This window comes from Triturus cristatus, chromosome 9, assembly GCF_964204655.1.
Source record: "Triturus cristatus chromosome 9, aTriCri1.1, whole genome shotgun sequence".
Lineage (NCBI taxonomy): Eukaryota > Metazoa > Chordata > Amphibia > Caudata > Salamandridae > Triturus > Triturus cristatus.
In genome coordinates, this window is record NC_140592.1 from 882,976,114 (window position 1) to 883,219,906 (window position 243,793).

At 44.1% G+C, this 243,793-nt stretch overlaps 1 protein-coding gene across 2 annotated transcripts; it reads right to left on the bottom strand.

The window, feature by feature from the left end:
• Positions 1–26,716: 26,716 nt before the first annotated feature.
• Positions 26,717–228,927, bottom strand: LOC146799015 (cholesterol 24-hydroxylase-like). Of its 2 annotated transcripts, none has more exons than XM_085626412.1 (15): positions 228,831–228,927; positions 188,000–188,077; positions 175,522–175,603; positions 140,835–140,908; positions 131,362–131,448; positions 121,195–121,333; positions 96,029–96,139; positions 95,748–95,904; positions 75,423–75,485; positions 68,794–68,866; positions 61,197–61,281; positions 60,007–60,117; positions 34,604–34,692; positions 31,515–31,581; positions 26,717–26,960 (listed from the first exon to the last, which is right to left on the bottom strand). In XM_085626412.1, the coding sequence occupies exons 2-15, from the start codon at positions 188,038–188,040 to the stop codon at positions 26,802–26,804; spliced, it is 1,338 nt and encodes a 445-aa protein (XP_085482538.1). In that variant the 5' UTR covers positions 188,041–188,077; positions 228,831–228,927; the 3' UTR covers positions 26,717–26,801. The 2 variants fall into 2 exon arrangements, with proteins under 2 accessions (XP_085482538.1, XP_085482537.1); XM_085626411.1 differs by having other exon boundaries at positions 228,622–228,927.
• Between the last annotated feature and the right edge of the window lie 14,866 nt (positions 228,928–243,793).

Below are 243,793 nucleotides of genomic sequence, written 5' to 3' on the forward strand. Positions count from 1 at the left end.
AAAGTCGGAAAAGAAAGGAGAAATAAAAACATTTCTCCTGTTAGCGCCTCCTTTGAAGTGGTGTTAACTTTTGGTGCTAAACCCTGTGTACAATTGTTTGTAGATAGTGTGAGAAGTTGGCCTGGTATATGCTGTCCACTAGTTATAGTGGGCACCTTGCACCAGTCCAAACGACCCTTATTGATTAGGTTACAGACAACCTTTATTGAAAGCTATCCTAGTGGTAGCTATGGAGAGCAGTCTTCAGGCTAAGTCTCGAAGGAATGTAAAGCAGCTTGGTTTACCAGATTATAACCTCCTGAATGACCAAATGAAAGGAGAACCACACAAGATATATATAAAATATATGTATATATTCCTAAACACTCTCTACTAACCTCTTTATGAGATTAGAGCACAAGATACACAGTATTAATACACTAGAACGACAGTAAATAGCACAATACACAGTGGGCCCCGGGGGAGACCAAACCATATATTAAGAAAGTGGTATAACAACAACGACTTGACTAGACACAGTGCCTAGAGTACGTAGAATCGCTGAGACCCCAAGGAACCACCGCAGGTAGTGACACAGGGGACCCACGGGGGACGCGTGCAGTGTGAGAACACAGTCGCGAGCTCCGTACAATCCTATGGGAAAGTCGCGGTTGGAATTTTAAAGATTAAGGGCACTTAGGAGAGGGCTTTGAGCAAACCCTTTTAAACATAGAAGGTTCTAAGGCCAACACAACATGTGAGCACCGGAGTACTCGTGTTACCTAACCCAGGGAAGCCGGGTGCATAGGTGTCAAATGGTGTTGGGAATGTTCGTCGTTTTCAATGGCGTGATGCTGCAAAGTGCTGCTGCCGGGAATATGAAAAGTGTCCGGTGTGATCCAAGCCTGGATCAGAGCTGAGAAGAACCTGAAAGCAGAGGGGACAGAGTTTGGGTCACTTCAGGGTGACCAGGGGCTCGGCAGACAAATGCCCACCAATGTCAGGTGTTTCAGGTGAGATGAGGCGAAGCTTGACTCTGCAGCCACGGGGACCAGAAGACGTCGTCAATGACCAAAGTCTGCAGGTGAGCTTTCCCATGAAGGATGTCAAGTGCTGGGGGGTCAGTGTCCGGATTGGAGACCAACAAGCCTTGGCAACTGCAACCCATGCAGTCAGACAAAAGATGCTTCGGTGAGGACCAGCAAGGTCCTGGGGACTTCCCAAGCAATGGAGAGTCAGGGCACATCTGGAGCAATCAGGGAAGCCCACTGAAAGTTAAAGTTCCCTTCTCAGGGACCCACAGGTCAACGGGCCAGGGATCGCAAAGGGACCTCGAGAGGAATCACAAAATACCAGCCCACGGAACACTCGTGGAGTGTAGGCTGGTAATCTTCGGTGGAATCACTGCTCGGGGTCTGGACTACAAGTATCACAAAGCACAGCCTCAGGAACTGCAAAAAAGAATATGCTGCAGCAAATGTTCACGGTGTCCAGGGGTACAGGTTGCACAGTCCCCACGAGGGCTGCGGGTCTCAAGTTTGCTGAGAGCACTAGTCGGCCTTGGAGAAGCTTGGGAACCCACCTCCTGTGTTGAAAATCTTTGGAGTCCTACAGGGGCTGCGTAGATGCAAACCGGTCAGATGAGTTTCAGGTGACTGGGTTGCAGGGGAGTACCTCCTTCACTCCAAGGGAGATTCCTAGGTCATCCAACGTAGTGTAGATAGTTGAAGTACTTGGTTTCTGTAGCAGAGTTTCATCCAGGTAAATCTAAAGTCCTGTAGCCAGGGGTTCCTACTTTATACCCAAGGAAGGGGTGGGACAACTCTGGGGACCCACCTATGGGAGGGTCAGGACAGAGGGGTGGCTACACCAATGTCCTTTGTCCAGTTTCACGCCAGAGCAGGGGCTGATAGCCCCTGCAACCGGTTTGAGCTGGACTATGCACAGGGACACCAAATGTGCCCCCAGTGCAGACATCATAGCACTCTGAGTGCACCCCCCCAGCCCCAATACACTAAAGCCTGTCTGGGAGGTGGTCACACCTCCCTGTGACAGGAAGCCTAATGTCCAGCCGTCCCCTGCCGGAGTTTCGTCCAGCAGCAGGAGGGCAGACTCGTGTCTGTGGCTGGCAGCATTCATTTTGTGATGCCAGGGTCTGTGAAGTTGGTACCGGGTGTACCGGTGCTGTCGTATCTATCCCTCTAGTAGGGTGGAATCATAACTCCCACACCAGTTACTGGTGTGGAGGTATGATTCCAAGGTGTTTGACACCAAACACAACATGTTTCCATGCAGCCGTTTTATAGTTGGCATTTACCGCGAGGTTATAATGCACTTAAGAGTATATGGTCGGCTGCATCACAAATAACCCCTGAATAAAGGTTCCAAAAGCTGCAGAGGGGCTCTACTCATGCATGGGCACCCTCTCACATAAAACCCAGCACCCTTCCTTCAGGACTGATAAGGCCTGCCATAGGGGTGACTGATAGGTTTATATGTGCAGTGATATGGATAGATATAGTGAACCTATATCTAAGTAAGGGGTGCATGCACCACCTCACACAGGCTGCTGTAGCAGACCTGTTGTGTCATTGTGAATGGTCTCTCAGGGGTGGCATAATACATGCTGCAGCCCCTGAGAGGCCTCTGGGGTACCTATGCCCTGGGTATATAGTATACCATATACTAGGGACTTATAAGGGTACCCCAGAATACAATCTGGAGTGTACCTAAAGTACATGAACAACCAATTTAGGGAGAAAGCAGATAGACTGGGCTACTGATTAGCAGGATCCCAGTCAAACTAAGTTGAAAACCAGCAAAACACCAGGCAAAACGTGGGGGTAACCATGCAGTCAGATTCCACCTTCCTACAGATAGGGTTTTGGGTCAAAAGGCATGGCTGGTTCCATGGGAATGCCCACGTACCCCCCCCCCCCACCCTTGTTGCTAAGTAACACAAAGCAGTGCTTCACGCTGCTTTGCACTACTTTTAGGGTACTTTCCAAAGTTAATTCCAGAAAAACATTTTGTGCTGGTTAGCATCACTTTTGTGAAGCTAACCCAGCGCAAATTGTTTGAAAATCTACCACTAAGACTAACTCGGAATTAGGGACTAAGTAAAAAGCGATAAGAGAACCCAATATATGCATTGATCTTGGACACTCCAGTAAAGGGTAGTAACAGTTGTATATCAGAATCCTTATTTCCAAATTGCTGATACATTTTTTTTTTAATTTTGGGGAACTGCATGCTAGTTGATTTCGGTGCATGTCAATTTTTTGAAGGGATTTGTTGCTTTTTATAATTTATCTATTGATATTTTGGTACTTTAGGTTTTTTCCAATCTCTTTCTTCACATGCGACCACAGCAGGATTCTCAGACTGCTCAATACATTTTACATGTTTACATTTAGTGAAAAATATTGGACATTATGCATAGTGTTCGAGATTTGTTGCAGCATTCTTGACTTCTACAGTAAACCTAAAGTGTGTACCCTGTTGCAGATCATTGTACGGTTCGGCAAAGGCACATCTTTAATATCAGTCTCCCTGTATCATGTCAAATACTTATCGGTAAACCTAACCACATAGACTTTCATTCTTCCTTGTCAAAGTGTGTAGTATATTACAGTGAGTCCTTAATTCGATCACAGTGGTCCTTCTGATTATTTTAAAAGTGCAACGTTTTAATCTTTCTTCTTATTCTAAGTTCTCTAATAACTGTCCTAGGCATATCGAGGATCCTGTTTCATCTACCCAAGTTTTACTAGGAAAAACCACACAGGAAAAGACAAGCACAAAGACTTTGAGGAGTTGATGAACCAGTTTACAAGCATTACCGGTAAGTGACATATTACCATGTCATCCCTTTTAGTCATTACAGTGAAAATGACATGAGATATTCCCAAAGCCAGGCCAAAACATTACCCAGTGATGACTTTGTGCCGCTCACAAAAGCCAGGAGAACCATAGCTGACCAGCCAAAAACTCAAAACACAGACTCCAATTTGAGTAATATAAATAACTAACCACGATGAACGCTAGGTTCTGCTCAAAACAGATGTGTATAATCACGATCAACCACGGCCCATTTTTACTGCTTAAGGCAGCATCTCATGATGGTGAAAGACCCACAAATCACCAACAAATTAGGTTGGAATGAAAGGGAGCCAATAACACTTTTGCTGATGAGAAAAAAAAAGTCATCATTACCTTTCGGATTGAATTAGAAAAAAGATAAACTGAAGAAGTAATATGGAAGTCTATGGAGGAAGGAGGAAATTACAACCAGGATAAAATCCTAAACCATGCAGCAGAGCAGCAATGTTTTGGATAAAAAAAATATTATGACTTGCCTGACTGTCCTAAGGCTTTGAATGCAGCAGAGGTAACAGGAGGTAAGTACTGCCATAAAAATATAGTCTACTATTCCCTGTCTTGGACCAGGGAACATTTCTGAACAGGAAGAGTTTACGGTGGGTAGTTCTGTTAAATTTTACTATCCAGTCCCGCAAAGAGTTACCCATGGTGGTGAACTAGAACTAGATGAGGATCATACATCTTAGCCCTCTAAACAGCAGTTTTAACATCTTCCATTTAACAAATAGAAATGACATGATGACCCTTGAATGTGATGCAAAAAGGCTCGGGTTAGGAGGACTAGTACCTAACCTGGCATCCTTCCCAGGGAACAAAAACCATACCTGCCTCTGGTTACAAAGGAATTATTAATCCAAATCAACCACCTGGAAGGTAATAGCTTCACAACTTTAAGACAACTATCAGAAAAAACAGGAAGAGAATATGTACCTCTTCTTAATAAATCTCAAAGGCTCACCCACAACTGAGAAGCCATAGCAAAGCTGTTGTCGGAAGCAGATGCCTCAGCCCATGGACTGAATACAAATGATTCTCCAAGATGGCTGACTGCTAAGGAGCTGACCGGAGCTACCCGGGCTAGGGATCGCAGATCAGCGTAAATTCCTAGAAAAAAGCCTAACCCCCATTAAGCCACCGCCTTTCAGGAACCAAAGGAGGCGATCTTGGGATCCTGCACAGCTGATAACAGCTGAAAACTAAGCCCAGAACAGCATCCGGGGCAAGGATAGAGGTGAGGACTTTGCAGCGGCTGGAGAAGCCTGTGAGTTTTTGCCTGCAGACAGCCACCAGCCCTGCTGTCCCTGTGCCCGGTGCAGCCATTTCCTGTTGGAGGATCGGCAACGAGAGTCTTGATGAGCTGCAGGGGTGCCGCCTCTCATACCCACAACTCACTGGAGTGGGGGATAGAGGAAATTAGGTGGCCATATTGTTATGTGGTGAGCCCACCACCTTCCCTCCATTGGCCAGCGGTGCTGGACCTGCCACCTGTGCACCGATTGTACAGTGGAGTGGAGGGGCACCACCCCCACTTAGGGTGCGTGGTGCCTTTAGTGGCATTGCTGGAGCAGAGTTTTCTGTTGAAAATGTATTGAGTTTTAAGCTCCGGTTTTGTTTATATGTCATGATTAAAATTACTGATTTATAATCATTAATTATTAGTTTGTTTAAAGTCTTGATTAACCAACATTACTAATGAGAGAATTATACGCGGGAATGCATTTATGTTGCTTTACTAACATGTGAACTAAATTGGTGAGCGAATTAATTAGATATGTGTGGTTAATGTGCTATTTTGTTATTTGTTTAAAGCGCAAACGCTTTTAAAATAATGTGCTATAATGCTTCCTTGTGTCGCAGATGGCTAGGTAATTACATACACATTGGGGTATTAGTGGGGATTAACACTGTATAATCATTATGATGTGGTAACGTTGTTTTGTGTTTCTTTTAATTAAGATGGTCTGTTTTGGCCTAAACCAAAATGGCTGCTATTTACAGATTGCGCTCGAGTGATTGAGATGTGACGAGAGGCCTTGCTGAACATGGTTGGAAGTCACCTGACCACAGCCTCTGTCTGAATTAAAAGTTTCCGTGAGGACAGCAGCTCCGGGCTTGCTTCCAATTGCCCTTGGAAAAGAATAAAGCCACAATGAACTGAGATAAACCTGCGGTGGCTTCGCTATGGTACCAAGGAAGAGCATTCATGAATGTATCGCTTCCTAACTCGAGTTTCCTTCTTCCGTGATTTTATTTTTGTGATTTTTCTGAGCGGAGGTTTTCTAAATGCTGCCAGACAACATCCTTTCCTGCTCGCTCCGCTCAGCGGCTCAACGGACGTTTAGAATTTGTTTGTTACTTTTATTTCGCTAGTTTTGTTATAAATAATGTTAGACTAGAGAGGGTCTAAGGCCACTTCTTCCTGAACCTATGCTCGTGAGGATCGATGCTGATCGAGAGGACGGCGACTCGGGAGACTTTACTGAGAGACCTGTCCTGACCCATTTAGCTAGAATAGGTAATTATGAGAATAATGATCTTGCTATTGAGTGACTTTCATTGAACTAATTTAGATAAAAAATGGTCTTTGTTTGAATATCAGTGTCGGGTGGTTATTTCCTTTGTCATTTATTGAGTTCCGAATGTAATTCTTGTGTATAAAATCATGACTCAGGACATATCTCTATGGTCACATTGACCTCGCACTGGATGCAGATTGGTATAGGTTTCGCTCATATAAACAGTGTGGATAGAGTAACGGATATGAATGTTAGAGTGATGGGCCCTAGCGTATGATGAGTGTATGTGCGTGCGACTGTAGGTTTACTCTATCCGTGGAAGTAGAGAGAATTTATATGCGCCGATCTGCAGCAGTTTCCTGGTAGCAGTATGATGGTTAGAGATTATTGTCTTGATCTGATAGATTGCTTGTACATAGGCTTTTGATTCATTGATTTATGGTTTGATGTTGGTATATGTACTAATACTATATGTTGAAGTCGTCGTGTTGAGTTTTATGTAGTGTGTACGGCTTCTGGAACGTGGGGAGCTGGTGACGATTCCGTAGTAGGGCAGAGGGAAGTGAGTGCTGCTCTCGGGAAAAACGGGATTGTTGGCCCTGTACGTATACGGGGAAAAACGTGTGACAATTGAAGTTGCGCGTCACATTGTCTGGGTTCGGAATCAGTGACATCGTCGTGTGTTACTACTAGAGACATATTTTCGGTATAAAAGGAGTGAATATGGTAGCGAAGGTTATCTGTGAAACTCTGGTCTTAAGTCCCAGGGATCCGTAAGGTTCGCCGTTAAAGCTTATCGCTGGAGAAGTAATAGGTATTCTCTGAGCTTGTCTGAAGGACTGGGCAGAGGTAAGCGCTGCTTGGTTAACGTATGTTATAATTCTGTAGTGGGACAGATGTTCGCTGTTCTCGGGAAAGGCAGGATTCTGTGTGGTTGTGCTACATTTTTCTGGTATGAAAGTGCGTGAATGTATGAGCATTTAGTTGGTTGTGAGACTCTTTGGAGCAGTCCTAGAGGAAACAGTTAATGGATGCATGTTAGAAGGGCAGAGTAGAGGGATGTGCTACTGTCTCAACGAAAGTAATAATTCCGTAGTGGAGCAGAGGTAAGCGCTGTTCTAGAGAGAAGCGGAATTCTTGTGAGAAAGAATTTCTTTACTATTCTGTGGTTAGCGAAGCAGACAATGGAGATGTTTATATGTTGTAACTAATACATTTTGTAGAATCTGAGACGAAGTCTACTGAAAAGGCTTTGTAAAGGAGGGGTAGACGAGTGACAGGAGACAGAGTAGAAACGACTGCAGCGACTACTGACGTCATACAGACCGCGCTGTGATTGGGTAGTGGATCAGACAAGTGCTCGCGCTGGGATTGGTGCGTTGGTGTGAGCCGCGCAGGGATTGGAAGGAGTACAGGGTGACGTAGACGCTTCAGGATTGGTGCGTTGGTGTGAGTCGCGCTGTTATTGGACAGAAGATCGTACAGTTGCGGAAGGGACTAGAGAATATTGGTAAACGTTAAAATGTATTACCAACCGGAGGAAAAGAAGAAGAAATCCTTGTTCGGTAAAATTAAAAGGTGGTTCGACAAGGATAAAAACATAATAACTAGAGAAGGTGAATTGCTACCTCCGACGAGAACTCCTGCATCCTTCATGGTTGCGAAATATGGGTATCATACCTGTATATGGTTAGACAACTGGGCTAAGTACACTAAGAATGATGGTGTTTTAGCGTTCCCGGAACATGGTTCATTTAATCTGGCCGTGTTGAGAAATTTACGGGAAAAAATGATGTGTCTAGAGCCTAGACCAAGGCCGACACAGTTCGAGGCTTTGGTGGAATGGGAAGATGAGGTGCATGAGCGAGAGAAGCAGAGGAGTGGAGGCAATTATAGGTATATGTTCGGGAGGAAATATGATCGTGAAACTCATCATGATCGAATGAGGAGATGGCGAGATGCTAGTATGTCAGAGGGATTATATCCTATGAGAACTGTTGAGGAAGCGGAAGGGAGGAAGGGTACAGAAAAGGTGCCTGATGCAGAAGTGAGAAGGTATGGGGCTAATGATTACGAGGATGAGGTCTTGGATGACATGATTTACAAGAGACCACCTCCATATAGACCAGAACCAGAAGAGAGCACGCCAGTTGCTACTCCAATAAGAGATACTTTACGAATTGTTAAAACTGAGGCTGTGACACCTGATCTGAAAAGTGGTAGCTCTTTCACGGAAAGGGAGAGAGAGAGAGAGCGGGAGAGAGAGAATCGAGTCAGTGACGAGAAAACAAGAGAATTAGCCAGAACCACATCTGAGCTGACTGAGAAAATTAGAGAGCTGACGAAAAATCTGGAAGCTGTTACAGTGCCTGTAACCATAGGTCCGGTTGTGCCTATTTTTGATAAGCAAAGAATGGGTGAAAATAGTTTGACAGTTCCTTATGTTGGAAATGGTTCGGTTGGTACTTGTTCTTTGGAGGAATCAGGAATGAGAACAGGAGGAAATAATTTGAGACAGTCGAGACATGACATATGTAGTGGGGGATCAGATGTGCAGCCTAATTCAGGATTAAATACTGGTTGTTTGGGAGGAACGATTTTGGAACCACAGAGGATGGCAGAACAAGTGGGTGCAGTGAAAAAGTCTACGGAAATAACAGCTGAGGATTTGAATGATTGGTTGAAAGTTCTTCAAAAGAAGGATAAAGAGTCACAGGCAATTGATGTAGCCAGGTTGCGCATAGAATTGGAGGAGCTTATTGCAGGAACAATTCCTACAGATATACTGAAAAACCATCATGATGGAAAGTTGTTATTCATGTGCAAGAGTATCACCTGGAGGGCTAAAAGTACACATGACAGGTTAAGAGCAATAGCAAGTGAACAAGGAGTTGACATGGATAAGGTGAAAGCTTTGCAGAAGCCTTACAGGGTGGATTTTACCGATAAGGACATTGAGAATCTAAATGGTGCTGGTAGAACAGGACAGATTAAGGAAATGATTGCCTTATTGCGAAAATGGGGTGATGTGGAAAAATGGAAGGATAGATGGTATAAGAAAAGGGAAGATTCAGTGGACAGGACTTACTCAGCTTTTCCCATGAGAGAAAAAGAGAAAACAGTGGATGCTTATCCTATGAGAGAGATTCCTGGAGGAGGATATGTACATGTCCCATGGACTAGACAGGATATTTTGTCATTTACGAATGATTTCCCTCGACTGAGAGAAAATCCCGTCGAGTGGTATAGGCAGGTAGACAGGTTTGTGAAATTGTCAAAAGTGCTGTGGATTGACCTGAATAGTCTGTTTGATATAATTGTTCCAGCAGACTTGTGGGCAGAGTGTAAAATAGTTGTAGATTGGCCTGCTAAGGAGTATCCAAGAGATCCGAAAACAGGAGCACCAGACCCAGAGGTGATGAAAAAATATGATCAGGTTATTGTGTTCCTGAAAAATAAAGTACCACCGAAAGAGACAGACTGGGTTAAGATAGATCGAACACATCAGGAAGCGAAAGAATCAGTTCATGCTTTTTATGAAAGGCTGATATTGGCTTTTAAACAGTTCAGTGGAGATGAACACCTGGGTGATAAGGATTTGAGTCATTTTGTATACAGGTTTGTATATGGCTTGAGACCTGAAATTAGTGAAAGAATTCGTGAGCATACAGTTGACTGGCAGAGTAAAAAGATTGATGAAATCTTGAGACATGCAAAGTACTTCAGTGATGAGATTGAAGCAAACCAGAGAAAGCTGAAAGAAAAAGCAATGTGGGCACAGGTGAAGGTTGCTGAAAGACAAGAAGCACAGTTGGTGGAACAGGCAAATAATCCAGGAAATAGACCCAGATATGCAGGAAAAGGAAAGGGGAATCTAGAGGAAGCAAAGAAAAAGTTCCCTTGTCACAACTGTGGACAATTGGGGCATTGGAGATCCGAGTGTACCAATCCACCATTAGTGAGTAATGAGAATAAACCCTTGAATCAACAGGTGCAGAACGAGGGGTGTAATCATCAGCAACAACAGCAGAAGGTTGTCAGACAGCAGAGCCAAGAGCCAAAACCGCCCTTGCCGCAGAATAGAGGGTCCCAAAAGTATAACCAGGACTCGGGATTCTACAATGATGAGCAGGTAAACAAACCGAGACGTTCTAACCTGGTACAGCAGTACTGGTTAAAGAATGAGGGGAGTGAGTCTGAAGGGGACTATTGACGGTGCCGAGGAGAGGAGGAAGAGTGCATACTTGGTGCAACTCTAGAAATAGACCAGGCAGGACCATTTGTAGATGGGAAAATAAATGGGGAGAGTGTTACTTTTTTGGTAGACACAGGAGCGACGAGATCAACTGTCAGGTCAGCAGATATTAGAAATCTTCCTCTCTCGGACGAAGCAATCCAAGTGGTTGGTGTAGCCAATACACAGATTAAGACTCGTCTTACTGAACCAGTAAGGGTAAGAATAGGGAAATTCTCAGACATGCATAGGTTTGTAGTCTGTGACACTAGTCCAGTGAACTTGTTAGGTAGGGACTTATTGTGTAAGATGAACTGCACAATTTTTTGTACTCCGGATGGAATAGCTTTTGAAACACCAGATGAGGATGTTTTGTACAGGATGACTCTAGATAATAGAGAGAGTGAGATTGTTGGTACATATGCAGTGTTTAACCCAGATGATTTGCCTCAGGAGTTGAGACACACAGTGAAAACAGCAGTTTGGGATTTTACTGGAGAAGATGTGGGATTGATGAATAATGTAGATCCAGTGAAGATTTCAGTGAAAGAGGGGATTGTTTATCCTAATATTCCTCAGTACAGATTGACACCAGAAATAATTGAGGGAATAACTCCTATAATTGACAAGATGATTCAACAGGGTGTTTTGAGAGAGTTACTGAGTAGCCCGTGTAATTCACCGATAATGGGGCTAAAGAAACCTAATGGAAAGTTCAGGATTGTGCAGGATTTGAGAAAAGTTAACAAAATTGTGGTGGCATGTTGTCCCATTGTGCCAAATCCGTCAGTGATTTTGTATCAGATTCCTCATGATGCTGAGTGGTACACGGTGATTGATTTGTGTCATGCTTTCTTTTCAATTCCATTGCATCATGACAGCCAGCCGATTTTTGCATTTCGGTTTGGACAGCGTATTTTAGCATGGTGTCGTATCCCACAGGGGTATACAGAGAGTCCTTCAATATTCAATCAGTTATTGAAAAAATCATTGGAGAGTTTGATCATGCCTGAAAGCTCAGTACTAGTGCAGTACATCGATGACTTACTTGTGGCATCGAAGACACGTGAAGCTTGTGAAGTAGATACCATAGCTTTACTGAATCATCTGGCAGATGGAGGGTTAAAGGTATCTCCAGCCAAATTGCAATTTTGCAAGAAAGAGGTGCATTATCTTGGACACCATATTGAAAAGGGTCTGAGAAAAGTGACCGATGACAGGATTAAAATTATCAGAGGAATGAGAGCCCCGATGACCCAGAGAGAAGTAAGGATGTTTCTGGGGATGGTGGGTTATTGTCGTCAGTGGATAAGTAATTTCTCCCTGATAGCGAAGCCATTGATTAAGTTGACCAAAAGTGAGGTGAGAGACCCATTGGAATTGGATGCAGAACAAATGGCAGCATTTGAAGAGTTGAAGAGCAGAATGTGTGAAGCCCCTGCTTTGGGAATGCCAGACTATGAGAAAGAGTTTGAGTTGTACTGCAGTGAGAGAAATGGATGTGCACTTTCAGTGTTAATTCAGAAGCATGGACAACTGAGAAGGCCAATTGCGTACTTCTCATCGACACTTGACCCCGTAGCTGTGGGTTTGCCAGGTTGTCTGAAAGCAGTAGCTGCTACATGCAGAAGTTTGGAACAGAGTGAGGGTATAATAATGGGATATCCTGTAAGGGTATTCGTACCTCATGATGTGGCGATTCTTTTGACAAGAAGCAGGACCCAGTACATGTCACATAGTCGGCTGACTAAATATGAGAAAATCATTCTGGGAGCATCAAATGTGACTCTTGAGAGATGTGTGAATGTGAATCCAGCAACTCTGTTGCCAGATGCTGAAAATGTGAATGTGGGAGATGATGTTGATCATGATTGTTTGGATGTGCTTGACTACTGCACAAAACCTAGACCAGACATAAGAGATTTGCCACTGCCTGAGAGTGATCATGTGCTGTTTGTGGATGGATCATGTCTAAGGACTGATGATGGTGTGCTGAGTGCAGCATATGCAGTGTGCAAGGTTTCAGAAGTTATGGAAGCTTCGTCTTTGAAAGGAGTAAGATCTGCTCAAGTGGCTGAATTGGTGGCATTGACGAAAGCTTGCAAGATTGGGAAGAATCTGAGAGTGACTGTGATGACTGATAGTCAGTATGGATTTGGAGTCGTTCATGATTTTGGCCAACTTTGGCTACAGAGAGGTTTCTTGACGTCGAGTGGGACTCCAATAAAGAATGCTGAAGTGATTGGAAAGTTGCTTGAGGCGATACAGCTGCCTAAAGAGCTAGCAGTTGTAAAGTGTGCAGCTCATGGACAAGGAGATGATTTTGTTACTCTTGGTAATCATTTTGCCAATGACATAGCACAGTATTGTGCAAAGAACAATCATTCGATTAATAGGGCACGAGAAAGGGAGATGTCTTTTTGTTCTGTGATGTTTACTAATGTCCTAGAAACGTGGGATGAAGTGAAACAGTTGCAGGATGAGGCAGGAGATGAGGAAATGAGAGATTGGATTAAGGCAGGTTGTGCCCCAAGAGAGACAGATCATGTTTGGATCTATAGAGATGGTAGACCAGTCATGCCTAATTCCATGCTGTCGACAATGGCTAGAATGTATCATGGCCAGGGACATCTGGGGAGGGATGCGATGATTAGGTCCTTCAAACAAACCTGGTACAATGCAAAGTTCAGGCTGATTGCAGAGAGCATCTGTCAGAGATGTTTGATTTGTCAGCAGTTCAATACTGGAAAAAAGACAGTGGTGAGTCTAGGAACAATAGGCAGAGAAGGAGGTCCTTTTACCAGGATGCAAATAGATTTCATTGAAATGCCCCAAGTGAACAGATTGAGGTATGTTTTAGTGGTAGTCTGTTTGTTCTCAAGATGGGTGGAGGCCTATCCGACTAGGAGAAATGATGGAATAACAGTGGCAAAGTTACTGTTAAGAGAGGTGATTCCTAGGTACGGTTTCCAGTGACAATTGAGTCAGACAGAGGTGGACACTTCTACAATGAGCTCATGGGTTTAATTTGTGAAGCATTGAGCATACAGCAGAAGCTACATTGTGCATACAGACCAGAGGCTTCTGGTGTTGTTGAGCAGATGAACGGCACAATCAAAAACCGAATTGGTAAGATGTGTTTAGCCACTGGAATTACATGGCCTGATGTCTTGCCTCTAGTGCTAATGACTATTAGGTCTACTCCAGATAGAACCACAGGGTTGAGTCCACATGAAATATTAATGGGACGTGCAATGCGTCATGCATTTGTGCCTGTCAATAAGTTGATGACAATAACTGATGACATGATTTTGGATTACTGTAAAGGCCTGGCTGACGCAGTTCATTCTGTGTTTCACCAGGTTGGAGAAGACGCTACTACACTTGAAAAGAAGCAAGCTCATGATCTGAGTCCAGGAGACTGGGTGAGGATTAAAGTACACAGAAGAAGAAATTGCTTGGTTCCAAGGTGGGGAAGGCCAAGACAAGTTATTTTGACTACAACGACTGCAGTAAAGTGTGCTGGTGTGAAAAACTGGGTGCATGCAAGTCATACTCTGAGAGTTCCAAATCCAAAGGATGGGACTGGTAAAGAGTATTTTGAAGAGTCAGATTCCAGTGATGATGCAGAAACTGAACCAGTGAGAAGAAAAAAGAATCCTGAAAGGGGTGAAGGAGAAAGAGAGTCAGGTGATTCTTTTTTCTTTCCAAGAGAGGCTTCAAGGGAAACATTGGGAGTCTCAGAGGAGAGATCGGATTCTGTAAGAGTGCCTGAAGTTCCAACAAGCAGTAGAGAAGAAAGAAGAGAAAAGAGCAATTCCACAGGGACTACACCTGAATCAGATGAGGAGGTTGAAAATCCACTTGAGATTACACCTGAAGAAGCAGGGTCAGAAGAAGATAGAGAGGGACAGATTGCGGAAGACCCCCGAGGAGGTGTAGGGAACATTCCTGATAAGCTAGGTGAAGGGACAAGTAGACAGCAAGAAGATTGCGTGTCGGAGACCCGAGGAGGGACAGAAATAGGGAAATCTCAATCAGTGGTGGAAAAGACTGTGGAGCGAAAGAAAATTGTTGAAGAACAAGAGGCAAATGAAACAGAATCAGATGAGAGTGAGAATGAGAAATCAGATGGTCGAGTTCTGAGAAAGAGAACTTGGATTGGAGAAAGAAATAATAAAGAAGTGAGACCAAAGAGGGTTGTAAGAGGAGATCTTTGGCCTAACAGAATAAAGAGACTGAGGTACAGACTGACACGAGCAAATTCATCGAAAGCTGAACAGGTGAACGAGGTGTCTAGTCAGAATCAAGCAAAGAGTGATAAACAGAAGATTACAAAAGAACCGGAGGAGTTCAAGAGAATCAGAAAACCTAACCAGAAGTATAGGTCACCGGAATGGACGTACGTGGCACTGTCTGAAGGTGAAGAGGCAGAAAGTCAAGGAAATCCAGAGGGGACCATACGAGAAGTGGTTGAGGAGAAAACTGTTGGAATCCTGAGAGTTATCTTGACTGACATTGGAGAAGAGTCGGATGCTCAGGATGTTGTTGAAGATTTGATACAATTCGATGTTGCTGAAGAAGAAGTGAAAAGAGATGAAAATCCAAATTGAGTGAACTAAAGGAGTCACTTGGAGGAAAGTGAAAAGAAGAAAGTCTGAAATTTACTATTTGAGATAATATAGAGATCTAAAATTCAGTAGTGGAGTAGAAGAGGCTAAATCAAAAGACACTGCCAAAGTAGTAAAATGGCTAACACAGAGAATAATCAAAGTAGATGTGCCTTCTTGAAAAGATGGTGTAGAATGTGCTGCTGCTGTACTGGATTATTAATGCTATTATGGGGTGTACTAGCTTTACTAGTTACTTTTAGAATTACAATAGACACTTTTGGAATACATACAGAAAATGTGACTAATATAGAGAAGAGTTCACAGAAAGTAGTTCCAACTAGAATTAGTAATATTTACATACATAAAGATAAGTCAATTAATGATTTTTCTAGCAATGTTTTTTCAAAGTTGTTGTATGAATACGTAAAGACAATGGAAGTTAGGGATTGCTACGTCTGTATGCAATTACCTGCATCCGTTTCAGAAGGTGTTACTTATCACCATTTATCAGCTACATATGGGATTCCATGTAGTGTGTTAAGTAGTGTTTTTTATTTGTTAGGGAAAATAGATTATGAGATGTCTAACAAAGATAACATTTTTGGGCAATTGCCTATGAATAAAAAGCTGAATCCAGCTAAAGAAGCTAACATTTTTGGTGAGATTTTTATTGAGAAAGAAGAATTAACATTAGATTACATTTTTAGAAACAATTTAACTTGCAGTTTGAAAGAAGAAGAGAAGGCTTTCCTAGACATGGTAGAGGAAAGGAGAATGAGTATGCATGAAAAGGCAGGGAAATATAAAGTGAGTGAGACAATATGGGATATTGAGATGGGAAAGGAGTTGAGGAATGGGGCCAGTCCAACTTTGGCTTTAGATGCACCACAGAAGGGTAAACTATGCATTACCAGAAAGAAATCCCAATATGATAGGTATTTTGTTGGGACTAGTGAGTGCCATGATACATACTTTATTGCAACAGGATGGGGATTCAAGGGAGGAGAAGATCCAGTTTTCCCAGGAGTGTATTATGTTTGTGGGAATAAGGCTTATTACAAGTTACCTGACCATTGGTATGGCACGTGTTATGTGGGCCTGGTCTTTCCAAAGATTTTTCATATAGATAGGATAGAAGATGTAGAACACATTAATTTACTAACACGTTTTAAAAGAGAAACTTGGTCCGAAATTGTGGGTGATATTTTTGGAGCCTTAATTCCAGCAGTGGGAATTTCTTTAAACGCATATGGAATTCGGAAACTGTCAACAGTGGTGGATCGCTTATCGACAAGTACCGCTGGAGGGTTTCTTTTGGTAAATACGGAGATGATTGCCGTACGTGCCATGTCTATGCAAAATCGACTTGCCCTTGATATTCTATTGGCCAAGGAGGGTGGAGTTTGTGGAATGCTGAAAGTTCAACATTGTTGCACTTACATTCCTGATGAAAGCAAAGATCTAAAGGTCTATATCAAAAATATTACTGATTTGCATGAAGAATTAGTACCACTGGAAGCTGAAAGTATCTGGACTAAAATAGCTAATAAGATAGTTGCTGTTAAGAGTTTTATTGCTAAAATAGGTAGTACCATTATTGGTAAAATATTATTTCCATTGACATGTGTAATTGTTGCTTTATTGATACTAAGATTGGGGTGTTTGTGTTGTAAAAACAGGGGAGGGAAAAAGAGAATAATTAGAGGAAATACTGAAAAGAAACAAAAGAGGTCAAGGAGAGACCCACAAGAAATAGAATTAGAAGAATTGAGGGAAAGTGTTTATTTGGAGTCAAAGAGGGATGATGAGAGAGAGTCTGGTGTTTAATGTTGTGTCATAAAAGACATTTTCAATTTCTCCTAAAATTGGGACTACATTTTTTTTTTGGGTTGGTTTTTGTGGTGATAATATATCACCAAAGGGGGGATTGCTGGAGCAGAGTTTTCTGTTGAAAATTTATTGAGTTTTAAGCTCCGGTTTTGTTTATATGTCATGATTAAAATTACTGATTTATAATCATTAATTATTAGTTTGTTTAAAGTCTTGATTAACCAACATTACTAATGAGAGAATTATACGCGGGAATGCATTTCTGTTGCTTTACTAACATGTGAACTAAATTGGTGAGCGAATTAATTAGATATGTGTGGTTAATGTGCTATTTTGTTATTTGTTTAAAGCGCAAACGCTTTTAAAATAATGTGCTATAATGCTTCCTTGTGTCGCAGATGGCTAGGTAATTACATACACATGGGGGTATTAGTGGGGATTAACACTGTATAATCATTATGATGTGGTAACGTTGTTTTGTGTTTCTTTTAATTAAGATGGTCCGTTTTGGCCTAAACCAAAATGGCTGCTATTTACAGCCTGCGCTCGAGTGATTGAGATGTGACGAGAGGCCTTGCTGAACATGGTTGGAAGTCACCTGACCACAGCCTCTGTCTGAATTAAAAGTTTCCGTGAGGACAGCAGCTCCGGGCTTGCTTCCAATTGCCCTTGGAAAAGAATAAAGCCACAATGAACTGAGATAAACCTGCGGTGGCTTCGCTATGGTACCAAGGAAGAGCATTCATGAATGTATTGCTTCCTAACTCGAGTTTCCTTCTTCCGTGTTTTTATTTTTGTGATTTTTCTGAGCGGAGGTTTTCTAAATGTTGCCAGACAACATCCTTTCCTGCTCGCTCCGCTCAGCGGCTCAACGGACGTTTAGAATTTGTTTGTTACTTTTATTTCGCTAGTTTTGTTATAAATAATGTTAGACTAGAGAGGGTCTAAGGCCACTTCTTCCTGAACCTATGCTCGTGAGGATCGATGCTGATCGAGAGGACGGCGACTCGGGAGACTTTACTGAGAGACCTGTCCTGACCCATTTAGCTAGAATAGGTAATTATGAGAATAATGATCTTGCTATTGAGTGACTTTCATTGAACTAATTTAGATAAAAAATGGTCTTTGTTTGAATATCAGTGTCGGGTGGTTATTTCCTTTGTCATTTATTGAGTTCCGAATGTAATTCTTGTGTATAAAATCATGACTCAGGACATATCTCTATGGCCACATTGACCTCGCACTGGATGCAGATTGGTATAGGTTTCGCTCATATAAACAGTGTGGATAGAGTAACGGATATGAATGTTAGAGTGATGGGCCCTAGCGTATGATGAGTGTATGTGCGTGCGACTGTAGGTTTACTCTATCCGTGGAAGTAGAGAGAATTTATATGCGCCGATCTGCAGCAGCATCACTTGCAGGAGCCAGGTTAGGGTCTCTTCCGGTCCGGCGAGCAGGAAGGGGCATAGCCGGGATGTCCTCTAGCGCATCACCAAGGGGCGCGGGCAACCCTAGACTGGTGGGGGGTTTAAGAGTCAGGGACAGGAAGGGGAAGCCCTCCTTGTCCTCACACCATGGGTGGAAATAGGCGGATCGGAGCGTCGCGAAGTTCATCGTGAAGTTTGCCTCAAAGCGATCGAGGTGCAGCGGACGGAGCTGCGGGAGGTCGCGGCGTGTCCTTCGGTCGGGGAGCACGGTTTTCATTCAGGTGAGAGGGCCTCACAACAGAGTAGTCAGGGGGGAGCTGTGGGCTTAATTTGATTATGGTGGTGCTCGGAACCCTCGTTCACGGGTCCGATGCTTTGATAATAAGGGTCTTAGTAAGGCCGGGAAAATGGAACGTTCACGCTCAGGTGACCAGGAATTTAGTGGCGCGAGCGGGTGGTTAAGGCACGCGGCGCCGATGCAAGGCGGCGCTTGGAGCGGGCGAGCGCATGCGTTGTAGGTCTGAGCTAGTACCAGAGTATGTAGCCAAGGTTCCGGTATGGGAGTTGGGCCGGGAGGTAATGCGGGACAACAGGGGCACCCAGAACCCATTCCCGGATGCCTGTACTTCAGCACTGGGGGGGCGTACGATGTTATTAGATGTGGGCGAGAGTAAGTCGACCACGCGGCGGGTGGAGGAGGGCTGAAGCGCCAAGGGGGCACACCCTGCGCGGAAAAACACGGAGCAGGAAGGGAGCGGAAGTGATGCACCGGCATGTCAGCGAAGCAGGGCATGCAGCAAGCAACTGGGGGCTCAGCTAGTGAGAAGGCTGAGCGCTCGGGGGAATTTAACTTTAAGGCATGGCTCTGCATGTACCGGTAAGGCATGGACCGGTGGGGAGGAGCATGGGGTTGATAAAGATGATTGCATGATGCCCGGGCACTCGGATGGTGAGTGCTACGGGGGGGTTTGTTAAGGTACATGTGAACCCGCATGAGGTGAAAAGGGTAATGTGGGGGCATCTCCAGTGCTCCGGCTAACCTCAAGTTAAGGACTATGTTTCTGGGGGACGAGCAGCCCGAAGCGGCGTATCTTGATGTGTGGGGTAGCAAGGGGACATTGGCGAACGGGCCAGCCTCTCGCGACCGCAGATATTTTGCAGACTTCTGGCGCAGCCGCGCAGACGAGTCATGTGGTCATGGAGCCACCGCCAGGCTGGGCTATACCTCAGGCCATGGCGCCATCCATATTAACAAGCGTGCCGCATGTTATTGTGCCTCCATCTACAGGGGGGCAAGAGGGGTAGCGGTGACAATACCTCAGGCCACGGCGCCACCCACATTAACAAGTGTGCCTCATATCACTATGCCTCCATCTACAACGGGGCAAGGGGGGATAGCGGTGACAATACCACCCATAACACAGGCCCCCGCGCCAGTGGTGGCGCATCAAGGTAACGGTATAGCGCAGGTATGGGTACAGTCAGGAGGGGTGGCACAATAGCCTGTGGTGGTTGCGGCAACATCGCAGGGACCGGCCAATAGTATTGCAATGCCAGGGCCGGGGGTTCCCCTAGCAGCGCCACCGGTGCCTCTGGGGGTGGTGGTAGGGGTTCCGCCCCTGTTGACACATAGTCCAGTATTGTATGGGTCCACATCGCCAGTGGTGGCCCCATCGGCAGGGATCACATGGCATGTGCCAGCGGAAACCAGAGAGAAGATATTCAGGGGTAAGTTTGTAGATGTCTTTGATCTCATCAACGCAGGGGTTGTTCCGGGGAAGAACAGAGCAGGAAAGGAGGGCGAGTTCAAACAGAAAAATGTTTGGGTAGACTGGTCCATTAAGAATTGGGTCACAGGGTTCGCTATATACGCAGTAATTATGGTAGAGAGGTATCCTGCATTGGCAGCCCAGCTGATCAGCTACATTTCCATGATCCACGGGGCGGCATCAAAATTCCCGGGCATGGCTTGGCTGCAGTATGATAACAAGTTCAGGCAAATGAAGGCAGTGTGGTCAGAGGTGGCATGGGACCAGAGGGAGATCAATATATAGCACGCAGAATTTTATTCAACAGTGCCAGTTAGCAAGACCAATCAGTCCTTTCGTGGGGACAGAGGGACAGGGGATAAGAAACAAGCCTGTTGGCAATTCAATAAGAACGAATGCAATAGGGTTCCTTCTGTGGAATACACGGTCACCCAAAGAATAAGTGCTACAAGAAGGTGGGAAGACCCAAAGAGCAGCCTGCACATACCCAACCCAATAACAGGGGCCGCAGCGCCCAAGCTCCCAAGGAACTTACCTACACCCATTCGGCTTCACGTCCTGACTCACCTACTCAGTAAATACAATAAGACACAAGAGGCACAGTTCCTGCATCAGGGCTTTACATTTGGTTTTCGCATTCCATCCAGTGCCCACCCCCCCGTCCACGAGTCCGCCACACAATCAGTGCTCAGGCCTGCCAAATCCGGAAGTGACTAGGGAAAAGATCATGAAAGAAGTAAACCTTGGGAGAGTAGCGGGACCTTTTCAACAGTCGCCAAGGCGGGACTTAGTATGCTCACCATTGGGGTTGGTACCTAAAAAAGAAAAGGGGAAATATCGCCTGATTCATAACCTGTCAAGTCTACCAGGGTTGTCAGTCAATGATTAATTAGATCCAGAACTATGCGCGGTGCGTTATACCACATTTGACGCTGCAATACAAAAATTACAGAAGTTAGGCGAGGGAGCGCTGATGGCCAAATCCGACATAGAAGCTGCTTTTCGTCTCCTGCCGGTGCACCCAGACGACACCAGGTTGCTGGGCTTTACTTTTGAAGATCTGTGTATGCCAATGAGGTGTTCTGTTGCATGTGCTGTGTTTGAAACATTCAGACGTTTTTCAGAATGGGCGGTTCAGGCACTATTGACATCTACAGACGTGTTACACTACACTGGTACACTACTTGGATGACTTTCTGTTTCTAGGACTGCCGGGCTCGCCGGTGTGCAGGATGGCCCTACTGGTCTTCCAGCGCTTGGCAAAGGCACTAGGGGTACCCCTGGCAGAAGAGAAAACAGAGGGGCCAGCGACACAGTTAACTTTCTTAGGCATCCAAATAGACACCATAGCTGGGGTATGCAGAGTCCCTCAAGAGAAAGTGAGGGCGTTTGAGGCCGCCATCGATGACTGTTTAGCAGCACGCAAGGTAACTCTGCACCAACTGCAGGTCCTGGTGGGTCAGCTGAATTTTGCGCTCAGGGTTGTACCCATGGGCAGAGCATTCTCTAAGAGCATAGCAGGGGCGATGTCTGGCTTGCCGGCAAAGCACCACCACACCAGGCTTTCCAAAGAGATTAGAAATGACCTGGCCATATGGAAGGAATTCTTGAAGGGGTTCAATGGAGCGGTACTATGGCAACAACCAATTCAGGCCAATGCGGAGCTAGAACTCTACACGGATGCAGCAGGGAGCATAGGGTTTGGGGCCGTGCTGGGTACCAAGTGGTGCATGCAACACTGGCCGGTGGAGAGGGTTATGTCAGGTTTGACCCACAACATCACTTTCTTGGAGCTATTCCCAATCATTGTGGCATTGCATCTTTGGGGCCCCCTTTTGGAAAATAAGCGCATTATGTTCTGGTCTGACAGCATGTCAGTAGTGATGGCGGTTAACAACCAGAGAGCAAAATGCCCATGGGTTCTTCACTTGCTTAAAGAACTAGTGCTAGGATGCCTGAAGCGCAATGTATTCTTTACTGCAAAGCATGTGCCAGGGGTAGAAAATGCAGTAGCTGATGCCCTGTCCCGTTTTAAGTTAACAGAGTTCAGAGCCTGATGGCCGCAAGCCGACAAGCAGATGACAAACTTCCCGGAGGGGTTATGGAAGCTTGGTGCCCCACTGCCCCTGAGATGATAACCGCGTCTATGGCCCCCAAGACAAAGTGTATGTACAAGAAGGCGTGGCAGTCATACTTAGCTGTCATACAAAGGGCAGGGGGAGTAAAGAGGCTATCACCACTAAGTGTCCTGTTATTCATAGTACAGCAGAAAGAGAATGGCAAATCGCTACCCATGGTGAGAAGACAGCTGTTGGCAATTGCCTTCTTTGCGGGTTGGGTGGGTGGCCGACACTAGAGTCAAAAGGGCGGTTAAAGGGTGGGAGAGATTGGTCCCAGGGGTGAAGGACAACAGGAGACCCATTGATGCTAGTAGACTATCTAAGATCTTGGAGGTACTACCACGTGTATGTTTTTCCCTTTATGAATCGCAGCTGCTGAGACTAGCTTATTCCTTAGCATTCTTTGGCGCGTTTAGAATATCTGAGCTCATACCGTCCTCAAAAACAGATAAAGAAGGGGGAATCAACTTGGAGGATGTGATAATGGCAGTGGATGCGCTACAGGTTAGAGTAAGACGGTCCAAGACGGATCCTTTGGGAAAGGGGACATGGGTCCAGTTAAGAGCAGTGCAGGGGGTCGTGTATTGTCCGGTAGCTCTGGCGCGGACCTTTTTGCAAATTATACTAGGGAGTGGAGACAGCAGGCTATTAATACATGCAGATGGAACACCCCTCACGAGATTCCAGTTCACCCAAATATGCAAACGATCTCTGAAGTGTCTGGGGGTGGAGACGGCCCATTTCACATCTCACGCCTTACGTATTGGGGTGTCCACGACGGCGGCCCCACTAGGCCTCCCATCTGAAACTATCATGAAAGTAGGGAGATGGAAGTCGTCATGTTTTGAGCATTATGTAAGAACCCAACTGGCCTAGTCCTGAGTTAGCTGGGGGGGTGGGTAACCGCATGACCTTTGTACACGTTCCCACTCGATCCTCCTCCCACATTCTTCTCTTTTTCTATTTTAAAATCAATACAGGTGTCCCGAGACAGCGGACGCAGGTCTGCTGGTGTGGCCATTCCTTTATACGCAGAGCAGGGCAGTTCTTCATCAATTCACGGGACGACAGAGCACAGAGATTCAAAGAAATTGATCACCACTGGGTAGGGATCGGTCGGCAGCGGTTAACAGATTTAACAGCCCATCTGCAGAGCGCGCTGGTTAAGGGCATGTCCGTCCCAGATCTGCTGATGATCCACTCTGGGGGTAATGACATGATCCCAGCGGGCCGTGGGGGGGTGAAAGAGGCACTGTTCCCGAAACTTTCAGGGGTGCGGAAGATGATACCAGACACCACTATATTTTGGTCAGAGGTGATGCCACGTCAATTTTGGGCAAATGGGGTGCCGGCTACAGTGATGAATAAGTCAGTGAAAAAGTTGAATCAGGCAGTGGCAAAACTCTTGAAAAGATCTCACATCCGACCCATCAGGCATAAACTCATACAGGCGACTAGGGAGGAGTTGTATTTAGCAGGTGGGGTTCATCTATCCAGCGCAGGGTTGGAATTGTTTATCCATACCATTTTAGGAGCCTTGGCGGTGGAGCTACAAGGTCCAGCGGGGGGGAGCTCGTGAGCGCCAGTGAGCTCCTCGCCCTGTGGCGGGGTCCTGGGCAAGAGAAATGGCAGGGACTCCGTTTTGGTGGCAGCTGCCGGGCTGGCGGGAGAGGGGGCTGACCTGCTGGTGGTCCTGGACTCTCTGGCCCTACCTGAGAAGCCGGTGCTTGTAATAAGCAGTTTGTGAATCTACCTGCTGCTCTGGTGGCCGGCTGGCAGTCATCACAGAAGAAAGCAGGGTATTTGGTTGTGGCCTGCTGGCACAACACGTGGAAAAGGTGCCTATGGAGATCCAAGAATGTAAATACAAATATGCAACACATGGCACAATAATGTATATTTCATAAGCCTACTGTTTTACAATGCATGTGTTTGGAGTACAATAAATAATAAAGTTGGTCAAGAGTTGACAGTGAATCAACAAATAAGTTGCGGTATCAAAATTTGTAATAAAGACTATGCAGTGAAGACCAACTACAGACTAAGTGTGTTACTGGGGACCAGCCTCCATGGCGAGGGGAGGGGGGTGATTTGCATGTCGTATGCCAACTATGAGGTAACCGGAAGGGCTATACAGCCCAGCTGCATGCAGACAGCGCCAGGCAACTGCCTCATCCCTGTCTGCAGGAGGACAGCGGACCCTAGGCAATTGCCTGGATTGGCAGAGGAGCGAGAAGCATCGTAAGTGAAAAAAATAAGAGGTGCAGCAGTAAAACAGAGTGGAGAAGGACGAGGCGAACCAGAAGCTATTCCCTAGTTTGCGTGACCGGCCTCAGTCGGCCAAGGGGACTGACGAGTGTTTTTGGGACTGCCATGTGTCTCAGGAACACCCCCACCTCCCTCAAGCACAGAGCACGCCTGAAAGCTATGACAGTGAGGAGGCTCTCCTTTCGTTCACTGGGGACTGCTGTGCGTTTTTGGGACTACCACGCGCCCCAAGACTACCCCTCCACCCCCACCGCACCCTCTCCTCTGGCACGTCATGCCACCACCAGCTTTGACTTGCAGCTGAAGCTCACTGTGCTCTGCCTGCAACAACTCCTCACCTTCTCCGGAGCCCCTTGTATAGCCTGCATTCATCTGCAAAGGAATCTGTTCCCCTGACACCCCCACCACCCACGGCAACTCACTCTATCTATAGTCCCCAAATCGGAGCCTACTGCCCCCGTCGACCTCCATCCAGGTGGAAGCAAAACACCTCTATGCAGAATTTGCTAGTGTCTACCCATAATGTCATCCTGCGAGTAGCTTGTTCCGTTATGCCTACATGATAGTCTACACTGTTATATTAGGCCTATATGCTCTTTTGCTCATTCAACGTCAACACTGGTGTACATTTTTACTATAGGCCTATATGTTTTTCTATGCTTTTTATGTTTTCTTGCTCTTAGCACACCAACACTGTTAGCTTATACATACACTTTTACCTAAATCAACACGCCCTACCATAACTACCTCATACCTATATCGTCTACATATCCTACTATGTATCGTACACCTCTCATATACACTGTTGCCTTATCTCTGTGCTTACCCCATATAATTATACCTACTCCATTTGTAACTCATACAACTGTGACTGCTTATAGTATACCTCTTGTGTACTCTGCTTCCATGTATTCCATGAGATTGTATTTACCCATATGTAACTGGAATTGTAATCACCTGTATGTAACTCGTGGAATTGTTACTCTGTCAACTATGTAAAGCTTTCTGATACCTTTGGGTCGAGTTTGCAAAAACTCTATAAATAAATAAACTGGAACAGCTTGTGTAGCCCCAATAGGAAGTTCAGATGGTACCAAAATTTTACAGGTATGTGAAAGGTCAGTGGTCAAGGACTGTACCATTCATGCTTATTTGTACAGGCTCATCTGTATCAGATGCACTAATATCACTGTAGGTGTGGTCTGACTACCTTCATGCGGAATACAGGCATATTGGCCTACCAGAATTTAAACGTGTGGCTGGCCGACACACACATCAGTAGCATACAAACAGTGCATTCAACTATATTACTACACAGACCAAACTGGAAATATGGGACATGGTCAAATGGTATCTCTAGCAACTGACTGGTATATAAAACTACTTTGTATATAGAACAACCTTCCACACTTGAGCTTGTACCCATGTTTTACTTACACACGAAGATTCAAGGAATAAGCTTAAAGAATAATAGGTACCCAGCTGTAATCAGTGATTGACTCTCTGAAGGACGGACCAGGATGATTTTCCATGTATGCCGTCAGGTAGAAGTATACTGAGGTTAAGGGGAGGGCTAAAAATTATAATAATTAAAAGGCTGGTGGATCTGCGGGTTTTCTCTATATAAAGTAACCTTTCTATATTAAGGACTGTCACGAAGAAGAGGTAGATGGTGATCATGTTCCCTGTGAAAGATCTAATTTTGATTTAGACTAAACATGTATCAATTTCAATGTACCCTTCCTCTAGCAAGCTAATTGCAATAGACATTGGATATTTTCTGACAACCAATCCACATCCTCTGTGCCTGGAGACCCCTGAGGTGATAAGCCCCGCTATACAAATACTGACTGATTGCCATAAAACTGGAATATTTCATCGGGACATCTGACTTTTTTGGTAGGCCAACTTAAAAGTTGGAGTGTAAGGATTAATATTACCATTGTTTTCCAATCCTCAGCGACAAGTGATATTTTAATGGGTTCTTTGCTCTTTTACTTGTCTGCTACCTGAATAGTATTCAACCTAGCAAGATAAAACAGATTAATTTCAGTGAAGCAATGACATTTCTACTCGCCAACAAAAACAATTTATTTGTTAATCAAGACGTAATGTACACGTAATTTACTGGTTTAATAGAAAAAGCAAACAAAGGATTCATTATTTTGCAGCCTTTGAATTTCTTCTGGGTGTTATTCTGCAGATCACACCATCACGTGGTTTAAGTGAGCCAGTGTCCAATATCTTGAAGCTCTGTCCAGGGACCAGTTCAAACTCATATCTCTGCAAAAGCTTTGCCATCACCACTTTAGCCTCCATCTGTGGGGAGTAAAGACATGAAGCAGAGATTAAGGAATACACTTTACTTTAAGTGAGCTCAAAGTATTTAAAAGAAAATCCAGTGGTATATTGTTTGTCAAGTACATCATCACAGGACAGGACAAGACAGGAAAAATGCCCAAATCTCCCAGTATGGCAGAGGCATTCCTTCCCACCCTCCAAAAACATCTCCTCTTTGGTGTTCTGCGTTGTGAAAAAAAGTGCAGGAAGGTCTGCCATACCATCATGGCATAGTGATGTTGACATCATTCTTTCATTTCACCAAAGTGGCTCCCACCACAGGAGTGGGAGCTGCTTCCGTCCAAAAAGAAACAGCCAATCAGGTGAGTACCTATAAATCTAGTGGGGTATTTTGGCTGGACTTTCAGAGGCAGTGCTGTTGGCATCCATTCATTTAGCAGCAAGTACTCTATTTGTTAAATCAGAGACGGGATCTAAATAATGGATAATGTTCTCAGAAAGAAAGTAAAAAATGTTCTTACACTGACACTTCCGTTAGCTTCTTAGGAAAGTGCCTTTTAGACATGGTCATCCCCACATTTTGTGTACAAGACTGTAGGAGGAACACCTTCCCACTGGCGGGAGCACTACGTTAAAAGCAACGGTAAATTGCTTTCCTTCAATTCAATCAAATGTTATACACTGAATAAATCCAATTCAATGAAGGTAAGTCTTCATGCGTATCATAAAGTTTTTATTCTTATTATTCTTTCCTTGTTCATAAGGAGTAATGAAATGTGAGTTTCATAAACATTAATTCATGTTATATTCCACAACCGAATGCATTTTGGGTCATACCACGACCCTTCGTTCAGGGCTCCTGATTCAGTTTCAAGTTCACGTCGATCCTTCTCCCGAATCGTGAAAGAAGTGATCTCCACTTTTTGCCCACTGGTACTGATACTTTTGCTTGGAAGTGCAATGGGCCTCTGTTCACCAGGCCCCAGTGCCAGTGCTCTGTATCCAAAAATATACAGATCCTGTACCCCATTTGGCAAGGACTTTACCCCTTTGTAAGACCCGGTAAATTACACCCCCGGTATCCATGGCATGGGTACTAAAGAGGGTCCCTAACGGCTGCATTATGTATTATGCCACCCAAAGGGACCCACACACAAACTGCATGTAAGATTGTCCTTGCAGGACGTATGAAATGGCGCAAGCCATTCTGAAAACGTGACACTGCACACACCCTGTGTGCAATGCCCATGCACACTGCATGCATTATATGCAAGTCACCCCTACAGCAGGCCTTAGAGCCCTAAGGCAGGATGCATTATATTACATGTGAGGGCACCTCTGCATGAGCAGATGTACCCCTGTGATATCTGGTTTACTTACTAGTCAGTGCAAGTGTTCAGGGAGAAATTGTGAGAACATGTACTTGGCACTGGTCATTACGAGCTACCCAGCTGCATGATGGCTTGACTTATATGAAACACCTGGTATCAAACATCTTACCTTAATAAATCCATACTGATGGCAGTATCGGATTTAGGAAGACAAGCCCCCAGAGGGCACCTTAGAGGTTCCCCTTATAACCCTATTAGTCACTTAGTGTGTTGGCTGACTCGAATCTCCCAGCCAGCCACCACAGATGTTTTTTCTGGGCCCGTGCCTTGGAGAACCTGCACTCACAGAGGTCATGAACAATGACTGCTCCGCAGAAGGTGTTCCCACCTCCTTCAGCAGGATGGCTAGTGTTTTAGCATATCAAGGCCAGAAGCTTCAAAGCCTATGCCTCCCTTGATATGCAATTCCAGCTTCCCCCCAGACCTGGGGAACGTCACCACCTGCCCTGGGGCCCATTTGGCTCCTGAGCAGGTGGGAAAGTAGATATTCAGGAGCTGTGCTTCACTCACAGGCTAGTATCACTCCAAAGGTGGGCTACCTGAAGTGAACAGCCGGAGAAGGGTTTCAACATCTTGTTTTGGGTGGAAATAGAGCTTTTGGGTCAGGGTTATGCCCACTCCCCACAGGAAGTGGTCATATGGGGTTGTAGTCACCCTAGTGGTAGGTAGCCTATTGACTATTACCATATAATCACATAAAACCCCCTAAATTGAATATTTAGAGGTCCCCCGACACCACAGAGACAGATTTGAGTACCTGGAAACGGAATAAGGATAAAGAAGGGACGACACCACAAGAACCAAGGACCTGAACAGAAATTGGCGCAAAACCCTGCCTTGGAACTTGCTCCATAACAATTGCAAAGACCCGACTTGTCCTGCAACTGTGCTTCCTCTTCAACACTTGGAGGACTGTCTGCACTTCGACAATCATCTAGCATCTCCCTTGGGGTAAAGGATCCAATCCCCTGCATCCGCAGGTACCGACTGCATCTACCCGGTTCACCGTGTTGTTGGCCATTTGGCCCACCGAGGTAGCATCAATTTAGCAGGGGTTTTGTGGGGCTAGGAGGTGTGCCCCATCTCTCTGCCGAGTTTTGAAACGCTAGACTCTTCGGGAGTCCCCCTGCACCAATAACCTGCATACCAGGGCACTTACACCAGCCAAGACTTGCTGTTCGTCTAGCCAGGGCATCACCGTCTTGGAACCTTTACTGCACATCGAGGGACTGCAGGACCAAAGAGACCTACAAACAGAATGGCCCTGCTGTCATGTTTTTCCATCCTCTGAAGGTGTACCTACAACTGTGGGAGCCTCAAACACAAGTGGTCAGCCAGCCAGCCTAGCACCTCTGCACCCTAGCCCCCGGCCCATGTTCACGACTACTTACGCCATCCCCTTGGCCTAGGAGTCCCCATGACCTGAGCGCCCCTTGGGTTCAGCTGGACTCGTCCACAATTCCTTTACTGCAGCCTCTTTGGTTCAGGTCTTTTTGACTTTACCGGTGTAGCGTTCAAGGCTACCATCCCGTCCAGCACCGCTGCAACCGGACACACCAGGACAGGTAAAAGGGAACTGCCGGTGGTACTTTGAAACATGTACCCCTAGTACCTTATGTCCCAAAGTGTACCTCTGAACTTCGACTGCAGGTACAGTTTTGCTACATGTGTTTGTCCTCCCATAGGTTAACATTGTAGAGTTCGAGACGCGTGCCTCAAAACCGTTATTTAAACTATTTTACTGTTTTCTTCCAAAACTGATATCTCGGAACGTACTCACGTTATTCTAAAGATCTTGGTGTTTAAATACCTATAAAAATCGACTTTATTTTTCTAAGTTGGTCTTGGATTTCTTTTTGAGTGTGTGCACCATTTATTGACTGTGTGTGTGTGTACAACAAAAGTTTAACACCCCCCTCTGATAAGCCCAAGCTGCTCAACCACACTCCCACAAAAAGAGCACTTGCTATTGTTAAAGTAAGCCCTGTAAATCAAATAAGGGTCGTCTGGACTTTTTTGCATGGTATTCCCTTACACTGGCATACAACATAAATAGCCAGCTTCCTACACTTACTGTGCTTTGCTTTAACTCTGTGTTTACAGCCGAACATGTTTTCACAAATTTGCTATTTTCTCTGGACATTGCGTTTTTTTTCCAGAGTCACTTTCTATATTCATACATCCCTTGTTTGAAGTTACAGTGAATTTCTCTCCTGTCTCAGTATTCTCAACAGACTGTCGTGTCTTTACCGTGCTCTCAGCTTGGCGGAGGTTTGGTCCACGAGTTGCTCCACATAGGTACCTCATTCAGTTAAAAAGGTGCCCCCATATTTGTATTTTCATTTCAATCATTCTGAGTCTCTATAGCAATTTACAGATTTGCGTCTTTGGGCTCATACAACGTTACTATTTTTAAAGTAAGCTTACATTAAATATCAAACTCCACAACTTACATCATTGTAGGGTATTCAAAATCTGTTTTTATATGACCGTTTAATCTAAAATGTAGATGGCACACATCAAATGTGTGCAAATAAAGGCACTGCCAGAAAGAAAATCTCCCTTTAGGGTTTTGCGGTTCAACACAGTAAGTGCTTCAATGTTTACCTTTGTACGAGTATGCAAACAGATTAGAAGGTACTGGGGGAAACTGCAGCATGTCTCTATTTAGAGATGCTTCCACTTGACTCCATTCAAAAAATGTACATGACGTAGGCCCGGCAAAGTACATTGGATTCTCAAACTAAATCAGACCATTTTTGGAGAGCCCTGGCATTCCAGGCCTACGGTGGCTTCATCCAGCATTGTTACGCCAGTCTCGTCTCTTAAAACGATTAAAATGCTAAGGTCTTTCCTGATAGCTGATGAATGCAGAAAGGACTAATGAGACCTGATGTTAATAGTGGACCTCCACTCTTCCCCATGTATTCCTGTACTTCATTAGAGGCAGATACCCCAGTCCATAACACATAAAGTGGTGCGAATGAGAAATGCTGACTCCAGGATAAGTGTAATTCCAGGTGGTGAACCAGAAATGCTAACCATTACTCATTGAAAGTATCAGTACAATTAATACTCGGGTTGCCGAAGAGTGGACAGATATTTCTATTACGAAAATGTTGCACAGCTGTGAAAAATGCATAGACAGCATAACAAAAATATGATTCTTTGACTATCTTACCTGGGCAAATATCTGTCCAATGCAGGAACGTGGCCCCAGAGAAAATGGAAAGTATGTATAGTAAGGCCTATTAAAACAGATAACCAGGATTAATAAGAGTATTGTGGATACTGTTAAGCAATGGCACATCAGCTTAAAAATACAGTAAAGTAAAAAAATTAAAACTGGGAACTACAGCACAGAAACATTTGCACATTGACTGTTAGTGATTTATTTAACTGATTTTAAATATGCACTTAGCACAAGACCAATCTCATAGGATGAACTCAAGTATGGACCATTAATGTACAGCACAATAAATAGGTTTCTTACCTGTAAGAGTAGTTTTGGAGCTTGATTATTTTATAGATTCACTTGCTTGGCATACTACTGTCATTTAAAGTAGGTGCTTTTCACGACATTTTGCCCTGAACCACATGAAGGAGAAAGATGAATCAGAGGGTACTACACCACCCAGGGAAAGAGATTGATTCCCTATGAAGACATTGAGCCAGAAGTTGCATTTCACAGCAGTTAAATTCTGCAGTATGGGAACGCACAACGCTGATTAAGTCCTATGGGACGAAACACGTTGGCTGGGCTGATTGGAAATAGTTGTACTTAGAAAAATGAATAAAAGTTGGATTCTGAAACACAATCACAAGACTTCTGAAAATAGAATATTGTTATATTGTTGAATTTTTCATATTGGATTCGTTTCTGGACTTTTTACTGTCTGAATTTCGGCTGGAAATAGATGAACGAAGGAGACGCTCCTTTTCAATTGTTTTGTTGGGTCATCTAAAATAGGTATGCTTCAAATGATTCACTCTATACAGACCTACGAGGACACCACGATGCCATTGAAGCTAAAGCACGGGATATGTTCTACGACAAAAGTTTTATAGTTCGTAAATTCAAGGAGTGTATGTACACTGTGGTATCTGATAATGTATACAGTTTCAAAGAACAGTAATTTATTGTGTGTTTTTTTTTAATGTTTTTCACGTATTTGCCTTTCCTCTGTAACCATACATAGTCTACATCTTAAAGAGTAACACAAGATCTGCACTGAAAAGGACTCCGCATTTGAGATTTTAGTAAGTAAAACTATAATGGTCTCTGACACTAGAAAAGGTTTTAAATGTCAGATTAGGTTTTAAAAATATGTTGCTGCTAAATGCCACAAATTAGATATTGATGTGTTTGGTGGCACTCAAGATTGTCAAGATAAATAGAAAATGTACAGATTTTGAAATGTGATTCCTAGGTGCAATCACTTGCTATTTGGATGTCAAACCTCTGTAAAGGAAACCTCTGTAATGGAAACCTATGCTGCTGATCACATGCACTTCAGCTACAATCACGTTAGTTTGTGAACCTTTAGATGCTAGGACATCAAGCTTGAAAACCGCAGTTGCAAAAACAAGCCTCTAAAGATGTGTTTTGTCTGCTACTGCTTCATGAATCTAAAAGACTGCTCACAGGTCATGTTATCTGTCTTTCCGTCTGGGTTTCATTTGGAACTCATTATGGGTGTTCCAAGAAATACTTGGGCATGGTGGTCCTTTTGTCATTCATGTTTATCTACTGATAAAATGTAAGGGGCAGGGAGGTAGCATAGTTTCTCCCACGTGGTAAGTCATCAAATCCTGGCCTCTGGATGCAGCTATCAATTGTATTCAAAAAAACATCACATTCATTGTAATCAACAATCATTTGTGGTTGGTTTTTTCTGAGTTTTTCTTTTTACAGTATTCTCTGTTTTAATACAGCCCTAGTCTTTCTTTTCATAGTCCTCCTTGCTATACGCATTAGCACTTAAATGTATTTAAGGGTTGATGTAGATACATCATGTCTGCATGAAGAGGCAACCCTCACCATGTAAAGACAAAGAAGAGGAAGGTAGGAGCTGGGTAATGAAGGAAATTAATCTGGTCATCCACAGCCCTCTCCTGGTCTCATAAAAGCCAACAGAGAGCCTGATACTTAGAAACTGACATACATTTTAAGGGTGTTAACATTGCCCTTCCACATTGTTCTTGCTAATACTCTCTATGCAGGTGGAGCTCTTACAGCTCGTGCCAGAGCGCAGTGTTTCTCTGGGGTCAGGGACCGCGGCATGAACTTCTGCCCAAAATCCATAGCAGTCATCAAAAAAATATAACTGCATGTTCAAAATTTAAATGCCCCAAAAACATAATTTGGCCTCCCTTCCCTTCCTTTTAGTTTATTTTTATCTTATACTGAGATCACCCTGGCACTCCCTCTTCCCTTTGTTTTTTCTTTTCTTATTATTTCTAAAAACCTAATAAATACATGTTTTTAAAAAAAACATTATTAGGATGAATCCAAGATGGCGACTTTAAGTGCATGACATCCTTTCAATGTTTCCTGGATGGCTTGGTAATTATGAGAGCAGGCTGTTGTCTTAAGATGAAGATCTGTGAGAGCTCAGCAATTTCACGTTGGATCTGCACCAGAATAGACCCCTGCAGATTTCCGCGCCTCTGCTGCCTAGAGGACTGAGTTCACTAGGGCTGAACAATCTCCCCCTAAAGACAAATAGCGCCAAATCCTGCCCACCCAAGTGCTTAGGGTGGTGGTGAAGTCTCGCACTTCTGAAGACACACAATCTAGTGTACACCTGGTAACTGAAGGCACGGAGTGATGTGGTGCCTTCCTGAGTTGCAGTGACAGCAATGGAGAAGCAAACAAGGAGTGGTCCCACGGGGGTCTAATCTTTACTGGAGGGATATTCAAGTCCCTAACATTGTACAAGTGTCTAGGGGACGGCTAAATCTGTCACGCCAGACCTGCAAAGGTGTACCCTAGGTAAACAAACCTAGGTTTCCCAGTTCTAGAAAGAAATGCAGAGCATCTGAATGGTACACAAGAACGATATTTGTGATCGACATTCTTTACCAGAGAACTTACAGTAAACACAAGTTTGACATTTGAGCAAAGTAACAGGAACATTTGTTTTAGTGCCAGAGAACAAGTTAAATGTGTCCATCTGTTACTAAACATCTCTTTTGGAATTTGAGGCAACCAGATACTGACAATTTTAGACAGGCAAGCAATCTTGACGATATAAGATGAATGCTTACTTTGGCGCTTCAGGGCTAAATCGATCTGGATTGAACTCGAGTGGATCCTGGAAAAACTCGCCCATCCTTCCCATGACATACATATTGAACTGCAGGCAAAGTACATAAAATTTGGTGTAATGCACGCATTGTAAATGTTACACAAATATGGTAAACGCAAACACTGTGACTATTTTCAAAGCCATTTTTTAAGTGCATTTTATTGGAGAAATAGGTGAGCAATTTGTTAACTTTCTTTTCCAATGACATTTTTACTGAATTGTAGATGATCTTTCTTTCAAAATATAGGTTTACATATAAATGCAAGCAAAAAAATATCTGTACCATTTCTTTGTCGTTAGTGAAATCTGCTACGTATGTCAATAGAAAAAATCTCCAATCATATTCACATGTATAAGTTGATACAGGGCTCACATCCATCCAAAAATCCCACAGTGTAATAAAAGGATTACCTATCCTTGGCAGCCTTGCATCCAAACCCTCTAAAAGTCAGGCTTGTTCGATCATTTCTGCATTTCCAAAAGAAGCTGAAAACTCAGCTCTAAGCCAAACATCAGGTGTATGATCTATTAGGAATCAAATAGCCCGCACCACGCTTTGTAGTAGGCACTATTCATTCCACCGACTTAAGAAGATGATCTCAAATTGTTCTGACCGAGCTGATGTTTATGATCATCAATCGTACTCTACCTCAACCTCACTATGTAAGCAGAGTACCATGGTTCCCAAATTGTTGCTCCCACCCAAACTTTCTCTCCCCGTGGGCTCATCATTCTCCTGCCTGCACCCGATTCTCATGTTTTCCTCCCTCCACTCAATCATTCCTATGTGTCTTGGTCTTTCTCCCTTCAACTCTCCTTCTTGTTCTTGCCTCACTATTTTCTGTGCCAGCTCCATATTCCTGGTGCTTGATTCGCAGAATGACCTTCACAACACGGTTGTTACACCGTGGTATGTTTACATCGCGGGCATTACAACACAAGTTGTTACAACGGCTGCCGACGGATGGCGCTCTCAGCTAAGGAAAAGTATGATTTACTATTCCAACACGTTCCCTACTGTAACGTAGGCTGGAGTTGGAATAGTAAATCATACTATTCCTAAGTCCAGCACCATCCAGCGCAAGTCGTTGTAATGAATTGCGTTGTAACGAACGCAATGTAAAATACGGCATTGTGAATGTATGCGTTGTAACGACATACATTCGCTTAATTCAGCATTTTTGCTTTTTCTCATTAGTGCAACAGGGGTCACATACTTTGTTTTCTTTAAAAACAAAAGACTTTCTATATTTAAGGCTCTTTTAACTTAAATGCACTCTACTTTTGTCTCTTGTGTCAATTGAAGGTGGGGTGGTAAGAGACCCTTATTATAGCTCTTCCTTTCTTTCTTTAACACAGAAACTAAAGTAATACTGTAGTGATTGCTCCTTTGCTATCCACCCTGTATTTGACATAGAAATGAAAACTGGACTGAACTGTATTGAAGGCAGATAAGCCTATAAATATAGATTGGCTACTGTTCCTTACATTTGTATAGATTAAAGTACTTACAGTGTATGTGTTAGCACATTAAACCTAGAACTATTGGCTATGGTATTGCTTTTTCCCTTAGTGCTTGGCTGACAGAGGAGTTTCTCATCAGTGGAGCATAAGATCATTAGAGACTATAACAACTGGTTAAAGGCAGTAATGAACACTACAAAAAATATGCTTGTTACTTAAAATAAGATTCCCCTAAGGCCACCAATGCACACTGAAAAGAATGGGCTTGACATGAGTTTTCTTATGGAGGTTAGTTACTGCTCTAGGAGAAGAATCAGTTCAGTTTTTAAGTGTTTTTGCTTTGGCTTTGGCAGTGTCTGTGGCAAGAAGGACATTACCATAATCCAGTTTAGCCCCTATGTGTTTGTCATCATCATCATCACACAGTCTTTATTCGGTTATAATATACAATAACCATCAAAGCACAATTACATAAAATGATTAAGACAATAAATTCCTAGGACAACATAAAACATATTTGCAAGTCACATTATCAGTGAATTCCGACATCTAAAAACATATTTAAGAAATGCAGTGACAGATGAAATCACAAATTCGTTTTCTAAAAATTGCAATGCTAAAAAAGCCGTCCGACAGAGTCTCAGACCAAGACTCTTTAAAACTGGTACAATCCATCTCTTTCTTGGTACATCATAATATTTACAAAAAAACATAATATGAATCGTGGATTGTAGTGAGTCATCATCACAGGGACATTTACACAAATCTCTGGACCAGTCGTTCATCAGTGGAAAGCTAAGGGATCTAAATAAGATATTGAGTCTAAAGCGGGTCAACAAGAGACGGTCAAAATCATGATCAGTTAGGGATAGATATAGCTGGATAGTAGGTGACGGCAAAGTTAAATAATGGGCCTGGACCGTGGATCTTTTCATCTCGGTAACTGCTCTAATTTCACCCAGGTAATCCATACAACAGGCCTTAAGATCTTTCCTGGAAATGTTACGTATCATGCAGGGGTTTGTGTAGTATTCCAAATTACCTATGTCTGACAGAAACCTTTTCACATACTCCAGCCACCTAATAAGTTTAACACCATCAGACTTCAAAACGTCAGTCAGCAAATAGCGGTTAAAACCAGTTTCGTCTGACAGCCAAATTCTGTGCCAAAGAAGGACAGGTTGAGTCTTAATAGTGTCTTCGAGGTATGGAATGCCCAGTTCCATATGGCATATATAATTTGCGCTACTTTGGGGCACAGCCAAAAGAAACTTGAGGAACGTGTTTTCCGCGGTCTGTAGGACCTTTAGGTCTGCGTAGCCCCATATGCCCGCTCCATACGTAGCAATAGGCACACATTTGGCCTTATAAATGTATAGTAGTTCGGCCGTTGGGCGCTTACCTAGTTTGCGGCTGAAGTTTGATAGGGCCGCTAATGCCCTAGTAAACAACAGACGCCTAGTTTTAATTGTCTCTATCCAGCTCCCTGTCCTATCAAATAAGATCCCTAAATAAGAGAATGTTTTAGTTCGCTTTATTGGCTTATCGTTGATGTATATTGTTTTAACCTTCTTATTTGTCCCTACCCCACAATTCATTGTATACGTTTTAGTACAGTTTATTGAAAGTCCCAAATTTGACATAAAACTAGTGAAAGAGTCAACGACCCTTTGGAGTCCCAGAGGTGTGCGGGCCATTAAAACTGCATCATCTGCGTACAGAAGTGCAGGAATGAAGCGCTTACCCGCCTTAGGGAGGTCCTTGCACTCTTTGATTAAAAAAAGACTCCAAACCATTAATATACAATGTAAAAAGAAATGGGGCAAGGACACAGCCCTGCCGCACACCTCTCCCGATTCCAAAGTGACTCGTGCATTCTCCACCTCTCCCATATCTCACCTTGGCCCTTGCTCCAGAATAAAGTTCTCTTAAGAATGTAATAATTAATAAATCTACGCCTAAACCTTCTAAAATCAGCCATAATTTATCATGGATGACGCAGTCGAAGGCTGCCGTTAAATCCACAAAGGTAATAAAAATCTGCCCTTTTTTGCTCTGATGTATTTATCCATTAAAATATGCAGGTTTAGACCCTGTTCTACAGTGCCCAGACCCTCACGGAACCCATATTGTAGATCGCTGATAATATCTTGTTCATCAGCCCAGGTCTGCAATCTATTCAGTAAGACCCGTCCGATGATCTTAGCTGTGGAATCCAACAGCGAGATCGGACGATAGCAAGCTGGATTTGACCTGTCTCCCTTTTTAAAAATTGGTACGATCGTGGATTCGTACCATGTTGGTAAAAAGCCACTCTTATTACATGCATTTGAGACCTGGGTTAAGAGTGGACCCCATAATGCTACATTTGATTGGAAAAGGTCCACAGGGATACCTGGGGCTTTACCAGCAGGGCTAGAGTTAATAGCTACAGTGATCTCGTTGAGAGTAAAATTCATATTAAAATCATGTGCTATACCCACTGTGTTAAGTATACGGGCTTCAGCCTCTGGAGTCGGATTTTTATATAGGTTTGAATAGTGTTTTACCCATTCAGCTTCGAAAATGGCAATCTCCATTACTGCTTGTTCCTTGTTTGCCATGAAAGGGGAGTTCACCGCTTTCCAAAAAGCGGAAAAATCACGGCTATCTGCTGCATCCCGTAAGGCCCGCCACGTATTTTGTTTTAGGGCGGACTTACTGTCTTTAAGTACATTTTTATAATTACATCTTGCCTCCCTAATGTGTTCGATATTTTTAACGGGGGCATGAATGCAGTTTTTAAGGTTAGTATATGCTTTTATACATTCGGCATTAAACCAGCCATGATTTCTTATCGAGCTCCTAGTACTTTTAACAAACAGTGAGTCTTTTATATATTTTGAGATGACCAAAAAAAATTCCCTAATCTCTTTGCTAGGGGTATTTTCATCCAGGCATGAAAAGAACATGCTTTTACAATTTAGAACAATTTTTAATATAAATTCATTAGTATCTACGGCAGCCCACTTTAATGCAAAACCATTTTGCCTGATCCCAGCAATATTATTAGCGTTGTCGGGGGCTATTATTCTAGCATTTGTGCTCTGTTTGAGCATAGTCACGGCTACGCTAAGGGGGAAATGATCACTTAGGGCAATATCATGCGTCAAAAAATTGTTAATACAAGAAGAGTATCTGCATGAAGACAAAATAAAATCGATAGTAGATGATGAGCCTCGAGCATTGAAGGTGGGGGTAAAAGGAATCATGGGGGAACATAGGGTATTGGCAAACCCAAGGTCAAAAGTAAACATTATGTCGTTCAAAGAATCCCCGTATAGTGTATGCGGGAAATGAACAAAGCTTTCCCCATTTCCGTACGTTAAACCACAGACATCTTCACCAGTATGCTTACAGACGTGGGAATTAAAATCCCCGTCCCAGAGCACAAAGACCTCCTTCTTTAAACGGATAATTAAAGTATTTAGAGAGCAACTCAGTGATCTCAATGTATCTATAATCAAAGCGGGTGTCAAATTGTTATAGAAATTCACTATTGCCAGACAAGAAGTTCTATCCACATGAAAGATCGCTATATGGTAATGGGGTTCAGTGGTTATAAATTCAATATTTTCTACAGTAAGGTAATTTGAAACATATGTACACAGGCCCCCCTTAGCTCTGCCAGATGTTGTAGCAGTGGCTGGCGTGTGAAATGTTTTATAGCCATTGATATGAAGTGGATCTTTCACCCATGTTTCTTGTACACAGATAATGTTAAAGTTGTTAATAAACTCGATCCACAGGGTATTGAATTCCTTGGATTTTAACCCTGCTATGTTCCAGAATAGTATTTGGCACTTATCCTCTAGGTCTCTTCCAGTGTCCTTTGTCCCAGCATTTTCAGGTTGAGTATGCTGAGTGTATTGTGTTGGGCAAGGGATTCCCGCCATCATAGAAATACCCTTCATATCGCACTTCGGGCCAGAACTTTGTTTCATTGAGGGAGGGTAAGTCAACTGGTGTATTAATAGATGTCACATCGAATTGTCCCATGCTGGGTTCCCAGACCATAGGGTTTGATGTAACTATACTGCACAGTTCCCCCATTTGTTGTCAGTCAACTAGATCAAGGTTAGAAAATGTTTCAAACCGATTATGAACAGGAACGTTGAACTGACTCGTGGAACCCAGGATTGGTGCTTCCCTGAAGTGGGTAATTTTTTTGTTATTATCTGGATGGTAGAAGAAGCCTAGTGGTACCAAATTAATACCCTGGGTGGTGATTGTGCGAGACCCAGCTCTATTTAGTATTTCCCAAACTAATTTGGGGGATTTGAATGTCAGTATCACGCAGTCCCCACTCCTGATCTTCCGGCCTTTACCAACCCACGGAGCCCTTCTGGCCTTCTTAAATTCATCGTACAGCCTCTCAGTGGATCCTATCCTGGAGCCTAGCCAATGTAGTGATCTATTTCTTAAGGTCTCCCCTGATTCCAAACTCCCCTTCTGTAAACACGGTACATTAGTTAACACAATTACTTACGGCGTTGCTGCAGGCGGTAAATCCGGGTTGTTATTAAACCAGTCTCCTTCATTTCCCTGCCCGGATCTGGTAGTGTTAAAATTGGGTCCTGAAGGCTTTATAAATAAATGCGAGGGTGTGGAAGGGATGTTAGAGTGCACCTCATGGTTGGAGGTGGGATTTTTCTCGGAACTATGTTGTAGATCTCTACTCTGTTTGTTATTTCTGATGGGTGCTATATCTGTAGATAGACAGTTCTCACTGTTCTCACATGATACTCTTTTGCGTTTATGCACATCTATTGATTCCTGGAGAAATTGCTGTGTTTTACTTGAACTGGTAAGGACTAGATCTTCCAGCTTCCCAATTCTACCTAATAAATTGTCTAGTGTTGTTCTAATGTAGGTATCCAGGGTATCCAGTTTATCCTTAATCTTAGTCATTTCCTTTTCAATATGAATGTTTGGGGTACCTATTTGTTTTCCCCTATCTTCTGGTTTCTGTGGGGGTAACAATGGCCCCTTTTTATGAACCCTTTTTCGTGTTTTCATTTGGGGTATCGCCAGTGATGAACCTAGGTTTCTCGTTGTATTGGGAAGAGTAACGGGATTTCTAGCACGCTTGGGGGGTGGTTGACTTTCTTGATCTTGGTCACTTCCTGTGATGTGACCCGATGTGTCCACGATGCACCCATTTCAATTTAGTTGAGGACTTTCAGTTAGTAAGTCAAGGCACCCCTGAGTGTTGTTATCAGCTGCTAGGTTTGCTCCAGGGTCAGAATTAGCTGAGCTCAGTGACTCCTCCACAGATAGAATCTGCTGCTCGATTGCTCCCACAGCCCCTGTTAGATAAGTGAGTAGTGTTTGCCGTGAACGTGTTACTGTATTGGACTGCTTATTATTATTTTGTAGAGCAGTTTGTGCCTTTCTTTTGCCCATTATTTAACACAGTTTGGTCAAAATAAAGTAAGGCTAATTCCGTAGATACCTAGGACGACTAAAAGCCCTACTACAATCAAGATATAACAATTACAGCACTCGAAGTCAAAAATCGATAGCAACAATAGCCCCCAGTCACAGTAACTTACAAACTCAAATGCCGTGGCCCAGTCCAGTCTATATCGGGCTATGACGGGCTAAGACGGGCCCGTCATCGCCCGGTCTTCGCCCGGACACGCCCGCGGGCGTCCCGCGGAGTGGGACCGCCGCCGTGGGTTTATCGTCCCTCCAGGGACCGGGCTTAAAGTGCAAGGTGCTTCCGCGTCTGGGCAGGGGCTCGGGTAAAAGTGCAATGTGCAGAAGGTTTCTTTGCGGTTTCCCGAGAGTACACTTACACAAAAGTCTCAATGTACCTTTGTGAATCGGGCCCTATGTGTCTGACAGTAGAAATTTCGCTAATGCACTACATTTAAGAATTTCCTTATTTTGTTTTATATAGGATGATATTTGGTGTTCATGGTACACTTCAAAACACTTGAAAATGAGTTAAAAAATCTGAACCCTTTAGTAAGAATAGAAGTGTTTGGATATTAAAAATTCAAGAAATTAATTGCACAGTATTAAGTTCATACGTTACTAGACTAGTCTTTGGATTCTCAATTCTACCTCTACATGGTATATGAGTACATAGTGTGAAACACATTGTGACCTTGAACACACACAGATCCCGAAGGTTCTCTATAGTAAGAACTGATGGAAATCATGGGAGGATTCTTTTCTTCCCCTAAAAAATTACTAAAAGAGCCCATGCAAGCATAAGATATTCCAAAGAATCTGAAAAACAGTACATGAAAACGCTGTTATGTTCTCTCAGACTCCTCCTTGATATTTCTCAACCAGTAAAACTTAGAGATTGCCTAGCAGTCCAGTCTGCATGCCTACAGAAGACTGAACATTTATTATAAAGTTGAAAATAAATCTGATATTTCAGATGAATAACCTGCATGTTATCCTAAATCTGAGATAAAGAGTTCAGACATTTTTAAAAGTATTGGGAGACCACTACATATCAGTGAATACAATTAATCTAGAATGCATAGATAACAGAAGAGTGCATCAACTGTCAGAACTGAGAAAGGGTGTGCATCTGTGAACAGTTTACAAGCAAAAATTTAATCTACCCCAGTTAACAAAAAAAAAAAACTGAGGAGCAATTGAAAGAACACAGGTTATTTTTCTATGTAAGAGCTGAATACGATCTTAAAGGATAGTCCCCAAATCATACAACATTAATTTTCATTGGATTTTCATAGCAAGTACCACTGTAAACACCTATGTGCTGAGCCTAGTGCATAGGCTGATAACATCAGATATAGGCCAATTATAACTAGCTCACTAAAGATTAAGAATTGTGACTAATGAGAAGTATTTTTAAAGAGAATGCATTCTGAAATGAAACTGAACATGAGACGACTAAATTATTACGCACTGCATTTAACATTTAAAAGTAATTTAACTCTCCACTTGTTACAAATATGCTCATTGGAATGGTGAAAATACCCTCATTTCATCCAAGCAATAAAGTATAAAAAGTGTTTGACAATTTTGCCTTAGTATCAGTGTCTAGCTTAACATAACAGATAATATTAGAAACATTTTGTAGTTCCCTTGTATAACAGTCATTATATTTTAGATAACCTGATCGTACATACTGCATGTATAAAAACAGATGGTTTACCAGATACATTTCACTGGGACACATCTCGTAAAGTCCCCAGCAGGAGGTGTTACAAGAATAGCCTGTTAATGTCAGATTTGAATCATAATAATGAATTATTAACTCAGGGTCAGTAATCAGAGGTATACATGAAAACCATGATTTTATTGTCTTTCAGGAACCTAATTTGGTGCTTCTTTGGGTGATGAATAACTGAGAATACTTGTTCATATCTTGTGCTTACTGTTCTACCCTTTCCGTATAACCATCAGCCTCATGGACTGTTTGTTTCCTGTTGTCCTCTTGATTTCTACCATTGAAGGTTCATGAATATTTTGAAGCCATATTGGATGTACATATATCTGTATGCTTTGTTGATCATCCCAGACAAAGGGTGCTCCCCACGTGTCCTGGTTATTGAAACTTTACCCACTTTCAGATGCCAACGTGTGGTTAACCATGCCTGTATTAATACTTATGATGCTAAACGCAATAAGATGTGTATGTACAAAAACAAAATCAAATCACTGTTGTTGAAATCTCCCAATGTGACTTCTCCATCAAACCCGAGTAAGAAATACATGGTCAGGCAGGCCCTGCTTCCTCGACCTGAGGCTACTGATTGACATATCACTGGTTGGGTGGTACGTAACCTACAGGACAAACGCGCAAACAGGAAAAACCCAGATTAGTCCCTCAGGATAAGCAGTGTCATCACAATGGTCCTGGGAGATTGGCCTAAATAAATTAAACGCACATGGCCGAAGGGGTGCATGTTAAAAAAAACACCACAAAGTAAGCTGCCACATGAAGTTAGGAACCCTCAGCCAATCAGGACACAGCACACACAACACATGCAGTGATCACACGCTCCCCATGCGGGACATCTGGACACGTTACCCACTGGCTCTCATTGTGTCCATGCAAGGTCGAGATCCAACTGCATTTGTCATCAGGAGGGAGAAATTCATGGCTTCATGACTAGGCTCACATTCTACTCCCAAAATAGGATACATGAATTGTTTTAAGATGTTTCAAGAAATGTATAGCAAGATGTTCAAAACTATTGCACTTTGAGACAGTCCTCAGACCCCGACTCTGTGACTGTGCTCCCGGCTGTAGTGTTTGATTAAACCAACTGCTCCTGATTTGCCAAACACAGGTTGTCTTTGTTTTTTCAAGGTAAATTAATATCTAAGCAATATTTTTGCGAGTCAGATAGTAGAGATTGGTGCTTCAAACCCGACTTCAGTGACAGGAAAGGACCCTGCTATGACGAATTCACATCAGCGCAGCAGACAATGTTTTTGATTGAAAGCTCTGCTGAATCAGCAGGGCGGAGGTCTGCCCTGAAGCCTCCATCAATTGGGTAAGAGAATACATCTGATCCTTAGCCCAAGCATTTGGCATATGGCAAACTAGGAAGAAGCACAAAAGTTTAACATGAGTGACCTGCCACTGACAGAAATCTGACATATTGCCAAATTCATGTCTCCGAACTGAGCAGTTGCAAGGCAGCCTCGGAGGTGATCCTGCGGAGGCAATCCTGAAGAGGTCACCTTTTTTCAATAGCCAACACACTAGGAAAGGTGAAAGTTGTTTGTCGCTTGGACCACTGGGCGTAACACAGTCGGTTCCCTTGTCCCCTCGGTGCAATACAAGGGCGAGGTCTCACCGCTTGGACCGCTGAGGGTGATACAGATGGTATGCATAGGCCCTGAGTGTGATATAGGGTCAGCAACTTGATCTTATTTTTAAGTCAAAAGTGTTTTCTCAATGATATTGGTTTCTTGACATTGTTGGTATCTGAAAGAATATTTTTATTCGCTTGGACCACTTGGCATGATACATATGGTATAGGTGTGATAAAGGGTGTCATTTTGACATTAGGGAAAAATTTGGATCTTGGAGATTAGGTGTAGCTTGTACACCGGCCAAGCAAGGGGCTTGTGGTTGTCAAGTTACTCCTTGTTTCCACATAAATTGTTGTATTCTTTGTCTCGGAGCTGATATTGACAGACTATCAGGCTCACTTAGTTTTGTGTACCGTACAAAGCCTCTCCTATTCATCAAGTAGCATGCAATAAAGAGAGGGCTAAGGTATTTTTTTACAGTGTTGTGTTGTGTTCTGTTAATGACTTAATGTGCTTATGAAGGTGCTGCTAATTCTTACAATCATTTTTCCATATCTGCTGTTTTTCAGCTAATTCTTACAATTGTTTTTCCACACCTGCTGTTTTTTCTGCTGAATTTACACGTTTTCAACTAACCATTGCACTTTCTTTCAGGTTGTGATCCTTCATACGCATTTTTTTATTTGTATTTAATGTCTATCCTGATGCATTTATGTAAATAATATTGAGCTAGTAGAAGTATTTAAAACCAGTTATCCCCATGTATTTATTTCCCAAATGGTCAGAGTAGATTCTAATATTAATTGATCTAGAGAAGCTAGGAGCGTATGAGTTCCTCAAAAAGTTCCCAGCTATCATGTTGCTGGCACTAAAGCACATGCAAACTAGGTTGCCCACACAGATCAAAAAACCTAGCAAGTATTGCCACAAGTGGCAAACAAACACCAAGGTACACGCGGTCCCCTGGACAGAGGGGTGAACCTTCGACACCAACATAATCGAACACACGTAAATACACATATGGGCAAAATATGTAGGACAAAAGAAAACAAGGAAAGAGGCACCGCTAGAACTATGGGCCATTGTAGAGGAGGCCCAGAATGACAATTCTATCCTAGAACCCCGTAAGCAAAGCATGTGCGCCTCTCCCTTACTGTTTGTAGGAATGGAGGTGCTCTCTCCTATGCCTGCCATTCCCGCATTAGGTTATACCAATCCACAAGTCAATGGAGCCGGGGGGCCCCCCACCGAGCAACAAACTACTAGATCTAGATGAGGGAGGCCAACAATCCCAGCACCATCCCAGTCCAGTGCTACAGCTCCCTGAAGCTCAACCCAGCGTCCGTCGTGCTTGACCCATCGAACCCCAGACATGCAGAACGTGCACTCCCGCTCGTCCGGGTAAACGCACTCAGGTGACCAAAGATTCATAGCAGTACTGGACATCAATACAACCAGTGGGGGTGAAGCGAGGGGCCCCAGTCCTTTGGGATCAGATGATGAGGGGGGAGCTGTAGGGTAGGCTCAGGTAGCCGAAGGCACACAGAAAGCGAATTTGAGGGCAAATTCCTACCCAGAAAAATGGCACCTAGCTCAAAACAAAGGAGACAACCCAGCTCGGAGTTAGAGGAGAGGTGTGAATTAAGAATAGAGAGAGGGGGCGTGGCTAAGCCGAGCGACAAAATGGCCTCTTGATCTGCCGACCCAGTACCAAATCTGCTTCAAAATCCGTATTATACTGCCTGAAAGGGGGTTCTAACAACGCTGACTGCACACCGGAAGAGCCGCCGCACATTTTGAAACCGCCCGCGGCTGAATTGGTGGTGTGGAACCTGATTGGCGAGATCTTCGTCATCGCGCCGGATCGAGGCAGAGGCGCGGCCGTACGATCTGTTCACCGAGGGGATTGCCGGCGGTGCGTGTTCATCGGGACGGCCGTCTCCGATCGCGGAGTGGTTGGAGTGCTTGGGGGCGGCTCCTCAACAGGTTTGGGGAGCAGACCCAGGCCGCGACTGTCATCCTCCACTCACCGCCGCAGCTCCGTAGACTACAGGGGCGGAGTATGTGCTGAAGACCCGGGTGGCCAGCAGGTACGGAATATTGACATTGGTGATAGCACTGGACCTCTTGGGCGCGTATTCCACACCTGAAGTGTCTGGGGGTGAAGGATACCCTGCACGTACCGGGAGAGCAGTTCGGTACTGGGCTGAACGTTAGTGGATGAGGAGACCGCCTGGTGCCTTTACACATCAAGAGGGGCACTGGGCCTGAATCAAAGCGCCACAGGGCCTATATCAAAGTGCCACAGCGTTGCTGGCTGTGCTACACGGCTACATGGTTGAGGAGACCAATGGTTGGGAGAGGCTTTGACCTGCTGTGTACCGGATAAAAGACTTACCGGCCTCGCCGCCGCTGTAGCCATTTGTGGGAAATTCCGCCCCACCCCGCCATCAGCAAGTAAGTGCGCCACAAAAGAGCACTGCCGCCCGCCACAACACACCTGCGGTATAGACCTCTCTCCCCTCCCACCTTTACCCTTGTGCAGAGCCGTGGCATGCTTTTGATGTAGACGTGGTGTGCGCCTGCCCGCACTCCAGTGCTAGAGGGGACCCCAGAAACAGGATGTCGGGGGGCTGCATTCTTCCTGCAATCGGTCTGCACAGCGCAGACAGGCAGACTCTGGTGATTTCTCCGTTGACTGTCACATGTAATACCTGACACCTGTCGCAAGCCAGCCAGCCGGTAGGATCCGCATACGTCATGGCGGGGGGCCACAGCTCGAAGGCAGCCCTCCAGGCCAAATTGACAAAGTATGCCTGGGAGGGAGGCTCTGGCATGAGTCCCAAAGGGGGGTCAAGCGTGACCGACAAATCCGGGCCCGGTGGGAAGCAGAAAGAACAAACGCTACAGGACATCCTTGAAGCCATCACCACAGTCCGCACGTCGTTGGAGTCGCGTATCGACACGGTGTCCACTGAGGTGTCCCTTATCAGAGAAGACATGGGCTCAATGAACTCACGCTTGAAGGACATTGAAATTAAGGCGGCCTCTCTGGTGGCAGACACGTCGGAGTTGCAGAGAAAGATGGAGGAGCTACAGACTCACGCTACGAGACTGGAAGCCCAGCTGGACGACTATGAGGGACGCTCCAGACGCAACAATGTCTGTATCATTGGGGTACCTGAACGTGCGGAGGGGCCCTCAGCAGACCTGTTTGTAGAGGAGCTGATCACTACTTATCTCAAGCCAAAAGGGCTTTCCAATTTCTTTTCGGTGGAGCGAGCATATCTGGTGCCAGGGGTCCGACCGAGACCTGGAGCCCCCCGAGACAACTTCTTGCTCGGATCATCAATTTCCGCGACAGGGGTGTCATCCTGCAATGTGCCAGGTCTGCCCCGCCAGTGGAATACCAAAACAGTCGCATCACCTTCTTCCCGGACTTCACCCTCAAGGTGCAGAGACAGCGACGGAGCTTCCTGGAAGTGAAGAAAGTGCTCCGGGATAAGAACTTGAAATATGCTATGATGTTTCCGGCCAAGTTGAGGGTGGAATCGGAGGGAAAATCCTGGTTCTTCACCAGCCCAGAGGAGACCTGGGACTGGTTGGAGGGCTGGCGTACGGCGGGTCAGCATAACAACCAGGCTCGGGGTGTGAAGATGGATGGAGATGCCCGGGCCTCAGGTGGTGGCTCACCTCTTCAGGACAGGAGTGAGGCAGTGGGGGGTGCCGAATAATTGGTCTTGACTAACTTCATTTAGTTGGTTGACAGTTTCCATCACTATGGAGGGCTACGGGGCTGGAGCTGACTCAGTTAATAGTGCAAGACTTTTGTCGTACTGGGCCGGACTGTTATAGAGGGCTCTGTTGATTTGGACTCCTCGACTTTTGTCATTGTTACATATGTGGGCGTTAGTGGGTATATACTGGGCTCTTGCCAATGCTTTTAGTATAAGCCTTATATTGTTGTTGTATGGGCATGTCATATTTTCTTGGATACAGATACAAATTGCAGCAGACACGGTGTTGGCTACGCCCTCGGGGATCACGGTGCTAGGAAATGTAATATCCTCATTCCTAGTCTTTCCCCCCTCCCTATCGTGCTCCTCCCTGGGGCATGTTGTATTTTTTCAACCTGAGTGATGAGTACTATGAGTAAACGGAAACTTACTTTGCTCTCATGGAATGTGAATGGGCTGGGGGACAGAATAAAGAGAGGGGTGGTTCTCCAATTCCTGAAATGCCACTCACCCTATGTCGTGTTTTTGCAGGAGACCCATATGCTGGGCAACGGGTGTAGGGCCCTGTCACAATGGGGTTTTCGGCTGGCTGCTCACTCTGCTTTCGGCTCCGGGTTCCCTGGGGGTGGGTATCCTCGTTCGTAACTCTTTCCCCTTAACGATAAATGCAGTTCGTACGGACCTGCTGGGTAGATTCGTAGCTCTGTCCAGGCCTTTGGAAGGAGCTTCCCTTAACCTGGTCTCTATATACATCCCACCGGGCCTCCATACACAGGCCTTTATTGATCTTGGCGAGCTGCTTCTGAGTTTGCCGGACGGGCGGTTGTTGATCGGAGGGGACTTTAATTCTATTGTCTCAGATTCCCTGGACCGTTGGCCCAAGAAAGACCTGCCATTATCCAGCAAACGGATCCACAGTTTCTTAGGTGTAATGGGGCTAGTGGATGTCTGGCGGTGCCTGCACTCAGCGGAACATCAATATACATATCTCTCGGGTCCCCACGGCACCATGTCATGCATTGACTATGTGCTCACACCCACGCATTATCTCCACACCGTCAAAGAAATACGACACTTGGCTAGGGGCATATCGGATCATTCCCCAATTCTGTGTAAATTGGAGGTGGGAGAGCCTTCGGTTGGGCGTGAGGCGCCGATCAATTTGTGGTATCTCACAACCCTCCCATTAGAGACAAGGTTCTGTCTGAAACTGAATCGTACTTTTCCTAAGACGTAATATTGGGCTACCCTTAGCAGGATCTATGATGTAGGCGATAAGGCGGGAACATTGTTAGCCTGGCTGGATCACAGAGAGGGGGCACGGCGCGTCGTGGCTGAACTTACCACTAATTCTCACTCCCGACTCACAGCTCCACAAGACATCGTAGACGTGTTTGGTAGTTACTATTATTCTCTGTACTCCTCCAGCATGACCTACTCGGAGGAGGCGGCGTCTTCCCTCTTATGTGACATACGGTTGCCAGTCGTCACCGAGGAGGAGTGTCTCGATCTCGACCGGGACATTACAGTAACCGAAGTGGAGAGGGCTATCTATGATCTACAGGGGGGGGAGCGTCGGGCCCAAACTGGATCCCTATAGAATTATTTAAGTTAACAGCGGGCAAGACCGCTCCTTTTCTCACTGCCATGTATAGAGAAAGTAAAGAGGTAGGAATTCTTCCAGAGGATTATAGACTGGCCAACATCATTGTAATCCACAAAGCGGGTAAACCCGCCGACCTGTGTTCCTCATACAGGCCCATCTCGCTCCTCAACTGCAAGGCCAAGATCCTGGCAAAAGTATTTGCCATTCGTCTGTTACAAGTCCTTCCCAACTTGGTGAACCCGGATCAGTCCGGCCAGAAATACGTCTCTTAACTTCCGTCGTTTGCATGCAGTGCTCTATAGGGCTGGTACGATCAGTGAGGATTCCGTAGTGGTATCACTGGACGCTGCTTCGGCCTTTGACACCATTGAATGGCCCTACATGTTCGCGGTGCTTGGCAGGCTGGGGTTCGGTCCGGAATTTATCAACTGGGTGCATCTTCTCTATAATCAACCGTTGGCGCAAGTGGTCGTAAATAATCGGAAGTCTCCTGTCTTTTCTTTGGGGAGGGGCACCAGGCAAGGCTGCCCCCTGTCACCGCTCCTCTTCGCCTTGGCCCTGGAACCTCTCGCAGTGTGGATCCGGCAGGACCCCGCTATTCGGGGCCTTGAATGGACAGATGGGTGGGAGGACCGTATATCATTGTACGCAGATGATATCCTGCTTTATCTCGCATCCCCGGCAAAGTCTCTTAATGTGGTGATGGACATATTCCACATTTTTGGTAGATTCGCAGGCTATCAGATTAATTGGTCCAAGTCGGTGCTTTACGTTCTAAGTGGGTAACGACCTCGACTTCCCCAAGATTGCCAGTTGGCGGAAGCCACTGAAGGCTTCAAATATCTGGGAATTTGGGTATCTAAAGACCTGACGCGATTTTATGACGCCAACCACCGTCCACCACTGGCGCGCCTTAAATCCGATGTTCAGCACTGGAAATCACTCCCCTTGATCCTCCTAGGATGTGCTGCCCTATTCAAAATGATGTCCCTTCTCCGTCTTTTATACGTGTTGCAGAACACTACTCTTCCAGTCGCGACGTCGTATTTTAAAGAACTGGAGGGTACCGTACGGGATTTGCTATGGCAGGGTAAACCACCTCGCATCGCCACACATAAGCTCACACTGGGATGGTTTGACAGGAGCATCGGACTCCCCGACAGGAAAAGATACCACTGGGCCTCGCTGCTCGCGGTTATTAATCAATTCACCTATAGACGGCACGATGACCCGGCCCTTCGGATCAATCTATGGCTTCTCCCCAGGGGTGGGTTTGAGGGCGCACTATACACAAAGTCTCGGAACAATGTCTTGTCCGGTTCAACCAAGCACGCAGTGCAAATATGGAGAGACATTACTAAAAGCCTGGGGTGGGAGGGCAAACTTACTCAAGCTACGCCGCTCTGGCACTGCGACCAGCTGGGTCGACTGTTGCGTTCCTTGGGGTTCGATAAATGGAACACCATTGGTATTTCCGGAATCGGGGACCTTTGAAAATCCGGAAATGTCATGTCGTTCTCCCAACTATGCCAAGAGATTGAAATGGCTAGCTCTGACCAGTTGCGATATCTCCAAATTAGACATGCACTACTCTCGGCTCTCCCTGAAGGTATGGATCTCCCGGAATCCTCCCCTTTAGAGGACAGGATTCTAGATGGGGATTTGCCGGAAAAGGCAATATCCCTCATATACAGGAAACTCATCAATAATATGACTGATCCCTTAACTCGGCTAAGGGGTAAATGGGACCATGACATGGCAGGTTTGGACGATGAGGAATGGCGAGCCGCTGTGGCTTCTCCCCGCAAAGTTGCCATCTCCTCCACACTCCGACTGGTTCAGTTAAAAATTCTCCACAGGACGTACTTGTCTGGTCCCTCACTGGATCACATGGGATACACCCAGGATAGTGGCTGTACACAGCTCTGTGGGCAGGAGGGCACCTTCATCCATGCACTTTGGAAATGTGAGATGGTTCAGAAATTCTGGGAGGGGGTGGTTTTGATGATGGAAGAAGTACTGGGGCAACAGTTACATTGCAACATCAAATTGATTTTGTTAAACATATGGGACCCACACTGATCTTATGGCCAAGGAGAGGATATGGGTCACGTTGGGCTTCATGGTGGCCACGCAGAATATCGCACTTTTGTGGAGGGCTCTGACACCACCAAGCATTGTGGACTGGGCCAGAGACATGGATTAGTGTATGGTGACTGAGATATCTATCTATGTTTCCAGGGGATGCCCGAAGAAGTGGTCTCAGATTTGGGGGCCGTGGAATACTTTGTAGCCTTTTCATATGTGAGCCGCCGGGGGGTGCGGGAGATGGGATTAACGATATCGGATGAGGTGATATTCCCGAATACATTCATGGTGCACTGTGGTGAAGGGGTCTCTGCCAATAATTACATGTGCAATGCTGTGTCTTTACTGTTTAACATGCCAATTTTTCAATAAAAAAAGTAAAAAAAAAAAAGAATAGAGAGAGCTTTCACCCTGGAAACTCAACAAGAGCAGTGCGCCCTCCACCTGAGGAGGGTGAGGGTAGGTGTAGCACATCACTCAGACAGTCTGAGGCAGAACCTGAAGGAAGGCTTATGCCTGGGGCCAGAGCCTCACCAGATAATCAGCGTAGGAGAGGGACCGACCAGGTGATCAGGGATCAAGGTAGCCTGGAACTGCTTCAATTAAGACATAGGAGAAGTAACATGGCACCTTTACGTGCGCACGAGGAGAGCAGCGATAAAGAAGTCCGTTGCTCCCCCCGAACATGCGGTGTAGACAAACCGACCCCAAGAGAGATAGTGACCAGAGAGAAAGGCGAGACCTTCATGCAACCATTGTGCCACTTGTTAGGCCACTGGACCGAAAGGAAGGACCAGTATGATAGACCCTGGCCGAGGTAAGGATCATTCAAACCAGAGGACTTGGCCATTGCTGGGGACTGTATCCGGCATGGAGGGGGAGATCCCAAGTGGAACTTTCCCTACATGCAAGATTGCTTAGCGAAAGGGGAGTGCTACGTTAGAGAGAAACCCACAGTGCTGCCCCAAGCCAAAATGTACCCGCTACTGCAGAAGTGTACGTCAGGGACCATCTATGTTCCTTGGGCCCAGATGGATAAAGAAGGGCTCAGAACCAAACTGCCACCATTGTTGGATGGAGTGGGGAAATGGGTCTCATGTTTCAAGAAGAACACCATGGGGATAACCCTAGCAATAGGCAATGTCAAACATCTCCTAAGCTGTCTCATCGGCGAGCAGACCAACCCAGTGTTAGCCCGAGCCCGCATCCCAGTAGTCACATTGACAAACACTGAGCATGACAGGGCTGCATTCAATTTCTACAGACACCAAATATGAACGGCCCTGACTAAAATATTCCCTGATTGCCTAGATGTAAGAGGGTTGATAGCAGAAACTATGAAGCCTGGAGAGACCATCATATACTTTCTAGACAGAATTAGGGAACGATGGGGGACCGATACAGGCCCCCAGGTTTAATTTTTATTCAAAATCCTCAAAAAGGGGCTGCCCACCGAAATACACTGGATTGGTCAGCATAGTAGAGTTAGACACCAAACTGTGGTGGGAAATACAGGCCCACATATTACATTATTACAGAAAGAAATAGGAAAAGGACAGGAAAAAGAACTAGCAATCCCAGCGATACACCACCAAATTGGTATAGTGTACAAATGGCACTTCTCTCAAAGGGGGCTCCCCCACAAAACCCCAGAGGGTTTCAACCCAGTTACAACGGCAGAGGACAGGGAGGTTTGCAGCAGCCAGACCTCAGAGAATCTTATTATTGCCACCAAATGGGCCACATGGCTGAACGATGTCGCTTAGAAGCTTATCACTAGCGGAGATCGATAAATCTTGGTCAGTCCTCACAGAATCTTCATCCTCCAAACCAAGCCTAAATTAACCCGAATGCACCATACATCCAGCTGCAGGGATATCAGACAGCCACTGCACCACCGCAGTAGGGAACAGGTTGTTGGTCAAACTTGAGACAGCAGAAGCAAGAGACAGAGACCTCAGCCCAACAAGGACCTCAGCAGAGAGGGGTAACTGTCTGGAGAGGCAATGCTTTTACACAATGGAAGAGCCCACCTACGCAGTAGATTCAAAACCTCAATGCAGATCATACACGTCATGCACACCTCAGTACTACTTTCAAAATAAAGACAAGTAAGATAACATTAGGAATTCCAAGTCTTTTACTTGCGTGTGGGAAACTCAGGGCTGCTACGTTGTGTTGATCGGGTACCCGCACTAGAGTCCACCATTCTGTTGCCCACAGGAGTCGAGGCCGCACTCTGCTGCTTATCCCCCAAGGCTGGGTTGGCTGGCTACACCCCGGGGAGAGGGCAGTCTGACGAGGGGGCAGGGAGGCCAACACTGGATACCCATTCAGTGCATAAAAGCAGTCACCCCGGTACTTTCACCCAAGTCCAACTGGGACGGGTTCCAATATCCAGATCAAACGGACCCCACTCTCGGGCCTCTAGCCGGGACCAACATTATTTCATGCCTGTGGCATCAACCACAGCCAACTGCCTCCAGGCCAATGGAGGCCCCTTTTCAGTTACAAAATGCAGCAATGTTCCAGTGTCACGAGACAGGTCTCCCGCACACTTGGGATGATGAACACCCCATAATGTCCATAGCACGCATCAGACTCTGACCATTCACAAACCACTGCACTGCGCAAAGTCAGGATGGAGATCACCAGAACAATTGACCATCCCAGTTCATTACCTGCATTGGGTGAAATTCGATGAAGTTCAGGCTTTGCATCGGACTCTCCATGGAGCAACATTCTGCCTTCTCCTTTCCCTCAAGGTTCTCTAAACACCCAAACCTGCTCGTAGGGTCATGTCCCTCTAAAACACTAAGGTAGCGTGTCATCGGTTGGAAGTCTCTGGCCACAGCCGGGGAAAGCAGGCCCAAAATCTCGGGTAGGATGTAGTCGAAGGTAAATGGGGTGCTGGAAAGATAGCAAAGTACTCAGAAATAGACGCCCACCATATCCCTCCTAGCGGAGGAAGTAAGCCCAATTTCAGACACCGCCACATCAGAAACAGTTGGGGGCCATGGGACAGTTCTATGACCCCCTTTGGTAAACGACAACAGAAATAACCAAATCACATGATTTAGAACCTAGGGAAACGCCCAAGATTCTAGCTAAAAGAAGTCCAAAACTAGCCCAAAAAGAACCTTGTGGAAAAAAAGTCATAGCCAAGACACCTGGCGCTGTTAGAGAGGGTCCTACTGCATGCCATGTGCTGGGACTGGAGTGGTATACACGTAATCCCAGAGCACGATGCGATCGCCCACAACACCTAATAATGGCATGCCCCTCAGGAGGGAAGACAGGATATCAGACATCCAGCATCACCCCTAAATCGTTAGTTAAAGAACCCAGATCATTCACAGGCTCACGAAAACCACCTCTTATCAAAATATATCTATTCCTATCATGGTGAAGGGGGGAGCAGATGACCAGTAAGCATTAATTCAGGCGATCCATGAATAAACACCCATTGTCTCCAAAAAAGTAGACACCCTGATCAAGGGCAACCTTCCGTTGCCCTACCAAAAATAAGACGTATGAACGTAAAAACACACCCCTAAAAAAGAAAGGCACAGGAATCGTCAAGAATAATTGATGATGATACATAAGGATGCAAATGTTCTCCAAAACGTAAACAACAAGCAACAGCTTTTATCCAACAGGTCTAGAAATCAAGCCACGAAGTGCACCACCTTTATAGCGGCCCACCATTTCTCCAGCAACCACTTCCATTATCCTAACAATGACCCAAGTGTGCAAGTCTAAGATTTCAAACTTTTACATTGATCTCTTTTAAACTTCTCCAAAGTAAAGAAATCTTCCAATCACCAGAGGACAACAGACATCTTTCCTGGACTCATCCCCAAGATCTGCAATGTTCCACAAGTTATGTATTTTTGTAAAATTGTATACCCTCTGCTTACTGTGGGTGTGGCTGCATCCATATGTTGCCAAAGATGCCTAGTCAAATGAAGTCCACCCTGACATTGGCACAGCGCTTGCGTTTGGACCTCTCCCATGTTACTTATTATTACACTGAACACAACACTAGTATTCCACATGCACTACACAGCGCACACTTACACAACACATGGTATCAGCACATGACCACCATGGGCGCTCTGACGTCAGCCAGGTTGTGAAATGTCTGTTCACTGATACCACACACAGTAGGCATAGACAGGCTTTACTTGTCCCAAGAGATAGCCCCCGTAAAAACGAAATGCCTTCACCACCTGTATGTATGTAGGATTAGGCCAAGATACAACCCAACTGAGTAGAACCCCATAGAGCAGTAGTGAACATAACCTGTTACAAGCCCAATCCCACAGCACTATACCTCTTCACCAATCCTAGTGAGATTCAAACAGAGCTAGATAGGATGCACAAGCGGGGAGGATACTGCTTGGCCCCTAGACTTTCCAGAAAAAAGATTCTTGAAGGAAGCAAAGCTGCTTCACCAGTGCACAAACAGTTCCGCTCCTACTTCCACCTGTGGTCCCAGGGTGACCCTTAGTGTGCCTGGTGCAGTCTTCTCTAATAGCAAATGGACGTTGATGCAAAGGAAAATACGTCTCATACAGGGGCGGACTGGGATCGCAAACCAGCCCTGGAAATGATGTGCGGCCAGCTCTGACAGGGGTGGGGGGACGAATTTGGGGGGGAGGCAGGAGGCAGTCAGCTGGAACACTGCTGCTGCGCTTTTGTTACAAGGGGCCAATTAAAATTAGCCCCAAGTAACAAAAACTGCCCCCCCTGTCCAAAACTGGCCCCCACCCTTCCGGCCCACTGGGGAAATGCCCGGTGCCTGCTACAGCCAGTCCGGCCCTGGTTTCGTAGCAGAGGGTTAAATACCAGCATAGATAACCCCGGTCAGGAAATAAAGGACACTGAGACAGATAAGTACACGTAGTTGGAAGGGAAGGGGCAACCCCTAATTGTATGAAAACTTACACTGTGTTCCTTGTGTTTCTGAGGTGAAGAACAATTCCACTTGGCACTAATGAGAACTGTGGTGCAATACTGCACGTACCAGACATGCAATTGGCACCTCCACGCTGATCGATACCTGCTGGCAATGCAGTGAACTGCTGATTATTTTGTCTGGGGTCAGTTCAAGGACATTCTGGAAGAATTCAGACTGTTTCTGACACAAGTCATTGTGGGAGGGTCCATACCCTTCTTCACTGTACAGACTAAAGAAAACGCTCGCTGGTTGCAAATAACCAGATGTGAGATGCTGTAAATGGTGAACAGTACTGAGCTCGGCCTTAATGCAGTAAAGGAAGAACTTAGAGCCAACTGCCTCATGGTGATGCTACATCATCATGTGTTGGACTTGACCACAAAAGAGGGAGGGGTGTGTGCCAAGATTGGTTTGTCCTGTTGCACGTACCTCCCAGGCAACAACATGAATAATGGGACTTAGACTCTTGCCATCCAAGCACTCAATTGTTTACAAACCAATATGCGTAAGGAGGGAGGTATCCCTGAGCAAGACTGATACATCAGCAGACTTTCCTAGCTCCCCCGGTGGGTGGCAGGACTATGCACGTCACTACTGCCAAGTTTCACTTTTGTACTGTTTTGTGTAGTTTCCTACAAGTGGAGTTTTCCTGCTGTAAAAACTCAATCCTCAAATTGGGTAGAATGCAATTGACTAGGGAAGTAGTAATAGTTCAAACTGAAACATAAAACCACCCTAACAATGTAACTGCCATGAAGTATGGGGTAAATTATGTCATTGAAAATTCAACTAGAGGGGGGAATGTTAATATTGATGTACACAATGATAAATGTATTTTTAAAAACAAAATCAAATCACTGTTGTCAAATTCTCCCAATACGACCTCTTCATCAACCCCTTATAAGAAATACATGGTCAGGCAGGCCCAGCTCCATAAGCTTGAGGTCACTGATTGATAGATCACAGGTGGGGTGGCATGTAACTAGCAGGACCAATGCTCAAACAGGAAAAACCCAGATTAGTCCCACAGATAGGCAGCGACACCACAATGGTCCTGGGAGATTAACCCCAATAAAATGCACATGGCCGGATGAGCGCATGTTCCCAAAACACCATAAAGTTAGATGCCACATGAAGTTAGGCACCCTCAGTCAATCAGAACACAGCACACACAACACACACACAGATCATGTACTCCCCATGCCAGACATCTAGACACGATATCCGCGGGCCCTCATTGTGTCCATGCAAGGTTGAGATCCACCTGCATTTGTCATCAGCTGGGATGAATTTATGGCTTCATGACTAGGCCCACATTTGGCTCCCAAACTAAGAGCCATGAATTGTTTTATGATGCTTTGAGAAATGTATGAAAAGACACTCAAAACAATTGTATCAGACCCTGACTCTGTAACTGTGCTCCTGGCCATAGTATTTGATTAAACCAACTTTTCCAGTCTTGCCATATGCCTCTCGTCTTTGTTTTTTCAAGGTATATTCATATTCTAGCAACACCTGTTTCAGAACAGATACAATCTTGGAACACTACCAAGTTCTTGAGCCCTTACAAAGTAAACTCAAAATAAGGAGCTGGGTCTAAGCGTGTCAAAGGTTGCTCAGTGTTAGCAGGAAAAATACTGGACCTGGGTGTCGATATTCTAAAATAAACAGTAGGTCATTGCAGATTTTTTTAAAGGGTCTAGGGATAGAATGAACCAAGCCAACGGGCAGCAGAGCTCTGTACAGGGTCAAATGGAAAGATACAGTCAACAAGTGATTAGAGGAGTATTTGGTTTTGAAGAGCAGAAGTTACTCAGACACAGTGTAGTGTTCTTTAAGAAGTGAGTTGTCATCCCTTTCCTACGTTGGAGCAGTTTGGGGGCAGACCTGATGAGTACAGACCCTGGTGCACAGATTGAGAAGGCATGTTGCCTTGTTTCTTTTCCTTCTTCATCTCCAGTCTAATGAGTGTCCTGGATATAGGTATGACAAGACCTTCCAGGGGTGATAAGCCAGATAGGCAGGGGTGGCACCATCAAGTGGGCACTTGGTATGGACACTTGCATATTCATGGGAATGCTGACATAACAACCAGGAGTTGCCGCCCAAAGCACCAGAAAATAGAGGGACTGTGGGTGCAATATTAGAGGCTGCATTGAGAAGGGGGTTTAAACTCAACACTCCTGGATGTGAATTACAGTTGAGCTCCATATTTATAATATATCTTTTGGTATCACAAAGTATTGTGATACTGTTGATACATAGAAAGTGTTGTTCTTAATGTGCACTCCAATTGTTTCGTTTTAAGGTATAAAAAAATGACAATAAAGTGCATATAACAAAAAGGTATGGAGGAGTGATAGTCGTGATGGCACTCTATGATGCACCATATTTTGAAGAAGTTGGGGGCCAGCGAGGGGAACCATTAGCATTCCATCCTATTGGGGTGATGCGCTCATAGTTCTTCAAGCCCTTGATGAGCAATGCTATGGCAAGTTGAGTGTGCTTAAAGGGGGGCAGTGTAAAGTCTCTACATGACTTATCTCCCTCAGTAATACAAGCCTTACCTTGGTAGACCATGCACCCTTCTCTTTTGACATCAATCATTTATTGTTCTATGCTTTGTACATCTACTTGCTGCCCAGTCATATACCATTTATCATCCCCTTAATCGTGATCATTCAGGCCAAATTAGCTATTGGACTTACAATTAATACAGTCTCAGCTGGAATTTTGATTCCTTCAATGACTGTGTCGCTTTCCACCAAGCGTGAAGTACCAGGAGCTGTTGGGTATATTCGTAGTGTTTCTTTAAGAACCTGCACACATGCAGAATAAAACAATGTAAGTATTATAAAAAGGTAATACAAAGTTATAAAATTACAAAAAAATAATTTCCCTGGCCAACAGTAATGTATGTTTGAATCTATAGATTGGAAATGTTCTGCCAGGTTTAGTGTATCATCTACTAATAGAAATACAAATAAATATGTGCTAAGTACCTCAATCATTTTCATCAGTTATTCGAAAATTATATAAACAATCTTAATTTTCTTCACAAGTTTTACTTCTCTTATTGTCAAATATATATCAATGCATGTCAACTCAAGAAGTTTCTGGATAATGCTTCCATTGTCACCCCCTTCTTGACAGCAAAATAAGAACAATGCACACAATAATTGCATATAAACAATCTCCGACAACAATGACCTTCTAAATTCAATTAAATCATTGAAAATCATGTAATATTTATTTAACTAAATTAATGACCAAAATCACAATATTACGTTTCCAGTGCAAGAAGTGTTTTACGCACAATTGTGCTACTCATTTATTTGACCTCAAGTTTTAACTATTAAACTTAAAGCAATCTATCTCTACCTTAAAACCAAGCCTATAACGTATGTGTCTGTGTTGAAAAAGATCACAGTATTGTGTAAGAATGAAGCTGAAACTCACTTAAAAATGATTCAGAAAGTTTTTTGAGGCCCCATGAAGTGGTGGCTGTACATGATTGTGAATTTGGATAACTTTACCTTATCAATTTTGTTTATCTCCCTATCCTTTTATATTGCTACATGTAAAAATATACTATTTAGGTTTTTTTGCCCTGGCATTTGTTGTAAAGTTTTCTCTAATTTTCAGCAGGAGAGTATATGGTATATTCAATCGGGATTAGTATTAAGTTGGCCATGATCCTATACATACATTTATAATGCCTTCATGAAGCAGCTATTTTGCAGTATGAGGTCCCAGTTAGTATGCAAGCCCCACCCAAATCCACCCGGGCAAAAGAGAAAGTTAAACTATTGCAATGAAAAAATATACTTTCTTAGGATTAACTTAAACTGCATCTAAATGTCTGCCAATGGTTTGGGGCATTCTGGATATCAGTTACCTGTGTCACATACTGCAACTTTCCAAGGTCATCATAATCTATGTCTCTTTTAGATCCAATTATGTCATCAACTTCTGCTTGGGCTCTGTGTTGAAAGAAAAGTGCACCTATTACTGTATCTACAAATAGTAAGGTTTCATAGTTTTAGCATCTAAATTAAAGCAAATGTAAAATAAATGTAAAGCAGCCTGCCACATAATGAGGATATTTGTTAATGTATTTGTTATGATTAACATAGAGACCAGTACCAGAGTTGCTTCATAAAGTGAAGGGTAGGTAGCTGTTTGTTGATAAATCAGAAGTGTCTGCTTTGACCACACTGCAGACAAAGATGGAGTATATTGATGCAAAATATCGGAATATGCCTATCATTTGTGGTACAGATGCAACACATCAATCAATTTGAGCATTTTTATATTGCATACCATAAACATCCCACAGAGAGTAAATATCATATTTTAAATTGAATGAAGTACTTTGATTCAGAAGGAAACATTGGAGGATTAGTCAGCAGAAGGGCATCCAAGCTGAAAAGCAACTCCCCCTTGCTTCACATTCATTAAGTCTATTAACAATATCATTACAAACCATTTCTCTAGCCCACCTTATGAGCTGCTCCTAATCTGTGGTATCCAGCAGGACAACGTAATCAACATTCTCTCCCTTTCTAAAATGTATGTGGATAAGGCTCATTCACTTCCCATTTTGATATAAATCGATATATAATTATCACTGTACATTGCCATAACAAGTGTCAATATCTCTGAATGTCACTGATGACTTCACTATCCTTTCCCCAAAAAGCACATAGGCCAAAATTGAAGTGCTGATCACACACTGGTAGATTCTGGCACACCTACCGTCTACCGAAATGGCAAGTTCCACATTGACTTTCTACAAAATCTCTACCCTATTCACTGAACCAAGATAAAAAAATTACTGGTAAAGATTTAGATTGATTACTCAACCAACACAGGCCAAGGCCATCAACAGCTTCATTGAAATGTATGCATGCAAAACACAATTCTTTCCACAGAATACTGAAGCCTGCTTTGCTCCTAAAGCAACCCGTTCATCCTCTCTTTGGGACCACAGCTTTAAGCAAGGCAACAAATATATCAAAGATATTGTACTGAGCCTAATGTGGCAGATAGGTCCATTATAGGAGGTACAGTAATGTCATTACTGTCCAAAGTGGTCATCACAGAAAATTGGAGCAAATGCTGTGCATCTCCAAGAGTGGATGCCAATTTGTTGATCTGAGAATATACTGTCCTTTACTGGGAAGTAACAGAGTTGAGTAAATGTCGCTGCCCCGGCTTATTTCTTTTAAGTGGCTATTCGAAGTTAGTCTATGGCTGGCCAGATCAGTTTGTTCTAGATTATTCTTCTTGATTAGCACTAATATGTACAATATTTTGAGTTCTAAGATGAAGGTGCTTAAAGGCAGAGCTTTGCTAACAATGGTTATACCCTGGGTTGTAGCAGCTGTTGATAGCAGTAAGTCCCTTAGCTTTGTCCAGATCCTAGAATTTGGAAGCTGAGAGTAGCTTGAAGGACGCAAGGGTCTTCTTAATCTTAGTTTTGATGGGATAGGTAGTGTACATCTTGTTCTCAAGATATGGTTCCAGCATCTTTGTTTTGACTACAAGATGGTTTTTGATACAGTCAAAGAAGGTTTTTGGAATTGTTGTGGTGGTACATCCAGATTGTAAAATTCAGTAACTATCCCAGTGAGTCCCTTTGTAGAGCATTTGGCATTGGAGTTTCAATAAGCATCCATCTTTTTGCGTTATTGGTGCAAGAGTGGTTCTAGATGAGCTTTCTCGTGAAGATTACTGGAATTCTTCAACTTGCCTTCTGTTACCAGGTAAGTCCAGGTGAATGGAAGATATGGGAAGGGGTGGTGTGTGTGTGTGTGTGTGTGTTTATTTTCACAGTGATGACAGGAGTAGCATTAATAGCTTCTCTGTTTGTTGTGACGAAGATTGTTGTTGGAATCAGACTCTATTCTGGTCTCGATTTTTATAAAAGATGAGCTAAAGAATGAGTTAGCAAGAATACCTTGACCAGCCGCGCTTTCTATTAACTTATCAAATTGATAGCCGCCTTCTTGAGAGAATAATGAATAGAATTAAGGGTAGAATCAGAAGCGTGGGCCCAGTTCATCATACAGATCATGTATCTTCCAAGGAGTTTGAAAAACATCATTTGTGTTTGTATTTGTTATGCAGCCAGTAAGTAAAATATGTTCTTTCTGGTGAGCCTATCTTTAAACTCTTTACCTCAAATTAATTAACACTTTTCCAGTACTGGCATTATAATTCTGAAAGCTACTAATGAAGAACAGGTTTCATTTGTTCTTTTAGCCAGCCCTCGCTGAGCAATAATTTTGGGAATAAACTGGCTAGCCAAGCACAACCTGTAAATCAATTGGACTGCTATGACTATTCCTTGGGTAGGAAATCAGTGTCTAGTCCTGTTTAGCACCCTTGGAAAGTCTCGAAGAAATTCATAGTTTTTCAAATGCCCAGAGTAACTCTCACTTGGTAACACAGTTATCTGTTCTTAACAAGTATAACAAACACTTCACGATTTTCTGTAAAATGAAGTTAAAAGCCAATTGGTAGGATATATTGCTATCACTTTCAGAGAAAGAAGAACTTCAAAAGTATCCAAATAGAAATCTCCTGAAAAGTCTTATTGTACTATAGATGTACCTACAGTGGCATGTCTGTTTGTGTGCCAAAGACGCATAAATCTGAGCTTCAACTTTGTATTGATGACAGAGGTTTAATCAGATAACCATTCCCTTTGCCCCTTATTTAGGATACCCAGCATACTGTTAGACAAGCTAAGACTTTCACAAAATTAGATCCCCAGGATGCATTTCACCTACTAAGAATAAAAGAATGTGCTGAATGTAAGACAAATTTTAAGACATCATTGGGGCACTTTGAATACAGGGTCATACCATTCATGCTGTACAGTGCTCCATTTGAATGTATGATGATACAACGCAAACATTTACAACGCATGCCTTTAGGACGCAGTTTTTACATTGCAACATCCATTACAACGCATGTTTTCACATCGCATGCCATCACAACACATTTTTAGAAACTACTTTACAGCGCATTCCATTGCATCACATTACACCATTACAACGCATAACATTACATTGCCTTTAAGGTAAGTGTTGGATAGTGTAGGGGTAAAAATTACTATTCCCACTCCAGTGAGTGCAACAGTAGGGTAAGTGTTGGATAGTGTAGGGGTAAAAACTATGTGTTGTAATGGTATGCATTGTAATGGTATGCATTGTAGTGACGCGTTGTAATGACATGCTTTGTAGTGACATGCGATGTAATGGCTGCATTGTAATAGCATGCGATGTAAAGGATGCTGCGATGTAATGACTGCGTTGTAAAGGTAGTGCGATGTAATGACTGCGTTGTAAAGGTTGTTTCCTGCTCCATTCAGTTTAATAGATTCATGCATTCAGTCTTTTCTGACCTTTTCTTGCTGAGCATAATGATGTATCTAGATGATATTTTGATATTTTCTGGACATACCAAAACCTGAGGAATATGTGAAAGATGTTCAAGGCAACTCAAAAATAATCATCTTCAACCTAAGCATTAGAAATGTGAATTAGATAATGAGGCTTTAAACTACAGTGGGTTTACCTTGTCTGCTAATGGTCTGGCTATGGAAAACAGGAATGTTCAAGCTATACTAAAATGGAAGCAATCCCACTTCACCCAAGATAACTCAAAGTTTAACTGGAATGGTAAATTATTAAAGAACTTTTCAAAGATACTTCTCCCTATACCTGAGCTATTAAGGAAAGGGAAAACTTTTATTTGGAGCACTAGCAATCCCCAAGAGAGATGCAACCTGCCAGTTACTGGAGGTCGGAGCTGGAGTCGTAGGGCCCTTGAAGTCACAAGGGTTGCAGATCGAACTCCGTGCATTTGAAGTTAGGAGCGCTAGCGTAGGAAGTCGTCCGGACTGCAGTGTGAAGTGGAGCGATGCAGTGTGCGGTGCCCTCAGGTCGTGATGCAGGCAGCGGCTCGGTGACGGTCGTCCGGCGGCGTCGGTGAGACCAGGGTTGAAGTGCGTAGTGGGCTAGTGCTCGTCGCTGTGCTGGCAGGTCATGGTGCAGGCAGTGGTATCGGCGTCATTGAAGCGCTCTCATCGGCTGACAGACTGGAGTTGATGGGCCAAGGCTGCCGTGTGCCACGGGGTGGTGCATCATGTAACTTACGAGCAGTGCAGGCAGCGGCGTCGATGTTGGATTGCAGCGGCATCGTCGATGAGACCAGGGTGGCGGTGTGAAGCGAGGCAGTGTGGAGTGCAGTACCCACAGGTCGCAGTGCAAGTACCAGCTCGGTGGCAGCGTCGGACTTCTTCGTCGGTGAGACTAGGGTTGCGGTGTGAAGTGCGGCGGTGCCTTTAGGTCACGGAGGCAGTAGCTAGAGTTGTTGATGGCGTCAGGTTGCTTTTTCCCTCTGTGGTAGCAGAAACACTGTTCCAGATGCAGGTAAACAGGGGAAGGTGACGTCTTTGCTGTTCCTGATACTTTTTGAACAGGGGGCAAGCTCTACCTCAAACCCTTGGAGACACTCAGAAAAAGAAGTTTTAGAATGTCCAGTCCAGTCCTTTAACTGTCCAAGACAGAAGCAGCCACTGCAGGTCAACACAGCAAAGCACACAGCAAAGTGGAAGTCTCTCCTCACAGCTTCTCCAGCTTTTATTCGTGGCAGGTTATTTGATCTCAAAGAGTTCTAAAGTCCTGGGGTAAGGCCCCCAATATTTATACCACATTTCCCCTTAAAGTTGGTACCAACAAAGTTCCCATGGCATACATAAACCAGTTCTGCTTGGCTCAGGCCAGGTTCACTCCGGGAGGGGGAGACAGCTTTGTGAGAGGGAGCCACAATCCATTTAGGTGCAAGTGACAACCACCTCCCACTACTCTAAATGCAGCCAGGTCTATTCAGCCTGGCCATATATTACCAAGGAAAGGCAGGACACAACTCCCTCTCCCCCTTGTGTCTGTCTAGTGTGAATACACAAATGGCAAAGGCACAGAGGATGGTTAAGCAAGAATAGGCCCACTTTTTAAAAGGGGCATTTTCAAATGCTCAATAAAAAAATCATCTTCACTAAAAGATGTATTTTTAAATTGTTAGTTCAAGCAGCTTTAACTCCAGCTCTCCATTTTGCCCAAATGGAAAGTCATGCTTGTAAGGTGTTACAAGGCAACTCCCATGTTATCCTATGAGACAGATATGTAACACACACCAGAGCATGTCCTACCTTTCACCCACACTGCACCCTGCCCATACGGGTATCTTGGGTCTACCTTAGGGTTGTCTTATATGTAAGGAAAGGGAAGGTTAGGGCCTGTAAAGTAGGTGCACTGACCAGGTCAACATGGTAGTAAAAACTGTGCATAGTCATTGCAGTGGGCAGGTCTGAGACACCTTTGAAAGGCTACTTGGGTGGGTGGCACAACCAGTGCAGCAAGCCCACTAGTCGCATTTGTTTTACAGGCCCTGGGTACACACAGTGCACGGTACTAAGGACTTATTAGTAAATAAAACAACCCAATCATAGAAAACAAATCATAACACAATTTACAGTAGGGGGACCTGGACTTTAGCACTGAATAGCAGTGAAAAAGTGCATAGAGACACTAAACCAACAAAAATGAAGTCCAGCACACCATCAAAAACAGGAGGTCAGAAAGCAAAAAGACTGGGGAATCACATCAAAAGATGACAGTTCTAACAGCCATTAATACACATTCCAATTTATGTAAAATATCCTCCATCTGAACTCTCATCTGCTCAGATATCACACCCTGTGAGAGTGTTTAGTAATACCTTTGGGCAGGAATCATCCATTGTGTAAGAATGTCAATAACCATTCTTAGTTTTACGGGAAAGAGTTACCAAAGCGGTGCCTACATGAGAGCACCTAGGATTATTCAACACAAAGGCTCACACGTGAACATGTACTGCATCAGATTCAAGTTAATCAGCCATGTAGAGGTAAAAAAGTGAAAACAGTACAGTGTTGGTGGGTACTGACAAATCGTAAGAACGTAGAAAAGAAAATCCAACATTAACGGAGGTAACATCAATTGTTAGTGAAATGTACAAGTGAGGATTGGTTAAACAAACTGATACTGAGGCCCATTTGACATTTTCACCCCAGTGTCATGAATAGGAAAGGGTTATTAATGGGTTGGGACATGTTGGAAGTGATAAGAAGCCACCATACATTCCAATACTGGAATACTGGCAATGGCAAAATAAGGAAACGATAAAGAAGGTTTAGGAATGAAGGAAGTCTCCAGACAAATTTGCTAATTTACAGCTCATGGGCCCCATTGTGGGATCACTGATTTAGTGAATAAAATATCAACAAGCGATCTAATAATACCGTAGGACCAGGGGAACTTTATCAGTTGTATGAAAGGTATTAAATATCATGAGCTATATGGTGTTCTCAATTCAATGTGGGACAGAATTCTTACGCTCAGAATATTATGCTGGTTTTGTTCAGGGGTTGTAGGCCTATAATCAGATTGTTGCTGCTGGGGGTCTTCTGTATTTAGGTTTGATTTTTAGGAGGGGAGTGTAGGGGCAATGACTTTCTTGTGGGAGGCAGAGACAGAACCCTTTCATAATCAGGCATTGATAATGGAGCCAACCCTTGCTGCAAAAAATACTCAAGGATCATGAACATGAGGAGGGATCAAATAAACAACTAATGGTTTATTCTTAAAGGACTTAAGGTAGTGACTGGAGAGGACAACACATTTGAGAAGATGCCAGGCATGTCTGGCTCCTACATATCTATGCATATTAATCGCACTTTGGAAGTCTGCTAAATTTTGTGTGAAGTTTGAGAGTGAGTTAACAACAGATTGTGTGTGCGAAATGTGAGAAGGTTAGCCACTGTGAGAAAATTAGTAACTAGGCACACTTTTTGTTGCCATAATTTGCTGCCCTGGTAGAGTGCTATAGCATTACAAATTGCTTTGTGGTATATAGCTAATGTTCTATACAGGAAAGACACTTGGCTTAAATTTTCCAATGAGTATTGGTGAACAAGGACCACCTTTAGCTTTTAGCAAGATATTTCATTAGTGTGAGGCAAGTTGCAAAATCCTACCATTAAAGGTGGTACATAGCAAAAATGTTGTTACGTATTTAGAAAGTAGGCACAGGATTGAGAGAAGGTCACCTTCCCTTGTATCCAAGAGGCAAGGTGCCATAGCTGTCTATGAGAATCCCCACTAGCTTAAGTCTTCTTAAACCATGCGTCCAAGTTCCTGAGGGAAATACCTATGGGAAACTAGGATGTTATAGTTGTGCAATGTCTAACCACTTAGCATATCAGAACTCTAAAACAGTGTAATAGTTATTGAAACACTATTGGGAAGATCACACAGAGTCGTGGTATACCAAGTGAGCGATTTCAAATGACACATGCAGACTTCCACTTTATGAATGGTTTCTAGTAAACACAGAAACATGCAGTAAGGATTTATCTGCAGATAGAAATTCATGTTACTTACTTTTCTAGTGCATTTGGTGCATGTGAGAGTAGCATCACTGCAAAACTCAGCTGATTTGCTGTAGTGTCCTGGCCTGAGAAAATTGGAATAAATATTAACATCAAGAACTAACAGAAATATTGTTGCATCACAAAGATCACATATTTGCTAACTTTGCTTGTTGATGGAATAGACTTTGGGTTGTGTTTCCTCTGCTGGCATAGGGTTCAACTGTGAGTGCTCACATTAGAAAGAAAACATGCATGACCTAGTGCCATTTAAATCCCCTTAAGTTGATGAATCTCAACACTTCAGTAGCTCCCACAGAGTGAACGCTAATTAGTGCTGGCTTGAGTCTCGGGCAAGTGACCAATACAGTGGAGGACACAGACCTCCCATTTGCTTGTTAGGTCCGCTTTGCTGCCTTGTACCACATAGGAAGGTGAGCAGAGCAAGTCAATATGAACTGCCATAATTTACTTGAAACACAACCTTGCTGTAGTGTGGGTGCAGCCATAACACACAAACTAGAGGTGTTGATTTAGCCCTATAGAGTGATTTGACTAAATGGCAGTACACAATCACAACATATCGAAATAAAGGTATAAGCGGATGGTTTTAGAAGGGTGATGGCCAATGGAGTGACTTCATAGACAACATGAACCTTGTCAGAGTTGACTCAGATGTTTCACTGGACCCCTAAGTCTGCATTGTTTACAACTACCTGTCTATAATTCCTTTTGTTCTTGAGATAATAAATAGACTGGGTAGCATCACTATTTGCAACCATCCAATAGCAATAATCATGAACACATTGAGAAATGGGAACAGGCTAACTTCACATCCTACAGAGAATGACAAAATGGTAATATTGTTTACAAATGCCTGTAATTAAACCACTATGTTAATGGGGTTAACCACTGGCTAGCTCCAAAGGTTGGCAACACATGGGGACTCCCTATATGCATACTACTACTAGTTTATCTGTACAATCAACACTTGTGAAAAAGGAGCACCTACCAAATCCCTACAGGACTTATGATTTCACTGAACAAGAAACATGTCTTTTATCCATAGAACGTGTGCAAGGAGCACAAGGTCCAATTTTTCTAGAATCTATTCTCTGATTTACCTCACCTTCCCTCAAGTAAGGTATGGTCTGTGCTAGACAAACTATTTCTTTGCCACTTTTAATCACAGTCACTTTCCTTTCTAGCTGTATGGATTGGTTTTATCCTACTTGCTCATCCAGTGATGCCTAGAGAAGAACCACTGATATGCTGAAGGGGTGTGAACTATCTTCTTCCAGCAGCATATAGTCTTCAATGTCCTAAGGACCTGCTTCACTGAACCAGTAATAAGCTACAAGGCTTCTCTGAAGCTACAAATTTCAACTTTGAAGAAGTTTTGTTAGATTGATGGGAAGGGGCTAATCAATTCCTTTATGACATGAGCGCCATGTGTCACTGTAGATCATAGACATAAATGTGTCATTTGAAATAGGTTTGGGTTGGGACAGAGACAGGAAGGTCCCCTGCATGATTAGAGAGCATGCACCCCTGCCTTGAGTTATCCCTAGACAAATCTCTGATGTATTTTTGACCTTTTTGTCCTGATTGTACATGACAATCATGCATGTATGCTGAGCATTCTTTTTAGTTAGTGCCATTGAAATCCACTGTGGACATATGAGTGCGACTACAATCAGCTCACCATATTACTTGAGACTGGAAGCTTACATGTGCCTACTAGTGGCTAAACTACTAGTCTTGCCATGGTAAAGTTTTGCGAGCCTCATTTAACTGTGTCCTTCACTACATTCAGCATGCATGCACCGTGTTTATGTTATTCTCATGGAAGCATGAGGAAAGAGTGTAGGGATGTTGCTTGACTGTGGTCCTAGTGGAATCTTTCTTGGATTTACATTACAGACATGGTTTGCAAAATGGAGGAAGAGGTACTGTGCCAGAAAAGCGGACTGTGATGCTTGCAATTATGTAGCCTTTGTGTGGGAGGGATGGAGACAAGCGGTTCTTTAAAAAGCTGTGTTCAGGCTTTGTCCTGCCTTTTGTCCTCCCTTAACAGTACCCCCAATTAGGTATGATTTAAGGGTGTGGAAAGCCAGAGATGGCAGTCTCTTTGAAATACAAGGTCAGCTATGTGTCAAGGCTTCTGCTTTAGTTCCTCTTGAGATGTCATTCCTGATAAGATGAGAGGTGCAAGGTGAAAAGTCTGTCTTCTTTTGTGCCTATGTTTTGTATGTCCCCTTCTTGTCTGCCAACACTTGAAGACAAAGAGTGTCTAGCTTGACCAAGAATGAATGCATGAAATGGTTGATCATGCCTGATGGGTTTCAAAATGGCGATGAGGAATACACAGTTCCTGCCTGGAATACTAGTATAATAGAGGGACTAAAGCAAGCAGTCATTTCTTCAGGACTTCCAGCTGAACACTGGAGGCAATAACCCACATGGTAGTTGGGTAATCAATGAGGCCCATGGATGGTATCCCAGATAGGCAACAAAATAAGTTCATGCCTTGGATCAGGAACTGTCTTGCTGGCAAAGAGAGGAGTAATGGGGGGGGGGGGGTGTTGTCATTGTTGTTCGTTTTGGTGGAGGAGCTGCCAGAAATAAATGGACTGAACATGCCTGGCAGCAACAACTGTGCTGCTATGTATTGGGGAGGCCGAGTGGGCTAAAGAACGGTGATGGATTAAACCCAGATCAGTTGACTGGGGGTGAGTGCTTGCAATGTTCAACACTCCGTCCATCATTTCCTTTGGTTTTTGCTATGTATTGGGGAGGAGCAGCTCTGCTGGAGCCCCCAATCAGTCCTGCACCCCTGACCACAAGTGCACATCCCTGGTCACCACCACTGGAACTTGAGGTACTGCTAAGCCCCTTTCCTGGCCTAGGAGTGTTTTGCAGGGTTGCTGGCTTGAACTTCGAGGAACCTCAATTGTGAAACCTGACCTTCACCTGTTACAGGTCCTGACAGAGCCCCGTGGCATGCTGCACCAAATCAAGACTGAACCAGATCTCTCAGTTGTCGCCTGAAACTAAATTGTGCATGGCAATTGGAAATGAGCCTGTGAACTTTAAGACATACTGTTATATGTGCCAGGCATTGTAAAGTACGGACCCTAATGTCAACTTTAAACCATCAATGGGCTCCTGCTATCCCATTCAAAAACCTGTTTACAGGCCGGACTTATTATTTGAGTGGGACCTTTGGTAGCCTGTGAAGCTGAGACATATGGTTGCTCCCCAGACCAACTGCAACCATATCTCTTGTGAACAACAGGGCCCAAAATCTTGGGTTTGAGGTTGAAGCAGTTGCACAAGTTGAAGGTAAGAAAGTCACAGAGTTAGCGGGGACTGTATTCTAAACACTGCTAGAGACTACTTTTTAAACGGCAAGTGCCTGATGGGAGATAGACTGACCTCAGCATCACTGAAACACAAAGAAGCTACTCATCGGACCACAACTGAGGCTGCACCTATCTTGATTTCTCGGAGTGTTGTTTCTAACATAGAATTGACCAGAATTGTGTGATGTTACCATGATTGTGCTTGCATTCAGTATTATATTTTTGTGTAGTATTAAGTAGCAGTGTATTAAAATAAGTTTACTTTATAAGTCAAAGAATACTAAAAGTTCTTAACACCACACCACCTCCCTGAGTAAGCTTTGGGCTTCTTGCCTCGCTACCTTAAGAGTCAAGAGCTAAAAGGGTGTACTAGATGTCCAGTTTTCAGGACACCAGAAGGCCAACCCCAGAATGCCAGAAGTGAAAGGAGTCAATCCCCTTGACTGAGACCTGGTACCCACTGAGCTTCCTGCCGTTACCGAACTAATTCTGACTGATTGCATTCTGATTCGTGCAGATCAGCTATAGTAATCCTAAACATTATTTGTATGTATTCATTGAAGAATGTTTTTACCCATAAATGACTCCTGAAAGCTCAGCAAGCTGTAGATCTAGCTAATGAATATAAGATATGATTTTAATAGAGCGTATACAATGCTAAAATGCCTGGTAACATCCAGATGCTTGTCAGTGTATTATAACCTTGAAGCAGAATGCTGCAAAAGGACATATTTATTAAAGTATGGCAACTGAAACATGTTGTTTGTAACTTTTAAAGCAACTGATGACCATGAGTCTCTCTAAAGGGGATGGACATTTTGTTTAATAGTGAAGCAGTCGAAACAGAAAGGAAGCATCCACATATTGTAGGTTTCCTAATTATGCAAATAGTCATCAAGAGGGTAGTGTGCAATCTCAAGTTCATAGTTGTGTTGTCTCCCTAAAAAACAGTGGAATGTGTTAGTCGTTTACACTTTGGGAAAGTTTGTCCCTCACTGAGAAGTATCTCTCAGGCACCAGACTGGATCTAGAAACTCTCAAACTTACTTTCTTGGGTAATACGTGGAAACAGCAGCATACAGCAATGAACCTGGAAGGAACCGCTGTACTCCTCAGGAGAGGAGTTGAGTGACTTTTCTAGATCTTCAGTAAAATTGCTTTCTTGCCATAGTACTCTGAAGGCACAGCATCAGATGGATACGGCTCAAGAGCATGGTGCATTAGCTAATATATTGGAGGGTAAAGAACATGAATTTGCAGGCTATTCATAGTTATGATGCAAATCTCGAGTTAGAGTGAGTACTTAGTGTGGATGGTGACCCTCCTGGTCAAACGCCAAGGAAAATAAATGTATATTCAGGACCTTGCAAAATAAGAAAAAGTCTCCAGGCCGCAGGTGTGCAGGTTGGGCATTGCCCCTTTCTCGCTTTCAATAATTTACAATAATTCCCTTGCACCTTCTCATCACCTCTGCTTTTCAGGGCATTCAGTATCCATCTTTCTCTGAGGAGGGCAATATGACCCAATATCCACTCAGTCAGTCTGTGACTGCATTTTCTGATCTGAAACATCACAGACTCCTGCCAGCAGGAACACACTTTCGAAACACAGCAGCCAGCAAGAAGACTCTCATCCAACACTCTCCTTTGGCCTTTGATCAGCTGAAAGGGTGGTTAACCTATCACCCTACATGTTCAATTGTTATGTAGTGTTTTGATCCTAACAAAATGATTGTTATAGGATTGACATTTCTAGAACTGTAATACTTGTACTGTTTTCTCTGCATCCTTTTCTCTCAAAGGACAACCCAATGCCCAACAGATCATAGTAGGGAGTGCATGTAATATATATATCAGACATATCCCTAACCAAATACATTGACATCAGGCCACCTTGACTCTGCTGAATAGGAACACATAGATCCAACAAGTGAAAACAATATATATATATATTTTTCTATTCTACACAAACAGTACACATTCATTAAAAACCCCAGGGCACCATTGTTTGTACACTATGGTACCAAAGTCATATAGAATGCCATGACTTACCACTTTAAGAACACATCCTTACCAAGTGATGTGCTATCTTGCTCTAAACTAACAGAACACATTAGACATACGTGCTGCTACTACCACTTGCACAACACTGCATAAAAACCATAGAGTTGGGTAAACTTAGCTGTTGCACCACCACATCTGTATACCCTTAAAAACGTACAGATCAACCAATCAGAATATGTTAAGTTCAATATATTGTGTCCACATACACGCAACATTGCTTCCTATCCTAAATGAGAAATGGACAAGTAGGCATCCAGCACATTGAAATAAACAGTAAAGTCTTCAGTCACAGAAATCTATACAAAATACACAACATTGATTCATTACATAATCTAGCAGGCCACTATCTAATATAGGGCATTACTAAAGAAACATATGCTGCTCTGTGCTATCTTAGCCAGTCCCCATCAAATATGATTCATTATGAACAACAACGGATAGCCAAACACAATATCTGCTGGCCACGTTGAATGGCAAAGGAGAAAACTAGAACCATAACAGTTGCCCAGACAAGAAAGTGATATTGGGGCATGCAAATAGAAGACATGCCCTATACAAAAGCTTATAACGCAGTGGTATTCAAACTTTTTAATGCCGCACTCCCCCAGTGGTGAAAATAAAAATCACCAGGGCCCGCTCAATTTTTCACAATTATTCTATTAAAGTGGCAAAGTTTAAATATTATAGACATATTTAAACATTGCAGTTAAGTTTTGTTACCGTTTTCAAATGCAATAAATACATGATTGACAAACATACCATTCTAGTCAGGCAAGCCTTTCTAACGTGTAAAAGTATCTACAGTGTGATTATTAGAAATGGGGATGAGGGTTTTAAAGAACATTTGGAGTCCCTTTCCTTTTGACATATTCTCCCAGCCAGAATATAAATGACAAAACCTGTTAGTGGTGGCCCATTACAGAGCGGCTTACTGCCGCTCATTTTTTTCTGCTGAAAACAAAGGACTTTTATCAGCATAATGCTTCTTTTGGCCAGAGCCTGTTGCCCCCACCCCCGAGCATCACTTGAGCCCCCCAAGTTGAAGACCCCTGTATGACATAACATAACAAAAGTTGCTTTCCATTTACATAGCAAAGGGAGAAATATCAATGAACAATAATCTAATATTCTTAAACTCACTGACTGTTGTGATAACAAACCAGCAGATATCTGATAACACAGTGCATTATATTAGATTAAATTAAGTCACTAACCAGCAAGGAAGAACGTAACAAAGTTGTCCAGCATAGTTTCCTCGTCACAATATTCTTCCAAAGCTGTAGGAACAGGAAATATTTGGGTAACGATCAAACACAGCTGTAGTTTAAATAAACAGTACAGATCAGATTTAGTAAAACCAACCAGTTATTAAAATTAACCAACATGATTAAGGTAGATTACACTTTTGTTTGTTCTAGATTCAAAGGAATTCGCTGGTCTGATTTTTTTGTGTGAAGATTTTTTTTCTGGTCGGCAGACTGACCAAAAGTCAAGAGCCTGATTCACAAAGGTAAACTTGCACTTTTGTGTAGGTTTATTATTTTTTTTTGTATTAAAAAACTACAAGTTTGTCCTAACAGAGTCATAAATTTACTATTAGTAAAATTAAACTTTGTGCACATCTTGAACGGTTGCCTTGTCTTTCATGGGTCTATTTGAATTTTATCCATGAAAGAGGTTTTTCCTTTTACAATGAGCTACTATATCCCTATAATGCCTCTATTCTCATCATGAAAAGGCAATTACGGCTGCCTTTGAATGAAGCAAATGCACATATGTTTCTAGGGTAGGGATCTAGCTAGAAGTGTAGATGATTACACAAACATTATTAAAAGGTGGGTGCTTAGATACTTTCGAAGGCTGGCTGTGGAAAATGCCCCTTTTTGCGAGGTCAGCTCCATCTTTTGTTCAATTTTATTGCTGGTTTGCAGACTCTTTACATTGGGGCACTATTGTCCACTGTCAAGTGTATGTGCCCTGACCCCAAAAATATGTAGAAATTGAATAATCCTTGATTGGCACATTTAACTCTCCAATGAGGCCATAATGTATGGGGCAGAAACTAGATATGTCATGAAAAGTTAAATGTCACCTGTGGACTGAAGCACTTGTTGACTTTAGGCCTAACATTTTAGCCTTAATGCCGCAGTTTAAACCTGCAGCAAAACCTGTCAAAATAACAGAATTAATAGTGGAAAAGGCTTCCTTTTAAAAATTAAGTCACCCCATGTTTGCCTTGTAGTCCATAAGTATGGTGTTCGGTAGTTAAAAATGGGACATGTAGAAATGGAATGTTACCATATCTCTGCAGTGACAAGCCCCCCCCCCCCTGCCCCCCCCCAAAAAAAATGGTTAACTGTGAAAGGCTCTGGCTGTCCTAGGAGAAGACTAGACTGCAGACTAAAACATTTATTATGCTATTTTGGGATTGAAACCATCTAGGATAATAGTTCAACCACTATTTTTTAATATTCAATAAGAGCCCAATTGAATGGTGAAGTAGTAGTGGTAATAAATATTTAGAAAAAGTAGCTTTTAGAAGGGTACCTTTTACCTGCCTGGACCTCTTGAAAGCTTATTTGTGGCGTGGCTTCGGCGCCACCTAAGATGGCCGCCTGACAGGGAGACTTCGGCGTATCACGGACTTGTTTCGGTTCCTTTGGCTTCCCAGAGATTTTGGGCTGCGATGAGGGAGGAACATGAGGAGCTGCTGCCGTGCTGTTTTGGGTGATGGAGCGCCGTGACTGGTCTCGTCATGGACTCCTCACAAGTAGCGGCCACCATTTTCTTTTCTTCTCTCGATGATGAGAGGGAATTGAGCACACTGAAGGGAACCTTGGGGAGTGCGTAACGTATTAATTACTTTGGAATTCGTGAGGAACTGCATTTAGGAAAAGCTGCAGTTTCAACTGAGACTGTTGAGGATTTTATTTTCCAGGTGGCATCTACACTGCTGTGTGGAGTGTTGTTGCAGTGTTCTATGACTGGGGCTCTGTGGGAGTACTCTACTATGGCAAATTCTGTCGCTTGACAGGTCCTTCTTTTTTTTATCTGGGGGTTACTGGAGTGGCTTTCTATTGGAATTGCTGCATAATAATAAATGAGTGCGCTATTGGTGGAACATATGCCTTAGCCTTCACTTTGAGTTTCTTGGCATGTTTTTCTTTTTTCTATGGAAGGTTAAGGAAGCTGCATTTTGTTTTTGCTCCCAAAACATATTCTTCTTCTATGCTGAGTGTTGGCTCAGCTGTTTCCGCTGTGAAGGAAGTGTTGGCTGATTCTTTGAAAACTCTTGGTGAAATGGCTACTTCTTCTGTGCTGTTTCTCTACAATCCTCCACACGTAAAGATCAATCCTCTTCTTCCATCTCCAAGAGGTTGAAACAGGATCCTTCTTCACCTGAAAAATCTGTGTCTCCTATTTCTTTAGAATTGCTGCTGGAAGAGATTTGTGCTCTACGTCCTTTCGTGGAGGAGACTAAGAACAGGATTCAACGTTTAGATGACAAATGATCGGTGGTGGAGGGGCGTGTGTCTATGGTGGAACAGCAGATTTTCTGGCTTAAACAGCACACAGAAGTCCGGTAAATAGAAACAGGCAAAATAATCTATTTATTTATGGCCTTCCGGAGGCATTGGAAGGAAATTATTCTGTTTCCTTTTTTACCTCTTTTCTTCCGAAACTGTTAGATATGCCTTAACCTACTACCCTGAGCATTTAGAGGGCGCACAGGCTGGGTCCTCGTTCTGCATTTTCTACGTCTCCTGCCAAACCAAGGGGAGTCATTATTCTTTTTTTAAAGTTTACTGACTTGTTGCCTGTTCTCTCAGCAGCTAAAGCTAAATGTCAAGTCACTCTTTTCCTCTCTCAGGATATTTCTAATGCCACTACTGCTAAAAGGAAGGCATTTCTTAACCTGCGTGCTCCTTTTCGTTCTCTTGGAGCCAGATATGGTCTTTTTCATCCCTGTATTTTTAAGGTGACATTCCAGAATAAAACTATATCGTTTGAAGATCCAGCTGAGCTTAAAACATTTATACAATCGCATAAATGTAAATGTAAATGTATGTGTCTTGTAAAGCGCACTGCTGCCCTGAGGCGTCGTGGCGCTGTAGACCGCTGGGGAACCCGTCCTGGCTATCCCTGTGAGATGGTCCCTCCTGGGTATCTCCAAGGTGAAACCAGGCATCCCCGGCGAATGTGGGGGGCCGTTGTGGAGATGAGGCAAGCTAATGCCCAGAGTTGCCGAGTGTGTTCCTGGTTAGAGTAGGTACCGAGGTGAGAATCATCGAGTCCGTTTTGACCCTGGTGCACGACCCTGCCGCGTCGGGAATTGAACCCTGGTCCCTGCCCGATTCTCTGCTTGCGGATCTGCCGCCTCTAACCAGTGAGCCACACCTCTCCTGCATACCTCGGTCACTATGAATACAGCTGGTCCATTTAATGGTTGATACTCCTTGAAGTATTAAATATGTTTAATGCGTACCTTTTGGAGCTGCCTTAATGTGTTGTATTATTTGTTCTAAATTGTTCTCCTTGTCTTTCGTTGCAGATTCATCGTAAATGCTGTCATTGTGCGGTGCTCCCTCCTGAATATACATGGTCTTGGTGTGTCGTGGTTTCCTCTCCCTCTGATGTGTCATTGTTTCCTGTGTTGTCATCACCCCATTCTTTTCCTATTTTTATTTATTCAGGTATGTTCTTATAGTCGTCCTTTTTGGATATGGACTGTCCCTTCTTCCTGTTTCTCATTCTTTTTCGTTGCTTTCCCCTTCTGCCTTTCCTGGTTCTCCTTTTTTTCTCTTCCTTTTTTACTTTTGTGTCCTCCTTTGGTTTCCCTCATTGTTCCATTTATATATGTCAATATTTATTGTGTTAGTCTTTAGCTGGTTTAAAGTTCTCAAAGTGCCTACCCGTTATTCACTTTATATGATTCCGAGTGACAACATGGAATATTAATTGGTCGATCAATCCGTGTCTTGTTCTTCTTCAAGAAACCCATCTTACCCAAGATGAAGCATTGAAATTTAAACGAAACTGGGTTGGACAGGTATGTGTTTCTCCTTCATTGAATAAGAAGAATTGGGTTGTGATACTGTGTAATAAATCTCTTAATCTTACCGTGTTTTCACAATAACCAGATGATGCCGGTAGATGGATTATTGGTAATATTCTTGTAGAAAGTATACCTCTGACTATAATGAATGTATATGATCCCACACAACCCAATCATAGTTTTTGGCCTTCCATTTCCAATGTGCACAATATTATGATGCGTACTTTGTTCTAGGTGGGGATTGTAATCAAATCTTAGATCCTTTTGTGGACAGACAGTCATCAGTTCAATTTTTCTCGCATAAAATGTCAAAACAATTTCACTCTGCCATTTCAAAAAGTGCATTGATAGATTCATGGAGGTTGTCTAACCCTACTGCTAGAGATTATACCTTTTATTGTGCCACTCATGGTACACTTTCACAACTACACCATATTTTTCTCTCCAAGTCTCTTTCAAAGGGGCTTATACATTCCCATATTACTCCAATCGTACTTTATGATCGTACCATGGTTGTCACTGATTTGGACTTGGTTTCCTCTAAATCTCCATCTCATAGATGGAAATTCAATAATTTATTTACTTCAGGATGCTCAACTTTCTAGTTATTTTATTTCTTTTGCTTTGGATTTTTATTTCCTTTAATGACAAATCTGAGATTTCTCCTTATTTATTGTGGGACACGTTTAAAGCGTCTGGACGGGATTTTATTTTAAACCATGTCTATAAGAAAAAAAAGGATAGAACACTAGAACATAATGAATTGCTTTCCTCAATCAAAAGCTAGCTTGGACAACGATATTTTTCTTCTAAATCATCCTATGATTTGACAGAGCTGTTACAGGCTAAATTGAAGTTCAATATTTTTTCTACTGAAGAAGCTAATCATATTCTTCTGAGGGAAAATGCTCTGTATTATGGTGGGAAAAATAAGGCTGGTAAACTGCTAGCAAAATATTTAAAGGTAAGGAGAGAGAGATGCGTCATTGACTCTATATTTTCTTCACAAGGTCAATCTATTACTAAACATCAAGCTATTTTGGAAGAGTTGCTAAATTCTATAAATCCTTATATACCCCAGAGGTAGTACCCAAATCTTTCAGGATTGCAGAGTATCCAAGTCAGACTTCCCATATTACTCCCCCTGACCTGGATTTTGATTCTTTAGAGTGTAATATTACTTCTGATGAACAGTCTGGAGCATTAAGTTCTTTAAAGTTAGGGGAAACGGCAGGCCCGATGGTTTCATTGTAGAACTTTACCTTCATTTCTCTCATTTTCTTCTACCTTATTTATATTGGTTATTTAACTCTTTTATTAATTCCTCCATCACTTAAGGCACCTTCCAGGAAGCAATCATTTGTCTTCCTCGTGCATCAGTACTGGTTAACGGTAGAGTTTTTTCCTATTTCTCACTTCATTGAGGAGTCCGACAAGGCTGTCCACTTTCTCCTCTGCTATTTGTCTTAGTGCTGGAACACTTTCTTTCTTGAATTTGTAATAATTATTCTATCTCCGGATTTCCTTACGGAGATCGGCATTTAAAATTTGCTTTTAAAATTTGCTGCTCTGTTCTTTATTTCTTCTCATGATATTCCTTTGCCCCCGCTTTTACAGGAAACGTCTTCATTTTCGCAGGTATCTGGATATGGAATAAACAAAGAAAAAACAGAAATTCTTCCACTTAATAAATATACTTTTAGTCACTCTTATCGCCTTACAGGGTATAAATAGTCTACTTCTGTCAAGATTAAGTATTTAGAGCTTTGGTTCACTAGTTCTATTCCCAAGACCATCAAAATTAATGTTAAAGAATTAAATACTAAAAGAGAGAATATTATATCTTCCTGTAATCATTTATTTTTATCTTGGTGGGTGCAATTAGACTTTTAAAATGATGATCCCTTTTCTTTTGTTATGTCTTCTTTCTATGTTACCAGTTCATATTCCGAAGTATTTCTTTAAGAAAATGAATGCTCTTCTTTTTCTCTGTTGTGGCTTTAGCTTGAAAAAGCCTTTTTATGTCCTTTTACATTTAATGAGATATTATCTTTTTCTTCTACAAAGTCACTTCTCTAGTCTTCTATTTTGGAAAAAATGGTTTCATTGATCAAATGCATGTATCTTCCAATCACTTTGACTTCCTCTATATTTCTGCCATTTCCATTATGGTATAATTCTCTGATTAAGCTGAACAACAGACCTCTATTTTGTGGTACTTGGAAAGACAGAGGTATTATGTGGATATCACAACTTTTCCATAATAATTCTCATAGCTCTTTCCCTCAATTTTGTCTTGCTTATCACTGTCCCAAATCTTTTCATCCTCGCTTTTCATCACTAATGAATGTGGTTCTTGACATCTATTTTTTAATTCAGCAGTCCACTTATTCAGTTTCCTTTTCTTCCGGATTTACTCATTTTTTTAAAAATGGTCCTAAAGCTTCACTTATTTATAAAACTCTCTCTCTTCCGAACCCCTCTAGAACCAAGTCCAGGTTAGAACTTCTATGGGAACAGGACATGGATGTTATTTGGGAGGTTACTTTTTGGAATAAGATATGGGCATGAATTTATACAATTTCTGGGCCAGCGAGTATTACTCAGTCCCTATTCTTTATTTATCACAGACTGTATTTTACCCCTCCAGATTTTCTTCAGACAACTCTGATAGCTGTTGCACTTGTGGTTTTCCTAAAGCAGATCTTATGCATATGTTGTTCAATTGTCCCAATGCACTTTCTTTTTGGTGTAGGATCCGGTCCCAGATTGGAAAGATTTTTGTTTTTAAATATTCCTTTAATATTCAGTATATCTTTCTAGGCTCTTTAACTAGTTATCTTGTATAATCTTTTCCTAAGCATAAGTTATTAGACATTTTATTAGCAATTGTTTTTCAGCAAATTACTTTTCATTGGAAATCATCATGTAAGTTATCTTATAGGATGTGCTGGGATTCGGTTTTCTCACATCATAAATTAGATATTGTGTATTCTGCTCAATGTTTATCTTCTCACAATGTTGACTTGCTATGGTTACCCCTCACTACATTTCTTAATCAAGTTGAAAATGATATGTGCACTACCAAGTCTACATTATCTGAGAATTTTTATCCGCCATGAATATTTCTCCCTGCTTTTATATTTGTTTCACTTATTTATTCTAAGATACAGAGGAGAACGTTGTTTTTTAGAATGTTACATTTAGGATACTGATTATTTCCTTTTTATCCATTTGTTTTGTTTTTCTCCTCTCCTTTAATTTCCCTTCCTTCCAAATTATAAAGACCTTATTATTTCTCTTGTGTACTTAATGCCATATGTAAGTTGCTAACTATTTATTAGAGTTATTTATGTTGTAATATGGTATTTATTGATATTAAATAAAGGCTTTTAAACAAAAAAGCTAATTTGCATTAGCTTTCCAGCAGCTGCCCAGCCAGTGCTTGACCTAGCTGAGGTGTGAAAATTGCTCCAAGTGCATAGGCAATGTTCTGGGTGTGGGGAAGTATTTTCTGACCCTCGCAAGAAAACCAGTTAGGGTGGACCTAGGAGCTTCTTTAACTTGCAAATGGGCCAGTCTTTTCACCAGTAAATGTTACATGAAACTCAGAGAAGGCAAACCTTTGTTCTCCAAGCCAGACTGTCTCCAAACTCAGTGAGAAGCATTACCCCCAGGACTAGTTTTGAGTAACCTCAGAGAAGGGGCCTGCTTATTTCTCTGGCCACAACTCTGGGTGGGGACACAGCCTCTGCACAAGTGAGAAAGAATTCCCCATTTTGGATTTTAGCTGTACGGTGCACCGTGGGATTGTTTGCATTAAGTCAAGTGGTAACTGTTGAAAAAGTGGATAGGGTTGCTGTGAGCCGTTAATGCGGCACCCTCTTAAGAGCACTTTCTACACATGGGGAAGAACAAAAGAAGGACTGTGACTGCTATTTGAGACCCGGGAGGAGACTTGAAGGGCTGGACCTGCTCCCATTCGTCCTCAGGGCAAAGGCATGGACTCTAAGGGTCTGTTGGCTGACCTCGTTTTTGGCTACAGGGACATAACAAGCTGCAAGATGCTTTTTCTCTACAGTGCCTACCTAATCAGTTACAATGGGGCCTTCACTGGACTGGACAGCTGGTGGCCTCTTCCTGAGTCTTGACCTCTAAGTGCTGTACCTGAGGTCCTGGGACCCTTGGCTGTGTTTAACAGAACTTCTATTATAATCTCTGAAAAGTTGGAACTCAGAAAAATGTTTTTGGACTTTCAGCCATCGGAAGACCTGAACCAGCCACACAAGCCCTGGCACAACTTTGCTGGGCTGAAGAAATCGGTTCCTCCTAATTGGGGCTTTGCCACAGCAGCAAATCCATTTCAGCAGGCTCTTGGCGAGAAGGTATCCGGCCTTGTGGAAGCCTTCATTGGAAAATGCCTGCAGCCTTGCCCTGTTGGAGGATTCTGAGCTCTGAAAGAGAGAATTTGTCTTAATAGAGAAATATTGACCGTGTGAAGCTGTGGAAAGTATCTGGCTGGTGAGCAGTCCATCCCTGGGCATGAAATGCAAACTTTTCCAGATCTAATCTGTTCTAGCCAAAACCAAGGCTTCAGCAGGACCCAGGCCAACAGCTAGCAAGCTTTGAGGGGACGTCCTCAGATACCTTTTGCACCCTTGCCCCGCTGAAGGATTTTAACTTACTTTTCAGAGATTAAGGGCCTGATTTAGACTTTAAAGTATGGATTGTACTCGGTCAGGGTGATGGAGTAAAATACTCCGTTGCCCTGATGGAGCACCAGTCCTCTGAATTTAAAGTTGCCCACCGACCTAGCAGACACCTCTATTCATTGAAAGCAGCGACCGTCATGGTGGTTCCTGTGAGTTAAAAGTTTGATGGATTACTCTGTCAAACATGGTGGCCACCAGTCACATTTTTAACAAGTCTCTGTTTCTTCAAAAACAAAATCCCCAAATCATATTTTGTTTTTTGAAGAAAAAAAAACTATGACCCCCCACACCATTGGAATTTTCCCCATTGTGAGGGGGTCATTAGTACATTTTCACTGTACCTTACCATTTATGTTTGTCACAGCCATAAGGAAGAGTAAAAACTGGCCATTAGACCACCCAAACCTCGAAGTTCGAATGTCCAAACCTGTAGAAGCCCTCAATCTGTTGGGCCATTGAAGGACTATGTCAGTGACTAAGCCAGAGTAGGCTCCATTGGTGACATACTTAGGAATGACCAACTACAAAGCCAAACTCTAAAACACTTCCTAAGTCCTAAGATAAAATCTTTGACCAAAATGAACTTGCTTGGCATATCTGACCTGTGCTCCATCGTGGTTGGCCTGAAATCTCTATTTTGTGGCACTGCGGTCGAGCAATAAGGCCTTATCAGAGGGCAGTGCTCAGCATTTATTGTAAGACTCAGACAAGAGATGATTTCACACACTCAAGGACTGAACTCTGACCAATTGGTTTGTATGAAAAACTTTATTTAGTTATATTTATTTTCTAGAACCAAGCCAGGCCTGGTACAAGTCAGTATAGAAATACGTTGCAAGCATATTCAGTTTAAATATAGATTGAATGCAATAAATTGATTACAGTATAAATACTTTGTATTCCTAGACAGTCAGAGTTGCTTTGCAATTACTTTTCTTACGCAGCCAGGTATCTCTAGATACTAGGCTGGTGCATTTCCTGAGGCAAAGGAAAAGCGGTCAATGCATTTTGCAAACTTAATACAGGTTTACAGTATTACTCACAAACCACATTTAGTCCTGAGAAGGCATACTGAGTTTATGGGTCCGAGAGTAAGATTCAGTCAAATGGGCACTCGGGTCACACCACCAGCGGCGCAAAGGAGGCAGGGTGCAGAGTGCAGGGACCACACGTTAGCCAATGACCTAAGCACGGTTAGGGACTTGGGGACTGCGTCCTGTAGGCCACCAAATTGTGGGGCAAACAGCTCCTGGGGTCAAGGTCAGCACTAAAGGCCAAATGGCCAACACAAGAACTACATCACCAGTGGCACAGGGGCGGCCGGGTGTAGGATGCAGTCTTGGCTGATGCTGCAGATTCGGTCGCGGTTCCCTCAGAGTTGGTCAGCTGCCGTTGAGGCAAATGGGGGGATTTGGGAGTCGTAATCCTGTGACTGCAGAGTTCGGTGACAGAGTCGATCGGATGGTCCCAGTTGCTCTTTCTGAACCGCTTCGGTTACGGAGTCGGTTCGGGGATTGCCTTCGGTCGGTTGAGGGGATCTTCCAGTTGTTGGCTGCAGGTTTGATTTAGGAACTTATGGAGGTTCAGGTGTCACCGGGATCCAGGCTAGGATCACTGGGGGGACTTCCTTAGGGTATTGGGTCACTCAAGCTCGGGTTCGGGGCGTCCGAGGGGAGTGGTGTATAGACTCAAAGAGTCGGCCAGAGTCAGAGTTGGTTGCTTTTGAGCACGTCCGGTACTCATGGGAGACCAAGTTCATTTTAGTTGCACAGGCAGGACAGGCTCTCTGGGCTTTCGAAGGCTGCTGACTGCTGGACACGCTGAGGTTCTGTTGGAGAAGTTTGAGGTTGGGACAGGCCAGTAGGACTGGGGCCAAGTCAGTTGATGTCCTCCTCGTCTTCTCTCTGCACGGCTGTTCGGTCCTTCTTCTTCTTGCTTCTACTTTTCGGTTCTGGTTGACCCTAAATACTGAATTTAGGGGCGTTACAGGTAGGTACAGGTCGGTACCAATTGGTCCCTTCCTTGGGGTGGGTACACCCCTATTATGCCACACTCCAGTGGGAGGGGGGCATGAGCCTCACTCTGGATGGTTGGGTGCCCTCTTCTGCAAGATGGCTGGAACTAAGAGTTGTGCTTCACCTCGCCTCCCCCATGTCAGGGGTGGAGTTGGCAAAGGTGGGCACACCTCTCTTCCTATCTTTATTTTCCCTCCGATTTTCCCTCTCAAAGTGGGGGTCAGAACCGGTAGGGGCCAGTTGCTGGGAGCAGCAAATGGCTGGGGTAGCTCACAAAGGCGGCAGGCCTTTGAAGCTTCCCCATCGTAGACCCTGCCCATCCTGGGGGAGGAGGCTTGGCACCTCGTCCCAGGATGTGCTTTGTTTGAGGACCCCGAGAGCGGCAGGCTCTTGACCCAGGGGTCCAGAAACATGTCTGGTGGTGGCAGCTGGCGAGCAGCCACTCAGCCAGGACACTAGAGTTAGGTCGTTTTTCATGGGTCATTTCTAAGATTCCCTCTGAGGGCATTTTTCATTATATCCCACACTGGCATCTGTGTGGGTTTAATGTGCTGAGAAGTTTGATACCAAACTTCCCAGCTTCCAGTAAAGCCATTATGGTGCTGTGGAGTTCGTAATGACAAACTCCCAGACCATATACTCTTTATTACATTACTGCACCCAGCTAGAGGGGTGGCTTACATATGCCAGGGCAGTGGATTGTAGGTATGGCACACAGAGTCTGCCAAGTCAAGTCGTCACTTTGTCTCGCACCAAAACAAGCAGCCTGCAATGGCAGTCTATGTGGGTTAAGGTACAGGACCTCTAAGGGTGGCACAATATGTGCTGCCGCCCTTAGAGGCCTTCCCTGGTCACAGTGCCCTTGCTACCCATTGTACCTTTTACAAGGAACTTACATTTGGCCAGAGAGGTGCCAATTGTAGGTACAAAGGTACGTTTTGGAAAAGAACACAGGCCCTGGGAACCTGATTGGCAGGGGCCCAGGGCACATCAAGTCAAAGTGGGTGGGTTACTGCAACAGAAACCCAGCTTCCTACAGAGGGTTCTTAAAAATTTGATTCAAAGTGGGTTGCAATCTGACCTGCCACATGAATATTCATTCAGTACATAGGAAAAAGGGTTTTAGTGTTTGCATCTTTTTTAGGAAAGAGGAAACAACTGTGAGGAAAAGAAGGGACAATACTGTGCAAATGTGCATAATAAGATAACTAGGAATACAAGCCTGGGGTGGTGGGAGTATGTATTTAAAAAGAGGGAAATTACACACACGCACCTATTAAAAATGGAAAATTTGAACATTAATGTTTTTAACATTAGTGGTCTAACTTTTGACTAATCTAGGAATCGTGTGTCCCCTTCTAGTAGACAAACCCACATTGCTAGGATTGGAGAAACTTGCCATTAACTTTTGAGATAAGATAAAACGCCATCTCGGAGATTTAGGTACTCACTGTGAAGATATGTATGCATTCAACAGGACACATAGATAAACACCTTTCATCCTTTGGATGATGATAAAATGAGTACCACTGAGATGTGTAATGGAAACCCTTCGTTCTTTTACAGCACTGAGACATGACAACCTCTACAGGAGCATGTGCTGAGTTGATAACTCATCACCTCTATCATCATCCCTGCTGTCTAATCATATTGTGGCCTGGGGTCAGGGGTTATTCTAAATATAACAGGTAACAGAGTGAGAGCAGCAGAGTTTTGATGGAAATTGGTGGATTTTGAACTCAGAAATGTGGCATTTAAGATGGAGCCACATCATCAGGTCATATAGAGTCCGTTACAGGTGCTCAGGATTGGAGGTGGAAGTGATTACGCCTAAGTTGCATTTCAATAGATTCTTTCCCTCAATCATGCACATATTTCTATTAGCTACATGTGGTTATATTGGGCTAAATGAAAAGGAATTAAGTAGCGGATATATAATCCTTTACAAGACAGTATAAATCAAGGGATCAAAAAGTAAAGCTCTGGTGCTACCCAGTAGGTTCTCAGAAACATCCATCTTTCGACTGCATTACACTCAGCATGGGCATTGTACTGGCAGATTCAACCTACCTCCTGGTACAGTAGACGTCAGCAGGATGAAGCTCACCTAGTGCATACGCGGGTCATCTATCCTAAAATCTGTACATGCTGGAAGGAGGTCTTTGGGAAAATGACAGATTTGTCAATACACAATTGTTCCATGTTCTCCCAAACTACATCTTACAAGCTTGATCTAATTTTATGCACAACCAGTGTTCAATTAACTGCATGGCTACTTGAGTTAAATAAAATCTCCCATGGTGTATCATATGATGGATCCTTATTAGATGCTTTTCTTTGGAAGACAATATTTGTAAATCAATGGTATTACATAGTGGTTTTTTTAAGAAACTGGCCCTGAAAAAGTGCATTTTGCAACAGGAAAGGAACATGCTCTTCATGGATTGCATCAATGTTTTTCTATTCACTGCATAATCTGCCATTTTGGAGGCATGCATATATGTCAATTCAAGAAAAAGCTTGAGTTGTCAGAAGCGACATCTCTTACTCTTTGACTCCAGATGAAATCCAAGGTCCTAGCTTCTCAATAGCATCCTATTTATTGCCAATGGTCTGTGGAAAGGACATGGAGAGGAAGCTACAGAAAGTAAGAAAAGATTCTTAGAGCCCTGTTTTTTCCCTTTTCCAGGTCTGACTTCATCACAACTGAGAAAAGGGTTAGCAACAACAGTGCCACTGTTACTAAAGGGCAAGCCAGGGGCAGCAGCTGCTACCTCTAATTGGTGTGCATGGGGACACAATGTTGTTGCGCTAATCAGTCTCCAGTGGATGATGATTGGGGTTACCTGTAAATGTCTGCCTGATGGTTTTCTGATATGTCCGGCTGAACTACATTTCTGGAAGTTTTCTCCATAAACAAAATTGCTTCAGGCAACCTAGAAAAATGTTTCGGAAATTATTTCTCAGAAGAGGATCTTAGTGCTCTCCCTTTGTTGTGGCTACACAGTTTTCTTTGGTCAGACCAGTGTGACCCAAGGCCTCAATCTTTGATGCATAAATATTTGCTCTTTTTAATTTCGTTGTTTATAATAAATTCAGCTTTGATTATTAGCATATATGTTTTACACTAATGTGCTTATGTTCTGTGATTAGGGTGCATAAGTATGAAATTGTTGCATATTAGTGATACCCGGGGCAGCTATCTTTGCTCTAAAGTATTTGTGAAAATAGTAATAGAGCAATAACTCTTGTAGGTCAGCATACGTCTGCAATGTGGTCTCCTGTTACACTTCTCACCACACAGCAAGAGTTCAAAACCATGCTCTCACAGACTTTTTCACCATGTGAGAATGACTACAAGAGGATACCCTGTGTAATGAGCAGAGCGGACTGATGTATCTGAAGAACAATACCTCCCAGGACGCCTGGCATCTTCCATACTATGGTCTGTGAGATATGTAAGCTTGGGCTGGATTCAGTCACTAGCACTTAGAGCTATTCAATGCTGGGACTATAAATACGTTTATAGAATAATTTGTATCTTCTGCATACGTTTCTCACGCTTACTAATGCCAATATGTCTGTGACTGTTGCTATCACTCTACTACAAATAGTGTTTTATGTTGGCATATAATAAAAGCATATAATATCAATCTATACGTTTTGTATAAGTTTTAGCCTCAACAGTAGGCTGAAGGTACCCCACCACTATCCTTTTCAATCCGGTGCTTAATTTTGGAAAATAATAAGTGCTGGTACCCAAAGTTTTTCTCAGAAGCCCACTGCAGGCGCTATAAATATTGAGTTTGCCGAAACCCAAATCCTCGTAGTCTTGATTCCTCCTCATGCCTCTTTCTTCTGACACCATACACCACCAGCCTCCTTATTTCTCTCCTGTAGGTTTTTACCTAATTTTTTCCCCTTGCCACTGTTTTTGTATTTTTCACTTTCTTCTCCTCTCCTCTTTTTGTGTTTTTCTCTCTCTTGCTCTGGATCAAAGTCTGATGAGGAAAAGCAAGTGCCGGCCTCCAAAATGAGGGCCTGTGTGCCCTACCTGAAACCAACGGCTCATGGACTGATTGCCCATCCCTAATTGGGCCTTCCATCTGGTGTGGTATACAGGAAAGGTCATCTGGCACTTGTGTTTTTTTGATGCACTCTTCATAACCAGTAGAAGAGGAAGACATTTGGAAGTAATCAGTGGCATTCAAGAGGCCCCACCTACGCATACCAAAGTTTACTTTTTACTCAAGCGCTGAAGATTTCTTTTAGCTCTGCACAGATGGCAGATATGCCTTTGTAGCCTGGGGCCAAGAGAAATATACCAATTGTTTTGTTATCTGATGTATAGCTTGGCACACATCAGCTTGAAAAAATACACCAGCAACCCTTCAGTTAATTTGAATTCTCATTCTCTTTCTCTTCTCTAAAAAAAGTTTGGTCCACGACCAGCTCTCAAATGTGATTGAAAAAGCTCAGCCCCTGGAGAAAACCCAGATCTCCTTTAAGTGTCCACTTTGCACTGACCCCACTCTGACCTCTTTACTGGTTGATTTGCTCATCTACCTGTATGAGTTCATCCTTCTTGATCTGTTCGTGGCCCCTGATACAGATTCTTGCACAATCCTCACAGAACATCTGTATGGTACTAGAGTGAGGCACCAATAACTTGACGATTTTTCCTCGATGAAACAGCCCAGCATGTCCCTTTAAAGGTCTTCATTCAACTCCTTATCATGTGAAATCCCTCAGGGCTATGATTTTTTTCACTGCTATAGGCCCCAGTGGCCACACCTATCTGCTCTTTTGGCTTCATCATCTATACTTCAGCAGCTGATACCTAACACACTCGTCCAGGAGAAGGGGCACTTGTTGCAAAAATGAGCAGTCAACCCATTTTCTTTAATGCTCTCACCTCTTTAATGGATTTCCTCTCCATGATGTCCCTGTTACGTTCATTCATGCCAACTTGCTCTTCACCAATCCCCTTCAGCACCTCCATGCTACCCATTTTCGACTCGATAAGTTGTGTGGCCCTCGGCAAAACTGTTAACTTGGCCATCAACTAGGCTTCTTCACAAGTGAGACTTCGGTTTTTTGCTGCTTCAGCCAGGGCAGGCTTAGTATATTGGACAGCTTTACAAGCAGGCTGTATGGGGATTTGGGAGGGGGGAAACCCTGCTTGTCCCCGAGTACTTTTCTTTTCTTTCGGAGGCAATGCATATTAAGGGCTGCTTTGAGAATGGTCTTAAGATACACATAAGCTACTGGGTTAATAGCTCACCCTCCCCGAGCATGGTGCCCAATGTGGCTCACTGTCATGTAGAGGGGCTCAGGGAGGTCCTTCACCCACTGTAGCCATCAGCTTCAACCTTTAGAGCTCTCACTCTTCTAGTTTCAAATTTCAGTATCAATGCAACAAACAGTCAGTGTTGGGCAAGCGAGAGCCTCAACACCAGATTTACCGGGGTACTTTGGCTTGCAATCTGCTCCTCTCTTTCTGGAGTGCCACGTAAGTCCCAGCTGATGCCACACTGCTTGGAGAAGAGCTGCGGCCCAAGACACACATTGTCATTGCCATCATGACCACCAAAAAGGAGGGTGTGCCCAGATTTTGTTGCATAACTATGCTTTTAACATGTCTCTAGTAACAGTGTTTTCTACAACAAATTGCATACAGCTTCAAAAATATTAGTAGAAGCACAAAAGAAAAGTGTTTACATCTTAAAATATGTTGCAATTTAATTTTTAAGACAATATTTAAAACAAATACAACTACACTCGTTTAAAATTAACATGTTTTCGCTGCTGGATGTGTGGTTTGATTCTGGTGCAGAGGAATAATGTGGAATGGGACCCCCCCCCATCCCCAACCCAATACCCACATACAACAGCAACTGCTTTGTCCCTTTTGTTGCCTCAACTTGGAGAGGCCAACCTGCCTCTCTAGAAGAGTTGGCTGCTGGTCACGGTTACTTACTTTCCCCTTCATGTGACATCTTGTGCATTAAACTCTGCATCATGTTCTGTTCTTTGGCTCTGGCAACGTGAACTCTTTCTTGTGCGGTCTTCAATGACTGGCCTGCATAAGGTGGCATTTTGTTTATCTTCTTCCCTCTTTCATTTCACCCTTTCCTTTGCTTACGTTTCCCCATTATACTAAGAAAACATGTCTTCTCTTCTACCTTTGCTTGTCTATTATTAAGCTTCAGAGTGAATTTTCCTGTGAGGACATTATGCTTAGCTGTGTACCGTAGAGCTGAACATTATTTATGTATTGACTCCTTGTTCACTAAAGATAGCTTCAAGTATAAAAAAATACAGCAAGCTTTATCAATAAAAGAGTACAATAACTATATATACATCTTAAAGCCCTTCCTACAGAAGTTACAGTACTTCTTTTCGCTTGCCTATTTAGACAATTCACCTTCTAGGGATAAATGTGGGAGATGCTGATATTGAGAGAAGGAAGTGAATCTGCTATCTGTAATCCGTATCACCAAGCATGGCACTTCTACCCCAGATAAGAGCTCCCAAAGACATTTTTTCCACCTCAAAATGTTGCTTGTACCATACTATATCCATACTTAGGCTCCATAAAACTAAATAGGTAATAATTTAGCTTTAAAGGCAGAGGCAAACATATTTCTCCAAAGCTTGGCTAAAGTCCACCTCAGCATCAGTAACATCGAGAGACAAAATTAAAAAATCATCTTGATGGTACTTCCAAAGTAGTGAGGAGAAAAAAAAAGATTACTGCATTGTAGATAAAGGAACCAACCCATTGTAATTTGACATTTAACAATTAAGAATGTGGTTTGTATATTACATCTCATCAGTTTAGTTTTACCGAAGTTGATAGATAATACATTTGATTTAAAACAATCCTCAAGAGCCCTAAGTGCTCAATGTATACCTGCACATCTTCATCCACATAGGTCAAAAAAGAAATAGAATGGTCATCCATACTGGGAGAAGGCAGGATCACAACCAAAATTAGACATGAAAGATTATATAGACTGATTTGATTAACAAAGGGCCCTTGAAACAGTTTTCAGTTCAACTACAATTAATCACTTGTTTTGTATCCCCTATCCTACTAGTTACCTCAGGGCCTTATTAAGAGTCCGGCGGTCCAAAAGATCGGCAAACCCATTGTGGCAGTCTTCAGACCGCCAGATTTGCGGTCCGCCCACCACATTTGGACTGTGGCGGTTAGAACACCAAGGGACCGCTGCAGCCGCCTGGGATCTAACCCAACAAATGTTATGAATCATTTAATTCATTTGATCTAAGTTAAAAAATGTACAGCAATTTAAACAGACCATAATACTCAAATGTTAAAAATCATACTTAAATATATGTAGTGAACACAGACTGCCTTGGAAATATCAGTCATGTTCCTGCCAGTAAGATTACGTCCTGGATGGTTAAACTATCATTTGAAGGTCAGTGAGGTTTCCATGAACAGCCAATCATTTGTCTCTGACACTGTAAAACGCAATGTAAATTATGATTGTGGTTTCATTAAGAATTTTAATTTTTAGTTATTATACAGTTAGCAAGCTCCATCAAAATCTAGTACTTTACAGGACAGTCATCAGTGTTTGGGTCATGAAAATTCTGACTGTGAACCTATTTCTTCTCTCTTTTATTGATCATTGGCACATTTATCTTGTGTAGCGACCATCAATAGCCGAGCATAGCTGTCTGGTACTAAATAATAAGGTCCATCAAATGCACTCTTCCCTGTCTGATTTTGAAAGGTCCAGATTTATGGTTTTCTTTCTGCCCATCACAGACCCTCAGCCAGAGCCAAGAGGTCTTGCTGTTTTAGGTGCACAGTCTAATCTACTTTTTTAACTATTTTGTAAGGATAATTATTTGGTAATTAATCAGCATCTTTGTGTGTGTTGCTCCAGGCTGTCCTAGAAAGAAACTACCACAATAAAGCAACATCTTGGGCTACAACAATATGGAAGCTGGGAGTTGGACAAGCTACATTATCAGAGTTAAGTGGTGTCCTCAAAGAAAGGTTTTATAGTGTCATAAACACAAAGCTTGCATTGCAAATGGTGAAGGTTAAAGTAATAAACACCAAAATATTACATGTTGGATAATTTTGACACTAGGCCTGTATTTTTGGAGCAGCGGCCGAATGCTCATTTGCCTGCATGATTTTACTTAGTTCACAAAAAAGCTGTACATCCAATGCATGTTATTACAGCAACATGTAAAACAAATTAACTTGCAATGGTGATTAGAGAATAGCCTTAGCCTGATAAAACTGGATGCACCTCCCAAAAAAAACAACATAATCCAGCAATAAATATTTCATCATGTCAGCAAAGTAAATGTATCAAGCAACACACTTTGACTCTGACTTCTACAATCTAACAAAAGTACCACCTGAGCACTATGGCCCATTGAAACACAAATGGGACAATGTAACCATGTATAATATTTCATGGCCTTGATGGATAGCACATCCAATCAATAGCAAACCCTGAAAAAACATGAGAGCCAATGGCTAATGTGGACTGGCTCAAAGCCCACTCTCTCTCTATCCTTCCTGTAAAATTTATATTTTTATAGTATTGGTAACGTGAGGTCTCCAAGGCAAGTATCACTCTATTGTGAGACCTAAAATCGATATACAATGAGTCACTTTCCAAATTCTCTGTTGGAAATCTTGTTTGCCCTGTGCACCCCAGATACCCTTACCCACCCAACGTCAGTTCATACAAAATGTGTCTCAGTCACAGTTATGAAGTATATCATTGCTATAGCATACTTCCTATGCCCTCTCTCTCCCCCATCAGGGATACAAACAGGATATCCCCACTTCTATGAACATTCCTGGTGATTAACTATATTGAACAGGGGTTTAAACCTCTTTCCTTTCCTCCGTTTTCTTTTCCACTTGAGAAGCCTACTTATGGATTTAGAAAATGAGACCAGTAACACAAAAAACTCCAGGGTTAAGGCAACTGATCTGATTTGCTCAGAAGTGATTACGTCACATTGCTTAGTCGTGTTAGTGTATTATCCCAGTGCCGATTATTTTTCTGTCTGTCCACCTGTGCCATAGAGCTGAAAGATTCATCACTTTATTTTTGTTTTGTGGATTACTGTAGAGCTTTTAAATAACTGAACCCGAATTTACTTTTGGCCCAAATAGCAGATTATAGAATTGATTGTGTCCTGCTGTTCTTGATTTGTCTTCCTGTATCTGCAGTGCACTGATACTTAGGGCCTTATTATGACTTTGGCGGTGTGGGAGCAGGGCCAACACACTGCTGCCCCGTTACCACACTGCCAAAGCCAAAACAGACCGCCCGCCTGATTACAACTATTTAAGTCCCACAAGGATTTTTGATGTAGAAAATGGAATCTTCTACTCCGACATTCACGTCAAAAGATGCGCAAACAAAATTGTATACAGTTCTACTTTTAGCTCTGTAAGGAATAGCTCAAAGAAGAATCAAAAACATACAAGCTCTTATAAAAGGGCTTGAAATGTGACCAAAGAGGGTTAAAGCAGCATACAAAATCTTTTTAAAGAAAGTTTATTGCATCCACTGCTCCTCCCCAAATATGGCTAGTAAAAATGTAAGAAATTTTTCGATCATTCTATACAGAGCTTCCTTGCAAAAATTGACACAAATGCTAACTGCCTCCATTTTTAGACTCCAAGCTTTTAGGAGATGAAGGAAAACTGTTGATTGGAATTGTTATTTTAAAATGTTAATTTACCCTCGCTTTTCAGTATCTGTGTCAGAATATCCACTGGTATCTCTTCTCCATTTTCAATGGCCTTCCGTCTGCGCTCAATGCATTCCTTTCCTGTGCGGCGAAGCAGACGTACACTCTCCTGCACTTCTTTCACATAGTTCCAATTTCTTGGATACAACTTAATGGGAACATAGCAAAGATCCATTTAAAGTAAAATGCACAGAAGAGATTTCACAACTTCAGTATTAAAATAGAAACACAAATAAGTAATTATTTGTAACAGTAGAGAAATTTCAACATACCCTGATAAATGGTTCACGTGTAGAGATCAATCCTTTCATGACATTAGAGATGGCTTTTGGGAATGGGGTCTGATCATCCTCAAGTGAGTTTATTTCCAATCCAAAGGCTATCTGCAACAAGGAGATAAAATAAAGAGAGTGTAATATTGATACTCTAAGAGTAAACAGTTCAGGATCATGGATATATGGGAAATGCCATCATGAAATAGTGGTCGCTTCTTGTTTTATCTCCGTATGGAGCCTGCAATCAGATGTCATTTAGGCATTACAGTGCAAAAGAATCTTCTGTTTTTCAAATTGCTGAACTCAATACAGAATTATCTAGTGTTCTTCTTTTACCATTAGGGTGCACAGATAAACCATTAAACTAGAGTAGTAATTATTGTTCCCAGACAATGAATTATCAAAATTCCTTGCAAATGAAAATTCAGCAATGTTTCTGGTACAACCTAAAGCAACAAAGACAGTTTTAATACTTCCATAAAGTGTGGTGAGGCAATTCTAAATGTCCTGGATACCTTGGATACCTTGTCTGAAGTGCCTGGTATGCCACAAGCCTTAGGCTAGGATTCTAGCAAGATCTGCAAAGAGTGTACAGGGATCTATGCTGTTTAGACACCTTGTGTGAGTTGTACTGTCATTTCACCTGTCTGGAGCGGCAGGAAAATGAAATAGGGTGTCACAGGCAGAAGAAGCACAGGCACCCTTAAAATACCTGCTGCCCCCGTCCTGGTGACTGTGGCTGATCAACAGCCATAAATAATGCCCTGGCTGTATTAGGAAAGACCGATCTCTTTGTATCTTTTTTTTAATCGGTACAATTGCATTAACATATATGATCTGTTTTTTTCTCTTGCAACATTGTATCATCTAGTTTATCAATTTGTTGGGTAGATTAGTCTTAATAGTTATCCTGTGCAATGTGATCTACTATCAGGGGCCCTGTTAACATGCTTGCATTTATGCTCTTTCTGCAATATCATATATCACTTTTTCACCACTCCTGGTAGCTTTAATTTGATATTCCTTCGCAAGACCCCACCCCAGCATGTCTTCATTCCATGCCTTTTGTTTTGGACCCCCTTCCTCAATTCCACTGTATAGCAGTTTGACATTACACTAAAACCGTTCCTAATGATTCAAATTAACTCTTCATCTTATGAAACATGGCAGAGTGAATCCAACGTGACTTTCAACTGCATCAATCTGTATCAAGTCATCTAAATAATCTGCACTGGTTTCCTGTGGCCAAACACTAGAGGCTTAAATAATCTGCTTCATGGGGGGGCGTGGCCAGCAGCATGGCGGACTAGACGTGTCCGACCGGAGCTCCGATGGCCGACAAATGATCCTGCGTTAATCCTTTGCTCAACTGTATGATCCTGCTCCGAAAAATCAAGGGCTGAGTGCCGGAAGGTACTATCCTTGCCCAGATTGGCCTGCTTTGCCAAAAACTGGCTTCTGGCGACGAGAAACACAACTAGATTCGGAGACCCGGCTGCGGACAAAATGGCGGCAGCCTGAGATCCGAGAAGTGAAGGAGGCATTGCTGGGGGGCTGCGGACTGCCCTCGGGCCGAGGGTGACAGACATGGTGAGGAGTGAGCACCAGAGGGGCCCTGTCGGCCCCCTTTTATATATATATATATATATATATATATATATATATATATATATATATATATATATATATATATATATGTATATATTATCTACTGGTGGTCGCCAGTAGATAGTTATAGTTAGGACCGAGTTTCCATAGGAAATCAGAAAATTCTATTTTGAATAACTTTGGCGCCGGTTAACGAATCCTCGCGAAATTTTCAAAACTAATGGGGCGCTCCGTTCAGCTCCTACCCTAAAAGTCTCGGGTGATTCGTCAAGCGGGGGCCGAGAAAAAAGGGGGGTCCCAAAACACGTTTTCCCCATGCATTTTTCCATAGGACCTTTAGTCGAAGGTACAGCCCGAACGGCTGAACAGAATTACTTGAAATTTGGCAGAGAGGTAGTCCTCAGGTCAGGGAAGTGCCTTTTGCAGGTCTGGTGTCAATCTGTTCAGTAGTTCCTGAGAAAATAGCATTTAAAAGCATATAAATATCTGTAAGCGCGCACCGTGCGCGCACCGTGCGAGCACCCTAACGTGCGCGAGCGTAATTCTGATTGGTGGTTACATGTTAGTCAACGTTCGAATCGGTCGAAATCAGGAAGTGTCGGCCGCCATTTTGTTTGTTTTCAGTGCGAGAGTGAAAAAGGAAGGTGGCGAACGTGAAAAGCGGGCAGGGTAGAGAGTTCCTGACCCCCTAGCTTTTGTCAGGGTGTCCCTGAAGGACCCCGAAGGCAGAAAAAAAAATGTTAATTTTTTAAAAAAAAATCACGGGGGTGCGCGCACCGTGCGCGCACGGTGAAAAACCAAAAAATAAATATATAAAAAAAATAATAATACATAAATAAATTAGCATTTAAAAAAACGTACAAATTCACTGAAAAAACCATAGGTTTCACACACGTTATAGTTAGGAATTAGCATTTAAAAAACCTTGCAAATTCACTTAAAAAACCATAGGTTTCACACATGTTATAGTTAGGTGGATATTTCACTCGTAAAAAACCAATGAAATTCCCCCGTTATAGTTAGTTCAGATAACTATAACTCGCGCGACCGCCACTCTATGACAAGGATGATGTCATCAGTGATGTCATGAGTGATGCCACTGACCATGTCATGAGTGATGTAATATGGGACGTCATGAGCAGTGGATTGCGGGCGCGCGAGTTATAGTTATCTGAACTAACTATAACGGGGGAATTTCATTGGTTTTTTACGAGTGAAATATCCACCTAACTATAACATGTGTGAAACCTATGGTTTTTTAAGTGAATATATATATATATATATATATATATATATAATTTTTTATATATAGAAAAAAGGGGGGGGGCCGACAGGGCCCCACCAGTGCTCACTCCTCACCACGTCTGTCACCCTGCTGTGGCACGGTGCCAAGTCAAGCGGATGGGAATGGCGGTGGCATGAGAGACGGCGCATAAGGGGCCTGTGACTGGTGCGGAGGCCTGCGGTGTGACTTCAGCGCCGGCGGGGCGGTTCTGCCCACCTGCGTGAGTTGCAAGATAATTGGCGGCGTGGGGGCCGGTGTGCCCCTGTGTGCCCGTGGGCCTGACGGTGTTGCTGTGGAGGCCGTGGCCTGAGTAAGAGCCGGAGACTGCTGTCGCGTGGTGCCGAGCCGCGTGGACGGAAATGATGGTGGCATGAGAGACGGCACATAAGGGGCCTGTGACTGGTGTGGAGGCCTGCGGTGCGACATCGGTGCCGGTGGGGGTGGTTCTGCTCGCCGGTGCGAGTGAGCTGCAGGAGAATTGGTGGAGTGGTGGCCGGTGTGCCCCAATGTGCCCGTGGGCCCGGCGGTGTTGCTGTGGAGGCCGTGGCCTGGGGGAGCCTCCGACACCAACAGGAGGATTGCCTGCGGAGCTCTGGAGGTATTGTGGGGCTCCTGCATCATTTTGAATGCCCATGGGGCGGTAGACTGGCACGCGAGACGCGAGGAGCCTGGCTGCACCAGGTCGGGTGCAGGCATGGGGAAGGGCCCGGACCTGTGCTGTGCCCAGGGGCTGCCTGAGACAGGGAAAGAGACACCGAACAGCCCCTCAGAGCGGGGACAGATCGGCGACTGCTTTGGGGCGACAGACTAGAGGCGGTGTGAACGGTAGGGTGAGCCGGTGAGGGGTTCGGGGAGCGTGACATAGAAGGGATTGAGACCTGCTGGAGTGCCACCCCCGTGCTCCCTGCCTGGCCACTCACCTGCATATCCGGTGATTGAGGCTGTGGACTTGCACTCGCGCCCGGGAACACACGTGGTGCGGGGCTGAGGGTCTGGCAGTGTGGTGTGAGGAGGTTCCCGAGGGGGCCGACACGGCAGGGATACCCCACTGAACCACAGGGGCAGAGCATTGCGACACCTGGGACTGTGGGAAACACATGAGACGCACAGATGATGCATCGCCTGGACTCACCACTCGAAACCCTGTGACACAGGGAGGGAGTTGTGGGCGACCCAGCAGATGGGAAGGAGAACTCTGGCATAAGAACGGCAATCACAGTGTGGAGGCGGCACCCATCAAAGTGGTGTGTCGGCACCGGGACGGGCTAGTGGTGATGGGAACCCCCCCCCGCCACTGAGGGCATAGGTGAGGCCTGTGACCCTCCCCCCAGCAGGGAAAGCTCTTGGGTAACACCATCGGTGAATAGGCCACATGGACAGATGGCCACTTAGGGCGAACGGCATACAGCTGCGGGGGGCCTCACGGTTCTCTTGCTGCTGCATCCTTGCTGTCTGCACGGGTGGTGGCCACAGATGTAACGCGACAAAGACCCCAAACCACAGAGACAGGGGAAGATGGACAAATTTGCTAAACCATTGCCTGTGATGGACCCCCCTGCCTCTGCCTCAGCGGACTCACCTGATAATAATGTTATCCTCCAAGCGATCCAGACTTCCAGAGAGGTGCTGGAAGTTAAAATTGATGAGATCAAAATCAATGTTAACCTGCTCTGCCAGGACCTGCGGAATGTATCTGAGAAAGGCACACAGGCGGAACATCGTATATCGGAGGTTGAGGACACCACTCATACGCTACGGGGTGAGGTCACGGCCCTGACGGTGGGCATGAAATACGTGCTCTGGAGGGTCGATGATACGGAAAAATGAGCCCGAAGAAATAACCTTCGCTTTTTGGAGGTCATTGAAGGAACAGACGCGGGTGCCTACCTGCGCAAATGGCTGTAGGACTCATTCCCCAAAGCCCACTTTCCGCCTTGCATCATAATCGAGAGAGCGCACAGGATACCGTAGGTCCAGCCTCCAATGGGAGCCCTGCCACGTCTGCTGATTGCGAGGTTCCTTAATTATCAAGACAGAGACCTCATTCTCAGAGCATTCAGGCAAAAGGGGGAAATCCGGATGGACAATACAAAGATCATGCTGTTTCCAGACTCTTCCCGAGAGGTACAGAAGCAACGCAAGAAGTTCGACTCTGTGAAAGATAAACTACGACAGCTGCAAATCACATACATGCTCCTTTTTCCTGCCAAACTTAATGTGATTTATCAAGCCAAGATGCTGTTTTTCAATACTCCGGAAGAGGCCTGGCATTGGCTGGAGGAGCGACCTCTGCTGAGAGCGGCCGGAGGCACGACACCACTCTCGGGGAAGGCCCCGTCAACACACAGTAATAGACTCAGATCGAAGCGCCCTAAATGAAGGAACACTGAGACTGCCCCGAGCGCGACACGTAGGGCAACGCCATACCGAAGTAGAAGGGTTACGGGATCCAGGCCACGAGCCTCGGACTCTGAAAGCACGCACCACACGGATAGACCCAGAGGGACACTGCAGACGGAGGAACTCGCTATGCAGCGCTCGGCAGACTGCACTGATCAGGACATAACAACGGACTCAGAGGAAGATCACCCCTAGTTGCAAAACATCAATATCCTGGAAAATCAGGGGGAGGCAGGCACTGGACACTCGGACCAAGCAAGCAGATAAAGAAGAATGATGAGCTGTAATTGGTCTGGAGAGTCGCAGGGACAGCGGACCGACAGAGGGACTTGCACGCCACCCCACGTGTTTTGTTTTTCCCCTGTTGTATTTGATTTCCTGCGTCCATCTCCCTTGTACTTCCCTCCCTTCCCCCCCTTCCCTCCCCTTCCCTTTCTGTTTCCACCCTTTTATTTTAGGTTGGACTTTATTGGAATTGTTTAATTTTGTGTGGGGACTTCCTGCCTGCTAGCTAGTTTTCAACATTAGCAGCTCGAGGGCCCAACCCTCCAACAGCCTAGTTAAGGCCAGTAGATCTGAGTGGGAGGAAGTTGGAGGGACAGGGAGTGGTTTGAGGGGCTGGTGTGGGGGGAGGTGGGCGACAGACCTCTTCAGTCCGAACAAGACACAGTTATTCCTGTTGACCCAAGGGGCAGTCGGTTGGATCGTGGGGGAGTGTGGGGGGGGCAGGGTGGGGGGGCTGGGGTTGGGGTTCTTACAAAGTTATGTGGCAAGACAGTAGGAAGGTCGTCATTATGAGATTACAGAAACAACAGCAGTGGTGCCGGGGTGGCAGTCCTGACAGCGAGACGGACACGGCACATCACCGGGATGGCGACATCTAATCAAGGGATGTACTCGGTCCTCTCCTGGAATGCTAATGGGTTGGGGAATAAGGTTAAGAGAGGACTGGTGGCAGCATATTTCAAACGCCCAAAGCCAGATGTAATCCTACTGCAGGAGACACACTTAAAGGGCCTACATTGCGGGTTTTTAGGCCGAGGGGCATATAAGACACTAGCCCACTCCGGGATCTCCACCGGGGCGAGAGGTGTGGCAATACTAATCAGGAAAAGCCCGCCTTTCAGAATTGAGTACACTTGGATAGATCCCAATGGTACATTTGTCGCGGTTAAGGGTGTGTGGGACAGATGAAATATCACTTTCATCAGTGTATATGCACCCCCCAGGCTACAAAGACAAACGCTGGAAAAGCTTGCAGCGGTCCTGCTGGAAGTGGGATCCGGCACACACATTATTGGGGGAGACTAAACGACGTAATGGATTCCACACTGGACCGTACGACTGCCCCAACGGGTGGCCACAAAGAGACACCGCTAAAATGTTTTGCAGACACACTGACACTTACGGACGTATGGCGTAGGCAACATTCCCACACAAGAGCCTATTCCTTTTGTTTAGTTGCTCACTAAACCTTTTCACGGTTGGATTACATACTGGCTCCGGTGGGAGAACTAGGAGAGGTACATAAGATGGAATACCTGGTGAGAGGCCTTTCGGACCACTCTCCCCTGTGGCTCACAGCAGGTACCCGTACACAACATCTGGCCGGGGAATGGAAGCTCAATCCAAGAGTTAAGGGACCCTCAGGTTGCTAGGGAAATCAGGGTGGACACCGAATTATACTTTCGTGAGAACGTGGGGTCAGTGGACTCTGCCATCACACTATGGGAGGCATACAAACCCGTGCTGCGGGATAGGCCCCAGAACATTATAGCGCATAAAAAGTGGAAAGAAGGTGAAGAGATTGCAGGGCTTGAATCCTGACTATTGCAGATAGAAACACAAGCCATCTCAAGTGATGACCCTTTCTTGTTGCGCAGATTACAAATTCTTCTACGGGAATACTTTGCGCTGGCCAAAAAAGACGCGCAGCATGCGATCCAAGCCATGCATCGATGTCTGTACGACGCAGGTGACAAGACAGGTAGACTGCATACATGGCTTAGCAAAAAAGAGCTAGAGAGTAGGTGGGTGACCCTGATACAGACAGAGGATGGCCAGACCCATGTAACTCCCGTTGCAATAGCTAACGCCTTTGCGGATTATTACGAGACCTTCCACATGCAACGTGCTCTGGCAGAGCCACCACAAATCCAGGCATATCTTCAGACAATACAGTTTCCTAAGTTAACAGCTAGTGAGTCAAAGACATTGGACAAACAGATTACAAAGGAATAAATTATAGCAGCCATCGGCCAGTAGAAAACTGGGAAGGTCTCAGGCCCTAATGAGCTCCCTCCTGAATTTTTTAAGCAGAACGTGAAGCTATTTAGCCCCCATCTCCTCCAATTATACTTAGAGGCACATGAGGTGGGCAGTCTCCCCAAAGACTTGCGGACGGCCTCAATAGTGGTCATTCCCAAGAAGGACAGACCACCACCGAAGTGTAGCTCGTACTGACCTAGCACCCTTATTAACATGGAGACCAAAATCTTGGCCAGAATACTAGCCAACAAGCTCACCGTGGTAATTACTGGTCTCATCCATCGGGACTAGTCCGGCTTTATACCAAAGAGGTCAACGAGGCTCAACCTTCGGAGGTTGCACAATTGGCTGGAGGTGGTGACCACAAGGGAAGACCTGCACCTCATCCTGTCCCTCGATGCCGAAAAGGCATTTGACACCGTTCACTGACCCTTTCTTATGTACGCTTTGGAGGAGTTTGGATTTTGCCTGGAATTCAGGCGATGGATCGCCGTTCTCTATGAGAGACCCCTGGCCAGAACCAGAGTTAATGGTGTGGTGTCGTGGGAGTTCTCAATAGGTAGGGGTACTCGACAGGGATGCCCCCTATCCCCTCTACTCTTCGCTCTGGTTCTGGAGCCCCTCGCATGTGTCATCAGTGTGCACACGAACATAACAGGGTTCCGGGTAGAGAAAACGAGGATTTGGATGAGCGCATCTCTCTATATGCCGACGAAATACTGCTGTATTTTTCAAACCTGGAAACGACGCTCCCTAATATTATAGAAAGTTGCAAAACTTACAGCGCACATGCGGGATATAAAATCAACTTGGGAAAATCATGTCTCTATCTGGTGGGCATGAGAGGTGGCTACGATGCCGGCCCAAGCTGACTTCTGGTAGCCCCAGAGGGCATAAAATAGTTAGGGATTTATGTCACAACTAACGCAGCAGTGGCGCTGGAGCGCAATCTTTACAGGGTGCACGGGGAGTTTCACGTGGATGTGGAGAGATGGAGGTCCTTGCCGTTGACACTGCTAGTCAGGGCAGCGCTTTACAAAATGATAGTGCTCCCGAAATTCTTGTACGTTCTGCCAAACACCTATCAGCTGATACCAGATGAGGTGTTCACTAAAATTGACGACACACTCCGGACGTTTCTTTGGGACAAGAGACCGCCGAGGATAGCGCTGGCGACATTGCAACGCAACCAATGTAATGGCAGCATCTCACTACCCGACCTTCGGGCGTACTATTGGGCGACTCATTTATTAGTTGTGAATGAATGGGAACATATGGAGAGGGACCACCCCACATACGCACTTGAACGCACACAATTTGTTGGGCGCACATACACGCACTACATCTATGGGGAAAGGGGCTCCGCACAACTCCCAACAGATACATGGATCATTATAGCGGCATGGAAAAAGGCAGAAAGGCAGATGAAATGGGACAGCCGGGTGACCAGGGAATCCCCGCTCTGGGTGGGAAACCGAATTAAAGAAATCGTGAAACTGCGAGGTTTCCGGAAATAGGATTTGCCTGGCATTTCACAACTTAAGGACATACTATATCGTAAGGAGCTAGTAACCTTCTCGCATCTCCACACTGAGTATGACATGAATTAGACCCAACGCTATAAGTACTTACAGCTGGCGCACGCGTGGCGGGCGCAACACATTGACACCAGCGACATCCCAGAATACGCACCTTTAAAGGGTCGATTCCTGATGGGTGAGATCGGGGAAAAGGCAGTCTACTGGACATATAGAACCATAATCAATAATAAGCCGGATTCCCTGGAGAAGTTGAAGGCAAAATGAGAACTAGATCTGAGAGAGATAGAGGATCTGGATTGGGAAATGGCGCTGATGCATCCCCGGGAGGTGGCCATCAAGTCACGACTTAGATTGATCCAATTCAAATACTTACATAGAGCCTACTATGATAGAGCTCAACTCCACCGCATAGGAAGGGAGGAAGCACCCAACTGTTTGCGATGTCACACTACAGAGGGTACATTCTTCCACACGGTTTGGGAGTGTTCACAGATTCAAATGTACTGGGCAACTCAGCTGGAGGAGTTGGGAGCTATCTTTGAGGAGAAGATTCCCTCGAGTCCCCTGTTTGTTCTGTTGGGAATATCCACGGAGATTGACCTCTCCAGACTAAAGTTAACCCTACTTCAGCTAGGATTGGTGGTGGCAAAGCGGGACCTGGCTAAGACATGGGGGGCTGTATCGAGTCCTTTGCTGGCCGAATGGAAAAAAAGAGTATGGATATGAATATGCTAGGGGAGAAAACGACGTATAAAGCACGGGGCTGTCCCAAAAAGTTCTGGAAAATATGGAAGCCGTGGCTCACACAATACGGACTCACGCTCACTGACTCACAATGATCTCCCAGGGTGGGGTGATGGGTGGTGGGAGGAGAAGGGGCTCCTAGGGAACCATAGAAACATAGAACTGTTACGTGCTCGTCTATCACTGTTAATGGAATATGATGTTGATGTAACACTGAAAGAGCTTATGTGCTTTAAAGACGAGTATTGTTTTTGTACTACAATTAAGAAAATGCCAATAAATACATTCCAAGAAAAAAAAATATCTGCTTCATGTACTGAGAATTCCACAACATCGGTTCTTACTACCTGGGCTACATAGTAAGCCACTATCTTCCTACCAGAATTCTGCATTCTTCCCACTGTAAACTGGCCACAATCTTGCGGATCACTAAAACCAATTACAGTGGACACTCAGCACTTTTGCACCCAAGGTGTTGACATTCATCTATATTTCTATGAAACTGTGTTCAAGAAATACCTTAAAACCGGGATGATTGTGAAATTGTCCACACCTCTTCTGTTGCAGTGTAAGGCAAACTTTAGGTGGTACCAGAATGTCCTACCATGGGCAGCAGTGCTCTCTACAAAATACTCATTCATTCACTCTTTTTATTTTCTTTCTTTGTCTAAACACATGCTTTTTTCATTATTTGGTAATGACCTGTGTCAACCCAGCTTTATCTTTAATGTGCTATTTCTACCTGCCTGTTTTGTTTTACGACAATATATAATTTGTGATTAATTTTCTCTACCGGTGCAATTAAGTATCATTGCCATTATGTGTGTTATAGCTTGGGTTTCTGGGAAGGTGGTCCATATTTCTCTTACTATACAAGCCAGCCTAGAATGCTGTAGAAATTGCCCTCTTTCCAGGCAGTAAATCTGCTGCGCCTTTGCACAGGTGATGAGTGTATTATTGATCCACAAATCCCTCTCAGGTTTGCTTCCCCAAACCCAATGTTCTGTCATCTCTCTCATATTTTTGAGTGGTCTTATTATCCATATCGGCATCTCTAATGCAAATGGCAGTCGTTTTAGTGCTATTTTACTTTCCCTCAATCAATGGCTACTTGTTGCACTATTTATGGGTATTCTTCTGGAATACGGTTTCTCATCAACTGTCATTCTTGTAACATACCCTGTGAGCAAGTCCCTTCCATCAGAGTCTTTTCCCAGTTTGACTGGTTATCAAACCAGCTGACTGCGTTCTACAAGTGCATACAGGTGCAATACAGGAACAGATCTGATAGTCCCGATCGTCCTTGTTCCCAGGTAGTTTTAATATGTCTAATTAGGTATAGGAAACTATTAAGTTGCCATTAAATTCCTGCCTCCGGAAGTATTTCAGTATCCTTTTCTTTAAAAGACAACATAGTGAACAACGGTTCACATTTAGTATAAAACCCCCACATCTCTATAAACTTCTCAAGCTATTGTAGTAACACCAGTACTGCCTTCTCCAGATTTTACTTACATAAAGGAACATGTCAGCTGCATACATTCTTTATCCCACTTTCAGCACCTATTCCACCTTACCAATTCCATTTGCATCTTTAACATAACAGTCACAGGAATAAATGCACCTTTTGGAACTTCTGACAATGAGTATCCGAGAGAATACAATAAATGTAGCCTTTTATAGGTTTGCTCGTACATTCATGATTGCCACTTGACATCTTATGCGCCAACGCTTGTCAGACGGCAGGACCAGCTCTACCAGGTCATTCCATTACCACAATGACACATTTTATAATTTGACTTTTACATATTTACATTCAACACTTTAATCTTTTGGATTATATATTCTAGTGCAGAGGTCTTGAATTGTACCTTGCATTGTTAAAGCGCTAGTATATAAGATATTTGAGATCTAAACTGTTAATGTGTAATTTGATATGATTATTAATTAAAAATAGCTGTAAGCTTTCTTCAGGTTATGGTTTGTACTTTCACTTGTGCCTCATGCCTTTAGAGTTACACATATGTGTAACTCTAAAGGCATGAACTCAGAAAGAGAGATGCAAAGGTCGAAAAATTGCATCATGTGACCTTCTGCATATATTCCAGTTACCATATCAGGTTTCATGATAAACAGTTGTGATCTAATATAAAAGTAAAAAACAGATGAATAATGAATAGTTTTATAAAGCACAAACAGCTGCTCCAAAAAGGAGCGTCCCAGCGCTAGGTACTGGTAAGGCACAACTAGGGGAAGCTGAAAGAGGAAGGGCCAACCAAATTGGGTCTCTCTAAAAAAGGTGGGTTTTCAGAAGGCTCTTGAATGAATTCCCTAATGTAGCGTATCCAATATGGTCAAGTAAAAGATTCCAGAGCTTTGGGGCCAGATAGGAGAAGGAGCGCCCAGCTACTCTACTCTTTTTAATTTTGGGAATGCAAAGAAAAGTTGAGGTTGGCTGAGTGCAATGATTTGTGAGTAAGGTATCTGTTGTTGGTTTTATCGCAGATATATGTCAGGCCATTTTTTTGAGTGGCCCTAATTGTTATTGTCAGAGCTTTAAACTTTATTCTACGCTTGACAGGTAGCCATTGGAGGCTTTTCAGGCCATTTCAGATTGATTGCCTTTTAGGAATATTCAGCACCAGTCTAGCTGCCACGTTCTGAACCTGTTGCAATTTGCATATCAATGCTAGGGGAGATCCGATATGTAGAATACCTTTTCACTCAGGCTCTGGAATGTAGAATGCTTGGTCCTTGTTGCTTAGCACTTGTGGCCAGTTGCAGTTGGGAGCCTTGTGGATAGGACGTTATTTTTATGAGGAGCTCAATAAATCACTACTTCTCTTCACCCCTGCTTGATGTACTTCATTACACTGGTGACGAGGATGGGATACAGCCCACGGAAGATCAACCAATAAGAATCTATTTGGCTTTAGACGTCCTAACACAGCTAAATTTCATTTTAAACTTTAAGGTACTGTACTTGCTGTTTTAATACATAACAGCTTCCTATGCGCTACTCTTCTGCCTCCCACTTTCACAATGCTTTCTTCTTGTGATACTGTCTAGCGCGGCCCTTTATTTAAAAGAAAAAACAAAAAACACTTTTGAGTGCGGACTGGAGGAGAAGAGAAACAAGGAATCTCTGCTCTACCGATTTTAATTGTTAAAATTTTACCGACAACCATGCCGTCTACGTTTTATTCATGAACTCCTAAAACGCTCCTGGCTTGAGCTCGAAGCAAGAGCGACATTTTCTTTCAAACGCGCTTTACTTTCTCCATGCGCGCAACATTCGTCTGATCATAGAGAACTGAGGAATCTCTGCTTTACTTATTTTATCTGTTATAATTTTACCAACAACCATGCCGCCTTACTTCTGTTCATTAACTCCTAAAACGCTTCGCTCCTGGCTTGAGCTCGAGGCAAGACTGGCATTTTCTTTCAAACTCGCCTTACATTTCCCTCGCGTACAACGTTCGTCGCATCTCTATTTCTCTGCACTCAGGCTATGATCACACTCTGGCGCATGACGGCTTACACGTCATGATGTGAGCTCGCTGCCTCGCAACCAGAAGTTTAAGCTTAACCCTTTATGCCCTTTTACTTATCGTGTGTCGCTGCTTTTAACTTTGCTGATACACACAGCTTTCATGTTCACTGCTGCATGTTGAAACTAAGTTCTGCATGTCAACTTCACGCTGACCCGCACAGAAAGAGAATTTCTGATAACTTCGCTGATACGCACAGCTTTCTTGCTTATTGCTGCATATCAAAACTACGTCTTGTGGTTTTATTTCTGTTCCTGCTTGTCAACTTCACGCTGACACGCACAGAAAATGGATTTGTGATAACTTTGCTGATATACACAGCTTTCTTGCTTACTATTGTGTATCAAATCTACGTAGTTTCATAACTTCGCTGATACGCACAGCAAATGTATTCATTTTGCGTGTCAAGTTAAAAATCATCGATCTTCCTGGATATTTCTATGTTACTACTCACCCAGTGTTCTTCTTTATTCACGCTGACACGCACAGCACATTTAACTTAACCCTTTGTATTAAAACTACAAGTTATTTTAAGAGGAAAATCAACAACGCTATCACACTCAGCTTTATTACTTGTCTTCTTGAATCAAGCATATTGTCATCTCTCAACAGCTTTGTCTCAATTACTTCAGCTTCAAGCTTTAACATAACTGTGACCTGCCAGCTTTACATTTGTGACTTATTATATTGGAAATCTTGTTTTACGGTTACATAATGCAAAATGTCACTCCTCCACCTTTTTTCCTCTCTAACCCTGGTGAACCTACATTACGTTGGTCAAAATGGAAAAATGTTTTTCTAAATTATGCAAGGGTTTGTGGGGTATCTCTGAGCGCAGAGAGAAAATCTGCACTATTACTACATTGTCTCGATTCTGGGGGGCAAGAGGTGTTTGAACATCTCCCTGATTTGACAGATAATGAGTCTGATAGCCTTAATGAATTTGAAATATATCTTAAAAAACTCGACAAACACTATCTTCCGAAAATCAGTACACTTTTAGAACGGTACCAGTTTGGGAAGCGAGTGCAAAAGTCTGAAGAATCGGTTAAGGCTTATATTACTGCTCTGCGTAAGTTGGGTGCTACATGTAAATTTGATGGATCGCTTGAAGAACGTGTTCGCGATCAATTTATGCTAGGATGCAACATTGAGAAAATCAAGGATGAACTTTGGCAAAAAGATGATCCAAAACTTGATGAGGTTGTTATTATAGCCAAGAGGATAGAACACTCCCTTGCTTGCATTGAAGTCATCAAAAAAGAGAATGGGGTCAAGGAGGAGAAGGTTCACTCGGATGTATGATGTTACAACACATGCTTTTACAACGCATGCTGTTACAACGAAATTTTTACAACGCAAATGCAGTGACAACGCAAGTCTTTACAACGCAAGTCTTTACATCGACTTGCACTAGATGGCGTGCTAACATTAAAAAAGTGTAATTTACTATTCTAACTCCAGTCCACGTAACAGTAGGGAAGGTGTTTGGATAGTAAACTACACTATTTTTAAAGTTAGCACGCGATCTAGTGCAAGTCGATGTAAAGACTTGCGTTGTAATGGCATGCGTTGTCAATGCATTTGCGTTGTAACAGTTTCGTTGTAATGGTAGTGCGTTGTAAAAGTTGCGTTGTAAAGGTTGTTCCCCGGTTCACTCTGTTACTAAGAACTTGGTTAAGTCTTCTTGGAAACAACGTGAACATTTACATCCTGCTTCTTCTTCGTCTTCTCCTTCTTCTTCCTCTTCCTCTTCTTATTTCTCTTCTGTTCAACCAAGGGGAAACTTCAAGATGAAGTGTTTCCGATGTGACTCGAGCGGACATCTTGCCAACGACAAGGCGTGTCCTGCTCTTTCCTCTAAGTGTCTCATTTGTGGGAAAATTGGTTACTTAGCCAAAGCTTGTAGAGATCAAAAGAAGAAACAAAGAAAACGAGTCAAAAAAGTTACTCTTGATTATGAGAGCGATTCAGACTATGATGAACTACATTGTGGGGAAGTTGTGTTACAAGAAAGTTTGAACAAATGTAAAGGACCTATAGATGAAGTACAAGTGAATAACTGCAACATTAAAATGCTTTTTGACTCCGGGGCAAAAATCTTTCTTATCCCCAAAGAATTCTTTGATATGAAATTGTCTGGGAAGGTGAGGGTATACAAGCCTGATATCAAGCCATTGGCCTATGGTGGGCAACCCAAAAAATTGTTTGGTTATTTCTTAGGTGAGATTGAATATAAATGTAAATGTAAATGTAAATGTTGTAGACTTGTAAAGCGCACAGCTGCCCCAGCAACGGGGCGTCCCGGCGCTGTAAACCACTGGGGAACCCATCCTGGCTTTCCCTGTGAGATGGTCCCTACTGGGCATCTCCAAGGTGAAGACAAGCATCCCCGGCGCTGATGGGGCCGTAAGTGGAGATTAAGCAAGCTGTTGCCCAGAGTTGCTGAGTGGGATCCATGGTTAGCGTAGGCACCGAAGCGAGAATTGTCGAGTCCGCTGACCTTGGCCCAAGACCCTGCCGCGTCGGGAATCGAACCCTGGTCCCGGGCCGACTTCTGCTCCCGGGTCTGCCACCTCTAACCAGTGAGCCACACCACTCCATAAAGGGAGGATAACTGCCGGGAAAATGTATATTTCATGTAGAGGTGACAGCATAATTAGCTGGTTTCACCAGGCAGATCTAGGTGTATCATTGTTTCCTGGAATTGATCCGTGCATTGTTCTTAGAGACTTCACTCCCGGTCCAGTTCCTTTGAATGTTGTTTCGAATGAGATTACTACAAATGTTGTTTCAAATGTTCCAAGCAATACTTTACGTACCGAATTTAAAGAAGTCTTTAGTGAGAAGTTGGGTTGTCTCTCGGGATATACTCACAAAATTATGCTCAAGCCTGACTCTGTTCCTGTTACATGTAAAGTGCGCAATGTACCTTTGAGCATGAGAGAGCCGATGAGTCTAGAACTGGAGAAATTGAAAAAGGAGGGAATCATTGTTGAGACAGAGGCAAGTGAGGGGCTAGCTCCAGTGGTTCTTGCTCGCAAGGCCTCAGGAGAGGTACGACTATGTGTGGATCTCTGTGCCCTCAATCGTGCAGTTGAGGCTGATAGGTACCCTCTCCCTAATATTACGGAAATGTTAGCCCTATTAAGTGATGCAAGCGTTTTCTCGACTCTTGATCTCAGGGCAGCCTACCATCAGGTTAAGATTGATGATGACTCCATGAACCTGACTGCATTCATAACTCCTTTTGGCACCTATAAATTCACACGTCTACCTTTCGGATTGAATTCCGCAGCATCTGTGTTCCAAAGAGTTATGGAGGACGTGTTGAATGGTGTGGAAGGAGTTGAGATATACCAAGATGATGTTCTGGTTCATGGCTCATCACAACAAGACCATGTTGTTAGTCTTAAGGCTGTTCTCGAGCGATTTTCGGCAGGAGGTTTAACCTTATGAGAGAGCAAATGCAAATTTAATCTCTCAGAAATCGATTACCTGGGTCGCTGCTTAACGGGGGTGGGGGGGATGTCAGACCTAAAGATCATCTTGTTAGGACTATTGAGGACCTTCCCGTTCCTCAATCCAGAAATGAACTCGTCACCTTTTTAGGAATGACGGAGTATTACAATAAATGTGTTCCTCGCTTTGCTTGTCGCACCTTCATGTTGAGATCTCTCTTAAAGAAGGGTGTGAAGTTTTCATGGTCCACACAGTGCCAATTGGAATTTGAGGAGGTCAAGAAAGCTCTAAGTTTGGCTCCCTCTTTTCAGAGCTTTGACACTTCTGCTAGCTTTAAGGGGCTGCGTGCTGTTCTTAAGCAGACGAGAGAAGGGAAGGAAGTGACTATCATGTTCCTCTCCAGAGCCCTTAGTGGTCCAGAACTCCAATACTCCGTAATTGAGAAGGAGGCCCTCTGTATCTTCTGGGCTATCAAGAAATTAAAAAAATTCCTCTGGGGTAGTTCCTTTGTTGTTCACTCAGATCACAAACCATCAAAGGATGTGTTCTGTAAGAAAGGTTTAGACCCTGTCTCCTCTGGACTATGCAAGTGGGTAATTGCCCTACAAGATTTTTACTTTGTCGTGAAGTACATCCCCGGGGCGGACAATAAGGTCGCCGACTGTCTTTCCCGTTTAGTGCCTAAACAGTGTGGGGAATCCTTATCTGATCCCGAAGATTCTTGGGAGATCGATGATTTCAGTGTGTGTGAAATTCTTGAAGGGATTATCGCCAGGGCTGCGTGGAGAGATGCAATGAAGAGAGATACGGACATGCATGATATGTGCAGATTAGTGTCTGATGGTTGGACTGGTATCGGGTCTTTGAGTGAAGGAGTCAATAAGTTCTGGAACATTCGTAGCAAACTTTCTGTGTCTAGAGGGTCACTCTGGAGGGGCACCAAGCTTGTCCCTCCATCATCTGTTAGAGAGAAAATTGTTCATTTAGCTCACCAGGGACACCAAGGTATTTCCAAAACCAAAGAAAGGGTTTGGTTACACTTTTGGTGGCCAGGCATTGACATCCTTGTTGAGCAATTGATAAGAAACTGCACTGAGTGTGTTGCCTGTGATAAAGTCTACAAGACTAGGGTTCAACCTATGATCATTCGAGAAACACCTACACGATGCTGGCAACATGTGGCCTTAGACCTCTTGGGAACTGTTCCCAGTAAAGCTGGGCAGACCTATGTTCTGGTTTTGATCGATATGTACTCCAGATGGCCTGAAATTAAGGTGACACAGAGTATTTAAACTAGGGACGTTACCAAATTCTTGGAAGACATTTTCTGTAGAGAGGGACTTCCTGAATCTCTTCTTACAGACAATGGTGTCCAACTTGTGTCAAGGGAGATGGAGGAATTTTTGGCAAAAAAAGGTATCGTACACAAACGTTGTTCTCTCTACCACCCTGAATGCAATGGAATGGTAGAGAGGTTCAATTGTGTTCTGAAGGAGTCAATTCAGCTAGCCAAAGATCAAAGTAGAGATTGGAGATCAGTCACACTTGAGAGAGTTATGGTGTATCGCTTGACTCCTCACTCCACCAGTGAGAAAGTTCCTTTTGAACTGTTTAGAGGTCGTATCGTATATGTTTCAAACTTGGATGAGGGAAAATGATGCAGACATTGTTGTAAGTAAGGATTCTCAGTGGCGGGAGCTTCAGGATCTCAAGTCAGCCAAGAGGAAAATTAATTTTGATGCCAGGTATGCGGTCTCTCACACAATTGTGAGTGTAGGAGACCGTGTGAAAGTACGTTTTCCTCAGAAGTCTTCTGGTGCTACGTTTTCTCCTCCTTTTAGGGTGACTAAACTGTTTTCCAATGCTGTAAAACTTGATGGTCGCATTTGGAATTTGAACAGAATTGCTCCAATGCGTTCAAATCCCTCTCTCCAAGGTAATCAATCTCATGGACTCTCTGTACAAGGAAATCGACCTGTTTCGTCCAAGGTTGTCTCTCCTTTACGCAGGAGCTCTCGTGCTCGGAAAACTCCTACTCACCTACGAAACAAAATTGTAAAATTATTTTGTATTGGTTAACTCTTTGCTTGTTTCTTGGAGCTCAAGACCCTCTAAATATTTTAATTACTTTTGCTGTTGTTATGCTTTCCTTTGTGTTTGGGGGGAAGGTGTGTGGTAATGCTTCATGTATTCAGGTTTACATTGCGCTGTTCTATGTAGAATACCTTTTCATTCAGGCTCTGGAATGTAGAATGCTTGGTCCTTGTTGCTTAGCACTTGTGGCCAGTTGCAGTTGGGAGCCTTGTGGATAGAACATTATTTTTATGAGGAGCTCAATGAATTACTTCTTCTATTCACCACTGCTTGATGTACTTCATTACAATTATGTTGGCATAATTGAGTCTGGACGTGACCAATGCATGAATAATGATCTTTCTGGTGTGTTACGGCAGGCATTTGAGTCTTTCTTAAAGTGTTCAGCAAGGAGAAAAAGACTCCTGCTGCAGAATTGAAAAATGGCTTAAATGAGAGGGCTTTGTTTAGCTTTATCCCCAAATTTTTGCACAGAGGTTGATGGTGCCAAAGGGAGACCCATTTCGGTAAGCCACAGATGGGTCAGGTCTGAGTTGGACAAGGAGCCGAATATAAAAAAATTCTGATTTTTCAGAGTTTAAGCAATGACAGCTTTTATGCATCCAATCTGCTACTGCAGAAAAACAACCCTGAAAATTAGCTGAGACCGAGTCATCCAGGTGTTGAAAAGCAAACATCAACTGGATGTCATCAGCGTAGGACACCACATTGAAACCCTACGTTTTAACAATAGCAGAAAGGGGAGCCATGAAGATGTTAAAGAGACAGACTCAATGCTTATCACTGTGGTACTCCACAAATGACCTCTCGATACACCAATGTAAATGGGGGGAGGTAGACTGCTTGCTTATGGTTGAAAACAAAAAGATGGATCCATTTCCACATGGTGCCGACAACTCCAGCTTCTTCCAGTTTTTACAGGAGAATTCCATACAACACCGTGTTAAAAGCCGCCAATAAGTCTAACAAAATCACAATGGTATCTGTGCCCAAGTCAAGGCGGGTTTTTGATAAACTCAGTCAATTCCAAAAGTGCTGTCTCTGTACTGAATTCTGATCGGAATCTAGATTGCAAGGGATGTAGCACATTGTTTACCGTGATAAAATTGGAAATCTAGTGATTAACTACAGATTCCAACATCTCCACACAAGCAGGAAGAAGTGAGATAGGTCTGTAGCTGGCAGGGCATGACTGGTCCAAGTTAGGTTTTTTTAAAAGTGGAAGGACCAACGTCTCCTTCCAACATGCAGACACGGAAACAGACTCAAGAGAAAGTTTAAAGAGGGTGTTCATCTGTGGATTCAAAGACTGAGAAACTCTTTTGAGAATGTGAGTTGGACAAAGGTCCAATGGTGAGCAAGAATGAGCTTTTAAGATCAGACGACAAAATGAAACACTTGATAAAAATATTAAATGACAATTTTGGCATTTTTACATCTGTTTTTTTCAATCACTGGGAGAAAGTATTCAGCAACAGGCGGTGGTAATTTACTTTTATTTTCTAATAATATAGAAAAGTCATTGTTACCTTTGCAATCACGTCAAGAGTCAAGCGGCTCATCAGATCAAGCATACTAACTTCTGTTTTTCCATCTGAAAGTCCTTCTAGTTTTTCCATCAATGTCTCAGCCTTCTCATTGAATGTTCCCATTAAGCCCATCAAGTATCTGAATAGTAAATTGTATACACATTAAATCACATGGAGTATGTCATTCACATTCATTTGTAACAATATCTAGGCAGAGCACTATACTACCTCTTCATGAATGCAAAACAAGTTCTAAATAGCTTCCTGATGGCTACCGATTCATGCTTGGAGCCCTAGGTTGGATCCGTTCCTACGGAATCATAATTGGCTGTTCAGATTCCTTTCCGACTGACCCATTTTGATGGGGTTGGTCAGAAAGGAATCCGAACCGGATTTCCAAATAGCCTTTGATGGGTCATTTGGAAAGACTCCAGCCTATCTGTACCAGCCTTTCTGACACAGAAAGGATGTGGGAATTCCATTTTGAGGGCCGCCAGCAGGACCCCCATGGGTGCAAGGCCGACGGATGGTGGTCTGTTAATCACTGCTCTTGGTGCCAGGCACCTTGAGGTGGTCAGCCCCCCTGTTAATCACTGCACCCGGTGGCAGGGATGAACTGCATCCCAGCTTTTTATAATGAGAGCATGCATTCCAGTCGGAATGCATGCTCCCATTGTAAAACAACAAAACAATGAACTGGGGGTCTAGTCAAATCCTGCTTGCTAAGCGGAAATGTAGAGAGAAACGGGCTAAAAAAGTCCCAAAGAACAAAAAGAAGTGAAAAGAGTGAAAGAGCAGAAACAAAAGAGACAACCAGATGCAATCGAGAGTGAGCCTTGGAGCGGAATTATTGGATACCCGTCAAATATCTGTGTGATCAATCTTATCATCAGGTTGTCCAATCCAAAGTGAGATGCTTCTCTTGATCATAGAGAGCATCTGAAAGAGCGTAATTTCACTCGTGGGTGGTCCGAGGTTGTCAAAGGTTTGAAATGGAAAAACCAACCATAGTTGGATGATAGGACAATTGACAGGAGTGCAGTGCTAACAAGGAACAGTGAAGTGGTGTGTTAAAATAGAATTGCGAGAGAACACTAACAATTTAATACGTGTCTCGCATCCTAAGTAAAACAACAGTGCAGAAAAGCAGTATTAAACAAATGACTGCCGTATGAAGGTCGACATGTTTCAGCCAAATGAGATACAATCACCTCTGCGGCTTTCTTCAGGACCTATGTTGTTATATATCTAGCTACTGCAAAAAAGTGAAAAACATGTATAGTGGTAAACATATAGATAAAGACAGACAAGTACATTTATCTCACTATCATGTGAAAATGGCACCTTGTACCACCTTATGTGTATCCTCCGTCTCAAAAGGATGCTGCGTGCATCTGCCAAGAAAACAAATGGGAATTGTCTCAAACAGGAGAAATAAAGATCGAAACACTCTTAATGTTCTAACCAGAAAGCTAACATTATATTGGATGTTAGAGGGCTTACCCGTAATGATCGGGGAACGGACCTCACCTCGCCCGGATCCTGATTCCAGACTAAGAGGCCCGCTCTGTATAAAAAGAAGAAAATGAACTACCAATATCTGGAAAGCAATCAATGCATAATCCAAACTCATAAAGGAGGGTGGGTATGTACTAGTGTGATATACTACTAGCCGCAAAAACTGGTAGCCTGAAAGTTTAGAATAAAACCACGAAATGTGTCATGCCAAACTAAAGAATACTCCCCAACAGAAGGTAAAAGGCTCAAAAATGGGAGATTGAATGCCAAAAAAGCACCAAACTTGACTTTTCATGCATACTGAACCACCCGCAACTCTTTAACAATGGCAGTTGTGCAGGGGTTCACATAATGATGTTAGAAGCTGGTGTGAAGTCTACATGTTAAAAACTTTATCAAAGAAAAAAACATGTAAAAGGGTCTCATGACTTCGTTATTCGAAGATATTTAAGTAAAAATGCCCAATATTATCTTCGAAAGTAGTTCTAGGCAGTAGCACCAGTGCTCACCTCTCCGTCGTTGCCTCGTTGCGGCCTCAGAATCAGGAGGGAGGTAACCGTTGCTGCAAAAACGGCGTTCTAATAAAGCCGCCGAAGCTCATCAGGGCAGAGCGCGAGTGGAAATTGATTAGTCCGTCATCCCTGTATCCGGAAGTGCAAATCGGACTACAGGGTGACGTCATAATGGCCGCTTGTGTAGTTACTGAAAGCTGCTAAGATGTGCGTGCGTACTTAGTGCAATCCATGACAATTTTTACAAAACGAAGTATTCTTAAAGCCGCCTAAGCTCGTCAAATGCAGAGCGCGTGATAATGCTGGCTGTTACGACAACTCTGTTTACGAAACTGAAAACCGGACTACAAGGTGATGTCATAATGGCCGCTTGTGTAGTTTGTTTCATTTTATTGACGAGACTGCTAAGCTGGTAATGCGTGCGTGCTTAATGTAAATAATAAAAAGTGCCCATGCATGTTATTGAGATATAGACCGTGTGTATCTGCAAATGACAGATGGACACCTTTATGCAACCACAAGAACTATCATCTATACGTAATCAACATAATGTCGGATATTAGGACATACCGGTGGTGGAGGTATCAATGACTACAGGATGACGTCACAGGGTGGGCATGAGTAGTCCATTAGCCACGCTAGAAAAATGACTCGCACTATAATTTGTAAATATATCAAAAAAAGGGCGAGGGTCGCAATGTTAAATGTTAAAAGCGTGCTAGTAATGGAAAAAAGCGTATCAATAATGCAAGAAGACAGGTGCTGTGTAGTAGCATGTAGGGACAAATACAGGTACCCAGATACTAAAGCATGCTAAAAGAGGACACAGAAAAATTTCATAGGGTGGTCCAAGGAATTTCGTCATTTAACCCCCTCACATCGCTCTGTAATTTGAACACCCATTTCTGTTCTTTCATAAAGAGGTATTTAGTGGTGTCAACAATGTGTGATGGTATCAATGGTTTTTCCAGCACTGTCCAGAAAAAATCATCTGCTTTATGATTTTGATCAGCGAAATGTCTGGTAAGTTTAGTCGTTGATCTCTTGCATCTGAAGGAACTCTTATGTTCTACCATGCGAGTTCTTACTTTCCGGGTTGTCATACCCACATACTTGCATTGGCACGGACAAGTAATTAAATAAATTAGATTGTCACTGTTACAGTTGGTGAACCTCTTCAGCAACCAGGGTCTGTTCGTACCTATGTCGATAGAGGTGGTGTGTTTCGTTTGTGAACAAACGGAGCAGTTACCACAAGGGAAGTGGCCAGCCACTGCCGGGAGCTCCCAAAGTGTGCCTACTAATCTCTGGGGCAAGGTTTTAGGGCGGGTGTGTACCAACCGGTCTCGTATGTTACTAGACCTCTTGAAAGAGAACAGAGGGGGTGCCAAAGATCCATCGCATGAGGACAGAATACGCCAATGTTTTCTGACGCTTTTTTGTATCTTATTCGCCATTGTACTGAATGTGGTAACAAAAGTCATGCGTTCAAGGGTGGGTTTCTCAAATGCAGGTTCCAAAAGTGCTTCGCGATGATTGTTAGTGGCCCGCTTGAATGAGCGTTTCACTAGCCTAGGAGGATATTGTCTCGAGATCAATTGTTCCGTAAGGACCTCGGCATGTTTTTTGAAAGTATTCACAGTCGAACAGTTCCTACGGACTCGCAGGAACTGTCCAAAAGGTAAATTGTCCCTCAATGATTTTGGGTGTTGACTGTCATACCGTAATAAAGAATTACGGGACATTGGTTTCCGATAGAGCTCACTTTCTAGACCTGTAGGTGTGACAAAGATGGACAGGTCTAGAAAGGCTAGCCTTTTGTCATTGATCTCAACTGTGAACTTTAGGAACTGGTTTCTCGTGTTGAGCCATTGATGAAAAAGAAGAATAGACGCGCGATCCCCTCTCCAGACCACCAGCACATCATCAATATAGCGTTTCCACAGTCGGATGGAATCAAGAAACGGATTGGTGGAATTAAAGATGTGTTGCTGTTCATAGGAATGGACATAAAGATTGGCCAGACTCGGCGCAAAAATACTGCCCATACTGGTCCCGGAGACTTGGAGGTAGATCTGGTCTTCAAATTTAAAGAAGTTGTCCTTCATGGCAAGTTTGGCTAGTGCCATAATGAAGTGTACAGGGGTAATAGAGTCCAATTCAGTCTCATGTAGAATAGTAGATACTGTGTCCAAAGTCTCATCTTGGGGGATGGAGGTGTAAAGCGCCTCAACATCAAAAGAGACTAAAAGATCCGTATTGGTATCGAAATCGATGGTAGGTAACAGACGTAATACATCTTTCGTGTCCTTGAGATACGTGGGCATCTTGCTGACAATAGGTCTCAAAAAATGATCCACAAAGGTGGAAAGAGGTTCCAGTATAGCTCCTTGACCCGAAATAATGGGTCTGCCAGGCGGTGGTCTTTGTGCCTTATGTATCTTCGGTAAAATATAGAAGTACGGCATGATGGGAAATTTGGTTTGTAAAAACTGGGATTCTTTAGCTGTAATCCAACCTTCGCAGAGTGCCTCCTCCGCCATGTCACTGATAGTTCGCTGTAATCTATTAGTGGGATCTTCCGCCAGTGGTAAGTAGAAGCGGCGATCTTCCAATTGTCTCAAGCAATAATATAGAAAAGTCATTGTTACCTTTGCAATCACGTCAAGAGTCAAGCGGCTCATCAGATCAAGCATACTAACTTCTGTTTTTCCATCTGAAAGTCCTTCTAGTTTTTCCATCAATGTCTCAGCCTTCTCATTGAATGTTCCCATTAAGCCCATCAAGTATCTGAATAGTAAATTGTATACACATTAAATCACATGGAGTATGTCATTCACATTCATTTGTAACAATATCTAGGCAGAGCACTATACTACCTCTTCATGAATGCAAAACAAGTTCTAAATAGCTTCCTGATGGCTACCGATTCATGCTTGGAGCCCTAGGTTGGATCCGTTCCTACGGAATCATAATTGGCTGTTCAGATTCCTTTCCGACTGACCCATTTTGATGGGGTTGGTCAGAAAGGAATCCGAACCGGATTTCCAAATAGCCTTTGATGGGTCATTTGGAAAGACTCCAGCCTATCTGTACCAGCCTTTCTGACACAGAAAGGATGTGGGAATTCCATTTTGAGGGCCGCCAGCAGGACCCCCATGGGTGCAAGGCCGACGGATGGTGGTCTGTTAATCACTGCTCTTGGTGCCAGGCACCTTGAGGTGGTCAGCCCCCCTGTTAATCACTGCACCCGGTGGCAGGGATGAACTGCATCTCAGCTTTTTATAATGAGAGCATGCATTCCAGTCGGAATGCATGCTCCCATTGTAAAGAATAGGAATGTGACTGAACAGTGTTTGGTCGCATCTTAATTAATGGACTGGGACCGACAACAGGAGGTCATTCGGTCCCAGTTCCCAAACGATGTCGGACAGACTCAGGTCCGTCCGACATCGTAATCGGGCCCTAGTGTTTGATCAACCAATTTCATTGTTTTTAGTACAACCTATAACACATTATGCTTGGAATATAGTACACATCATTTAAAATACAGTCAAACAGGCAATACAGCGCATAATAGTACAGTTGTTAGCCATCGCTAAGCCTGTTGTATGACCACCACTTGTCCCAAAACCTGGTGCGTTATTCAGGACATTCCCGAGCCTGGTAGATAGTTTTTACAGCTGGGCACACCAGTTCAACCCCACCCACAATTTTACCAGTGTGGGAGATTGTGAAGACTTCCATTTTTTGTGCTATGTCTCGTTTGGCCACCATTGTGGTCACTCCTACCATAAGCTGCTCACATCGAGGGTCTCCCATGTCCTCCATCAGGCTTAGTAACCGCACACTAAGAGTCAAGTCAATCGGTCATTCCAGGACTTGAGATAATGTCTTGCCAATCCTCTGCCAGAAACTCGATATCCAGCAGTACTCCCAGACCATGTGGAAGAAATTGACATTTGCGTGTGGACATTCATAGCTGGTGGGATGAAGAATGTGTGTGCCAGCAAGCCACATTTGTCTGGGTGCAAAGTAAGTTATGTACAAATATCGTAGCTGGGTGAGTCGCAGTTTTGCGGAGATAGCGATTTCTTTTGGTGCCATCTGGGCTTAGCACCATTTAGTGTCATCAAGGGGGAACACCCTTTCCTCCCACTGGTGCTTGAAGTCTAGGAACAGTTTTGGGGCTTTGATTAGTAGTGTACGGTAGGTACTTAATACTGCACCATTTCCCACACAGTCAGTGAGGAGTCTAGCTTCAATGGTGTTGTATTCAGGCAGTTCAGGTGTATTGTCAAGTTGGTTAGACAAGGTGTGGTGTAGTTGCAGCTATTTCAGAAATTGTGGCGATGGAGCGAATCATTGTTAAAGATCTTGAAGGGAGAACAGGTGCCCCCCATGCCAGACATCCCCCATGATCATAATCCCAGTCTGGTTTCCCAAACCCCTAGAGGTGGGGCATTTGTTGAATCCACCTAACCTTGAACAGGGTTGAGTTGGGTGGGCTTTTGGTAGCAGCTTATGAGGACCAGGGACACTGGCTAAAATCTGATGCCTGCCGCTGTCCTGTTTGAAAGATTGTGCGAAATGGGGTTGCAATAGAGGTGCCCCAGTACTCTATCAAGAACTAATTGGGACAGCTTCAGTCTGTATGCCAGGTCATCTAACTCCCCCAGTCAGCCTTTTGTTTATTACATTCAAGTGGGATTCCCAGCAGTACAGTTTGATATCCGCCATTCCCAGCCCTCCGTCGTACATTGGTTATCTGCAATTATCTAGGGCTAAGTGGACCGGTTTTCTTGCCCAAAAGGAATTTATAGATCGCGGCATTGAGCTGTTGAAACCAGCGGTATGGGATCATGTATAGAATGTGTTGAAGGGTGAAAAGGAATCTAGGGAGGATCATAATTTTGACGATGGCTACCCTCCCTAATCACTGAAGCTGGACCAACTCTACTCTTGAGGTCCTGTGTCATATTATTATTAAGTGGTGTGATATTGAGGATCCATGTAAGACCAGGGTCCCACCTCCAGAGTGGTATATATTTCCAGATATTGAAAGCTCAGCTTACGGATGGGAATGGCAGATTGCCAGTTCATGATTGCCTGGTCACTTTAGATAGGGACCAGAGGAATTTGCCCCAGTTCATCTGGAGTCTGGACGCATCCGCGTATGGAGCGAACATCCCCAATGGTTGGGGCTCAGACAAGTGCGGATTTGTTAAGAGAAGGACATCGTCCATGTATAGGGCTATTCTTTCTTTTGTCTGTCCACCCCAGTCCCAACTCTGAATTTGTACACTGCATCAGAATAGTTGAGCTGGGGGTTAGATGGCTAGGGCAAAAAGAATTGGGGAAAGAGGGCATCCTTGCCTGGTACCCTTATGGATCGGGAAGGGGTCCAAGAGCACTTTATTGACCTTTACTTCGGTGGTCGGCTTGGTATAAAGTAGTTTCACTTAAGACCTGGACCAAGGCCTAAATCCCATTTTATCCATAGTCCTAAGGAAAAAGTCAATTCAACCAAGTCGAATGCCTTCTCGATGTTAATGAGAAAGAGTGCGCATGGTTTGGCAGACCCTTGGCATTAGACAGTGCCACTTGCTCGCTTTGTATACCGTGGGGAGTGTTGTGGTTAGGCATAAAGCTGCATTGGTCTGAGTAGATCTGGAGGGGTAAGACTAGTTAGAGTCTCACAGCGATTATTTTAGCATAGATCTTAATTTTTGCACTGAGCAGGGAGATTGGGCATTTTTTTTAATGATGAACAATTAGTGTGGGTTTGATCCTCTTTTGGGAGAACCACAATCGTAGCCCTGTCAAGATCAGTGGGGAAAGCTTTTTTGTTGGCAGACGCTGTATAGAGGTCCGGGAGATCGATCTCATTGCTGAGCCCCTGTTGCTATTTAACACTTATGCTCACAACATAGATTCCTCAGATGTTTTTGAGGAAATCATAACTTTAATGGTTTCTTTTGTTGACAGCAACATACTGGATGGAGCACTAGATACATAAGACTCGCTAAGGATGGCAGCTGAGAAGATCATCCTTAGCCCTATACAAACCTATACAGACGCTTGACTTGACTGAGCTGCTTTAAACACAGGGATGGGAGGAGGTACTCCTTCTACTCCCCACCACATAATACGTTTTCTCACATTGATTTTGCACCGCTGCACCGGGACCATGTGTTAGGCACAAGTTGTGCTAAATATTTGGATCGCGCCATGTCAGGTCACACACTACTGTTGACAGAATTTGCAGGAGAGATGTTTGCCCACCCTAGAGCTCACTAGAGATTCCTGGTGGCACACTGCAGGACGTCACATACAAGGAAGAAGTCAGGGATATGATACAGGATTATTTTCAGGTAAAACAAAGGCTCTGTAACGTCAGCAGTGGTGTTGTGGGAAGTGTTCAAGGCTATTATAAGGGGGGGTGCATAGGTTTAACATATGGAGTCAGAAAATCATTGATGAGCACAATAGAAATACACGAGGAATGCATACTTCACTAGATCACCAGATTGCCAACAGGAATTCAGATTGTTATAACCAAAATGAGGAACTAAAACACCTCAAGGCATTAGGGAAAGCCTAAGCAAACATGACCATAAAGCTTACTGTGAACTGCAGCATGAACAGGGGGACAAGCCTGTCATACTATTGGCATGGTTGGTAAATCAAAAGAAGAGAATAGGGAAGTTGCAGCTTTACATAATCAGGAGAGCCAGGTGGTCACGGATCAGGAATCCATCCTCTAATGGTTTGAAAACTCTTACTTCTCCCTCTATGATGATCAATTGAGGAAAGACCGTGGGGCCACTGAGCGGTTCCTCACCGAAGCTGATCTACTGCGAATAGCTCCTGACCTCAAGGAGATATGAAATTCCCTTGTCCCTGAGAGGGACATTTAGGGTGATTAGGAATTTGGGGATGGGGAAGGCGAAGGGGATGATGGGTTCCCTGGAGAATGTTACAGAGAATATGCAGACCTGCTGGCTGGCCCACTCCACTCCTGGACATGCTTAGCGAAGCATCAACGGCTTTAATGATCATGCAACATGTCATTCACATGGGACAAAAGAGCAAAATAGCCTATCTGGATGCATACAATGCCTTCAATGCGGTTTATTGGGCATATATGACATGGACGCTTCCCTGTTGGGGTGGGGGGGGGCGTTCCAACAATGGTAATTTCTCCTATACCTGGGGAACAAGGCATGGGTGAAAATGGGTGGCCATCTGTGGAGTAGCTGGAGGATTCCCTGCGAACCTTGTTCGGTTTGCAGGGGAATCTGACAAGGGTGTCCCCTGTTGCTGCTAATTCAGTGCAGACATATGGACGATGGATCTCCTTTTGGGGCCAACGTAAGATAATCACATTCTCATCAGATGATATTCTGCTGACTTTGCAGGGCCCCAAGGAGACGTGGCCCACGATAGACCACACTGAGGGAGGTGGAACAGCTGTCTGCATTTAAGCTAATTATGAAAAAATCTATCTTTTATCTGTTGAACATGGCAGAGGAGGGTGTTACCTACGTGATACCACTGCAACTAGGCACGGTGCCATTTTGATACCTAGGCATCATGCTTAGCAGGGATCAAGGGGAAATCTATAAACACAATGTAGATACATTACTATGAAACCTGGAGGCCAACATCATGGTTATGATTTCCGATATCTCTCATGGGTTGCATTGCGCTACACAAGATGATAACCTTGCCAAGTGTGCTTTATGTGCTGGCCCATATGCCCATGCTGATCACGAAGCAGTGCATCTGTAAGTGAGATGGCCTACTGAGGTTGTTATACTGGGGAAATAGAAGAGCGAAGATAGCTCTGGAGCCACTTAAACTCCCATGGGATAAAGGGAGAATGCTGGCTCCTAACTTCAGAGCATTTTATTATGCAACATAATTAGATTATGTAGTCCCCTGGCTAGCAGAGGAGAGGAGGGACTTAGTGTGGGACACACCAGACATACTGTTGGCACCCAGGCATCTGTTGTCTAGCCCGGTCTTGTTCAAAAAAGTAATTAAAACCACACCAACACAAGTCCAGACGCTGGTCACAATATGAAGTAGGTCGACCAAGACAGAGGGTCATAAATGTATTTACCCAAACTAGTGCCAAAGAGACCTATGTTTTGTCTGAGTTTACCTGGATGAGTGAGAGAGGCAATGCAGAGAGGAATGCATATAGTGTTGAACGTCTCTATGGGGAGGGGAGTTTGATGGGATTTTCCAGAGTTTGTGAGAAATGGGAGGCGCAGGCCAGGGCCTTCTATTGTATGCTGGTTTGGCATCCATGTACGAAAAACATTGCCCTCTTTTACCTGAGAACCTGAAACACAAAGGGCAATTCATGTGCTGGTATCGTTGGGAGAGGGAGACTAGTTTACACTCTGTATAGGACATACTTCCACAGAAGGACAAACGGTTGGAACGCCTAAAACCACAGTGACACGTGGACCAGGAGCAGGAGTTTTAACAACTGTAAATTAGTCACACGTAATGCACGATTGAAACGTATACATTACGAGTATATACATAGATCATATATCAGTCCAGCGTTGCTGCACAGAATAAATCCAGAAAATGCAGATACATGCCCCAAATGTAAAATGGTAACAGGCACGTATGTAGACATGTGGTGGGAATGTGCCATAATACAACAGTTTTGGCAAGACATAACCACAAAACTTGGGGATCTGACAAACATGTATGTGTGCTGTGACATGCGTATGTGCTTCTTAGGTTTGCTCATTAAGAATTAAAAAAATAAACAATATGTTAAATAATAACACTGAGGCTAACCATTGAGAAAAAGTGTTGCAGTCAGGTGGAAATGGGAGGCACCCCGACTATGAAGCAATGGGAGAAAGAGATGATGGAATGGATCACAGCAGATTGTGAGGTTCGTAGGAAACTCCAAGGGAAAATGAACAGCCTAGTGGCCTCACTAGAATGGGACTTGGAAGCGATTGAATTAGAACAATCTGAACAAAATTAGATCATTATGAGCAGTGACGGTAAAGACTAGGACTGATAGTTGCATAGCCGTTTGGTACACCAGTGTATCATGCAAATGTGTCTGAGGAGGTACGAGGTGACTGAAAGTTTTGCACGCAGATACATGGTTAATAAGTGGTGTAAAGAAGCAGTGCGGTGCCTGACCACACAGAGGGGGTGGGTGGCGCTTGATGTCTTTTTTGTCATCCATTGTGTGGATGTTGTTGTTCTTACTGCTTAAAACTCAATAAAAGCATACAAAAATAAAAGAAATACACTATACAAGCTAGGTCCTAATTTACTTCAATTCCCCTTGCAGTAGGTTTAGAGGTGTTTGCGTTGCGAGATACTGATTGAAGTAGACACACGGAAAAGATGGGGTAGACTGAGAGGTAAATGTGAAAAAATGTACATTTGCCAAAATTGATTGACTTACTTGTTAATTGTTTGGTGAGACACGCTATACAGGTGGGTCCACTTATGAGAGACCAGAAATGCATCTCAAAGATATGTTCAAGGATGGTGTGCATAGTAGAGACCCAGAAAGTCATAACTAATCTGTGATGCACATCAATGCCGACATTGTCAGCAAATTTTTTGCCAGTGGGCACTTCAAATATTTTGGACTAACCCACCAGTCAGTCAAATTTTTTATTTCCAAGAAATAAATTCTTACAGAAATATAACACACATTTAGATTCAACAAACATGACAAATAGAAATGTCATGAAATTGCCAATAAATAAAAATCCAAATACATAGATACATCAATTAGATTCATATAATGTTTGTTTATAAAAAAGTCTTATAACAAAGTTGCATCGTGTACAAATCGTCACACAATTAGGTTCAACCCATCAAGTAATTGCACAATAACTCAGGACCAGTCTAGTCCACTTACTGTGGACCATCCAAGTTACACCCACATAAAAATGGGCCTTTAAATACCTCCTTAACCAAATTATCTGAACTTATATCAAATTCTGTGCCCCTGATTGGCCTTTTCAGAATATAATCAACAAAGTATCACGGTTCTGGGCATTAAAGTACATTTAGCAAATTGCATTTTGTAAAGACAGTCACCAGAGCTATCTTTGACCCATGGAAAGGCCTAATTAACCACTTGGATTCCTATTGAAGGGGTTCTCCTACTAAAATATGTAGCATATCACAAATACAGATAATAAGGTGCTTACTACAAAGTGAAAATTGAAAAAAGCTATTTTATCAAAAGCTTCATTCCACCAGCCGTTCAGAAGGGCCCTGGCTCTACTCTTTATTTCATTAACCAAGCTTGCCTCCCAGTAGAGTCAACAATGGCTTGATATAGGAAAACAAGTCTGGCCACCAGGATGGAACAAGTACTAATCTAGAGCAACATTAGCCAGGGAAATCGTGGCATAGGGTGATACAATTTTGTGCAGGAACTGACCTACAACACTGGCCACATTCCGATGACAAACCCACACAACAGTTTTAACACCATGGCTCTCGAACGTATCCCATACTTGAGGTAAACTGGTTTAAAAAATCTTTTCCTTTCCTCCGGGAAGAATACACAGTCCACCAATAATTTGAGTTCTAAATATCCTTTACCTCTCTTCCATGGACAGTGACTAAGGTTATTGGCAATTTTCACTTTTAGCGCAGGCATGAGCCACCTCGGATCTATCCTCACCCTCAGACGCAATATTTCATTGCGCAAGGTCCTATCTGGAATTCTAAATAAATATGGAAAAAGATCTGGGCCCTCTTAGAAAACCAGGAAAGACACAACTGACCTCTTATTACACAAATAGCAGAAAGATCCTCACGCCGTATAGTTTCCTCTGCACAGCGTCTAAGGATGTTCTTAAGTTGGCAAATTGTTTTCTCTTTACTCCCAAATCCACACGAATGCAACACACCTAATCGCTCCATAATAACCATAACCAGGTTCCTATTCTCAGGAAAGTTTGACAATACCTCCAGGAAAATTAAAGACCAAGGTTTTCCACTAGAGGTATCCATTATTGATTGTAAAATAGAAACGTAGGGCCCTCGCATCTGCCGCTGCACTCCATGCTACCAATTTCAACTCCCGCCTTAACACTTGGATCATAGTATTTTTTGGTGAATGAAGCACAGATTTCACAAAGCTATGCTCAAGTCCTTCCATTGCAACCCATCTGTCTACTACCAACATCTATGGTTCATATAGGGCTTGCAGGATTACCTTGTCCAAGATTACTCTGCTTAGTGGCTCTAAAGAATAGCCGCCATATTGGAGATAAAATCATTTCAAACTGCCTACTTCAGACAACAATGTAAACCTTTGACTGGTCAGATATTTATTCCATCTCAGATTGTCAGAGAAAATCATCCCAGATATTTATATTCTCAGACTAACCAACCAGATGGTACCCAGAATGAGGACAACCATAAAAAGGCATACAAAACCAAGACCTTGTAGTAATGGATAAATAAAGTTCCCAAAAGGTCACTCCTAAAACACAGACAAACCATACACAGATAATTCGTCCAAGGAGCTTGATTCGTCATTGTTAATATTACATTAACATTAGTTTGTAATGTAATCAGTTTTTATTCTTAAATAATTCAATAATATATACAGTTACTATTAATATTAGAATAAATGATTATTTGTAAACTTAAAAACATACAATATTAGCCTCAGCATTCCAGTCCTATGTTGTAAGGAAATGCTGCACTAAGCTCCTTAGAGCTATTGTTTTGATGGTAACATGTCTACCAAAAAAGATGGGTGGGGGTCAGCGGGGGTTGATGCCTTTGAGGAGGTATGCTGGAGCCATGACCAGTATTTCAGTTTTTGACTCCCATTGAAGCCCCTATTACTCATCATGCTTAAATGTGTTAAGGTCTTCCTCAATTTGATGGGCACATCTTATGACAACTATGTCTATCTTTATGTTGTCTGTGAGGGAAGTGGAATTCAAGGTGATGGGAGCATAGCAGGCACATTGGGCTGGGGGTTTCTATAGATATTTAAGGGGGAACAAAGAGACTCCATCTGTGACTCTACATGTGACCTGATAGGTTGAGGAATGGAAGTGTTCCACTCTCAAGGTTCTGGTGCATTACAAAAGGAAAGATTTGACCCATCTGGTAAAATGCATTTATAAGTTGTGGAGTAGTAGGTTTTGTTCTACTCTGTCAAATGCAGCAGAGAGGTCTAAGACAATCAACATCCATAGAAACCCACTATCTGCAATTTCACTGCAACATACAATTGACTAGATTACATTATTTCAAGCACAATGGTTTAAATGCAAACTCATAGGTTTTGGACGTCCACATAGGGGTAGTCTCCCAACTCAACCATCTAATCACACAATGACAGTATATTTGATGCAGTTATTATATATCTACTTTATGAAACTGGAGAGCTGTCAGTGGAAATGTCCCCATATTTAAACACTATGTATGACACAGAGAATGATTTAAAATTAAAATATATGCTCATCAAGAAACATCCTATGTAAGCATGATGAAGAATCTGGATTTCCTGAAGATAAGTATTTTTGTGATTTTTCGAAAAGAAGAGAATTAACCTTCCACAATACTGCCATATTTTCAGGTTAGAACGTTTTGATCAGAATCAAAATAGTTAAAATTTTAAAAGAAGCAGCAAATTTCATTTCATTAACATTTTGGTCCCTCACCCACTAAAATTTTAAATCATGCATGAGGTTGCTTCCTCCTCCCCCTCTCCCTTTACCCTCCCCCCAGCTACTCCTTCAAACAGGTTGTTAGTTTGAAAAAGGTGTCTCACTTACGCCCGACTAAATGCTGGGTCAAAGATTCTGCGTTGTTTGTACCAGCGATCATTATCCGTAGAGGTCAACAAACCCTTCCCTAAACATCTAAGGAGACAAAAATGAACACTTCATGACTGCTGCAGGTTTACAAACAAGCGAGTATTCTTCATATATAAAGACACAACTGACAGAGCTAGAATTGGGTAGACATTTAATTGGCTGGCTAAAGTGCACACCTAAGCTGTGTATGGATGTAGTAACTTTAATACTGTGTGCCTTCCAAAATGAAGCCCCAGAGTGCATAATTCAAGATGTAAGACTGAGACAGCAGCTGGTGTCCTAGGCAAGTAGCTGAATATCAAGAACTTTTCAGAAGCTGAGGTGGTCATCAATCACTGTTTATAGGTGGAAGAGGATTTAGGAGTATGTTTGTTAGTTCACAGAAAGATATGATGACTTTTGAGGAAGGGCCATCTGATAAGTTACCTAAAATGAAATAACATTTTCAATGTGCATTACATTCAAAGATATCCAAGAGTCTTATGCAAACAGCCAGACACACCAAGAAAGAACCTAAAACAAAAATATTATTTTTCAGCTCTTGCAGAAAGGCAACAATTTCTTCCTGCTGAGGTATAGAGGAGTTCATTTCACTGCTTGGTTTCTGTTACTTGAAATATTATACCCCCAATTTAGCAAGCTTAATTCTAGTGATAACAATCCAACCCTGGGCTAGAGATCTCAAGTTCCTCCTTGGAACCTAAAGCCAAAGTTTAGTTTGCCAATGAGAAGGGCCATCATGATGGATGACCTTAAAAACAATCATTATGGTTTGAAATTTGATATGGTTGGAAATCATATGAATCAGTAAACGATGTAATCTTTCTTGGGTTGGACTGACATGACTCAATAATTGATCTAAGCTAGAACTGTAGCCTCCTTTGCAGAAATTGTGTAGCTGCCATGGAAGCTCAACCAAAACTGTACATTCTAAGGTCAAATTTCTCTCAGGCTGAGCTGTTGCCGAGATTAAGAGAGTATGATGACAGCCCAACAAGAATGACCTGCCATTTCATTCCCACTGTGCAGTCAAAAGGGACTCCCAAGGCTTTCACTTCTCTTAGTTTCTTTACCATTCGTGGTTGACCTACATGAGATAGTTTTCATTAGCCTTGGATCTCTTTCACCAATAGATCCATACCCCAGAATCTATCTCAAAGTACCTGTTCAAAGTGAACAGCATCTGTGTGTCATCTGCTTAGATATGATATCTTATGACATGGGCTTTTAATAAATCATTGCACAATCTCATAATACCATTAGAATTAAGAGTGTGGGGGGAGCCCACAACTCCTTTTGTCGATGTCACCATTGCTACTAGGGAATGAGAGAGGCCCTGGGGACCCCAGTTGTAGAAGCTGCCACTAGAGCTGAACCTTTCCATCACTCTAGAGATGAATGTGAACATCCAGCTACATGCTGCAAACTAATCCATATGTCAATGATACTAAAAGTGGCAGAATGCTTCTGCAACACTAAAAAGGCCTCCGACCCTACATCTGCCAGCCATTTTAAGCAGACTTTTTTGAACATCCAATTACACTGTTCATACTCTCCTATAAGAACCAAAGCCTGATTGTCACTCACCCAATTGACCACTGTCCTACACATGTTGAGAAAACTGTCTAGATGCCACATTTTCCAAGATACTGATAAGGAAACTCTTGCTTCTGGAGGATGGTAACACCCTGCTTCATGGTCTCCTAGACTCCTCCATAGTGTCACCCCATTTAAATGCATTCTATACGTCTTCGTAGATTAGACCTGAGAATGGTGCAACAGACAAAAAAAGGCATCTCACTTTGAATGATCTGGGTGTATTCTCCTAGGGAGGTTGAGCATCAGATTTCAGAGCTAGTTTTCTTAGCAATGAGTCCCAGTTGACTGTCTCTTTCCACTCCGTTCTGACTCTCTTACATCTCTTTTGTACCTAATTCTGCTTGTGCGCATTTATAAAGTTCAGACATCCACATTGCTACATCTAGGGTGTTTGCTGGTTTCCAACTGATGGGTTTTGTCCTTTCAGTTCGTAACCTCGATAAGGCATATAAACTTGCAGTTGGACTTGCCATACCTCCCAACAGGCAGAGTTAATGGTTATAGAGATTCTGTCTTCCAGTCAGATGAGTTACCTGGGTAGTAATACACCTTCAATAGCTTTACTTGACATGCTCAGATCATGTGGTAAAGAGCGGTATCTTCCATCTGGTGCATTTGTGTGGGACTACTGGGTACATATTACATATTTATATGAGTGTTCGATAAAATTGGTGTTACATAACTGAATTGAATCAATTTAAAATTATCATTCCTAGACATCTAAGGTGTGTGTTGGAGAACTGCAAGCAATTCTCTTTCTGTTAGCTCTCCATCCAGGTCCCTCTCCCACTTCTCCCCAGGCTCTCCAAGCTCCTTTACCTTAGTGTTTTATATTGCCACGTTACCATAAGACATTGCCTTCCCCATGTAAAATACTATTTGCAGCACTTTGTTTCTAACTCATCCCGGGAATTACTGCACATTTGAGCAGCTGCTTTATATAGGGCTGCATGGGTGAGAGACCGTCCCATAGTTTTTTCATTTTCTTCCATGAACTCTGCAAATAACAATAGGATTCACATAGCGTACAACTGCCCTACTTTAGTGATCATTGCTTTTCCCCATACTCTGAGATTGGCCAGGGTATCAGCATGTTTGAGTCCAAGTGTGCTCCATAGTTTCCAATAGTAGACAATTTTTTGTATATAATTCAGCTTTATTTGGCCATCTGTAGCAGTACCGAGTGTGGTTTTGTGTGGTAACTTCTGCCAAAAAGCAAATTAGTTACTGAAATGTTGCATAATTTTGCCTGTACATATTTTGCTTCTAGATTTGCCTTTGGGCTCAGCCATTTCCCTACTGTTGAAGCTGGCCCTTTTCGCAGGGTTATCCCCAAACCTTTTGCCCTCCATGTATTTTTCTGAGCCATTTTTGTTTGCTTTAGGACTCTGGGCACTTTGCCACTGCTGATCAGTGCTGAAGTGCATGTGCTCTCTCCTTTAAATTTGGTATGATTGGTCTAAACCTGTTTGGCATATTTAAATTACCTGTGCGTCCCTTGTACAGTGGTATTCAATATACGCAGGGCCTGTAAATTAAATCTCACTAGTGGACCTGCAGTGCTGCTTGCCCCACCAACAGTAGTAGCCTTTCAAACCTGCATCAGGACTCTGCCACTGCAGGGCCTATACTCACACTTCATGGCATGAGTTTTCATCACCCCGACCAGGCTTTCACCATTTTGATACTCGATGTCTGGTGATGGGCTTTCCATTTTTACAACAGATGTTTTCTCACTCCACCACAGTGTTTCTTTCTAGAAGCCCAAAATGCATTGGGATGAACTAAAATGTGTATGACGCATCCTATTCTTGGGTTAATGAATATATATTGCAAATGAAATGTTACTCATCATGAACATTTTGATCATTCTTGAATGAAGCAATTCTCGAATTAATTAAACAAACTAATCAACGAAATTGTGTATCATTTGATGCCTAATATTGATGAATATTGGATTACGTTCCTTCAATAGGGGAACCCAGCACTGCATGTGAGGGATGTTTTTTTCCCTAGGAGAGAGTGCTTCTTCTAGGTAAAAGGTAGAGTATGTTCCTTTGGTGTGTGGCATGTCCTACTAGTGACAAACAGCCTATTTGGTTTCTCACTGCTGTGAGGCCTGCTCATCTCATAGTTTTGCATTGAGAATTCCCTAATATCTGTTTCAGTGGTAATTTCTGATCTGAAAGGAGTAGCGTTGCCATGTTTGATATGTTTGAAATAGTGTTGATAAATCCTGCTTATTGGTGAAAATTGATTTTTCATTACTATTTTAGAAATGCTACTTTCCAGTCAACGTCTAATTTACACTGACAGGGGCCTGGCTTGTGCATTCACTCCGGGCAGTTGCAAAGGGAGCTGAGGTGTGTCCTGCATATCCTGATGGGTGTTCCTGAGCTAGAATGGGTGGGGGAGTTATCACTGACACCTGTATAGGGCTGTGCCTGTCCTCTCACAATCCTGTCTCCACCACCTGCAGTGTTTCTGGAGCCAGGGCTGGGACTGAATGGGGTTATTGTGCACTTCTAAAGTTTGTTTGAAGTTACCTCCACATCAAAGACATTTTGAGTATAAGTACAGGGGCTCTGACCTCACTGTGTGGACTTGTAACCAGACACTGCTGGCTATTTATACTGTTCCTTTTAGATGGAACTGCTGTGCTACGAGGAGGAAGTGCCTATTTACTGGCTGCTTTGCTGTGCTGGCCTACTGCCTGCATTCCTGCTTGTGTGCCCCAGTGATCTCCATTGGCATGTTGGCTTGCCGCCTGGTTGATTGCAACTCCGGGGTCATCAGAAGTTGCATCAGCACACCACTGACGTGGGACTCTTGTGGTCTGCGAGCCTTGCAGCAGTGTGGATTACGGTAGGAGCTGTGCTGGAGTGCTCATCTTCTTGCCCCATCGTCTTGACAGCCAGTGTGTGATGAGCACAGCACTCCAAACCCTGGTGGAATTCTAGCACGTGGTGAGCGCTTTATTTCCACATCTGTTTTGTGCCAAAAACAAGCACGTGGTGAGCTATTTATTCTCTCATCCTTTTGGGGCCGAATACTATCGCTTGTTAAGCGCTTTACCAGTGGAGCCTATGTTGGTGGTGCTGAGGGGACCATGACGTATTTGCTGGTGGGGAGCGGTGCTGTCCCTTGGCACCGGCTTTCCCCTTGAGGGTACCCTGACTGCCTCACTCCAGCTGAGGACTGTGAGAGACACATTGGGGCACCCGGTGCCACTATGTGTGGCCCAGCCCCGCTACACTGCAGTGCGCCTTGCCCCAAGTGGAAGTACCCGATCCCAGAGGCGCTGGGGAGCAAGGACAGTATTGCGTGCTTCCAGCCTCCCCTGAAGCTCCCATTGTTGCAGCCTCCACCCAGGACAAAGGAAGACCTCAGGGGCGCCAAGGCAAAGAGGAGCCACTTGGGGTGACTGGCAGTTGTACCAGCCACTCACTACCGCTGCCTTTGGTTGCTCCCTGCATGTGGGACTCAGTCAGGTCTCCCCGCTTCTCCTGGCAGTGTGCATGTCCCCCGTGTGCTTGGGACATCCAGTTGGGCTCCCTGCCCGTTTTTTACTTGCCCCCTTCAGGAAGGCTCTGTGTTTTGTTTTACATAAATTACCACATTACCTATAATAGGCAGTGCTGCTGTGCCAGGAAGCCTTGTCTTTATTTCTGTTTACCGTTTAAGAAGAATGCAGGAGCACTGTCATATGTTTCTGCTGCATTTTATGACCTGTCATTTAATACCCTAAAATGGTTAGCAAATTGAGGACAATATTGTGTGTTTGCATGAATATGCACAGTAATGTGGTCTTTCATGAGGTTTTGGTAACATGTACTGATTCATGTAACTTGTCCTAAACTGCTTCATATTCATGCCCTGATATGCAGATTCATGTTGTGGTTATGCCTTATACTGACAGGATAACGAATACTCTTTCAGGACCTACATAATGTGTGCAGTAATGGTGGTCTTATGACGTGTGCAACATATAAGTTTCTATTTTATTGCACTAACTGTGATGTTATTGCACTAACTGTGATGTTATGACAATTGCCTAGTTGGCAAAGTGATTGTTGTTTTATGTCGTTCTGGTCTATTTTTATATGCAACACAGATACGGTATTTTGTGTGGAGTCTCTTTTGTGGTGTATTTATTGTGTCATTGGTGGTGGGTGTGTGTGTTATGCAAATGCTTTACACATTGCCAATGGGATAAGCCTGACTGCGCTGCCAAGCTACCAGATGGGTGAGCCAGGGTTATCTTAGATGTGTGACTCCCTTAACCTGACTGAAGTGGTGGGTTCTGCCTGGCTTAGGTGTACACCCTAGCCAACCAGAAACCCCATTTCGAATACCTACCCATTGGATTAGGTCTCAAAATCAAGTATTCCAAGGCCTTCTTGATTGGTGGCTACTAAGAGTTTTTCTAATGCTAACTAGTCAATTAATATGGTGTTTAAGTCTCGGAAAAAGTCCCTAGTCATTGTCACTGGTATATTCACAAAGAAGTAAAGCATGCAGGATATAAGCACCACTACTGTACACTGCACATAGCATCAACTTTTTCCAAAACCCAAATGATGCCCTGGCTGATGCCAAACCTCTGCTAAAGTTGCAGTCACAACGTCTTCTGATTCCCAGTAGATAATAAATCCCATATATTTCAAGGTCTGTGGCTATCACTCTGTTGTGATAGCATGCTCACCTATCTCCTTCAACTGAAATAGATACAACTTATCTCAGCTGACTCTCACTCTCAAGGCTCTCTCAAAGTTACCCCAGGTTTCTCAAGGAATGCAAAAGGTCCGCTGCCACATTTTGATATCATCAGTGTACTGCAAGATGATGTGTGAGTGTGCTCTGATGTCTAACCCCTGCTATGCACCCTCTTTCTCTATGTGGATTTGAGTGGCTCGATGGCCAGAGGAAGCAAGATGAGAGGCTGGAGGTACCCATCTTTGTAACCTCCATGGTTCTGAGAACATTTTCCCTAATTTACCCTAGGACTTTAGATTTGTATAGAATAATTGAATCTATGCTTGGATTTCAGTTCCAAAACCCATTGCCTCTCGGATTTTTAACAGGTACTCCCAGTCCATCATATCGGTCAGTATGCGATTTATTGTATCATTACAGAAACTCTGTGTCTAGATCAGTAGCCTCAGTCATTGATTTAGCAAAAAGACTAGGAGCTAAGCCCATACAGGCACTGGTAAATTTTATCAAGCAAAGTGTTTATCCATCACTAGCTATGGTAGTGATGTATGAGGTTATAAGGACTGTGGAGAGATCCAGAGAGTGGAAAACAACTTTATAAGAAAATTGTTGCCAATTTCTCAGTTGGTAGACACATTTATAACTCACAAAGAGCTGGGTTTGGAATATATCTCCAATAGGGTTTCCCTTTAACCTTTAGTTAGAAGGTTAAACATCTGGTCAAGCACTGAGTTAGATCTGAACCAGGCAGTCATCAGGGACAGTCACTCTTTGGACAAAGGCCATACTATTCCATGGTTATGTTATACAGAAGGCTCATTAGAGAAACTGGGGTGTATTGGTCTCCAGAAAAGATTATTAAAAAAGATCTGCCCTGGATTAAAAAAGCATCACATGTTAAGAGATAAAGCCCATGGAGAAGCTAGTGAACTTTTGAAACCCTCTGTCAGGGCATACCTTCTTTTGAAAAATGGCTCGTCGGTGGAGCCTTTTCAGAACGTGGTTACAACACTCCACAATCGCTTCTTGTTAACGCATTCTAGACTGAATCTCTTGCATTGGCTCTTAGCGAAGCCACAGGGAAAACATAATGTGGAGGTCAGGAACCTTGTTCATGTGCTAATTTTTTGCTCCAAGCAATGTACATTATATGTTTTGCGGTCACTACAATGCCCTGCGATATCGCCATACTTTACCCTTGCTTAAAGGAAAGGGATTTTGGCAAGTAAGACTCACCCTCATTTACCTCCAAATGCTGTTAAGCCCTAACTTGTTTTAATGTGACAAGCTTTTGATCAGGCACCCTTATAGGCAGAAAAAGTCATCTGAAATGCAGAAATCATCTGTGAATGTTTTAACTTTTCCTTGTGCTCTTTATAGAAATGAAATGGTTTTATGGCAATCTGACATTTTGACTTATTTATTGTCTTTGTGTATGTGATATGCATTTATGTTTTTTTATTAACCCAATAAAGTATTTTGACCTTGAACTTAACAGGGCATCATTGCTTGAGCCCTCGTCTTTTCAGAAATACTGTGATATAACTTCAACTATTATGTTACTGTGTACTTTTATCCTTCAGCGTGGCTGACTAAGGGCTAGATTATAATTTTGGCCATTGTTTTTCCCCACTGCAGTGTAATCACCAGTTTGCCAGGCAGAGTTTTGGAGTGGTTCTGTGAGGTCTTATTTTTGCTTTGGTAGCTTCATAGTTTGCAATTGCGGCTTCAGTACTGCTGTTTCAGCATGGTCACCTTTTCCGCAAGTTTCTTTTGGTCTTTTCTCAACAGACAAAGATCAGTAACCAAAGACTCAATTTTACTACTAGGGAGTACCTTTTGTTCCCTATTGCTTTTAATATAGTATCTAGATTATCTCATGCAGCAAGCTTATCTTGGTGCTATGTCTATCCAACCACTTGAGTTTCAGTTCCTAGTATGTTTTTTTTGAGTTTTGAAAAATGACTGCAGCTTCACTTTGACCTTAGTCTCTGTGGCAATTGCCTTTATAGTTCCCGGCACACTCCAGCAACATGGTGGACTCTCATTTCATTGTCTAAATTGTTACTTTTTAGCTCACTGTGATTTGGCCTGCCTAAAGGTTTTCCACCTCACTAATTTCTTCTCAATTTTCACAGAGACAAATTTAGCAGGCGTACATTAAGGGAAAACTCTCTCCAGGGACCTGGAGAGCTTTTGCACCGTTACCAGTGTGCTTCCACAATGACAGTTTACCAGGCATTCCCCTGCTTCTCCTCTCTATGGGGTCAGCTCTTCAATGGGACCATATTCAGGGCTATTTAAACATCAAAACCGGAATATAAAAACATAAGAAATTGACTAAATGTGGCTGTAATATTTGAGATTTGGAATACATAATCATAAACCCAAATCTAAAAAGGGACAATCTAAATGAACAACCACATCTTTTGACCATGCTTGATTATCAAAACATATCACCTGTCCCAGGGGCAATAGCATGAAAATTGATGCAGTGTTGTATGGGGCATGGTTGCTAAGAATCCCAATAATAAATAGAAGTGTTACACATTTTAAAACACATAGTTAGTTCTACAACATACACCACCCAATGCACTTGAAGACTGTTGAGCAAATATTAGATTCAAGAGGATGACTGACTGAAACATCATTGTGCTGGGAGAACAAGATCTATGTCAGTGTATGCACAGCAGAATGATTCCGTCACTCATGGATTTTAACAGCAATTTTCAAGTGAGCCCATTGTCCAATCAAATATTGATGTTCAATCTGTCTAATTCCTTATCTTGCAACATAGATGAGTCATTCACAGTTTCAAAAGTCAATGGTCTAGACCATGGGTTTAAGTGAAACCATCATGTAAAGGAGCTCCATTTTGATATTTGAAAAACTGTATGCAGATGTATCCTGCAAATCTGGCACAGATCCAGTCAACCTGCACTTAATGGTGGACACATATTGTTTATACATTTGTTCTCAACCCTATATTGCAAAAATGCTAATGCATAGTTATTATATTCCTATCAGTCTCATAAAAGAGTCATGATCCTGAACTATAAGTCAACGAATGCTAGAAATCTAGAAAAGTAACATGATTCTGAAGGTATGATACCAACCGTTCACCAAATATACCGTACATCCGATCAAAGACAAGGTTATCTTTTCTGTATTTTGGTGACATCAGGTATTCCTAGAAACAAACCAACAAATGAGCTTTATTTTTGTTACAATTAGGGAAACGTCAATATTGAGTCTGTAAACTGATGCTGTAATGCTGTAATGTTCTCTGGACTAGGACAGCAAATTACTAGATCCTTCATCACACAGCAAGGAGATTGAATCCTAAATTCCTCAATAAACATGTGAAGAGTGTCCACTTACAGTAACAGAGTAAGAATTTAAAAACACAATACCAAGGTAAATATATCTCTCTAATTAATGTAACCATAGTGTAATTATATAATTATCACTGTCCAATAACATCAAGAACATTTGGACAAGAGTACTGGAAACCCCTTTTGTACATAGTGTGTGTAGATTACATTTTTTAATTTTAATGGCGGGTGATGTGAAAACGAAAGCATTTAATCTAGTCCTGTTTATTATCATCTGTGTTTTGGAACTAGTACTTCAAGAAGCCTTTGTTGATGTCATATCAGTAATCCCACATTGCAGTATATCAATGACACCCAGGATCAGAAGCTAAAGAAAACCCAAATACTAATGTTCTTACTTTAAGGATCCACAACGTAAAGACAATGTAACAGTGATTTTTGCTACATCGGCAGCACCTCAAAGACATACAGTATACATTATGTCCCTTGTCTGTGATTTGAGGATTCATATCAACATCTTTTGTTGAGCCCCTGTATAGGTTTAATGAATAAAATAAGCTGACTAATAAACAGATAGGAACAATAGACTAAGCCAAGGAGTTGGACTGTATGTAAGGATGTTGGAGAACACATGCCCTATCGTGTGGTATGGAGAGATAGCCTGAAATCCTATAATTAATTCAGTGGCTCATTCAATGATGTTATGAGGAACAAACTGCAAGGATGTACAAGAGGCAGGAATCGAAAATAGATTGGATGACTTGGACATTTTTCTGTAATGATTCATTGCTAGTAGTAGAAGGGATACTCTTGTTACATTAAAATTCGGCAAAGTTTTCATATTGTAAATCCTGGCCATGCTACTTTTCAAGGAACAGTCATGCCCCTGTAAACTATAATACTAAAGTCCTACATCGGAAGTGCTGCCTGCCATTAACCACCTATGTTCCTCCAATGGAAGCGACTTTGCAGGAATGGATATCCAGAAAGTGACATGACAAAAAGGTATGCAGGAAGTTGTCCCCAACATACACCTACATTCCACCAGCAAAGCAAAGGAAGTGACATCACAGAAAACCATGGAACAGAAAGTGGTGTAGCTACTTCACCATCAGGTTCTTTTGTGGCCCACAACCACATGATTCACACACATCCATCCGTGTACAGCATAGGAAAGAGTGTCAGAGAGAGAGCATGACAACAAATGATAAAGACAGCTGACTCTGAATAATGGGTCACCAGGGATAAAATGAACCTCAAACCTTTTCCCTTCCCTCCATGGGCTATACACTGTCAGACCACTATTTGGAAGTGAGTATTTCTATAGTGGTGTATACTGTGAGTATTTGTATAGTAGTGTATACTGTTTTCCACTGTCCCCAATGGCAACACTATAACCAACATTTTCATAATATACATTAACATGCCAGGACACAGTTGGGCTGCACACATCTCCTTTAGAAAATAGTTTGTCTTCAAAAACAATTACGGACATTTAATAAATATTAAAAAAATATGTAAAAAGTTAAAATATGTATATTAACAAAAGTTCTTAAAAACAAATTTGAAAAATGTAATGCACATGTTGAAGGCAAAATGATGGAAAAATACAATTACTCCTGAAAATAAAAGATATCCTATAAGAGGTATGTGTAGCCCACGCAACATGTCTAGATATCTAGATATTTTCACATTTTCAAGACCTCAAAAGAAAAAGGAATACAATGCATCATGAAAAAAAGCTATAAAACCTCACTCTAAAAGTTTGCCCCCATAGCCAAAAGCATGTGTGTTCAATGTGTGCTGCAGAAAATGATTCCAACATTAATCCATCATTGACAAGCAGGATTCAATCAGTCAGGGAGAATCATATAATGTGCAAAAGAACATAACAATGCAAAGTGGATTGGATACAAACTCCACTGCAAGGGCACAAATTCAAATCAGCAAAGGAAAAACAATTTGCAGGGTAACCATTCATAAAAGGTAAAAAGGAATTTTGTCAACAGGTAACGATGTTGAGTTTTCTGTGTGTAAGATAGGTATGGTAGGAGACCCTCTTCACTTTATCCTCCTAAATCCTTTTTGACTGTGCCCTATTCAAAAACATATGCTTCAGAAATAATTTAGTAACTTTTGAACATGAATCCGGGTCACTATACAGATCGGCACATCCATGTTCCACACATACCGATTGTACATAAGAGAGCCATGGAATCTCCTGGGCAGCATGCAATTAGAGACAATCCTTCAAAATGGCTATTTACTCCCTTCTCCATATGGAGTGCCCAAGTATCAACTGTGCCATATTAATTTTATATGTTATGTAAGGGGCCTGAAGTTCCTCATGAATTATAGCATTTGAACAACTCAGCTGGACAGCCAAGAGATTTAGCAGAAATGCATTTTCTATGGACTGAATAGCTTGTACCTACTAAATGCCACAGATTCCAGCCCATTATGTGGCAACTGACACACATTTACATGCATATAATATTAGGATTTCTTTAAGTGGTTTGGAACCCAACGTTTTGACAAATCTGGATACACCATGTATAGCCTTTTCAAGCAGGCCACCTTATTTGCAATCATAGGTTTCCAGACACACTTATCATCAAATAGAATACAAAGATACAAGAATGTTGCAGTCTTAATCACTCTACTCTTATGAATAATATGCAAAGGTCTTCTCCTAGGCCTTGCTCCACAAATCATTGTAGAAGTTTTCGAAGCATTAACTTGTAGATCAAGGTCGTGCATAAAGATGATATAGTCATTTATCAACCCTTGGAGCCATGGGCCTGTTCATGCAATCAACACTACATCATCCGTATAAGAAAGAATCAGTGGTGGGCAGGAGACAACATAAGGTGTGTCCCATGATCTTGAACTCAATACCTTTTCCACCCTGTTCGCGTACAGACAGAAGAAAAAAGGGGCCAGTATGCACCCTTGTCTTACTCCTCTCAAAATCTGAAATTGAACGGTGCATTCATTATTTCCCCTGTAGCGAACACATGCATTTGCATCGCTATACATTTGTCTAATGAAGCTAATGATTGTCTCCTCTATTCCTAATTTTGCTATGATGACCCAGAGTTTAGAATGTGATACACAGTCAAAAGCTACAGACAAGACCATAAAAGAAAGAAAGATTGCGCCCTTTTTTGCAACAGTGTATTTACCAATAAGCAAGAATAAATTCAAGCCTTGGTCCACAGTACCCAATCCTTTTTTTAAAACCATACTGTCTATCTGTTAAAATATTATTTTTAGTGGCCCTGTCCGCCAATCTATGCAATAAAATTTGCCCCATCACCTTCATTGTTGAATACAGGAGGGATATGGATCTATAGCTTTTTGGGAGGGATTTAAAATCTTTTTTTAATGTAGGGATTATAATCGACGTGCACCATGTAGGTGGTGGCCTCCTTTAGCAATGGCCTTAAATACATTTGTTCATCAGCAGAGGCCACAGGTCTAGAGGTTCACAAAATATATCGTGTGGGACCCCGTCAGGACCTTTGGCTTGCTCCCTACTTCTTTCCTTCAAACCCCTCTGTACTTCCTTTAATTGGAATCTCAAATAAATAAAGTTACCCCCTCGTAGGACCATGGGTATCATGAGGTCGAACCTGTTCTTTCTTCTCCACATTGTATATACTAGAGAGCTAATTCAACAACTTCTCTTCTTGTATGTGGACATCGATGTTAGGGTCAGAGGATTCCTTAAAATAAGGGGCATTAATTACTTTCCAAAAGCATACACTATATTTTATTTCACACGCCTTTTGGAGCTCCTCCCAGGCATCCTCCTTTATCTGGGTCTTCCTCTTTTTACAGCACAGGTGCTGACCGAATGTGCTCCAGTATAATAGGATTGGTGTAGAGAGCCTTATGGAGCACACTCTGTCCTTTGGTGCAACTCACATCAAACCAGCCCTTGGTGTCAGCCTTGGTAGGGTGGCTGGCCCGCCTCAGTGAATGGTTAATATTGGCTAAAATACCCAAGAACGCACTTTTAATTGCAGATGGGTCAGCCAACGAATCCAGGCAGATGGCCACCTCATCCCTAGTGTATGTCACTGCGAAGGCAAGGAGACACCATTTGATGGTATATCCATTCTTGTTTGCCAATTGTGGCAAATATCCCAGTGATGAAGGTACCTTGAAATGACCGCTTAACCTCAAACTGGTTGTCAGAGGCGCATGGTCAATATACACAGTGAATTTACAGTAAAATTTAGTCACCCTACTAGTTAGGTCTTCGGTAATTAAAATATAATCAATAGTGGAGGAATCTACACGTCTTAGGAGCATTGGAGCTAGCTTCCCTGTAACCCCCCAGCTCATTAACCATCCTAAGATCCAACTTAACCAACAAGTTGTTTAAAGCACAGCCATAGCCATCGTGTCTAAAATGCATCAAAGGTTCATTCAGGGGATCCCATATCCCACATTCTGCTTTTCGATACACGGAGCAATAATGGGCATTAAAATCACCAGCAGAAAAAAGAAGTATCGGATGAGGGTGATCTCCAAATATTGAATGGCAAGCCATGTCTAAATCAACAACAAGAGAACTCATCTCATCAAAGCAGATGTTATAGAAGTTCACGATTAACGAATCCATACTTCATGGATATCACATAAGAGTAGTTAGAAAAATGGGGCATTGCTGATAAATTTGATCACCTTCCTAGGAAAGATATTGACAATATAGATGGCCAAACCTCCCTTTGCTCGCCCTGCAGGTGGGGGGGGCATGTGTATGGTAAAGAGAAAACCCATCTATAAAGTGTTCCAGCACTTCCCATGTCTCCTGGAAACAGATATTGTCATAAACAGCTAGCATAACCCGCCGATCATATAGCACCAATTTTTATGCAAACCGGCAATGTTTCATGGGATTTTCTTTAATTGATGGCTAATTTCTTCATTATATAAACAACAAAAGAGTGTATCCAACACGTGAATAAGCTAGCAAAAAAACTCACTGTGTTTTAAAAGAACCCTCACTCACCAACCTAGTTGGTGACATGCTTCATCATTGGGTTCCCACCAGAGAGGCCGAATGCCTCTCCGGTGTGCTACAACGCCTGTTTACAGCGGAGCTTGTTTTTGTGACATCGGTGCAAGTCGTGAATGGTGCAAAGAGTGAAGTTAAAATGGTGCCACAGTTTAATCCAAAAATTATTTTAATGGTGGAAAACTGGGCACTGTTAAAAGGGTGCGTCGGATGTGTAAAAGCTGTTTTTTAGTAGACCAGTTACATCCTAATGTGCATAGAAACAAATGGTCAACATGTTTCTGCTTCTTAGTATATTAAGCAAAGCATTCGTCAGGACCAAAGAGGACTACCACGGCGGTATGCGCTCGCTAAGGCGCACCCTAACCTGTGGAGTCAAGGACCGCGTAAACTCACGGTTCTTATTTGTCCTTCAGGATTTCTGAAAGCCTTTATATCTGTTGGAACAAAAGAGACAAACAAACAAAATAATTGACAGCGTACACATAGATCATAGACAAAGCCCAATTGGAAACGTGTACTGAATGGCTATCGTGCATGCCATCTATTGTGCTCTTTGTAATTACAGCGGTAGAATTAGCTAGCAAATTAAAACCGGCAAGGAACAGTGACAGGTAGTGTATCTGTCTTAATACAATTCATTCATTGCTTCTTTCTATGATGTGCTCTTAAAGCTCAGAGACAACAAAACCCACGATTTAAGTAAACAAGCATGAAATTCTGCCGTTTTGCACAGGGAATATACCAGAATTCTCGTGGTTGGAACCTTTATTATTTAAAATTGCCACTGATGCTGCTCAGACGGGGTTAGACCACTGAGTATTGGTGGCGGAGGCAGGCTTAGTGCATAAACAATAGGAAAACCTGGGTCTTTATAAACAGGGTCAGGTAGGAAAAAATAAAAGTATGCTTGAGCTTACGTGAAGTCTGTATAGGTGAAAGAGTTTTAGCATTAGTTAAAAAATAGTCTGAAGCAACACCCTTGCTACAAAGGTGTCTCTTCGTGGACAAACAAGTAACTTACTTCTTCAAAGTCTGCCGCCCGCTGGACACATGCCTGTACCCTCCCGAGGACTCCGAAGATAATGCGTCCTTCACAATGGAGGTTTCATATAGGAAGTGTCCAGCCGGCGGGACGGTGTGTTTACGCTAGCGTGATGACGCTATTGCGTGTAAGTCACGTGTGTGGGAGGGCGCTGGAGTCACAACAACTAGAACGCTGAGGTGCCAAAGATTCCTCACTAAGTATTGAGCATCTAATGTCACCCATGTATGCAAACATATGGGCCAGAGACTCTACTGACGGTATTGTAGCTAAAGTAGCTATACGAAGGGGATCTTTAGTGATCCTATTGGAGAACCTTGTTATCTTCTTCATTTCACCTGTAACTCAAGAAAACTTGAGCTACATTCTTGACCTAACTACTATCAATGATATTCTCTCCAGTTACAAGCTGAATGTTCATTACTAAAGAACTTCATGATTTCTCACTCATATTATAAAAGTCATATTTTGAATTGGAGCACACAGTTGCACATCTGCAACGTGTAAAGAGTAGACCTAGCAACAAATTAATGTATGTTAGTAGAAGAAATGCATGATATTGGCAGGCATTAGCGCAGTATGGCTTAGGGGAGGGAGGAGAATTCCCAGTGGTCTAGGAAGTGGTTGTGGGATAAGGTAACTGGTGTGATCCTGAGAGAATTCAGCAGCAGTGAAGGGATTATGTAACGAATTTGCAATGAAGAGGTGAGTTTTCAATTCTTTTCTAGAAGAAAAGAAGAATTTGGACTGTCAGATGTGAACTCGGATGGACTATAAAATTATGGGTGTGGAGCAGGGGAGGGGTTCTCACCTTTTGATTCGTGCATTTTCTTGTTTCCAGCCATTGATGCTGCATGTTGTGCATGTTCAACAGATGTCTTGATCGTTGTCACCAGGTATTGTGTAGTCAAAGTCTTAACTGCCTTGTAAATAAGTAAGCAGTTGTTGAAATTGATGAATGAGGGCAGTCGGTGCCCCATGCACTTATGAGTGGAGGGGTAATTCTATTATATTTAGAAGCCCTTTTGATCAAGGGGCTGTTGTTATTGTTGTTTTAAAAACTTTCAAGTGGATTCTAATAGGCCTCTGACATCTGGCCAACAGGATATCACTGGTAACATGGTCAATTGCACTCCCAATACTTTTTGCCCATGACATTTCAATAGCAAAAACCTTGGAAAATGAGTAGGTAGAAAACGGTACAAAATTATGGTTTTACCACTTGCATTCCGTGCAGAAACACTGATTTTCAAAATATTTCCCCATTTTCTGGGCAAATCTTGGAACACCAATGTATTCCCAATCCTCAGACTTACCAAAGCTCATTGTATTTTTAATGCTGGGCTAAGCATAACAAGGGAACACAAACAAATATTGCTTAATTGTTTCCACACTATGTCAGTCACACTGTGCCTAGCTCTAGGTCCAGAGGTCTAATGCAAAATCTCATCTTTAAGATCTCAGTCTTTTTGATTACTGGTGTGAGCTCTAGATACTTCAAACCAAGACAAAATCTACTTCGTTCTCAGGCAAAGGCTTTATCAGTAATTGTGAACAAATTGTCTTATCACAATAGATGGCCCCTTTTTTTATTCCTTCAAATTTCCCAAGGCCGACTATGGATTGGAGTGGATAACATGACCGATCTGAAGCCAAGCTGAAAGCAAGACGTGGACTTGTTGCATGGAGCACGGTTTGGGACTGAATATATAGACTGCAGCTGTGTGGGATCGGGACTGCCGGACGGCCGGACTGCCGGTAGCCGGGAGGAGTTGCTGCAGCATAAGTGTCTCCCTGCAGTGGCATCGTGAAAGCTACCCCAAAGCCGCCGAGGGAGCCGCCCAACACCCGCAGGAGCTGCGGGAGTCCCCCAGTGAGAGCGTAGCGACAGGAGCCGCGAGTCTTCCCGCGAGTCTTCCCGCCGCGAGGGGTTGCTCTGTAGCGTGAGTGCCTCTCTGCAACAGCACCGCGGAAGCCATCCTAAAGTCACCCAGGTGCTGTGGGAGCCGCTCAACAGTCCAGGAGCAGTGGGAGCCACCCGTGAGCTTGAGTGTCCTCACGGCGCAGCGACAGGAGCTGCGAGCCACCCCCGCAGCGGCAGGATCTGCGTGAGTCTCCCCCGCAGGAGCCGCGGGTTTCGCCTGACAGCGGTAGGAGCGGTAGGAGCCCCCCCACAGCCTCCTCTCAGTGGTGGGAGCAGTGACAATCTTTCTAGCAGCAGCGAAAGCAGCAGCGAAATTCCCTTAGCACCGGCAAGGGCTGTGGTGATCATTCTGTTGTGGAGTCTGGGGAGTCCGGTTCGGTTGTGGAGTTTCATGTGCATCCTCGGGAAAACCTCAGGAAAACTCAAACTTGTTGTGCTGCTGTCCTGCTGTGCCTTGGAGCACGATGGAGGAGGAGAACGGAGAAAGAAGAACGGAGGACGGTGTGCATGGTACAGCGGGCCATGGACGGCCAATGTAACAACTACGGTGAGGCTTCCTGATTGACTGTGAAGCGGGGGGGCTACAGTGAGTGAGTGCTCAACTTTTTGGGTCCCGGTGTTCAGGAACCAGTGCAGCAGTTGTCACCCACAGCTGCCTCATTACTCCACGCGTCTGAGTGCGAAGGAGGACGGGCCCCTTATTTTACCCTACATCTGAACAGCATATGAAGGTTAGTATGCATTTGCTGGATTATTAAGACTGCCCTTCGCTCTTTTTCTATTCTCTTCGTTACGAACTATTGGAGTAGTTGCATCGTAACAAGAGTGGAAAATGACTACAGCCAAGGGGAGAAAGTCGTTATCAGGAGGATCTATCAAGGGTACACTTGACCAATTTTTAACCAGGGCATCTTCGGTGCTGCAACATGAAATTGAAATGACTGAAAAGAGGCTATCTATGGAGCTGATTTTTGATAAGCGGTCGTCAATGGGCAGGCTGGCCCTGGTGTCCTCACCAGTGTCATCACCAGTGCCTCAATTAATAGTCGATATTGTGCCCCCTGGTCACACTGGTGAGGGCAATTAGTCATCAAAAGTAGTTGGCAGCTTGTCAAGTCCCCTAGCCACTGTGGACTCGGTAGTAGCTGGTCCAGCCATCCCCCCACAAAATCACGAGCTTTCAGGAGCAATTGGATCAAGATTGCTAACTCGGTCCGCATCCATTTCTAAACTGGGGACTATATATCAGGTAACAGACTTAGCAGTCAAAAGAAAGCGTGGTGGAGCCACACTGAAGAATAAAAAAGCAAAAATCCAGAAATGTGGCAATTTGGGGACAAATCCGATAATAGGATCTGTAGCTGAACTCGATACACCCCAGCTTACTGCACATGGGTCTTCGACTTCACTAAGTATTGGCGACATCTTTTCCACTGAGTCCAGGGAAGACTTTTGGGCTAAACTGGAACACATATTTACTGAGACCTGTCTTCCTATTTACGACAGACTGAACTCTATAGAACACCGACTTTCACACCTTGAATCACTGCTTAACCCCGCACAGGCAGAGGGTGGTATGCGGGCTGAAGTTGGTACCGGTAATATAGAGGGGTTGTCTAGGACAACGAATGCAGCTTGCTACCATGTAACCCCGCCGGCCATAAATGACTTAGTGGATTTATCTGCCCCAACTGTTTTACCCGATGAACATACAAATCAACCTAGTGATATTGTTGTGCTCAATGATCTAGCAAATCCTAGAAATGTGGAGGGTGGGGGGGACACAGGGGCAGTAAGCTATGATCGAACAGCAAACATGGCCAAGACCTCTGAAGTACGAAAGAGTGTGCTTCCACGTATAGATCTTCCTCCTGAATCTATACCTTATGTGGTGGTTTTAGCAGGGGTTCCTGTTTTAAGCCAGGGAAAAAAGGAGGTCTACAGTGAGCTTAAAAACAAATGTATCCACTGGTTAAACTACAACAGGCCTCTCCCAAACCAGGTTTCTAGTGAAATTCTCTTTGCTAGACGTGTGGACTGGGTGGGGCTCTGGGCAAAAAACATTTGGGGCGATTGTGTTGTAATTAATTTCAGGAATAGAAGGGCCGTCGAGCACATTTGCAACTGGGTGGCAGAAAGCTCAGCAACACAAATAAAATCTTTTCCCCTAACTTACTTCTATCCGGCTGCGCCTACCAACTTACACACTGACTCTATTAGAAGAAGGCAGCCTTGGGGGGATAGGGAAAATCCAGGTTACAATTCCCAGCTAGGATATCCTAATTGGAAAGGATCCCAAAATTGTTCCCCGGCACTGGCTATGTTCCATCATAATAACAGATTTAGCATTCTGGATCAAGTAGATTGACTGTCAAGGTGTAGTTCACCCCTACTTGCCAAAGTTGATAAAATAAGTTTTGTAGTAGCTAGGGAGGGTCCTGTAATGAAATGTAGCATTTTTCAATATGGTCTTCTGGGGTGAGAGAGCACTTCTGCGGCATTTAGAGGTAACGGCAGGGTGGGCAATACTAGCAAGCACGTTGGTGCCCCGTCTCCAGTAACACAGGAGGGTGTAAGTAGCATGGGAATCAGCACAGCTATGAGAGGGGCCCGAGACAGAGCACCAAGGGAGAAGGGGCCCGACTCGGGGATGGAGGGGGGGGGGTACACATGGATGATTTACTACCTGGGGCAGTTAGTTGCAGTAGGACACACAAGAATTTTAAAGCAGGGGAGGCAAACAGTAATATCAAAATTCTCTAATGGAATTTGGCAGGGATCAAGAATAAACTATTATGTCCAGATTGGGGTCTGTTTGTAGAAAAACATGATATTTGCTTAATGCAGGAGACGTGGGCCTTGGACAATAACCAACGGAGTGGTTTTGCCACTTTCAACATACCAGCCACAACGAGGGGTAGGGGCAGACCATCCGGGGGGCTAAGCATCTGGGTGGGCACGCACCTGGGTGCTAAAGCCGAGCAGCCGCCAACAAATTCCCATGATATACAATGTGTCCTCTTATCCCTTCCAGCTAACAAACAAATTGCCCTAATTAATATCTACTCAAGGCCAATGCAGAGTGGGCAAGAGTCTAGAGTCATTGAACAATCGAGAGACTACATACGGACTCTTGACCCAGAGAACATTCTAATAATAGGGGGCGATTTTAATTGTCAGTTTGAGCCCCTTAGTATTGGGAGCCTAGATGATTTAGATAGTGAGAATCAGTATTGGAACATCCCGGAACCCCTGATCCCACCCGTTAGAGCGTGGACGCCGTTGGTCCTCCAAATAAATTCATTTATTTTTTCTCTTTCCCTGAGGGCTTGTAATGGGAGATTAAAATCGGATAGACCTGGCCTACCAACATTTAACAGAGAAGGGCAAACCTCGACCATAGACTACATTATGGTCGAATCCAGATCTTGGGATAGGGTCTTGGATTTTCAGATTTACCAGCGGAAAGACAGTGACCACAATGCTCTGGTTATGACACTTAAGCCAGGGAGTTGGGGCCTGTCTAACTACTCAGTAGTGCCCACTCTAGTTCAACAACCTCTCCTGATACATAACAACAGGCGGAGAGTAAAATGGCCCCACATATTGGGTTCCCCAAATAAGTTAGCACACCAGCAGGCTGTGCCGTATCTTAGTGAAATGGCTGGGGTTGGGCCATTGGGCACTCAAGTAGGGCAGGATGCTAGGCCGGTAGAAATACACAATCATCTGACCTCCAAGATGCTCGGGGTGTTCTATCCAGAAGTAAGCATTAAAGAAAAACCGGTCCTACCTCAGCCCTGGTATAATGCCTCCTGCCGCAAAACGAAAAGAGATTTATTAGAAGCTATAAAGGCCAAGGATAAGCCGAGGATAAAGGAACTTCGGTTGCAGTACAAGCAGGTTATCCAATCTGAGCAGAAGGCCTGGGAAGCAAATAAATAGAAAGATCTGAGAACTGTTCTCCAGTATAAGGATTTGAAATCCTTCTGGGCAATAGCCAGTGATGGTGGGAGGGATGGTGGATCAGCGATAGTACCAAATATAGCACCAGCAATATGGGAAGCCCATTTTGGAACCCTGTACGCACATTCGGGCAATGACGATTTAGCACCTTCAATTTTTGGCCCCCTCCATGAGTATCAATTGGGGGGGGGCACAGGAGATCACTATCAGTGAAGTTGAATCTGCTATCGCCAAGCTATTACCTAACAAAGCGCCCGGTCTTGATAAGCTTCCAGGGGACCTATTTCGGTCAGAACCAAAAATATGGGACCCCTATCTCTGTGTCTTGTTTAATTCCATCTTAATGGGAATGGATCCGCCAGATACCTGGCGAGGCGCAGAGATAGTTCCTATACACAAGAAAGGCTGCCCCCTACTACCGTTCAACTACCGGCCCATTAGCCTGATAGATATCACCCAGAAGTTGATGGGAAGAATAATCCTGGAAAGAGTTCAGGCCTGGGTTGAGGAAAATAAGATCTTGAGTACTCTTCAGGCCGGCTTTAGGACGAGCACGTCAACTATTGATATTCAGATATTCAGACTTCAGGTCCTGTATTGGAAAACAGTGAGTGTGGAGGGTGGCAGCCTCTACCTCATTTTTGTGGACCTGAGGTCTGCATTTGATCTGGTCCCTAGGGGAAAACTGTGGAGTGTACTTCTAGATCTTGACATCCCAATATACCTCCTGGATGTGTTAATAAGGCTCCACTCAGAAACCTATGCCCAAGTCAGATGCGGGAAGCATGGAGAATTGTCTGCTCGCTTCCCGGTAAAAAAGGGGGTACGCCAGGGGTGTGTCCTGGCCCCTACCCTTTTTAGTTTATACATAAATGGGCTTATAGATCATTTATTAGGTATAAAGGATATTGATGCCCCAAGGTTAGCTACAGGCCGGGTACCCGCATTGATGTTCGTGGACGACACCCTGTTGTTGTCCAAGACATCAATGGGCATCCAACGTACCTTGGATGGCTTCGCCGATTTCTGTGCATTAAGAGGCCTGGAGATAAATCTATCCAAAACCAAATTTATGATTTTTAACCCACCCAGGCAGACCTTTGGAACGAGTAAAAACCTTTGTGTATTTGGGCATCATCCTTGTGGAACATTTGGAATGGGATGCCCAAGTAGCAAAGGCTGCCCTAAAGTTGACACAAACGGTGGGGGGGATTTCGAAAATGCACAGAGTATCTGTGTACAAGCCTGCTGCTCCAGTTATAGAAATGTATACAGTACAGGCTAGAGCGGCTTCTATGTACGGGGTGGAGCTCTGGGAGCATTATAGGCCCACAAGCCTTACAAGGGTGGAGCACTCATTTATGAGGAACCTGTTGGGATTGCCTGTTACCACCCCGTTAGTACCTCTTCGGATGGACCTAGGGCTTCTCCCTTAAGGCCACTTACCTACTGGAGAAGAATATGGTCAGTTCCTGAAGTTGCTCCCTTCAGAAGTGAGTTCAGGGATGTGTGGGCTGATATTAGAACTAAGAAAATCCCGTGGTTAATTCATATTAAGGAACTCTGTAATAGGATTGGCTTACCCGCGTTATGGGGAACACCAGAAGTAGTGTGCCCGGCAATATCTAGGGCCGATCTGGTATACCATTATAGGCACCACAATCTATTGTCTCTTCACGTGAGCTCTACAGTTGGTAGACTGACATCTCAGTTCCTCCAGGTTAAAGAGGATTACAAAAAGGAGGATTTCCTTGACCTGATTAATCCAGCTTCGGCAAGGAAATTGTACATGCAATTTAGGATGGGCAGTCTGCCGCTCATGTCATTTACTTGTAAATGGGACTTAAATAAAAATACTGAGTGCCCAGCGTGTAAATACCATCTCGAAAATGAGATCCATGTCCTTTTTTTTTGTACCAAATACCAGACTGTACGCAATCGCTGGGTGAAACCTATCCTTAGGAACCTTGGCTTTAGAGAATGTCATAAAGCCTTGAGAGTATTAAAATATGACACGCAATCTCCTATCGTTTTCGCCGTCTCCCGCTTTTTAAACGGGATGTGGCTTAAACGCAGGAATTTTTTAATGAAATAAATTGTTGACTTACATATTTATAGGAAATTTAATGGATACTTCCGATAACTATTTTCAATGGTTTAATCTGATTTTAATGTGTGATGGTTTTTAACCCGTAATGTAGGTGTATATATATGATTGTGATTGTTTTTGATATGGTGCATGGTATTTTTTCTCTGTAACATAGTGTTCGTGCGTATTTTATTCTGTACTTTTATGGTCCGTTGCGACCAAAATAAAGTTATCGATGATGATGAATATATAGACTGCCTCTCTCTAGTCAGGTAGTGTACTGATTAGGGCCGATGAATTTATTCTTTTTTCTCCACCATCTCTCTTCCTCATTGCCATTATTCTCTCTCTCACTGTTCCATTTGGTTTGCTTAACTGGGAATGAGTTCATCTTTTGCACTAGTATCATAAAACGGGTACCAGATAGCCCTGGGTTCAGGAGAATTCCAGGCTAGTTGGAGAGCGGAAGTGCCGGATATGCTGGAGGATGGGTGGGCTACAGGGGGCACTGATATTGAGGTGTAAACAAACTGCAAAGATATGCATAGACAGCTATTTTTATTCCAAACATAACACTTCCATGTATGTGCGCTTGAGTAATGAAGTGGGTTTTACAAGAATATTTTTTAGATATGAGCTGATCATTTTTACACTGTAAAAAATTTCCTAGAATAGCAATTATTAGTGAGGAACAGCGAGGAGTATGCTGAAAGAATCAAGATTCAGGTGTTTGAGAACGGAGGGGTACAAATTATTCTAACATAACTCAACTACTTTAAAGGCTTCACCATGTGGACAGGAGAGAGAACCCCCACGCAATTTACAATATTTAACAGGGATTAGGTACATGTCCTCCAGACTATCAAATGTTTAATCTCGCTATCTCATACAGAGCAAATACATTTTGTGTATTTTTTGGAACAGTCCAGGTATTTCTGTTTGACGAGAACTAAAACTTAGTCTTTGTAACTGTTTAGCCACCATATTCCACTATGAGGGAGACAGACCATTGCACAATCCATTTTTCTTAAATACATTTTTGGCGGCTAGTATGAATGATGTTCACGCTGGCCAGTGAGTTGAAATGCTTCTGCACACCGGCAGCACTGACCTTTTAATCTAAAAATAAAGATTCCGTGTTCTTCGTGCCTTGGGTTCATTCCAGCAAATAGTTAACAATATAAATAAGAAACATTCTGCTGTAACCATTTTTCAGTCAAAGCTATGTTTTGGGTTATAAATAAAAATCAAACAATCATTAATTGTATTCCAGTAAAAAGAACTATAAAACAGCAATACATAACAAAAAAAAGAAATCCCTCAAACATAAATCACAATCAGCATTTCATAAAACATGCGGCCTAAAGTATACAAACAAGATTATCATCAGCTCATCAACGGGCGATCTAAACAAACAGTAAATATCTAATTGGGTTCAGCAGACTTAGGGTCTGATTTAGAGTTGGAGGACGGTGTAATTCCCAACGGGGGGATGGAGTGAAATATTCTGTCACCCAGACAGACATCCAGTCACCCAAATTTAGAGATATCCGCCGGCACTTTAGACATCTGTTAATACTAGCAGGAACCTCCATCACTGCGAAAATGTTTGGCAAATGTAATTGTCAAACATGACAGTCGTTTGTCAAACCTTTACAAAGTTATTTTTTTCAAAAACCAGCTCCCAAAGTGGAAGCTTGTTTTTGAAAACAGTAAGATTAAATGCTCCACATCATGCCAGTTTTCTACCATGGAGAGGGGATCATTTTTAGGTCGAGCTAGACAGCGATAGCTGTAATCAGTCTGTGTGCTTCAAGTCTATCCCCCTTCTTGCCATTGCTTTTCATTTGTTTATGTCAGTGTCCTTTAAAAATTCCTGCTTGCTAGTGGTCAGTCCTGCATCTTTGTTCCTCCTTTCTCTCTTCTGTTCATCCCACAGAGCAGGGATTTAGTAATAGCGCTATGGTTCTTAATATGTTCTTTGGGGGACAATTTTTTCTTGGTTTTCTGCTCTGTTACAGTTTTACTGTGTTCAGCTTCTTCCCCCTAGCTGCTTGCATTTAAATATAGCGTTCTTCCTCTCATCTCCTCTTATTGCGACAGTTGTGTTACTGCTGCTTCCCCCGCTGTACCTCCCGCTCTGTTGCTTGCATTTTTTCTTGGCTTTTTGCACTTCTACATGTCCACCGTTAGTTGGGCTTTTTCTGGTAGGATATACGTTGGGTCTGGGCTTCCTTTTAAGGGGGATTTGGCTTGTTTTTTAGGTTTCGTGTGCAAGAAGTTTACATCCTGCCCCTTCTCTTTCCTGACTTTTCATTAGTTCCTGTGTGGACCACCTACTTTTCCTCCACTTCCACTGGCAGTAGCATAATTTCCTGCATTTACCAATGCTTGTTTATTTCGTCAAAGACAATTGCAGAATAATAATCTCTTCTCCACCATTGTGGCAACGTTCTTTTTCAATTTTAACCCCTCTGCTTTTTTATTTTAACTGATAATTTTCTATTTTTCCGGACACACCATGTAGAGGGTGCATGTAAAAATGCAGTCAAATGTAAGATTAAAGAGGGATGTGGTTCCCAACAGTGATGACTCAGTGTTGCGGGCTGACTAGCAATCGTGATGGGTGTGTGAGGCCATTGAAAAGGAGCTCTGCATTCACTTCCGCCTAAGTAACGCATTGGGCGGCGACAGCTTCTTAAAGCCGCAGTAGTGTCGTGGTGTAATTTCCCTTATATTGAAAAACATTTTGCCCCGTTCACTTAGCTTGTTCTCTCGTGTTTCAAGAGTTGGCATCATTGCACTTCAAAAACGAAATCCTTTTCCACTCCACTGTCTGCTGACTTGTTACCTTCCCAGCATCCTCTCTGAGGGCTGGTCATGTGCTTTTAAAAGCCTGCAGGAGTTCATTTCTTCTTGCTCCTCCAGGTTTCGTTTCTCTACTCCCTCATATGGTACTTGTTTCCAAGCTGGAGGCTGTACAGGCGGGCGCTCAATGCACTGGTCACCGGGAATTGCAAGGCGCGTCTTCCCGCCTCCAAAGCACCTCTTCTGTTCCGTCCCTTTTTTTGCAGTTTTATATAGCGCAAACTCAACCTGAAGGTATCAGAGCGCTTTACAAGAGGACAAGTTGCATTACAGACGGACTCATAGTGACCACACCGTCATCCGCTCCACTCAACACGCATGCACAGACGTCACCCAAAGATTACACTGACACATTCGTTATGGGTGAAGAACTGCTGCAGGTTTATTTCATACAACATACGTATGACGATAAGTGGGTTATCTTACGGGCGATCCAGGGCAAGCAGCCCCTCGCTGCTCCGCCCGCCTTACGAGCCAGCACGCACGGTGGGTCGATGCCCGGCAGTGCGGCACATTTTTCAGATCCTCCTTTGGATCACGTGATCTGTGTAATACTCCCGCCCCTTTTAACGGGGGCGGAGCGTGTTATGGCACACCTCCGGTTGGTCAGGCCCCCCAACCGCCCGAAGGACTAACGGGGCGCCGTCGCGGTCTTCCCAGAACCTCCTTCAGCTCCTGGACCTTGGCTCAGGCACCCTTACTGTGCCGGACAGGGGTACCCTTACTGTACCGCCTGTCGCAGAGGTACCCTTACTGTACCCTTCTGCCTCCAGATCGCCCTGTAACTCCGCCACAGCTCTGGGGAGGCTCCCGTCGCTGCCAGAGCCCCCCCTTTCCCTCCATTGCTGCTACTGACGCCCTGCCCCTGCGAGCGCCTCTTGCACGTCCGGCAAGAACATGTCCATCCCTACCCTGGACAGGTGTACCCCATCAGGCTCATAGAACCCCTCCACCTTCTCTTGGATCAATGCATGTCTGATGAAAACCCATGCCCCAAGTGATGTATTGATAGTGTCATTTTTCCCAAATGCTGCTGCTTCGAGGTTTGCATGATGTCTCGACAGGGCAAAGCATTTAACGTAACTGCTATATGGACGCCGTTTATCATGACTCCGGATGAAGCCATTATGACTGACTGAGCTGCTGAAGAATACGTATCTCTCAGCTCGAGGACCAAAATTTGTGAACGTTTCCCAACTCCCTGGCTCCAAGGAAAGGCTGAGCGAGAAGAGCAACACCTACATCTCTTTCTCAGGCTTGAAAATATGGCATGGGTAACAAGACATAGGTGAAATAGGCGCTTATGGACCTGCAATCCGATTATGATTTTCAATTGCAAATTGCAAATGAGGGGCCTTCCTGGCTTAGAAGTGTGTTTCCAACAGCTACAGCACAATAAAGCCAGGTGAAGGTAACGTGTGAATTAACCACCTCCCCTACGTATATAAACACACGCTGACATCACGGGTATCTCATGAGGGGGCGGCCCTTAAAAACCGTGAGCATCAGACAGTATGGGGGGCAACAGCCTCTGTCTTTGTACTCTCACCCAGCACACGGGAACATATGCTCACTGTCCCTGGCTGCATCATGTCACTGTCTCTGAATGGTTAATGCCACAAACCTTAGCTGGTGACAGCATTGTTGGCAAATGCGTCGTAGAGACAATCTCACCTTCCTACAGCATGCCAGTACAAATAACTGAAAATCGATAAAACTGCTGACTCTGCCATGTTTACCTTCGGCCATTAACCCCTTCCTTTTGCTTCCTTTCACATTGTATTATCCTATTGTTTAATGCAAACCGACCCATATCTTAGCAACATCTCCTTGTTTTTGCCTTTCTACTTGCAAATTAAGTAACATTAAATTGGATGATAGGGTCTTACACTAGTCCCGCTGTTCATCCCAACTTTTCTTGCTCTCCACTGGGACAGCGTATACAGTTTCGTTGCTGGTTGAATAGAAGCTAGATTTTAAACTTTATTGCTGCTGCAAGGAGTTAATAGGTTTGCCTACAGACCTTGTTATACCAGTGTTGCTGCGTTATAGGTAATTCGTGGCACCGACATAGTGGCTTGAAAAAGAAACCTCGTATTTTATCAAATAATTTGTTGTGAGCCCCAGTTATGATTTCGTGTACATCTACATAGTTGGCAGTGTCTCTATCTTGCCAATACCTGGGTCACGTCTGCCCTAATTGATGACAATACATCTGGCTTTTCTGCTAGGTTTGCCCATTTAACCTGTCAAATGTCGTTGGAAGGCAGCACATCTCTGGTCAAGCTCATATCAGAAGGTGTTAAGCCCTTTCCATTATTAGAAAGTTTAAGTGCAAAGTACAAGAGGTATGGTCGCTCTCTGCTCTCTCAATGATGATCATGTAGCTGAGGGCATGCCATTCTGGGGTGTCTGGTTGAAGTATGCACAGGTAATGGACACTCTCCCACGTGTAGTGCTGTGAAACGTTTGAACTAGTTCATCAAATTCAGCCAGCCACCCCCCTAGGAGGAGGCTTGCACTCCCTAACTTCTGCTAGTGTATGGCCCAGTCACACCTCCAGTTCAGTAGAATTAGTAATTCACGACGCTGACGACCCCAGGGGCCTGGTACTGGGTTGTGTATATGCGGCCCAATATCACCTTGAACACTTAGCTTGGGGTGGATGGGTGTTAACCTAGCCTGGCTGAAGTGCAATACCTTTGACAATCACTCCTGACAAGATGTGCCAACGCAGGTAGAAGTAAGGGTTATCAAGCCCGCCTTGCTTCCTGTCCCAGTTCAACACAGGTCGAAGAAGATGCCCCTTCCAGTCACTGGTTTTAGGCCCTGGAAGGATAGCCTGTGGGGCAGACAAGTCTGTTGAAACCGGCGGTGAACAATATCCCCTGGCAGGATATAGGAAATGCAAAATGGTCTATAACCCCTTGTCATTATTTGTGCTCTGACGCTGTGTTTACCAAACTTCTTGCATCGCAGTTACACTTACTGGGGGATTAGTATGCTCCTCACCTGTTTGCTCGCAATTGGTGATGGTCCCTCGAGGGGAGAAAGGTCAGGGCCTTATCCCTGAAGCTTAGCCATGCGGCATTCTACAGGAAATCTAAAGTATTGCTTTGTAACGCTTTCCCTGGTTCCACTATGAATTATGGTCGATATGCTCTCCCTCAGTTTGGACAAAAATCTTAGCTAATCGTACGCCTGCCTAATTCCCAGGGCTGACTGGTTTAATGCTTTACACATGGAATTGCCCCACCAAATGTGGCCGTGCACTGAAACTTAACTGGGTTGTCTCAACTTTCTTTTAGAGCTAGAAACGCCCCCCGTGCTCCTTGTGCTTACTAAATAGACCCGCTCCTTAGTGTCCAGCACACAATGCACTTAAATGTCATCTGGCCCTGGTGCCTATCAAACAACAGTGACAGCCTCTGTCACCTTCATACAATACATAAGCAAACCTCACAAGGTTGCAGAAGAGGCAAGCCAGGCCGCGCAGGGTAAGCGGAAAGGGTGGGAATTAGCGTGGCCAGGAGGAGCGCGGGAAGCAGAGGGCGATCAGAGAGGGTGAGACGCTTATAAAGGGGGGGGGGTCAGCCTCGCCCAACCCCGAGACACGCCTCCACAAACCAGACCCATTGGGGGCCTCCCCTCCCCGAGGCGCGGCCTCACGAGAGAGGCGGAGCAGGGGGGGGGGGAGGCTCCGACGGGTGGCCACTAGAGGGCTGCCCTGCTGATGTCCCCCTGCGTGGGACGCGGGCAGCGGCATTCGTTTTTGGGCATGGGGAGAGTAAGTAATATGCCCAGAATGGCAGGGTGCTTCAGCCTCCCGCCAAACCCAGCTTCAAAGTTGGCCTGGATAACTGATCGCACCAGTCATCATACTGATAACTGATTATATTATACTTTCACCTTACTTGGTGCTATATGTGAACCACTGATGACATCATCACACTTCATTCCTAAGCCCATGGTGCACTCAGCGCTGTATGCAGATCACATGATCACACTTTTACTGCACTTAGCGCTATGGCGAATCACTGACCACAATCACACCTTCACTGCACTGGGCGCTAAATACGGGTCACACCTTCACTACTGAGTGTGTGACGCACTTTGTGCCGCACGCGGTGCTTTGATCACCCGCCCCCAACCCCCCTCCTCCCAGCAGTGTTTTTTTTGTTGTGGTTTTATAAACCGCGAACTCGACCCGCAGGTATCAGGGTGCTTTACAACATGAGCAGCAGTTGCATTTCAGATGGACAGATTTATTTTTAGGTGCACGGAGAGTAATTGATTTGCCCAAAATAATGGAATGTTTGAGACTCTCGCCAGACTCCAACCCAGTTCCCCAGCTTTAAAGTTGGCAACTCTTGTCATTACGCCACAACCCCTCCCCCGTCCCTTGCACACCAGCACTGCTTCCATAAACCTACTTTCCTAATCGCTCCGCTTCGTTGCGGACTCTCCGCCTCCAGTTCCCGCTGTCCCTTGTTTACTAACTTCGAGCCATATATAACAAATCTATCCTCCCTTTTCCTGGATATGATGTAAAAGCAATGTCTAGCTTATGTGCCTACATCCAGAGTATCTACTTACTCAAAAATCCGTAAAGTGCTTTGGGCTCACAAGGGGTATGGAAGTGCTATACTTCTATAATAATACTGGCATAATACATCTTTGCTCTGAGTTGGCTGGCGTTAAACAGCCTTTTTTTCCGATGGAAAACAACTATTGAAATGACCTCTTCCTCTCGATGTGTAAACCAATGACAATCTTTTTGAAGTTTTTAACAAGTATGTTTTGTACATTTCTACTTTCAAGCAACTGTTCCCCATCTTCTATTGTCTTTGAGTGTATTCACAACTCTTGAGTTGCGGGCAAAAAACAAATGTTTTTATCACAGCTTTTAATTTTGTGTAATGCACATCCTCGGTGAGTCCGCGGAGAGGGAGACCTCATTCTGCTTTCTGCCCTTATTTGTTTTGCTATGCGGATTTGGGCGAAAAGCAGCATGTTTGGCGTTTACCTGCTGTTGTCAGTTCTCTGAATCATAGCTCTACTTCGGTATATGATTCCGCTACACAGCTGGAATCAAGACCCAATCACAATGTTCACATGCATGCTCAGATGGGGAAACTACTGCTAAAAGACGAGATGATGCATTCAATGCCTATAAGCAGTTCAGACGAATCATAATAATATATCTTTTTATACAAGAAAAGCCAATCCTCTGTTAAAAATGGTGCAAAATGTTTTGTCTTATTGTATCTCCTTACTTGATTGAAAACGAAAATAACTGATGTATTCCCTCCATTTCTTACAAAGTAAATATAGCAAAAAGGTTCAAAATCATTAGGCAACATTTGTTTACTGTGACACAATCCTTTACTGCGAGGCAAATCCGGTTTGCTCCATTTCATATCACGTACGTAGCAAAAATGGACTAAATTCATTCTGTTCCCCCTTTTGCCCGGTATAAAAGTTTTATTTAATTGAGCAATTAAGTTCCTATCTGCAGAACTGTGTGACGTATTTGAATCTGGTTCAATCATTTTACACCATTGCGTGATCCTTGAAGAATCACTTCCACTTTTTGTGCCTCAGGTCCCTTACTCCATTTTCCTAAATTAGCGCTAACGACTATAATAAGCTACAACATGATGTAGTAAAATAAAAGAATATATTGTGACTGCAGGTTGTACAGAAATGCGCCAGAATCATTTGAGAATTAGTCACACCACAAATCTGCACCTGATAGATTATGCTGCAGTCAAAAAGCACCCAAAAAGTGTGGCGAGTGGTTTCTTTTACCCCGTGGCATATACACTAAAACTAACAAACATCTCTGAAAAGCCACACTGTAGCTGTTCAGCAGAGGGAAAGGCTCTTAAAGGGGGGGGGGGGAGGGGAGCTGCTCTACAAATCTTACAGAGCCATCCATTATAAGATATTCACAGATGACAACTCGCCACTCTAGATTGTCACCTTGGATTCCTGGCTAAACTTTGATTTTTTAGCCCATAATTTACAATTTTGAAGCCTACACTTTACCAAAAAGTGAGAACTAAATGAAATTATCACACCTCTCAGGGGCTATTTGGCAGGCTCTTTCACAAATTTCCTTTTCCCCCTGTCTGGCTGCTATATCTTTTCTGTCCCAATGTTATTTTGTTTATGGTTCTGTGCCTAGCGTGAGTCATTTTTTCTGTCTGCCTCGAGCCACATTCCAAGGGCTTTAATCTCTTGCAATACTTTGCTGTCAGACTTGTTAGGTCTCGCCTAGGCAGCGCTTGCGCTGTCTCGTTGAGACATGCAGTATACACTATAGTGTATATAAGCTCCACCCACTCTCCGCCCATCAATTTCCTTGGCTGGTGTCTTAAATGGTGGCTTCCGATTGGTTGTAGGCTTGTTAGTCCCTCCTTATGATGGCCATGTCTTCATTTGTGTCCTTCCACGGCTATTGGCCCCTGCACAGACTACTTTCTTCCGATGCCTTCTCACAAGCCCATAGTATTGTACTGCCAGTGCTTGTTTTATTAGTCTCTCCCCACAATGCTTGTTTTATTTGTCTATCCCCACTCTCATCTGAGATCTCTGTTTAATTATTTATGATTAATACAGCCCAAGTCTTGCTTTAATTATTTATGATTAATACAGCCCATGCCGCGGACCTTCTTTTAATTATTTATAATTAATACAGCCCAAGCCGGGATCGAACTCCGCTCTCCAGCTTCAACGTCGGCAGCTTTATATGTTACGCCACTTCTCCTCGCTTCAAGACACACACCCGTAAAGAGGTTTATCTTTGTTTCCATTGCGTGCACTTCACAGTGCCCCTGGGGCACAAGCAGGCAGATTTTGTCTCTATTGTGTCTTATGAATAGGTTTTACATCTACGTTATGTTCTCTGACACTGTGTTACTTCCTTCTAGGTAACCCTGATTCCAGTCTATAATTCTCTCGTGCTCGCTGGTGCTTTCTAAGGCCAATTATAATTCCACATTGGGTTCCTGACACCGTTTTGCTTTTACATTGTTGGTCTCCGTAGATGTTTTACTTTCATGTTGTGTTCCTTGACACCTTGCACTCTAATTCTATATTGTATTGCCTGACACCATTTTGCTTTCATGTGGCACTACTCTATGCAATTTTGCGTGTCCGCCCTGGTGCCAATCTACCTCCACAGTGTTTTCCATGGCACTGCTTTGATTCCATATTTTGTTTTCTAATGCCATTTTGGTTTCCCCATGGGTTCCAACACGCCATTTCCATTCAGCGTTCACAATGTTTATCCTTTTGCCATGTGTTCTACCTCTACATTTTAGTCCCTGACACCATTAGTGTAATTTTTCATATTTATATGTTTCCCTCGTCTAAATTGCTTGATTTTGCTCACGAAAAAGTGTCACTCATAGTTGTTGAAATGTCACTCATAATTGCACTGAAATTATGAAAATGTCACACATAGCAATCTGAAACCTTGGCAGCTATGGACACCAGAGCCGGGAGCCCTGACGTCAGCCAGGAATGAGGGAGATAGGCAGGGGGCAGTAAGTAGGGAGGGGAATGCACAAGTCAGTTTAAGGTGCTTTTTAAGGAGGCGCTCGCAATACATTTTGTTAATATAGCATCTGCAGACACAATCTTTCGGATTTGTTGATCTGCAAAGAACACCTTGGTTTAAAAAAATACCATTGCGGAAAAGCTACGCTTTTAGGTAAGTAGACGATGTATCGAGTGCACAAATATAGAGCTCCCAAGTGACAGCATCCAAGACAAAGTGTAAGAAAAATAAAGAGTCGTAAATGCTGGAAGTTGGGGTGTCGGCAAAGGTAGGAGTGCTGTACGCAGCATGGCAGGGCCACGGGGGGCTTGTTTTGAGGGACAGTTGACGGGCAGTAGCTAATTGTGAATCCCCACCTTGTTATCTCTGCAGTTTTAACTTCGGAAGCGTATTTAAATGATTAGCAAAATGATTTGAGGGAAATCCATTCTATGTGGCTGCGTGAATGCAGCACATCTTGCGTAACTGGTGAGCGCGTGATGTATCGTTCACCATGTTGGGGATTTGCTATGCATCACAGGGTTCCATGAGAAGGGTGAGTTTATATGTGTTTTATAAGGCTCTTGTTTCAGTTCCATGCCGATTAAAGATGTCAGAAGCCGTTTGTGATGTTTTGTTTTTCTGTTGAGAAAGTTGTAAATGAAAGTGAAGACGTTGGGGTTATGCGGGCGAGGTGCTTATAATGGAATGCATGACATTTATGCAAGTGTCCTGAGTATTTCTCTTAATAGGGTGCTATTTGGAAAATGCATTGTGATTGGTGGGAGACGATCGCAGTTATCTGCGTGCTGATACAATTTTCTGCCACACCATATATACGTGTGTAGAGAGTGCGGGTATGTTTATTCAGTATTTGGGATTCCATAGGCTTCGTAATTGACCCTATGGCCAATAAAGTTTACATGCTGCCTTGATCGTTGAGGAGAGGAACACGCAGGAGTTTTGCCCGCTGTCTTCACTTGTCCAGCCAGCCTGATAGCTATCGTTTCCGACAAGGGGTCAGCGGGGGTGCCGGTAATTACTGGCTGACGAGAGTCGTGTCAGGTAGGCGCTGGTTATTGCAACATCATGTTTTGTACACAGGAGGTCAGAATTCTGCAAGTTGTAGTCATCCCTCCGCATATGCCGGTTAATGATTTTGTACTAGTAAAACTCTAAAAAATCCTAGGTTTCCTTTCATTTTAAACCCCTCTCCCATTCCGCAACGGTCGCTCTTTCCTCTCCCATGTATCTTTTTACTTATCTTCTTTCGGTCTTCTCAGCCCCATCTCTTCCCCCTTACAGATATTTCATAATTTCATATTACATCTCTCTACCTTGCCTGAAAACTTCTCTCCGCCCCGTCATTTTCCATTGTCCCCTCCTTTCATCCACACTGTCTTCACTTCTGTCTTTATCCATCACACTGCGCAGAAGAGAATCTACGCTCCAAGATTCCCATAGAGGCCAAGTAATTGGTGAACTATGCAAAATATATAAAAACAGAATCTCTCCTCCTTCTAATTCGCTATATAAAATATTTTCCAATTCCTTTCTTAATTTTCCTCTTTTATCCCACCGACCCTTTTTTCTTCATGTTCACTTCTGCTGCCACGTTTTCTCCTTCTCTGTCTCCTTGTTTTACATTTCACAGTGTAACAGAGAACAAAGTATCTTTTCATCCGCTTATTGCTGAGGGGGTCATTGCTTGCCAGCTATGTTTGCTCCACGGAAATGCTCCTGGACGCGCCTTTCTCAAACATTTGTAACATGTTTTCGATCCGCGTGGTTCAGCTGATATGCTTAAGTACTACTGAGGATGTAGCTGTCATTAATACAGCAGGAATAGTGGTGCCTGGGCTCTGAAGAACAGAGTTAAGGTGGCCACCTCACTCTGTGCCATCACATAGTTTCCAGTCCTAGACTTCCATATGACAACCTAATGCCTTCTGGGTATTGTAGTTTTATATTGCTAAAATAGCACTATTTAGACTCAAAAATGTGATAGTGGTGATTTGTAAAGCAAAAGTCCAAAAATGGAAACACTGTAGCATACTGCACCTCAGATATGCCTTGTACTCCTCAAACAGTCGGGCGGTGTGTCCATTTTCCTTCATTGCATTAGGACCCAAGGCACTCTATTGGCCTATCTAATGTCCCCTCGCTCATCAAAGGCCCTCACTTTTCAAGCAGTCTCCAAAAAGGGAAGCAGAGGTTTTCTCCATCACATTTTTGTGGACTGTTGTTGTTTTTTCCTTCCTTATCCCATCTAGTTTTGCCTGTCTACAAGCAGTTTTATTTATCATCTTTCAATCTCCTTCTTTGGTTATCAACCTTCTTTCCACTACACTTCCATCTTACTTTCTGCAATTTTGAACATGTGGTTATCGTCGATTTATTTATTTATTTCAGAGTAAATTTTTTTTTTTTACTGTTGTCCCTTGGCCTCTTCTACTTCAGATTCTATTTAGGTGAAAAGCTTAGCATAATGTCATAATCGAAAGGCAATCTTTGTTTGTGTGATGCTGTCAAGCCAATATGGGTTGAGGTAACTACCTTGCAGAAGACTCACACAGGTGTTCATTTACCTTCTAGTACTCAATGTATTTTCTACTGCATATTTGAAGGGATCCTTTTATACTTAAATTTGAACTTACTTTTCACTAGATGTCATTTGATTGCTGCCTCCGCTCAAGTTTCACTTCTATCGAAATATGTGAACAGCATCACTACAAATTCCCACACATGAAAAAAAAACATGTCTGTGGTTGTTAAATAGCTTTGAGATTTGGCTGTGTTTGGTTGACAGTCACTCATAGAGTGAAAATTGTGCTTGGCATCATTTTGGATTCAGTGACTTAAAAAAAATGTGGACCTCTGTGGCAGGTTGGAATTTGCATGAGTGACAATTCTGGGGCAAAATTGCCTGGAACTAGTTTGCCACATAATTAAAATGGTTTGGCATAGATGGTGATAATGCTTTGCTAAAGTCTCCCTGAAAATAAGTTTCTGAACTTCATATTGTTGAGCCCTCGATCTTGAGGTATTAATAAGTGTAGCAAACTGTTTATTACATTTGTGTAGTTTCCCATACCCCTGTCAAAGCCCCGAAGTGCTTTTGTATGAGGTTACTCCATTTATTGTACTTTGTTTGTGTAGCATAAGTTTAAAGAGGGGCATATGTGGTAAGAGTTTTGGTGTCAGACGTGAATTTTGAAGGGTTGTTCAAAACGTGTAGTACTGAACCACTTGCTGCATTGATAAATGTAAATGTAAATCCGTATTTGTAAAGTGCGAACTACTACCCCTTACGGGTCTCAAGGCGCTGGGGGCCGTTGTGGAAATTAAGTGAGCTATTGCCCAGAGTCACATGGTGCTGAGCTGAGCTGCCGCTGGAGCCAGGGATCAAACCGTGAACCGTGTGCTCCGAAGTCAGCTGCCCTGGCCGCTACACCACATCTCTCCACACTTTGTTACAACCTTCATTACATTTCACTCAGTACTGTACAATTCAACTCCACACAATTCCATTGCACGCCACACAATTCCACTCCACAACACATAATTCCACTACTCACCACATAATTCCACTACTCACCACATATATCCAATCCACCCCACAAAAGTCCAAATAATGCCATGCCACATAATTCCACTCAATACGAACCACTCTACGACACACAATACCATTACATAAAAGTCCACTACACTTAATACCACATACTCACTATCCACATAATTCCATCACACACAAACACACTGATCCAGCATTACTCATATTGCTTAGCCTCTTTATGCGTCTATAATCTTCTCTCCACTTCATTCTCTTTCTCTCACACTCTTTCCACTACTCTATCTAGAGTTCATTCACCACTTCATACGCAAAGTATTTATCACTTTCATTCTTACTTTCTATTTTATACAACTCTCACACCTATCAATTCACCATCCCACTTATTTCCAATACGCAAATACACTAAACACCACACAATTACACCCCACACAATTCCACAACTAACAATTCCAATGTAAACCACACAATTCCACTACAAACAACATACATCCACTTCACTACAAACAAAAAACATAAGTAAATAAGCATTTGCAATGCAATAGGTCTCGCAATTGTGAGATTTTGATCTATTGGCATTGTAAATGACAATGCCTTTTATTTGTTTAAACAACCTGCACTAATGAAAGCCATTGTCATTTACAATACCAATAGGTCAAAGTTTCTAAAATGCGATCTTTTAAAAATCGTTTTTTTCCCAACAACCGCAAATTACCGCACTTTAACAATAACGCCCATGTCCACAGCTTCTAAACACTTTTAACGTCATAAAGGCTTTTGAGAATTCGGAAGAATGCATTTTTGTAGTCGTGCTTTTTAAAATAAATATAGTGCTTCTAGAGTTCACAACTTGGGCAGTAAACCACATATTCACCTTGTTTTATGTCTCTATTCCCTTAATCTACACATTATCAATAGCCTCCACCGCTTCAAACATGGTATTTTAGTATCCTATTTATATACTACCCTTATAAGGCACAGAAGCAGTTGTGTAAGGCTAAATGAGAAGAGTAGATATAACACCCAGGATAATGTGCCGCATGGCTAAATACTTTTAAAGAAATAAGTTACCTCATGGTGCCAAGCACACAGGCCCAGAGTTTGCAAATACTGTGGATAGGCAAAGGGTTGGCTTTCACCAGAGCTCAGTTTTATAAATCACATATGCATTATGATATGTGAGCAGTGCTGAGGAGCTGTGTTTTGGTCTCTTCTGTGTTCCACACATTACTATGATTCTTTAGGACGGGGCTGCATTTGCAGTACCCCAGCATTTAGAATGGCTCAAGTTTGGTTTACCAATTTTTCCTGGCCAATTAATATATGCATCACAAAGAAATGGATGGGCATATCCATCAGTACTAATCAACACTAATAATCAAGTTTTGGCCTGTGAAACCTTATAAGACCCGCTGACAGGGTGGGCTTGGGTGGTGTTATAACAATACTTCAGTAAAGACCTCACACTCTGCTGCCACTAAATCCTTCAAGCCCCAGAAGCTAAAGTTAAATACACTACTTTCACATCTGTGTATTTCTTCTGTTGGTTTATGAATAGTGTCCTTATCATCGCACAGTTTGTTTTCTCCTGAACTGGCAGAACATTAAAACATTGTTGAGTCCAGGAGTTTACAGAGATTCTGTGCATTGCTCAGCTTCCTGCCATGGCCTGGCATGGTGGGGACAATAGACGTCTGTCCATTGGCATCCGGGGCAGTGTTCATCCATTACTGACCAGGGAGAGGAGTGGGTGTTTGTCCGGGCAACACATACATCTTTCTACTGACTGGCCTCTACTTAAAATGTTACTCTCTCACTCCTCCAACTGTCTGACCAGGATGTTCACATTTTCACATAGGGGAGCTACTCTTGTCCCGTTGGTAATTCTGCATTCTATGTCTGCTAGGCAGTGCTGCAGCTGTGTCTCTGTTCCCAGTGGTAATCCCCCATTCTAAGTCCTCTAGACAGTGCTGATAGCTGCTTCTCTGGTCCCAGTGGCAATTCCACATTCTAAGTCCTCTAGGCAGTGCTGCAGCTGTGTCTCTGTTCATACATCCACCACACTCCAAACCAAAACACATGAGTAAAAGACATTGCCATTTAGAACACAAATAACAATAACTTTAAAAATGCATTAACTTTTAAAATGCAAGACCTATTGAAGTTGGCAGTAACTGGGCCTCTTTTACTGGTAAGCAAGGACTATAAGTACAAAGTGTGTATTTACGCACCGCTTGCAGGTTTTCAAAACACATAAATAAAAGGCATTGCCATTTACAATGCCAATAGCTCCAACTCCAGGAAATGAGGGACCTATTGCATTGCAAATGCTTGTTTATTTTTACTGTCCTTCACTGCCTGGTTTTACCTGACGGGGATGGACAGCAAAAGAAATCAATCTGCCCCCACTCTAAATTGGAAGGACGGTCAGATGGCTTACCTAGATCGGCCTGTACTCCGTCGGGTCATCAGAGGAGTATGTCAGCGAAGAAGCAGGAGTAGGCTCCTTCTTTGACATATTGTAGGTCTGTCCACTTCTAATAGGATGGGTGGTCTCTGAGTTGGGCAGGGAAGGTACTACTCCAGCCCTGTTGAGATGGAGTAACCTCTCTGTCAACCTCTAAATCAGCCCCTTTGACTTAAAAGCCATCTTTCAAAATTGTCCGAAAGCTTAATAGGACAGAGCAGAAGACAGCATCTGTAAATATACAAAAGCTGCTTGATAATCAGGGAATCTTACTTTTTGCAATATTGGAACAAGATCCTTTACTCGTGATTGTCTGTATACATCACAAAAAACGAAATGTTTCACAGTGCGAATGGGTGGGATATCAGAGAGGCATAGCTCTGTTATTTTACCAGCTTCAAATCCCTTAAGAAATTAGGACAGTTGGTGAACACTACCCACTTTAAACCTAAATAAAAGATTCATTTTTATTAAAAACGAAATCCAAAGAAGGCTGCAAACCAGGAGTAAACATTATTTAAATAAAGGACGTGACTGATGACGACAAGTTCAGTACCCTTCTGTGCACAACTATTCTCACCATAAATGTTATTCTACCCCGAGTTTGTCACAGTGGCTAATATTCCATAGGCTATCAAACAGTTCAGGATGACCAAAGTTGGAGTAAACATTCCTGATGTAATTTAGCCAGTTGATCTTGCCTCAAGCCTCCAAATCGATGCAATAACAAATGATCTCCTGAGTCAATTTTATAACACCCCCCCCCCAATAATTGCTACCCAATTTCATGTGACAAGCACAACCTAAGGTTTTATGAAATGCTGATAGCGATTAATTTATCTAGTTTGGTGATTGTATTTTTGTGTTGTACGTATTGTTTTGTATTTATTTTTTTAACCAAACAAAACTATTGACTGATTGAACTCCAAATAATTTATATAGTATATTTTCCGTTTTTCTGTGGCCTGTCATTATGCTTGACTGCAGGATGGCATGCCTCTTCAGGACATATTTTATACCATGTCCCTACTATCCTGTGGGTACTGCACACAGTGCCTAGCTAAACCTTTTCAACCTGTATTCAGTAAATATGGACAAGCCGAGCCCCCTTGCCATTTTACCTTCTAGATATAGCCTGTTGTACGCTGATCATGACCTCAAACCATGTGTTATGCCCAAGTGCTCTCACCTTTGTCCATGCTCTGTAGAAACTAGGAACAGAATTGGCTAAGTGTAGAAACCCACAGAGAAAAACAAACAATTATGGATGGAATGCTTGAAGAAATCTTGATCACTGATAATTTCTTGGGAAAGCATTCCATTCTATTGCTGCAAGCTCTTTGTACATAGGTTGCCTTATAAACAGTATTCCTGTTTCCACAAACCAATTGGTGTGCAATTTCCGCAAACTCGTTTTTAGGTCTCGGCTAGCGAAGGCTGCGCTTGCGCAGTCTCGCTCGCGAGATTTAATGACTTGGAGAAGAGGGGCTTGAACCCGCCCCTCTTCTCTCCTCTTCTCCATTGGCTGGCCTCTCAAATGCTGGCCAGCCATTGGAGAAGAGGCTTGTCTCGCAAAACAAGCCCCGTCCTTTTCGGATTCGGGGGCGTGTTTTTTTGTTACTTTTCGCTGGGCGTGTTTTTCTCTCCTCCAGCCAATGGCAAGAGGAGAGAAAGAAAAACACTCCCCCGAATCCGAAAATGCCGCTGCCTTTCTCCGAGGCATTTCTGCTTGACCTCGGAGAAAGGCGGTGGTGTTAATGGATATGGCAGCGGTCGCCCCCTCAATCTGGGCCGGTGACCTCTCCCCTGAAGGTCGGCGCCGGGTCCATGTGCAGGCACAGAGTCCCGGTGAAAGAGCCTCTGTGCGTAACATGGACGCCACGTCCCCTGGGGGCGCCTCTCTTCCTCTCTCTTCTCTCGGCTTCTTCCCGGAGTAACTCAATAACATAATCAGCCTCCCCGCGGGGCTGATCGCAGGCTTGTCGTGGTGTTTTTCTCTCACACCTGTTACATGAACTCTCTGGGCCGGGTTTTATTCTCTGGAGGAGTCGTGCGGGGACCGGAGCATGCACCTGAGACCCGGGGGGTGGGGGGGGTGGCAGGCAGTGCGAGTCAGCAGAAGGGGATCCTTCCCTGCCCCCGCCTCGCGCTCTCGTCAGAGCTGTCAGCCCCCGCTAGGCCCTCTTACCCTCACGCGGCTACAGGAAGTTGTAAACATGTCCAGGGCGCGCACCGGAGAAACAGCTCAGAGTATTCCTGCACCTGCTGCAGATGACTGAAACCCGCAGGCTACAGGTTGGACTTATTAAACGAGCACCGCACAGTTGAACTTTTTATTGAACATTGAAAATCTCTAGATTTGACCCTGAGGCTTACGGACGTGGGTCAAATCTCGGGGTCCACAATAAACTTGACACAAGTCATGTGGCCACATCACATTGCTTAGTTACCTCGTTGTATATTTAAAACACCAAACAGCTGATTCTGAACGCAGGTATCTGTGATTAGAAAATTGCATATTTTTATGTAGATTACCAATTTTGGGTCGCTAAAATAACTGCTCCCACCAGTTAGCTCAGGCGAACCCCCTGGTGTGTGGTTCCACTCTGTAAGACCATGTACCGCGGTGTCTCTATATCAAAAATTCCCGTGTGTGAGGACTATGTACTTCACAATACATGGTTCACAAGGATCCACATATCACGTGTGACTCTTTCAGGCTTTTTAACAAAAGCACTTTGCATGTTAATAATATTTTTTAGTCCCTACTCAGTGTTAAATGTGCAACTACAAGTCCCAGAATGCCTATCCCTCATGACAAAAGGGGCATACCTGCCTTGGGGTGTGGCCGCTTTGATAATGTGCTACCTAGACGATAGTTGCGTCATTAGATGCCATGGAAAATATGAATATAATTAGTGGTATTCCTTAGATCAGGCGTCATTATTCCAAGGCGCACCCGCACCCGAACCCTCAGAGTACATAATGATGCCACTGCTGCTGGGTTGGGGATTGTTACTTCTGTGAGCTGGCTGATGCTTGACAACAAGTAAACGAGAAACCTTTATATAGAAAAATGTTGTAGCCGCACTGTAAATGTGTATATTTGTGATCAAGGGCACCGCACAATGTGAGGTTCATTTGTTTTTAGTATTCTTTAATCAAAAAATATTCAGATTACAAAGCCTGCTGTGCCGATGTTATACGGTTATACGATGTCGCGGAAAACCACATAATGTAAATAGGTCAGTGGGCTACTGCGTGTGTGTGTGTAGGTGGCTCTGTGGGTGGCTCTATGTGTGTGTGGGTTGCTCTGTGAGTGGCTCTGTGGGTGACTCTGTGTGTGTGGGTGGCTTTGTGTGTGGCTCTGTGTGGGTGCAAATAGGTCTCGCATTTGAGAGTGATTAAGCTATTGACATTGTAAATAACAATGCCGTTTCTTTAAATGTTTAAAAAAAAAACATAAACAAAAATAATGTCATGAGTAATGCCAATAGCTCTAACTTTAACAATGCCGAGACCATTGCATTGTAAATGCTTGCTGAACAGGGTTTTGTACATCAGGCCACATATGACAACACTCAATTTTTATATAATCTTTCCTTGATTTTCCAGTTAGTTTTTCCCCATTAATGCAAACAGGGAGATACAAATATCCACACTGGATTTAAAACTGATAACAAGAGAGTGGAAATAGAAAGGTTCATTCCCATCAAGCAGCTGTCCTTAATATGACACCTATGACTATTTCAGTAGGGGGTTTGGGGGAAATGAATCGGAACAAATTGCATGACCTCAAAGGTCACACAGTATTCCTTACTTTTCAATTGTGTTAAAACAAATTCTCTGAATACATAACTACTATTTTCATACACAGGTAAGCTAGTATGCTATTTATAGCAGGAATGACAGGCACCAGAAGATGTTCAAAACACATTATTTAAAAATCTTGCTCTGCCTTACCTTTATTGTTTCAGGACTTGTCACCAGAACGGATATATTATGTAATATGTTCAAACGTACAACATGACCATACTTTTCACTCCTATTAGGAAAAGTAAACATACAATATGACTGTTAACAGCACACTTCACATTAAACCTATGTTCGTACAGTGTGTGAGGTACAAATACACCAATAAAACAATTACTGCTGACTGGTTCTGGCAAGCCTATCCCAGTCATCCCCAATGCTAGCTGGTACATGTATACACACATTCCTTTACTCACTGTACAAAGTGGTGGCTGCATGTTGAAGGGGAGCCTCTGTTCTTGAAAACTCATGACACATATTTCAAACGTTCAGTATTTCTCGGAAGGGTAAACCTTAGTTGGCGGGTGGTGCGGATGCAATCTCTTGCTGCTGTGGTATTCTTGTATCAGTGCCAGCACAGCTCCCAGGCACTAACCCTGATCTCCAGGAACCAAATCAACAGTTCTATAAAGCAGGTGCCTGCTGCAGGTAATCAAAGGGGTGGGGTTGTACACAGGCTGGCAAGACCACCCTAGTTGGCCCTAATGATTGCTGGTACATGTGTCACAAAGGGCCTGATTACGATCTTGGCGGATGGGCTACTCCGTCGCAACGGTGACGGATACCCGCTACGCCTAAATATAAATCACATTATATCCTGTGGGGTTTATATTTTGGCAGATGGGATATCCGTCACCGTTGTGACGGAGTAACCCGTCCGCCAAGATCGTAATCAGGTCCAAAGTCTGTACTCACAGTAGAAGATGGGGGCTGCATGTCTAACTGCAGCCCCTGTGCTTTTTAACCCATGAAACATGTTTCATAGCTTCAATCATTTACAGAAGGGCAAGTCTTAGTGGTGCTAGGCCGTTGTATTATTCTATGACTATTGCCAGCACAGCTTTATTCTATGACTATTGCCAGCACAGCTCTCAGGTGCTACTGCTGAGCTCCAGAAACCTTCTAACAGCTCTATCGAGCAGGAGCCTGTTGCAGGTAATCAAAAGGGTGGGGTTGTACACAGGCCAGAAAGACCACCATAGTTTCCCCTAATGCATACTGGTACATGTAGTCACAAAGTACTTACTCACTGTAGGAAAGAGGTTACATGCATGTAACCCACAACACGTGACTGACTGACTGAAATGCAGCTTACACAGTGTATGTGTAACCAAAAGGTTCCTGGGCAAGACTTTATTTACTATTGTAAAAACATGCACCATAAAAAGATTTAACGGGTAATGACATATTATTGTTCTGTATGGCCATTCAGGGGTTGTGGTAGAATGATAAATCAAGAGGACAATTCATCAAAGCTCCCATAGTACACCATAAAATAGAGGGGACGTTTGCATAAAATGTTCTACTTTTTCCATGATAATGGAAAAATCCACTCTACCACAGTGATTCAGAGAAATGGGGGAGAGTAAGGAAGAAGTTAGGAAAGACAGAACCCCTGTATTCCCCTTTAATAATGGTCTTCTATCTTACAAGACCTTAATTTGCATAGCCTCTTAAGTAAACAAGCATTGGCATAGCCAACAGGTCTCGACCTTATAAGTATTTAGCCATACAGCACAATATCCTGGTGCTACAACATTTACTAATACTTCACATGCCACCGGTGAACGGCCACACACACACCCAAGGATGGGCTTCTGTGCTATTTAATTAAAATATGATAAAGACTTTTCAAAATTCAAAAAAGTGTATTTCTTTAATAAAGAAGCTTTGACACTAATAGGTGCATTTAGCACTACATTGAGAAGTACTTATTTAAAGTGTTATTTTTGTACAACAGACTAGTTTTTTTGTACAACTGGTAGTCTGAACGTATATATCTTGGATTGCTTTCATACGTGGTAATGAAGACAAAAAGCATTTAGTGAAATAAGATATAACAGAGGCACATTTAATCATGACATATTAAATACCCAAAACCCTAAAGCTTTAAAAAATGAAAAATCACATTGATTAAGCTCTATAAAAATGCTTTCAAGTGCCTCATACTTGACCGGTGTGCATAAATAACAGCGACTTACCTTGCTTCTGAGACGTGCCACTAAAAATAATGCACCAGTGATGGTACTCTCCCTTTCAAATTACAGAAGTGCAGGCACAATGCCTGCCATTTAAAGCAATGCCACTGTAGGAATTTAACCTTGGGCTTTACTGCTCTTCTACGTTTGTACCATCGATGAACTAGAAGCTCGGGGGCTCACTAATGAAACTAATTAATTCTGAGCAAACATCATTAAAGCGTCCGTCCCCTTATGTACATCAAGTAAACATGGTGGGCTATTGACTCGTCCATTTTTGGGTCGCTAACTCAAAAACAACAAAGGGAACGTTCTACTGCCAGATGGTGCTGTCACCAACAGCTTTTGTTGTGATTAGAGGCATCAGATGGCACACTGAATTCGCTCTTATTCTGGCCTTCAGAACGGCAATCTATAGAAGGGCATGGTATTCAATGGGACCCCAGGGTGGGCGTTTTCCATTTCCCTGTGAGGTGGGACATTGCCCCAGTAAACGGGTTCCTCAAGACTGATGAGTTTGCTCACGCTGCTGCTGGGATAACATCCACCTCTAATTTAGGCAGAGTCCTTGGCCACTGCTTGCCTGATGTGCCCATGCCACCCATCCCAAGGTGCATGTCGATGGTCTCCCCTGGGCTCACCTTGAACATGAGCCCTAGCAGAAAGACCATAGCCAGGCACAACACAATGTCTGTGTGGTTCTACATAATAAACTCATGACTGAGCATATGCGAGTTTTCGTTGGTCTTTCTTGCGGATGGACAATGTGCTGCTGGCAGGGGCCTGGCTGCAGCAGCGGCTCCTCTGCTGCTGTGTGCTTTAACTCCTTTCTTTCTTCTCCTTCTTCTCCTCCCACTCTGCTGCAGCGGCTACTAACATCACGTCTGCACTAGAAGTAACTCTATCGTTCCTGCCAAGCCATTCTTCGCTCAGCCACCACGAGGAGCAAAGGGGAGCCAGAGCCGCCAATCAAGCCAGGAGGAGAATGTACAGGCCACAAGAGAGTGAAAAATATGAGCACAGTATTTACCGATGACGAGGATGTTCTTCTTGGCAGAGCTGTAATGAACAGCAGCCATCTTAAAATAGAAAACTTAAGCTTCAATCCAAGGAGCAGATAATACAAAAATTACAATTTGATGAACATTTTAAAGGAGAATTCGATACCAAAAATAGGGTTGGGCGAAGAATTCTGCTCCACTGGCAGAGTTCGCAAAGTTTTGGCCACTTCGCACTCTGCACAGAGTTCGGATAAACTCTGCGAAGTGACGCAGAGCAGAGTTTTTTCTCTCGAGCGGCTCGCCATCGGTAAGTTGGTGAGCACGGATGAGGAAAAATCACACGCTAGACCTCCTCCCGGTGAGATTTTTCATTGCGGGCGGGTTGCGGCATGTGGTGACTGCTCACGTTGAGAAATTTGCCATTCACGTTGAAGAAGCTGCCACTAAAGTAGAATGTCGACTTGAGCAGCAGAAAGCAGCAGTGCCCTCTGGAGCAAGGTGTGGTGCCGTTCACACTGATTTTAAAGCGTGGGACAAACTGCAGCGCTAAAAACCATTGTGAGCAGCACAACTGAACTCCGCTGAGCGCGGCCGAGTATTTATGACACTTCGCGGACTCTACCCATCCTTAACCAAAAATAAAACAAAATCACAACAAGCACAAGTGGGTTGGTAACATTGATTGCATACACTGAAAGACAAATCAATACCGTACAGTGCAAAAATGCAGTACTTTATCACACCCATTGTCGGCAGCCCCATAGAAACTTTATCAACATTCTTTTTTCATTTTCAGAAAATATATGATGCTGATGTTCTAAAATGGCTGAAGCGCTGTGTTGCTCTCAGGAGAAATGTTAATGTTGCTGACTATAGTCCCCATTCTGTTTCCCTCTGTATAGAGAAAAAATGAGGACTCTTGTATCCTTCAGTTTCAAATCAATGGCACTTTAAACAGGAAGTAAACCTTAGGCAGTAAACCACTGAAAAAGCAATGGAGTGATAGGTGTGGGAAGGATGTATTTTTCTTCATTTTGAGAAAATATAAGATGCCGATGTTCTTAAATGGCTGAATCACCTTGTTGCTCTCACAAAGAGAGAAAATTAAGGCTCTTGTATCCTACAGTTTCAAATCAATGCTGCTTTAAACAGGAAGTAAACCTCAAGCGCTCGCCCGCTGAACAAGCAACGGAGTGGGAGGTGCGGGAAGGATGGCAGCAACAACAGGGGAAGGAGGGAGCAGGGATTAAGATGCAATAAAATACATGCGCTGAAGCTAAACATGCACTCACACTGTAACACAAGCAGTAATGGAATAAAAAAATAGTCCCTCAAATGAACAGATAAACAAGAAAGAAGAAAGAAGAAGAAGAAAAGGGGTTTTGTTAAGCGCGGCTGCTGCCCTGAGGCATCCAGGCGCTGATAGAGAGGATAGTGCTTTGAGGAGAGCAGCAAGGGGTTAGCAGTTGCTAAATAGGAACGTTTTAAGCTCCTTTCGAAAGGATGACAGATTCGGGTTCGATCTGAGATGTGGGGGAAGAGAATTCCACATCTTAGCAGCATTGAGCGTGAAGGACCTTCCTCCTGCTCTCGACCTCTTGAACCGGGGCGTTACTGCTAGAAATGCGTGAGTGGATCGGAGTTGTTTACCGGGGAAATAGGGGGAGAGCAGGGAATGATTGATTTTTGGGGCAGTTCTCCAGTAAGCTTGGTGGGATATGCACATGGCTTTAAATTTTACTCGCTCCCTAACAGGGAGCCAGTGTAAGGTCCTCAGCCCGGGCAATGCTGATACTCTGCGTGGAATCTGCAACAGCGTGCGTGCAGCGCAGTTCTGGATCCGCTGGAGTTTTTGCAGCACGTATTCCGGCGCCCCTAAATAGAGGGCATTATTGAAATCAAGTCGGGATTGAATAAGGCCTTGAATAACAATTTGTTTAGCTTCAAAAGGCAGGAATGGCAAGATTTTTCTCAGCGTCCTAATAATCCCGAAACAGGTTGCAGATGTTTTTGTGGCTTGGGTGTTAAGGGTTAAGGACTTATCAAGCCAAACCCCCAAGCTTTTGATGTTATCTTTCGGACTTGGGGGTGAGTCTAAGGTAGTGGGCCATAGGCGATCAATAGTGGACAGAGCTGGAGGGCCAAGCACCATGAGCTCAGTCTTATTGCCGTTGAGTTTAAGAGAGGATACCATCATCCATCTCCTGACCTCTTCCATACAGGACGTTAAATTGGCCTGTACCGGCTCTCTGTTTTTCTGTGCAAGGGAGACCACTAGCTGAGTGTCGTCCGCTTAAGTGACGATCTTAATGCCATAAGGACGGACGGTCTCAGCCAGTGGCCTCATATACACGTTAAACAGTGTGGGGCTCAGTGATGAGCCCTGCGGTACCCCACAATCCAAAGGTTTACTTGTGGAGATGGCATCTCCGTCAAAGACTTGGAAGGTCCTTTCGCTCAGAAAGGATCCTAACCAGGCCAGAGCATCTCCTGATACTCCTAGGTCGCACAGTCGGCCCAGCAGATTTTTTTGACAAACTGTGTCAAAGCAGCGCTCAGATCGAGGAGGATGACTGCCACTGATCCCCCTCGATCCAGGATCTGCCTAGTTTCTTCTATCACAGCTAACAGAGCTGTTTCCGTCCCATGTTTGGGGCGGAACCCTGTCTGTGAAGCATCAAGTAGGTTGTTAGATTCGAGGAACCTTGTAAGATGGAGGTTAATGTGTCTCTCAAGAATTTTGCTCAGCCAAGGCAGAAGGGAAATGGGCCGGTAGTTATTATAATTGTTGGGGTCTAGGTTGGGCTTTTTCAAAAGTCTTCGCACCATAGCTTGCTTCCAAGTTGGTGGCACACTTCCTTTTATCAGGGAGTTATTCAGCAGCTCCAAGAGGGTAGGAAGAATAACTTTACTGGCGGTGGTCATAGTGCGGGGTGGGGCTGGATCATTTGGAGAGCCTGACTTCACCTGTAGTATCATGGATTCTAGTGACTCTAGGTCCATTAGGGGGAAATGATCTAGAGCAATTTGTATGTGTGACCCTCCACCCTAGCGGAGGGCTGAGGTTCAGCCCTGGAAGATTCTGGGGTTGAGACTGTAAATGTTCCATACATTTTGTTTATTTTCTGATAAAAAAAATTCCGCTAGGTCATTACAGCGTGTAGTGGGGTCGTCATTTGGGACTACAGGAGGGGGGAGCTTGGTGAGGCTTTTAACTATTTGGTAAATCTCTCTCGGTTTGGATCCAGCCTTCATAATTTTGCCAGAAAAGTAAGAGGATTGTGGCATTTTTATTTCAGCTTTATAGGCTTTGATGGCTTCCCTGTACTTGACTTTATCTGTGGTGGCAAACCCCAGACGCCACTTCCTCTCAAGTTGCCTGCAAAGTCGTTTTTTCCCTCTCAGTTCATCTGAGTACCACGGGGCTGTTTCCCGAGGTCTCTTTAAGGTGACTTTGCGAATGGGAAGTATGGAATCAATGGATTTCCGGATCCAGTTATCAAATTCCCTGCTGTCTGCCGAGAGGTTCTGAGAAAATGAGGGTCTTGAGGCTGCCAGGGACCTAGTCCACTGTTTTAATGGGAGCCTGGACCAGTTTCTCATATTGCGTGGGAGGGGAGTGCAGGATATAGGTTTGTGTATGGACCAGATGAGAGGAATAAGAAAATGATCAGTCCATGGGAGAGGGGTGATGGGGCCTACCCTGAGGTTGTTACAGTTGCTAAATACAGGGTCCAGCAAATGTCCTTTGTTATGAGTAGGGGTTCGGACCAATTGCTCTAATTGCACTGCGGCCAAGTTTGCAGTAAGATCATTTGCAGTACTATCTGCGCTGTTGTCAAAATGAATATTAAAGTCGCCCAGCAAGGTAAAATTGGAGGGGGACAAAACTAATTCTGCTGCTACGGAGGGTAGTGTAATGTGAAATTGTTTCAGAGGGCCTGGAGGGCGATAGACAAGTGTTCCTGTGAAGCTGTCATTAGGGGAAAGCTTAAGGGAGAAAGACATGCTTTTGCAGTCTGGGATAGGGTCCGGAGTGCAGTGGCACTGATAAATAGATTTATAGATTATTGCAAGTCCTCCGCCTTTCCCCTGTGAGCGATCCCTGCGAGAAATTTGATAGCCGGAGGGAAGTGCTTGTATCAGGTCAGGCTCGGAGTCGGGGTTAAGCCAGGTTTCAGTTAGAAAAACAGCGTCTGGCATTAAATCATCTATCATTAGCGAGATTTCCGGTCTGTGCTTAATAAGTGATCTACAGTTTAGAAGAAGCATAGTATAATTCTGTAAATCATTTATCTGCTGAGAGGTGTTAAGCCTGGTATTGCAGTTTAAGCAGCAGGAGGGAAGGTCTAAAGGATGATGGGAATGGCCACAACTGACTTTTAGAGGGGGTCCTGAGCTATAGTACTTCCTACGTATTTGAAGGGGACCAGGGAGGGTGGCCCCTGTCCCCGGCCGTTCGCAGACGGGCTTGCCTTTGGCGCGCCGGCGGCGCGCCCACTGAGCGCGTCCGCTGCGCGGCGGGGGAACCACCTCATTTGAGGAAGTGGGAGGGGGGTGTGACCGAGCATCAGGAGGCGTGTCCAGGAGCAAGGGCTTCCCTGTGGATGGTGGCAATCACCGTGGCAGCACCTTAATCGGCTGCGCGGTGCAACCAAGGTGTAAAGATACAGTACTTAGTCTATGCTCCGTGGGAGGAAACCAAAGACAAAAAGGAGGGACAAAGAGGAAGGACTGACCACTAGCACACAAGGAATTTTAAAGGACACTGAAACAAACAAATGAACAGCAGTGGATGGGCTGTACATTAATAGAGCGAATATAGCATGTCTCAAAGAGACAGCGCATTTGCTGCCTAAGCTTGACCTAAAAAGATTGTAGTTGTGTAGGCCCTGGTGAAAATTTCTGGAGTTCTCTGGGCTGAGTGGCAAGCTAATGAGCCCAGGGCACAGAGACCAAGTGCTTCTTCAATCACTTTAAGCAGTCAGCTTCCCATTTACACAACATTACAGACTTCATTTCACCAAACCCTTCTGGAAAAGGTAGTAGGATTGGTGTGTGTTGGGAAAGCTGAAAGGTAGTAGGGGTACCTTATCGCCATTCTCATTGATGGTGATAGGTAAGTGAGGGGACATGGCCTTAACCAAGTATAGGGTAGGAAGTAGGTCTGTCAATGTAAGCCTCCAGGAAATTTTGTATTGGTATCATCACCAGGTTGTCCTATAGGTGTGGGATCGCTGTGCATCACCTCTGGGTTCAGAACATTAGTGGGGCAGGAGGGGGATATAAGAACTTTGCAGGGCAACAAAAGAAATGGACACTCTATTGGCATTACATATTAAACAACATTTGTGTACCATTTGTGTGCCATACACTATGAATCATATAGGCCTTTTTTAATTAATCCTGAAAAGCTCCTTATAGCACACTCATACATGTCTCATATTACTCTTCGGTTCTTTTTCTCTGTTCCCTTTTGCCCCTCCCTCCATCTCTGTTCACTCCTTGTCCTCATACTCTTGTATCTCCCACTTGCCCCATCTCTTTCTCCTGTGCGCTCCTCATTTACCCCCTACACCAACCTCCCATATATGCCTTGATGGCTTTTTCTTTCCCTAGCCCACCTTCTCCTCTGCAGCTTTTTCTAAGTGGTTCCAGGATAGACCGATATTTTTTTCATTTCAGCGAAACAAGATACAAGTACATGAAGGCTCTCTAACCCTCCTCTTTTTGTTTCATGTCAAAATCAGGTGGGTTGGCAAAGCAACATTCATTATAGTTATTTATTTATTTATTTATTTTATCGAAATTGAATGATGACTAAAAGGACGGGTCCTTTGCTATTTGGCCTTTTTCGAAAAGGAAATAGAAACAAAAACAGGGCTGCATCGAAAGTTAGGTAGCCTTCAATACACCTTTCCCTTTTCGTTGGCTTTGATGTGCTTACGCTGCATGTGTTAGCTCAGTAAACATAGCCATATTGGCTTTGCCAATGCTTAATTTATATTTTCATTGTTAGGATGGTATATGAGGGAATGAGAGATTTCTGGGCAATATTGCTATCCATTACCAAGCCATTAGTTAATGTAAACCTAGTTTGTGCTACAATATCATCAGAGAATCTATCAAATGTATAAGGTCCGAGAGGTAAAAAAAAAAAAATTCTGATCACTTTGGGATTCCATTTCTTTTTTGTCAAAGCTTTTCCCTCCCTGATTTCTTAAGAGTTAATTTCAGGCTCTTCCAGAGAGTAAGATTTGAAGAATCGGTATGGCATAGGATCACCTGATTTAGAAATAGTACCAATTGTAGCATGAAGGCACTGTGTCTGTATTTCTTATCTAACCTGCAAGGAAATAATTTTTTGGGTAGGTCTGCCCCTACATTGTTAACATCTGATTGTCATACCTATGCGACTGAAGGAGCCGCTCATGTCTGATTGTAAATGTAAATGTAAATGTAGTTGAGCTTATTAGAGGTAAGCAAATGAAGAGTCCACTTTCCCGACTGGGGATAAAATAACGAATCATTGCAAAAATAAAAAACAAAAGTGAGGATGACCTCTGAAGTGGCGGAACGGTTCATGTGGCCCTCCGCACTTGCCCACAGTCCACGTATTGTGGGGGGATTGCGGCAGCTGATATCTACTCCTATTATGTTGCGTCTCACATCCTCGTTATAAATGAATGGTGGCATAACTCCCCCACAGATCCGGCATATGCCATAGAGCATGCCGCAATGGAGCAACTCCCTCTTCTCCATCTATTATATAGCTCCACACATCTAGGGCATCTACCGCCGGCCGGCAGAGTGGTCATACAGCTGTGGAGAGCCAAGACCAGACAAATGGGGTGGAAAAGGAAACTCACTCAGCAAACTCCCCTGTGGCACGGTACACACCTTCAATCAGCGACCACATCGGGTGGGTTCCGGGGATGGGACCTGGTGGGGATCTCGACCCTTGGGGATGTATTGCGAGGCACTACATTAAAATCATTCCAACCTCCATTAGTCGCAATTCTACAAATTCTTACAGCTCCATCATGCACTCACACCCCAGATCCGCAATTTAGAGGCTCTCCCCGAGTTCCAGCCCTTAGAGGGCCGCCTGCTGATGGGCAACCTTGTTCTACACAAGATCAGACAAATCTATCAGACACTTACGACGCACCCACCACCCTCGACAAGACCCGACTTGCTTTGCAGGCTGACATTCCAGAATTAACTACGACGATGGGGCCGAAGTGATCGCCAGCCCAAGGGGAGTGGCAGTCTCCACACACTACCGGCTTATCCAGTTCAAATATTTGCATAGAGTGTACTACACTAGGGTGCGGTTAGGGCGAATGGGCGTCATTCAGTCCCCTACATGTTTAAGGTGTGGCAGGGAAGAGGGGACATTCCTACATACCGTTTGGAGCTGCACAGCTTTGCAGCCCTTTTGGAACAGGGTTCAGTTATGTCTTAATGAAGTGCTGGCATGGGTGCTTCCCCTTGACCCACGACTCTTCCTACTACATTCCACTGGCGATATTGGGGGAACCGATATAAACAGCATCTACTATTCCTGGCCCTTACCATCGCCAAAAGGGATATTGTGCAAGGGTGGAAGGTGACATCTCCCCCGACCATAGGCAAATAGAAGAATGAATTGGATAAATGTAAGGGGGCCGAGATTGCTGTCTTCGAGGCCCAGGGCTGCCCCAGGAAACATCGTAAGATCTGGTCATGGTGGGCGACGTATAGAGGGATTGACCTGCCCCCCTGCCTGAGGCGGATCCATGAGTGGCACCCTCTGATCCCTGATGTATATCATCCTGTGTTGTTTCATTGTCTGCTATTGCTGCTCTGCTATGATATATATTTTGAATCCGGTGTATCATATGCTTTAAATTTGGAGATCGAAAACTGTCTGCATAATGTTTGTATTATTGCTTTACCTGCATGTTCGGCAGGTACGTTTCATTATCATAAAATGGTTACCGATGGAACTTTATCCTTATAATCATACAGGTCATTGAAGGGCTTGTGCCCTTTATAATGCTAAATAACCTAATAAAATTTGTTATAAAAAAAAGTGAGGATGACAGTCCATATTCTCTCTCTAAACTGATAATCCATATTCTCTCTCTAAACTAAATAATTACCGAAACCATCCCTGAGAATTGGGAATGGCACTGTGTCAGATTATGGTGTAGACTAAATTCAAGATCCCTGCTGGGTGCATGGACAGAGGAGCTTGTGGGTCTGCTTTTAGGGCTTTGATAGCATCCGTTTCATTCCTTGCTCAGGAAATATCTTTGTTTGTTTGTTCTGAAACTAGTAGTTTAAAAGATTCTAGCACAACATCCTTAACTCTATAGCCATCTTTATTCTGTGGATTCTCAATTTCTACCTACTCTAATTTAAATCTCATTGCTCGTTGGCATTCTTTGAGGCTCTTAAGCAATTGGCCATTTTCTGTTATGATAGTTTCTTGGCCTTGCACCTTACCTTGGGCTTTTGGATTGTGGGAGCAGTCGAGGATTTCAAACTCAGTGTTACCAAACAATTACATGTAGCTTTAGCCTTTTCCTAAATACTATTTCATTCACGGCAATAATAACGTGTTTGACTGTCCTCTGACATGACCTTAATGCTACCACCGTTTTAAGCACTTCACTCGTTGGGTAGTGAGGAGAATAGAGAGTAAAAGCTTAACATGTGATAACTGGCCTCAGAGCTTATGAGCACACCTTGTGAGACATAGAGGTGATTTAAAGACCCCTTGCGGTATGTTTGACACATCGATTGGTAGCTTGATTGAGCTGAAGTTGTGGGACAAGTAACACAATCCAAAATATTTAAAAACATGATGGTGACTGTAATCTACGCACAAACACAAATCTAAACATAATAAGAATGTATTGTTAGCACATAAAAAACACCCAACCTACAGGAATCATAGACATAAGCAGTGCTATAATTTCTAGTGCTGGTTGCTTTCTTCCACAGCTCTGCACATGTCAATGTCCTGTTCCACCACCCATTCATAAGAGTTCCAATTATGGTCTTAAAACTATATAATTACATTCAGTCAGGACAGCTGTCAGAAAGGATAGTGATAGGCTAGAGACTAACAAACTGGCAATGCAGCACAAGCAGGCAGTGAAGGCAGAAACAAAACTAATTTAACATGCTTATCAGTTTGAACAATAAGATTTGCAAGTTTCTAGAAAGAAAGCTCATCTGTCTATTCCGTAGTAGTAGAGTGTAGAAAGGTGTTATCCCTAGGCCAAATCCAAGATGCTGCTGTGTTACAGTCTTACATGTACAAAAGGAGGGCAAATCTTTGAACATTCATATGTCTATGAAGATTTTACTTTCTCAAGCAAGCCTTTTAGATTCGCCATGTGTAGGTGTTCAAGATAGCAAATTATGACAACTTACCATTCTAAAAACATTTGATGTATAAGCCCATCATTGTTCATCACGTTCCGTAGACTGGGATAGTGTCCAAAAAAGAAGCTAAAAGACATGAAAGGAAATGTATGGTTGGAAAATCACATTTTACAATACAAATCAAAGCAATACTCTAATCCCTAGACAAACCTTAATGGATTCCAATGACATAGTGATATTTTAAAAAGTAGAACAGAACAAAACAAGCATTTGCAATGCAATAGGTCTCGCATTTACGAAACTCTTAAAAATGTGAGACCTATTGCATTACAAATGGTTGTTTGCAAAAGCGCCCCATGCTGCGCTTTCAGTTTAAAGGTGGCCGGGCCCCTCTTCTTAGACATGGCTCGTCTAAAGAAAGGGGTGCGACTGCCATTAACGTAAAAGCACAACATGGGGCACTTTTACAAACAAAGGTTAAATAAAAAATAGAAAAAAACCCTATAAACCAAAGGCGCGGCCGCCACTGTAGCTTGCCGTGCTATGAGAAAAAAAAAATAAAGCCTCAAAAAAGAGCGTGCTGAAAAGCATTTAACAAAATAGTGCTGGGAGGCTGTAATTAAAGCCTACCAAGCACCAACATGTGTAACAGAGGGTGTCCTCATGGGAGATTACAAATGAAGACAAGGCAGTACTAAGGAGGGACTAACAAGCCTGTTAACGAATTAGCAGCCAGCATTCACCAAGGACCATGACACAAGCCAATGAAAAATATGGGCAGAGAGTGGGCAGAGCCACAGGGCCATACCTGAATACAACATGCCTCGCAGAGCAGCACATGTGCTGCCCAGGGACGACCTAAAAAAAGTAAATTCTTTGCTTTACTGCAAATCCTGAGATCTTATTTTCAGAGTCCCTGTTTCCTCCAAATACTCATGTAAAATGGGAAATGTGATTTCTAATGACAGGCCGTATGATGAAACAAGATGTTGGATAGTGGAGTAAAGCCACAAACCTCTCAAGTAACAAGTTTCAACACACATGGCAAAAGCCAATAGGACAGGCTGTAATGTGATGTCACATAAACACAACATTTATGCATACATGCATTTGCATTTGTTATCTCAACAAAGTCAGACCACTAGGTTTTAGGCAAAGCTATATTTTAATTTTAAATAGAGACGAAGAAACAATGGATAAGAGAAAAATGTAAAGCAGGGAAAATCATCCATGGAGCAAACAAAAGAAATTTAAAAAAACGTTCAACCACTACTAATTCTATTCATAGGTTAATAATAGTATTTTTAGATGTTGAAGCGACATGTTTCGCAATAAATATTGCCAAGTGATTTAAAAGAATGTGCCTATTTGCAGGAGTTGTGCCAAACAATCAAAAAGGCTCACGATGCTCTGTGGGAGCTTTAGATAATATCATTACACTGCCTATAATAGCTAAAAAAAATCTATTACAACAATAACCTTTATTTATGCCTGTTTTGCTGATTTCAAGTCGGCATTCATCAGGCTCAACAGCAAACTTCCTTGAGTAAATAAAGTATGATGGGCATTCCTACCCTCTTTTTTGGGCAATTAAGCTATTATATTCCAATACATGGGTGATGGTTAAATTGGGATCGGGCAATGTAGCTTCCCGTAAAACTAAAACCAGAATGAGGCATAAACAGGGATGTGTTTTACTGCCACTATTGTTTAACTCAAGATCCGCATCTCAGATCTTGATAATGTTATCGACCATGATTCCTCTAATCGAACAGAAATTAGATGACAAATAATGACTTCCCTCCAATACGCTGATGATATTGTTTCATTAAGCAAAACAGCAGTTGACCGCAGAGGCTTTTTTATTTGATGAGTGAACAAGCCTTAGCCAACATATATACTAGCCTTAAAACTTAAGTTATACATATTTGTAGAGCGCACTATCAACCCAGAGAATTTCCTGGGGCTGGTGTTTCCCTAAGTCCGCCTAGGGCAGAGTAAGTTTATTCTAAAAGACGGGTCTTCAGAACGCAAGAGCAGAGGAGGAGGCTCTGATGTGAAGTGGGAGGGTGTAGGGGAAGGCTTGACCTCCAGATCTGTTTCTGTGTATGCATAGAATGTGTGTGAGTTGGAGTCCGTGAGAGCAGAGGTGTCTGGGGTATTGTGGAAGGAGATGTAATTGTTCATGTTGGCAGGGCCTATGTTATATAGTGCCTTCATTGTGTGAGTGAGAAGCCTGAACTGTGCGCGTTTGTCTATCGGGAGCCCGTGGAGCTACCTGAGGTGTGGAATGATGTGCATTCAGTGGGAGGTTCAGGGTGAGTCTGACTGCTGGGTTCTGGATGGGGCACGACATCTGGCAATATCGTTGCTGATTCCAGTTTAGAGAGTGTTCCTGTAGTCCAGTTTAGAGAGTGTTCCTGTAGTCCAGCTTGATTGTGACGAGGGCATGTTTGATGGTCTTTCGGATCTTGTCAGGGAGCCATTTAACAAATTTTCCCAGCATCTTCAGGGAGTGGAAGCAGGATGCTGTGATGCCAAATTCCTTAAGATTTGCATCAAACACTTTGGCAAAAAAAGCAATGTCCATTGTTAGTCTCATTGCAGCAAGTGGTCAAGGCCAAATTCATGCCAATCATGGATCTGGCACAATGCAGTTTATATAAGTTGCTGTATAGCTTACTATCTTCTGCATCACAGGGCCAGAGCCACTTAGGGTTCAGTCTTCCCAAACAAGCTATGTCACAACAAGCTGCATTCTTAAAAAGTTGCTATGCTTTAACAAGGGCTTCTTGTGGCTCATTAAAAAATCTAAATTAAAAGAGAGCAATGTGTAGGGAAAATACTTTTTTCAGGCTCACCCTCACTTTTTTGCCTCCACTTTTTGAGGGCTTTAGTTACAGGTAAAATGACTGTGCACACTGGGGCGCTGGCATTCAATGCTAAGTGTATGTACTCTGAGTCCTAAAAGTGTGTACCTGTGGGCAACCTAGAACCTATAAGTTAAGGTGTCAGTAGTCGAGGCTATTGCACTTGAGTGTGCACCACTGCAGTGGCAAATAAAAACGAGGCAGTTGAAATAGTGTCAAATTCGACCTCCCAAATCAACCCTTTTGACAAGCCCAAAACTCTCTATTTATTACCTATAAGTCACCCCTACATTCTCCCCTAAATGTCCAGAGGGTAGGGTGCACGGTTAGAATTGCAGGCCATGTATAAAGTGTGTTTTACATGCTTAGGTAGTGGAAAATCTGGTGCTGTAAAAACAAAACACTACTTTCTGTATAGAATGAATGTATGAGATAAATTATGCATGACGATTCTGTGTACTTTTGAGACGCAAGTAGTCCCTCATGCCTTTGAAATGGATGTACTACATGGGAGGGGTAATGAAGCACCAAAGCAACAGCATTAGTTTTTAGGGAAATATTCTTCTGTGTGGAACCAAAGCCCATCTAAGTATATTTTGAAGCATTGCTAACAACAGGTCAAAATACAGCTGTCCTGTGAAATCAGGCATACAATCTAAATACAATTATTAAAACACATATATAATCCCATTGTGCCTTATTCACTCAGTAAAATTTTCCTCTGCTGAGTTTACCACTAAACCAACCAGTAGCATAAGTGCTATTGACATTCTCCATTCCCACACGTAGTAAATACTACAGGTGATAATTACTACCTGTATTAAAATACCACTGACTCAACACATCCTTTTCATAGCTTTTCAGTTGCTAAAAGAGCGATATTTTCTTCTTTGGAATTAGAGTCCTCTGTGTTTCATTAATTGAATTGATTTGTTCTGAATTGATTTTAACTGAATTGAGCATTTGTAGAGTGCACGGTTGCACACTCCTGGATGTCCTGTGCTACAACCTCAATCCGAAAAGCAGGCTGACGTAGGCAAGAGAGAGGCATTACAGGAAAATATTTGGTCTTCCATCAATTTTCCAATGGTCCTGTAAGAATTGCTGGGTCTGAGGAAGAGGCAAAGGATTTCTCAGAATTTAGAAATGAGACATTAGAAGGACAGGTCAACCGATCTGGGGCTGGATATGTCTTTGCTGAGCTTGAGGCTTTTGGTCTTCACCCACATGACTACATCAGACTTGCTGGGGAGAACTTGTGGCCAGGTAAATTAGGAGGGAGATTGTTCGGTAGTTTGTGAAGTTCACTGGGTCCACTGAGGTCTTCTTCAGGACTTCAGTAGGGCAGTGACAGTGGCATGTTCCCAGGCTTACGGGAAGGTGGCTGCATTGATGGAGGCTTCCAGAATGAGCATGAGGACTTCACTGAGGAGGGTAAGTCCTTTGTTAAGGGTCTGGCGAGGGGACAGGTATGATGGAGCCTGGGTGTGGATAGTCTTCATGGTTGCGGCAGACTCGATTGTGGTGCTGGAGAACCCTGTGGTCCGTACATAAGCTAATACTGGAAGGACTGATGGAAGGTTGATGGAATCTGGTTGAGGGTTGAATTTGCCATACACAAGAGTGACCTTGTCACAGAAAAAGCCTGAGATCTCATTTCAGAGGTCTTGTGAGGCAGTGATATTGCTGGCAGAGGCTGCAAGCATGGTGAAGTCTCTGATGATGGAGAAGATTTCTTTGCTGCTGTTAGTGCTGACGTTGATGTGGTCTAAGAGGGCTAGTCGCAAGTCATTCTGGATTTGTTGGTGGTAGCAATCAGGGCCACTTTGAAAATGTCCTTCTCCATGGTGTCTTGAATCAATGTCCACTTGCACTCCAGTTGTTATCAGTGCTGTTTCATCACCCTGAGATTTCTGTGTACCAACTGACTTGTGTTTCTGTTCTTGTGGTTTTGGCGCACTTGAGATGGGCCACGGTGACAGCTTAGGCGGTGATTCAGCCACTGAAGATTTGTATGTCTTCCGTTAGGTTGCCTGTTTGTTTGCGTGATGCTAAGATGTGGGTATGGGAAGATGATGTTGAAGCTGACGAGGACATTGTCTGTCCAGGTGATGGTAGATGGTTTGTAGATTTTGGTGTTGCTGAAGAGGCGAAGTTTGAATCAACCAGGTGTCTGGCAGCATGAGTATGTTCGGAGATGTGCTGGGTGAGGTATATGTTCCAGAGGCTTTCAAGCAGGGTGACTGAGTTTGTATCAATGATGGAGTCTAGGTGAAAGTTCAAGTCAAAATTATGAAAGTGCTGGAGTTGATGACAAATGGCTCAGTAAAGTCCATGAATGTAGCTAGTGAAGTTGAAGTGAGGCCCTTGTGGCCTATATACAAGAGTTCCTCACTGGGTGGAGGTAGCTGTGATGTGCAGCTTCTTGAAGGTGAGAGGCTCCATATAGCTGTTCAGAGTGTCTGCGTAGGTGGTGCAGGTTATGGTGCTTTTATTTTCAACTGAGACTCCAGGCTTGTGTTGGTTGTCTTTTCAAATGATCTCATAATCTGTGGTGATGGCTGTGGGAATGTCCAATGCAGAGGCTTGGCTCAGCCTGGTTTCTGTGAGGAAGAGCAAGCCTGGGGTGTGGTTGTTCAGTAGGTTGCATATCTCTGTAGCATGTTTGCTGAGCACCAGGGTGTTGAGGAGCATACATGTGAGTGAGGAGTGGGGTGTGGGTGGTAGCTTGTTCAAGAATGTATGGGTGGTAGGTGGTGGGTGCTGTTGGTGTAAGTGTTGTGGGTGTTGAGGCAGTAGGGGTAGGAGGCTGAGAGTGCATGTGAATCTGAAGAAGGTGCAGGTAAGAGTTCCCACACCAGAGTGGTGTGTGGAGGCTGGGGTACAAAGCGTGGAGGAACATGAAGAGTAGATGGAGGACCAGGTGTCATGGTGCTGGGCATGGTACTGCTGCAGACAGGTCCAGAAATGCTTGTCTTTGGGAAGGACCAGGCGCAGGTAAGTCCTGGGAGAGCTAGGGATATTGGCCTGCATCAACAATTTGACATCGAAAATACTATTTTGGAAAGAAGACTACAAAAAAGCCAATCTAGCTGGAGCATTTCGATTCCTTCAGCACCACTTGAGTGAGATCACTCAATAATCCAATCCGTGGTAGTGAGACCTCATTTAAAAACACTGAACACCTCCCTCTAAGGTGGATAGAAATCAATATATTCTTAAAAGCTTTTCTCAACAAGGCAAGTATCTACTACACACCAACCAGGGCCACTTGCAGCCCAGTCTGGCACTTGATTTTGAGCTCACGAAAAGAGCAACATTTAAAATAATTGAATACAGTTTAATCGACGAGTTTTAATGGGTGACTGTTGCCAATGTTTATTGGAATAGGGACCATCGCTAAACTCTAACAAGCAGTACACTTCATACTTTTTAGTACCAGGCATTAACTACGTTCTTTCAGGCTTCATATCTATGTTGTTCCAGGATAGACCGATCTTTTTTTCATTTCAGAGAAACAAGAGGCAAGTACATCTATGTTGTATAGAAAGTAATATCTTTATATCTAAAATGGCTCCATTTTGTTTGTTGTATTGTGCATCCTCATCTTCGCTTGGAGGTTTATGTCCTGAACACTGCCCAACTAACAGACTTAAAATCTAGAAATAATTTAGAGTCTCTGATTAGCTTCAGTGTGAGAATAAAAGTGAATAACTGCATCTGAGCACGATGAAATCATGGATAGTGTGCATTAAGTCTTGATCTTTTCTTCCTCCTCCCTACTGCAAATTATCTCCTCAGAGATAGTCTTCCAGATACACATTTTTATTGCATATTTTTCCTAATAAGATATACTGTCAGCACAAGTTATTTTCCCACACACAAGCACAATTTTCTCTTTTTAGGTTACTCTGATGGTAGATATCAATTTCTTTAATGAATCTTTTTATTGCCATTCAAGAGCTGCACAAAACAGTGACACTGAGTATAGACAGAGATGAAATCAAACATCAGATCTAAACACTGTGGCACATTTAAGAATATCCACTGAGGCGTAGTAATGAGCCTTAAGTCATCACAGAAAGATGCAGACCGAGTAGATTTAAGGAGAAGCTAAATCCATGGTTTCACAACTGTCTCACATGGATACATCAGTTAACAAGGTTCCCAGATTTTTTGATGCTTCATGGGGTAAACGTGTGTGATGTAGACAGGTCTTTCCAGAAACATGCACTTCTTTATACACCAGATTCAATCTTTCAGTGTAGGATTACTGGCTCTTCATTTGAGCTAAGAACAACCTAAGGATAACTAGGGCCTTCAGTATCAGTTAACATCAGTATATTCTAGGATGTGACAGCCAGTTTGGAAGTGTGGAATAGATAATCCCAAAATGTGCTACAGAGAGTCAAAATCCTTTCTCAGCTGACTGGGCAACCCCTGACTATGTTGAATAAAGTACCAATCCTAGATTTGCATTTGAGGCAAGCAAGAGAGTAGTCTCTACCCATGAGCCATAACTAGTAGTAATGGACCCTATGTAATACATTTGTAGCATAGGGATGTAGCAAGAATATATGGTTACTTCTCTCAGGGACGTGAGGGTGTCTCACCGGTGTTCATCACTTAGGGCACCAACATCTTCATTTCAGTACTCTCAGGTTTGCTCTTCCCATAATTTACGTAAATAATAATTACTGAGCAGTATAATTGGGTAATCCTTTTACCTTCAAGATGGCCCATTGTAAACTTGACTTCTATTTGCTTTATTTTATTTATTTTATTGAGTTTTATATAGTGCTGGCTAGACCCGGAGGTATCAGAGCGCATTACATAAGGAAACAGTGTGTTACAAGTTACAGAAATTTCCCATTAATTACAGGATGATTACAAATACAATGCAGGAGTTATTGGCTAAAACGAGTTTCAAGATACAAAAAGAACAGGGGAAGCTGGGAGTCCACCGGAAGGAGACAGCAGTGGAGAAAAAGACGAGACATATGTCCGAAGTGTGGCTGGGTAGATGGCGGCCAAAGCGGTGTGCCAGAACCAATCTCCCCTATAGCTGTCGGTGCAGCTCCACCGGGAATCGGCCATGCGGTTCAGGCTCCGCCGGATTAGGGTGAGGATCAGGAGGTGACCGAGAGTCTAGTGTCCAGATACGTGTGAATGGAGATGGCCAGGATGGCAAGAAAAGGGAGGGTGTGTAGCTTGGCAGCCATCTTATAGTCCGGCAGTAGAGTCTGTTGAACTCCATGACTCTGCAGCAGGACTATTCAGCCATGAGACATCCCCTTTAACTAGCTGGGATCAGTGGCAGCCATTTTAGGGTCAGGCGCAGAGTGATACTCATGCCCCTTGTGGAGACAAGCCAGTTCACAGGATTAGGGGTTTTGGGCAATCCGGAGACTCCCTGGTGGACAAGGAAGAAGGTCATCAGTTGGAGTTGGTCGATACTGTCTCTCCTGTTTCTACAGCATCATGGGCGCCATGTTGGAGTCAGGCGGGGCCGGGGAACATTTAATCTCCCGCAATGGAGATAACCCATTGCTAACAGGAGCAAGCCCAGTCCACCTCCAGAGTTTGCTATGAGCCATCTAGGTATCTCTTGGTACCCCCACTGGTGGTCAAGGAAGTGGGTCATCAGTTGGTGTGGACCGACACTGTCCCTCCCGGAGCTACAGTAATATGGGCGCCATGTTGGAGTCAGGTGCGGCTGGGGGTCATTATTTCTCCCGCAATGGAAATAGTCCTTTTCTTATAGGTGCAAGCCCAGTCCACCTCCAGAGTTCACTATGGGCCGTCAAGGTATCTCGAGGTACCCCACTCACCGCCGTTTTACCAATCCTTCATTTACCAAGATGGCGGGTGAGGGCCTCCTGGGATCCCGAATCCTCCAGTCGGTGTCAGCTGCCAGTATCAGGAGCCCAAGGTGTAAGTTCTGTCTAGGCTCCTGTGTTGAAGGGAGCATTGAGGAATGGCGGTCAGCGACGACGCGGTACAGCTCTTTCGGCACCGGGTGCGGTCTCACAGCTCCCCAGTAGCCATCATGGTGTATATGATGGTAAGGATGTCGCGGCTCGTATCTCAGTGAGGCAAGGTCTGAGAGGGTAGAAATTAGGCTTCTGGGAATCCGCTAGTATTCCAGTAGAGGCAGCGTTGGTTTTGGTGGGATTACAGAGTGGCGGGACGCCGATCATGAAGGAGGAGAGAGGGTTTGCCATGGAGCCTCAGCTCCACGCGGCCTTGTTGGGGACAGGCTCCACCTCCTTCTAGTGGGTTAAAGTCATGGTCACTGGAGTACGCGGCAGAAGAGGGCCAAAATATGTGGCATGGTTGAGTAAATGATGGGGCAAGAAAAGCCAAATTATGCAGCATAATGCTGCTCCTTTTGTATTAGTATTATTTTGCCATTTTTACACTTGTTAACACTGTCTGAGCATTGGTTTTACATCATTGGTACCAGTTTAGTACCCATATATATCAATAGACAACAGAAAGATGAACAGGTAAGTGGGAACCTTTGCACAGGGCTTTAAACTGTGCAGCAAAATGTTCTGCTGCGTTTTAGTAACTTTTGAATAGTTTAAGTTAGAAACAACATATTTTATGTTATAATCTGCAGATTATGGAGCAGATGATGGATTATGTGGCAAATGCAGCGAAACTAAAATTATCAAAAAATGCCATGGCTGTACAATCGCATATTTACAGTGGCCCTGGTTAATGTCAGTGCTATCACTACCTTCTTTCCAATAGGTGGGCCAGAGTTGTAAACAATGAAAGATCTGGATCTTAAGAAGAGGGAAATCTTCTTGTGGCTCCGTAAACTATCAAATTGGGTCTGGGAGTAGAAGCTAATTTCTTGGGGACCAATAGGTGTAAATATTTCTACATACAGAATTGTACTTAGTGTAAATATCTCCATCCTTAAATATCAGCACTAATGTGGATTAGCACATAGGTTTATTTCTCCATGGGGAAAATATTCTATCCTGTGGGGAAACCACTTCCCCTACACTCTCAGAAATTTTGGTAGTGTTCCTGCTCCAGTCTCACCCCGGCAATATATTTTCTGATTCCGATTCCAGGACTAAATCTGAATAATCCAAGGTTTGTTAACGACCTGAATATTGTTAATGGATACCCACAAAGTTAGGAAATGTATTTATTTAGCTGTTCCAGGTGGGTCTATCCAGATATACCTACTAACCCTCTGTTACATTGGATTCGCAAATGAAGAGTTCCCATACTAGAGGAATTTCTGTATTGGCAATCCCACTCACGAGAATAAAATTTTGCAACTGATGATTTCCTGAATACTTTAAAAATAGGTATATACATCACTAATATGTATGTGATTAGAATAATTTCCTGTTTAGATTATGATCAATATAAATTGATATCTTAATGGCATGTTAAGAAAGAAGTGCACCCTGCAGCACAAAAGATACATTTCAAGTGAAAATGTATAATCCTTTCTCCAAGTTCCTCATCAAAGAATAAAAGCACATAGTCATGCTAAATATACACAGATTCTGGGAGAGAACACCCACATTTAAGCTGCAGCACTTCTAGGAAAAGCTCTGAATGATTTTATACTCTGTGGGCACTGTAACAGTGAACTTGACTTTGTCGCTCAATAAAAGATATATTCAACCACAAATGCATTTCACCCAAATAAAGCTCATCAGTGTGACTCAATCCCACATTTAGACCACAATGAAGCAAAACATCAGAAAAAGGCCTATGAATGATAAATGACCTAGAGTAGTCTTAACATTCTGACTTCTGTGGACCCTCAGTTAATCATTACTGGAACACAGGGACCCCCTATTGAATCATTGTTGGGATCCTGGGAACCCCTCCCCCCAACCGAGTCATTACTAGAAAGCGGGGATTCCAGCATTAGCATTTTTGTTGATATGAACCGCAAAGCAATAAATAAAAAATACTGAAACAAGCCTCTTCAAACAAATAAACAAATTATAAAATATTGTATTTATTTCACACTCAAATATTTTGAGAAATCAATATTTCAATATTAATGGGAAGGATTGAGCTATTTTAAATTCAATTATGGCTACTCACCAATCACCATCCCCACTATGTTCTTTTTGATGCATTTGCACTGCTCCAACAAATCAATTGGAGGATACTAACTTACATTTTAGCCTCTGATTTCCAATTACTTCACATTTACAGATGTTTTAAAATGTTGCTTTTTTATTTATATACACTTTATTAATCAGTTAATACTATTTAATTTTCTAAGCAGTCTTCAACTCCCTGAGTAGGCTTAGTAGACCCTCAGGGGTCCCCGGCCCACAGGTTCAGAATCACTGAACTAGAGAGTACACTCTGTCCTCAATGTACCATGCAGCAGCAAACTGGATCCATACTATTTTAGTTTAAAAATATGGAAAGCAACACTTTTCGCCAGAATTTTCCTTTGAATTGAGAATATCTTAGTAATACCAAGCAACAGGATCCAGTGTCCCTGAGCAATGTCAGCACAAAATAACTAACGCAAAGCCATTTACCCTCCAATTGACGGCTAGACGCCACCAGTCCATACTGTGTAATTCATATATCAATGTTATCTTCCCTTTATCTTACAAGAGGCAACATCTGAGGCCATCTAGCTTTCAATAACCACATCACTCTTTATTTTAGTGTAATTACTTATAGTGCTTTACAAAATAATATATCAATGCACTTGTAAAAATGCAGTCACCTTTACAACATCTAGAGCATGGACATTGCTAAATAAACATTAACAATTTAGTAAGCATATATGTTCCATCAACCTGCCTCCTTATGCCCCCTCTCCTGGTGGTCCATAGAGAGCACTACAGTTAGAAATCACTGCTGATGATACATTTAAATATGCATATGTCACTGATCTTAACAAATGTATCACATTAAAAATAAACTTACATGCAAAACCAATTTAATAAAAAGGAGGAACATGTATAGATAATAAAATAAAATGTTGCTGCCTAAAAACAGACAACAATCAGAAAATATCAAATGTACAATATTATAGTCCTTATGAGACTGAAGGCGTTAAAATTCTCAAAAGAACAAACTTAGGATAACCCACAGTCAAGTGTTCTTGTGTCATAACAATGTGCAACACAAAGGGTAATATCTTTCCACTATGCCATACAGTTTGTCAAGCCCTCGTGATATAATTTGTCTACCAAGCAAAAGCTCAGTTAATATTTGACTGCCCTGCTAATCCTATAGTTTTATTTGAGCTGTATATGTTGCTCAATAATTCACCAACTATAGTGCTCATAAAAAGGAGAGTAGTGAAGCTTCTCAGTCTCAATCCTGTAAATTGGTAAGTGGCCTCTTGAAGGACTTAAAATAATAAATGACAAACTTCTACATGACCAGTGCTTTTTTGTAGTTGCATGTTAGTAAATGCAATAGTCCAGCCAGTTATCACTCAATAATTGAATATTTTTCTGTGCCTAAAATTTCAGTGTTCAATTCACAACTCTTAACCAGGGTCAAGTAGGTGCAGCTTAATTTGTAAGCCTTGAATGGGAGCACTTGTTGATATACCTAGCATTGGCTCCCAAGTGTACCAAATACATATTCAATGAAAAAAACATAGGGTACAGGGACGTTATAGTTAGGCTCAGATTTCACTCATACAAAACCATAGAAATTCAGCAGTTATAGTAACCTGAGCTTAACTATAACTTACACCGCTGCAATGCACTACTTATGATCTCACATATTACATCACTCATGATGTGGTCAGTGACATCACTGATGACATATATAGTTAGGCTCAGATTTCACACATACAAAACAATAGAAATTCAGCAGTTAAAGTAACCTGAGCTTAGCTATAACTTACACCGCTACAATGCACTACTTATGATCTCACATATTACATCACTCATGACATGGTCAGTGACATCACTGATGACATATATCACTGATGACATCTCACATGACATCATTGATGACATCATCCACAGAAGCACTCACACCTCAATACAGTCTCTCATATACTCACTCACACACCCACGGAACCATTCAGATGACTATTCACATATCCATACAACTTGTCACACACCCACTCACTCATCCATGCAAACACTTACATACCGACTCACTCACCCATACAGCTATTCACACAACCACTCATTCACTCATACAGCCACTCATACAACCACTTACTCACTCATTCAACAATTTACACAGCCATACAATCACCCATACAGCTCCTCACACACCGGCCCCCCTCCCCTTGCTTATTTTGGCCCCGGGGACCCCATCCCTGGGGCACGGTATTTTATTTCAAATGAATTTTTATTAGGGGAGGGGGCTGTGAGACCCCCCTCCCCAGGCTGATATTGGCCCTCGGCGACCCCATTCCACGGGGCCTGCCCATTTGTCCTGGTTGGGCCCAGGGCACCCAGTATGCACTGGGATCGCTGGGGCCCCCCCCAGTCCATGTTGGCTCCCCACATCCTGCTGGGTCTGTGAGGCATCCCGGATTTATTATACAATAGACCCAGGAGGTGGTGGGCCCCTGGCCACAGCATGGGGCATCTGCAAGACCCCCTTCATTTGTTTTCGACATTTATGGCAGCATGCCCCCGGACCGGGCAACATGATAGAGAAGCATGGGCGTCTGAGCTTTTGGCTGGAGTGACGGCTCCCACCAAATATCTATTTATTTATTTAGTTGCCCTAGTAGGGCCCTTCTGGCCCAAGGGGGTCTATGTTAGTGTTAGGCTGCGGTAACTGAGCCAACACATGGTGAATGGACAGGAGTGCACAGTATAGCTTAAATATGGTGCATTCTTGCCCTTTGGTGTAGGGCAGCGCAGAAAGGTATCTAGCTGGGCTGCCCTATGCCTAAATCCCATTAATAAAATAAAAATATATAAGAGGGCAGGGTAGGGATGCCCTGCCCTCCAGGTCCAAAGGGGGAGACCCAGAAAGACCCCCACCCGGACCAAAAAACAAATAGGCAGGTTCTGCTATGATCCCACGGGACTCCCGCAGGATGGAAGAAAAAACCCTCAAAAGGGCGGCCAGGCCAAGCAGCATCTTCGACCCTTTAAAAAATACACAGCCCTGGGGAATGGGGTTCCTGGGCCTTTTTAAGGCTCAGGAAAGGGGGTCACACAGCCCTCTCCCCTTAAATTAAAAAAAAGACCCTGAGGGATGGGATTTCCAGGGCCTAAAGAGTTTCAGAAAGGGGGGGCGTGGGGCAGCCTCTCCTTTAAAATATATATTGCTCTTTGGGATGGGTTCCCCAGGGCCATAATAGGTTTGGAGAGGAAAGCTACAAATCCAAAATATTGTTATGAACTTAAAAAAACACACCAATACCTCTGTCAGTGTGTATGCCATGCTATTGATAGTTCCAAATTGCTTGTCTACAGAAGCTTCTTAGGGCTGCCAGAAACAACAACACGCAAATCAATGAAAGTGGCCATTTATGAACTATATCCTTTTTTCAAAAGGCTGCCAATAGGAGAACCACAATGAGGCAGGGATTTGGTCTCGTTTTTTTGGAACAGGGAGCAGTCTTGCTACTGCATTTTGATCCGCGGAAGATGGTCAAGCATAGTTCCAGTGGCCCCCTAATGAATATAATTTCCAGAATTGAGCCTAAATTGAAGTAAGGCTTTGTCTTAGAAATAGACATGCACGATTCCACTTAACACCATTAATTGAATTTGAAGAAGTGTAAGATGGCTTCAGAGAGCCACCTGGTCAGTTCCTGAGAGATGGTAGACTAATATATGTAGCCGGAACTCCTTGGGACATTGACAGTATTGAGCCCATCATTTAAGCAATCTTACTCTCACTTATACAGTCTACTATCTGACTGCCTGTGTAAGCTGCTCACTGGATTGTGTGCCCATTGGAGGGACATGTGGGCAAAGATTTTAGAGATGAAGAATGGGGGCAGAATGGTCACCTACAAGGCTGAATCCTCAAACAACAGTACATTTTAATTAATACAATTTTAATAACTTCAACACACCTACTGCACCACTGCTAGACAGTGTAGATTATTTAATACAGCCCCAAGCAACTTCCATTCCACTTATGCTTACTTCTTTCATATGGTCTGGGGGTGTCCTGTGGTGCATGGTACTGGAGCAAATCCCACTTTATGAATGCAGCCTTAAATGTCTAATTCACATCCTCCCCTGAAGCATGTCTACAAAGACTGTTTCCACATCTGGCTCCCAAAAATACAAGTGTAAATTTGCATGTCTGTCACTAGTACTAGCCAGCCACAAGCTATCTACAGGCTGGAAATCCTGGAATTCAGCAACAATAACAAAATGAAGGGACCGATATGATCAAATTGAGAATGACCAAGATTGCCTTCCTGAATTTAGCAGCAAGGATGGTGGCTTAGCGTACCTCACTGAAAACAAGCAGAATTCAGATGCTATGCCCCCTTGGAACATTATAGTTGGGCTTGGCTGCACGAGGCTCTCGGTTAATTAATAGAATGCAGATAGTACTACCATGCGACGATGTACAAACACTGCAATGATTTTGTAATATAAATGTTACAAAATACACTGATTTGGGGGCACCCATTGTGCTTCATGTTGTGATATCAATCCTGATTCTTTTAGCTTTTTATTCTTCCTGAACTATAGAAAAAATGCTCCTGGTTAATTGTATTTGTTCAACTCACCGGATGATGACCTACTCCTAACCAAGCGAATTATGGTCACAAATTGTACCTTACTGCAGTGTATGTTACAATATTTTTTTTAAAGCTGCAAATAATGGGGTACAAAAACACACACAAATAACAGAACAATTAACTGGCGAAAGAGGCCTCATTGACTTTGAGGAACTGATTATTGTCTACAAAAAGCCAAAGTCGTGGAACTCTCTTTCCAGCTGTATTCAAGGGGCCCCAATAACTAGCTCGATAACAGTGGGTCACAAGGTAAAGTCAGTGGATGTCAACAGTTCCTCGGTCTTACCACCATCCCTAACTTAACAATCACCATATTTGTGCTAAGGTGGTAAAAATTACTTTCCTTCCCAGTTGTTGTCTTCCCCTAGCAAAGCAGAATGTAAGCTATGTCTCATCAACATAAATATAGAAGCAACATCACAAAGCCTGGAAAATGCAGACAAGTGGCTCTGAATTGATGCTAAACAGCAGAGGGCATAATAATGATCTCTGTACCCCCAATGTGTACAATCTGGCTCTACAGAAGGATTTCAGCCAGTCCAAACAGTCCCCGACTGCTGGTGTTACTTATTCTTGAGACGAAGAGGTGGCTGTTGGTTGTGTCTAAGGCCTCGACAGAGCCAATAAAATATGGACTTCGACACCACTATCATCTCTCTCTGCCCTGACATTATCCAGTATTAATCACACCATCTGTTTTGTACTTTTGCCTGGTCTGATCTCTTCCTCATAGTAGATCCAATAAACCATTCTTCTCAGCAAATCCCTTCAACTGCACCATTACCAGGAGCGGCGCATGCAGGTAAAGTGGTGGAGTGGGTGGGAGGGGGGTTCGACAGACGACGTTGAGGGAAGATGAAATAATTCATTTTTCCTCATCGTCGTCTGTCGACTCACACCCCACCGCACCGCTCTTACCTGCAAGGGCCACTCCTGACCATTGCACCCTTCTCCCTCAGTTTAGGAGCTAGGATCTAGGGTTGCTTCTTTGAAGGAAGAGGTGGCAATTGGTGTTTTGCATTCTGCTGGTCCAACCCATTTTTTCAATGAGCAGGTGAACACTTCCTTCATCTATTAGGCCAAGAGAGGTGTCACCTTTTTGCGTGACATGTGCTGGAGAGTGGTCATTAAGCATGCACATAGGTCAACTTAAAACCTCAATCTTGAGGATGTCTTGTAAAGTCAGAGTTGCAAAATTGACCAAAATAGTTGTCAGTGGTGGGGGTGTATATATGGTAGTTAACTATGGTAGTGATGTCCATTGGATAACTGATGTGTTAATATTCTATGGTCTGCTTCATGGTGACTACCATTTGCCAAACAGATATAGAGAGCTCATCACATAATTACTGGGATGGCTGGGGAAATTATTGTGCCAATATATGATGGTTAAAGCCAAGAACAAAACAAAACTGATATCTTGAGACATTATTGGCCCTTACAATAGGCTCACTAAGGTACACTGTCTGGTACTAGAGGATGCACTACTCTTCTGGACGTTTCTACATGTGGTATTTATTTATTATGCATGAATAATTAAAACCTTTGCATGTACAAAAATAAAATTCAGTTCATTCCATGGTAAAATCACTATATACAGTAGCTTATTTGTCGCAGACAATTAAGTTATTAACACAATTGGCAAAAGATAGCTGTTGTTGTTATTGTAACTGTAGCTGAAGGTGTTTGAGTCTGGATTTCGTATTGGACTTTTTTAGTCTCTTTGCGGTAATGTCAAGGAATTACCCGGTCTGGGTTAAAGCACAACATTAATGCTTGTCTGCATGATCTGACACCATATAGTTTAAAGACAGGTTTTAATAGGGTGCTCCCGATGTCTTTTAACTTATTGCAAGTGCATATTATGTGGATTGCATCTTCTGAACCACTACCACATAGCCAGCATTGGGCGTTTTCGTCCTTTCTCTCCCAGGGAGGCAAGAATTGATTGAAGGGGCCAGTCCCCAGTCTTAATCTGAGAAATTTTTCCTTTATAGTAGATTTTAAGCCCACTTTCATGTAGGGTTGAGGTGTTAGTTTGTTGTAGGTGTGTAAAACCATCCAGCCATGTGATCTTTTAGCTAGGGTTTTTTTATCCTCTAATGCGGATAGGGTACGAGTTACCTTTGTAACTGTTTTTTTGAAAATTTGATGGTTGCCCTGGACTTCCCACAGTTCTGTTAACCCCAGCTGTCTGATCGCTTCCTGAAGATATGCGTTTGCAGATGTATTTCTTGGGAGGGAAAGTTCTGTCCAGAGTAGTTCGTTCAGGGTTCCCTTGTCATCGTGTTTAATTTTGTGCCAGCATTTTACATAGGCTCCAATGCGTTCTAAGGATTGTTTTTGAAGTCCAAATTCTAGTTGAATTTGAGCGGGGGAGGCCGTTCTGGGGAGATGGAAAATTGCGCGGTATGCCTTAGATATAATATTATCAAGAGTTACGGCATCTTTTCCCTTTAGCGCTTCACTGCCATAGTATATGGCTGGCTGAAGTTTTGCTTGTATGATCCTAAGCAAGGGATCGAATGACAAATCCGGTAGAAGTTTCTTAAGGGGTTTGATTGTTAGATATGTTGTTACCCCCTTTCTCCGCACGGCTTCTAGTTGTGGTTTTGCTTAGTTATTTTGGTCCAATATGACCCCTAGGTATTTATAACTAGCACCTTGATCCAGGCGATGGCCTTCTAGAAACCAACTAAGATGTTTTCTCTTGTGGTAATTAACCGCCATGGTTTTTGTTTTGTTGTAATTTATTTTTAGAGCGTTTTCTTGCGAGAACTGTAAAGTGGCGTTCAGTAGGCGTTGAAGGCCAACGGGGGTCCTGCTTATCAAAACCAAGTCGTCCGCGTATAACAGGCAAGGTAGGGGAACATTTCCTAATTAAGGAGCATGGCCTATGCTGCTGCTCAGTGTCTCTGGTAAGTCTGCAAGAAATAAGTTAAATAGTATGGGGGCTAAAACGCATCCTTGTTTGAGACCTTTTGAGGTGGGAATTTTTCTTGATATTTTACCACCATTTGCAAGTTTTATCCTAACCCATGTGTTGGTATGCAGATTCCTTAGTTGGGAAAGAAGATTGGAAGGAATACCCCAATTGTCGAGCTTTTGCCAAAGCTTGGTGCGGTCGACGTGGTCGAAAGCTGCTGTAAAATCTATAAAGCATAGAAAAAGTGGGTATTTTCCCTGTTTAGCAGCGTCCATGAGTAGGGTCAGTGCCGTTATGTTGGTTATAGTTCCTTGCCTTTTCCGGAAGCCAGTTTGGGTCAAGGGTATTACCTTGTTTTCCTCGGTCCAGGTAGATATTTCTTTTAAGAGGAGCCCTGCAAAGTATTTAGCCTCTGTATCAATCTGGGTTATTAGACGATAGTTTTTTGGTTCAGCCCTAGCCCCTTGTTTATAAATTGGGCTTATAATTGAGCCTCTCCAAGAGTCTGGAATTGTACAATTTATGATTGCATATTGAAAGATGGGCTCCAGTGCCTTGCTCCAGAAGTCCGGGTCATTTTTAAACAGTAAGGATGGTATCCTATTGGGGCCCGGGGCACCTGATGGTCGGCCCTTTGCTATTTGATTCATTATCAATTTGGTAGTTTGGGCCGTATTCTCTCCGTTTGTGGGCGGTTCGGCTATGTGTTCTGTAGAATGCTCTATGTTTTGGGTTGGAGCTATTCTTGTTTGGTTGTCAGGTGAGTACTGGCTGAGGAGTACTGATTGATTTTTGGCCTTGATGCTAATCCCAGGAATATGATGTTTGAGATGGATTGTTGATTCTTCGTTGTTATTGAAATGGTTGAAAAGAAAATTTGCCCAAACCTCTTCGGAAATGTTGGAATTAATTCCGCAATGCTGGACGTTTCTACAGATTGAAAGGAAGCTTCTCTAAATCCCGGCACTTTCAATTTCTTTCTTCCCCATATTGACTATGCTGCCTAGAATGATGGTGAAAAGGCCCACACAGCCTAACGTAAGTGTCTAACCACATATCGGTAGCAACATTTGATCATTTACATATCGTGCTATGAGGCAAAACTGGCTCATACAGAAACTTTGAACCACAACACGCGAAAGCGGACACAATTTGTAGAAAATTACTTTATTTGTCGCAATACAAATGCAACAAAAACCTAGAGGCAAACAAAGATACATATTTCTCAAACATGGGCCCTATGCCTTTATGTGAAAGAGTGAAATCTATTGATTTCAATCGAACACCATCTTAAATACGATGCACCTAATATGACATTAAACTTGAGAGTAATAGGGGCCAATGCAAGGACTCAAGCCCTAAGCTCCTCTTAATGTGTTGAGGAAGTACCAACAACTGCCTTGTAGTACAGAAGGAATGGATGCATTGGGTGCCTAATGATCACCATGCCCCAAGGATACTAGTGTGCTCATTAAGTCCCTGAAAACCTTTAAAAATGGGCTCACATATTAAAATTTAAAAAGTTGCAGTCACAATAAAGTTAGAACTAAGGGCCATATGTACGAAGGTTTCTTGCATTCACAAAATGTCCGATTTACATAATCGGGACATTTGCAACTGCAAAAAGACTTTTTGCTATGCAACAAACATGTTAGCGAATCTCAAATTGTATTTGCGACGACTTACTGAATCAGTATTTGGAAGAGGAATGTTTAGGGCGTCTGTTACAAATACTGATTCAGAATTAGATGCATGCATGGTTTGCAACAGGAATCCAGTTACAAAACATTAATACTTTACAGGCGAGACAAATGTAGTGGTGAGCCTTTTGCAGCCGTGGCCGGTGCAGGTAAGCGAGGTGGGGTCTGCCCCGCCGTGCTTACCTGCACCAATTGCAGCTGCCCATTTGCAAACAGGAACATGCCCCATTGAACCACTTCCCATTTGGGAACGTAGAAAAACATATTTTTAAGAGTAGAAAGTGTTCCAGAGACTTACTCTTAAAATATGTTACTTACAATTTTCATTTTTTAAAAGGCATGCCGTTTTCCAAAGAAATTGAGTTGCATTTTTAAAAAATTGCTTGATTTAAAAGCAATCACGACATGATGGTCTGCTGACCTCAGCAGGCCACCATCCCTAGGTTGGATGTGATTTATAGTGGGTAGCAATTTGTGATCTACCTCACTAATATTCATGAGGTGGGCCGAACTTCCAGCCACTACGTGTTGCGGATTTGGGAGCCGACCAACCATTACATAGGTTGGTTTTCAAAAACAAATGGACTAGATAAAAGTTGTTGAGCAACATGGTACCGCTTTTCACTGAAACCATTCTTAGTACATCGGGCCCCAAATGTTAAAAAAGCATAAAGGGTAAACAAATATATTTATTTATGCAACTTGCATGAGATGTGGAAGTTAGGGTTTGCATGGCTTTTGTGCTTGTTTTGGAGTCTATTACTAGCCATAACTTGCCTATTTCAGTGTTTTTCCAAGTGTCATTCCGAACAATAACTGCACTTCAATTGTGTTTTGAATGAACACTCACTAATAAAACAATTGCATTTAGTGCATGTGTGAAATTCACAGGACGAAAAAACTTGAAAAATGCACTTACAGAACTTTGAGAACATGTATGAAACCTGTGCCTTCAGATAGCACGAACTTAACATGGTAGCTGGAGAAGGCAATTAACAGCCAAATCACTCTTTTGGCATATGTAACACTTAATTGTTATAGCAGTAGTAAAAAACTGGCAAAGCCTGTATGGGAGACACCAACGAGGGGAGCCAAACTTGCCGAGTCACAAAAGCCGAGCAAGCAGTAGTTATATTTTACATAATAACATTACTAAGCAACTGGTTCCAGTAGTGTTATTGCAAGGTTGCAATACGCATGCCCGTGAGACGAGCTGTATATTCCGAAGGTTCATACAACTGCATTAATGAATGCTGAGGGAGGTACATATGGACGTGGAAGATACTTACACGACTTCCATGTGTAATATTTGCCGTCTAACTTATTTCTCATTGGTAGGAAGTCAAAGAAATTATTTTTAATTCATTTAAGTGAGCCACCCTAAATTTTATGACCTCTTTTTCATGACCAATATATAAATTGTACCTGCGCCTATGGACAAACACATTTAAATCCAGTTTTATACAATTTCAAATATTCAAAGAGTGCATTTTGCTGCTTCCAAGGCAATTTAACGAATCAGATACATTGTGTTAACTGTTTCGATCTGGCTGAAAGGACACAACACATCTTGCAAATGTTTTTCTTTACTATCTTGCAACTGTTATTGTCCCCCCCCCCCCTCATTATTCTCCTTCTGTTATATGTATCCATTTTCTTTTCATATAATTTTGTAACAAAATATTTAGCTTCTCTCGAAATTTTCTGATATCCGTCGGTAACATAATTGCATATTAGAATCTGAGGGAGACGACGGGCTTGATAACGAATGTCCCTGAATTTTGTGACCCCTGAGAAGGGGTCATAATTATATGTGCGAGGATTACGGCAACCAGCAATACAAGACCACCACCCTGACGTAATCTCCTGTTCAACTTTGGCAGGTGAAAGTTGGCGACATTTTACAGGGAAGAAAGGCATGGAAATACAAGGACATGGGGATTTTGGTGATAAAACGTCAATCCGCATTTTATTCCACATTTGATAGGGGTAACATGTACCGGGTGATAATTAACATACTTGGAAAATTCCGAACTTTACTCTATTAGAATTGGGTGTGCTTGTCATTGTATCACCATTCTGGGCAACCCAAATCCGTTTCTGTTCTATCACAGTATCTGCAAAGTTTGATCTCTGATTTGTATCATCTATTAGAATATTGGACTGTTGAGCGCTCCATTTAAGACAATGAAGAGCTCCAGGCTTCTAATGGCTGGTAGAAGCCCAGGGCATCAATATTCCAATCGTCAATTTCGCTTTAGACTTTATCAGCAGATGTATTCGTTTTATGGAGGGTTCAACTTGGTCATACATTTTTCAGTTCGCTAAAATGCACACAGTCCTTTTTTCATGTAGTATTTTGAAAGTAGGTATTTGAATGCACAACGTGCATGAAGTGTAAAATACAAGTGTCTGTGCCATTGACAAAATGTTGGTTCTAATTGTTGCACCCTTAGCATTTCTTTCCTTGGCTCTCACTACTCCACCGATCCTCTACCAACTTAGCATTTCTTTCCTTGGCTCTCACTACTCCACCCATCCTCTACCAATTTAGCATTTCTTTCCTTGGCTCTCACTACTCCACCGATCCTCTACCAACTTAGCATTTCTTTCCTTGGCTCTCACTACTCCACCGATCCTCTACCAATTTAGCATTTCTTTTCTTGGCTCTCACTACTCCACCGATCCTCTACCAACTTAGCATTTCTTTCCTTGTCTCTCACTACTCCACCGATCCTCTACCAACTTAGCATTTCTTTCCTTGGCTCTCACTACTCCACCGATCCTCTACCAACTTAGCATTTATTTTCTTGGCTCTCACTACTCTACCAATCCTCTACCAACTTAGCATTTCTTTTCTTGGCTCTCACTACTCCACTGATCCTCTACCAACTTAGCATTTCTTTTCTTGGCTCTCACTACTCCACCGATCCTCTACCAACTTAGCATTTCTTTCCTTGGCTCTCACTACTCCACCGATTCTCTACCAACAGGTAGCTGTTTACCAGCTTGTTTCCCTTGCCCAATGTGACCTTTGAGAAGGACAGATAAGCAGTAGTTTAATAAACTTATCAACGCTGATGATTCATTGCCTCCAACAGCCTCAAGCTCTAAACAAGTGCGGGCCCTTCCCTTTTAAATAAACATTTGTAAATGCCAACGCATCTAGCTTCCACGCTGGTTGTATGCCAGTGATTAACTCTTGCAGTACTGCACAGGGTGGAGTTATTACTCCATGCATAAAACCAGTATACTAACTACTTTATATAAAGAGAAAGCTGTATTGTAAAGTCAGTGGTACGTGTAACCATCCACAATAAGCAGTGAACTCTATGGATAATGAATGACATTAGCAACAGTGTATAAAGCCAGACACTATAAATGCATGGGGTCCCAATTGAAAGGAGCGGCGTTGCCACCATCCAGATAACTGATATGCAGTTGTTGTATAGGAGTAGTGTGCTCAAATATTATTGACTGTGCTCCCTTATCGTAAGAGCCTACCCAACAATGGCTGTCCGCTACATCTCATGGTGGTCGCCAGCCCTGCATGCGAAATGGGGAAATGTCCATGGCTGTCACATTTCACCATGCGGCTGAAAATCCTGAATCTAACTGTGGCTTTTAACTTAACAGCCTAATCGAATGTGGAAGTAATAAAATCGAATTTATTAATTTGAATCAATTGCATTATGACATCTGATAACGATGGCTTGTACCGGAAAAGTCCAAGTGTAGTGCTATTTAAATTGCGATTTCATATTACACGAAGGACCACGGTAGTGTGTGTGCCCCATGTTACTATAGCTTTGCGAGGGAGCGATGTTAGCTCCTGCTTAATTACTAATGGTTATACCTGATTTGCATTTCGAATGGTTCAATATAAATTAGTTTCTGGCCTGTGCACATGCCCCATATGGTTGAAGCAGGCACTTGGACAAAAATACACTCTGGGACATGTGAACTGTGCACCACGAGGAAAATTACCCATATAGCGCGTTTCCTACCGAGTGATTTACATGGGAGGGAGGGAGGGTACAATAAGAGTCTTGAGGATCCTCTGGGCGTTCCCCGTAAGTATATGTACAGTACGACTTCCACAGTGCACCAGAGCCCACACTGTTAACATCTTCTGAAGGTTATCTTAAACCCCAGGTGCCTGTGTTCGACCTCATGGTCACAGGTTCAAATCCCGGCAGGTCTACATAGCCGTTCATCCATCTGAGGTTGATAAAATGAGTACCATTGAGTTGGGTAACAATAAACATGTTATTCAGCGCCAAGATGCCCTGTCAGGGGTGAAAGTGCGCTTTACAAATACTTATGTTATGTTGTGACATCTTAGTGCATTGCAAATTATTTCCTCCACTTTTATTTTTATCTAGAATGTGTTCACTGCTGCTGCCGAGGCAAACATTCTTCAATTTATTTATATAAATTGGGTATCACCCATGTCTTAATGGTATATCGATGGTATATCGATCTATATTGGTAAGCAAAATGTATACAAAAACACTAAACTATGAATATTTAACTTACATCGTTCATTTCCTCTATATCCTTGCTTCCCATCCTTTAGACAGATTGCTTTACTATTGCAAATGTTTATGTTTCTGCCATCAGAAACTTTTTTTTGTTGTTAAATATACGTGCTGTGCCAAGAAGATGGACCACTGGCATTTACCATGCATTGACATTAATCATTATAAATAGTAATACAAGTTATTGAGAATGGCAAGTGCTTAAGTAGGGTAAAAACAACACATGAAACATTAATGTTACTTTCTGTGATGAACATAATAATCCACATTTGTAAAGCGCAAACAATCACCCGTAAGGGTCTCTAGGCGCTGGGGGCCGTCGGGAAGATTAAGCAAGTTATTGCCCAGAGTCACATGGTGCTGGGCTAATCTGGCAGATTCCGGAGTCAGTCGCCCTGGCCGCGGCGTCACACCTCTTCCATGTACACAATGCTATAGCCACTCTCATCTCTTTATGATTGCCCTTTTTTAAATACCTCCCTTTGACAACATTGCCGGTCCAAAGACCAGTGAATTTTGTGACAACATTGATTGGTGTGTCTACTTGGAATTACACTGTGTAATATCTTCAATCTGAGATATTGTTTTATTTATCTCATAAAAGATTTATATAGAGATTTGTCAGTGTATTTGATGGTATGCTAGCTTGCATTTTGTCATATTAAGTAATGCTGTGTGATGTAATATTGTGTTAATGAAACAGGCTTTCATCTGTGGTATTGTTCTTTCCCAATGTACAAGATACTATTAAGTCACTCCAGTAAGCACCCGAGGCCAATGACCAACCAAACCATCAGTTGGCACTTAACTCTATTTTAGTGCTGCTCATGGTCATTCTATCCAGACTGACTGAATTTATATAAACAAATACTTCTTCTCTCGTGCCAGGTGTGAATAGCTTATCCAGTGCTGTTATCTCTGTGCATTCTGGGTCTTGCAGTCATGAATTTAGTAAGGGAAAATCAAAACTGCAACTACAAGTATCAGAGCATAAAGAATAAAGATTGCATGCTACTTACACCCAGTTTGGAGAACCAGGAAATCTGACATAGAAAGGGCTCTAAGGTGTAGAGAAGGCTTGGGTTTGTATCAGCAGTGTCAGAATAAAGGCTTTTCAAACACTCATTGAAGAACTACAAAAAAATTCATCCAATAATTATAGTCTGGAATATCGTGGAAGGAATATTGAATGGCCACAATATCAAGATCATGATACTGAATTCCAAAATATTAAGGTGATAAGTGCAACGTTGGAGGTATAGATTTACTATTCTTACCTCCACATCTACATACCTTGAATTTGTATATGTATCATCATGGTACCTAGATGTGGAGTTAGGTATAGAAAATCTATACATACCTGTCTGGTAACAAAATTGTCATCACTCGCTATTCCTTCTGTGATGTTCCGGACCCACACCAATTCAAATGATAAGTTTTCTTCACAGGTCACTTATCCTTTTGCTCTGTGGGATAAATGAAGGTAAAGGAATTGCTCCTGCGTTTGTAGCTTGAGATCTTCATCCGAGGGCGGCTGGTCTGCCACTGATCTTTCGACTGGCCCTGTCATTTGCGGATACAGTGCTGGATAGAAGGCAGCCTGGCAGTAACGTTGCTCAATTAGGGTTTTATTTGGTGATATATTACCCAGAAAATACAACTGATGTGTTTGTGTCTATTAATAGACTGAGGTGGCATATGTCACAACCCTCTGATTAGTTGGAACCATCCTCTCATGCCGAACAGAGAGCGGGAAACCACAACTGTGGGCTTAAAGGCAAAGAGATAATGCTTTCAACAGTATCAATAGCTGGCGGGTACATGCAATTTAGAAGGTAAAAAAAGATATGCTTCTCTAAATAATGAAATCCCTGCTGCCAAAGATAACAGAAAGAACCAGGCGCTCATTTCGCAGCACCATGGTCTAAGAATTGGTGTCAATGAGGGATGCATAATGTATGCTCTTACACAGGCACTTAACACACCAAATTGGTTTATAACCATGAATCACCAGCCTACCATTTTGGAAGCACATACCGGTTTTCTAACTTTTCCATTGTTTGATATTTATGTAACTTTCAAAATCTCTAAATTGTTTAAGTGGATTTAATGTGGGTCCTTAGTATTTAACAAAATGCAATGCAGAGCACCTTGAAATGGGCCTAATTAATGATTATAGCCAAAAGAGGCTCCCCAAGATAGGACCTTGGAAGAGAGATTACTACTTTTCACTCATGTGTACCTTCAGTCCTTCCTGGTCCCCATCGCGTGTTATTCACCTATACCCTATTCTCTACTTCCCCTCTCTGGCTTCTCCCCTCTTTTTTACAACCACGCACCAATGTCATCTATTGGACTGTCCAATGCTATGTATGTAGCAAAATGTACTCTGGACCAACCTAAAATACCACATGTATTTCCTTATCAATCTTTTACTGAACAACAATTTCCTGCTGCAAGTTAATAGAACTAGGCAGTACTCTACCTGCAGGTTGTCTTAAGAGAAGAACTTGTATATTGTGGCCAATTAAAGGCAGGTCCAGGTAGATTACCAATTAAAGGTAGGTCCAGTAATCCACCTACATTAGGTCAGAGGATGCATAGGCCATTCAAATATAGACAAGTGTCTCTTTAAAAGCTTTACTTTCAAATACTCATGGTGTATGAAGCATTCAGGAGGAGAAAGTCATGCTGAAGAGATGTGATGCCTGTCCACAGACCTGGGCTTGTATCAGCAGACAAACTGAAACGATTATAAAAAGGACCTTCACTCTCTTTTTCGGTGGGAGAATGTTCCAGAAAACTTCACTAATTTGGGATTTATGTAGTTTGTTTATTTGCGAAACAAGCACCTTCAGCGTAGTAATAGACGAATACAACACATGCTAATGACGTCTGAGGTTGCAGAACACCAGCTCTTAGCTCAAATACAGTCTTTTCCTAACAAGCCCCTGCCGAAGGTAAAGACTGGGACAGAACCTTGGTGTTAGACGGACCGGGAGGGTCGGCCGAGGACAATGGGAGAGGTCTCCGGGGAGAGCCGTCTCCAGCGATCGTACAGATAAATAACTTCCCCCCCACGGACAGACACCACACAAGGAGAAGATTCAGCGTTCTTTATAGGCAATTTCTTATGGTACGATGAAATGGTACAGGGAGGTCTGGACTCAGGGGTCCCCTCGATTCAAGTCTCTCAAGGTGGGGAAAGGGGGTAGCGGGACAGTCTGGTTACCAGTCTGGTAGTTGAGGTGGTATGATGGTTAGCTCACAATCCTCGAGCTCGGTGTTCTAGCTGGGACGGGCCGCGGCAGCGCCAGCAGGTCCCGGTGAGGATGGTCGATACACGGTCCGCGGCAGCCCCAGCAGGTCCCGGTGAAGATGGTCGGTACACGGTCCGCGGCAGCGCCAGCAGGTCCCGGTGAAGATGGTCGTTACAACGGGCCGCGGCAGCGCCAGCAGGTCCCGACGAGGATGGATGTTGCAGAAGGCCGCGGCAGCGCCAGCAGGCAGGACGATAGTTCACAAGGTAGGGCTACGGCAGCGCCAGTAGTCCGTCAAGGCTGAGTTCTCTCGGTGTCTCTCGACTCCAGGATACAACTGTCGTCCTGCTCTGGAGCTGCCCTAGTTATAGGTCTGGCGCCCTTTGATGTCCGGACCCTCGCACTTGGAGGTCGGAGGGCCCGGGATGAAGGTGTCCAGACACCCAGCAGGGGGTGGAGCCAGTGCCTGGGGAGCTGGAGGCGATCGGCACCTGGCGGGGGAGAGCCCTTGACGCTTCGTTCTCCCATTGACCTGCCAAGTGGTCCGCTCACCTCCTGGATGGATGGTGGTGCCGGGATGTCGGGGCCGGCCAGGCCCAGGGTTAGGGTCGGGTGGAGGCCACGCGGCCTCGTGGTGCAGGGCCCAAGATGGCGGCTGGAGCCGGCCGGGGGAGCCGGTGGTGGCTCGGTCCCGTGATACATGGAGGTCCGGGGCAGGAGTTCCGTCGGGGGACGGGGTGCGGGTGATTCTTGTGGGTCACGCCTGGCGGGCCGGGGCTTGGGCCCTGTCGTGCGGGGAGGGAGCAAGCCCTTCGGGTGGCCTGTCCAACATGCGTCCCCCCCAGCTGAAGGCGGGGAGAGTCACCCATCTTCCTGGGGACTCTCCTCGTCGAGGCGGAAAAAGCGTGACAGGCCATCTGCGTTGGCGTGGTCTTGACCCGGTCGATGTTCCACGGTGAAGTCCATTCCCTGCAGGGAGATGGACCAGCGCAATAGTTTTGGGTTCTCCCCCCGCATCTGCATCAGCCACTGCAGGGGTCGATGGTCAATTTGTACCCGGAAGTGGGTACCGAAGAGATAGGGCCGGAGCTTTTTGAGGGCCCACACCACTGCGAAGGCCTCCCTCTCGATTGTGCTCCAGCGCTGTTCTCGGGCCAGGAGACGTCTGCTGATGAAGGCCACCGGCTGGTCATGACCCTCGGGGTTCAGCTGGGAAAGAACCGCTCCGATGCCGTGGTCGGAGGCGTCTGTCTGTACAATGAATTCCCGACTGTAATCGGGGGCCTGGAGCACAGGGGCAGTGCACAGGGCGGCCTTCAGCTTTTCGAAGGCCGCTTGACAGTCGGGGGTCCAGTTAATCCGCTTCGGCTGGTTTTTGGACATGAGACCCGTGAGGGGCCCCACAATGCTGCCGTAGTCCCTCACGAACCGCCGGTAGTAGCCGGTGAGCCCCAAGAAGGCTCGGACCTCGGTCTGGGTGACGGGGGGCTGCCAGGACTGGATGGCAGTAATTTTAAGTTGCAGCGGGGCCACCAGCCCGCTTCCCACCTGGTGCCCGAGGTAGGTCACGGACCCTTGACCAATTTGGCATTTGCCGGCCTTAATCGTGAGGCCGGCCCGCTGGAGGGCCTGCAGGACCTCTTGGAGGTGGAGGAGGTGGTCGGACCAGTGGCGGCTGTACACAGCGATATCGTCCAGGTAGGCGGCGCTGAACTCTTCGAGCCCCGCCAAGACCTGGTTCACTAGACGTTGAAAAGTAGCGGGGGCATTCTTCATGCCGAAGGGCATGACCTTGAAGTGGTAGTGGCCATCGGGGGTTCCTGAGCCCGGGGTGTGAGACCGATCTGCCAGTAGCCCGCTGTTAGGTCGAAGATGCTGAGGTAGCGGGCGGCCCCCAGCCGGTCGATCAATTCATCCGCTCGGGGGATAGGATGAGCGTCGGTCCGGGTGACAGCGTTCAAGCCCCGGTAGTCGACGCAGAATCTCAGTTCAGGTGTGGTGCCGGGGGCAGCGGCTTTGGGGACCAGTACAACCGGGCTGGCCCAGGGGCTGTCCGAGGGCTCGATGACCCCGATCGTGAGCATTTTGGCCACTTCTTCTTGGATGCAGGCCCGTACCCGATCTGGCACGCGGTAGGCCCGGTGTCGGATAGGGGGACTGTCCCCGGTGTCCACGTCGTGCAAGCACCAAGGGGTGACCCCGGGGGTGAGGGAGAACAGCGTAGTGAACCGCTGCAGGAGGTTCCGGCAGCCCTGGCGTTGCTCTGGGGTGAGGGCATCGGAGAGCCGGACCCCGTTCACGGAGCCGTCGTTCTCCTGAGTCTTCAGGAGATCCGGGAGGGGTTCGGAGTCTTCTTCCGCCCCACTGTCCGTAGCCATCAGGAGGCTGAGTTCTGAGCGCACAAAGTGTGGTTTGAGTCTGTTGGTGTGGAGGACCCGGAGGGGGTTCCGGGGGGTCCCCATGTCGATGAGGTAAGTGACGGGGCTTTTGCGCTCGACCACTTTGAAGGGCCCCGTCCACTTATCTTGTAAGGCACATGGTTCGGTGGGGGACATCACCCACACTTGTTGACCAGGTTCGAACTCGAAGGAGGAGGCATTGTGATCGTACCATTTTTTCATGTCCTCCTGACTGGCCTCGAGGTTCGCCTTGGCCATCTCCCTGAAGCGCCGGGTCTGATTACGTAGGGCCAGGAGGTACTTGAAGACGTCTGGAGGGGTCTTTAGGGGGGCCATCTCCCAACCTTCTTTGACCAGGCTGAGGGGCCCTCGCACAGGGTGCCCGTACAGGAGTTCGAAAGGGCTAAAGCCGAGGGACTTCTGGGGAACTTCACGATAGGCGAAGAGGAGGCACGGGAGTAGTACATCCCACTGGCGACGGAGGGGCTCTTCCAATCCCCCAATCATCCCCTTGAGGGTGCGGTTGAATCGCTCCACTAATCCGTTCCCTTGGGGGTGATAGGGGGTCGTGAATCGGTAGGTGACCCCGCACTGTTGCCAGAGGGACTTCATATATTTGGAGATAAAGTTCGTGCCTCGGTCGCTGACGACTTCTCGGGGGAAGCCCACCCGGGAGAAGATCCCCATTAGGGCCCGGCCAACCACCGGAGCTGTTACAGTTCGCAGGGGCACCGCCTCGGGGTAGCGGGTGGCGTGGTCCACCAGTACCAGGATGAACCTATGTCCTTGTGCCGTGCGGGGGTCCAGGGGCTCCACAATGTCTATTCCTACCCTCTCGAACGGGGTGGTGACCACTGGGAAGGGTTGCAGAGGGGCTTTCAGCTTACGGCCGCTCTTCCCACTGGACTGGCACGTGGGGCAGGACCGGCAGTGGTTAAGGACGTCGTTCCGCATCTTCGGCCAGAAAAAGTGAGTCACTAGGCGACTGTAGGTTTTGTCCTGGCCCAGGTGTCCAGTCAGGGGGAGATCGTGGGCCAGAGTTAGTAGGAAGTCTCTGAAGCGGAGAGGTACCACCAGCACTCGACTGGCCCCTAGCTCTGCGATTCTTTGTTCGCTGTATAGCAGGTCGTTATCCCAATAGACCCAATGAGTTCCGGTGGAGTCCCCTGCGCTCTGGGCGCTGGCTTGCCGGCGGAGTCCCTCGAGAGAGGGGCAGGTCTTTTGCTCCTGGCGGAACTGTTCTTGGGTGGGCCCCCCTTCTTGACGCCACTGAGCCAGGCCGGGAAGGTCCGGGGGTTGCGCGACCCCTTCGGCCGTTGGTTCTGGGGGGTTGGCCTCGTCGTTGTCCTCTACTGGGGCAACCGGGGGCGGTGGTGCTGGCCATTCTGGATCTTCCGATCGGGGGACGGCCCGGGCGGCCATGGACCGGGTGGTTACGCAGGCCCAGTCCGGGAGGCCCAGCATCCCCAGGTGCTCTCTTCTTTCGACGGTGGCCCACGGGGAACTCTCAAGGTCATTCCCCAGGAGGCAGTCCACGGGGGCATCATCCCGGACCGTCACCTTCAACAGGCCGGAGAACCCTCCCCATTCGAAGGGGATGCAGGCCATCTGACACAGACTTTTGGAATTGTCGGCGGAGCGGACGGGGCAGAGAATGTTCGGAATGATCTGCTCGGGCTTCACCAGGTGACAGCGGACGGCCGTCACACTGGCGCCTGTGTCACGTAAGGCCTCGGCCCGACGTCCATTAATGGTCACCCACTGGCCATATTTCCGGGTGTTGGCGGGTAGGGGGGCCCGCGGGACCATGTCTTTTCCCCCTAGGCACGCTAGAACCATGGCGGCCGGTTCCCACTCCTGCTGGGCCGGCTCATATTCTTCCTGTTCCTCTGATAGTCGTTCTCCCCCCAGGGCGGCGGCAGCTACCTGGCGGGGCTTTGGTGTTTGGTTCTGCGGGCAGCTCGGGTCATTGGCGTAGTAGCCGACTCGCTGGCATCGGTGGCACGTGACGTTGGCTCGGAACCCTGGGCGCATCGGGGGGTTGCCCCGGCCGGCCGGGGGCGTGGGGCTGGCCACGGGTGTTGCCGGGATGGTGTCTCTCCCTCGCCCCTGGCCTCCTCCTCCTCCCCGGGGACGGTGCTGGCCTGGGTTGTTTCGGTTTTGCTCGTGTGGTCCTCTCCGGCCCACTCGGGTGCTTTCCCATCGGTCAGCTTCGGCGGCGAGTTGCCGGGGGTCAGTCAATTTACTGTCGAGGAGGTGCTGCCTGAGCTCGACGAAACAGTTGTTCGACAGGTGCTCCCATACCATAAGGTTAAAGAGTTGCTCGTAGGTCGTTACATGGCTCCCCTTGATCCAACCCTCGAAGGCTCGGCTGAAATAGTTGACGTACTCCACCCAAGTTGTACCCGGGATCCGGGTGCAGTCTCTGAACCTCTGGCGGTACATCTCGGGCGTGAGGCCATAGCGGGTGAGGAGGGCAGCCTTCATGTGGTCGTAGGACGACATCTGGTGATCTGGGAGCTGCAATAGGGCATCGCGGCCTTCGTTGACGAACCTCCCCCATAGTCCGGCTCCCCAATCACTCCGGTCGATCCGGTGGGAGGTCATGGCGATCTCGTAGGCTTTGAACCACTGTTGTATGTCGTCTTCTCGGACATATTCTCGGACAACATCCTTGGGGATGTGGACTTTTTTCTCGGTTGCTCCCGGGGTGTGCGGTCGCTCAGGCACCCCCGGTTCTTTATTCTGTTTCCGAAGTTCTATTTCCGCCAGTTTGCGCTCGTGTTCGAGTGTTATTCTTTTTTCCTCGAGCTCTCTCTGTCTCTGTTTTTCTTCTCGTTCTTCTCGGAGCCGCAGATGTTCTAGATTTAGTTTCTGCTCGGCTAACTTTAGTTCCCCGTCCATCTTGAGTCGTGCCATTTCCAACTCATGTAATCTGGTTCTTTCTCTTTCTTGGATCTCCTCCTGCGAGAGGCCCGTTCCCCGCTCCTCGGGAGCCGTGGCGTTCCCCTCTGGTGCGACACTGTTTTGGTCGGGTGATCCGGTGACCCCAGTTTCTGCCCACGACTCAAGGGCTCGCTTCAAATCGTCTTTGGTACTTAGGCCGGTGGTAGCAATGCCTAGTTCCATGCAGAATTGTTTAAGTTCGCGGTGGCTATATTCTTCCAACTTATCCATTTGGAACTTGTCAGTGGAACCGCTATCTTTGGCTGACATCGTGGTTTTGTCGTGGGGTGAGCTACTCTCTGTACGATTACGCGTTGATTCGGATCGCGCCGCTGGCCACCAATGTTAGACGGACCGGGAGGGTCGGCCGAGGACAATGGGAGAGGTCTCCGGGGAGAGCCGTCTCCAGCGATCGTACAGATAAATAACTTCCCCCCCACGGACAGACACCACACAAGGAGAAGATTCAGCGTTCTTTATAGGCAATTTCTTATGGTACGATGAAATGGTACAAGGAGGTCTGGACTCAGGGGTCCCCTCGATTCAAGTCTCTCAAGGTGGGGAAAGGGGGTAGCGGGACAGTCTGGTTACCAGTCTGGTAGTTGAGGTGGTATGGTGGTTAGCTCACAATCCTCGAGCTCGGTGTTCTAGCTGGGACGGGCCGCGGCAGCGCCAGCAGGTCCCGGTGAGGATGGTCGATACACGGTCCGCGGCAGCGCCAGCAGGTCCCGGTGAAGATGGTCGGTACACGGTCCGCGGCAGCGCCAGCAGGTCCCGGTGAAGATGGTCGTTACAACGGGCCGCGGCAGCGCCAGCAGGTCCCGACGAGGATGGATGTTGCAGAAGGCCGCGGCAGCGCCAGCAGGCAGGACGATAGTTCACAAGGTAGGGCTACGGCAGCGCCAGTAGTCCGTCAAGGCTGAGTTCTCTCGGTGTCTCTCGACTCCAGGATACAACTGTCGTCCTGCTCTGGAGCTGCCCTAGTTATAGGTCTGGCGCCCTTTGATGTCCGGACCCTCGCACTTGGAGGTCGGAGGGCCCGGGATGAAGGTGTCCAGACACCCAGCAGGGGGTGGAGCCAGTGCCTGGGGGAGCTGGAGGCGATCGGCACCTGGCGGGGGAGAGCCCTTGACGCTTCGTTCTCCCATTGACCTGCCAAGTGGTCCGCTCACCTCCTGGATGGATGGTGGTGCCGGGATGTCGGGGCCGGCCAGGCCCAGGGTTAGGGTCGGGTGGAGGCCACGCGGCCTCGTGGTGCAGGGCCCAAGATGGCGGCTGGAGCCGGCCGGGGGAGCCGGTGGTGGCTCGGTCCCGTGATACATGGAGGTCCGGGGCAGGAGTTCCGTCGGGGGACGGGGTGCGGGTGATTCTTGTGGGTCACGCCTGGCGGGCCGGGGCTTGGGCCCTGTCGTGCGGGGAGGGAGCAAGCCCTTCGGGTGGCCTGTCCAACACTTGGGTTCTTCAATGTGGATTCATCCTGGTGCTGGGCTGCCCCACGTTCATTTGAGATGTGGTCACTCTGTGTGCTTTAAACTACACGCAGGTGAAAAAACACACATGCTGCTGTTAGAAGACTCTACGGTAAGATAAAAGGTGTACAGTGGTTGTAAACTGCCGTCCAGACAGTCACCACTGAGGCACAGGGGAATGTTTGTATCTTTCAAGAAGAACCTTAGTAGGTTATGGGCCCCATACTCCTTATTCACGCTCTAGCCTGGGCTGAGCCAGTAAGATTATTCTACAATTCTTGAACTTTGGCACTTATCTGTCCCATCCTGCTACGTTCAGATGGTATTATCTTATCTTAAGCAATAAATCACCCAAAGGAATGTTTACACTAGATGTGAATGTGCCCTTTACCAAACCATAAGATGGTGGAAAATGCATCTCAGTGCTTCTCCCATTTAATTATACCCAACGCATCTGCAAAACTACACTCTTACGATGGCTATACCACGCATACCCAATCACATCCCCTACACTGAGACAAAGGTAAAGTAAGAGGCGCAGAGCCACCTACTGAACTAAACGCATCCATGTGTTCACATATCAATCTCGTTAGCAGGCTCAGCACTCTGGGATCCAGCTCATGAGCTGGCCTGGTCAAAGTCTATAGACTTGAGGCGGTTGGGCTCCCTCGCCATTTACATTACTGCTGTGTCAGTAGAAAGACCATGGCGGCTTTGTTCCGTTGACCTCAATTGCCCCATGACAAAGGTTTGCCAAACCTGGTAACAGATAATGCTATGAAAAGCATCGCCAACAAGCAGTAAAAGATAAACTACACACATCCAGCAATGCCACGACAATCAGTGACAGTAAACAGCATCATGGCAACCTGACAGTATTGGTTACGGAATGTACCACACACCAGTGGTGACATCACAGGTATGATAGTACCATAAATACACAGCAGCACCAGAATACCTAACTGAAGCCACTGCAGGCGCCACCTTCTCTATTTTCATTTATTAGCCCCATTTATGCTCTCTGTATATTTTAAACTACTTCAATAATCCTACTGTTATTATTCGTGACACGAGGCATGTTTTGGCACATACTGATCGACTGGCCACATGAACACATAGTTTGGTAGGGTCCACCATTAAGTGAAAGCCTTGAGCAAGTCTTGGCAAGGAACAGTTCTGTTACAGTCACTGCTGTATCTGGAATTGAGCTCCAGGGGACTGTGTGTTTTATCCCAGGGATAGCTCTAAGTTATGTTATGTTATGTTACTAGGTATTTGTTAAGGGCACGGCTACTCCCAGGAGTGTCCCGGCGCTAGACATAGGACCCGTAACACAAAACCAATTCAGCTGAAGAAATAGCCATAGAGAATATTAAAACAGCATTGTTTTTAATTTGCGGCGGAAACACAGAAGGTCCTCTTCCTGGCGCAGATCAATAGGGAGTTTATTCCATGATGAAGATACCAGAACCTGAAAGGAGCGGCCACCCTGTCGTGAAAGATAAAACCTGGGCGTATGAAACAGGTGAGCAGAAGGGGACCGTAACAAGCGTGTAGGCACGTAGTGTAAACAGCAAGCTCTTAAATAGGGTGCGCCGATATTATGAGAAGCCTTAAAGGCAAGGACCAGAGCCTTGAAGAATTTTTTTTTACGTATTGGCAACCAATGTAGTGTTCTCAGAAGGGGGGAAGTATGTGTGCGTCGGTCAGCAAGAAAAATCGCCCGCGCAGCAGCATTCTGAGCCACCTCGAGACGATTAAGAAGAAATTCCGGTATACCCAGATATAGGACATTGACATAGTCGAGACGAGACAGGATCAAAGCCTGCACGACTATCCTTCTGTGAGATTGAGAAAGCAGAGGAAGAAAGTTCCGTAACATCCTGAGTAAACCGAAGCATGAGCCTACCACCGATTGGACCTGTGCATTCATGGAGAGTTTACTGTCCAGTTTAACCCCCAGGTTCTTTACCGTGGTAGCCAGATTGGTGGGCGGGGGCATGTTAGGTGGCCACCAGTCACGCCAATTTTCATCAGGCGCTCCGCCGAAGAAAATCATTTCAGATTTATCTGAATTGCATTTCAGGTGATTGGTGTTAAACCAACTGAAGATTGCTGAAAGGCAGAGCTTGATATTATTCCCATCAAGGACTTCATCTCTGGCACATGTAAATAGCAGTTGAGTATCGTCTGCATAAGAGACGATACTGGCGCCGAATGATTCAACCAACGTTGCCAGAGGAGCCACAAACACATTAAAAAGTGTAGGGCTCAGGATGGAGCCCTGAGGGACTCCAACATTCATAGCTTGAATGCGGGCCTCAAAAGGGGGGGACCAAACAGTTTGCTGTCTATTGGTGAGGTAGGACCGAAACCACTGCAAGGCAAGGTGTCCGATACCGCACCTCCAAAGACGATCTAAGAGAAGGTCATGGGGAACGGTATTGAAAGCTGCCGATAAGTCGAGTAGGACCAGCACTGCTCGTCCGCCCTTATCCAGAGTGACTTTAATTAATTCAGAGACCTCAAGGAGAGCGGTTTCAGTGCTAAAATTAGCATGGAAGCCAGATTGGCTAGAGTGTAGGATGTTGTTGGATTCTAAGAAATCTCCGAGGATGTGATTGACATACTTCTCTAAAGTTTTGGATAAGGCAGGGAGCAGTGAGATGGGTCTATAATTACTCGCTATCAAGGGGTCAGCGGAGGGTTTTTTCAACAGGGGGACAATTTTACCCAGCTTCCATTGCTCCGGGACAGTCCCCATAGACAGTGAGAGATTCAATATCTTGTTGACAGCAGGGTTGATTATCTCAGCAATCGATACCAAGATTTTTGCAGGACAGGGATCGGTAGGGGAGCCAGATTTCAGGGCGCGGAGAAGAAGTAGAGATTTCTCCAAAGCAATGGCAGGGAAATGTGTGAGGTGGTCTATAGTGGGGGGAGGTTGTTGGAGCAGCCAATCCAGTTTTGTGTCATAGTTAGAACTTGTTGCATCAAAAGAAGCTTGTATAGCAGAAATTTGATTGAAAAAAAATAAAGCAATATCATCAGTCCAAGCTTTGGTAGGGGAAAAAGGGTTTTTTATGACATTAGGAAAAGTAAAATCTTTCACTACTTTGAAAAGTTCAGCACATTTGTTACCAGCTTGCTCAATTTTTTGGTTAAGGAAAGACATTTTAGCAGAGCGAATTTTGCAGTAATATGATTTTAATGCATTTTTATAAGTTTGCTTTGCACAGGAGTCATAGCCCTGTCGCCATGACCTTTCAAGATGTTTACAATGGCTTTTGATTTTCCTAAGGTCAGCCGTAAACCATGGTGCGGTAGGTCTTCCTCTGTTAGCAACACGAATTTGGGAAGGGGCCAAATTATTAACACAAGATTCAAGCCAGTTGTCCAAAGAAGATACGTCAGCAGCCAGATTGTCATTAAATGAGGGGGGATGTAATTTCAGAAAGGTTCCTACGGCCGCAGGGTTCATTGATTTAAAAGATCTGAAACTACTGGTGCGTGGTGTATAAGACTTGGCTGTTGTAGCGGAAGAATCTTTAATGCTAAAAGTCAATAGGTAATGATCGGACCAAGCTACGGGGAAGGGAGTATCCATTTCAATCGATTTATTCGAAAAGACTTGGTCTAATATGTGACCCTTTTCATGTGTGGAATGGGCCACATAAGGAGAAAGATGAAGCATATTTAAGGAATCGAACAGTTTAATTGACTCCGGGTTAAGAGGCGCATCCATGTGGATGTTAAAGTCCCCTAAAATTAAACAGTGTTCATATTTAGTAACCAGGGGAGAGATGGCAGACTGCAAACCTTCTAGAAAACCATTAGCCGGCCCCGGTGGCCGATAAACCAGAACCCCAGCGATGGATGACTGTGGGGAGGTTTTAAGAAGAAAACTCATACTTTCCGAGTTCTCCAAAGCCAAATTAGGGAGTAGGGAGCAGGAGAGTGACTTTTTTAATGATTGCAACTCCTCCACCACGTCCTTCTGTGCGATCACTCCTTGCGATGAGGTAGTCAGATGGAATGGCATTGGCAATGGTGGGGTTCGAGCCTTCATAAAGCCAAGTTTCTGTGAGGAATAACACGTCTGGATTGGAATCTAAGAGGAAATCCAAGATTTGATATTCGTGTTGTTTTACAGAACGTGTATTTAAAAGCATCATTTGTACATCAGAGATAGTATGCAGACTCGGGGGGCAGAAGGAAAAGAAGAGCATTCATCTGGGACAGGGTGATGTGCAATGAGCAGGGGAGGGGGAAGGGATAAGGGACACAGGTCGCACTTCCATGCATCCATGGAGCCAAGAGAAAAAGAGCAGGGGCGACAATTTACATCAATATCAAGAATTTTAAGGGTGTTCCTGTTATACTTGCGCCGGGGTGTATGAGGAGAGGTATCAAAGGGTAACTTACACATATTAAGAGTGCAGGCACGGTCGAGCGCGTCCGAGGCGCGGACGGGCGCGGACGGGCTTGCCTTAGGCGTGCCTTTGGTGCGCCAGCGGCGCGCCCGCTGCGCGCTAGTGTCGCGTGCCGTTTTATCCCCTCGGTCATGGAAAAAGACTAGACCGCGCCTTGACAAGATTGCGGGTCACCGTAAAATCAGAGTCTTTAAGTGGCTCTGGCTGTTTTAAGATCTGCTAAACCAAGGAGATCAAAATTGAACAGCTCCGATAACTACAGCTTATTTCGATATTCTCCCCTGCAAAACAGGGCATAGCATGCTGAGTGTCGTGCTTACAGTGCCAATATCTGCATGTCCCAGGATTTTCATGCATTTTCCTTCAGTGATTTAGGCAACTTTGACCTGCCGAAATTTACTTGTGGCACATTTTAGAGATACAGAAATAGCTTTTAAGTGAGTCGAAATGAAAAATACGTGTGAGTGTTCATTTCGATAGTTTAATGCAGTTATTATCTTATACTGTTAAAAACACGAGATTAGCTTCATAAAATGTTCAACACAACCGCTAAGCTCTCAGGTTCCCCAAGTCTATCTATGAACAGCCATTCAGTTCAGATGGGGTCTTGGCATTTGGGTACTGTCCTCTATATCTTCTTACATACAGAAGACCAGTGCTTAATTTGAGCCGGTGGTTTTTGGTAGTAGGCTCCGGTACTTAATTGGCTACACCGGTGCTTGTGAGGTGGCTCTGTCTGGCCAGTTTGGAGATGACTATACCAACTGTTACTTATTAATTCATATACAAAAGAAATAGTATTACCTGCCGCCCAAGCCATTCTTATAGGTTTGGGGGCCTAAAATAGTCCGAATTGTCACACTTGTGGGGAGTGTGATGGTTGGTAGTTGTTTCGTTCCCATCATTGGCAGCGCTGGCAGGAGAAAGCCTCGTCTCTTGACGCTTTTTTTTTTTTTTTTACAAATTAAGCACTGCAGAAGACAAGTGCCAGAATACACAAAATGAACCTGATGATCGACTCACTTGTGGCTTTGGGAAACGTCAGAGCTCAGCATTAGCTGCAAATAAAAGGAGATCTATAGATACCGAATAGATGCACCGATTACACAGCAATACAAACATGACTGTTTTTACTTATCTTTTTTTTGTGTGCAGTTTTATATTTTTTAGCCGAAAGCATTTTACATTGGAAGCCTTACAGTTTCACTCTTCACGTTGTAAGCATGCACAGGGGTCATATGTACTATATAAATGCAATCAATCTACAGTTCAGTACTGTACATGCGCCTATTAGTCGCAGCAGACAGCGATGTTAAGAAAAAAACAGGCCTGGGTTGCTTGATACCGAACGATAATCACTCTCTCCGATCCTTCCCGGTCCGTAACTAAAGCTATCAAATGCTCTCCGTCTCACCTGTCCCTGGGGGGTCCCGGGATGTGGTCGAACTTCATGTGAATGTATTTCACATAACAGCAGTACAGCAGGAAGGCGAGGGCTACAACACACAGCACAACGAGCAGGAGCCGGGAGAAAAAGCCCAACAGGTCCATTTCTGCATGCAAGACGACCGTAATATGTTTCTTCTATACGTCGAGTGAGTAGAGGTCTCTAGAAATACTCACTGAGTAAACTTTCTCGCAGAAGCTCTCTCACCCTGTTTGAACTCCGAGTGCCCTGATATATTTTGCTTCCTCTAACGTCCTGCAAATCCTATTCCGTGCGTGCTTAAAGTGATAGCCCTACCGAAATTCAAAGGCACTTTCCTATTTTGGAAACTGCTAATAACCGCTGCTCACAACTGTATATTTCCCTTACCACATACAGCTATAATAGCTGTTATATCGCAAGTTTTTTCGGTAGATGTTCTATTCTGTTTTCTAATAACTAGTGCAGGCCGGGACACGCGTTTGCAGTGCTGCAGTTATCACATAAAATAAATCGTGTGTTAAAACATGGTACATGGCTTCTACAAATACAACGGTGGCATGCGCTATGAATCGTGCAGCCTGGCTTCTTAAGCTGATGCCTCGTTTTTTTTTTTACGATTAGAATTATGAATAGCTGAGAGAGTTAGAGCTCCCCACTATGTAACGAAAAACCATTACAAATAGAGAAGCCTAGTTTTCAAATAGTCATCTCATAGAGGATTTCTAACCCAGGCTTTTAATACAAAAATTAAAACTTTCTTTGTTCCACCAAAATACATTTCCCTTCTAAATAATTTGAATGGTCCACATTATGTAATGGGAAACTAAATGTAGCCCAAGTTAATTTCCGCGAGTCTTTCTAACAATCTTGACAAGGGGAGAGCAATGAGGGAAGGCAGAGGATTCACTTTTTAGGTCTCGCCTGAGCCAGCGCTTTAGCGCTGCTCTGGCGAGAGCTATAGAAAACGGGGATTTGGAAGTGCAAACGAGTGCTTTTCAGGCCCCCAACTACAGTGCATGTGCGCCGGGCGCGCGCACCATTTGGCAGCCTGCGTGTACATTTCGCGGGCGCTTTGATGTTCTCAGTGAGCCGCGCGGCCACTGCGAACATCAAAGCGCCCGCGAAAGTGCTCACCATTTGCCAGCCTGTGCCTCTCTCCTCTTAGACGGCGCGACCTACCCCCTCCCTTATCCCACTTCTTGCTTGTTAATAGTATCTGTTTCACTCCTGTGTTTGCTGTGCAATGACTGTCGTCATAAAAGTAACATTCAGATTTTTTTTACATAATTTTACCGCAAACATACTTTTACATCCTGACGAAACGAAGAGCGTGTTTTAGCTAACAGGATGACTCGGTGAGTTAAACATGCTAGCCTCAACTGTTCGAATCCCAGCAAGGCTAGCTCATTCTTCTGAGGGCAAGTAAAATGACTGTTGTCAAACCTTCTAACGGAGCTACCTGCTTCTTAAACTCGGAAACTGTATTTCCCTACCCCTCTCCTTCCCCCCAACCCCCTTCACCTTCCGCAGTCCCGTCACGCCATCTGTTTGCCTCGAGGCTCCAAGAAACATAAGATAACAAACGGATGGAGAGGGGATGACGTCATTCTTTACGCCATTCTTGCCAGAGGGACTCAGATTGTGTAATTTTGCATCACTCCTAGTTCAATTCCCCAAATCAAAATACATGTGATATAAATCACCGCACATGGAGGTTTGGGGGACTTCTGCGAAAATATTCACAATAGAGATCATTGATATAATAGATTGTCGGCTTGTGAAGTTTATCTTCAGAATATAGAGCAAGCTAGGCAGTAGTCAGAACACGTTCTACTCGCTTCACTTGCATTAAGGGCATGGCTTAAAAACACTTCTCTAAAAATCTGTGCTTAGCATAGTGTGCCCGCCGAATGGATGCTGCCATGTATTATCCTTCAGGAATGCGCTGGTGCTCCCTTTTATTTTGTAAAGGGTAGAAGTGTTGTGTGTCTGACGTGTTATTGCTTATACTTTACGTATGATTAATTCTCCGATGTATATATGAGCCTTTGAGATGGATTATCCTCGGGGGTTTCTTTGGCACGCGTTGCGCCGCATCTGCGTGACTCGGGGCTGAGTCACCCGTTACCATCCCCGGAGGGAATTAAAAATACTACTGAGTAGAAAACACTGTGCCCTCGCTTGGCAGACTTGTTAGAAAACTCATCTCTCTAGGCAGCCCCCCGGAAGACCCCTGGGGGGCGCCCGCCTCAACCGAATCCCCCTCCTTTCTCTCTAGTATTCCACAGCAGCCATGCCCCTCTGTCCCTAGGGCAGCCCCAAGAAAAGTAAACTTCATTTACAAAGCTCTGGCGGCAACCTCCCCAAGATAGCCAGGCTGACTTTCTCCATCTCTCCTGGAAACAGCCACTGACAGCCCCCACCTCCTCCTCCCAGAAAAAGCATCCCCTGGCAGACGTCCATCCTCGCTCCCTGTTGCAACCTCTGGCACACTTGCACCCCCTCCTCTTTCCAAAGAAGCCCCGGCACACTTCCGCTGCAGGTCACGGCACAAATTCCCCATCACACTCTCTTGTACATGCATCCCGTGCACAAAACAAACTCTTAATATACTACACAAGTAACCCAGGCAGTCTTCTGCCCCTGTTCCCATTCAAAACATTTTTTTTTTAAACTTGTAGATGGCACCTCTGCCAGACCCACCCTGGTGCTGACAGCAGCTGTACAGAAGCCAGCACATGAGCGCACTGTATCCTGTGGCCGCCAGCCTTATTTAACACACTTTACCACTCTCCCCCGAGGGCACTTCTGTTGGAGTCTCACAGGATGCAACTCTCCTTGCCCCCAAGCCATCAATTAGAGGAGCTACCGCCGAGGGCCGACAGACGAGGGCCAGCCTCTGTCACAGGAGACCTCTGGCGGGAGCATTAGTGAGGGCGACGGAAAGGCGGGGTGCAGCTTTAATGTAATCAGCGGCAACTAAAACTGCCAAACACGCTAATGACTTAATCCCCATCTGCACGGGCTCCGAGTCTGCCCGCCCTGATTTACCTCGAGCGATGGAATTTTATCCGCTGCCGCACCTCGGCGGGTTAATGCGCCTGCTGCACAGGAAGGTGTATCATTTCCCTATCGTATTTGAATCTAGGTGAGACCGAGTGAGTGTTTTATCTCAGTCGTTGTGAGAGGATGAATGCGTCAGCGGGTATTGAGGCCTGAGGTGATTCAGAGAGTGGCGCGTGTGACACCTGGATTCAAGAACTTGTGGCGAGGGAGCTTTTTGTTGTCTCAGCCTCAAGGTGGCAATGATGACGCACAGAGCAGGAGTTAGGGGACACAGCAGCGGCTATTTCAGGCCTGCTTATCACTTTGTGTATCCTTTATGCACTGCCTGCTGGTTATCCCAGGGGCGTAACACAGGGGGGGGCGAGCTGCAGGGGGCCCTCTCAGCACTGTACTCGGGCCCATTAGCTCGGTTTAAATCCGGAGCGGGGGCCCCTCTGTGTGCGTGGCAGGGGGGCCCCTCAAATTTCGTTACGCTCTGCAGAAGCGACCCCACGTCTAAATGTTCAATATTCATCTGAAAGCTACTTCCAAGTCATACATTTGCAGGGCACAAGTCCTAAACAAGCATTTGCAATGCATTAGGTCTCGCATTTACGCGAGTTTGAGCTATTGACATTGAAAATAACAATGCCTATTGGCATTGTCATTTACAATGCCAATAGCTTTAACTCGTGTAACTGCGAGACCTATTGCATTGCAAATGCTTGTTTGTAATGCGATCAGTGACACAATACAATTATAAATTACACACTGGATAATGCAAGGTTAAATTATATAAACTCTTAATTTTCCAAAATCTCCTTCTGGACAAGTTTGTTGATCACCCAGCCCCACAGCATGCCAGACTTTTGTGAACCCTTAGAAGTGAGACATAATTATGATTTTGGATCACATCAGAGAAAGTGTTGTCTCACACACACTTTGATATCTATGATAATACCAGAAATGGCATCAGTGAAATGATTAAAAAAGAAATCTAAAGAATCACTAAATGAGATTTAAATTGTTAAAGTAGTGGGGCATCCTTCCGATGTATCCAAAGTGAACAGTTGCATAAACTGAAGTGGTTTGTACTGTAGGATGGTTTCCAGTGGCAGCTCCCCCGCTAAGGCGGAGGAGCATCGCCCCACTACTCTTCAGCAGTTAAGAAAGGAAAAAATGTAAATGATAATAACGTAATGTTATTATCATTTTATTTTGTCCTGCTGTGGCAGCTTTGCGTGAGGGGGCGGGGCTTCAGAGCAGGGGAGGACTGGTTTTCCCACTACTAAGTGTGCAATGACTGTTTGGTCAGCCCTCTCAAGCTGCCCAAAACAGTCATGCGCACTTCTCTGTTTTCCATGCAGGCTGCATTATAGCCTGCATGGAGAACATGCCCAGCCCTCCAGCCCCTGGCTGAGCACTGTGTCACGGCGCTCAGACCACTCACAACGCTGCATTCAGTGCTGTGATTGGCTTAGGGAAGGGAGCCTGGATGCCTTCTTCCTGTTCCTGGAGTCGTACGCAGGAGAGCAGGAGCAGAGACGTGGGACCCGGCGGCATGGTAAGTGTTATTTTGAAGAAAAACTTTTTTTTTCCATTGCAGGCCGTGGTCCCTCCTCCCTGCCCCCGTGCGCCCGCCCCGCCACCCGGAGCCCTGTGGTGAAAGTGCTTCCTGATTCCTCTACAGCTCTCAGGGGCTGACTGAATAGAGTCACATTAGGAGTTCAGTTTCCAGCACCTTCTCACCACGTTTTATTTACCCTGTTGTGAGTGAATGTGCAACCTGGTGTCCACTTGTGTGAGCCTCACTCACAATGAATGAGACTTGTGGCCTCTGAGTGCAATGAGTGAGTTGAACATATCCCGGAGGATTTAGGAGGACAAATTAATGCTTAACAGAGTTAGGATAACCAGGCCGCACTAGGCCATATTTTGAAAAGTGCATGTTTAAATATTGTGCATGATCATTTGTTTTCATTTGCTATTCAGAAAATCATTGGAATTCAGCTCCAGCTATGTCTGTCTCTGTGCATAAAGTAATATTTGTTTCTGCAGCTTTTTCGGCTGAAGCAATGTGCTTTTGAGCATTGCAAATTTATGAGCTAAACTCCCACTTCTGGGTGTGTTAAGCTGAACAGTTCTCATGATGCAATTCTAATGTTACTGTCCAATGAAAATCATTTTCTAGTAGTGTTTTGGAAATTAGCTCGCTTAGTTGTTGAATGTGCAATGTGCCCCTCTAAAAAACACATGCTGTGAAATTGAGTGATGTGTTTGTCTGAAACATTATAAACATTCTCCTATTTGAGGAGGAGTTAGAGCATTCAGTAACAGATTACATTTATTCATGCTCCCCACATGGTTGACAGTTTTCCTGGCTAGCCCCATATTCATTCAATTGTAAGTGTAATTTTAAGTTGTATTTATATATCGCTTGCTACCACAAACGAGGCGTTGAAACGCTCTGCGGCGAGTATCATGCTACTCCGGACTCCAAGTTTAGATGCAAATAGGTAGTAGATTAGTAATGTGTACTTCCTTTTCCTTTTAGGATTAGTTGTGTTAAGTTTGTCCCCTTGAGATCTCATGCATTTAGTCAAGTGTTTTCAATAGGAATAGATTAATTGAAGTAGATTAGTAAATAGAAGATGTGAGATGTTGTTTGGAGTACTGAACATGTGCACCTATTTGTGAAATGAATTGAATAGAAAAAAAGGAGGAGTTTTGAAAGCATGTTTGGAAGTCCATAGTAGTCAGAAACCTTTAGAATGAGTCAGAGGGGAGATACTTTATTTATTCATTTATTTATTATTTATTTATTAAGGAGTTTTATATAGCGCTAGCCAGACCCGAAGGTATCGGAGCGCTTTACAAAACTTTGTAAAAAGGAAAACACATATTATAGCAGTGAAACCACAGGGTGCAGTAGAGGGCTTTGCGCATTGAATAACGATAGAGGGAAAGTTACATAGTCTCGTAATAGTGAATACAGTTTTTCAAGCCGTGCAGCCTTCCGATCCAGGGGGATGGTGAGGAGGAGTCGGGCTAGGTGTGAGGTAGAGGTCTTGGTTATAAAGTGTCATAGTGCAGTGATGTGCACGATTGTGAGTTTAGGTTTCAATCTATCCATTTGGGACGGAACGATTGAGGTAGAGGTCTTTGAGCTGTCTTTTGAGTTTTAGGAAGGAGGGGATCATCCTGATATGGACTGGGATGGAGTTCCATATTTTGGGCTCATTTCCAGAGAAGGACCTGGCTGCAGTTTTTTGTTTGCTGGTTTTCGGCTGGATGAGGAGTAGAGTATTGGAGCTCCTGTGGCTACTTGTCTGACCGTCCTTCGTGAGTTTGGAGGCCAGGTAGGCCGGTTTCCCTGTGTGGAGGGCTTTGTGCGTGAAGCAGGCAGTTCTGAAACTGGCTCTTAATTCAACTGGGAGCCATTTCAACTCTCTGAGTGCGGGCGAGATTTGGTCATATTTTTTACTCCGGTGACTATTCTTGCAGCTGCATTAAGAGTTGATCGGAGGGGAGCTAGGTGAGATTTTGCTGTGCCTTTGAGGGTAGCATTCCCGTAGTCTAATCTGGAAAGTACCAGGGATTGAGTCGCTTGTTTGAGTAGTTTCAGGTTGAGGAAAGCGCCGTTTTCAGTGTTCTTGATGTGTTTGTCCATGCTTAGTTTAGGGTCCAGGGTGATTCCCAGCGATTTGATGGAGTAAGCCAGGGAGAGATTGTTGTTGAGAGCATCAATTGCTTTTAGCCATTCTGCGACTTGGGGGTTCTCCGTTTTGTTGAAATTAGGAGGATTTCCGTTTTTTCTTGATTCAATTTCAGGTGGTTTAGAGAGATCCAGTGTTGGACTTCTCTAAGAGTGTCATTAAGTCTCTGGATGTCTTTGATGGAGGAGGTTTCAAGATAAATCTGGGTGTCGTCTGCATAATGGTGGATGGGAATGTAGGATCTTTTGAGTATAGTGGTGAGGGGTTCCATGTATATGTTAAAAAGTTGCGGGGAGAGGACTGATCCTTGGGGGACGTCTCTGTTGACAGGCTGAAGGTCTGATGAGCCGAACCAGCGTAGGACCACCTCTTCAGCCCCTAGCCTTTCTTGGAGTACCTTAATGAGTAGTTGATGGTCGACTGTATCAAAGGCTGCTGATAGGTCTAGGAGGATTAGTAAGGAGCATTGGTCTTTATCGAGGGACTTGTATATATCATCTGTGATATTAAGGATCGCTGTCTCTGTGCTTCACCCTTTTCTGAAGCCCGATTGGTGGGGGTCCAGGAGGTTGATGTTGTCCATGTGTTGGGTCATTTGAAGGAGAACACATTTTTCCATTGTTTTGGCCAGGAGAGGGAGGGTGGAGATGGGTCTGTAGTTGTTCAAATCCTTGGTGTCCAAGCCTGTTTTTTCAGTAAAGGAGTGACTTGGCCAACTTTGAGGCAGTCTGGAATGACTCCAGAGCTCAGGGAGCTGTTTATGATCCTGGTCCAGAGCAGTGCTAGGGAGAATTTTAGCTTCTTGGCCAGTTGAGCAGGTATCGGGCCAAGGCATGTGAGGAGGGTTTAGAGGTGGAGATCAGTTTGACTATCTCTATTTCCGAAATGGGGTTGAATGATTTCCACTGATTGGGGGGTGATTGGGTGTGTTGCCCTCTGCTCTTGGGGCCGGGCTCCTATGAACGAGGTTGTGGTTGGAGACCAAGGAGAGCTCAATCTTGGAGATTTTTTCGTTGAAGAAGTTGGCGAAGGTCTCGCACTGGGCATTAGAGGCCTGTGTTGAGGATGCGGGGGCTTTTTAAGTTTGTTGCTTGATGAGGGTGAAGAGCTCTCTGGGTCTGTTTTCATCATTTTCAAGGGCATTGCGAAAGACGGAAGATTTTTCACGATTGATGTGTACTTTGTATTTCTTGCGTTTTGCTTTTGAGTTGGTCGAGGAGGATTGGGGATGGATTGTTCTGCCAGAGTCTTACTGCTGCTCTGAGTTGTCACCTTTCGTCGTTTATGTCTGTGTTGAACCAGGATCTGGAGGGAGTGGTCCTGGCTCTTTTTTGTTTTAAAGGGGCTAATTGGTCCAGAATGTTGATCATAGTGGAGTTGGAGTGAGAGGTGAGCTCTGTAGTGGATAGATCACCAGAGACGATGGGGAGGAGAAAGCTAATCCTTTCTTCCAAAACGTCCATGGGAATCTGCTTTAGATTTCTTGCCAAGTGGGAGTGTTCCTGATTAGGCGGTTGGCGTAGGGTCACTTGATTGATCAACGGGCATGATGCGGTCGATCATGACTTTGTCGGGTTGGGCAATGATGGCATCAAGGATTGATCCTTTGTTGTGGGTTTCCTCTAAGCAGTGTTGTTATGAAGGAGTTCGTTCAGGTTATGAATCAGCAGGGTGTTTTCCTCGTTCCAGTGAATGTTGAGGTCTCCTAGAATTAGGTTACTGGAGTCCCGGAGTGCGCAGTTAGATATCAGATCAGATAGGTGTTCTCCAAATGAAGAGGTGTTGCCTGGCGTATGGTAGAGGAGATGACAGGATAGGATTTTGTTTTCCCTCGTCTTGATGTTAGCGGTGAAACATTCAAGAGTGTTGTATTTTAGGGCTTCGGTTTTCGTCACGGAGATGGAGTTCTTGTGTATGATTGCTATGCCCCCTCCGCGGTGGATTTTTCTGTCTTTGTTGATGATTGCAAAACCTGGGGGGACGAGCATGTCCAAGATTGGGGAGGGGAACTTGTTGAGCCAAGTTTCGGTGATGAACGCGGGTCAGGATGGTTTCAGCCAGCTCTGTGGCGTGTTTGATGGCTGATCTGCAGTTAATAAGCATGCAGTTGGTTTTGGTCTCTCCTTTGTGAGTTTCTTTGTTGTGGGAGCCCTCGGAGTGGTCGTGAGGCATGCTGGGGGTCTTGGAGAACTGGGTGGAGAGCGATCCCTTCTAAATCCAGTGATGACCTGGATCTGTGGATTAGGGGGAAGTATCGTAGGAGGAGGCAAGGACTAAAGCTTCGTCCATGGACATTGCAGCTATTGTTCGTTTGGGTCTCTGTGCCGGGTCGAGGAGTGGGGTCGTTTTCCAACAGGGCCATGGAGCCCTAGCGTGCCTTAGTCGTTCATTGTTGGTAGTGGTGGGGGTCGGGAGTGGGAATGCCGGGTTGTGGAGTGGGGTAGTGTTCCGACAGGGCCATAGAGCACTAGCGTCCCTTAGTCGTTTATTGATGGTAGTGGTGGGGGTCGGGAGCGGGTGTTGCCTGGGCCTAAGGAGTGAGGAGAGGTTCACTGTGATTTCTTTGAGGGCTAGTAATGCCTTTTTAGCTGGTTTTCAAGCAGGGCCAGATGTAGCACCATCTCCTCGTGTTCTGGGGAGAGATGTCTCCAGACGGCAGGAGCTTGCTGTTGCTTAAGTGGATTTTGGTATTCTAGTTGTCAGTGTTGACTCTCTGGGTTGTCGTGGGGAAGGGGTGAGAGGATTTACGTCTAGAAATCGGAGGCCTCAGCTTGTGTGTGGAAAGGGAGAAGGAGCTGGGCGACGTAGATTGTGGGTTGACGGCGCTGGTGGATTGTTCAGGGGGATAGAGTGGGGCGGGAGGTGGAAGGATTCGGGCCTCAGGGGGTTGGGGAGCCTCATTTATGCTATACCTTACGCTAGTTTGAAAGAGGGGTCTGGAGAGTGCGCGGTTGGTGCGGGGGAGATGGAGTGGAGGTCACGGTCTTGGGGGGAGGGGTGGATGCTGTAGGCACCTGGAGCGGGATTGGATTGTGGTGGCCTCCAGCTAGTCGGGCCGTCCGGGGGTAGATAGTTGTTCGGGGGGAAGAGTGAGTCGGATGCATCTAGGTTGTCATTGGTGGCTTGGATGAAGACATTGGAGTAAAGGGTCATCGAGGTGAGGCCACTCCGAATGAAATGGTTGTGGATGGTTATTTATCATCTTAGAATATACATACAGTTTTTTTATTTGTATTTCTAAATATATTGTTATAACTTTATTGACAGCATTATCTCAAAATGCATAGGTAGAGATACCTACCCGATAATCATATTTACATAATCTGACATATATGTATTATCATACAAAGAAGCATAAAATATATATAGAGGGACTCAACATATATTATCTACATACTATGACATACATATATGTAATGCACAAACAAACATTTATAGTTAGATATGAGTTGAGTTTGAGTTTAAATCACTTCTAAAGCGCACGTACACCTGACGGTTTCATGGCGCTGTGGTTCACTGAAACCTCAATTAGCAGGGGGGACCAGGGGACAGAAAGAAAATCATTGGGGGAAGGCCTGTGAAAAAAGAAAGGTTTTTAATGATTTTCGAAACAGAGGATATTGGGTGAGGGACCTGAGGTGAAGCGGGAGTGAATTCCAGAAGCTGGGGGCAATGGTGGAGAATTTGGAACCTCCCCATTTTTTTCGGCGAAACCGGGAGACAGTCAACAGATGTTGGGAGGATGATCTCAATTCCCTTGCAGGGGTATAGATTTTTATCTCAGAAGAGATAAAGGCGGGGGCGGATCCTGACTAAGCCTGAAAGGAAATACAACCCATTTTGAACAATGAGCGTTCAAGAATAGGGAGCCAGTGGAGGGATTTTAGAAGCGGGGTGACGTGATGCGACTTGGTCAACTTATAGACTAGCCGAGCGGCCTGGTTCTGCACCAGCTGAAGCCGTCGAACATTGTAAGCGGGCATACCACAGTATAAAGCGTTGCCGTAATCTAGTCTAGAGACGACCATAGCCAATACAATAAGTTTAAGGGCAGGGAAAGAGAAGAAGCGGGATACCTTGCGAATAGTGCGGAGGGAAAGGAAGGAAGAGGACACCACAGAACTCACCTGGGAGTGCAAAGTGAGTTGATCATTAATCTTGAAACCGAGCGCTTTGATGGAAGGAGAGGGGGAAGGGGGGGAACCCAAGGAAGGGGGCCAAAAGAGAGATGACCAGGGACTGGCACAACCACCTGTCAAAACCAATTCGGTTTTATCCGGGTTTAGTTTCAGGTGGTTGTGGCTCATCCAGTCCCGGATGAAGATCATAGTGGTTTGAAAATTAGATATAGAGTCGGGGGATGGAGACAGAGTGAAGATGAGCTGGAGGTCATCCGCATAATTAAATACGGAGACCTCCATTTGTTGAAGGGCAAAGATGAGAGGGGCAATGTAGAGATTGAACAGTAGTGGGGAAAGGGAGGAACCCTGGGGAACCCCACATGGCACCTTACAGGGCTCAGCCGAGAAGTCGCCCAGCTGCACTGCTTGGGAGCGGTCCCTAAGGAAGTAGGACAGCCATACCAGGGCTACCCCGCCGACCCCGGCCGCCCCGACACAGGAGAGTAAGATGGAATGGTCCACCGTGTCGAAGGCGGCAGACAGGTCGAGGAGGACCAGGGCCTGGGGAAGGTTGGTGTCCATACCTTCTCTGAGGTTGTCAAGGACGGATAGCGCCACAGACTCGGTGAAATGTGCGGGGCGGAATCTGGCCTGACGGGGGGCTAAAACCTGGTTTTCTTCCACAAAGGTGTAAGATATATATATTAGATGTTTCTTTAATAATTGTTTAGGAATATATAATTCCTATTTCGTTATACGATGCACATTCTCAAGTACAAAGATACACCTACATTTACATAGCCATATTTAAGGACTTGCATTAACATGCATGTATTCTTCTAATCCTAAATGTGGCTATGATGTTTTGTTTGTTTTTGTAAATATGCATGCACATGTATCTGTGTGTGTGTGTATGTATGTATATATATATATATATATATATATATATATATATATAAAACCTACTGTCATTAGATAGTTATAGTTAGGACCATGCTTCAATAGGAAAAGCGTTTTTTGACTTGGCTATATTTTTGGCGCCGTTTTGATGAATCTTCACAACATTTTCCTCCACAAAGTTTCCTGTTGGGGTTTGTTGTGTATAGAAAGTTTCGGGGTGATCCATCAAGCGGGAGCTGAGAAAAAGGGAGGGTGTAATAAAAAGTGAGTTTCCCATGTTAATTCCCGTAGACTCTTTAGACATGCCTGCAGCCCGAACCGCTGAACAAAAGTGCACCAAATTTGCCAGAAAGCTACATTCTGGCCCACAGATTGTGCTGTTTGTTATTTGGTGTAAATCCATTTAGTAGTTTGCGAAATATTAAAAGAAATTCAAATTTGAATAGCCACAATTGCAAAGTCGCCGTGCATAATGACGAGCTTGAGCAGAGATCTGCAGAGCTCTGATTGGCTGCCAACACTTCAACCAGGAAGTGTTGGCAGACATCTTTTGACTTGGTTTCAGCAGAGTCCCACAACAAAACGGGGAAAAGAAGCAAAGGGGGAAAGGTAGGAATACCCAGATCGCCAAACCTTGGGAACCCAGAGGGACCCCGACACGGCAAAAAAGCATTTTTTAAAATTCACTGATATTTTTGTGAAATATTTACGAATATAGCAGTAAATTGAGAAAAAAAAAGTGTTGTCTCCTGCGCTTGTTTTTCATGAAGCCCCTGGATGGGCCAGGTGCTGATGCATGCCAATATAAAAAAAAAATGAGGGGGGCACATGGGGCCCCCCTCCAATGGCTTGTTAATGACCAGAAACCACCACCTTCCCGGGGCTCACATTAAAAGTAAACGGTGTGACCTTGCAGACCCTCCCCAGGCCTGTGGACCCCACCACCTCCTCGGGGTTACAATAAATACTAAGCAGGGGGTCTACGTGTACCCCTGGGGCAATTATCGCTTTTAAAAGAAGGAGGGGGCAGCATGGCCTCCCTCCTGGGCCATTTACAGGCCTGGCGACCACCACCTCCCTATGTCCCGGGGTGCCCACACCAAGGTAATAGCTGATTGCTTTTGCTTGGTGAAAGATGAGACTGCTCCTGCCAAGCAAAAGCAAACACTTGGCTTCCAGTAAGTGGGAGCTGTCAAACTGCTCCAACTTGCTCGAAGCGGAGGTTTCATCTCTTTTCCTACCCACAGACATGCAGGCAGGGAAAGAGATAAAACTATTGTTCCTCTTGGACTCAGGGAGCTGAATTTCCAGCAGCTCCCTGTGTGCAGTAACAATGATCTGAAATGCTTCATGGAGGTGAATGGATTGTCGAATTATTGGACTTCAATCTGTATGTGACTGTGACAAGTGGGTTATTTCTTGTCCTCTCCTAGTGAGAGCAGAGTCCACGGTTCTCACGTTAAATGACTAAGAGTATAGAAATGTGAAAATTACTTGGGATCTTCACCCGTTTTGGCCCTGCCCACCTTAGTAGCATGCAAAGGTCTTCCTGCCTTTTGCCAGGATGATGGACAGCTTAACAAGCAGCCCCCAATGTGTTCCCTCCAATTTTGGAGAGAGGAGTTCTTGATGCCAAGGAATATGAGGACATGTCCGCCAAACAAAGAAGCACATTCTGAATATAGTTAAGAGGAAAGACCCTTGTTTGGTGAAGACTTACCTCTTTGTAGTCTTGTTGTCTTCTCTATAGGAGAATTCATGTTATCACATATTTCCGGATAAAGACACACCAGGAACAAACACATTGGCAAAACACACACAAGGTCACTGGTGACATTTCCTTGTGCTCCATTAGGCAGTTGTAGTGCAGATTACATACTAAACATTTACCCAAGGAGGTAGCACTTAGTAACTAACCCGTACAAAAGTGGTTCACTTGGGTAGATATTTTATGAAAAACTGTGGACCCTTGTTGGATAAAAGGGCAGGTGCAGTTTGTTTGTGGCTGAGTCACTCACACTGCTACTGACACACCCACACAGACACTTAAAGACCCACTCAGGCACTCACACACCCACTGACAGACCCACTCAGACACTCACACACACACTCACAGATGAACACAGACATTCTCTCACTCATCCACTCACAGACCCATACAGCCACTGACAGACCCATTCGGACATTCATGCAGCCACTTAAAGACCCACTCAGACAATTATGTACCCACTCAACGACCCATACAGCCACTGACACAACCACACACAGGCCTACTCAGAGACCCATTCAGCCATTCACCTCTAAAGCCACTGACACACCCACTCACTTACCCATACAAAAACTCACACACTCAGTCACTCATGTATACAGTCTGTCACATACACACTCACTCTTCTATACACCACTTACACACACACTCACCCACCCATACTGGCACTCCCACAGTCACTTACCTTAGTTTATATGTTTAACAATCAGAAAGTCTTAGAAATCACTCACAATCACTGGTCATTTGAGATGTCATTAGTGATGCCATTTGAAATGTCATCAGTGATGTCACTGACCATGTCAGGAGTAAGGGTGGGTGGAGTTGGCAGAGTTGCACTATGCAGAATTCTGTGGAGTTGCATTAAAACTCAGTGGAATTCTGTGGAGTTCCGCTACGCCCTAATGTAACACTGTTCGTCCACGTTCCAGCCTGCACTCCCCTCTCAGCGCCGCCTCCTCGCCCAGTGATCTATGCTAAAAGGGGTGACTCACTGCCCAAGAAGATGAATGCATGTTGTGGTGCTACATCGGGCTCTCGCGGTTCCAGGGAGCCACCTCGGCTGCCCCCTGTGGGGCTCCCTGGTGATGCTCAGAGGTGCAGTGCTAGACATGGTGCAAGTGGTGGGAGCAGAAGCCCCACACACTCGCTAACAGGGCATGGCGCTTACATCAGTCGCCCGGCAACCACTGCATGCTGGTACAGGACAGTGATGTGTGTGGGAAAAACAGAGAGTGACCAGGGAGGGAGGTACAGGGTCTGTTGGGGAATGGGCTGGCACATTTAGTGTTGGAGCGAGCTGCCAAAGCTGGGCTCCCAATGACCCCACCCATGCCACTGTCCGTAACAAGACTAGGAGATTGAGGGCTCAGCAGGAGGGGCTGATAAAGGGTTTGTGTATGAAGGACACACACTCTGAGGAGGCTACTTTCCATGGTACTTGTAATCTGGGAGGCTGGGGGGCACAGGTAAGGTTCTTCCAGCTGTTGTAACTTGCTGGACACTTCCTCTTCAAGCTGAGTCAGACCCAGTGTTGCTCGGCCGTGCCAGTGCGCTCATCGCTACATCAGTGACACTGGTCTAGTTCCTTTTCTGTGTCCTTGATAGAG

Bases quoted from the DNA above. Each gene is read 5' to 3' on its own strand.
- LOC146799015 (XM_085626411.1), bottom strand. From the start codon at position 228,758: ATGGACCTGTTGGGCTTTTTCTCCCGGCTCCTGCTCGTTGTGCTGTGT. The intron at 140,909-175,521 runs GTAAGGCAGAGC...GTTTGTTTCTAG, and splicing joins CAAGTCCTGAAACAATAAAG to GAATACCTGATGTCACCAAA. The intron at 95,905-96,028 runs GTATGTTGAAAT...GTTCCCATTAAG, and splicing joins CACGTGAACCATTTATCAGG to TTGTATCCAAGAAATTGGAA.